This window comes from Capricornis sumatraensis, chromosome 11 (genome assembly GCF_032405125.1).
Source record: "Capricornis sumatraensis isolate serow.1 chromosome 11, serow.2, whole genome shotgun sequence".
NCBI classification, from domain to species: domain Eukaryota; kingdom Metazoa; phylum Chordata; class Mammalia; order Artiodactyla; family Bovidae; genus Capricornis; species Capricornis sumatraensis.
Window position 1 is genome coordinate 49,516,919 of NC_091079.1, and position 288,358 is coordinate 49,805,276.

At 41.8% G+C, this 288,358-nt stretch overlaps 3 protein-coding genes and 3 non-coding genes across 8 annotated transcripts; 5 read left to right on the forward strand and 1 right to left on the reverse strand.

Moving 5' to 3' along the window:
• The first annotated feature begins 33,690 nt into the window (after positions 1-33,690).
• On the forward strand, positions 33,691-93,227 carry DNAJC5B (DnaJ heat shock protein family (Hsp40) member C5 beta). The gene is made up of 4 exons (XM_068984027.1): positions 33,691-33,809; positions 75,735-75,948; positions 80,301-80,472; positions 93,133-93,227. The coding sequence occupies exons 1-4, from the start codon at positions 33,691-33,693 to the stop codon at positions 93,225-93,227; spliced, it is 600 nt and encodes a 199-aa protein (XP_068840128.1).
• Positions 93,228-101,297: 8,070 nt separating this feature from the next.
• Positions 101,298-101,391, forward strand: TRNAY-GUA (transfer RNA tyrosine (anticodon GUA)). Its single transcript has 2 exons — positions 101,298-101,334; positions 101,356-101,391. It is a non-coding gene; the product is annotated as a tRNA-Tyr (tRNA).
• A 483-nt stretch (positions 101,392-101,874) lies between these two features.
• On the forward strand, positions 101,875-101,963 carry TRNAY-GUA (transfer RNA tyrosine (anticodon GUA)). The gene is given in 2 exon segments: positions 101,875-101,911; positions 101,928-101,963. It is a non-coding gene; the product is annotated as a tRNA-Tyr (tRNA).
• A 133-nt stretch (positions 101,964-102,096) lies between these two features.
• Positions 102,097-102,169, forward strand: TRNAA-AGC (transfer RNA alanine (anticodon AGC)). The gene has a single exon. It is a non-coding gene; the product is annotated as a tRNA-Ala (tRNA).
• A 10,406-nt stretch (positions 102,170-112,575) lies between these two features.
• TRIM55 (tripartite motif containing 55) lies at positions 112,576-158,854 on the forward strand. 3 transcript variants are annotated; one of them, XM_068983735.1, is made up of 10 exons: positions 112,576-112,743; positions 113,259-113,431; positions 122,378-122,543; positions 124,757-124,852; positions 136,966-137,199; positions 137,548-137,570; positions 137,673-137,797; positions 139,278-139,519; positions 140,831-141,118; positions 158,732-158,854. In XM_068983735.1, exons 1-10 carry the CDS (start codon positions 112,576-112,578, stop codon positions 158,852-158,854), a joined length of 1,638 nt encoding a protein of 545 aa, XP_068839836.1. The 3 variants fall into 3 exon arrangements, with proteins under 3 accessions (XP_068839836.1, XP_068839837.1, XP_068839838.1); XM_068983736.1 differs by lacking the exon at positions 140,831-141,118; XM_068983737.1 differs by lacking the exons at positions 136,966-137,199; positions 137,548-137,570; positions 137,673-137,797; positions 139,278-139,519; positions 140,831-141,118.
• Positions 158,855-161,417: 2,563 nt separating this feature from the next.
• On the reverse strand, positions 161,418-161,990 carry CRH (corticotropin releasing hormone). The gene has a single exon (XM_068984152.1). It carries the CDS (start codon positions 161,988-161,990, stop codon positions 161,418-161,420), a length of 573 nt encoding a protein of 190 aa, XP_068840253.1.
• Positions 161,991-288,358: the final 126,368 nt, after the last annotated feature.

The window sequence follows — 288,358 nt, forward strand, 5'->3', positions numbered from 1 at the left end:
AAGTGAATCAAGTGGTAAAGAACCCATTGACCAATGCAGGAGACGTAAAGGACACATGTTTGATCCCTGGTTTGGGAAGATCCCCTGGAGGAGGGCATGGCAACCCACTCCAGTATTCTTGCCTGGAGAATCCCATGGACAGAGGAGCCTGGCAGGCTAGAGTCCATGGGGTCACATAGAGTTGGACATGGCTAAAGTGACTTTACTTCCCTGGTGGCTCAGACGGTAAAGTGTCTGTCTATAATGTGAGAGACCTGGGTTTGATCCCTGGGTTGGGAAGATTCCCTGGAGAAGGAAACGGCAACCCACTCCAGTACTCTTGCCTAACTCATCTTGGCTTTCAAGAGGTCTTTCACTTTCTCTAGCCTCCCTGGGCTGTGCCTCTCCTCGGCCAGCTGTTCACCTGGTCCTCCCCACCCTGTGCACTGGATGGATCCCTTTGCTTCCCTTTCTCCAGCTTGCCCAGAACTTTCCTGCCCCTGTGTTCTTTCTTATGCAGGTCTCTTCTGACAGCTAAAATCCTGCACGAGTCCTCCTTAAAGGGGTGACCACTTTCTTCCCCCATTATTTATGATCTCCTCATGACATTCTAATAATTATGTATGACCTTTTATGCTGAAGGAATAAGCTGGGTATCATTGGAACACCAGGGAGAAGGGAGCGGAAGAATGTTTTAAGACAGGAATTAACATGTCAGAGATGATTCCCAGGTGGTGCTAGTGGTAAAGAATCTTGTCTGCCAATGAAGGAGATATGAGTTCAGTCCCTGAGTTGAGAAGATCCCGTGGAGGAGGGCACAGCAACCCACTCCAGCATTCTTGCCTGGAGAATCCCATGGATGGAGGAGCCTGGTGGGCTACAGTCCATGGGGTCAGAGAGTTGGACACGACCAAGCCACTGAGCACACAGCATGTCAAAGACTCAGAGGAGACATTCTGTCTCTTCTGACCAGTTCACAGGAGTTGGTGGAAGTCGAGTCTGAGTCGAGGGGAAGGAGCTGGGAGGAGATGGCTCTGGAGAAAGATGCAGAGGCTAGCCCTGCTAAGGAGCTGGGACTTCAGCTTGACATCAGCGGGCCACTCTAAAGAATTACAAGCAGGGGAGGGACAGGATACTACTTGCATTTTAAAAGAGTGTAGTGTTCAGAGAAAAGATGGGAACGAAGAGAGACTGGAGAAAGGAGTCTCAATTAGGACGCTGGCAGGGTAAACCAAGGAGGTGATGAACTGGGTCTAGATTAGTGACAGTGGCAAGAGGGGAAGACAGTGGGCTTCCGGAAGCTTTAGAAAGGAGGATTAATGAGGCCTGGATTGCTTGGAGGAGAAGTGAAGGAAGACAGCCAGAAAAGGCCCAGCAGACACTGTCCTTGATGCAGTATCACTTCCTGATAATGCCTCACACCAGGGAGACTTCATATTATCCTGAAAGAAAGAGGAGGCAACAAGGATTTCTTGCCTTATGTAACTCTACTTTTTTTTTTTTTAATTTAAACTTATTTTTAATTGGAGGATAATTTGTTGACAATATGGTGGTGGACTCTGACATACATCAACATGAATCAGCTCTAGGTATACATATGTCCCCTCCCTCCAGAACCTCCCTCCCTCCTCCCACCCCATCCCACCTACGTTTCTGAAAGAGAAAACTGGAAGTGGTGTGGAGCATGGCCAGAAAGGAGAAGACTGGCCACAGACAAGACTAGACGGCAGAGCTACTGAGGTGGGGTGTTAAATACTGACAGCTCACAGCTGCTCAAAGCAGGGGGCCCTTCTTGGTAATTCTTCCTCAAACATAGCTTAATGAAAAAAAAAATAGTGTTTTAATTGAAAAGTTATATATGCACGTTGTAAAAAAAAAAAAAACAGTGGCTACGCTATGAAAAACAATTCTCCCCCCGCCCCCCAGGCCCCAGTCCTTTTCCTCTATGGAGATTCTGCAAGTTTTACATACTCTCCAGAAAGGTTTTGTGCATATACGAATGTGTCTGAGTATGTATTATGTGCATGCTGCATCTCTGTGTACGTATGTGTATACACAGATGCACAGATCTACTTTTTAAAATGAGATCACTATACAGAAGCCTTGTGTGTGTTAACTGCTCCAGTCATATCCGACTCTTTGAGACCCCGTGGACTGTAGCCTGCCAGGCTCCCCTGTCCACGGAATTCCCCAAGCAAGATTATTGGAGTGGGTTGCCATTCTTTTCTCCAGAAGATCTTTCTGACCCAGGGACTGAACCCTGTACTGCAGGTCTCCTGTACTGCAGACAGATTCTTTGGCATCTGAGCCACCAGAGAAGCCCAAACAGAGGCCTTCCTTTTTTAAAAAAATGGGAAACTGTGTTGCGTTATACCATTTTTATGTCAGCTTCATTCTGTGTCTACTATGGCTATGCTCCTATGGTGATCTCACAAACCCCCTGTTGATTAACATCAAAGTCAAACTTGGTTTTGAAGTGTCCTTTTCCTTGTACCCCATTCTCAGTTCCTCACACGGTGGCTGCTTTAAACTCTTCCTGGCTCCACTCTGGGGGCACTCTCTCCTTTCACACACCTCTTTTCAAATCTAAAGTAAGAGAACTCCCTCTGCAGCCACATGAATTTAGCACAAGCTAAATTTTCTTCCATCATGGAGTCAACTGGCCAACCTGGCTTATCAGATCATATTTCTCGGGCAAAAAGATCAGTCTTTTCTCTAAATCTATGAAATGTGCTTAGAACTATACTTATACAGGTGCAGCAAGGCGGGCTATCAACTCTAAAACGTCAGAGCCCCACTGCCAATCAGAGTTAAGCTCAGAGTAGCAGATATTTTTCTTCTCAGAAATGATGCTTTCAATAAGGCTGGCCAAGGACTCTCCAGACACTTAGCTTTTAGAGGACACTGTAGTTGATACAGCCTCTGGATCTCTTTCATTCATTTGCTAGAGTCCCTGGGGCTCATAGGTGTTCAGTGAATCTTGGTGAATAGACATCTATGCTTATAAGTATTATTCCTGATGGTCTTCCTGTTATTTTGCTTTTCAAAGACTCGGTGGGCATTTTATCCTCTTATTGCCCTTCATAGTGTAAACAGCAATCAGACCCTTTTTCCTCCCCACCTTGGATTTCAGGGTGTGTGTGCTAAGTCACTTCAATTATGTTCAACTCTTTGTGACCCCATGGACTGTAGCCCACCAGGCTCCTCTGTCCATGGGATTCTCCAGGCAAGAATGCTGGAGTGGGTGACTATGCCCTCCTCCAGGGGATATTCTCAACCCAGGGATCAAATCCTTGTCTCCTGCACTGGCAGGCGGATTCTTTACCACTAGCACCATGTGGGAAGCCCTTCATCCTGTTCTACCCATCCCCAAAATCTGCCCATAAGGCCAGGGTAAAATGCACATGAATCAAAAATTCTACAGGGGTGCCACCTGCTGATTCACTCAGGGGACAGGCCTGGGCTTTCCCTTTGTTGGGTCTGCTCCTCGGCTTACAAGCTGCTGCTCCTTACTTTCTACCTCCACCAGCACTGCCAGGAAACACTGTACTGGGAGCCCCTAAACCAACCTTGTATAAAGGGGACTCCTCTGTCCCCTCTCAGGGCTGCTCCCTGCGTGTCCCCTTCGTTGGGACAACATCGGCAGTCCTAACAGTGTGGCTGAGTTGGGTAGGTCACAGCAAACCTCGGTTCCTAGAGAGGAGGAATCAGAGGTTCCTCCTGTGTCTAACCCAAGTTTATAGTCATGGGCTGAGTCATCTGTTCCCCAGGCCAGTGTTCCCCAGAGATACCAGTTCTGAGAGGGTGGGGGCAGGGCTGCGGGCGCAGGTGAAGAACAGCTTATCTCCAAGGCAGCAGCCGAGGGGCAGAAAGACAGCAGCCGAGGGGCAGACGACAAGGGAGGTCAGCACCCTCCTTGCGTGTCTGCCTCCATGTACACTGATGTATGATAACTGGACCATACAGAAGGCTGAGCGCCGCAGAATTGATGTTTTCCAACTGTGGTGCTGGAGAGGACTCCTGAGAGTCCCTTGGACTGCAAGGAGATCAAACCAGTCAATCCTAAAGGAAATCAACCCTGAATATTCATTGGAAGGACTGATGCTGAAGCTCCAAAACTTTGGCCACCTGATTCGAAGAGCAGACCCATTGGAAGAGACCCTGATGCTGGGAAAGACGGAGGGCAGGAGGAGAAGCGGGAGACAGAGGATGAGATGACTGGATGGCACCTTCGACTCAATGGACATGACTTTGAGCAAGCTCTGGGATTTTGTGATGGACAGGGAAGCCTGGCGTGCTGCAGTTCATGGGATCGCAAGGAACTGGACGTGACTGAGTGAGTGAATAAGAACAAACAACAACAGCACAAACAAGTATTGCTAGAGATGCTGGGATGGGATGGACCTTTCTTATGAACGGAAGCAGATCCCCTTTAGTCTTCATGTTTTACTGGAAGGGCCTGGAAAGGGCTGAGATTTCCATCTGTCTGGCATTGAAGTGAATGACTCACTATGGACCCCATTCCCAACGGAAGTGGCTTTGGCTTATATCATGTATTCACAGAAATTCAGTTTGACTGTTAGTTTGCAGGGATCCACCCAGAGAATTCTCCATGGCAGGCCAAACAGGCATGCATTTGGGCTGCATGGGATGACGTTTCTAGATTAGATCCCTGGTCTGGCTCCCTTTGTTTTGTTGTTGGTCTTTTTCCAGAGCCTGCAAAGCTGATGACAAGAGCTGAGGGCAGCTGTGCTTGTGTCAGCCAAGGCTCTGAGGACATCGCCAGATATTTACACAGAGAGACAGCCCTTGGTGGGAACAACTCGGAAAAAAAAAAAGTAAAATGACATTGCTTATTGTTTTCAACGTCATTCTACTTAAAAAATTTTAAACCTAAAAGGGGGGCTGCCCTGGTGATGCAGACAGTAAAGAATCTGCCTGCAATGCAGGAGATGCAGGTTTGATTCCTGGGTGGGGAAGAGCTCCTGGAGAAGGGAATGGCTACGCACTCCAGTTTTCTTGCCTGGAGAATCCCACGGACAGAGAAGCCTGATGGGCTCCAGTCCATGGGGTCACAAAGAGTTGGATACGACCGAAATGACTTAGCACACACTCTCGCATGCACGAGCAACTAACACACATACACGAACAGAAAGGATAAACGAACTTAAGGTGCTTTGAGAGTAACAGAGCCATTGTTGTGAAGGCAGCACACCCTAGAGGTGGATAAAGAATCTGGAAGGTACGCAGAGACATGGTTGCTCGTCCTGGCTGCTAAGGACTCGCTCATGCCCTTGGACAAATATCCACTTCACTGCCTGACTCGGGGTTCTTGGACCTGGGAGACCTGTGCACCAACCAAAGCTTTGCTAGTAAGTGTCTGGTGTTAACATGAAATTCCTCTGAGCCTCAGAGGAGTCTCTTAGCTTATGAAATGGGAATAAGAACTCTTTCCCTGCCTGCCTGACCCAGCTTCTGTGGAGGTCAAATGAACATATGTGAAAATACCTGTAACCGTCGAGTACTCTATGTTTTTTCCCAAGTGGGACATAATGTCTTTTGATGGAAGTGAAGAAGTTTGGGATGAGAGTGATGGATAATGGTGAAAGGATTAGGGTTCCCCTAGGACACACAGGCAAACTCTGGGAGATAGTGAGGGAGAGGCAGGCATGGCGTGCTGCCTTCCATGGGGTCTCAAAGAGTCGGCCAGGACTTGGCCACAGGACACACAGAGCGTGTGAGGCAGGGTTGCAGCTGGTAACAGAGATCATGGGTTTGTGATGCTGACACCTGCCTCAGCCATGGATGCACAACTGGATGTTGGCTGGGGTGGTGAAAGGAACTGGGAGCATGGACAAGGGAATATTATAGTTACAGTACCTAGGCTGAACGACGAGAGGGCCCAAGAAAGGAACAACTGATAGATTTGGGGAGCTGGGGGGGACTAGTGAGATGGTAGTACCATGAGCACAGGGAAGTTAGCTGGTGACGTAGGCAGCAGTGGGTGAGGCTGGAGTTCAAGGTTTGTGACCTGGAGAACATCCAGGTATCTGAACAAGGCGTCACAAGGGAGGGTGTGCTGGCTGGGAGGCCTACATGGGAGCTGAAGGACCCCAGGTCAAAGGTCAGTGACAAGACTTGGGGTGGAGAGAGTGAGAGCTGACTGCCAAGATCCTGAGGAACGTGGGTGAGTTGATAGGCTTGGGGATAGCCATGGGGCAAATGGGACCTGTGGATGGTAAGGACATCAGAGGTGGGGGGCAGAGTGTCTGGAAGGCTAGAAGGAGAATGCTGCTGCTATTTTGTAGGGAGGCCCACAAAACAGAATGGCCCCAAAGCATGCTCAGATTTAAAAGTTGATATGCAGTATACACGAAGTGGTCACTTTATGTACAGATAATCAAAAGTTGTAGGGGCACCTTGGCCTCACCAGGTAAACCTATACGTGTATGTGGTCAGTCGTGTCAAACTCTTTGCAACCCTTTGGACTGTAGCCCTCCAGGCTCCTCTGCCCATGGAATTTTCCAGGCAAGAATACTGGAGTGGGTTGCTGTGCCCTCCTCCAGGGATTAAACCTGCATTTCCTGTACTGGCAGGAAGACACTTCACCACTGTGCCACAAGAGAAGCCCATGTAAACATATAGAACAAACTGTTTTGGAAAACTCCTTTTAGCCATTGACATTTTAAAATATTGTAGGCTCAACAGCATGTGGGAGTTGGTTTGCACCAGTGGATGAGGGCTGCACATCATTACATTTTCTGGAATTTTGACAAGCTGAGTGTTATGTTGGTAGCTTGAAGCAGGCCTGTGAGGAATAGGTATGCCAAGAAAATTTGCAAACACTTCACCACTAGGGCTTTTTCTCCCCTGGAAATCTAGTTGTTGAATATTTTCTAGCATACCACTGAATAGGCCTAATGAGAACCTCCTATTTGCCCAGCCTTACAGTCCTGTTTTGAGTTTAACTGTGTCACTAAAGGAGAAACGTCGTAATCCCCAGTGTGTATAAATGTGACCTTCTTGAAAGTACAGTTCTGCCCATGTAATTAAGATGTCAGTTACGATGAGGACGTCCTGGAGTAGGAGTTGCTGCTGTTTAGTCGCTCAGTCATATGACTCCTTTGTGACCCATGGACCATAGCCCCCTCAGGCCCCTCTGTCCATGGATTTCCCAGGCAAGGATACTGGAGTGGGCAGGGTGGGTCCTTCATCCCACATGACTGTAAGAGGAGCCACAGAGACAGACTCACACAGAGAGGAGCACGGTGTGAAGACGGAGCAGGGAGGACACTGCAGCGATGGAGGCAGAGACAGGCGTGCCAAGGATGGCCCAACGCCAGAAGCCAAGAGGGTGCCGCAAGCTTTGTTCCCTCGGAGTTGCCGGAACAAACCAACCTGGCCCACAACACCTCGATTGCAGACTTCAGCCTCCCAGGACTGTGAGATGATACGCTTCCATTGTTCTAAGTCATCCACTTTGTACTAGCTTGTTTAGCATGGCTAGAAACTGACACACCTGCCATGCCATCCCATCTGGGCACCAGACTGGTGGAAGTTCCCCAGTGAGAACTGTGGAGGGAAGGTCCCTGTTCCCGTGCTCTGGCTCCCAGGGAACCCCTCCTCTCCCCTCCCCAGCCCGTCTGTCTTGCACTGTCATCTGCTCCTCCTTGTCAGCTGCCTCGGATTGTGGAGTGTAATTGCCTTACATTATTGTGATGGTTTTTTGCCATACATCAGTATGAATTGGCCATAAGTACACGTGTCCCCCTCATCCTGAACCCCCCCTCCCACCTCCCTCCATATCCTATCCCTCCAGATTGTCACAGAGCTTTGGGTGCCCCGCTTTATACATCAAACTCACACTGGTCATCTATTTTACATATGGTAATGTATATGTTTCAATGCTATTCTTGCAAATCATCTCACCCTCTCCTCCTTCCATTGAATCCGAAAGTCTGTTCTTTATGTCTGTGGCTTCTTTGCTGCCCTGTATGTAGGATCATCAGTATCATCTTTCCAGATTCCATATATACACGTTAATCTATGACATTTGTCTTGCTCTTTCTGACTTACTTCACTCTGTATAATAGGCTCTAGGTTCATCCACCTCATTAGAACTGACTCAAATGCATTCCTTTTTATGGCTGAGTAACATTCCATTGTGTATATGTACAACTTCCTTATCCATTCATCTGCCGATGGACATCTAGGTTGCTTCCATGTCCTAGCTATTATTGTCAATAGTGCTGCAGTGAACACTGGGATACAGGTGTCTTTTTCAAGCAAGGTGGAAAGACAGCCCTCAGAATGGGAGAAAATAATAGCAAACAAAACATCTGACAAAGAATTAATCTCCAAAACATACAAGTAGCTCATCCAACTCAATACCAGAAAAATGAACAACCCAATCAAAAAGCGGGCAGAAGACCTAAACAGATATTTCTCCAAAGAAAACATACAGGGGCATAATAAACACATGCTGCTCAGCATTGCTCATTATTAGAGAAATGCAAATCAAAACCACAATGAAGTATCACCTCACACTAGTCAGAATGGCCACCATCAAAAAGTCTACAGACAATAAATGCTGGAGAGGGTGTGCAGAAAAGGGAACCTTCTTACACTGTTGGTGGGAATGCAAATGGATACAATCACTATGGAGAACAGTATGGAGAGTCCTTAAAAAACTAGGAATGAAACTAGCATATGACCCAGCAATCCCACTGCTGGGCATATACCCTGGAGTGTGCTTTTAAGTGCAGATGAGTTGTTTCCTCTTCTAACTGGTAACGAGAAGCTGTAAATTCAAGGTAGCTGAGGGTGAGGCCAGTGCAGCCATTTCAGACTGCAGTGTGCTCCTGCCTTTAAAACACTTACCCCACCTTGCTGGTTGAGGAACACCGGACTAAGATATGGTGTTTCGGGACCTCTGTGATGTGCCAGAGAAAGAGAGAGCGAGTGAGCGAGAGCAGGAATGGCTCCCGGCCTCTGCCTCCCCCAGCAGCAGCCAGCAGGCACTGATGTGCTGGTTGTGGATTTGCCTGGAGCTCCTGGGTCTTCTGCTCTGGCCTAGTCAACGGGTGTGAGACCTCTGAATTGCAGAAACTGCCCCTAAATTTCCCCCTTCAGATGGAAACTTCAGAACAGATTTTTATAAGGTTATGTTTTAAATCCCCCAAATGCCTAGCTCCTCGACACTATTGCAAAACTTCAGCTCCATAAGAATGCAGCAAAAGGGCGGTGTCCCCTCTAGCCATGCCCTGCCCCACCCTGATATTTCCATGAGTGTTTTTCTTGGTGATTCTCAGAATCTCAGGTAGCAGAGGGAGCTGCGTCAGTGATGAGTTATCTGTCTGTGCGTGTGTTCAGTCCTGTCCAACTCTTTGTGACCCCACTGTGGCACGCCAGGCTCCTCTGTCCATGGAATTTTCCAGGCAAGAATACTGGAGTGAACTGTCATTACCAACTCCAGGGATTTCACCCATCCAAGGATCGAACCCTGGTCTCCTGCGTCTCCTGCATTGGCAAGCAGATTCTTTACCATTGTGCTACCTGAGAAGTCCAGGGATATTAAACAGAATGGGTGATTTGGGGTGAGGACTGTTTAGTAGCTGAAATTCCTGTTTACAGTTCATTACATTTTGAACACCAGAGGGCGATACAGTCACAGGGAATAGCTGCTCGGCTTCATATTCTTAAAGTGAGATAAATGTTGAAAATTGTTCTTTTGACTGTTTCGCTCTGTCTCTAAAAAAGACACAGCAAAGGCTTTTGAGACCACTTTCTGGATGTCCAACTCCTGACACCTGGTCCTGGGACACCCACCAGAGGGTGCTGGGCAGGGTTACAGCTTCCTTTGTGGGGAAGCCCTTGTCACTGACCCTCCCACCTCATGCTGAGACTGTCCGTGCTTGGCTCTCTGGGAGGGTGTGGATTGTGTCCCAGGTAACAGCTACTTCATGTGGGGACCCGGCTTGTTACTTCCAGGGCCAGTCATTTAACTGGTTTCCTGAGTTCTATACTTAGTGTCTGGCCCTGATAGAATGGAGAGGCCCGAGAGAGAAGACCCTGCAAGAAGGGCTGAAGGACTGCAGGGGTCCTGTGGCTCCCCTGGAGGCTCAGACAGTAAAGAATCTGCCTGCAATGTGGGAGACCCAGGTTCGATCCCTGGGTCAGGAAGATCCCCTGGAGAAAGGGAATGGCTACCCACCCCAGTATTCTTGCCTGGGAAATCCCGGACAGAGCAGCCTGGGTCCATAGGGTCACACAGTGACCCTACACAGTCCATAGGGTCACACAGAGCTGGACACGACTGAGTGATGAGGGCTCTCACTAGTTTCACTTTATCGGTTGTTGCCCTGACAGTTGGTGGGTCTCTGGTGGTGGCCAGCGGACCAGTCTGTGTGTCTGTGGCCCTGGATCAGCGCTCACCGACGGTCTCTGGCTGCGAGGACATTCTGACAGGATGCCCATGGCTTCCGGAGCACTCTGGACAGTGGTGCAGGACTCATGGAAGAGTCTGGGAGAAGCAAGAGCAGAGCAGTTGGGAATGCCCAGGGGAGGCGTGACAGGCGTGCTGGGGGCCCTGGAAGGGGTGACAGGGCTCAGCTTTGGATCTTTGAGCCTTTGAGGAGAGCCCAAGCTGCACAAGTGCCCACCTTGGAAGACAGGAGGGAGACAGCTTCAGAGCCTATCTGATCCTGCAGGCTTAGAAGCCATGGATGTGTGTGTGTGCCCCTGACTACATAACTCACTCAGAAAGGAGACTGTCTATGGGTGGTCCAGTGGCTAAGGCTCTGAGCTTGCAATGCAGGGGATCAGGGCTTGATCCCTGGTCAGGGAACTGGATCCCACATGCCTCAACTACGAGTTCGTGTGCCGCAACTAAGACCGAGCGAAGCCAAATAAACACAAAAAGAAGAGAAAGAAAGGGACCTGTCTACTTTCACCCACTGGGAGAGGCATCTCAGCTCTAGCTATTCAGTCTGTGCACCTTGCAAAGGCATTCAGCAGACAGCAAGACTGTGCTTAGCAATGACATGTCAGTTGTAAATCACCACTTACTCCACAAGACAGAAGAAGGTCGTGCAGACCAAAAAGCTGTGCCAATGAATTGATTACAAGTTAGTGGGCCCTACCTGTTCATCTGAAAGTCATACCTTTAGCAAACTGAGGGGGAAATGTGTATTTACAGTGCTACTGCTGCTCCAAAGCCATTTCATTCGTGTCTGACTCTGTGTGACCTTATGGACCATGGCCCGCCAGGCTCTTCTGTCCATGGGATTCTCCAGGCAAGAATACTGGAGGGGGTTGTCATGCCCTCCTCCAAAGGATCTTCCCGACCCAGGGATCAAACCTGTGTCTCTTATGTCTCCTGCATTGGCAGGCAGGTTCTTTACCATTGGTGCTACCTGGGAAGCCCTGTACCTACAACAGAGGGCACAAAGTCATTGCCATTATCCCAATGAATAAGTCGAAATGTTCCCCTGGAAAATCCACTGTGGACACTAGAAACTGGTGCAAGTTCAGAGGACTGCCCTGCTTCCAGGCCTCTGGTTTTTGCAGGAGCTGCTTGACCACATGCACAAAATAGAGAGGATTCTCGGCTATTTATGATTCTGTTTCTCAATTGAGCCTTTCAAATTAACAAGGATATAAAAGGACAGATTTGGAAGTAGAGTATGTAGTTCCAGCTTCCTGCCCCTCAGGATTGATGTTCATGCCTGGGGAAAGTGACATGACCACAAGTAGTCAGTTAGCTCTTTCTTAAAACAGACACTGAGTGTCAGATAACGTATCTGACATGTGAAAAACCTTAGGAAATTACCAAGTATGATATAAGGGCAGTTATTAATCTCTAGAAGGAATCCTTTGGTATTTCTTTCTCTTTCAAATACATGTCTGTTACCTGTGCTGGGTGAGGCTTCATTTGAAAGTGGGCCTTATGGCACTAGTGGTAAGGAATCCACCTGCCAATGCAGGAGATGCAAGAGACAAGGATTGGATCCCTGAGATGGAACGATCCCCTGGAGGAGGAAATGGCAATTCACTCCAGTATTCTAACCTGGAGAAGCCCATGGACACAGAAGCCTGGCGGGCTACAGTCCATGGGGCTGCAAAGAGTTGGACATGACTGAGCAATTAGTGGGTTTATTAAAGATATATCCATAGGCCAGTGCTATTAAACTACTACTTAAATGCAAAAAAAAAAAGAGAGAGAGAGAAATGACTACTATTCTGGTAGCTGTGTACTCTGTTGGTTTTGTAGTCTGTTGGCCACATTTATATGACAATGTGCAGAATAATCACTATACTGGAAACCATACTGAAGGGAAATTTTGCCTTGAGTAAAGGTTTTTATCTTTGTTTTTGTCCCCTATCTCTTTTAGCTAATTAACAAAAGAGACATCTTGAGCTAATGTGAATGGGGAACAACTACAGGCAACATCAAGGATCAACGTTCTGCTTAGAGACATTCTGTCAAATAAACACTTCTGTTGGACTTGACATCTCCTTGGTTTATCACAGCAAGTGCTTACTGTAAGTAAGCGACAAGGTGTTTAAATTTCACATCTGTGAAGTCCATTTTATGTTTCCTAGCAGGGGACAAGACACAATCAATATTTTTTCAGTAATACAGATCTCAGATTCAGAGCTTTATTTAACCAAACAGATACTGTCCTTGACATTGAACTACATATTGAACCTCACTAAGGAACGGGCTTATTGATACTTCCTTGTTTAAAGCCATTACTCCAATTTTTTTTTTCATGAACCTTAAAACATACACCATCTGGCTCATTCACATATTGATAAGCAAGGGAATATATTAATAGACTGTGAACTCCTGAAGCAAAGCTCTCTGGTGAGTTAGAGCCTGGGATGTGACATCAAAGCCCGGGTCCACGGCTTCAGTTCAGTTCAGTTCAGTCGCTCAGTCGTGTCCGACTCTTTGCGACCCCATGAATCCACGGCTTACTAGCTGGTGAATCTGGGCAGTTCATCAGCCTCTCCAATCTTATATTCCTCCTCTGTAAAAGAAGGATAGGCGTATACCCTCCTCATACTTTGTAGGGTTCCAATAAAAAATCTAACTAGCATGTAAGTTACCAGCATCACCAGCACCATTATTACCACCTCTAAAAACGCCACAACCCCCAGTACAATGTCTTGCACTATATGCATCGCATAGCTCATTCCACTTACTGATGAATTAGAGATCTGGGGTGAAATCTACCAGGATTACACATTCAAATTATTAAAGCACTTTCAGCATACTCTGTTTCAATTTTAGGGGGTAGAGAGAGAGCAATGATTGTCTTAACAATTGCTCAAACCCCAACCCTAGAAAATAATCATTAGATTTGTGTTTATGAAAGTTCCTAGTGTCATTCTTGGCACATCTATACTAGACATTTGATAAAAGGTCTAAGAGATAAAAAGGGTTCATATTTTATGACTGTTTGCAGAGAAGAAAAGCGTATTAAAGTGACTTGCCCAGAGTCTACAGGATTGTTGTTTTTGGATAATTTTTCTTGATTTAAACTATGAGAAGCCAAATTTTATTTTCTGTCGAATCACACAGATGTCATTATTTTACCTAAGTGCTTTCTTAGGAAACCCAGGCAAAGGAAAATTCCTCCAGACAGCTGCTTGGTCAACAAGTGCTTCTCATGTTATTTAACTAAAGTTGTCAGGTCCAGTGAATCTGGGAACCAGTCAGCACTGGCTCTTAAAGCAGGCAGCTCTACAGAACCACCTGGAGCCCTAAAAGTGCCTGAGCTGGGTCCACTGTGCAAGATTTTGTGTTGGGTTAAATCCAAGAGATTTTTGCTTTGGGACACCATAGGTGGCACCTAGACATCAGAACTCTTAAAACCTTTCCCAGTGATTCTAGAAAGAGTTCCTCTCTAGTTCTTCCCTCTTTGGGTCTTCTATGATTCTTTTTAAAACTGCAGTACAGTTGATTTACAATGTTATATTAATTTAGATGTATAGCACAGTGAGTAAATATTCTTATAGACTATATTACATTTAAAAGTTGTTGCAAATAACAGATATATATTTCCCTGTACTGTACAATATATCCTTGTTGCTTATTTATTTTCTACATAGTAGTATGCATATCTGAATCCCATATTCCTATCTTGTCCCTCCCTTTCTCCCTCCCCACTGGTAACCACTAGCTTGTTCTCTATATCTATGAGTCTATTCCTCTATTGTTATATTCATTTGTTTGTTTCAGTTTTTAGATTCCACATACAAATGATCACAAAGAGAAATTATCTTTATCTGGCTTATTTCACTAAGCATAACACACTCTAGGTCCATCCACGTTGTTGCAAATGGCAGAATTTTTTTCTTTTTACAGCTGAGTAATATTCCATTGTGTGTGTGTGTATATATACACACACACATCTTCTTTATCCACTTATCTGTTGATGGACACATAGATTGCTTCCATATCTTGGCTATTATAAACAATGCTATGAACACTGGTGAGAATGTATTTTTCAGAATTAGTGTTTTTGTTTTCTTTGCCTAACAGTGGAATTGCTAGGTCATATGGTAGTTCTTCTCATACTGTTCATGGGGTTCTCAAGACAAGAATACTGAAGTGGTGAACCATTCCCTTCTTCAGTGGACCACGTTTTGTCAGAACTCTACACCATGGTCCATCTTTGGTGGCCCTACCTGGCATGGCTCATAGTTTCATTGTTAGACAAGGCTGTGGTCCTTCTTAGATATTAAGAAGCCTTAAGATATTAAGACACCTTCTTAGATAACTATATTCTTAGATATTAAGCCTTAGAAGAGCCAAGGCTTTTGGCTCTTCTTATATATTAAGAAGAGATGGCAAGAATACACAGAAGAACTCTACAAAAAAGACCTTCATGACCCAGATAACCACAATGATGTGATCACTCAACTAGAGCCAGACATCCTGGACTACGAAGTCAAGAGGACCTTACGAAGCATCACTATGAACAAAGCTAGCAGAGGTGATGGAATTTCAGTTGAGCTATTCCAAATCCTAAACGATGATGCTGTGAAAGTGCTGCACTCAATATGACAGCAAATTTGGAAAAATCAGCAATGGCCATAGGACTGGAAAAGGTCAGCTTTCATTCCCATCCCAAAGAAAGGCAATGCCAAAGAATGTTCAAACTACTGCATAATTGCACTCATCTCACACGCTAGCAAAGTAATGCTCAAAATTCTCCAAGCCAGGCTTCAACAGTACGTGGACTATGAAATTCTAGATGTTCAAGCGGGATTTAGAAAAGGCAGAGGAACCAGAGATCAAATTGCCAACATCTGTTAGATCATCAAAAAAGCAAGAGAGTTCCAGAAAAACATCTACTTCAGCTTTATTGACTATGCCAAAACCTTTGACTGTATGGATTGCAACAAAATGTGGAAAATTCTTAAAAACATGGGAATACCAGGCCACCTTACCCGCCCCCTGAGAAATTTGTATGCAGGTCAAGAAGCAACAGCTAGAACTGGACATGGAACAACAGACTGGTTCCAAATAGGGAAAGGAGTACATCAGGGCTGTATATTGTCACCTTGCTTATTTAACTTATATGCAGAGTACATCGTGAGAAATCCTGGGCTGGATGAAGCACAAGCTGGAATCAAGACTGCCGGGAGAAATATCAATAACCTCAGATATGCAGATGACACCACCCTTATGGCAGAAAGTGAAAAGGAACTAAAGAGCCTCTTGATGAAAGTGAAAGAGGAGAGGGAAAAAGTTGGCTTAAAATTCAACATTCAAAAAACTAAGAACATGGTATCTGGTCCCATCACTTCACGGCAAGTAGACGGAGAAACAATGGAAACAGTTGGAGACTTTATTTTGGGGGGCTCCAAAATCACTGCAGATGGTGATTGTAGCCATGAAATTAAAAAACGCTTGCACCTTGGAAGAAAAGCTATGACCAACCTAAACATCATATTAGAAAACAGACATTACTTTGCCAGCTAAAGTCCATCTAGTCAAAGCTTTGGTTTTTCCAGTAGTCACGTATGGATGTGAGAGTTGGACTGTGAAGAAAGCTGAGTGCCGAAGAATTGATGCTTTTGAACTGTGGTGTTGGAGAAGATTCTTGAGAGTCCCTTGGACTGCAAGGAGATCCAACCAGTCAATCCTAAAGGAAATCAGTCCTGAATATTCATTGGAAGGACTGATGCTGAAACTGAAACTCCAATATTTTAGCCACTGATGAAAAGAACTGATTCATTTGAAAAGACCCTGATGCTGGGAAAGATTGAGGGCAGGAGGAGAAGGGGACAACAGAGGTTGAGATGGTTGGATAACATCACTAACTCAATGGACATGAGTTTGAGTGAGTTCCCAGAGTTTTTGATGGACAGGGAAGCCTGGCATGCTGCAGTTTGTGGGGTTGCAAAGAGTGGGACACTACTGAGTGACTGAACTGAACTCAAATGAAGTGATGGCAGTTCTATTCTTATTTTTTTTTAGCAACCTCTGCACTGTTTTTCATAGGGACCGCACCAATTTTCATTCCCACCAACAGTGCAGGAGGGTTCTCTTTTCTCCACATCCTTGACAAAATGTTATTTGTCGACAGCCATTTAGATGGGTGTGAGGTGACATCTCATTGTGGTTTCAGTTTTCATTTCTCTGATGATTAGGGATATTGAGCATTTTTTCAAGAGTCTGTGGGTCATCTGTATATCTTCTTTGGAAAAACATTTATTCAGTTCTTCTGCCCATATTTTTCATCAGCTGTTTGTCTTTTCATGTTCAATTGTATAAGCTGTTTATATATTTTGGATATTAACCTCCTGTCAGTCACCCCATTTACAAATATTTTCTCCCATTCCATAGGTGGCCTTTTCATTTGTCAATGGTTTCTTTTGCTGTGCAAACATTTTTAAGTTTAATTAGGTTCCATTTTTAAATTTTTGCTTCTGTTTCTTTTGCCTTAAGAGACAGATCCAAAAAGATATTGCTGCTATTTATGTCAAAGAATGTTCTGTCTATGTTTTCCTTTAGGAGTTTTATAGTATTTGGTCTTACATTTAGGTCTTTAATCCATTTTGAGTTTACTTTTGTGTATGGTGTTAGAGAATGTTCTAGTTTCATTCTTTTACATGTAGTTGTCCAGTTTTGCCAGCACCACTTACTGAAGAGAGTGTCTTTTCTCCATTGAATATTCTTGCCTCCTTTGTTGTAGATTAAATGACCATAAGCTTGTGGGTTTATTTCTGGGCTCTCTATTCTGTCCCACTGATATATCTGTTTTTGTGCCAGTACCATGCCGTTTTGCTTACTGTAGTTTCAGAGTGTAGTCTGAAGTAAGGGAGCTTGATACCTCCAGCCGTGTTCTTTTTTCTAAAGATTGCTTTGGCAATTCAGTGTCATTTGTAGATTCATGTAAATCTTAGGATTATTTGTTCTACTTCTGTGAAAAATGTCATGGGTATTTTGACAGAGAGTGCATTTCATCTGTAGATTGCTTTAGGTGGTATGCCCACTTTAACAATATTAACTCTTCCAATCCAAGAACATGGAGTATCTTTCTATTTTCTTTGTATCATCTTCAATTTCCTTCATTAATGTTTTACAGTTTTCAGAATATAGATCTTTCATCTCCTTGGTTAAGTTTATTCTTACATATTTTTTTCTTTTTGATGTGATTTTAAGCCACATTTTTTTTTGTCTTTCTGATAGTTCATTATTACTGTTTCAAAAAGCAATAGATTTCTGTATATCAATCTTGTATCCTGCAAATTTACAAAGTTATTTATTAGTTTCAACAATTTTTTTTTGTTGAAGACTTTAGGGTTTTCTAGAAATAGTACCATGAAATCTGCAAATAGTCACAGATTTAGTTCTCTTCCAATCTGGATGCCTTTTATTTCATTTCCTTGTCTGATTGCTATGGCTAGCAGTTCCAATACTATATTAAATAGAAGTGGTGGTAGTGGGCATCCTTGTCTTATTCCTGACTCTAGAGGAAAGACTGTCAAATTTTCACAGTGAGTATGATGCTAACTGCGTTACTGGTCTTTTTTATGTAAATGCTCTTTATTCTGTTTGAATTTTTATTGTTCAGTCACTAAGTTATGTCCAACTCTTTGGACCCCATGAACTGCAGCATGCCAGGCATCCCTGTCCTTCATTATCTCCCAGAGTTTGCTCAAACTCATTGAGTCAGTGATGCTATCTAACTATATCATCGTCTGCCACTCCCTTCTCCTCTGGTCTTCAATCTTTCCCGGCATCAAGGTCTTTTCCAGTGAGTCAGCTTTTCCCATCAGGTGGCCAAAGTATTGGAGCTTCAGCTTCAGCATCAGTGCTTCCAATGAGTATTCAGGTTTGATTTCCTTTAGGATTGACTGGTTTAATCTCCACGCTGTCCAACGGACTCTCAAGAGTCTTCTCCAGCACTACAATTTGAGAGCATCAATTCTTTGGCACTCAGCCTTCTTTATAGTCCAACTCTCACATCCTTACATGACTACAGGAAAAATCATAGCTTTGACTATATGGACTTTTGCTGGCAAAGTGATGTCTCAGCTTTTTAATATGTTGTCTAGGTTGGTCATAGCCTTTCTTCCAAGGAGCAAATTTCTTTTAATTTCATGGCTGCAGTCACCATCTGCAGTGATTTTGAAGTCCAAGAAAATAAAATCTGTGACTGTTTCCATTGTTTCCTCATCTATTTGCCGTGAAGTGATGGGACTGGATATCTTCATCTATACCCACTTTGATGAGAATTTTTATCATGAATGGATGTTGAATTTTGTCAAATGCTTTTTCTGCATTTATTGAGATGATTATGTGATTTCTTTTAGCCAGGTCTTAATGTGGTGTATCACACTGATTGATCTGCAAATACTGGACCATCCTTGTATCCTTGGAATAAATCCCACTTGATCATGGTGTATAAGTTTGATTCTTTTAACATACTGTTGAATTCAGCTTATTAATATTTTGTTGAGGATTTTTGCATCTATAGTCATCAGAGATACTGGCTTTAATTTCCTTTTATTTGTAGTGTCTGGTTTTGGGATCAGGGTAATAGTATAATGAATTTGGGAGTGCTTTATTCTCTTTTTTATTTTTTTTTGGAATAGTTTGAGCAGGACAGGTATTAGCTCTTCTTTATATGTTTTGTAAAATTCCCCTGTGAAGCTGTCTGGTCCTAGATTTTTGTTTCCTGGGAGTTTTTAAATTATAAATTCAATTTCACTACCAGTGATCAGCCTGTTCAGATTGTCTATTTCTTTCTGATTCAGTCTTAGAGAGTTGTATGTTTCTAGAAATTTGCCCATTTCTTCTAGGTTATCCAATTTATTGGACTATCACTGTTCATAGTATTCTATGATATTTTGTATCCTTGTGATATTATTGGTTGTTATGTTTTCCTCTATCATTTCTTATTTTGTTTATTTGGGTTCTGTCTCTCTTTTATAAGCCTGGCTAAAAGTTTATCAATTTTATTTGTCTTTTAAAAAAGACTACTGTTGGTTTCACTGATACTTCCTTTTATTTTGGTATCTACTTTATTTTCTCTCTGATCTTTATTATTTCTTTCCTTCTGCTGACTTTGTTTTTCTTTTTCTAATTCCTTTAGATATTAAGTTAGGCTGTTTATTTGAAATGTTGCTTGTCCTTGAGATAGGCCTAATCACTATAAACTTCCTTCTTAGAACTGCATTTTGCTGCATTCCATAGGTTTTGGAAATTGTGCTTCCATTTTCACTTGTCTGGAGGTATTTTCTTATTTACTTCCTCTGTAATTTCTTCATTGACTCATTGTTTTTATGGTAGCATGTTGTTTAGTCTCCATTTTTCCCCCAGTTTTCTTTCTGCAATTGATTTCAAGTTTCATACTACTGTTATCAGAAAAAATGCTTGATATAATTTCTATCCTTTAATATTTGTTGAGACTTATTTTGTGGCTTAGTATGTGATCAATCATAGAGAATGTTCCACATGTACTTGAAAAAAATGTATATTCTGTTTTTAGATGGAATGCCTTGTAGATATTTATTAAATCTAGCTAGTCTAATATCATTTAAGACCACCATTTCCTTATTGATTTTCTGTCTGGATAATCTGTCCATTGATGCAAATGGGATGTTAAAGTCCTCTATTACTATGTGGTTTTGTTAGTTTCTCCCTTTTTGTCTATTAATATTTGCTTTATACATTTAGGTGTTTCTATATTAGGTACATATATGTTGATAAGCACTATATTCTTTCCTTATATTGATCCTTTTATCATTATATAATGCTCTTCTTTATCTTTTGTTAGACTTTGCTTTAAAGTCTGTTTTTTTCTGCTATGAGTATTGCTATCCCCAGTTTCCTGTCATTGCCATTGTTTAAATATCCATTTATTAAATATTGAAACATCTTTTTGCATCCTCTCATTTGCAATCTGTGTGTGTGTTTTTACTTCTGAAGTGAGCCTCTTATAAGACAGATCCTGTTTTTTTCTTTTTTTCTAATCAGCTACCCTATATTATCTTATTAAAACATTTAGTCCATTGACATTCAGAATTATTATTGCTAGGTGTGTACTTATTGCCATTTTGATATTTCTTTCTGGTTGCTTTTGTAGTTCTCTGTTATTTTCTTCATTTAGTTTCTTTCTTTGTGGTTTAATAATTTTTTTTTGTGATGTGCTTGTTTTCCTTTCTCTTTAATTGTATATCTGTTGTAGGTTTTTTATTTGTGGTTACCATCCCCTTTAGCCTTCTATGATTCTATGCTTTCTTCATATTTATAGATTTAGGCACTTTAAAATTTCCATCCTCTTTGTAACCTCTTTTTAAAAGGGACATTTTTTAACTTTGAAAAATTATGAAATGTAATAGGAATTAACCAATTTGCATTCTGAAACGTGAACACTTGGTTTTACCAAAATGCGAGAATTGTTCTGTAATTTTGTTTGAGGTGCTGCTGGACTGGGAGCCAATAATCTCTTAATTTTACACAGTCAAAGGAATAACTTATCTTTTCCCTTTCTAAATTCACTTAACAGAATGAATTTTACCCAGATGACTCATCCCTTTGAAAAGTGACCTGAATTCCATATAATAGCAATAATAACAACAACAATGTAGTGGGGTAATAACAGTAACAGAGATAGCAATAATAATGCCTTTGTTCATTGCATTGGGTTCTTTAGATTTATTTTAGATTAGGCCTCCCCTGGTGGCTCAGATGGTAAAGAATCTGCCTGCAATGCAGGAGACCTGGGTTTGATCCCTGGGTAGGAAAGATCTCTGGAGAAGGAAATGGCAACCCACTCTGGTATTCTTGCCTGGAGAATGCCATGGACAGAGGAGCCTGTCCATGGCGGGCTACAGTCCATGGGGTCACAAAGAGTCAGATATGATTGAGCAACTAACACTATTTGTTGGAACTACGTGCCCTTGTATATCACATGTTCAAAAAGAGTGGTGTTTGGATGTGCTGATTATAGGTAGCTTACATTAAACACTATGTACCCTAATGTTTATGATTCTTAGGTTATTTTGGTTGAATATTAAAATTCACCTAGTACCTGTTGCAGATTCTGTGCTGATGTATTGATACTAGCCATTGATTATAATAACCCTAACCCTATGTGGCAATTGAGAGAGGTATATAAAAGGCCTCCAGGAGCACCTAAGGGAATAGTGAAGACTCGATAAACAGAATGCGTGTCTATGAGTGCTAAGTTGCTTCAGTTGTGTCCCACTGTTTGCGACCCCAAGGACTGTATACTGCCAGGCTCCTCTGTCCATGGGATTCTCCAGGCAAGAATTCTGGAGTGGGTTGCCATGCCCTCCTCCAGGGGATCTTCCCCACCCAGGGATTGAACCCACATCTCTTTCATTTCCTGCTCTGGCAGGCGGCTTTCTTACCACTAGTGCCACCTCGGAAGCTCATAAGTAGAATACACAGGGAAAATCAGTATGTAGTGTCCCATTCCCCAGTACAAACACACACATGTAGACTTCTCTCTCCAATTTTCTCACTTACAGAAAGGCAACATTGCTTAGCCTGGGAATATTTTCTAAATTCCCCTCTTCAATGATTATACTACTTTTACAGTATATTTAGTGCATTTTGCATCAAGGAGTTATTGATGTGCTTCCCATGAGTTATGTCCTTTAACAAACATCATTTAAACGTCACCATTTCTAGAAAGCCTCGCTTGTTTAAGCAGAATTTCCTGCTATATCTTCGGATTATATATCAGAAGCCATACATATATAGGCATGTGCTGACATTCTATGTGTTAGAGTGCACCTCAGCATGAATGTTTTACTTCTTCAATTTAAGCGCCTAGGCCCATTGAATATGCTTTTCCTCCTGCCTAGAGTATGCTTGCTTCTCAAGTATACTTGAGAAGTAAACAAACCCAATCATTTGGTTCTTTTCAGATATCTGCTTGGCTGTTTTTTTTTAGGGAAGCTTTTTCTGATCTTCCTTTGTATGGTCTTAACATTTACCTGGTCTTGTAACACCTCTCCAAATTCTTATATTTATTTGAGCAATCATTTGAATAATATCTGTCTCTGTTAGTAAGCTGTAACTCTGTAAACCACAAACCCAGAGTCTGTATTTTTGTTTACCAGGGTATTTCTAGCATTTAAGCAATGACTGGATCTAGTAGGTAACCAAGTGAATGACTAGATGAATAAGAAACTATGTTTTCTCTCTGAAAAACAGTACAGTTCTACTTCACCTAAGAGTTTTGCAATACTTAAAAAATTATAAACTTAGAGCTTTTGTCCTTGTAATTAAACTTAAAAGTTTCTGGACAGCAAAGGAAACCATAAGCAAAAGAAAAAAGACAATCTATGGACTGGGAGAAAATATTTACCAACAATGCTACTGACAAGGGCTTAATTTCCAAGATATACAAAAAGCTCATACAGCTTAATGTCAAAAAACAAACAACCCAATCAAAAAAGGGGCAGAAGACCTAAATAGACATTTCTCCAAAGAAGACATTCAGATGATAACAAGAGTGTGAAAAGATGTTCAATATTGCTAATTTGACTCAAGAAATTTAACTAGAGAAATCCAAATTAAAGCTACAATGAAGTATCACCTCAAAGCAGTCAGAATGGCCATCATTAAAAAGTCTCCAAATAATAAATGCTGGAGAGGGTGTGGAGAAAAGGGAACCTTTCTACATTGTTGGTGGGAATGTAAATTGGTGCAGCCACTATGGAGAACAGTAAGGAGGTTCCTTAAAAAAATAAAAATAGAGTTACCATATGATCCTGTAATCTAACTCCTGGGCTTATATCCAGAGAAAATTCTAACTGAAAAAGACACAAGCACCCCAAAGTTCATAGCAGCACTATTACAACAGCCAAGACATGGAAGCAACCTAAATGTCCACTGACAGATGAATAGATAAAGACATGACATATCATATACATACATATGAATATTACTCAGCCATACAAAAGGAATGAAGTAATATCATTTGCAGCAACATAGATGAATTTAGAGGTTATCATATTAAGTGAAGTAAGTCAGACAGCACAAGACAAATATCATATGACATCATTCAAATGTGTAATCTAAAAAAGTGATACAAACAAACTCATTTATGAAACAGAAATAGACTCCCATAGAAAACAAATGTATAATTACTCACAGGGAATAGTGGGGCATGTGGGAGAGAGATAAATTAGGAGTCTGGGATTAATGTGTATACACTACTATATAAAAAATAGACAACAAGGAGCTACATATAACACAGGGAATTATACTCAGTATCTTCTAATAACCTATAATGGAAAAGAATCTGAAGAAGGATACATACGTACATATGTATGTCTATATGGGCTTCCCATATATATATATATATCTCAATATACACACACACATATATAGCTAACTCACCATGCTATACAGTTGAAACTAAGGCAATGTTGTAAATTAACTATGCTTCATTTTTTTTTTTTAAAGAACATTATTATTAAGCTGAAGTGATGCTGGAACTTCGGTATTTATTTCTAAATGTCTTTAGTTCCACACCACCCCTCCCCACATCCTCACCCCATTTCTTTGCATGATGATGGGCTGCTTTCTAAACTCTGGCTGGAAATCAGGATCTATGAGAAATGACCATTGTATCTGAAAAAAACCCACAAAACAGTGCTCTGAAATATTTGCACAAAATAGCACTAGGATTTGTTGTGTGTTATGCTAAGAAGCAAACTTAAACTCTACGGCCAACTTCAGGAGCAAGATCCCATTTTGCACAATTCAAGAGTAACACCTGTTTCATTTAACCCTTGTTCAATCTTTACGATCTTACTCAAAATCACAGGGAACTATTCTCTCATGTGATCTTTTTATGTTACATAAGAGTTTTAACAAGAAGTTTCTAATTCTTAAAACCACCTCAGTCACCTCAATGCCTATTAACTAAGATTAGAGCAAAATGTTCAGATATGAAAATTGCTGGATTAATGTAATGAAAAATTGTAGTTTTCCCCTTATTAATGTTATATGGTCCTTCTAGTAATTTTAAAGCAATTGATTAGTGTTAGCCTTAGACCAAAGGAAAATAAAATTTAAAAGAACTCAACTTGACCCTGAATATCGAAAGCAACCATCAGAAAGAACCACCAAGCTGGAGGTATCACACTCCCTGATTTCAAACTATATTATAATGCTGTAGTAATCAAAATAGGATGGTATTGGCATAAAGACAGACATATAGATCAGTGGGACAGAATACAGAGCCCAGAAATAAAGCCAGGCTCATATGGTCAATTAATCTATGACAAAGGAGCTAAGAATACACACTGGGGAAAGGACAGTTTCTTCAATAAATGATGTTGGGAAAACTGGACAGCCACATGCAGAAGAATGAAACTGGATCACTATATTACACCATATGCAAAAAATCAACTCAAAATGGATTAAAAAATTAATGTCAGACCTGAAACAACAAAACTCTTAGAAGAAAATGTAGGTTTGGAAGTACCTTTTGACATTGGTGTGGGTGACGATATTTTGGATTTGACATCGAAAGCAAAGACTAAAACAAAAATAAGCAAGTGAGAATACATCAAGCTAAAAACCTTCTACGCAGCAAAGGACACCATCAACAAAATGAAAAAGCAACCCTCCAAATGGGAGAAAGTATTTGCAAATCATATATTTGACAATGGGTTAATATCTAGAATATATAAAGAATTCATACAAATCAACAGCAAAACAGCAAGCAAGCAATCCAATTAAAAGTGGGTAGAAGATCTGAATAGGTATTTTTTCAAAGAAGGCACACAGGTAGTACATGAAAAGGTGTTCAACATAACTAATCATCAGGGAAATGCAAGTCACAACCACAGTTAAGGTGTCACCTCACACCTGTCAAGTTGGCTATCATCAAAATGTCTATAGCAAATGTTGATGAAAACGTGGAGAAAAGGGAGCCCTTGGTGCACTGTTGATAAGAATGTAAATTAGTGCAGCACCTATGGGAAACAGTACTTCAAAAAATGTAAAAAAACTACCATATGTTTCAGCAGTTTCACTTCTGGGTATTTATCTGAAGAAAATGAAAACATTAACTCAAAAAGACACCTGTACCTCCATGTTCATAGCGCCATTATTTACAATAGCCAAGATATGGAGACAACCTGTGTGTATCAGTGGATAAAGAAAATATGGCAGAGCGCACTTAACCATAAAAAAAGGAAATCCTGCCATTTGTGACAACATGGATGAATCTTGAGGGTATCATGCTATGTGAAATAATTGAGACAAATACCATGTAATCTCACTTACATGTGGAACTTGAAAATAACCTGAGCTCAAAGATATAGCGATCAGGTTGGTGGCTCCTTTAAGCAAAGCGGGGGTGGGCGGTAATGTAGCGGTGGTGACAGTTGGAGGTGGTCAAAAGGTACAAACTTCTAGCTACAAAGTAAATATGTCATGAAGATGTAATGTACAGCATGGTGACTATAGTTAATAATACTGTATTGCCTATTGAAAATTGCTAAGAGAGAAGATCTTAAAAGTTTTCAAGAGAAAAAAATTTGTAACTATGTATGGTGATGGATGTTAACTAGACTTGGTGATCTCTTAGCAATATATACAAATATTGAATCATTACACTGTACACCCAAAATGAATGAAATATGTCAACTATACTCAATTTAAAAAAAATTAAAAGAACCCAGTTTGGATGTCAGAGGATAGCCCATTTTCTTGATTGAAAGTTCTGGTGGAAACCTGGAGGCAGTTTCAAACCAGCATTTGGTTGAGCCCAGCACCAGCTGACTAATGATCCGATCAGATACACAGATACAGCATGTATTTTGGTATCACTGGATATGCCTTGTAATGGCAACCTTCAAGTTCATGCATGTTTTATTCTCTCTTTGTTGTGTTTTCCAGAGGGATAATCTATTGGCTGATAGAGTAACAAATCAAAAGTAACTCGACGCCATTGATTCGCTTAAGCTCGTGTGGGAACAATGGAAAGAGGCAGCCATTTACTCTGAAAGACTGGAACAGGTATGAAATAGTTCCTTTTGTTGCTGCCTTTCTTTATCTCTTTGCACACCTATTTCCAGACCAGTTGAAAACAGCAAGTGGTTCCTGTTTGAAAACACAGGATCGGAGTTATACGAACAGGTACTGGGGATTATTTGTGACATTCCAAGTTGTCTCGTCTTCAGGATGCTGTTTATATAAGTACCAGTGCAGCCAAGAGGTAATTATTTTTCAATAACAAATTGTAATCACATTAGGGAGAGTTAATACTTTAAAACATAGGCTTAGCATTTTGGATGTGTGTTTAGCTTTAAGATACAATGCTCTCTGAATAAGATCTTGCTCCAATAAATATATTTCTATAGAGGGTTTACAGATGTAATAAAAAGTGGTAAAACATGTTGATTTCCCCAATCACAGCCATCAAAAGTGTTTTTACTGTTTAATGATCTAATCTCCTCTGCTCATATTTTACTTTCTCAGCAGTGAAGGGACCCTGCCAAGAAAGGAAGAGTCTGATTTCTTTTTCTATTTTCAAAATTCACATAATAGATAGAGGTGAAACTTATTTTATTCTGAAGGAAACATTTCATGTCACCATGAAAATTTTAGCACAGCATTTGTAGGACTCCTCGAGTTAGTACCTTTAAAATATGTGCTTATTTTGAATTGGATGTTTGTCACCATTGGAGCCCTGAGCCTTCTTTCAGTTGTATCTTTATCAAGAGACAGGTGAATGTGGTTTGGTAGTGACTGTTCAGTGGTCAGTGCTTTAAGAAATTATGATATTCATGGATTGTAATGCAGCTAGGTGACTCAGATGGTAAAGAATCTGGCTGCAATGCAGGAGACCCAGGTTCAGCCCCCTGGGTGGGAAGATCCCCTGGAGAAGGAAATGGCAACCCACTCCAGTATTCTTGCCTGGAGAATCCCATGGACAGAAGAGCCCGACGGACTACAGTCCGTGGGGCTGCGAAGAGTCAGACACAACTGAGCGACTAACACAAATGCAGCTAGAAAGTAATTTAAGTTCAGAAGATTAAGTATCATGTACCTATCACAATCAAAATTAAATTACTTAATAACTTTACATAACAATTTTTTCTCCATTGGATAGTATAGATGAGAGACTATGAATAAATAATAAAGACTTGAATTTTACATAGGAATATGAGCATTCAAAAGGCTAAGAGAAAGAACTCATAAAAATTATATTTTATATAAGGCATTAAACAAGGGTATGGCTCCATTATTTAAGTTTAAGGAGAGTTTTCAGCAGATTTTTGAACTATTGCCCTGTAGTTAGTAGGTTCTTAGCATAATGTCTTTGTTTTCACAAATTGAAACAAGTAAGGGTTTCAATGTATTGCTGTATTGAATTTGACACTAAATGTTATCTACATTAATAATATATGAAGAGTCTGGTTTCTAGCTCACCAAAGGCACAGAAAAATAGCAGGTTGTTGCTTGACACACAAAAAAGCAAACGTGCAGTCTTTGTGTTCCTTTATGTTTCCGTTTGTAGAATAAGCCAACTACTAACAACTCTGACCAACTGTTGACCAACTATCTTTTCTTAGATGCTGTCTAAAAGAAAATAGTGTGATCTTTTTGAGAATAGGGTGAAGAAGGTGAAACAGAAAATAAACAAATTTCAAACTCTCTGTAACAACTCATTCTCAGTATTAATCAACCCACAACATAAAGCCATCAGCTACTGGATTTCTTTTTTAATTTCATCTGTTTTTAAAATTTATTTATTTTAATTAGAGGCTAATTACTTTACAATACTGTAGTGGTTTTTGCCATACACTGACATGAATCAGCCATGGGTATACATGTGTCCCCCATCCTGAACCCCCCCCCCACCTCCCTCCCCATCCCATCCCTCAGGTACATTGGCCCTGAGCACCCTGCCTCATGGATTGAACCTGGATTGGTGATCTATTTCACATATGGTAATATACATGTTTCAAAGATACTCTCTCAAATCATCCTACCCTCTCCTTCTCCCAGAGTCCAAAAGTCTGTTCTCTTTTATATCTGTCTCTTTTGCTGTCTTGCATATAGCATCACCATTCCATCTTTCTAAATTCCATATATATGCGTTAACATACTGTATTGGTGTTTTTCTTTCTGACTTACTTCACTCTGTATAATAGGCTCCAGTTTCATCTACCTCATTAGAACTGATTCAAATGTGTTCTTTTTAATAGCTGAGAAATATTCCATTGTGTATATGTACATCTATGTTGCTTCCACATCCTAGCTATTGTAAACAGTGCTGCGATGAACATTGAGGTACATGTGTCTCTTTAAGTTCTGGTTTCCTCAGTGTGTCTGCCCAGCAGTGGGATTGCTGGGTCATATGGAAGTTCTATTTCCAGTTTTTTAAGGAATCTCCTCACTGTTCTCCATAGTGGCTGTACTAGTTTGCATTCCTACCAACAGTGTAAGAGGGTTCCCTTTTCTCCACACCCTCACCAGCATTTATTCTTTGTAGCCTTTTGGATAGCAGCCATTCTGACCAGCATTAGATGATACCTCATTGTGGTTTTGATTTGCATTTCTCTGATAATGAGTGATGTTGAGCATCTTTTCATGTGTTTGTTAGCCATCTGTATGTCTTCTTTGGAGAAATGTCTGTTTAGTTCTTTGGCCCATTTTTTGATTGGTTTATTTTTCTGGTATTGAGCTGCATGAGCTGTTTGTATATTTTTGAGATTAATTCCTTGTCAGTTGCTTTGTTTGCTATTATTTTCTCCCATGCTGAAGGCTGTCTTTTCAGCTTGCTTATAGTTTCCTTCATTGTGTGAAAGCTTTTAAGTTTAGTTAGGTCCCATTTGTTTATTTTTGCTTTTATTTCCATTACTCTGGAAGGTGGGTCATAGAGGATCCTGCTGTGATATATGTCAGAGAGTGTTTTGCCTGTTTTCCTCTAGGAAAACAACACAGATTACAGTGTGATTAGATTTCTCAACAAAGAGATGATCTGGAAAAAAACCATAAATGAAAGCAGTAGCCAGCTACCATGTCTTCTTGGGGGTGAGTTTCTATGTATGGAACCATTGGAGAGATGGAATCTGCCTTTTTTCCACTGGGGAGAGGAGTGCGCAAAGGGATGGCCGTGGGGCAAGGAAGGATGAATCCCAGATTGTTTCCAGGACTATTTCAGCCCCCAAGTAATCCCCTCTCTTGTTTCACACCTGGAATAATTTTAGGGGGCAACCTTGGGGGAAAATAAGGCCCAGTCAAAATCGAGAAATTGTGCATATTTGTGCTTTGTTGAAACTGATTTTAGGACAGCCTGTTGATTTATGAGCCATGGCATCTCTCTTATTTCATGAGATAGATGATGAAGAGTGAACAGATTTTATTCCCTCAGTTGAAACCCTTTCTTTTGAATGCTGAATATAGAGTACATAAAGCAGAGGTATTTCTTTCATCTCTTCTGAGCTCTCTTGAATAGCTCTCTATAAGTTTCCTTATGAAAATGTCTTAACCCAGATTTACCACTGCTTCTTTTATCCATAGTAGTAATGTCTACATAACTGAATCTGTTTGGTTTGAATATCTTTGTGTGTGTGTGTGTGTATTCTGTTTGTAGAGTAAGCCAACTACTAACAACTCTGACCAACTATTGACCAGCTATCTTTTCTTAAGGAAAGGAAATAGCTTGATTTTTAAATTGAGGTACATGACACTAAGCAATGTTGGTTGATCAGAATCTAGTGAAAATATACTCAAAAGAAAACAATGTATATAAATTTGTGTATAGGGAGGAATTTCGCTGGCTCAATCCAAGGAAGAATTAATTGACAAACTGTGGGAGACAAGGAGTTGCAAGTGTACCCAAACCCCATCTAGGTTCTGTCTCCGTCTCTTGCCCCTGCTCGTCCTCTGCAGGTCTGTTTCAATCTCTCTCCTTTCAGGCCAGCCAACAATACCCAAAATTTACATTTGATAGGTTTTTACCATGAGAGATTGTTCTACATCCAAAAAAATAAAGAAACTTAGGGAAGGACTCTGACTTGGCTTGGGTAAGGTATCTACTCCTGGTCTAGTTGGCTACAATGATCTCTGGTCAGAAGGCCCCAAAAAGCATTTGTTAAGTTGGCTTGTCCTGTGTGGTGTGCTTAGCTACTCAGTCATGTCCAACTCTGTGACCCCATGGACTGTAGCCCACCAGGCTCCTCTGTCCATGGGGATTCTCCAGGCAAGAATACTGGAGCGGGTTGCTATTTCCTCCTCCCAGGGGATCTTCCTGACACAGAGATCAAACTTGCATCTCTTGCATTAGATGACCATCTAAGGTCATCCAAGTTGGCTTAGATGACCTAGAACTCCATATTCTACAGTCTTAGGATTTGAATCATATTCTTAGTGACCTGGGAATCTTGCTACCCAGTGAGATCTTACAACCTCAGAGACAAGTATAATTACTGTGGTTTATTCCTTGCCGACCAAGTCACACAGAAATCTCTACTTTCCAAATCTCATTCATTCATGGCAAGTAGTGTGACCTGTCTGTCTGCCAGTTGTCTCCATTTCTGGGAGCAGTTAGGTGAAGTGTAGGGCAGAGTATCAGTGTCCTGAGTTAATATCTGAGGTGGCAGCAGGAGAGAGGGGACAGGAAAGGAAGTAGGGAGTGTGTCAGGCAATTTTTCCTTCAGTTGTGAATACCCAGCTGGGCTGTGGTTCCAAGAGAGGGCTGAGCTGCAGACCTGGAACACAGGGGTGATTGACCCAGCCCCAAGTCCTGAATTATTTATCTGCTAGGGAAACTGTGATGGAAGGTGAGAAAGGTAAGATGGAGCAGTAACTAGAATATGTGCTATGATTTACTGCGTGGCTGCCAGTCAGTTTGAATATCTGCTAGATTTTGTTTGTGTGGGTATGCTCAGTCATGTCTGATTCTTTGAGAACCCTTGGACTGTAGCCTGCCAGGCTCCTCTGTCCACGGAATTCTCTAGGCAAGAATACTGGAGTGGGTTGCCATTTCCTCCTCCAAGGAATCTTCCTTACACAGGGATCAAACTTGCCTCTCCTGCATTGGTAGGTGGATTCTTTACCACCCCTGCCACCTGGGAAGCCCAGATTTTGTTTAGTGGCAGGCAAAATTAGAATTCCTCCTCTTGTCCTTGTGTGTACCAGACACTAGGAACTAGGGCCTCTCTGGCCTCTGGAAGCTTGACTTGCATGGACAGCTAACTGAAAGGAGACAACATAGTCATGCCACCAGATGAGGTTTTATCCTTGGGCTGTTGTCCTTGTTAAGTCAGTTTTTTCCTCAGTGCCTTGGGGTCTACAGGATTTTTGACTGAGGTCTGACTTTCTTCAGCACCAGCTTCCTTTTCTCCTCTCAAGGAGCCAGATGCTCACAAAAACATTCTGAAGTTCTTCACACAGTTCTTAATTGAATTACGTAGGACCACAAGTGCTCGCTGTGCCATGCTGGAATCTCAAGGGCCTCTAAGACCACTGGAACCCACCAGGCAACATCCAGAAGGCTCTGTTCTTATCTATGTTGGTTCAGTCTGGTCTGGTGGGAGCAGAGCTTGAAGGTTGGCTTCAACCAAGCCCACCCATCCCTGGGATATGCCTGTTTGGGTCTGCAGCTTCACTGTTGTCACCAGGGGCTCCTTGTGTAGAACATGAGAGTCTCCCCAGCCCTGACACCGTCTCCTGAGCCCTGGAACATTCTTTCATCCACATTTATTCACTCTTACAGCACTTGATGCACAAAGCCCAAAGCTGGAAGACAGATGATAATTTTGAAGGAACTTCTGGTCAGGGGAGCTTGAAATCTAAGTAGTTTTGTTTTTTATCTTGTTTTGTTTTTGTGATAAGATATAACAAAGTTTACTATTTTGTTTTAAAGTACACAATTCAATGACGAAGTAAAATCATTGTGATGTTTAACCATCACCATCGCCTGTTCTAGGTAGTCATATAAGAGGAATCATATACAATATTTGTCCTTTTGTGACTGGCTTATTTCACTTAATGTTTTCAAGGTTCACTTTATTGTAGCACATGTCAGAATTTCTTTTTATAACTGAATAATATTGCATTGTATGTATACACCACATTTTCATTTATCTGACTTTTATGAATAATGCTGCTATGAACATTGGTATCTTTTAAATATATTAACTCATTTAATTCTTATGACAGCTCTATGAATTTAAGTACTTTTTTGGTCTCCAGTTTATAGATAGGGATAGTCATGTAGCTGGTCATGGCAAGGCCTATATTCAGACCTATAGTCAGAATGCCATGCACACTCTGAATTATACACTGTGCCTCCTTTAATAGAAATAGTTCTTTTAAAGTCAATATGTCCTCGGTACATCATCTGCATTATTTCTAAATCCTTAAGATGCCCTTATGATGGGGGCTTTATTATCCTCGCATTCCGAGTGAAGACATTAGGTTTGGCAAGACTACATGATGGATGCAGGAAAGCCCCAGTGTGTTTGCCTCCCCGTGCTTCCCCCACAGCCAGGAAACAGCAAAAGGCAGCTCCATGGGACACGGGGCAGCACAAGCCCTTCTGTACAGAGCACAGGGAGAGGAGTCTCTAGAATACAGAACTCTTGAGCCCTGTCGGGGACTCGGTACCCCATCGTTGCAGAGATGGTCTAACCAGGCTCTCAGATGAGACTAGGAACGTGGTGTTTTGTTTTGTTTTTGATACTTACAAAATGTTGGGTTTTCGTTTTTTGTTTGTCTTTAAGAACTCATACTCTAACAATGGCTATGCCAATAGAGTCAAAGTAAAATCGATGATTATTTCCGTTGTTGGCTACATCTGGAAAAGATATTTTAAAAAGGACAAATTCTAACCAAAGAAATCCTGACAGAAAAAAGTCTATGTATGCCTGACCTGAGAGGATCAGTTTTTAACAAATGTAAGTTAGCTGGCTATTTAGATAACATCTTGCTTCTATTTAGCCATGTGGACAAAGCCATATTCCATTTGCATGACTGCGTGTAGCCCTTAGGACCCTGACCTGAAGCTCTAGTGCTGAATTTCCTAATCCTTTTCTCCCCTCCTTTTGCAGCTGACACAAAGATGTACTTCAGATCAACATTTTACAAACACTCAGAAACAAACTCTCTTCCCTTTAGAGATCTGGCATGCATAACCTTCACAGCCATCTCCCTCTTTGGTTTTGCAGTTTGAGAAAATGGCATGTAACATACCTAACCAACGACAGCGGACAATGTCAACATCTGGAAAAGCTCTGTATGAAATTCTTGGTCTGCATAAGGGAGCATCAAATGAAGAAATTAAAAAGACCTACAGGTACAGAGGAAGTTCAATGATGGCATTTCTTGTACCACTAGTGATAGCTACGTGGTGATTGGTGAGTTTCAGAGACATAAGCTTCCTGCTGAGGCCTGGTAATCAGAGCTTTGGAACTCATGTTCCATTCCCTATTCCACAGCTGAGCAGTTGGGAACAGAGAAGCATGATGCTGATTTTATGAAAGAACTCTCCTGTGATGCTGGAGAGGTAGTCTTGTGTTCTAATGTTGTGTGAGAGAGAGAGAGACAGATAGACAGACACTGCGAATGACCAGGAATTGTGCTTAACTGACATGATAGCACCACCAAACATGGCAGAGGGTTTTAAATAAATAAAGGGGGGGTTTCCTGCAATTGCTGTATTGTGCTATGCTTTTCAAGTCTTCTATTTTGATCTTTTATATCTGATCTAGTTCCAACTCAGCTGTTTTTGGGAAAAACTGAAATAACTTTCTTAAAAGCATCAAGGAATTTAAAAAAGGATTAAGTATAATTATTTTGCAAAATTTGGAAATTACTAAAAATGAAGATAATAACATTTATCCATCATTTTTCCTCTACTGACAATCACTGAAATTTTTCTTTCAGTCTTTTAAAAAAAAATCTAGATAATACAAGCCCTACATTGTCCCCCTTCTCGGCCTCTGGTAACCACCAGTTTGTTCTCTATATCTGTGAGTCTGCTTCTTTTGTGTTATATTCACTAGTTAATTGTATTTTTTCATTCTTAAATTTTTTTCCAGATTTGTGCCTTTTATATTTTAGGAAAACAATTTCTTTCTCTGTTTTATTTGATTTTTTATTTTTATACAATTTTTAAAGGTTACTTTCCATTTACACTTACTACATATTGGTGATATTCCCTGTTTTGTACAATACATCCTTAAGCCTAACGTACATTCAGTAGTTTGTAACTCCCACTCTCCCACCCCTATACTGGGTGCAAGTATCTTTTTGAATCAGAGATTTTGATTTTTTTCAGATACATATCCAGGAGTGAAATTACAGGGTTATATGGCAGCTCTATTTTTAGTTTTCTAAGAAATCTCCATACTGTTTTTCACAGTGGCTATACCAATTTATATTCCCACCAACTAATTAGCTTTCTTTTTAAAGAGGATCTATCGTGAATATAGGTTCTATTTAATATTGTGATTTTTAATGCCTGTAGCCTAGGCTATTCTGTAACTTAATTAATTTAATGTAAGCCATTAAAAAATATTTTAACTGACTTATTTGGCTGCAGTGGGTCTCAGTTGTGGCATGTGGGATCTGGTTCCCTGACCAGGGATTGAACTGGGCTGCCTGCACTGGGAGCGCAGACAGCCACTGGCCCACAGGAGAAGCCCCATGAGCTATTTGTCAACATGTAAATTCTTTTAATTTACCCTATACTTAATATCCTTGTACATAAATGGTAATGCATATTTCCAATTATTTCCTAACTTACTGAAAAATAAAACTGTGCCTTTAGAAGAAAAATGAATCAAAAGACAAACGAAAGTTTCAGATTTTAATCAGTTACTTCTTGATTTGGGCTTGAATTAGGAAAACTTTTTTCTTTTTGCTGTATGGACGTTTAAAATCTTTAAGTAGGCAAGTTTGTTAGTCATTTTCTTTATGGCTTTGCTTAATCTATTGTGGTTAAAAAGCCTCTCTTGATTATAATATTATAAAAATATTTAACCATTATCTTCTTATAGTACATTTATAATTTTGCTTTTATATTCAATCTTTGATCCATTTGGAGTTTATTTTGACATGAAAAATGAAGGTAAGATTCCAAATTATTTTTTCCTAAATCACTAGCCCACCAAAATTTATTGAATTCTCCATTTTTATCTACTGATGGAAAATTCTTTGGCTTTGGATTAGAACCTTCACCATGTGGTAAGCTGTGGGACCTGAAATGCCTTCAAGAAGCACATGTTGAAAAATAAATGACAGTTGTGAAAACTGCCATTTGGACCCAAATAGTTCTGTGAAATGGTATATTTCAATCAAAGTCAATATCAAACTTCTAGTTTACTTAACTTAATGTGCTAGAAAAGTCTTTGCTGTTTCATTGCTCCCTAGACTTTTGTGGCTAGAAGCTGTTTGGCTTAATTTGCGTAGATGTCCTTGGTGAAAGGTCATTAAACTTGACCTTGAAGGGTCTGGGCTGAGACATTGTGCTGGGGGTGAGACTAGGAATCAAAGTAAATGCACAATACGTATAATACCTAAAAAGATGCTTCCCAAAATGGGAAAAAAAGTGATGTCTAACTATAAGTTCTAGAGCCCACTTTACAAATGTGACTTTTAATTGCCTTTATTTTGTAAACTGAAATTTCAGGTCATATCCTAATTAAGGTACTAATTATGCTGAGTAGTTTGCAAGTTTAATCATTACAACCTAAAGTCTCTTCATGTAATCAGTGTCTTCCTATTAATTTTGTTTTAATGTCATACAAATATTATTTTTTCAGCTGATTAGGATACTAGTATGCTGCCAAAAGTCTCTCCTTCTAACTAAATTACACATTTGTATTCTGCTAGTTATTCAAAATGTATGAGCAGGCTGAAAAATCCACTGAGAATATTATTCTTATATTCAGGGATCTGGATCAAAGCAGTGACAATACAGTGAAATTAAAAGTCAGTGAAGTTTAATAAAATTACCAACTGTTGAATCTATACACCGCTTGACCTCTGTTGTAATCCTTGGTTGTGCTCTTGAATAAGGCTGAGCTAGAAATTTTATTTTGTTTTTGAATACATAATATATTCACCTGATTAACATGAGATCACATAAAATGAAAGTGTTAGTTGCTCAGTCGTGTCAGACTCTTTGTGACTCCATGAATTGTAGCCCATCAGGCTCCTCTGTCCGTAGAATTCTCTAGGCAAGAATACAGCAGTGGGTTGCCATGCCCTTCTCCAGAGGATTTGCCTGACCCAGGCATCAAACCTAGGTCCCCTACATTGCAGGCAGATGCTTTACTGTCTGAGCCATCAGGGAAGAACACAGAAACAGGTATGCAAGAAATAAGTCTCCTTTCTACCTCAAATCCCCCAGGTTCCCTCCCCGGGAAAACAATTCCTTGTATACCCTTCTACAGAGAGATCTTATGCCTATATAAGCATATACAGAGACCTTCTGGTCTAGGCAAGATGGTATAGGCTTGTCTCTCCCATTTCCTCGTGCTAAACATGACAAAAAGCTTTGGAAATAACTCAAAAGACAAAAAAAAGAGAGCCTTCGAAAGGAAGAAGGAAGAAGAAAAGGGGAATTAGTTAGGGACCACAGGAGCAAAGGAACAGCACTGTGACAAGGCCTCTGATGACTTCACATCTAAGAAAGGGTAAGCCAGGCCTGGCCTTTCCCAGCACCCACCATAGCAATGGAAGGCAGCCCGGTGGTCCTACACTTCCTCCAAACTGAACGGGAGCCCTGCCAACAGCTCTAGGCAATCCCCACAGAAACAGAGACCCACTGAATGTCTCCCTAAAAACAGCCAGACAGAGGACTTTCCCCAGCCTGAGACTTCCCTCTCTCACCAGAGACCCCACTTTACAGGGGAAATTAACACCAAGGGATTCTGCCGCAAGAAACACCCAACCCAGGAAGTGTTTTTGTCCCTGCCCCTGGAGATTCTCTTTCCCCACCTAAAGGCACCAAGGCACCCAGACTGGGGAGGCTCCTTTCCCTTCTTCATCTAGAACCAACAAGCACCAGTAGGGGCCCCAGAGGCAGGATACAGACCAAGCTGACCAAAACAACACCATACGGTCTGAAGATTAAATTGTCATTGGAACCACTGACCACAAAAGTAGGCTAGGACCTGCAAGCTAAGCTCTAACAAAGTGACTGACTGTTAAAGTAAAACATTTAAATAGGACCCAGAGGGGCTTCCCTGGTGGTCCCGTGGTTAAGAATCTGCCTTGCAGTGCAGGGGACTCCGGTTTGATCCCTGGGGTGGGAAGATCCCACATGCCACAGGGCACGTAAGCCCATGCACCACAACTACTGAGCCCATGCTCTAGAGACCACGAGCCACAACTGCTGAGTCAATGCATGGCAACTACGGTAGAGCTGGTGCTCCACAACGAGAGAAGCCACAGCAACGAGAAGCTGGCACACAGCAACTAGGGAGTAGCACCCGCTCACCGCAACTAGAGAAAAAGCCCGGACAGCAACAAAGACCCAGTAAAGTCAAAATAATAAATAAATAAATAATTTTTTAAATAGTGTTTTATTAAAAAAAAATAGAAACCAGGGTCTCATAATAGCCAAAGTGTCTAGATTAAAATCACTCATTGTATACAAGGAAAAAAGGAAATCCCAACTTGCATGAGAAAAGATAATCACCTTACTCCCACACAGAGATGAACCAGTTATTGGAATTATCTAGGTATCCCAGAGTAACCATCAAAAAAGATTCAATAAGCAATTGCAAATTCTCTTGAACCAAGTGAGAAAAAAAGAAATTTCGGCAAAGAAATAGAAGTAATAAAAATAACCAAATGGAAATTAAAGAACTGAAAAATTATAGAAATAATACAACTAACTGGATGAGCTTAGTAGTAGAGTGGGATAACACAGAACAGAATCAGTGGAGGGCGGATCCATGGAATATATGCAAGCTAAACAGCAGAAAGAAAATAAACTGAAAACAAACAGTCACAGGAAACTGTGAGGCCATTAACCAAAGAGCCAACTTTTATAGCACCGGTGTCCTAGAATGGGAGGAGAAAGAGTGGCACAGAATGAGTATTCAAAGAAATAATGACTGAAAATTCCCCAAATTTGGCAAAATATACAAACCTATAAATCAAGAGGTTAAGTGCATCTCAAATAGAATAAATCTAAACAAATTCATGCCAATATACATCATAATTAAACCTTTGAAAACTAAAGGCAAAGAAAATATCTTAAAAGCAGACAGAGAAATGACATAATACCTATATGGGAACAGTAATTCAAATGATAGCAGATTTCTCATCTGAAATAATAGTGACCAGAAAGAAGAGATATGATAGCTTTCAAATGCTTAAAGAACTGTGAATTCTATGTCTGGTGAAACTATCAGTCAGTCAGTCAGTTCAGTCGCTCATCATGTCCAACTCTTTGTGACCCCATGGACTGCAGTTTACAAGGCTTCCCTGTCCATCAACAACTCCTGGAGTTTACTCAAACTCATGTCCATTGAGTCGGTGATGCCATCCAGCCATCTCATCCTCTGTCATCCCCTTCTCCTCCTGCCTTCAATCTTTCCCAGCATCAGGGTCTTTTCAAATGAGTCAGATCTTTGAATCAGGTAGGCAAAGCACTGGAGTTTCAGCTTCAGCATCAGTCCTTCCAGTGAATATTTAGGACTGATTTCCTTTAGGATCGGCTGGTTGGATCTCCTTGCCATCCAAGGGACTCTCAAGAGTCTTCTCCAACACCACAGTTCAAAAGCATCAATTCTTCAGTGCTCAGCTTTCTTTATAGTCCAACTCTCACATCCATACATGACTACTGGAAAAACCATAGCCTTGACTATATGGACCTTTGTTGGCAAAGTAATGTCTCTGCTTTTTAATATGCTGTCTAGGTTAGTCATAGATTTTCTTCCAGGGAGCAAGTGTCTTTTAATTTCATGGCTGCAGTCATCACCATCTGCAGTGATTTTGGAGCCCAAGAAAATAAAGTCTGTCACTGTTTCCACTGTTTCCCCATTGATTTGCCATGAAGTGATGGGACCAGATGCCATGATCTTAGTTTTCTGAATGTTGAGTTTTAAGCCAACTTTTTCACTCTCCTCTTTCACTTTCATCAAGAGGCTCTTTAGTTCTTCTTCACTTTCTGTCATTAGGGTACTGTCATCTGTACATCTGAGGTTATTGATATTTTTCCTGGGAACCTTGATTCCAGCTTGTACTTTATCCAGCCCAGCGTTTCTCATGTTGTACTCTGCATATAAGTTAAATAAGCAGGGTGACAATATACAGCCTCGACATACTCCTTTCCCTATTTGGACCCAGTCTGTTGTTCCATGTTCAGATCTAATTGTTGCTTCCTGACCTGCATACAGATTTCTCAAGAGGCAGGTCAGGTGGTCTGGTTATCCCATCTCTTGAATAATTTTCCACAGTTTGTTTGGCATAATCAATAAAGCAGAAGTAGATGTTCTTTTTGCAACTCTCTTGCTTTTTCTAGATCCAACGGATGCTGGCAATTTGATTTCTGGTTCCTCTGCCTTTTCTAAATCCAGCTTGAACATCTGGAAGTTCATGGTTCATGTGCTGTTGAAGACTGGCTTGGAGAATTTTGAGCATTATTTTACTAGTGTATGAGATGAATGCAACTGTGTGGTAGTTTGAGCATTCTTTGGTATTGCCTTTATTTGGGATTGGAATGAAAGCTGACCTTTTCCAGTCCTGTGGCTACTGCTGAGTTTTCCCAATTTGCTGGCATGTTGAGGGCAGCACTTTCACAGCATCATCTTTTATTTGACATAGCTCAACTGGAATTCCATCACCTCCACTGGCTTTGTTTGTAGTGATGCTTCCTAAGGCCCACTTGACTTTACATTCCAGGATGTCTGGCTCTAGGTGAGTGATCATACCATTGTGATTATCTGGGTCATGAAAATCTTTTTTGGATCGTTCTGTGTATTCTTGCCACCTCTTCTTCAGATCTTCTGCTTCTGTTAGGTCCATATCATTTCTGTCCTTTATTGTGCCCATTTTTGCATGAAATGCTCCCTTGGTATCTCTAATGTGCTTGAAGAGATCTCTAGTCTTTCCCATTATATACTTCAGGAATTAAGGGGAAAGAAAGACATTCTCAGATTAAGGAAAACTAAAACAATTAATCACTAGCAGATCTACTCAAAGAATGGCTAAAAGGTGTTCTTCAAAAGAAATAAAATGATGAAAGAAGGAATCTTGGATCTGAAAGGAGGAAAGAACACGAAGGACACAGAAATATTGTTGTTCAGTCGCTAAATCTGACTGTTTGCAACCATAGGGACTACAGAAATATGGGTAAATACAATTGACTATCCTTCTCATAAGTTTTTAAAATTATATATGATGATTGGTATAAAAATTGTGTGTGCTTAGTCATTCAGTTGTGTCCAACTCTTTGTGACCCCATGGACTGTAGTTTGCCAGGCTCCTCTCTCCATGTGATTCTCCAGGCAAGAATACTGGAGTGGGTTGCCATGCCCTCCTACAGGAGATCTTCCCAACCCAGGGATCGAACCCAGGTCTCCTGCATTGCAGCCAGATTCTTTACCATCTGAGGTACCTGAGAAACCCATGAAAATTTTATAGCACCATCTGATACTCAAGGCAACTGCATTTAAAGTGGAGAGGATAATGGGATCTAAATGAGAGCAAAGCTTCTGCACATCACTCAAATTGGTATAACACTGTTATCAGTAGACTGTGATAAATATATACCCAACCACTAAAAAGAGTAGACAAATTAATAGACTCCAAAAAATACTACAAGTAAATCAAGATTGAATCCTTAAAAATGTTCAAATAACCCCCAGGAAGACAAGAAAAGGGAAATGGGGAAATGAGAAACAGAGGAAACAAGCAGAAATCACATAGTAAAATGACAGACTTACGTATTAGTAATTATATTAAATGTAAATGGTCTAAGAATGTTAAATTTCCCTTTCTTGTTATACAAATGGTGATGTACTATCAGTCCTATCTTGTGCGTTGCATTCTTTTTTAATATATCTTGGAGATCATTCTACGAAATGATCAGTTCATAAGGAAGTTTCATTGCTTTCACAGTGCTGTGTAGCCATACGGTGAATGAATCCTTTCTCTGTCAATGGATATTTAGGTTGTTTTCCATCAGGGCTTCCTTTTTAAACCAACTTAGAGCTGCTCAGAGAAGGAAACAGAATGTTTTGCATAGTCCAATAAAGGTAGACACAGGTGGGAAGAGGAGAACTATTTTGGTTCTTATCCACTTCTCAGCTTTCATAAGTCCCAATTCTCAATTCCTGAGCAAGTAGCTAATGGACTCAGCTAAATCAGCTGCTCACTCATGAATGCCTGGCTCAGGCTAGAGATCTGGAATCACAAATCCCCAGTACCACTTATCAAGGACTGTGGGATCCAACTCAATGGGAAGGAGAAGTGGTAATGTTCTCAAAGAGGGGGTACAGAGTTGGATGGGAAATTATCAATATCTTTAGCTCTTTATTTTTAAGAGAGTATCATAGACATAAGCCTCACATATCTCTCTCAGTCCCTTTCTGGGTCTATTTAGAAATCTTTATCCTAGAACTTTTCTGTGAATAAACCATCTCTTTCCCCCATATCATTGTTTTTCCTGTATTATGAGTACAATCATGGTTCGTTAGTCACCTGATAATTTGGAGCCCCCAGCTCTCTCAAAGGACATCAAGGAGTATGACAAAAGGAAGGCTTCTACTGTGTCAATTGCCTCACTGAGATTTTGTGAAGAGATCATTTTTTCAAAGTGCATGAAGCCTTTGTGGAAAAGCACAATGGAAGTACCAGGTACTATTATGAATGGACAGATACTCTCATTATCCTTAAAAGTCTGAAATTATACTGCTATTTGGTGCTACTGTTCAAAAACCATTTATCTAGCATAAGGTGAGTTTCTGTACCATGTCAAAAGTGCCACATCATGGAATGAGATTATGCTATGAGTCTTTTTTTTTCAAACTTTGAACTTTTTATTTTATATTGGGGGTATAGCCAACTAACAATGTTGTGATAGTTTCAGGTTTGTGCCATGAGTCTTATCCAGGGCCTTCCTTATGAAATAAACCTGCTTTTAGTATCATGGAGTGTAATAACTCCTAAGAGTCTGAAGTCTGAAAAAGTGAAAAAAAGTGTTAGTCACTCAGTCGTGTTAGACTCTTTGCAACCCTATGGACTGTAGCTCCTCTGTCCATGGGATTTTCCAGGTAAGAATACTGGAATGGGTTGCCATTTCCTTCTCTAGGGGAACTTCCCAACCCAGGGATCAAACTCAGATAATTGCAGGCAGATTCTTTACCATCTCAGCCACCATAATTCCCAGGAGTTTGAAGTCTAAGCCTTACTTAATCCAATTTTCCCATAGCTGGGTCATGTCACTTGATCCCAACAGGGTTTCATAAGATGAAGAAAGATTTCCCCCCATTCTCCCACAGTTTAAAAGTCTTTACTCCCCCCTTTTCAAGCTGTCTGAAGAAGACTTACTTGAGTTAATCTTTTAAAGTTCAGATACATCTGGAATGGTTAAGCATTTATCCATCTTTCCCATATTTGCTGCAGCTTTAAACAGACATGCTTTTCCCTCTTGCCTAATTTAAGCAGCACCTCTGAACCAACAACATTTTTGAGTTAGGAAGCTGGTGAAGGAGGAGACAGACAATAGTGAATGGAAAACTAGAAAATAGAGCCAGCTGTGCAATTTAGACAATCTAAGTCTTGAGTGGGCTTCCCTGGTGGCTCAGATGGTAAAGTGTCTGCCTGGAATGCAGGAGACCCGGGTTTGATTCCTGGGTTGGGAAGATCCCCTGGAGAAGGAAATGACAATCCACTCCAGCACTCTTGCCTGGAAAATCCCATGGACGGAGGATTACAATCTCATCTGTAACTTAAATGGTAGTCTTTATTTACACTGATGTGTACACTGATGTGAAGTTACTACATGTGTACTCATGTGAAGTTAGATAAAAACAAACTTAAGATGGTCGAAAAGAAAGCTGCTTGGTCTCCATGGTGTTTATGGCACAAGAGCCTAACATATGGTTGGCCAACTGGAGGAGAAATCAAAGACTGAGCTCTTTCTTAAGTCCTCAGAGAACCACAGAATCAGAATGAATCATTTGTACGTTAGCACCTGGGTCTCTTTGTCCATGGATAAGCTTAATTTCTCCTTGTAGACAAGGTACCAAAATCTTGGTTCCCAAGGTACCAGGGACTCAGTTGATTCTTCTGTTTCATTCAACTTCACCTGGAACTTTCTGGAAATTGTTTTCCACCTCTGAAGAGGTGAGTTGCCTCAGCCTAGACTGAAGTGAGGCAAATGGTGTTTTCACAAGAGGAAGGAAAGATTGTCATTTCCATAGAGATCTGTGGTAACCCCAATATGTGGTGCTTTTACCCATCTTTATCAGCAATTACAGGTCATAATAGAGGTGCTTATGAATAAAGTTTAAATGTCAGAGGAGTGCATAGCTAATAGAAGAATTGTAAATATTTACAAGGCAAAGTGATGATTCAAGCTCACAAAATAAATTGAAATTAATCTCTATCAAGCACTAATTTGCTTCCTGAATTCTAAAACCTTCCACTGAAAAGAAGAGTAGATGAGGCTATGCCAGAGTGATCCTCCAGGTCAGTAAGAACTTCTCTTCTCCTGTAGCAGATCCTCTTAGTTCTTCCTCTTAGTTGAACTTGATCTAACTTGATCAAGTTGAACCAACTTGATTCTCTTCATTCTTCATGCAGCATCTATTTTGATTATTCCTGGGCTCTAGAATCATTACGATCAATGATTTTTTTCCCCACTCACTCATTCACTCAATACCTGTTTACTTTTGAATACTTATTATATTACACTGTGAGAGATGAATATACATATCTATTTCTATATCTAGAAATGTGTATTCATCTCTCACCATGATGGAATACCAGCTGAGCTATTTCAGATCCTAAAAGACGATGCTGTGAAAGTGCTGCACTCAATATGCCAGCAAATTTGGAAAACTCAGCAGTGGCCACACAACTGGAAATGGTCAGTTTTCATTCCAATCCCAAAGAAAGGCAATGCCAAAGAATGCTCAAACTACCGCACAATTGCACTCATCTCACATGCTAGGAAAGTAATGCTTAAAATTCTTCAAGCCAGGCTTAAAAAGTACTGGAAATGAGAACTGCCAAGTGTTTAAACTGGATTTAGAAAAGGCAGAGGAATCAGAGGTCAAATTGCCATCATCTGTTGGATCATAGAAAAAGCAAAAGAGTTCCAGAGAAACATCTATTTCTGCTTCATTGACTACACTAACACCTTTGATTGTATGGATCAAAACAAACTGTGGAAAATGCTGAAAGAGATGGGAATACCAGAACACCTGACCTGCCTCCTGAGAAATCTGTATGCAGGTCAAGAAGCAACAGTTAGAACTGAACATGGAACAACAGACTGGTTCCAAATAGGGAAAGGAGTATGTTAAGGCTGTATATTGTCACCTTGCTTATTTCACTTGTATGCAGAGTACACGATGCGAAATGCCGGGCTGGATGAAGTACAAGCTAGAATCAAGATTGCCGGGAGAAATATCAATAACCTCAGATATGCAGATGACACCACCCTTATGGTAGAAAGCAAAGAGGAACTAAAGAACCTCTTGATGAAAGTGAAAGAGGAGAGTGAAAAAGTTGGCTTAAAACTCAACATTCAGAAAACTAAGATCATGGCATCTGCTCCCATCACTTCATGGCAAATAGATGGGGAAACAATGGAAACAGTTTGAGACTTTATTTTCTTGGGCTCCAAAATCACTGCAGATGATGATCGCAGCCATGAAATTAAAAGATGCTTGCTCCCTGGAAGAAAAGCTATGATCAACCTACAGCATATGAAAAAGCAGAGACATTACTTCACTGACAAAGGTCTGTATAATCAAAGCTATGGTAGTAGTCCATATGGTAGTAATCCAGTAGTCAAGTATGGATGTGAGAGTTGGACCATAAAGAAAGCTGAGCACCAAAGAACTGATGCTTTTGAACTGTAGTGTTGGAGAAGACTCTTGAGAGTCCCTTGGACAGCAAGGAGATCAAACCAGCTAGCCCTAAAGGAAATTAGTCCTGTATATTCATTGGAAGGACTGATGCTGAAGCTCCAATACTTTGACCATCTGATGTGAAGAACTGACTCATTGGAAAAGACCCTGATGCTGGGAAAGATTGAAAGTGCGAGGAGAAGGGCACAATGAGGATGAGATGGCTGGATGGCATCACCGACTCAATGGAAATGAACTCCGGGAGTTGATGATGGACAGGGAAGCCTGGTGTGCTGCAGTCCATGGGGTCTCAAAGAGTTGGACATGACTGAGTGACTGAACTGAACTGATTTCTGTATCTATGTCTACTGATGGTGGTAATGGTTTAGTCACTAAGTTGTGTCTGACTCTTGTGACCCCCATGGACTGTAACCTGCCAGGCTCTGCTGTCCATGGGATTTCCAGGCAAGAATACTGGGGTGGGTGGCCATTTCTTTCTCTAATTTCTTTTTCTCTAATGCCATTTCTTTCTCTAATTGAAACATATCTGTAAATATAAATTCTGTGCCATTTAAAGAGGTTAACTTATAAAGAGTTAGATTTAGTAAGGTTTAAAAGATACATATTAAACAACAAGCAAAACAAGGGAAGTTGTGGTCCAGGGGGATAGAGTAATTTCAGCATAGAATTCACATCAATCATTTAATGAAAGTGAATGCTTCATGCCCTTATTCATTTCTGTTCCAGGCACTACGGTTGGTCCTGGGGGTACAGTTCTAAGCGAACCATGGTCACTGATCTCATGTAACCTAATGGAGGAGACAAGAATTAATCAAATGGTGACAAAAATGAGTGCATAATTACTGATAAGATAAGGAGATCTAAAGGGAAAAAGGATGGTTCCATGAGAGTATTTAACAAAGCTGATGTGGACCAAGGATTAGAGAAGTCTTCCACAAGAAACTTAATGCAGACTTAATTTTAGGACAAATTATACCAATTTTAGGACAATTTACACTGGCTTTCCTGTTGGTCAGCAGTAAAAAGAATCCACCTGCAATGCAGGAGATGCTGGTTCTATCCCCAGGTGGGGAAGATCCCCTGGAATAGGAAGTGGTAATCCACATCAGTATTCTTCTGGAACATTCCACGGACAGAGCAGCCTGGCAGGCTATGGTCCATGGGGCCATAAAGAATAGGACACGATTGAGTGACTAAGTACAAATAAATGCATGCCTGAAAAGTATAAGTGAATAAATCAGTATAACAAAGCAATGCTTGTTTTCCTGGGTGCTTGAGCAATGGCCCTCAAGCCAAAAAACACAATATAGCAATTGAAAGAAATTATGTAGATGTAAATGTGAAAGCAAGAGTAGGAAGGTACAAAGCTAACATTGTTTTCCTCGCTGGGCGTTGCTACATCTTTTAGGTACCAAAATCTTCCTTAAATCTGCTTTATATCTAGCAGTATTCTTGAAACAGAAGCATAAAGTATAGAAGTTTACTTTCAAAGAAATGTTGTCTATAAACTTTAAAAATACATTTTATTGAAATTCGTACATTCGTAACTATTGGTAAGTGATGACATCACTGGAAATAGTTGAATAAGGGACTCCTAAAGTCTGCTCCACCATAAAAACAACTAAAAATCTGAAAGATTTTTCAACTATCAAAACTATTAGAATCAACCTTTTCAGAATCTGGAAACTGTACAAGAGTGGGTGAAGTGAAGTCGCTCAGTCGTGTCTGACTCTTTGCGACCCCATGGACTGTAGCCCACCAGGCTCCTCTGTCCATGGGATTCTCCAGGCAAGAATACTGGAGTGGGTTGCCATTTCCTTCTCCCGGGGATCTTCCCAACCCAGGGATCGAACCCGGGTCTCCCACACTGCAGGCAGATGCTTTATCCTCTGAGCCACTAGGTGATGATATCACTGGAAATAGATGAATAAGGGACTTCTAAAGTCTGCTCCACCAGAAAAACAACTAAAAATCTTAAAGATTTTTCAACTATCAAAACTATCAGAATCAACCTTTTCAGAATCTGAAAACTGTACAAAAGCTTGTGGCAATTGGGGTGTACTTATTTTTAATTAAGTTGAATCATGGTAAGAACAGTGAATTTCATGGCATTTTAAATTATCCTAGTCCCACATCTTGCTCCTGTGCTCAGTTGTAATCTTGAAAATAAACTGCCTGCATTCATGGTACTCCTGGTACTAGAAGAAGCAGGAAGGACTTCATTTGCAAATAATTGTCATTGGATGATCTGTCTGGTGGCTTTCTGGAAGACCTATTTAAGAGGTTTGTTTCATCTCACCTAAATCAAACTCACCCAGTGCTAAAGTTGCCATGAAAAGGAGCGGGTCGGGGGGAGGGGGGAGGGCGGGGGGACGGGGATTTGTTGAAAACATTTATGGGCAAATTTGTAGTCATTGCTGCCTGAAGTAATGACAACAGCTGGGGTAACAGTAGACTCACTAAAGAAACTTGGGAGGAAAGGCTAGGGAATGAGATACTTTGGGGAAAAAGGGCTTTGGAAAACTCTAACATATTTCTGGGAATCTATAAGCTACTCTCATGCTCAGGGCTCTGCATATGCTCAGAAAAGATCCAAGAAAGCCCTAGGGTCCCACTTCTGGCTGACCTTGAAGAGGTGTGCAAGCAGGAAGTGAAGGCTATTATAAGGCTCAGTTGTAAACTGCCTAGCTGAGTGCTGAAGGTGTGTCCTAACAGACACACCCAGAGCCCATCTGCAAAGACTGAGTGATTTTTGGTTCCCAATGTGTAAGAAAATCTGTTTAATCCTTAGCTGACCATCAGGCTAATGGAATAGAGACTTCAGTGGCCATACATGACTAAGAATACAGACTTTATAGAACTAGGTCAGAAATGTTACTAAACAACAACTACCACAAGTTAACAACTGAAAACCATAGAGAAAGAAGAGAATCTGATATGTACAGTTGCCAGATTATACTATTCAAAATGTCCAGTTTTCAAAACAAAATATTATGAGCCATGCAAAAACAAAAAGCAAGATAATAAGGCCCATATGCAAGGTGAAAAATAATCAATAGCAACTGTCCCTGAGAAAGCACCAAATTTGGACATGTTAGACAAAGACTTTAAATAAGCTAATATGTCAAAGGATAAAGAAAATCATATCTGAAGAACTAAAGGAAAGATGAAAATGGTATCTCATCACATACTGAATATTAATAACATAACAAAAATTATATAAATGAACAAAAATAGAAATTCCAGAGTTAGCTGAAAAGTACAATAACTAAAATGAAAAATTCACTAGAGAGTTTAATAGCAGATATGAGCAGGCAGAAGAAAGAACCAATGAAGTTGAAGATAGATGAATTTTTCCACATATACCATCATGCACACCAACATATACATACGAGTCCCAGAGGACAGAAGAAAGAGAAAGGAGAAAGAAGAATATTTGAAGAAATAATAGCTAAAACTTTGCAAATAAAAAAATTAATCTACATATCCAAGAAGTTCCATAATTTCTAATTAGATAAACTCAAGAAAATCCTCACTGAGATACTTCATAACCCACTGTTCAAAGCCAAATAGTATGTTGAAATCAATGAGAGAAAAATGAATCAGCATTTATAAACTGTTTTCAATGAGATCAACAACTGATTTCTCATTACAAACTATGAGGCCAGAAGGCAGTAGACCAATATATTCAAAGGCTGAAAAAATATATATGTCAACCAATAATTCTATATTTACCAAAATAATTCCTCAAAAATGAAAGAGAAATCAAGATGTTTCTAGATAAATAAATAACTGTGTCATTAGTAGACTTCTCCTATAAGAAATCCTAAAAGGAGTCCTTCAGGCTAAAATGCAAATACACTAGTCAGTAACTTGAATCCACATGAAGACTTAGTGGACACCAGTAAAAGTAACTTCATAGGTAAATATAGAAGACAAATTAATCTGTTTGCAATTCCTATTTTTTTCCCACCTGATTTAAAAAACAACTGCATACATCACACAACTCAACATCAAAGAAATAAACACCCTGATTGAAAAGTGGGTGGAAGAATTGAATAGACATTTTTGCAAGGAGGAAATGCAGATGACCAACAGGCTTATGAAAGGATGCTCAACATCACCAATCATCAGGGAAATGCAAATGAAAACCATAAGGAAATATCATCTCACACCTGTTAGGAGGATTGTTTTCAAAAAATAAGAAATAACAACTGTTGGCGAGGTCATGGAGAAAAGAGAATTCTTGTGCAGTGTTGGTGGGAATAAAAATTGGTGTAGCCACTAGCAAAACAGTATAGTGGTTCTTAAAAAAATTAAAAATAGAACTACCATCTGATCCAGCAATTCTACTTCTCAATATTTATCTAAAGAAAGCAAAAACACTAACTTGAAAGGATATCTGTACCCATGTTAACTGCAGCACTATTTATAATAGTCAAGGCATGGAAACAACCAAAGTGTCCATCAATGGATAAATGGATAAAGAAAATGTGGTATATATTCAAGAGAATACTATTCAGCCATGAAAAAAGAGAGAAAGCTGGCCGTTTCTGACAACATGAATAGACCTTGAGGGCATTACGCAAAGTGAAAAACTCAAAGACAAAAAAATGTGTGACCTCACTTAAATGCAGAACCTAAAAAATGCTCCAAACTCATGGATACAGACAGCAGACTAGTGGTAATAAGAGGTGGACGTTGGGGCTGGGTGGAGTGAGTAGAGATGGTCCAAAGTTATTAACTTCCAGTTATAAAATGAATTAAGTTCTGAAGAAAAATACAAAATAAAAAAGCAAAAACAACAGACTTAAATGTTTTAACAGAGATTGAATTGCCATAACTTGATGTTGTATGTGTATAATGCTTTGCCATTAATATTGTATAATGTGCTTAACTATTTACCATAAGGAGAAAAAAAGCATCAAATAATTAGTAGCATAATAACATTCCAACAAAGCTGTTGAGAAAGTGTTAGATAGCTTTGAAACTAGCAATTCATGTATATGTTAAACAAAACAAAAACAAATTTCTGTCTAAAGTAGTCAAGCTCACAGAAACAACACAGAATTGTGGCTTCTATAGAGGAGGAAATGGGAAGTTGTTTAATAGATACAGAATTTCAGTTTTGCAAGGTAAAAAAAAAACTCTAGAGAAAGAAAAAGAAAGATTTATGGCATGACATATGAGTTTTTAAAAAAGAAAATCCCTTCACAGATGACTGTTAATACCAGATGTTGAAAACCACTGATTTAACTGGTGGGCAGAGGAGAGATGGGGCTTCCTCAGTGGCTCAGTGGTAAAGAATCCACTTGCAATGCAGGAAACCTGAGTTAGATCTCCGGGTCAGGAAGATCCCCTAGAGAAGGAAATGGCAATCCATTCCAGTATTCTTGCTTGGAAAATTCCATGGACAGAGGAGCCTGGCAGGCTATAATCCATAGGGTTGCAAAGAGTTGGACACGACTGAAACAACTTAGCATGTGTACACGTGGAGAAGAGAAAGAGGAGATAATTAACAGTCCAAAAGTTTGAAGGGGAGGTGAGGACAAAAGAAAAATAGTTTCCTTTTATAAAAATGATGAGTGTGTTTGCTTGCTGAGAAGGAGCTAATGGAGACATTATTGAAGATACTGGAGTTGGGGGTAGGGATTGATGACTGATGGACCAGGATTTAGGAAGGTGCACAGTTAAACAGATTCTAGAATACACTGGAAATTTTAATTTTAAAAAGGAGAGGTTCTTCTTTTCTCTAAATAAAAGGAGGAGGGAAAGATGAGTGCAGTTATGCATAAGTATAGAAATAAAAGTGTGTGATGGAGTTTCTTTCTAATGACCTCTTAATCCCTTTGAAGTAGGAAATGAGGTTTCTTGTGGAGAGGGTTGAGGGAGGGACTGAGGAAGAGGAATCAAGAAGTGGCAAAAGCTTGAACACCTGCCACGGGAGACTTGAAAGGGAACTTACTGAGGTCAAGCAACAGGATTGGCAAGCAGCATGAAAGGCCAGCTGAGGTGGGAAGCTTTACTGTCCCTGGTTTGCATGTTTTTGCAATCCTCTCCAGCAATACTGGTCTCCCAGAAATAGGAGTGGAAGCAGTGGATTGCTAGTGTCATATGTTCCTGGGGGTATGTCAGGAAATCAGAGCTTTTAAGAAATTGAATGTAATTGATTTGAGTAGCATTACAAGAGTATGGCCATGCATGAGGTTGAGTTTGTCTAGTCAAGGAAACAGACTCAGTGAAACGGACTGTCTAAAAGAATAAGTGTTAATCGCTTAGTTGAGTCCGACTCTTTGTGGCCCCATGGACTGTAGCCTGGAATTCTCCAGGCAAGAATACTGGTGTGGGTTGCCAGTTCCTTCTCCAGGGAATCTTCGCAACCCAGGGATCAAACCCATTGTCTTCTGTGTCTGCACTGGCAAACAGATTCTTTACCACTGCGCACCTGGTAAGCCTCTTAGAGGCCCAGAAATTTTCTGTATCTGAGCCAGATACAGATACACCCTCTGTATTATATGTAGCTCTTGAGTCCTGGGTGAGGTGATGGGCTATGGAGGAAGAGGATTAAATATAGCACACAATCTTAGTGGCCAGCTGAAGTCTGTTAGAGGCCCACTTGCGTCCGAACTTCAGGTCCTCCTCCCCTAAAGTAGTATTTTTATGATTGGTATAGATAAAAACATCTAATGTTGGCCACATTTTATCTACTGTGTTTGCACAAATATTATGGTCTATTTTATTAAGGAGGGTAAAGAGCTGCTCTTAAAATTAGTCATAGCAAAGAATTGTAATGATCAGAAAACTATCTAAAACAGGAGTCTATAAACTGGCATTTGAACTTTAAAAACTTTTAAGTCTCACAATGAGAAATGACAAGCATAATGTCTCACGGAGTCAAGTAAAAATCCGGCAAAGGATCATTTTAAGCATGGTGGGGGGGGTCACTGTCTCAACAGCCACTAGGGGTCAGCACTGGACTCTCGATGTGATTCTGTTATGAGAGAAAAGACTGATTCTCTGAAACAGATTATCACTAGCAGATAATCACAAAGAGATAAAAGATCATCACAATGAGATAACCATTGTTATCTCATGCAACCTGTCTTGAATCATGAATGTGACTGTAGATCCCAGAAAACTGGAGAAATCGTGAACCATTGCTGGGGTGAGCTGCTCATATATTCCGTCTGTAAATGTGAGGAAATCATAGCACTGCGTAATGTGGTCTTCAGAGGGCCCTGGGTGAAGCCTACCTGGGTAGTCAAAGTACTTGAATCATACACTTGAATCATATGGCAGCCGGTGTTTCGGAAACAATTACACAGTAGGGGTGGTGCTGGCATCATTCTTTGCTATTCTGTTTCTTGACTCTTGTGGCTCAGCAGGTAAACAATCCGTCTGCAATGCGGGAGACCTGGGTTCGATCCCTGGGTTGGGAAGAGCCCCTGGAGAAGGGGAAGGCTACCCACTCCAGTATTCTGGCCTGGAGAATTCCATGGACTGTATAGTCCATGGGGTCCCAAAGAGTCGGACATGACTGAGCGACTTTCACTTCACTTCACTTCCTTGACTCTACACCAATCCTGGCCCAGTGGCTCCAGCTTCCTTGAGTCCCACTTACACTCTTGTTCCAGCTTTCTCTCAGCAGCTTATGATACTAAAGTGCCTTGTGAGGAAGAAAGCTGTACTGAGCGCCAATGTCTGAAATGCTTGTGGCGGTTTGAGAGATTCAGGGGCTGAACAAGGGCAAAGACATACTCATGAGAGCTAGTAACACAACAGGTCTCACTGGATGGGGCCTGAACAGGGCTGCATGAGAGGGGAAGTCTCTGACAGCATGAGCCCATCCAGAGGAGTATGGCATGGAAGTTACCACCGAAAGGCAGGAGGCCAAGGGAATACCCAGGAGAGGAGAAGGTTGCAAAGGGGGTTACATATCTAAGTGACGTCACTCAGGACCACAGTGGGGAGTTTCTGAGTCAGAGAGTTCCAAGGGCCACAGCACTTTGAAGTCTCAAAACCACAAGACTCTCTTACCAATGACTGGCAGATGTGGGGTGAGTCTTACAGATATGTAAAGCATATACGCTCTAAATGGCTAACAATCTACTTGTTTGGGTTATTTTAAAATTAAAGAGGAAATTCCCTGGTGGTACAGTGATTAGGACTCTGCTCTCACCGCCGAAGCCTTGGCTTCAATCCCTGGTCAGGCAGCTAAGATCCCACAAGTCTCACAGTATGGCCAAAAAAGTTAATTAAAAAATACCTGATTGTGTGTAAATTTGAGTTTGGCACTGACGGGCTTTTGAGCTAATGGGTGTCAGTCTACAGCAAAGAAATAAACAATAAATTATTACACAGAGGCTCATTCATATAACAGTGGTCAAAAGCTCTTTGTGGAGTTAACATAGAATTGAAAGAAGGGAATATTGCTGCTGACTCGGTCACAATATAGGAGAAGAGAAGCTGAGAGGCTGAGCGGGACTCAATCTTCAGAGAAGGGAGAACAAACCTGGACACTGGCCCTACACGAATGGAAATCCTGCAATTCTATTTAGATGCCAAGTGCTGCAGCCCAAGGGAAAGTGCAAAATGGCAGGAAACCATCTGTGGTTGACAATTACTCTGGTGGTCCTCCATAAACCATATCCCCTGGACTTCTATCCTTGTGTAGTGTTCTTGAATTTGGGCCAGCCTTCTGACCTGATTTAACTAATGGAATGTAATGGAAGTGAGGATTACCTAAATCACAAGGACTAGCAACTTCTACTTTTGACATTTGAGAAGTATGACTACTGCCCTGACATCATCTTGCTGTGAGGCATCTTACCCAGCCATGTGGAGAAGCTACATGGAGGGGAGAAGAGTTCCCAGCCAACAGCCTTCACTGAGCTTCCACCACGGCAGCACCAACTTATCAGCAGGTCAGGGAACCCATCCTGGAAGCAGATCCTTCAGTTCCAGTCAAAGCCAAAAAGAGCAAAGAAAAAATTGTTCTCACACAGTCGAACCCAATGATAACAATATGGGCAAAAAAATAAAATACTGGCTTAAGCTTCTAAATTTTACTGTAGCTTATTACACAGAAATAGACAATGGCAACACTACCCTTGTATGGACTGTAATTGTACTTTGAGCCATCGGGGTGACTGAGAAAGTCTCAAGTCCTAATACTGGATAAAGATGATCCCAGTTTTGTAAGATCCTCCAGACATTTGAAAGTAGAACGTAAAAAACAACATCATCTTAGTATTCCAATTTGAAACCTGAAAATAAGAGAAAAGTATATTCCATGTATGTTAGCTCAGTTAGTTCAGTCGCTCAGTCTTGTCCAGCTCTTTGTGACCCCATGAATCGCAGCACTCCAGGCCTCCCTGTCCATCACCAACTCCCAGAGTTCACTCAGACTCACGTCCATCAAGTCAGTGATGCCATCCAGCCATCTCATCCTCTGTCGTCCCCTTCTTCTCCTGCCCCCAATCCCTCCCAGCATCAGAGTCTTTTCCAATGAGTCAACTCTTCGCATGAGGTGGCCAAAGTACTGGAGTTTCAGCTTTAGCATCATTCCTTCCAAAGAAATCCCAGAGTTGATCTCCTTCAGAATGGACTGGTTGGATCTCCTTACAGTCCAAGGGACTCTCAAGAGTCTTCTCCAACACCACAGTTCAAAAGCATCAATTCTTCGGTGCTCAGCCTTCTTCACAGTCCAACTCTCACATCCATATATGACCACTGGAAAAACCATAGCCTTACTAGACGGACCTTAGTTAGCAAAGTAATGCTTTTGAATATGCTATCTAGGTTGGTCATAACTTTTCTTCAAAGGAGTAAGCATCTTTTAACTTCATGGCTGCAGTCACCATCTGCAGTGATTTTGGAGCCCCAAAAAATAAAGTCTGACACTGTTTCCACTGTTTCCCCATCTATTTTCCATGAAGTGATGGGACCAGATGCCATGATCTTCGTTTTCTGAATGTTGAGCCAACTTTTTCACTCTCCTCTTTCACTTTCATCAAGAGGCTTTTTAGTTCCTCTTCACTTTCTGCCATAAGGGTGGTGTCATCTGCATATCTGAGGTTATTGATATTTCTCCCAGCAATCTTGATTCCAGCTTGCGTTTCTTCCAGCCCAGCATTTCTCATGATGTACTCTGCATATAAGTTAAATAAGCAGGGTGACAATATACAGCCTTGACGTACTCCTTCTCCTATTTGGAACCAGTCTGTTGTTCCATGTCCATTTCTAACTGTTGCTTCCTGACCTGCATACAGATTTCTCAAGAGGCAGGTCAGGTGGTCTGGAACTCCCATCTCTTTCAGAATTTTCCACAGTTTATTGTGGTCCACACAGTCAAAGGCTTTGGCATAATCAATAAAGCAGAAATAGATGTTTTTCTGGAACTCCTGTGTTTTACATGATCCAGTGGATGTTGGCAATTTGATCTCTGGTTCCTCTGCCTTTTCTAAAACCAGCTTGAACATTAGGAAGTTCATGGTTCACATATTGCTGAAGCCTGGCTTGGAGAATTTTGAGCATTACTTTACTAGCGTGTGAGATGAGTGCAGTTGTGCAGTAGTTTGAGCATTCTTTGGCATTGCCTTTCTTTGGGATTGGAATGAAAACTGACCTTTTCTAGTCCTGTGGCCACTGCTGAGTTTTCCAAATTTGCTGGCATATTGAGTGCAGCACTTTCACAGCATCATCTTTTAGGATTTGAAATAGCTCAACTGGAATTCCATCACTTCCACTAGCTTTGTTCGTAGAGATGCTTTCTAAGGCCCACTTGACTACACATTCCAGGATGTCTGGCTCTAGATGAGTGATCACACCATCGTGATTATCTGGGTCATGAAGATCTTTTTATTAATTCTTCTGTGTATTCTTGCCATCTCTTCTTAATATCTTCTGCTTCTGTTAGGTCCATACCATTTCTGTCCTTTATCAAGCCCATCTTTGCATGAAATGTTCCCTTGGTATCTCTAATTTTCTTGAAGAGATCTCTAGTCTTTCCCATTCTGTTGTTTTCCTCTATTTCTTTGCACTGATTGCTGAGGAAGGCTTTCTTATCTCTCCTGCTGTTCTTTGGAACTCTGCATTCAGATGCTTATATCTTTCCTTTTCTCCTTTGCTTTTCACTTCTCTTCTTTTCACAGCTATTTGTAAGGCCTCCCCAGACAGCCATTTTGCTTCTTTGCATTTCTTTTCCATGGGGATGGTCTTGATCCCTGTCTCCTGTATAATGTCACAAACCTCATTCCATAGTTCATCAGGCACTCTATCTATCAGATCTAGGCCCTTAAATCTATTTCTCACTTCCACTGTATAATCATAAGGGATTTGATTTAGGTCATACCTAAATGGTCTAGTGGTTTTCCCTACTTTCTTCAATTTGAGTCTGAATTTGGTAATAAGGAGTTCATGATCTGAGCCACAGTCAGCTCCTGGTCTTGTTTTTGTTGACTGTATAGAGCTTCTCCATCTTTGGCTGCAAAGAATATAATCAATCTGATTTCAGTGTTGACCATCCGGTGATGTCCATGTGTAGAGTCTTCTCTTGTGTTGTTGGAAGGGGGTGTTTGTTATGACCAGTGCATTTTCTTGGCAAAACTCTATTAGTCTTTGCTCTGCTTCATTCCACATTCCAAGGCCAAATTTGCCTGTTACTCCAAGTGTTTCCTGACTTCCTACTTTTGCATTCCAGTCCCCTATAATGAAAAGGACATCTTTTTTGGGTGTTAGTTCTAAAAGGTCTTGTAGGTCTTCATAGAACCATTCAATTTCATCTTCTTCAGTGTTACTGGTTGGGGCATAGACTTGGATTACTGTGATATTGAATGGTTTGCCTTGTAAACGAACAGAGATCATTCTGTCGTTTTTGAGATTGCATCCAAGTACTGCATTTCAGACTCTTTTGTTGACCATGATGGCTACTCCATTTCTTCTGAGGGATTCCTGCCCACAGTAGTAAATACAATGGTCATCTGAGTTAAATTCACCCATTCCAGTCCATTTTAGTTTGCTGATTCCTAGAATGTCTACATTCACTCTTGCCATCTCTTGTTTGACCACTTCCATGTATAAACGTACCCAAAGAAAGCTGGTATAGCTTAATAATATCAAAGACAAAAAGTATTACTAGAGAATAAAGGTGTATATTTCATAATGATAAAAGTTCAGTTCACCAGGAATATATAACAGTTGTGAATCTGTATGCTTCTTAAGAACATGGCCTAAAACTAGAAAGCAAAAAGTGAACTATAAGGAAAAGTTTGCAAACCTACAGAAATAGTGGGAGATTTCATTATACCTTGTTAGTAGAACAATAAAATGGCAAAGAATACAGAAGATTTGAACAAAAAGAATTAGAAAGAAAATTTATTGTTTTTATATGAAAAAGCACTGAACAAGTACAGAATGCATATTTTTTAAAGTAGACATGAAACACATAAAAATTGAACATGTAATGAGACATAAAGCAAATCTCAAATTTTGAAGGATTTAAATCATGTAGAATATGTTCTCCTACTGCAAGGGAAATCAACTTGGAAAGCAAAAACACAGCTGGAAAATTCCCCTATGTTTGAAAAATTGAAGGCACAATTTAAAATAATTCATGGGTAAAATTATATGACAATTGAAATTAGAAAAGATACAGAAGTTAATATTTCATATTAAACCTTGTGGAATGTAGTTAAAGTAGTACTTAGAGGGAAAGTGACAGAATTAAATGCACATGTTAGAAAACGGAATTCAGCAATAAATAAAATAATACATGATTAAGTTTATCCCAGGAACATCAGTTTCATTTAACACTAAGAAATCAATCATATTAATAGATTGTAAAAGAAAACACGTATCTTCTCAACAGATGCACAAGAAAGATTTGATTAAAATTCAATATTCATTCATTCTTAGTGAATTAGTTAAAGAAGGAAAGAAGAACCCCTGCTTTAGTCACTCTTACTTGATATTATACTGGAGGTCTTATCCAGGAAAATAAGGTAAGGAAAAATGTAAATGATATAAGAATTGAAGTGAAAAAAAAAATTATTTGCTAATTATACGATTGTATATATAGAAAATACAAAAAACCCTATTATTTCTTAAAATTAATAAATGAGCTTAAAAAGTTTGTAGGAAAAAATCAGCATATAAAAATCTTTTACATCTGCAATAAATTAAGAAAAATATTTTAGTATCAAAACCATACAAGTGACTCAGCAACTTTCTCTCTGAGCCTGCCTATGTGCCTATTCACATGTACATTACTCTTTTTTTCCTAACAAACACTTTGCTTGTTTCACTACTTTCTCTTCTTTGTGGAAATTCTTTTCTGCAAAGCCAAGAAGCCAGGGCCTTGTCACTGACCACTGGGCTAGTGGTTAGGATTCGGTGCTCTCACCACCATGACCTGACCTCAATCTCTGGCCCGGACCGAAGCCCTGCTTTCAGCCACTGCAAGTCAAGGCCACCAGAGATCACTTAGGACAAGGTAGCAATCAACCCCCAAACAGTCAACCCGAAAATCAAGGAATTTTAAATGGGTAAACAATAGGTAGTGCAGTGATAAAGAACACGCCTGCCAGTGAAGGAGAAACAAGAGGAATGAGTTTGATCTCTGGGTCAGGAAGATGCCCTGGAGAAGGAAATGGCAGCCCACTCCATATACTTGCCTGGGAAATTCCAAGGACAGAAAAGCCTGGCAGGCTACAGTCCATGAGTTTGTAAAGAGTCTGACACGAGTGAATGACTGAGCAACACGCACACAAACAATAGATGCAAATAAAAAACTCAGGGTGATGGTAAATCTGAGGTGGCCAATTGGCTTTTCTAGGCTCCCTGACAAAACTCATTTCTTATTTGAAGGAATAAAGCCTTCTCTGGCTGCAAGGTTAATGCTCTCACAAAAAATTTTTTATGTTTTGATGAGTATTAAATTCTAGTTTTGTTCATTGAAATCCATATTGACAAAGACCCATTTCCCAGATAGTGATAGTTTCTTGCTATTATGTTTTATTGCTGAAAAGTTTAAGTGAATTATTCTAAAGCTTATGTCAGTAATCTATTTTAGGATAGAGATTAGATACCAACTAGGAGAAACAAAATTACATGTATATATCAGTGAACTGTATGCTAATTGGAGCTTATGGTGAAAACAACTAAAGAGTGACCTTAGTTTCTGGAATGGGAAATTTCCAGAGGTAGAAAAGAATTATACCAAGAACAGTCAATTTGCATCAACTCAATGGACAGGAGTTTGAGAAAACTCTGGGAGATGTAAAGGACAGGGAAGCCTGGGATGCTACAGTCCCTGGGTCACAAAGAGTCAGAAAGGATTAAGCAACTGAACAAGTCAATTTGCTGATTTACACACAGTATATCAGGCTCTAAAATAAGAACATTTAACAGCATGCCATATTAATACAGATTCTTGGTCGGTAACCAATGGATTGACCACTTGACTTCCTCTATGGGTGAAGAAAGTGAAGGTCACTCAGTCCTTTCCGATTCTTTGTGACCCTATGGACTATAGCCCACCAGGCTCCTCTGTCCATGGAATTCTCTAGGCAAGAATACTAGAGTGGACTGCCATTCCTTTCTCCAAGGGATCTTCCTGACCCAGGGACCGAACCCAGGTCTCCTGCATTGCAGGGAGATTCTTTACTGTCTGAGCCACCAGGGAAGCATAACTGACAAATTCATGGCAAAGAACATTTCAGAAACTGTTCACACTACTGACATTTCAGTCTTTCACGCAGATTCTCACAGTGTCCCAGATTCTATGAAACAATGCTGTAACTATTCAGTTCAGTTCAGTTCAGTCGCTCAGTTGTGTCTGACTCTTTGCGACCCCATGAATCGCAGCACGCCAGGCCTCCCTGTCCATCACCAACTCCCAGAGTTCACTCAGACTCATGTCCATCGAGTCAGTGATGCCATCCAGCCATCTCATCCTCTGTCGTCCCCTTCTCCTCCTGCCCCCAATCCCTCCCAGCATCAGAGTCTTTTCCAATGAGTCAACTCCCGCAGTAGTAGATATAATGGTCATCTGAGTTAAATTCACCCATTCCAATCCATTTTAGTTCACTGATTCCTAGAATGTCAATGTTCACTCTTGCCATCTCTTGTTTGACCACTTCTAATTTGCCTTGATTCATGGACCTGACATTCCAGGTTCCTATGCAATATTGCTCTTTACAGCATTGGACCTTGCTTCTAACACCAGTCACATCCACAGCTGGGTATTGTTTTTGCTTTGGCTCCATCTCTTCATTCTTTCTGGAGTTATTTCTCCACTGATCTCCAGTAGCATATTGGGCACCTACCAACCTGGGGAGTTCCTCTTTCAGTATCCTATCATTTTGCCTTTTCATACTGTTCATGGGGTTCTCAAGGCAAGAATATTGAAGTGGTTTGCCATTCTCTTCTCCAGTGGACCACATTCTGTCAGACCTCTCCATCATGACCCACCCGTCTTGGGTTGCCCCGCGGGCATGGCTTAGTTTCATTGAGTTAGACAAGGCTGTGGTCCTAGTGTGATTAGATTGACTAGTTTTCTGTAAGTATGGTTTCAGTGTGTCTGCCCTCTGATGCCCTCTTGCAACACCTACCATCTTACTTGGGTTTCTCTTACCTTGGGCGTGGGGTATCTCTTCATGGCTGCTCCAGCAAAGCACAGCCGCTGCTCCTTACCTTGGATGAGGGGTATCTCCTCCCACCACCTTTCCTGACCTTCAGTGTGGGATAGCTCCTCTAGGCCCTCCTGTGCCTGCACAGCCACAGCTCCTTGGACGTGGTGTGGCTCCTCCCAGCCGCTGCCCCTGGCCTCCGGCATGGGGTGGCTCCTCTTGGCTGCCGCCCTTCGGACATGGGGTCCTCCCGGCTTCTTCCCCTGCCTCGGATGTGGGGTAGCTCCTCTTGGCTGCACTTAGTGTGCCAGTCGGTCGCAGCTGCCTGCGCTTAGTGCACTGGTCAGTCCCAGCCGCTGTAACTATTACAAATGAGTAAACGGAAATCCAAGCAGTGTACATTGATCCAGACTCTAGCAACTTACAGGGTTTGACTTTGTAGGCACACTAAAAATGTGGCCATCTGGGAGAAAAAGCAACATACAGACTCTTCTTGGAAGCCTTACTGTAATGTGGATTGTCATTCATGCCTCAACATTCAAGGATATGCTACAGTTAAAAGAAAAATATGAAGAAATCTACTAAAGAATCTTCAGCTGGAGAAATGTAACCAAACTCAGGATAACATCACCTGCCCAACAAACAAGTCCTGTCTTCTCTTAACTTTGACTTTTTATGGACAAAATTTATCTGTCTGCTAGATTACATAGCACTAGTAAAGATATAGTTCAAGCCTTGACCACTAACGCTAAGTGAATCCCTACAACATTAAAACTTTATGAACTTAGCTTAACACACAACAAGGACCTTTTACAGTTGGTTAGTTCAGTTCAGTCACTTAGTCGTGTCTGACTCTTTGCAATCCCATGGACTGCAGCACGCCAGGCCTCCCTGTCCATCACCAACTCCCGGAGTTTACTCAAACTCATGTCCATTGAGTTATCCAACCATCTCATCCTCTGTCATCCCTTCTCCTGTCTTCAATCTTTCCCAGAGGCAGGGTCTTTTCAAATGAGTCAGTTCTTCACATCAGGTGGCGAAAGTATTGGAGTTTCAGCTTCAACATCAGTCCTTCCAATGAATATTCAGGACTGATTTCCTTTAAAATGGACTGGTTGGATCTCCTTGCAGTCCAAGGGACTCTCAAGTCTTCTCTAACACCACAGTTCAAAAACATCAATTCTTGGGCGCTCAGCTTTCTTTATAGTCCAACTCTCACATCCATACATGACTACTGGAAAAACCATAGCCTTGACTATATGGACCTTTGTTGGCAAAGTAATTTCTCTGCTTTTGAATATGCTGTCCAGGTTGGTCATAACTTTCCTTCCAAGGAGTAAGCATCTTTTAATTTCATGGCTGCAGTCACCATCTGCAGTGATTTTGGAGCCCAAAATAATAAAGTTTGTCGCTGTTTCCACTGTTTCTCCATCTATTTGCCATGAAGTAATGGGACCAAATGCCATGATCTTTGTTTTTCAAATGTTGAACTTTAAGCCAACTTTTTCACTCTTCTCTTTCACCTTCATCAAGAGGCTCTTTAGCTCTTCTTCACTGTCTGCCATAAGGGTTGTGTTATCTGCATATCTGAAGTTATTGATATTTCTCCCAGCAATCTTGATTCCAGCTTGTGCTTCATCCAGCCCAGCATTTCTCATGATGTACTCTGCATATAAGTTAAATAAGCAGGGTGACAATATACAGCCTTGACGTACTCCTTCTCCTATTTGGAACCAGTCTGTTGTTCCATGTCCATTTCTAACTGTTGCTTCCTGACCTGCATACAGATTTCTCAAGAGGCAGGTCAGGTGGTCTGGAACTCCCATCTCTTTCAGAATTTTCCACAGTTTATTGTGGTCCACACAGTCAAAGGCTTTGGCATAGTCAATAAAGCAGAAATAGATGTTTGTCTGGAACTCTCTTGCTTTTTCCATGATCCAGCAGATGTTGGCAATTTGACCTCTGGTTCCTCTGCCTTTTCTAAAACCAGCTGCAACATCTGGAAGTTCACAGTTCATTTATTATTGAAGCCTGGCTTGGAGAATTTTGAGCATTACTTTGCTAGTGTGCGAGATGAGTGCAATTATGCAGTAGTTTGAACGTTCTTTGGCATTGTCTTTCTTTGGGATTGGAATGAAAACTGATCTTTTCCAGTTCTGTGGCCACTGCTGAGTTTTCCAAATTTGCTGGCATAGTGAGTGCAGCACTTTCACAGCATCATCTTTTAGGATTTGAAATAGCTCAACTGGAAGTCCATCACCTTTGCTAGCTTTGTTCATAGTGATGCTTCCTAAGGCCCACTTGACTTCACATTCCAGGATGTCTGGCTCTAGGTGAGTGATCACACCATCATGATTATCCGGGTCATGAAGATCTTTTTTGTACAGTTCTTCTGTGTATTTTTGCCACCTCTTTTTAATATCTTCTGCTTCTGTTAGGTCCATACCATTTCTGTCCTTTATTGAGCCCATCTTTGCTTGAAATGTTCCCTTGGTATCTCTAGTTTTCTTGAAGAGATCTCTAGTCTTTCCCATTCTATTGTTTTCCTCTATTTCTTTGCACTGATCACTGAGGAAAGCTTTCTTATCTCTCCTTGCTATTCTTTGGAACTCTGCACTCAGATGCTTATATCTTTCCTTTTCTCCTTTGCTTTTGCTTCTCTTATTTTCACAGCTATTTGTAAGGCCTCCTCAGACAGCCATTTTGGTTTTTTTGCAGTTGTTTAAAGGCTTGGTAATATTTCAGTGGTTCAGATGGTAAAGAATGAGGGAGACCTGGATTTGACCCTTGGGTCAGGAAGATCCTCTGGAGAAGGGAATGGCAACCCATTCCAGTATTCTTGCCTGGAGAATTCCATGGACAGGGGAGCCTGGCAGGCTACAGTCCATGGGGTTGCAAAGAGTTAGACTGAATGACTTTCACAGGACAGGAACTTAGCTTAATACATGACAGACATTTTACAGTTGTTTAAATGCTCAGTAATATTTCAGCTACACCAAACTTAATCCTTAACTGACATATTTGATTAGACAGTTTGTTCTATCCAGTTATTATAGTACCTGGCTCAAAAGGATAAGGCCCAAGGAATTTTAATGTCTATTAATGCATAATGGAAAACATTATTTAGAGCATGGATTCTTTTTTTTTTTTTTTTTTTACTTTATTTTACTTTACAATACTGTATTGGTTTTGCCATACATTGATATGAATCCACCACGGGTGTATACGAGCTCCCAATCCTGAATCCCCCTTCCACCTCCCACCCCATATCATCTCTCTGGATCATCCCCGTGCACCAGCCCCAAGCATCCTGTATCTTGTATTGAACATAGACTGGCACTTCGTTTCTGACATGATAGTATACATGTTTCAATGCCATTCTCCCAAATCATCCCACCCTCTCCCTCTCCCTCACAGTCCAAAAGTCCATTCTATACATCTGTGTCTCTTTTGCTGTCTTGCATACAGGGTCATCATTACCATCTTTCTAAATTCCATATATATGTGTCAGTATACTGTATTGGTGTTTTTCTTTCTGGCTTACATCACTCTGTATAATCGGCTCCAGTTTCATCCATCTCATTAGAACTGATTCAAATGTATTCTTTTTAATGGCTGAGTAATACTCCATTGTGTATATGTACCACAGCTTTCTTATCCATTCATCTGCTGATGGACATCTAGGTTGTTTCCATGTCCTGGCTATTATAAACAGTGCTGCAATGAACATAGGGGTACATGTGTCTCTTTCAATTCTAGTTTCCTCGGTGTGTATGCCCAGCAGTGGGATTGCTCGGTCATAAGGCATTTCTATTTGCAATTTTTTAAGGAATCTCCACACTGTTCTCCATAGTGGCTGTACTAGTTTGCATTCCCACCAACAGTGTAAGAGGGTTCCCTTTTCTCCACACCCTCTCCAGCATTTATTGCTTGTAGACTTTTGGATCACAGCCATTCTGACTGGTGTGAAATGGTACCTCATTGTGGTCTTGATTTGCATTTCTCTGATAATGAGTGATGTTGAGCATCTTTTCATGTGTTTGTTAGCCATCTGTATGTCTTCTTTGGAGAAATGCCTATTTAGTTCTTTGGCCCATTTTTTGATTGGGTCGTTTATTTTTCTGGAGTTGAGCTGCATAAGTTGCTTGTATATTTTTGAGATTAGTTGTTTGTCAGTTGCTTCATTTGCTATTGTTTTCTCCCATTCAGAAGGTGGTCTTTTCACCTTACTTATAGTTTCCTTTGTTGTGCAGAAGCTTTTAATTTTAATTAGATCCCATTTGTTTATTTTTGCTTTTATTTCCAGTATCCTGGGAGGTGGATCATAGAGGATCCTGCTGTGATTTATGTCGGAGAGTGTTTTGCCTATGTTCTCCTCTAGGAGTTTTATAGTTTCTGGTCTTACGTTTAGATCTTTAATCCATTTTGAGTTTACTTTTGTGTGTGGTGTTAGAAAGTGATCTAGTTTCATTCTTTTACGAGTGGTTGACCAGTTTTCCCAGCACCACTTGTTAAAGAGATTGTCTTTACTCCATTGTATATACTTGCCTCCTTTGTCAAAGATAAGGTGTCCATAGGTGTGTGGATTTATCTCTGGGCTTTCTATTTTGTTCCATTGATCTATATTTCTGTCTTTGTGCCAGTACCATACTGTCTTAATGACTGTGGCTTTGTAGTAGAGCCTGAAGTCAGGCAGGTTGATTCCTCCAGATTCTTCTTTCTCAAGATTGCTTTGGCTATTCGAGGTTTTTTATATTTCCATACAAATCTTGAAATTATTTGTTCTAGTTCTGTGAAAAATACCGCTGGTAGCTTGATAGGGATTGCATTGAATCTGTAGATTGCTTTGGGTAGTATACTCATTTTCACTATATTGATTCTTCCAATCCATGAACATGGTATATTTCTCCATCTATTAGTGTCCTCTTTGATTTCTTTCATCAGTGTTTTATAGTTTTTGATATATAGGTCTTTAGTTTCTTTAGGTAGGTATATTCCTAAGTATTTTATTCTTTTCGTTGCAATGGTGAATGGAATTGTTTCCTTAATTTCTTTTTCTACTTTCTCATTATTAGTGTATAGGAATGCAAGGGATTTCTGGGTGTTGATTTTATATCCTGCAACTTTACTATATTCATTGATTAGTAGAGCATGGATTCTTAACAATCACTGGGCTCTTATCCCCAATGGCATTACAAAGTACAGTGACACCTGGCACCAAGGAACACTAACCTTATAGTGTGGTGAACACGAGTATCAAGGGCCAGTTTCATGTATTACCTATTGTATTTGGAGAAGAATATTGGTTGCCTCATTTCACTGGGAAATATTTGGACTTTGATAACCATACCCAATGACTGACGGATTGTGATGAGGCTACTGAGGTCCTGTGGACCAACGTCTCACGTTTGGGAATCCTGCTTATTGGGGACCTCCATTAACTATTATGAATGGACTATCTTCCCTAAATCCTTTTTTTTTTTTAATGGATGCTCAATTTTCTGTATTGTAACCAATGATGTAGAAACTGTTTCTACATATCAGTCAGGAACCTCTTTTTCTGGATGCCTAGTACATGTTGATCATTTATATTGGAAGGGGACCACCTATTACTATCCTCTCATGAGAACTCAGGTATTATGGACCCAAATGTTATTTCCTACTTTGTCTGTTCCTAATATTAGCTTCCCCTGAAAACCTTTATGTAAGATTTTGCAAGGAACCAAAGTGCTACAAAATTTCATAGGTAAATGTAATCATACCTTGATAGAACATTCTGCTGTTATTACTATTGCTGCCAAAAAGTTAATAGATATAGGAATTGATGTACAAAAACACACTAATCATTCATGGTGGGACTTTTTCTTTACTAAATCCCCTACAGTCAAAAAGTTTTTGCCTACTTGTTTAATCCCTTGTTTCTTTGATGATTTTTGTTTGACTATTTGGATTTGTGGTCTGACTTGTAGGGTTAAGAAAACTGCTCGTGTTATTTTAGCTTATTCCTATGCTGTTCAGCCTAAACAATCCTGAGGCCCACTGTTAGGGGAATTAAAATGGAAGAAGTCTTGTTAGGGCTTCAGAAGCAGGAGAGTAGGGCTCTGACTTGCTTCTGACCTGCCTAGACACTGCCCAGATTCCTTGTCTGCAAGCACAGCAAGTCAGGTGGCACTTTAGATAAGAAAGGAATTCTTGGAATTCCTGAGCTCCTGAGGGTCTGGACAACCCTCCACACCACCCCCCACCCTCCCCCAGGGTCTAACGAAATCCTGTGACTCAGAGTGTGAAACAAACAGCATTGTAAAAGTCATAAAAAGAGTTGTATTTTTGTATGCAAACTGACAATGATATCAGTTTGTGGCCTGGGATTATAAACAGGACCCCACAAAACTGCAATTTGAAGTCTTAACCTGTAGGGGGACGTACTGCCCAGGACCACTTCCCAGTTGGGATTCCAGATTGCTGTCAATGATGGAAGTCTGGGTAGAGGTCAGTCTAATTTGGTAAAGTATACTCTGTTGTTGAGTTGCTAAGTTGTGTCCTACTCTTTCATGACCTCATGGAGTATGATCCACTAGGCTCCCCTATTCATGGAATTTCCCAAGAATACTGGAATGGGTTGCTATTTCTTCTTCCAGGGGATCTTCTCGACCTAGGGACTGAACTCACATCTCATGCTTGGCAGGCAGATTTTTTGCCACTAAGCCACCAGGGAAGACCATACACTCTGCCTTTTTTTTTTTTTTTTTCCTATTTCTTTTAATAGAATAGACTGTGTATTGAAATTAAGTCAACTAATCTATAAAAAATTGAAATTGTTTATGTGTGTGTAAAGAGTGGTTTCTTTTGTTAACAAATTCTTCAAACCAAAAATGAAAGTAAAACTTCCAACAAAATGACAACCAAAAAAATACATAAAAAATTAAGTTGCTAGAAATAAAGCTAATAAAATATATGCAGAGCTTAAATGGTAAGATGATAAAGTTTGAGTTCCAAATAAGTAGACATACCATACAAATATCAACCTCTAAATTAATCCACAGAGTCAAATGTAATTGTAATAAAAATCCCAACAGAGTAAGTGTGTGTGTGTGTGTGTGTGTGTGCGTGTGTGTAAACTGACAACCCAATTCTAAAATTTTTGTGGAAATATAGAAGGACCAGCACAGCCACAGAACTCTTGAAGAACAGCAATATGGAAGAGTTTGTTCTTTAATATACCAAGACATATTTTAAAAACACCATACCTAAGACTGTTATTAGCTCAGAAGTAGCCAAACATACTAATGTAGCAGAATAGAGATCCTAAAATATAGGAAAAGGAATTTTTTTAAATAAATGATGCGAGGGCAATTGCATCATTTTTGAAATGAAATTATATGCTTACTTTCTACTATTTAAAAATCAACTATAAATGCATCAATGAATTCTATGTGAAAGCCCAATCTATAAAAAGTTTAGAATTGAAGAGTTTATAGGACAATATACTCCCTAATTCAGGAAAAGACTGATTAATTCAACTAATTAAAGTTAAGAATTTCTGGACAAACAGGTGGCCAAAAAGCACATGAAAAGATGCTGAACATTACTAACTATCAGAAAAATGCAAATCAAAACTGCAATCAGGTATCCCCTCACATGGTCAGAAAGGCCATTATCAAAAAATCTACAAACAATAAATGCTTTAGAGGCTGTGGAGAAAAGGGAAGCCTTTTACTCTGTTGGTGGGAACGTAAATTGGTTCAGCCACTACAGAGAACAGTATGAAGGTTCATTAAAAAACTAAAACTAGTTACCATATGATCCTGTAATCCCACTCCTGGGCATATATCCACAGAAAATGATCATTTGAAAAGATACATGCACTCCAACGTTCACCACAGCACTATTTACAATAGCCAGGACATGGAAGCAACCTCAATGTCCAACAGCAAACAAGTGGGTAATGAAGGTGTGGTGCATATATAAAATGGAATGCTATTCAGCCACAAAAAATGAAATGATGTCCTTTGTAGCTGGTGCTACATCATCTTCAGTTGAAATCACACTAAGTGAAGTCAGACAGACAAATATTTGATATCACTTACATGTGGAATCTAATTTTAAAATGATACAAATGAACTTATTTACAAAATAGAAACAGATTTACTGACTGACTGACTTTGTTTGAAAATGAACTTATGGTTACCAAAAGGGAAACAGAGTGGAGAAGCGTAAATCAGGAGTTTGGTATTAACATCCACATACTACTATATACAGTACTGACTTCCCTGGTAGCTCAGATGGTAAAGCATCTGCCTACAATGTGGGAGACCTGGGTTCAATCCCTGGGTCAGGAAGATCCCCTGGAGAAGGAAATGGCACCCCACTCCAGTACTCTTGCCTGGAAAATCCCATGGATGGAAAAGCATGGTAGGCTACAGTCCATGGGGTCACAAAGAGTTGGACACGACTGAGCAACTTCACGTCACTTCACTACTATATATAAGACAGATAACCAGGAAGGACCTACTTTATAGTACAGAGAACTCTACTCAGTATTCTGTAATAACCTATATGAGAAAAGAATCTAAAAAATAATGAATATTTATTTAGATATAACTGAATCACTTTGCTGTACACCTGAAACTAACACAATTTTGTAAATCACCTATATGCCAATAAATTTTTAAAAAACAGACTGGTAGAGAGTAGCAAGTAGATCTCACCAGAGTGGTATATGGTGTAAGGGAGAGAATTGGGCACTACAATTCTTGGAATTATTCCACTGCCTCAAAATAGGTAGATCTCAGGAGCCTTTGATAATTACAACTATAAATCCATATTGATCTTATCTCCCATTCACTGAATTCATTATGCTTTTCAGTTGAAAGCTGTTATTGGATTTTGAAGTGGAAAGTACAGGTATTGATGCTATTTCTAATGTTAGTTATTACTCAGTCGCTAAGTCACGTCCAGTTCTTTGTGACCACATGGACTGCAGCACACCAGGCTTCCCTGTCTTTTATCTCCCAGAGTTTGCTCAAACTTATGTCTATTGAGGCAGTGATGCCATCCAACTATCTCATCCTCTGTTGTCCCTTTTCCTCCTGCCCTCAATCTTTGCCAGCATCAGGATCTTTTCCAGTGAGTCAGCTCTTCACATCAGTTGGCCAAAGTTTTGGAGTGTCAGCTTCAGCATCAGTCGTTCCAATTAATATTCAGGGTTGATTTCCTTTAGGATTGACTGGTTTGATATCCTTGCAGTCCAACGGTCTCTCATCAGTTTTCTCCAACACCACAGTTATATATGTATGTATACACACGCACACACACACACACATATATATATCAGTATTAGTTACATATATATCAGTAATCAGTAATATTAGTTATAGCCATATAAGATTAACAGTGATTAAGAGTATAGAAAGATTTGGAATTAAAGGTACACATTCTGATTGAACATTATTATCAGCCTTAAGTATGAAATGAGAAATTACAAGAAAGATCTGTAAAATGAATAGGCAATGTTGGCTTCCCTGGTGACTCAGCAGGTAAAGAATCTGCCTAAAACACGGAAGACCTGGGTTTGATATCCAGGTTGGGAAGATCCCCTGAAGAAGGGAATGCCTACCCACTCCAGTATTCTGGCCTGGAGAATTCCGTGGACTGTATAGTCCATGGGGTGGCAAAGAGTCCACACGACTGAGTAACTTTTACATCACTTCACTTCATATTTAAATGTACTTCAAGCATCCCTCTTTTTACCCTAAATTCCATATGTGTTTTCCTGACGTATGGACAAGGAGGTGAGTCATTAATCTTGACTGTGTGACTTTGGCAATTGTGTGAGTTGTGTGACTTGGGTAGCTGCCTCTGTTAGCCATACTTTCTGAGGATTCCTCGGAGCCAAGAGCATCTGCCAAGAGGAGTCAAAATGCTGCTGATGACAAGGAATTGGATTTGTTACAGATGGAAGTGCTCCAGCCTCTGAATTTGCCAACTTCATTGTTAGAGGAATGTGATAAATGGTTGTGTGCCTCTGCCCTTGTAAGCTGACAAAGATCCAAGCAGCTTAAAATGATAGGCTCCACTGGCTAAGTCTTGGGCAGTGGGCCATCCATCTACAACTGAACCTGAGAAATAAGAAGTATATATAAAGAGACATTTTCCAGGTGGTTTTTTTTTTTTTTTCTTTTTTTTTCTTTTAGGCCTTTGCATTTGGTTGTCCTGGACACGATCTCTGGAACTGGTAGGGGGAAATGCTGCAATTGTGTTCCAGGGCATGGAGTGAGAATTCCAGGATTACTGAGCCATTAAAATGAAAGTGCTTCAAGAATCCACTTGAGGCTTTTTGATAATGATTGTTGTATTATTGAAGTTTGAGGACGTTTTTCTTCCTTCCTCCCTCTCTACTCTAATTGGGTAGTGGGTCATTTAAGAGAGCAAACTCTAAACTCTTAACTATTAAAAGAGCATAAAATTTTTTTGCTGGAGCTTAAAAATGCTTAGGGAAAGGAACTACATAAGTAGTATGTATAATTTTTTAATAACAACAACAAAAAAAGAATTACCTATAATCCCAGTTAAGTGTGGTTATAACCTTCCATTATTCTCTTTACTTATTTTTCTGCTATATCTTCCCTATAAAAGGCATATTTACAACAGTCTGTATGCATATGCACGTATGTGCATGTGTACATATATAATGTGCATATATGTGCTCACTAAATCCAGCAATCACAGTCATCATTGCATGTGACCTGTCAATGGTACTTGACACAAGTGACCACTCTCTTCCTTGAAATACTTCGTTCGCTTGGATCCCAAGATCCCATATTCTCCAAATTTTTCCTTCTGTACCATTGGTCTTTCTTCTTCTCTTTTGTGTTTCTTCCTTCCCAAAACTGAGCACTTGGACTTATCTTGGATCCAACTCTCTTGGGAATCTTTTCCAGTTTCATGGCTCTAAATACCACCTACCTGGGGAGAACTCCCAAATGTACATCCCCCAGAGTAATTCTCATTTGAACTCCAGGCTCATATATCTCTACTCCATTATACTTGGAAGTCTAACAGGCATCTCAAAGGTGTTCAAATAGCACTCTGAATCCTAGCAAACCATTTACTACTGAAAAAAAAAATCTCTTGCCAACTTTTTAAATAGTAACTCCAAACTGCCAGTTACCTGAGCTGAAACTTTGATGCTATCCTTGATTCTTCTTTTCTTTCACATCTCACACCCAATCCATCAGCTAGCCCCCAAGATGTATCCAGGATCTGACCACTTCTAACTAATCCACTACCACACTGGTCCAAACCACCATGAACTTCCCCTGAAAGAGTCTCCTGCTTTTGCATTAGTCCTCACCAAGACTTGAATGATTCTTCTAAACTTACATTCGGATCATAACCACTTTTCTTCTCCACTTTTCTTCTCAAAACACTCCCATATCACCCAGACCAAATGCCAAAGTCCTTGCAATGTCTTATTAACATTTGCTGTGTCTTACTTTTAAAATTTAAGAATATGTGGGAGACAGCACAGTGCTCAGGGTTAGATTGCCTGTGTTCAAAGTCTGGTTCTTAGCTGTATGATGCTGGGCTTCCCTGGTGGCTCAGGAGTAAAGAACCTGCCTGCAATGCAGGAGCTGCAGGTTCAATCCCCGGGTCAGGAAGATCACCTGCTGAAGGAAATGGCAACCTACTCTAGTATTCTTGCCTGAAAACTCCCGTGGACAGCTCATGGGGATGCAAAATAGTTGGACAGGACTTAGGAAGACTAAACAACAAAAACATGACGTTGAGCAAGTTACTTAGCCTCTCATCTCAGTGGCTAAATTTCCTCATTGTAAAATGGGATTATCATAATATTAATCTCATAGAACTGTGGTGAAGATTAATGAATTAATATTTATAACATGCTTACAATAGTGCTGGCATGTAGTAAACATTATAAATTTTTAAAAAATGACAAAATTGGCATTTTTGCGCTATTAGCAGAAGATTTTATCATAAATTTTGCACATAAAAAAATGTCTCCAGTAAGAATTTATAGATACCCCAAACATCTCTCAAAAAATAAGGATGAAATGTGTTTGGTGAAATAAATTTAAAATGAACTATAGGGTCACAAAGAGTCGAACATGATTGAAGCGATTTAGCACGAATGCATGCATCATTGTTTTATTATTCTTGTTTATTCTGAGTTCAGAGTTAGAATTTATTATACACCATGATTTATGTTTTTAAACATTTTGGTGCTTTTTAAGCATCCTGATGCTAAATTGCTTATTCATTCACCTACTTCCTAACCAGCAATGCTTTAATTCCTAAAATAGGTGTGTTTTTTTTTTTAGTTTACTGTATAGATTGGTTTCTAAGATACACTTTATTTATTTATTTTTTTGCTCTACTTATGCCTTTTATTAATGCATTGAGGTGAAACAATTCAATCTACACTGATAAACAAAAGCTTAAGGTGCATTCCTACATATACCTATTAAATATTATGGGTACAATAGGGAGAGTAAGTCACGTGGAATTTCCATAGACAGTCATACAATTAATTGATTTTGTAGAGGAAAAAAACACTACAGACTCAATATTGAACAAGGCTTTTATCAATTTAAATCTGTCTTTGGAGGGAGGGGGGAAAGAGTCCCTAGCCAGAGCCTGATCATCATAGCTCAGTTCTTACATCCATTTTATACTTTTTTTTTTCTTATTGTTTATTTATTTATTTATTTATTTAATTTTAAAATCTTTAATTCTTACATGTGTTCCCAAACACGAACCCCCCTCCCACCTCCCTTCCCATAACATCTCTGTGGGTCATCCCCATGCACCAGCCCCAAGCATGCTGTATCCTGCGTCAGACATAGACTGGCGATTCAATTCTTACATGATAGTATACATGATAGAATGCCATTCTCCAAAATCATCGCACCCTCTCCCTCTCCCTCTGAGTCCAAAAGTCCGTTATACACATCTGTATCTTTTTTCCTGTCTTGCATACAGGGTCGTCATTGCCATCTTTCTAAATTCCATATATATGTGTTAGTATACTGTATTGGTGTTTTTCTTTCTGGCTTACTTCACTCTGTATAATCGGCTCCAGTTTCATCCATCTCATCAGAACTGATTCAAATGAATTCTTTTTAACGGCTGAGTAATACTCCATTGTGTACATGTACCAAAGCTTTCTTATCCATTCATCTGCTGATGGACATCTAGGTTGTTTCCATGTCCTGGCTATTATAAACAGTGCTGTGATGAACATTGGGGTACATGTGTCTCTTTCGATTCTGGTTTCCTCGGTGTGTATGCCCAGCAGTGGGATTGCTCGGTCATAAGGTAGTTCTATTTGCAATTTTTTAAGGAATCTCCACACTGTTCTCCATAGTGGCTGTACTAGTTTGCATTCCCACCAACAGTGTAGGAGGGTTCCCTTTTCTCCACACCCTCTCCAGCATTTATTGCTTGCAGATTTTTGGATCGCAGCCATTCTGACTGGTGTGAAGTGGTACCTCATTGTGGTTTTGATTTGCATTTCTCTGATAATGAGTGATGTTGAGCATCTTTTCATTTTATACTTTTAATACTTCATTATAACTGAAGAATAACGAATACTCACAAACCACCCACCTCTGCACAATACACACACACAGCAACACAACATATATTCATACTCTTCTGGAATTGCCTTATGATCCACAGAGGAGAAAAGGCCTTGGACTCACAAGAAAACTTCTACAGATTATTTCAAGTGGGAAGACCTCTTTGAAAAGAGGTCAAATACACATTTGAATACAAGGTAAGTCACAGTGTTTGCCCATAAAAACAAAAAGGAGTTAGGATTTGTGAAAAAATTGTGAATAGGTCATAAAATTTATTCAAGAATATATAAATGAGAGAGTTTTTTTAAAAAAAACTTTTTATTTTGTATTGAGGTATATATAACCTATTAACAATGCTGTGAATAGTTTCAGGTGAACAATGAAGAGACTCAGCCATACATAAACATGTATCCATCCTCCCCCAAACTCTCCTCCTGTTCAGCCTGCCACATGACATTGAGCAGAGTAAGATTTCTTTTTTAGACAGCTGAGTTTAACTTTTAGAATATGTGGTGTGACATTTTGTTAATTCTGGAAAAGTCTTGCAGTTCTAAACAAAATTGTGGTATAAACTGGTCCTATTGCTGGAACTCTTAAAGGCCTTTGCATGTTGAGATGGACTACACATGAACTTCCGGGGGAAAATAAACATCAATTTTTTGCCAATAGCAAAATCTCTCAGATTCAACAACTATGCAGCTATGGAGAATTCCTTTGAGGATGTGAGGGGGAAAACAGTACTATTGAGCCTATATGTTAGAAACACAAGTTGACAACAGAACCTTGCTTAAATCAATATTATTGTGAAATTTATCATGTCGTGGTATTTACATGTGTAAAAGATGGACAAATGAATAATGCCCTTCTAGAATGTCATTGTAATTCCTGTTGAATAACACGTTTCCTCACTTCTTTTTAATTTTAAAAGAAAATTGGCCTTAAAACATCATCCAGACAAGAATCCAGATGATCCAGGGGCTGCTGAAAAGTTTAAGGAAATCAACAACGCCCACACAATTCTTACTGACATGTCAAAAAGAAACATTTATGACAAATACGGATCACTGGGACTCTATGTGGCCGAGCAATTTGGTGATGAAAATGTTAATACCTACTTCATGCTGTCAAGCTGGTGGGCAAAGGTGAATTGGACTTTTTGTTTCCCTTGAAAAAAATTTCCTGAAAGGTCATGATATTATTCACTCTTAGACTCCATCTTAAAGAAAGCCTAACCTTAGTATATTACTAAACTCTTATTAATAAAAGAGCTATCACTTGGACTGAAAGCTGTTATGATATTTAAGGATTGTTTTTGCTTTAGCTTACCAAATGATTATAAAATACAGCATGACTTAAAATACTTCTAGACATTAATTATGTTTGAATTTGAAGCTTCAGGTTAATTCTGACTGCCCTCCCTACTCCCATAATGACTAATTAAGAACTGACTCATTGCTGAAAACCAAAAATAATTAGCGTGACAACTGTTTAAAAATTATTATGGGACAAATTCAGCTATGTACCTTCTTATCTATAGCACAGGCTACATCAGTGAACACAATGCTAAGGAGAATGCATGGAAATTATGTCATAGGTTCATGTGAAGCCAGATGTGGGGTAGTGGAGAAGGAAATGAAGGGGAAAGGTGAGAATTAAGTAGTGGAGGACATTGAGTTGGAGAGACAGAGAGGAAGAGAGAGGGAGAAAAAGGATATATAGTCAAGAGAAAGGCAGAGAAATGCAGCATTGTTAGGACTTAGTGCAATCAGAATTGACTTTTGACAGTAGGGTGATTTCCTAGGAATTCCTCATATAGTCATGTTTGATGATAGTTTCATATTTGTTTACGAGTATTCAAGGCTTCCCAAGTGGCGCTAGTGGTAAAGAATCTGCCTGCCAGTGCAGGAGCCAGAGGAGACCTGGGTTTGATCCCTGGGTCTGATCCCTGGGTCAGGAAGATCCTCTGGAGTAGGAAGTGGCAACCCACTACCCCAGTATTCTTGCCTGGAGAATCTCATGGACAGAGGAGCGTGGTGGGCTAGAGTCCATGGGGCCACAAAGAGTCAGACACAACTAAGCACACACACACACGAATATTCATATCCTTATCTTCTGATTACCATATATTTACATTTAAATCATACATATAGTCCACTGGCATCTTTTTTTTGGATAGTTCATGTACATGTAGTAAGTTTACGGTTCATATATCTCATGAAATCACATGAACTCCCATGTAACATGAAATCACATGTTACAACTCAATTCACATGAGTTGTAACAAATAACTTAAGAAACTGCAGATCTCCAGAGCAGGAGTCATATTCAATAGTATTCTGACTGCCACCTTATTCCACAAAAATAAATCTTGCTAAATTGAGTGGTTGTACATATGCAGGATGAGAGAAGATATCCCTGGTGGCTCAGACTGTAAAGAATCTGCCTGCAGTGCAAGATACCTGGATTTGATCTCTGGGTCAGGAAGATGCCCTGGAAAAGGGCATGGCAACCCACTCCAGTGTCCTTGCCTGGAGAATCCCATGGACAGAGGGGCCTGACAGGCTACAGTCCATGGGATCGAAAAGAGTCAGACATGACTGAATGACTAACACTTTCACTTTCATGGGGAGAGCAAGTCTGCAGCCTAAAGCCTCCTTCGCCTTCTACAGTCCTCAGAATTCCTTTTCTTGGGGATAAGTGGGAGTCCCACTGAAACCCCCTTTCTTTACTGTTGAGGACTTGGGAGGGAGACAAATTTCTGCCAAGAGGACGTGGAACTTGGAATGAGAATGTAAATACTGTCAATGTCATTTATGATGATAGATTGAACGTTTATGTAAAATACAGGTTTCTGTGGGCTTACCTAGGAACCTAACCTCCAGATATGACATAATGTCCATGGGAAGATATATCCAGAGTTCTAGGTAATTACACACTAGTACCTGATTGCATATTGGAGTCTACCTGGATAAAAAGGAGAATCAATTCCCTTGTCCAGGAAGTTGACAAAATTGATCAAAATTCATAGAGTTAAGCAGAAGCTGTAAGTAGTATAAGAGATATGTGTGCTAAGTTGCTTCAACCCTTTGCAACCCCCTGGACTGAAGCCCACCAGGCCCCTCTGTCCATGGGATTCTCCAGGCAAGAATACTAGAATGGGTTACCATTTCCTCCTCCAGGGTATCTCCCCAACCCAGGGACTAAACCCCCATCTCTTATGTCTCCTGCCTTGGCAGGCAGTTTCTTTACTACTAGCACCACTTGGGAAGAACAGTGTAAGAGATATACATAAAATAATTTCTGATGTGGTTCTTTAAAAATAAGGCTACAAAAAAATCTACCTTCCCTTCTGTTTGTGCCAAAGCCTCATTGCACAGTATCCATCAGAGTGCCCCAGCACATGATGATCATGTTTTAAGTATGCAGTACATGTATGAATCAGTGTACCGATTTGAAAATGTGTATTTTAAAAACAATGAACACCTACTTGTATCTTATACTACACTAAGCTCTGTGAGGATAAGGCAAGGTTATTTCTGAAATAGGCAAGCAATCCAGCTGGAATAACTAAAGAACAAAACATGCATTAAAGGAAATTTTCAGAGAAGAGAAAAAATTTGGGAATGAAATAGGAAAAGCGAAAAAGGACAACAGTAGATAAAGAAATGGGTAGCATGTTGGGGAAAACAGCTCCAGAACACTACACAAGAGGGTCTTAGAGGCTATTGGTGAGGAGGAAGCTTTTTTGTACTTTTCAGACTAATTTAAGAAATTTACAACTCTATGAAAATGCAGAGAATCCACAGCAAAAAAACTATAGGTGTGAGGGTGTATAAAATCACTTCCAATTTCAAATAACATTTTTAATAAAATCGTAAACTTATTTTGCTCAGTTAACAAAGATGGCCTTGTTTTCACTGCAGATTAGATTAGGAGAGTGTAATCTTTTAATCTTTAGCTATGGTGAACTAGTGAGGAAACTTTTTATATACTTGTGGGGAAATCCTGGTGTTGTGCACTAGTAGGAAAAAAATCATTTGTTTATCTACTAATCAATAATCAATCAATACATTCATTCATTCAGTAGGTATTTCTTGTCTACCACATGCCAAATACTAAACCCTGAGGTAGAGGAGGGATTAAAAGATGACTAATATATAGTTCCAGCCTTCAAGAGGCTCATGGTCTGAGACAGAATTATAAACTGATCACTGTCTTAAACTTTTCAGAATAACTGAAAAGTTTTGTCTTGTCAACAAAACAAGACTACGGTGGACATTTGTACGGAGTATGGTTGGGGCACAGAGGAGGGAGTAATTGTTCTGGTGCGTGACTGCTAAGTCACTTCGGTCATGTCCGACTCTTTGAGACCCCATGGATGTAGCCCGCCAGGCTCCTCTGTCCATGGGATTCTCCAGGCAAGAATACTGGACTGGTTTGCCATGCCCTTCTCCAGGGGGAATTGTTCTGGGGGAGGTGGGCTTTCTGGAAAGATGACAGAGAGGATCGCTGAGATAAACTTACAAATGGAGTGGGTATCTGTTAGATGACTAGGGGGCAGGGCAGGGGATGTCCAGGCAGATGAGTCCATAGGGAGAGCAGAACTATGGCAAATACAGCAGGAGGGGAGCCATGCTGGTGCAGGGGAGGCATTGGGAGAGGCCAGACGGCCACTAATAAGGAGCTCCAGCTTCTTCTAAAAGGCAAGAAGAGTTGCTGCATGGGTTTACGAGAACACGCATGTCAGAAAACTCAAGCAGTGATGTGTAGGCTGGGTTAGAGGCAAGAGTGGCCACAGGTAGGTCAGTTTTGAGGCTACTGAAGTGTCCACAGCAGAAATAAGGAAAAGTGAAAGTGAAAGTCGCTCAGTTTTTTCTGACTTTTTGCAACCCCATGGACGATACAGTCCATGGAATCCTCCAGGCCAGAATACTGGAGTGGGTAGCCTTTCAGGATAAGGGGCTCTGTCCTAAAGCCCTGCCACTCAGGATACAGATGATGGGGGTGGGGGAGGGTGGGGTGGTGCTGGACAAAGATCCCGAGGAGAGAGACTGCAGGACTTGGTGACCAAGAGAATAAGCTGGCGGCAGGGCTGGTTATCCATAGCTCTTCTTTGGTGAGAGTGGTTCAGTGCCCGTGGTCAGCTCGTCTGACCTATAGAGGGTATGCCTTCCAGTTTGCTTTGTTTGCTCTGCTCTTAATAATGATCACTGTGACTTAAGAATAAAGAAGAAAATGTCATACCTCGTGACTTTGACTGCAAGTCACTTGTTCCTGGCTCGTTAGGCAAAACTTTATGAGAAATTTGTTTCCAAGGAAACAGAAAAGATAGTCCTCCACGGAATAAGGAATGAGGGTGAATATGCAGTTTGTGGGATGAAAACTGTGATGCCTCCATGTCTTTGGAGGTACATTGGCAGAACACTTGATTTCTGGGATCTCCTACACCCCTGTACCCCTTACCCCTATTTTGCTTTGCCTCTCTTTCCTCTAGACTCTGTTTGTCATCATTGGCCTCTTGACCGGCTGCTATTTCTGCTGCTGTCTGTGCTGTTGTTGCAACTGCTGCTGTGGACGCTGCTGGACTAAGTCACCGATGCCAGAAGAGGACTTCTACGTGTCTCCAGAGGATCTTGAGGAGCAGATCAAGACAGACATAGCAAAAGGTGGAGTGAGATGAGAATAGAGCAGTGGGTGCCCCTTCACGTGCCTGGCCAAGCACCAAGTCCCATGGTGATGGTCACTGCCAAAGTGAGAGAGAGGCAACAACCAAACTGGGGGAAGAATCCCACAGACTTTTTCCTTTGGTACTTGTTTTGAGGAAGATAAGAGGAATTTATCTTTACCAGTCACAGAAAAAAAGCACAAGCTGACACTGAAAGAAGTCATGAGATAAGCTGATCACAAAGCAAAGGTTCATAGTCACATTATGAGAGAGTGAACCATGGATCCAGGAAGGTTAGGTGGGAATCCCAGGGGTAGGACAGCCAAGGTAGATATTTATCCCAGGAAAAGCACTTCAGTCTGTTAGTTTAGGTTTATGCTGTGCTCAGTCGTGTCTGGCTTGGACTATAGGCCACCAGGCTCCTCTGTCCATGGGATTCTCCAAGCAGGAATACTGGAGTGGGTTACCATGCCCTCCTCCAAGGTATCTTCCTGACCCAGGGGTCAAACCCGTATCTCCTGTGTCACAGGCAGATTCTTTACTGCTGAGCCATCAGGGAAGCCCTATTATGTTAGGATCTCTATTCAAATAGAAGGGAATGGACATCAAGAGAAGTCAGCAACCCTTGACTTTTCTTCTTTTTGACTACTTTGAAAATGCATTTGGGTAAAACTGGTGGATGGCAGCCTTCCCTGGAAATTTGGCTTCCTTCATATCCACACATTCAGAGCTAGCTTCAAACCATGCTAGCATCAAGCGTGTCATCCTACAAATGGGACTGTTTGCTAAACTACCTCCATGTGTTTATCAGTGTGTATGCATGGCTCTGGTATATTCCTTGATTCTTCAAGTTCACTCATTGAACAAAAAAAATGTAGAGAAAGGTAAAATCTCATAGAATTCACAACATCAGGAATACTCCATACTCCCTGGGAAACGCCTTTGTTTAAACAAACTGGAGTCAAACCTGCCACTGTCCTCTCTGTCTTACAGCCATAATGCCACTGTCATTTTCTCCTGCAGACTGGATCATTATTCTAGATAATAGGCTTTATCACTAAGTCACAGAGAAGCCTGGAAATAAAAGAACTACTTGGTAATTCAGGCAGTGATCCCTGGATGAGGGCATGGCAACCCACTCCAGTATTCTTGCCTGGAGAATTCCATGGATAGAAGAGCCTGGTGGGCTATAGTCTATGGGGTTGCAAAGAATCAGACATGACTGAAGCAACTGAGCAAGTACTCAGACAGTGATGCAGCATGCACTTCTGTGGACTGATTCTTTTGATGACAATGAAGCACAAATTCCATGACGTGAGACAGAGCAGGGACTCTTTAAAGGTTTCGAGGTACTTTTAATTCCCTATCAAATATGATACTAAGTAATATCCAATTATTACCCACCCTGAAATGGCAACCCACTCCAGTATTCTTGCCTGGAAAATGCCAAGGACGGAGGAGCATGGGAGGCTACAGTCCATGGGGTTGCAAAGAGTAGGACTTGACTGAGTGAGCGACTGAGCGACGATTCCAACTTAAAGGAGTCATGTGAAACTGGCTTGGTCTCAGACCATTTCAGGGTTGGGATATCAGAAGGGATGTCTATGCCAGCTGTGACTCCTTCCTATGGGGACCAGCAGGTGGCCAGTGTGGCAGATGGGGTTTGCTCCTACCATTTTTTATTACTGCCCCTGCAGCCAAATTGTAGGCCCATGGTGAAATACAATTACAACTTTCTTTTGCTTAATTTGGGATACAAAGGACACATATATAATGGGGCATACATACCAAAAAAGAGTAAGCAAGTTATATTACTCGTGAACAGGTTAAACAGAAATATATATGTATAAACTCTTCTTCAGGAATGAACCATGGACTTTGACATAACTTGCTTAAGAATGATGAGCCCAGTGCACTTCCTTGCTGGTCCAGTGGTTAAGACTTCATGCCCCCAGTGCATGGGACACAGGTTTGATCCCTGGTTAGGGAACTAAGATCCTCCATGAGTAAAAATGATGAGACCAGTGCATTTTTCGCAACTGCTCTTTGGAGGGAGATGACAACCCACTCCAGTATCCTTCCCTGGAAAATCCCATGGACAGAGGAGCCTGGTGGACTACAGTCCAAGGGGTCACAAAGAGTCGGACACAACTGAGTGACTTCACTTTCACTTTCAAACTGACATTCAGCCCTGCCCATCAACACAAAATTGGATTAAAGAATTACTGAGCATGACCCCACCCATCAGAACAAGACCCAGTTTACCCCACAGTCAGTCTCTGTGAAGAAGTTTCCATAAGCCTCTTATCCATCAGAGGGCCAACAGAATGAAAACCATAATCATAGAAAACTAACCAAACTGATCAAATGGACCACAGTTCAGTTCAGTCGCTCAGTCATGTCCGACTCTTTGCGACCCCATGAATCGCAGCACACCAGGCCTCCCTGTCCATCACCAACTCCCGGAGTTCACTCAGATTCACTTCCATCAAGTCAGTGATGCCATCCAGCCATCTCATCCTCTGTTGTCCCCTTCTCCTCCTGCCCCCAATCCCTCCCAGGATCAGGGTCTTTTCCAATGAGTCAACTCTTCGCATGAGATGGCCAAAGTTCTGGAGTTTCAGCTTTAGCATCATTCCTTCCAGGGCTGATCTCCTTTAGAATGGACTGGTTGGATCTCCTTGCAGTCCAAGGGACTCTCAAAAGTCTTCTCCAACACCACAGTTCAAAAGCATCAATTCTTCGGCGCTCAGCCTTCTTCACAGTCCAACTCTCACATCCATACATGACCATAGGAAAAACCATAGCCTTGACTAGACGGACCTTAGTCGGCAAAGTAATGTCTCTGCTTTTGAATATGCTATCTAGGTTGATCATAGCTTTCCTTCCAAGGAGTAAGCATCTTTTAATTTCATGGCTGCAGTCACCATCTGCAATGACTTTGGAGCCCAAAAAAATAAAGTCTGACACTGTTTCCACTGTTTCCCCAGCTATTTGCCATGAAGTGATGGGACCGAATGCCATAATCTTCATTTTCTGAATGTTGAGCTTTAAGCCAACTTTTTCACTCTCCCCTTTCACTTTCATCAAGAGGCTTTTTAGTTCCTCTTCACTTTCTGCCATAAGGGTGGTGTCATCTGCATATCTGAGGTTATTGATATTTCTCCCAGCAATCTTGATTCCAGCTTGTGCTTCTTCCAGCCCAGCATTTCTCATGATGTACTCTGCATATAAATTAAATAAGCAGGGTGACAATATACAGCCTTGACGTACTCCTTTTCCTATTTGGAACCAGTCTGTTGTTCCATGTGCAGTTCTAACTATTGCTTCCTGACTTGCATATAGGTTTCTCAAGAGTCAGGTGGTCTGGTATTCCTATCTCTCTCAAAATTTTCCACAGTTTATTGTGATCCACACAATGGACCGCAGCCGTGCCTAACTCAAAGAAACTATAAGCCATGCCATGTAGGGCCACCCAAGATGGATGGGTCACCATGGAGAGTTCTGACAAAACGTGGTACACTGGAGAAGAAAATGGCAAACCACTTCCATATTCTTGCCTTGAGAACCCCATGAACAGTATGAAAAGGCAAAAAGATAGGACACTGAATGATGAAGTCCCCAGGTCAGTTGGTGCCCAATATGATACTGGAGATCAGTGGAGAAATAACTCCAGAAAGAAAGAAGAGACAGAGCCAAACCAAAACCACCCAGTTGTGGATGTGACCAGTGATGGAAGTAAATTCTGATGCTGTAAAGAACAATGTTGCATAGGAACCTGGAATGTTAGGTCCATGAATCAAGGCAAATTGAAAGTGGTCAAACAGGTGAAGGCAAGAGTGAACATCGATATTTTAGGAATCAGCGAACTAAAATGAACTGGAATGGGTGAATTTAACTCAGATGACCATTATATCTACTACTTTTGGCAAGAACCCCTTAGAAGAAATGGAGTAGCCCTAATAGTCAACAAAAGAGTCCGAAATGCAGTACTTGGATGCTGTATCAAAAATGACAGAATGATCTCTGTTCATTTCCAAGGCAAACCATTAAATATCACAGTAATCCAAGTCTATGCCTGACCAATAAGGCTGAAGAAGCTGAAGTTGAATGGTTCTAGAAGACCTACAAGACCTTCTAGAACTAGCACCCAAAAGAGATGTCCTTTTCACCACGGGGGACTGGAATGCAAAAGTAGGAAGTTAAGAGATACCTGGAGTAACAGGCAAATTTGGCCTTGGAGTACAAAACAAAGCAGGGCAAAGGCTAACAGAGTTTTAACAAGAGAATACATTGGGCATAGCAAACACCCTCTTCCAACAAGAACAAGAGAAGACTCTACACATGGACATTACCAGATGGTCAATACTGAAATCAGATTAATTATATTCTTTGTAGCCAAAGATGGAGAAGTTCTATACAGCCAGCAAAAATAAGACTGGGAGCTGACTGTGGCTCAGATCATGAACTCCTTATTGCCAAATTCAGACTTAAATTGAAGAAAGTAGGGAAAACCACTGGACCATTCAGGTATGACCTAAATCAAATCCATTACAATTATAATGTGGAAGTGAGAAATAGATTTAAGGGCCTAGATCTGACAGACAGAATGCCTGAAGAACTGTGGACAGAGGTTCATGACATTGTACAGGAGGCAGTGATCAAGACCATCCCCAAGAAAAAGAAATGCAAAAAGGCAAAATGGTTGTCTGAGGAGGCCTTACAAATAGCTGAGAAAAGAAGAGAAGCTAAAGGCAAAGGAGAAAAGGAAAGATATACCTATCTGAACACAGAGTTCCAAGAAATAGCAAGGAGAGATAAGAAAGCCTTCTTCAGTGATCAGTGCAAAGAAATAGAGGAAAACAATAGAATGAGAAAGACTAGAGACTTCTTCAAGAAAATTAGAGATACCAAAGGAACATTTCATGCAAAGATGGGCACAATAAAGGACAGAAATGGTATGGACCTAACAGAAGCAGAAGATACTGAGAAGGGGTGGCAAAAATACACAGTAGAACTATACAAAAGAGATCTTCATGACCCAGATAACCACAATGGTGTGATCACTCATCTAAAGTCAGACATCCTTGAGTGTGAAGTCAAGTGGGCCTTAGGAAGCATCACTACGAACAAAGCTAGTAGAGGTGATGGAATTCCAGTTGAGCTATTGCAGATCTTAAAAGATGATGCTGTGAAAGTGCTGTACTGAATATGCCAGCAAATTTGGAAAACTCAGCAGTGGCCACAGGACTGGAAAAGGTCAGTTTTCATTCCAATCCCAAAGAGAGGCAATGCCAAAGAATGCTCAAACTACTGCACAATGGTACTCATCTCACACACTAGTAAAGTAATGCTCAAAATTCTCCAAGCCAGGCTTCAGCAATACATGAACCGTGATCTTTCAGATATTCAAGCTGGATTTAGAAAAGGCAGAGGAACTAGAGATCAAATTGCCAATATCTGTTAGATCATCAAAAAAGCAAGACAATTCCAGAAAAACATCTACTTCTGTTATATTGACTATGCCAAAGCCTTTGACTGTGTGAATCACAACAAACTGTGGAAAATTCTGAAAGAGATGGGAATTCCAGACCACCTGACCTGCCTCCTGAGAAACCTGTATGCAGGTCTAGAAGCAACAGTTAGAAATGGACATGGAACAACAGACTGGTTCCAAATCAGGAAAGGAGTACATCAAGGCTGTATATTGTCACGTTGCTTATCTAACTTATATGCAGAGTAGATCATGAGAAATGCTGGGCTGGATGAAGCACAAGCTAGAATCAAGATTGCTGGGAGAAATATCAATAACCTCAGATATGCAGATGACACCACCCTAATGGCAAGCAAGGAGGAACTAAATAGCTCCTTGATGAAAGTGAAAGAGCAGAGTGACAAAGTTGACTTAAAACTCAACATTCAGAAAACGAAGATCATGGCATCTGGTCCCATCACTTTATGGCAAACAGATGGGGAATCAATGGAAACAGTGAGAGACTTTATTTTTGGGGCTCCAAAATCACTGCAGATGGTGACTTCAGCCATGAAATTAAAAGATGCTTGCTCCTTGGAAGAAAAGCTATGACCAATCTAGACAGCATATTAAAAAGCAGGGACATTATTTTGCCAACAAAGGTCCATATAGTCAAAGCTTTGGTTTTTCTAGTAGTCATGTGTGGATGTGACAGTTGGACCATAAAGAAAGCTGAGCACTGAAGAATTGATGCTTTTGAACTGTGGTGCTGGAGAAGACTCTTGAGGGTCCCTTGGACTGCAAGGAGATCCAACCAGTCCATCCTAAAAGAAATTAGTCCTGAATATTCATTGGAAGGACTGATGTTGAAGCTGAAACTCCAATACTTTGGCCACCTGATGCAAAGAACTGACTCATTGGAAAACACCCTGATGCTGTGAAAGACTGAAGACAGGAGAAGGAGATGACAGAGGATGAGTTGGTTGGATGGCATCACCGACTCAATGGACCTGAGTTGGAGTAAGCTCCGGGAGTTGGTGATGGACAGGGAGGCCTGGCGTGCTACAGTCCATGGGGTTGCAAAGATTTGGACACAACTGAGCGACTGAAAAGTTCTGAAAACTGACATTAGGTCATGTCAGGGGTCACTGGGATCTGCTATAATATCCATCAACCCAGTCCATCACTGGCAGAGAACAGAAGGGAGCAGTGACACAGGAGAGCACTGTCATTGTCAGCCAGTATGTCATCCTTATCTTTTCCTTTATAGCGTGGAAACCAAAACTGGGTGAATTAAATCTAGATATCACAAATCCAGTGTTTCACTCTTCTCTGAAGAGCCACAGAGTCTTTCCTTTTTAAATTAGACAAAAGCTCCACCCAGTCATTTCAGCAGACCTTCTCTGTAGATTTCCTTTCTGGAACAGAAACACATACTCAGTGCCAAATGCCACCCAGGTTTCCTTCCTACAGAGTTGTTGGTGATGAATTTATGTGCCTGTCCTCAGTTCTGACACTCCAGAGCTACCAGGTCCATTGCAAAGGTCAGATTACAGACTAAGTGAATCATGAACCCTTTGACTGTGTTACTATAAGCCTTAACCAAAAGGAAAAGCTCTATTCTATTCTGAAGTATTTTAATGCACAATTATTCTAGGTTTCTGAGGGCCGGAAACTTAACACAATCTGTACAGTCCTTTTGGAGAAAAAAAAAAAAAAAACCATAGAATTACAAATACAAAATTAGATCTAAAAGCGAATATCTATCATGAAAAAAAGAAATTACAAAAAAATTGCAAGGCTTAAAAACTCATAAACATCTTAAATGTCACAGATTTTGAAAAATAGCAATAGTTTAATTAACTGCCTGGCACACCTTTATAATACTCCCTGCCATAATTTCTGGGTATATCTTCTTTCATTGCCTCTTTATTTAATAGCAATTTCATTAACATCATTTACTGTAGGGGCAATAGAAAAATAATTGTCTTTCCTCTAGCTGCTGCTGCTGCTGCTAAGTCGCTTCAGTCGTGTCCGACTCTGTGCGACCCCATAGACGACAGCCCACCAGGCTCCCCCATCCCTGGGATTCTCCAGGCAAGAACACTCTAGCATGTCTGTTCAAAATTTGTTTTTTATTATTGGTAGATTAGAAAAATTTCAATTTTACATCTCATTATTGATAATGTTGCCTAACTTTTTAGGGATGCTGTCAAATTTAAGAAAACTCCTATCCAACTTATTTCATATATAAGATGTAAAATTTGGAAGAATTTTTCTACAGACCAAGTTTGAATACACATTTGAAACACTGTTGCCCCTCCATCACCTAATCCTTCCAGGATCAGACACAATGGACACATTCATAAAGAGTGACACCATGTCTGGTGTGGATCTTCAAGTCTCTTAAACAATTAAATTGGGATGTTAAGTTACAGAAGTTATCTCTAAGGCCACTTCTATGCCAGTATGGCTAGCAGTAATTATACACAGAATGGCTACAAACCACAAAAACATATCCCATAGTTTCTGGTCAAGAGTAGTGGTACAGGGTGGCATTTGCTAGTAAAGAGGAGAGATTTACTTGGGTTATTGTGTCTGTTTCATCCATGTGAAAGGGTGTAACCCAACTTTTACCCTTAAGAAATAAAGGAAGGAAGTTCAAAATAGTGGCATCTTCAATAGTCTCTGCAAACTTTAGAACTTGTAGACTGATTCCCATCTCTTTCTCAAAATAAAAGTAAAATCCCGGTGGGTTTCTAGGAACACAGGGGAATTCTATTATTCTTATTAATCAACTAGGAGCAAAGAGAAGAGAGACAGTATCTTGGTGGGTTGCCCATCCCTCCCTTTTATCTTGGAAAATTTAAAGCTTGAAAGATAAAGGTAATGGCTATCACAAATTAGAAGTTCTACTTTGTGAAATTTTGAGCACTATATGTAAAACAAGCTCATCTAGACTATACTCCTCTGTTAGATGAAGGATACAATGAAGTCAAAATTCTACCAGCCAAGAGGGCTACAGAGACCATCCTGAGACAGAACACTTTTCCCTAGGCCTGTGTGTGTTAGCGTGTGTGTGTGTATGAGAGAGAGAGACAGACAGACAGAGACAGAAAGGAAGGAAGGAAGGAAGAAAAGAAAAGAGGAAGGTGGCATAGAAACAAGAGCATAAATGGAAACCTAGCTTCACTGAATACCCTGGCAAAGAGAACCAAAAATACAAAAGATAAATTCAGTTTTGTTTTTTTTTCCAAGCACTGGTCCGCAAATGACCAATTAAAACCCTAAAATTTCCCTGTGGAGTCATAATTTCCCTTTTTTTTTTTTTTGAAGGCAAGGGAATATGATATTTAAGGGAGAAGATGTTATAGTGTGCTGACCTTGGATCTAAAAACGTGACAGTCAGTGCAGAGAAAAATCTGTTGACTGCTTAGCTGCTCCTGCCAGTCACCTGGATGAAGCCCAAACAAATTCACAGCCACTGAGCTGAAGAGGCCATATGGCTTGTAATTAGACTCACCCTCAGCCAAGATATTGAGACATTTATTACATTTACTATTCAGCATTCATCGCACTTTACTGCCCAGTGAAAGGGCACCAAGGAAGAGATTAAATTCATCCTTCTTCTTTTCGCCAGTCCCACTCAATCCCCTTCCTAACCATCTCCCAATCCAAAGGATCTGATTTCTAAAAATAATTTATGGAAAATAACTGTGGTGACTAGTCCTAAGCCCTTTGCTGATAAAGATCCTGCCTGCAATGAGGAAGACCCAGGTTCGATCCCTGGGTCAGGAAGATCCCCTGGAGAGGGAATAGCTACCCATTCCAGTTCTTGCCTGGAGAATCCCATGAACAGAGGAGCCTGGCTGACTATTGTCCACAGGGTTGCAAAGAGTAGGACACGAGTGAGCAGCTGACAGTTTCACTTTCTATATGAAAATATCAAGTAAGCATCACCGAGGTCCCGGGCCTGGGGAGCAGGACGAGTGAGTCAGCTCAGAATACTGCCCTAGAAGCAGTTCAAAGTGGACCCAAGGCTTCTTCAAAGTTTGCCTGCTAAGGTTCAGTGAGCAAACTTACCGGACAGGTTTATCAAGATAGTCTTTCAACCACAAACATTTATTGAGCACTTTTTGCTAGGGGCTAGAGCAAAGAAAGATGCTGTCCCTGCTGTCTTAGACCTGACAGTCTAGCAGAGGAGATGGGAAGACAAATAGTAAAGAAATAATCACACAACAAGCTAGTTAACTTAGAGGTACAGTAAGTGTGCCAGAGGAGAAGCACGGGGCTGTGACAATGAACACTAGGGGGCCTGACCCAGATGCAGGTGAGGACCGCTTCCCAGAGGGAGTGACACTTAAAGCTGAAAACTTTAAGGAGGAGAAGTTAAGGGGTAGGAGATTATGGGGATGGAGAATCCTAGAAGAGAGGAATCCTTTTTTTTTCTTTAAGTATTTTATTTAAAAAAATCTATTTATTTATTTGGCTGTGGGTCTTGCAGTTGCAGCACACAGGCTTAGTTGCCCCCAGGCATATGGAATCTTAGTTTCCCGCATCCCCTGCAATGGAAGGTGGATTCTTAGCTACTGGACCACCAAGGAAGTCCCAGAAGGGAGGAATCTTGATAGTGGCACAGCGTTTGGCACACAATATCTCTGTATGCTGTGGACAAGAGGGTAAATGGAGCTCTAGATGCTGGGCAAGGCGGGGATGGTCTTATTAGGCTGTTCTATTGCATAGTTTTTACCAAGAAATAGAATGAAGTAGAAGTTATGCAGAGATCATATTTGCAAATAACCCCAAACTGGGCTACATCCAGACAAGGGCTCATACCATCAGAGTAAAATGTGATAAGCAGAAAACAGCTGGAATCCTGAAAAGTTTGCTAGACAAGAGCAAGAGACGTAGGATTTAACTAGGAAGAGAGGAGAAGGAGTCGAGAGAAAACCCAGAAGATTCTGGGGAAGAAAAGCAAAAAGGTGGTATCAGTCACTCAGTCATGTCCGACTCTTTGTGACCCCATGAACTGTAGCCCACCAGGCTTCTCTGTCCAGGGAATGCTCCAGGCAAGAATACTGGAGTGGGTAGCCATTCCCTTTTCCAGGGGATCTTCCCAACCCAGGGATCGAACCTGGAGGTGAAATATTATTCAACCTTAAAAAGGAATGAAGTACTGAAAAATACTATAGGATGAATGAACCTGGAAACATTATGCTAAGTGAAAGAAGCCAGATGCAAAAGGACAAATACAGTATAACCCCGTCTACATGAAATATCCAGATAGGTAAATTCATAGATGCAGAAAGCATATTGGTGGTTGCCAGGGCCTGGGTTGGGCGGTTGGGGGAAAGGAAGAGAGGAGGAACAGGTAACGACTGCCTAATATATACTGGGTTTCCTTTGGGGGAACTGTTTTGCAACTAGATAGTAGCAGTGAATTATATATTTAATATATTATGAATGTACTAACTTGTTCACATTAAAATGGTTCATTTTATGTTATGTGAATCTCACTTCAATTAAAAAATATCTGTAGTAGGGGAGAGGGGTATACCAAGAGTTGATTACAGAAAGAAGCTAAACACCCTTTCTTCAGAAAAGGAGAAGGTTCTTTGTTTCCTGCAAATTCACCCATGAGGCAAGGAGCAAAGGATACCACAAAGCATCAATATTCACAAGTGTGGGGAAATAGGAAAGTTGATCATCAGCCTTTATGCCAGCTACCTCGAGAACAGTACACTGTTAGTGGCTAAGACAGGAAAGGGCTTTGAATTACACAGTCCCATTTCAAGCCCCAACTCTGTTAGTTACTGGTAGAGATTTGGGGGGTGATTCACTTATTTTATCTGTTATTGTTTCTACTTATCCAGCATATACAAGCAAATATTACGACCTGATTATTGCCATTACCTGTAAGTTCTTTGCTTGCTGTTCCCTCTTCAGAGGTAACTCTTATCTTAAATCATGTTTGGTCATTTTCCTTTTTAAATCTCAGTCTTATTGAGATGTTTACTTGACATACAACACTGTATGAGTTTGAAGTGTCACTGCAGGGTTTGAAGCCTTTTGGGGTCTGATTTAGCATTTTGTTGTTTCTACTGGCTCTTACCCAGTGTTCACTGTTTCTATTTCTAACTTCCACTCACTCTCACCCCCTTCTCTCAGTCTCTCTCCTTCTCTTTCTCCTTATCTCTCCTACCTGTTTTAACTATGAGTTTATTTCTCGCAATTTGTGGGGGATTCTTTAAGGCTTGGGTTGAAGGTTGGGGTCATCCACTTCTGCTCAGTGCTTTTGCACTGGACCATTTTAAACTAAATTTTCAGCTTGAGGTTTCTTGGAACACATAGGTATTATAAATTTGGCCTGCCAAATTGTGTGCTCATTGACTTGCCAATAAACATTTTTTAAAAGGCTCTTCCCTGCTTCACAAAAAGTCAAGACCAGCACGTTTCCTTGCAGATTTAGGAGTATGGTGATTTAGACACCACATAATCATCCAGGGTACTAGCTTTTTGTGGACTTGTGGCTTCTCTGTTGGCCCAGAAAGTAAAGAATCCACTTGCCAATGCAAGAGACCTAGATTTGATCCCTGGGTTGGAAAGATCCCCTGGAGGAGGAAATGGCAACCCACTCCTGTATTCTCGCCTCCCATGGACAGAGGAGCCTGGTGAGCTACAGTCCATGGGGTTGCAGAGTCAGACACAACTGAGCAAGTTACACTTCACTTTTACTTTTGTGGACAACTTCTATTGGACAGCTCATCTAAGCAAGCTCTGGGTTTTGACCTCTCTCCCAACCAGGGCCATATTTGCAATTGTCCACTGCACAACTCTAGGAGGTACTTTTCATGCAGACTTAACACGTAGTCTATATGACATGGGTGTCCTCATACTCACAAAATGGCAACTAAAGCTTAAGTTTATTGGTTTTAGAAAATTGCCTTGAGGTGAAAGTTGCGTTTAGTGCTTTGGTTTTAAAATGTTATAACTGAAAGAACTTAAATGAAGAATAAAGACTATAAATCCTCCCTTTTGAAGGCCTTTAAAAGGTAGGATCCTCAATATTTTAGCAATTGAATTGGCTTGCCAATCATCACTTCAACAAATATATCTACCACTTGCCCCCGTTAAAGGAAACATAACATGCTAAGAGGGTGCTTATTGGTTTTCTTTGTTTATTTTCAGATACGGACTTTCCAGTTGTTCTCCAGCCCACAAATGCAAATGAGAAAACACAGCTAATCAGAGAAGAACCTCGAAGTTATTGTACAGACTCTTAATATTGAGCCCATTGAGGGTCCACAGTACCTCCTCTTGGTTCAGCCATGTCTCCAAGTGTTCTTGCTGGGGGAGGAGAGGGGACATGAAATGCTGTGAACTTTTCCACATTTGTATTTTATCTTTAGGTTAAGGAAAGATGACTGCTACATAATTTTCTCAGTATGCAGAGTCACTCTTTGAGTAGAATTCCTAATGGAAACACACATTCCATTTTGACGAATAAAGGCCTGAAGAGTTGTTTTATGCTCCTTGCCTGAGGTAAGACAGTGGCATTGGACAGGCTTTTTGAGCCTTCCCTTTATACCAGCCAGACCTCAGTTCTCATAGACTAAAGTTGTATTCTGAAACCAAAGCCACTTTTCATCTATTTAACTAAATGCAGTATTAACATCTGCCTTTAAATATCATCAGCAAAACATACATGAGAATTTAGGAGGAATTTCTTGTGTGTGTGTAGAGATTTTTCCTGTCATATACAATATGGCCACAGAAATATTTCAAGAGGCAGGAAGAAATTATTAGGTAAAGACAAATCATATTAAAGTATAGTTTTGAAAGATTACAAATTATCACTTACTGAAAACGAACAAACCAGGAAGAAAGAAGTTTTCTGTGTACTTTTAGATGGGCATAAAAACAAAAACAGAACTTCACCCCTGTGAAATGTTGTAAATGATCCCCAAAAAATCATTCTGGGCACAAAACAGCCCCAAACAATGTGTCTGACAAATTTAAGTTAAAATATTTTTTGTCCAACAGGCTTAGATTAGCCACACTAAGAAAAAGAAACACATGGGTAAAGGACAGAATTCTAAATTCTGTAATTTAAATTTAAAGGCATATCACTTATCCTATTTTCAGCCGTGACAGTGATCAGAAATACCACCCATGTTGAACATCTATGCTCAGAGGTCATCTCTGCATTTACTTGATTCTTACATTCATCAGGTGGTAGAAGCCATACGCTCTTTCTAAAACAGTGAGCAGCAAGTGTGTATTTTTTCCAGATCTCCCCTAGTTCTTAATGTAAGGTTGGATTTTTCAAGATCTTATGTTTTTACATAATACTGCATGAAATGCCATTTCCTCTTTTCTTTGTTTCTTATTCTACCCCCACCCCAAATTACAGTTAATTAAAGTTAAATATACATTGTAAGTGAGAATTAGTGTTATAGCTCTGACAGTTCTGACATAATTAAAACTCTAACTCGTGTGTTACTGGAATTTTTTTTTTTAATCAGCATAATTAAGTACAAAGGGCCCCGGTTTGAAATTTAAGAACCTGGTTCTAACTAAGCACTCACAAACTAGCCCTGTGACCAAGTGAGATAAGAATGAGATGGCTAATCTCTCTATGACTCTGTTTTCTTATCTTCTCTGTATACCTTCCAAATTGTTGCAAGACCAAGTAAAATAGTTGAAAGAACTCCAAAAAGTCAAGTATTTAACAGATTTAAGATGGTTTTATATGAGTTTGTATATGTTGATACACAGAGACAAATGTGATGAGACTTCTGTATATAAACTCTCACCCAACAAGACCCATGAAAATACCCAATACTAATAGCCCAGTGACCAGCAGGTGCTCAGAACTGTCCTCAACACATGAGTAACTTGCCATTTGAAGGGAACAATGAGATGAACAGCCCCACTTCTAAGTACCTGGAGCCACTACTTTTCCTTCCTGAGGTCTCTAAGCAAAACAGCAGTCCTGCTGTTGAATAGTAACCTACAAGTCACAAAATTCACCTTCTCTTTCTCCCCTAGACCTCACTTTTCTTTCTCACAGAAAACTTTCTACTTCCACCCCCAGCTTTCCCACAGAACCAGTACAAGAGTGGTTTTGATGAAATAGGTCATGAATTAGAATCCCAATCAGATATGGAATTAAATTCCTGGAGGTGTTCCGGCCACGGTTTCCTACATAGGGCTAGTTTTAGTTACAGTGCTGCATGGCAAATGTAAGCACATGGACATCTGTGAGTGAGGGAATGAGTTCTACAGAATGCCCCTTAGCTACACAGGCACAAGGACCAACTCTCCATCTGAGGAGGGGCCACATAAGTGTCTTGTAGAGTTGCCATCTGGAATCGCCTGCTATTATTATGAATCCACAAGCATCTTAGCAGAGAAGCATCAAGGAAAGAAGGGACATGCTGACTGTGATCCTCAACAATGATCCCAGTTCATGAAGGGTTAAATGAACTGCCCATTTCAGTGCTCACTACCTAATCCTGGCCTCCAGGCTATAAGATTAGGGGGTTTCATGAATCAACCATTTACTTTTTTGCTGTCTTACATTTGTTGTTGTTCAGTTGCAGAGTCGTGTCTGACTCTTGTGACCCCCACGGACTGTAGCCTGCCAGGCTTCTCTGTCCATGAAGAGAAGTGAAGTGAAAGTCGCTCAGTCATGTCTGAGTCTTTGTGACCCCATGGATGTCATACAGTCCATGGAATTCTCCAGGTCAGAATACTGGAGGAGGTAGCCTTTCCCTTCTCCAGGGGATCTTCCCAACCCAGGGATTGCATTGCAGGCAGATTCTTTACCAGATGAACCACAAAGGAAGCCCCTCTGTCCATGGGATTTCTCTGTTTGACACTCAAACCTCTGATCCAATTTTAGAATTTAGTATTATTATTTTTTAATTTCAGCAGCCTGCCACCCCTTACTTCTCATGAGTGAGAAGGCAAATGTCCACTTCCAGGGCAACAGTCCTCAAAGCAAAGAAAGACCTTTATTTGACAATCACGAGTCCTCCTCTCCAAAACTCCTCTTCTTCTGGTCTGAAGCCCTCCTGAGAACCTAAGTAATAGTCATCTTCATATTATTCCTGAGCAGTTCAAGACCACAAAGGGCCAGAAATTTAGATTAAGTCATGAAAAACCAGCTTCTGTAAAACAAAGTTATTTCCAAATTGTAGGTGGTTCACATTAGCAGTGATTTCAGAACTACATTGGGTCAGCGTTTACATCTGTGTTCTGCACCGTGCTAAAATATGAAGAGACTATTAAATACTTGTTGACTAACTGATCAATTCTCATAACATAGACCATTTCTGAGAAAAGCCTTTCTCCAAAAGGAGAGCTAAACATGCTCAGTGCCAGATGAAGGGGTAAGTGTGGTACAACTTTGGAATTTTCATGCTATTCCAGGGCTGTCCTCAAGCAAAACTGAATTCCTAGAATCAAATAAGAAGTTACCAGACAGTTGTTAACACATTCTGCTCATTTCTAGGCTGCCAACTGAACTTTCTAATAGCTGAAAAATCTATCATTTTTTCCCATGCCTGAAAGCCCCCAGGCACATCCTTATTCCCAGGTCCAGGAAGATGAATCTTACCTACGAGGGTTTTTCTTCTTACTTCTGAGTAATCTGCTCTGGTACCCAAATTTCTTCATTCCTGAGATGCTGTCCAGATTGATGAATCTCAAGGTTTCATCTACAATATACTTTCTTTTCTGGTGAAGAATTTTGGGGAAAATTTTTAGTACAAATATTCACTCTGGGAATGAGACTTCAATATTTTCTTAATTATCTTTAGAATGATCTATTTGGGCATGTATACACATTAAGTAGACGGGGAAACAGTGGAAACAGTGTCAGACTTTATTTTTGGGGGCTCCAAAATCACCACAGATGGTGACTGCAGCCATGAAATTAAAAGATGCTTACTCCTTGGAAGAAAAGTTATGACCAACCTAGATAGTATATTCAAAAGCAGAGACATTACTTTGCCGACTAAGATCCGTCTAGTCAAGGCTATGGTTTTTCCTGTGGTCATGTATGGATGTGAGAGTTGGACTGTGAAGAAGGCTGAGCGCCGAAGAATTGATGCTTTTGAACTGTGGTGTTGGAGAAGACTCTTGAGAGTCCCTTGGACTGCAAGGAGATCCAACCAGTCCATTCTGAAGGAGATCAGCCCTGGAAGGAATGATGCTAAAGCTGAAACTCCAGAACTTTGGCCACCTCATGCGAAGAGTTGACTCATTGGAAAAGACTCTGATGCTGGGAGGGATTGGGGGCAGTAGGAGAAGGGGACGACCGAGGATAGGATGGCTGGATGGCATCACGGACTCGATGGACGTGAGTCTGAGTGAACTCCGGGAGATGGTGATGGACGGGGAGGCCTGGCGTGCTGCGATTCATGGGGTCGCAAAGAGTCGGACACGACTGAGCGACTGAACTGAACTGAACTGAACTGAAACTGACATTTTCAGAATTATAATCACAAAAAACCACAATATTTTAAAGCTAACCCAGGTAGCTTTATAAAAGCAACAAATGAAAACCGTTAAGCAATGAAAATTACTGCCTGTGTATTAAGTGCTAGTTACCAGTCCTTTCCAACTCTTTGCAACCTCATGGATTGTGGCCCACCAGGCTCCTCTGTCCTTGGCGATCTCCAGGCAAGAATACTGGAGTGGGTTGCCATTCCCTTCTCCAGGGGAGCTTCTCAACCCAGGGATCAAACCTGGGTCTCCTGCATTGCAGGCAGATTCTTTACCATCTGAGCCATCAGGGAAGCCCATATATTGATTAACTTAGTTTTAATGGCTAATAATTTTCTATAAAATGCCTTCAAAGTATCTTTAATGTATTTAGCAAGGAATTTATTTTCTAACTCGATATATAGCAAACTAGGAAATTTAATCTTTAGTTACCAAAATCTGAAAGGTACACATTATATGTCTTAATAGAAAATAAAAATGATTCACTTCCCTGCTTATCTCCTGCTTTTCTTAGTTTCATCACTTACTTCTTCTTAACCCATCCCATCCCCCAAACTAAATGATTTGAAAGGAGGTGGACTGTGTTGGCTTTTAGGACCACAGGTGTGTTTGAAGGAAGATGGTTCATTCTTTCATAAATTAAAATTATAAATTAACAATAACAACCAGTAGTCATTGTGCTCCCTGGTGGCTCAGTGGTAAAGAACCTGCCTGCTGATGCAGGAGACATGGCTTTCCCTATTATTCATTTATAACCCCCCAAATCAGTACTCACAGTGCTTCCGTGGTCACTTGCAGAGACACACAGAACAGCAAAATATCCCAGCTGCCCAGGGTACATGTTCCCAGCAGAGAGTGACAAGATAACATTCTTTTTGTTTCAGCCCTCTTACTGTAAACAAGTATCACTTTTTTTGGTGTGTGCTTTCTGTTTGAATCTCATTGTTTAAAATTCTTAAAAGCACAGAGCTGTCTGCTGTTTCTAAGCACAAGAGGTTATAGTGTGCCTTATAAAGAAAATGTGTATGTTAGATAAGCTTCTTCCAGGTATGAGTAATAGTGCTATTGGGCATGAGTTCAATGTTACTGCATCAAAAATATTCAGGTATCTTAACAGAAGCATAAATAAAACAAGGTTGTATATTAAATAAGGTGTCTTAACAGAAGCATGAATAAAACAAGGTTGTGTATCGATCACTGAATGATGAAAATGTTGTGAACAGAGGCTCACAGGAACTTAGCCCTGTATTTCCCCAGGAGCAATGGTTCAGTATTTACTAAATCAGTGTTTGTGGTGTCTTCATAGACCCTAACTACCATGAATAACAAGAATCAACTGTAGCTCCCCTGGACTTGTCCAGAACAGTTGCCTTTCTGACCTTGGAAATAGCACCTCTGTGGTTTCTCACAAACAACCTTCTTGGAGACAGTAAATATTTACAGGAAGCCATGGATGAGGACTCAGTAAACCCGAATTCAACTCTGCTCCCCGAGTCTGGAGGGTCTTCCTGAGGAAATTATTTAACCTTTCTTTGTAGGGCCTTGTGATCTGTAGAATGGTTTCCTTAATTAAAAAGGAAGAACGTGAAAGTACTTTCAAGCAGATATGTGTAAGGTATTTTTCCAAGTTGAACAAGGGCTTTTCAGATCTCAGGATACCTTGGCATGATTTTCATGGAGCACCACTGTTAACAAATTTTAGAAACTTGATCATTGTGTTTGAGAGATAAGAAGAGCATTCCCTTTAGTAAATGGAACACTTTGTTACTCCCAGAATGTCCTGGTCATCATTTGTTCTTGCCTGACGTCAGAAACTGCCTTTCAACCTCCTTCCTCCCAGGGAGCAGTCCAGCATCCAGTCACTCTAACTCAAGTGTCCAACTGGTGACAAGTAGTGCCAAGGAAGGAGTCCTGGCTGGTGACTCAGGAAAGCTGAGATCCTATCTGCCATTGTTCAACTTTGTTACTGAAGGTAAGTTATTTCACAGCTTTGGGCACCAGTTCCTTCATTTAAAAGTAATTTTCATTAAATGTTGTCCTAGATGACAACTATGGGAAGGGGCTGATAGAGGATGAGATGGTTGAATGGCATCACCGACTCAATGGACATGAGTTTGAGCAAACTCCGGGAGATGGTGAAGGACAGGGAAGCCTGGGGTGCTGAAGTCCCTGGGGGATACAGAGTCACATATGACTTAGGGACCGAACTGAGTTCATGGGACTGGCTGCCCCACACGTATTTGGATGTGGTCAAACAAAACAATACCAAACGGTACAGGAAAGAAAGCATGTTTCTCTTTCCTCACTATCTCTGTATCAGTTTGCTGGGGCTACCATAACAAAATATCACAGGCTGGCTGGCTTAAACAACAGTTTATTTTCTCAGAGTTGTGGTGGCTTGAAGATCAAAATCAAGAAGTCAGCAGGTCTGATTTCTTCAGAGGCCTCACTCTTGGGCTTGCAGATGCTTGCTTCTTGTCACGTGTTCACATGATTGTCTGTGTGTCTGGTGTTTCTTTCTCTTCCTAAATCCTTATAAGGACATTCTTCATATTTGATAAGGGCCCACCCTAACAACACCATTTTAATTCTCTTTTTAAAGGGCCTATCTTCAAATAAAGCCACATTTTGAAGGCCAGAGGTTCAATATAAGAAGGGGAGATACAAGTTAGCCCACAACACAGGTTATTAGTTTCTCAAAATCATCCCAGATTTCAGTTTCCCTTATATTTAGATGGTGAGTTCTTTATAAAGCTCTATGTACTTGCTTTGCTTTTTAGAAATTCCTAATTAGTTTTGGTTTTCTTAAAGTGACATGCCTTTATCGTATCTCCAAGTTCTTACTGTAAAATAATCCATTCCTTCATCAAAGATCATCTTCCTAGAACCCCCCTGACCTCTTTCCTTTTTCCTAATTTGCCTGATTGCTTTATTGACTTGCTGCATCACTGTCAACCTGGGATTTGTGGGCCTCCGATCTTTGAGCAGCTGCCTGTGTGCCTGAAACCTCTTGGGGAGACCCATGGGGAGAATGGTTCTGTTTCTGCAAGCTTCTAGATTGTGTATATTCTGAGCTGTGATGTTTCTCCATCTCGGGACATGCATCCATTCAGACTCATTTGCGTTCCACAATCCCAGAAATTATTTAAAACCTGAGGTTTGCTCATTACACCTGCTTTGTTTTCCATGTGTGACTTTTTCTTCTTGCATATCTTTATTATCTTCACTGGGACCCTAACGAAGGAGGGACATAATCATATGTGCCAACCTTTCTCATTGTATCCTCACATGACTGGAAGAGAGGCATGTCTTTGTGGCCTCTTTTATAAGGATATTAATTCTATTCATAAGGGCTCAGCCCTCACGACTTAATCACCTCCCATAAGCTCCACCTCCTAATACCATCAACTGGGCATTAGGTTTTCAACGTAGGAATCTGGGGCCACCCTGCACCACTGCCCCTCACATGGGGAGGGGCTCAGGGAACAAGAACGTTACATAATAGTGAAGCCACACCCGACAGTAACTACCCTAAGAAAAGGGAGTAAAGAAAAAGGGCAGCAGGCACGCGGGGGGTGAAGAGGAAGGGGGTATCTCAGTTCTAACACACGAGTTGGGAGTTTCTCCCCAAGTTAGGAGTCAGACGGCGTCCAGCGAGCCATAGCCGGCCGGTCCGGTCTTTGTGCGCATGCGTAAAACAAAGTAAAACAAACCTCCGCCAACGACCGCCTTCTTGTCCGGCTCCCTCAATTGCGCATGCTCAGTGTGATCTCCTAGTCAAACGCGCTCTGGTTTTTCTGCATTGAATCTCAGCGGGCGGGGCCCACAGCTCGGCTGTCCCTTCGATAGCTCAGTTGGTAGAGCGGAGGACTGTAGTTGATATGCTAACTGAGAGACATCCTTAGGTCGCTGGTTCGACTCCGGCTCGAAGGAGACAAATGTACTTTTGTCGAGCCTCCCATCATCCTTTCCACGCAAGGATTTCTCTGATAATCCATTACGTTCCAGAAAACAGGTGAGAGCTCTTTCGCGGCAGCTTTGGTCTGTGGCAGCTTCCTGGGTGTGAAATCTTTTGCGAATCCCGGAATCGGGGACATGAAGTCCAAGTTCCCAGAGGGCCAGAGTCAACTCTTCGCGGGGCGGCTGCCGGGTCAAGGTTTTCTGCTCGTTTCTAAAGCGTCTGTGGTGTTTCCGAACCTCTGAGTCACAAAACAGCCACGCCGCATCCCCGGGGCCAGCCCCCCAACCTTGTCTTCAGAGCTCAGGCGAGGTCGGCAATACGAGTGCTCGTGGCGGCGGCCGTGAGGAGGTGGGAGAGCGGCAAGGGGGATCCTGTGCCCAGGAAACGAAAGTACACGAAGCGTAGAAACCCGAGTCAAAGTTACCAGGATAAGTTGAGAGAGCGTTCTTCCGCTCCCTTCGATAGCTCAGCTGGTAGAGCGGAGGACTGTAGACGAACGTCGCCAGCCATCCTTAGGTCGCTGGTTCGATTCCGGCTCGAAGGAGAGGGTCTTAATTTTGTTGCTTTGGCCTTAAACTATGAAGAAAGGTCAAGAATGTGGTCAAGAATATTTATCTTCTCTTGTAAAAGCTCTGATCTCTCTCTAGAGGAAGAGATAACCAGCCGTGGCCAGCGGTGGGGGATTAGCTCAAATGGTAGAGCGCTCGCTTAGCATGCGAGAGGTAGCGGGATCGATGCCCGCATCCTCCAGTTTTTCTCTTGGTCTCCGGGTGGTAGTTTTTCTTTAGATTTTCATTCGAGCCTAAGTAGAGCTGAAGGTTAGCCGTAGGGCAAGTGAGAAGTTAGGCGAGCTCTTGAGTTGACCGCTACTAAAACATCCCAGGCAAGGGCTAACGGGTGCTTGCAGGGGTAAATTTAAAATTTTAGAAGTTTTAGACCCATTTAATTTGTGTAGTTCACGAAATAGGTTCGTTTTCTTTCCAAAATTGGCGACAGACTGCAGTCACTTCTGCCGGCACTCACTGTCTTTTGTGATTGATGGCTGCTCTTAAAGGGACCCATATGAGCCTAATCGTTAGGGGTAACCGACAGAGAAACAAACAAAAAAACCAAAACCCAGAATTTGGAGAAGGACGCTGGCTACTTTAAACTTATGTTGAGCCTGGGAGGTGAGGACTGTTCTTGTCCATCTCAACTGCATATAGTGGGATGCCTGGCTCTTAGCAGATCCAAGATAAGCAAGGGGTACCTGAGGACAGATAAGGAAGTGGGAAAGTCCCTGGACCCAGAGGCTTCTTGTTTGAGGATTCTAACGTCATTTCCCACCTGGTAAGTAAGTTTGGAGAATTAACTAGAGACCACCACCAGGAAGGACTCAATTGGGCTGCCCTAGAGTGTAGCCTGTTTGGTTAAACAAAGAGGTGACAAAAACAAACACAGATACACACAGTCACTGAAAGATCCAGAAATTTAGCAGAACACACACAAAGCCTTTCCTGGTAATAAAATCTTTTCATCATAATTCCTATACGATAGCCATGAAAAAGTTGCACAAACCATACTGCTGGTTGTCAACACAAAATATAAACCTTCTAGACAAAGGCAGAAATACCTTTTGTGAGGGTTAACAATTAAGAAATGAAAATACTTTTATTTATGTCCATTTTAGGATTCTAGACAACCTGTATATTTTTTGTTATCAGTGCTTACAACCTGCCATTTTTTATTGGCATAGCTTTTATTTTCTAGGGCAGCCTCCATTTTTAATTATTTTCAATAAAGTCTCTTAGTTGGATATATAATGATTTACTTAAACTCTATCATTATTTTTGTGGAAACAAATTTACAAAGTAGGAAAGAGAATCCTTTTATCAGATAATATGTCCCAATTTCTGGTTGGGATTATAGGGGTTCTAGCTGGCTGACTAGAGGAGCTGGCAGTGAAACTGTAAATAACTACAAGAGCAAGAAATGGGTAATAAGTAAAGAAATAGGAAGGAAAGCACCCCAAAGCCAGGTGGAGAACACACATTTGGGGCAAGTGAGCTGGGTGAGAACTCAAAGTCTTAGGATCAGCAAATCAGGTGTAGGATGGAATTCATATAAAAAGTCTGAAAGTGTAAGCTGAGAGGCACTACTGCTGAGTGGTTAATCACGTGGGCTGTGAAACCTGACAGACTTTCTTGTCTTTGTCAGTCCCTCGCTGGGTGACCTTGGGCAAGTTGCTAGACAGACATCCTGGTGCTTTCATTTCCTCATTGGTAAAACAGGGATAATAATAATGGAACCTACTCTTAATTAAGATATAACATATAAAGTCCTTACTGCAGTGCCTGGCACATAGTAATCACACAATGAACATGCACTGTTATCAGTGTATGTTATCTGCACACCATAGAGGGAAGGACTGGAGGGGATATTCTAAAGGTTTCTATGTGTGTTTATATAAATATATATGGAACTGAAGGAAAGAAATGCTTGATCTCTGGTGCAGGAAAAGTAAAACAATTCTAAAAATACAATATTATGGTTAAATGAGTTATGACCATGTAATAGTATAGCCTTTGAAATTATATTTATTAAGAACATCTATTGACTTTCAGTTTAGTTGCTCAGTCATGTCCGACTCTTTGTGACCCCATGGACTGCAGCATGCCAGGCTTCCCTGTCCATCACCAACTCCTGGAGCTTACTCAAGCTCATGTCCATTGAGTCGGCGATGCCATCCAACCATCTCATCCTCTGTTGTCCCCTTCTCCTCCTGCCTTCAATCTTTCCCAGCATCAGGATCTTTTCCAGTGAGTCAGTTCTTCACATCAGGAGGCCAAAGTATTGGAGCTTTAGCTCCAGCATCAGTTCTTCCAATGAATATTCAGGACTGATTTCCCTTAGGACTGACAGCTTGATCTCCTTGTAGTCCAAGGGACTCTCAAGAGTCTTCTCCAGCACCACAGTTCAAAAGCATCAATTCTTCAGTGCTCAGCTTTCTTTATGGTCCAACTCTCACATCCATACATGACTACTGGAAAAACCATAGCTTTGACTAGATGAACCTTTGTTGGCAAAGTAATGTCTCTGCTTTTTAATATGCTGTCTAGGTTTGTCATAGCTTTTCTTCCAAGGAGCAAGCATCTTTTAATTTTATGGCTTAGGAATTGACTTAGGAAATGTTAATAATTGAATGTTAAGTGAATAAAGAATGTACAGAGCAATATAAACAAACATAAATTATCTGCAGAGAGCACTGAAAAATGCACTAAAACATTAATATTAGTGATCTTTGACTAGTAGGATTACTATGACTTTTTCTTCCTTAAAATTTAAAAATATTTTCAAAGTTTTATACTAAATATTATTTTAATTGAAAATATGATGAATTAAAAAAATAACAGCTAGCATTTATTGAGCACTTCTACAAGCCAAGCACAGTTCTAATTACTTCACATGTGTCAACTCATTTACTTCTCTCATAAAGAAAACAACAGGCCCAGATGCCTTTAGCAGTGATTCTACCAAGCATTTAAGGAAGAAATGCTAATTATACACAGACTTCCAGAAAACTGAAGAAGAGGGAGTGTTTGTCTAACTTATTCCATAAAGCCAGCATTATCTATCCCAAAACCAGGCAAAGATATTACAAGAAAACTACAGACCAATATCCTACATGAATATAGATGCAAATTTTTTCAACATTTTAGCCAATTAAATCCAATAATATATAAAAAGGAAAATATATCATAACCAAGTGGGTTTTTCCTAAGCATACAAGACTAGTTCAACATTCAAAATTCAATGTAGCTCATCATAATACTAAAAAAGAAAACTACACGGTCATTTCAGTAGATGTAGAAAAAACATTTGACAAAATTCAACATCCGGTCCTGATTTTTCAGACTGTCAGCAAACTTGGAAGGGAGGGAGAAGGGAACTTCTCCAACCTGGTAAAGGGCATCAGTAAAAGACACATTTAAAATAACACTTAGTAATATGAATGCTTTCCTCTTAAGATCAGGAAAAAAACAAGAAAGTCTATTCTGAGGTATCTGCTGCTGCTGCTAAGTTGCTTTAGTCGTGTCCGACTCTGTGCCACCCCATAGATGGCACCCCACCAGGCTCCCCCATCCCTGGGATTCTCCAGGCAGGAACACTGGAGTGGGTTGCCATTTCCTTCTCCAGTGCGTGAAAGTGAAAAGTAAAAGTGAAGTCACTCAGTCGTGTCCGACCCTTAGGGACCCCATGGACTGCAGCCTACCAGGCTCCTCCATCCATGGGATTTTCCAGGCAAGAGTACTGGAGTGGGGTGCCATTCTCTGAGGTATCTAGCCAGTGCAATATAGCAAGAAAAATGAAATAAAACCCTCCAGATTGGAAGGGAAGAAGTAAAACTATATCTATTCACAGATAATTATTTAAAATACTGATTATAAGTAGAAATGATAATAGTTTATATGGTTTGGGGTTAAATAAAATATATTAATAAAATTAATTTCATTGGTTTGTGTTTTTTAATGTGGCTACTAAAATTTAAAATCATATAAATGGTTCATATTTATCACTCAAATCTTTCTTTTTTTCTTCTTCGGCATGTGGGATCTTGGTTACCCAATCAGGGATTGAACCCATATCCGCTGTGAAAGTCTTGGAGTCTTAACCACTGGACCACCAGTGAAGTGCCATTTAAATCTTATTTCTACTGGACAGTTAGGTCAGAAATGTAGTTAGGGGCCAAATCATATCAGGCCTTAGGGATCACAGTGAGGATTAATGTCTTTATCCTAGAGGTAATATGACCATAATGGGATTTAAATCGAGAATGACACATGAGAAACAAACTGCAGAAGGCAAGAGTGAATTCAGAGAAATCAGCTGGCAGGCTAGGGTACAGGGGAGGTAAGACTAGACTGTGCGCACTGAGAGCGGAGCCAGCTGATCTTGATCTTGATCTTGGAGCCAAGGTAAGGTTTTCAGACATGGCCACTGGGAAGGCCTTAGGCTAAAGTATTTGTTACTTGTTGGGACTGTCATTATTTATTTCTGGGAGGTGAAGTATGCCAAGAAATGTTCAGAGGAAAGTACAATATGTTAGTTTTCTAACATCTCCTCAGAGATATTTATGATGAAGTAAAATCATAAACAACAGATTTGGAAAAGGAGTAATTATCAAGAAGAAAAAAAGCTTTCAGCCAAAAGTTTGCAAACTGTCAATGAAAGAAATGCCATAGTGTTAACTTCTGTTAAGTACTTTTCAAGTGAGTTAATTTTTTTTAATTTTAGATTTTATAAAATATTTCTTTTCATTAAAAAATTTAAAATGACATATCCAAGCTGCCTATTGCCAGAAAAACAGCTAAATTGAAAAGGTTGACAATATAGACAGAAGGAAAATGTTAAGTATTTTTTAGATGTCATGAGTTGAGTCCTTAGTGTAAGAAGAGAGAGAGAGAGGGATGGATGGATAGATAGATGGATGAATGGATAGATGAATACTGCAGGGAAGAATTAACAATCTTAGTTTTTTGGTTTGCAAAATATTAAGCATTGGCCTTTGTTCTGGCATGGGATTAAAGTGATTTTCAGGAGACTTAGCTGGTGCTGTACTTGGACCTGAAAGTCTCAGTCCACTCATGACCTAGTGTTCCAATTTAATGAAACTTTTCTTTAGCAATCCCCTACTCTCTGCCTCCATATCTACCCTGTTTGGTGTTTCTCTCCACATTTTAATGATTTAGTCAGCCACCAGCTTTCTCATTTCCAGTGGGTAAAAGAAGGAAAAATTCATCTTCCTTTACCTTAGAGGAGGAGCTGGGAACAAGATCAGCCACTTAGTTGCTCTTGTTTTCTTTTCCACCGAGGCTGCTTTGCTTCCAACTACATCTGTTTTTTGCTTCCCTGTAGCTCCACCTTCCATCTGTTTTGTTTGATGAATGACTAGTTCCTTGAGCTAAGCCTAGATCATTTTCAAGTACCTGAACTTGCAATCATCTATGTTAAAGAGACAAAAAGAACACATGAAATGAATGAACCGAATTCATTTCATGAATGAATGAAATGAAAGAACACATGAAAGGGTAAATAAAATGCTGAAGGCATTCTGGAATCCTCGGGAAGGGTAGCATTCCTGATACTGAATCTCTGGTAACTAACACCTCCTGTTCCCAGAGTGCTCTGTCTTATTTTGCAAGTTGGAATCAAGAGTTGATGTTGCAGTGAAGAGTGGGGTACATGTGTCTTTTTGCATTATGATTTCCTCAGGGTATATGCCCAGTGGTGGGATTGCTGGGTCATATGGTAGTTCTATTTTTAGTTTTTTAAGGAACCTCCATACTGTTTTTCATAGAGGCTGTATCAACTAACATTCCCACCAAGGACATGTGGACACTGATGCAGAAGGGGAGGGTGGGACAAATTGGGAGATTAAGATTGACATATATACACTACCATGTGTAAAACAGATAGCTAGAGAGAACCTGTTACAGAGCACAGGGAGCTCAGCTCAGTGCTCTGTGATGACCTACAGAGGTAGGCAGTGGGAAGGAGTCCCAGGAGGGAGGGGATATATGTATACACAGAGCTGACTCACTTCGTTGTATAGCAGAAAGTAATACAACATTGTAAAACTATTATATCCCAATAAAAAATGCAAAAACAAAAAGAGTTGATGTTGTTTTTCTAACTATTCTTGAGTTAGAGGAATTTCATATCACCCTAACCGGAAAGTACAAAATCCACCAAAAAAGGGAGACTCGGTTCCTGCCAGAGAAGTCTTCATATACGTTTCAATTTTCCCCAGAGATTTTAGTATCTCATGTTCTAGGGCTGGTGTCCAGCCCCATGTGGTTATTTGAACATAAGTTTAAACTAACATGGGTTAGTTGGACATGGGTTTGATCCCTGGTTTGGGAACTAAGGTCCCACATGCCCTGGGGCCTCTAAGCCCATGAGCCACAACTACTGAAGCCCATGCCCTAGTGCTCATGCTCTCCAACAAGAGAAGCCCAGGCACTACAACTAGAGGGTAGCCTCTGCAACTAGAGAATGCCCACATGCAGCAGTGAAGAGCCTGTGCACCACAAAGACCCACTGCAGTCAAAAATACATACATTTTACAAAAAGAGATTAAAAATTCTCTGTGACCCCATGGACTGCGGAGCACCAGGTTTCCCTGTCCTTCACCATTTCCCAGAGGTTGCTCAAACTCATGTCCATTGAGTCAGTGATACCATCCAACCATCTCATCCTCCATTGTCCCCTTTTCCTCCTGCCTTCAGTCTTCCCCAGCATCAGAGTCTTTTCCAATGAGTCAGCTCTTTGCATCAGGTGGCCAAAGTTTTGGAGAAATTGGTATCCTGCAAATACTTTATTTGTTGGGAGGGTGTAGCACTAAGAGATTTTTGAACCTTATGTTCTCCCTTCCTAAGATGAAGAACACACTGAGATCTGCATTTGACTGGATTCTGAAGTCTGAGTTCATCTGGCCTGGTAGCTAGCAGTCAAGAGTCTCCCCTTTCAGTCATCACCCCTCAGTGCCAAGTCCACTGCTGGGTGTAAACTCAGGTTTTTAGGGACTCATGTTGCTTCCTTTGATTTATTTGGGGGATTGGGAAATTTCTGGAGGAGCTGAGAGCCCATAGTGGTTCTGCTTCAGCTTCTCAATGTGTCTAACCCTTGCCGCAGTGTGGCAGGACTCAAGAATCGGGGGATGTTGGTGCTTCAAACTATGGCAACTTCCTGTGTCATTACCCCTGACTGGTTTGAACCCCCTATGCTAGTGTCTGTAGGGGGGTGGTGGAATGGGGTAGGGGTAGGAGAGGGGGGGAAGCCATGCACCACCTCTCTACAGTCCAGGATACTATCAGGAGACTAAGCTGGTTCTCACTTCTCTGTGGAGGCCCAGGCCCACTCTAAATCCCAGAGTCCTGAAGCTGACTTCAATTCTGATTCAGTTCCAGAATTTTCCCCATCTCTCAGACTCTGAATGATATGGGAGGATACTGAAACCTTCCGGCTCCTCCCTAGAGCAGAGTGTCCCACCTGCTGCTTACATGCCCACACCATGCATGGCTGGTCTCTAAGCAGGGAGGAACCACGCATGGAGAAAAGACGATGAGGAGGAGAATGCAGTTCTTATCCATCAACTTAGCTCTTCTTCCTGCAGGCCTCTTGCTAGTTTTTCCTCTGTAGCTTCCAGGGGCCGTGCTAAGACGAAAGGCAGACAACAAGAAGGTGGAGAGTGAAAGCAGAGAGTAGAGCTCAACTCTCCATCAGAGAATGCAACTGGGGATTCTCAAAGTCCATGCAGTTTCAGAGTGTTTTTTCCTACACACAGTGCTAAGTTAGGTTATGAAAAAGATAAGAGAACTGAAATCCAGCCAGGGTGAGATCACTTTCCCAGGATCACCAGACCAGGTGGAGGTGGGTGCTGGCCCTCCTGACTCACTGTGCAGCCTCTTTCCAAATCCTCATGGTGGCTCTGGCTCCAGCATCTGAGTCACCCCCGTGGATTCTACTCTTGCAGCCACCAAAGTCCGTTTCCTCTTCCTTACCCACTGCAGTCCATTGACTGGTGCCGGTATCATGACCTCTCACCTAGGCTATTGGCAACAATGTTCTGTCTGGTCTTTAGCAGAGTCACCTTCATGCTGACCCGGCTGCGTGAGATACTCCAGCTGCTACTGTGAGATGAACATAACCAAGGCATAGCTCTCTTGGGGAACCGTCCCTGTGAGACACTCTCAAGGACTTCCTGCCTAATTTATTAAGTGTTGAAAACTCTCTAGCTCAGTATTCATGGGCTGCCAGCGTGCCGGCAGCATGTTTGCACTCCAGCCCGAAGCATCGAAGCATCGCAGGCTCTGAGCAGTCCCGGCTCCCCTGGCTGTGCCTTTGTTTGGAAAACCCCACCTACGCCCCATAGTGACACACCCACTGGTGTCCAGGTGCCTCAGTGGATCCACTCCACCCATGAAACCTTCCTGACTCCCCTGAAATTCTGTACTTCTTTGTCACATTTTGTTTTGTACTGTGGTTCTATATATATTCATCTTATCTCTACTAACTGTTAAACTGAGCTCCTTGAAGACAATGACTGGTATCTTGTTTGTCTTTTAAGACATGATAAACACTCAATGAATATTTTTCAAAAGAATGGATTCCCCTTAAAGGGACAGGCTTGGCTAGAGTGTATATTGTTAAAGTGCTTTTCCTAGAGTTGCAAGGAATTTTACAGTATAAACTTCATCTTTCTTAGAAAACAGCTCTTATATTATGCTCAGACCACCACAGCCCATGTAATAATAAACACAGTTAACTGCCTAGGCTAGGTGAACTGAATTAGCTCAGTAAAAAAAAGTCACCAATCTCCTTCTTCACTATAGTTGCTAAATAGATACTGAAAGGAGTAACAAAATTCTCCAAAGATCCCTGAAGTGTTTATGAATCCATATAACTTATTACTAGCTAATAGAGCTTATTAGATTCTCAATAAGCTTTTGGTGCACACAGCACTAAGGGCACATATAACCAGTCACAACAACCTACTCCTTACTGGTAATTAAGTGCACAATGGGGCTGTGTTAACAAATGTATTCATTGTATGCGATTTTTAAAATCAAGCAGAAATAAAGCAGCAAATTCATTACATAAAAAAATAGACATGTATTTCTTATTTCATTTTTGATCTGATTTTAAATATTTAAATAAAACTTATAGGAGAAACTTGTTTAACAAAATCCTGGCAAATATCAGAACTGATAATGATGAGTTAAGAGCAAACCAAGAATGATCAGAAATGACCAGGGAAACTATCATTTTTAAAAAATCAACTTGGTAAATAAGACCAGTGCAAAAGGGTGTAGGTATTCCAGACCAGACAAAACCCAGGTATGGAAGCAGGACTCTATCTTACTTCCGTTGAAAATGGTGCTGGTATCTGTCCCCCATTATATGGAAAATAAAATAAAATAATGGGTCTGCTACCCCATGTGCCACTTACTACCTCGTTACTGGTTCTGGGAGCAAACTAAATTTACATTTTTAAAGACTGTCAAAGTTTCTTTGTGTTTTTGGGCATGTGTACGGGTGATGGGGTATGGGATTAAAGAGGAATAGGAAAAGGGGAGAGAAAGGCACATACTAGATGTTTTTGTTTTTTGGGTTTCTCTAAAGATTTTTTTTTTTTTGGATGGGGACCATTTTTAAAGTCTTTATTGAATTTTTTACTATATTGTTTCTGTTTTTTGTTTTGGTTTGCTGTCCATGAGGCATGTAGGATCTTAGCTCCCTGACCAAGGATCGAACCCATACCCCCTGCACTGGAAGTTGAAGTCTTAACCACTAGCTGCCAGGGAAGTCCCAAGAGCTTTATTATACAACTAAAAAAAAAAAAAAAAAAAAAAAACTGAATCATCAACTGGTGTTTAGATCTGTTAGAATTTTGTGAATAGTTATATGGTGAAAAGATTTGAAGTCAGTTTTTAAGTTGGAACTTTTCCCATTTCACAACCCTCACAAAAATGAAATATTTACCACTAAGCAAGTCTTTTTAGTTGCTTACCCTTGTGAAGCCAGGATAATCATATAGAAGACCTGTGCTGTTTGTTTTCACTGAAGACAGTGTGATCATGCTACTTTTGGTGACTTGCTTCCTAAGTTCTCAAGGCAGAAAGGGCATTGGTTTCACAGTGAGACTCCTGGACTACATTGTCCCCGGTCCTGGAAACCCATCACCAAGTCCTTCCTGAGCGCTCACAGAGGGCACGGCTCAGTGACTCGGCACCAACATTTGCATTTGTTGTTGACAACTGTCGGCTTCACCTCTTCTCCTTATAACCCCGTCTAAATGGGGTTTTTAACCCTCCCTCCCACCCACTCCCTTCACTCCCTGGGGAGGGAATGCTGGCCCCTGTTCTCTGTCACCTGTCAGAATCCATCCTGCTGTCACTGGCTTATATGGACAAGTCAGTCTGCTATCACGTGACCCTCGGCTGCTAAAAACAGCTCGAGCGCCCCTGTGAACCTGGGTCTGAAACAATGTCCTCCGCCGAAAGAAACGCAAAAGACACTTGATCGCCCAATCCTTGGAATTATTTCCAGGTATCACTTGCAGAAGCCGTTCGGAGCAGCCTTTCCCTGGCAGAGCACACAGGGACGGCCAGGAGATGAGCGCATCTTTGAATTACAAGTCTTTTTCCAAAGAGCAGCAGACCATGGATAACTTGGAGAAGCAGCTCATTTGTCCCATTTGCTTAGAGATGTTCACCAAGCCTGTGGTCATCCTCCCCTGCCAGCACAACCTGTGTAGGAAATGTGCCAGTGACATTTTCCAGGTAGGTCTGTTGGGAATGCTGACAGTAGAAAAGGTTTCCCTCTTCTCCAAACCCAGTGCTTCACTTTGAGGTGAATTTCTTTAGAAAGCTTTATAAGGTTGCATTTGCTTAAAAAAAAAAAAAGTTTTTAAAGTGATTTGCTTTGTGCTTTGCTGTCAGCCTTCTGTTCTCAAATCTAATTTTATTTCAATACTAAGAATCATTTTTTTTTTAATGGAATCTGTTTCAAAATCTTGGGCAGTAAATGAATTACTGCCTAAGACATGAATGCTGGAGTTTCTAGCTGGAACTTTTGGCTATGAAAATGCTGGGTGGAAAAGCACCTTATGCTGAAAACTGTCCATCACACTGGACCACGTTGGCCCACGTTTTTAGACCACTTGCTCATAAGGCCCTGTGGGGTGATCTTGAGCAAGAGAGTTGATATTGTTTGTAGTGACAGAGAGGGAGAGAAAACCTCAGGAAAGCTACCGATGGCACTACTCAATCTCTCTTTTCTTGCTTGGCAAGAACAGGCCTCTAACCCATACCTGCCCACAAGAGGAGGTACCACTGTGGCCTCCGGGGGCCGGTTCCGCTGCCCATCCTGTAGACACGAAGTGGTTTTGGACAGACACGGAATCTATGGGCTTCAGAGGAACCTGCTGGTGGAAAACATCATTGACATCTACAAGCAGGAGTCCACCAGGTACGGTTCATCCATGTGTCAGACACGCTCGACGTTTGTCTTTATTGTTTGTTTTAGTGGGTCACTCTACTGAATGCTTATTCGCCAATCATGAGCTAATTGTTTTATGGGGAAATGTTTTTCCAAGTCAGTCTTTCCCAGGGGGAGTGAGAGTTCCTCTTGGGAGGAGAGGAGGAAACTAATGCCAGTGCCTTTATATCAATTTAAGACTGAAGTAACTCATTAACACTAATCTAGTTCAGACAGTATTATTGAAAGAGGCATAATACTGCCCCCACCCCCAGCCTTGTACTGTGTGTTAGTTGCTCAGTCATGTCTGAGTTTTTGTGACGGCATGGACTATAGCCCACCAGGCTCCTCTGTCCATGGCATTCTCCAGGCAAGAATACTGGAGTGGGTTGCCATTCCCTTCTCCAGGGGATCTTCCTGATCCAGGGATCGAACCCAGGTCTCTTGCATTGTAGGTAGATTCTTTACCATCTGAGCCACCAGGGAAGTACACCTTGTACTACCATCCCTGGTAGATGTTTCTGCATGTCACAGGTCCTTTACAGCTACAGAGTCTACACAGCCAAAAAACTAAAGTACAAAACTGTACAGAAAACGAAATAGAAACGGCATCTTCCAAAATCAGCCCGTTATTAGTTCAGACGGTCTCATTTTAAATTACCTAGAGGATAATAATAAAAAGAAAACCTTCTAACAGAGTTAGTCATGGTAATGACTCTAGGAAGTAGCAAAGCAAGGCAGACTTCTGGGCTTTAGCAACTTAAGAGTTTAGAGACATGGGAGGAAAAAAAGAAAATGGAGCTCAGGTTATGTTTCCCTATTCTCTAGGTTGTTCTTACTGTATACTCTTGGCATGTACCTGCTTACTGACATGCAGCATCTACATCAGTCATTTTTTATTTTTTTGAAAAGGGCATTTTTATTCATCGAATCACACCGGCTATAGAATTCCTTTCCTAGAGACAACACTGCGGGAGTCCATTCCTAGAAGGCCTGGTGTGAAGGGCCCTTTTTCAACTGTACACAAGTTAGTCTGGTCCACAACGCTTGACAGCGATACTGGGACCATCTAGAAATGACCTCACTGTGCTTCCTAGTAGGAGACACAGATTCATGGAACATCTGCCGAAGAGCCTGGGGCTCTTAGAAGGAAAGCTGTTCCATAAATAGAACATATAATTATTATAATCGCTATGGCTATTCATTTCTGCTTAAGATTCAAAACTAAATTAGATAGTGCCACGATATAGATGGCACTGGGAGGAAGAGTTGCTGATGACAGCCTGAGTCAGCAATTTCCCTGGCTTCCAAAATCTCTTGAGAAGGAAAGCACCACTGTTCTAATTAAGATCTGATCTCCTTTTATTTCATTACTTTAAGATACATATATCTATCTACTTGTTTTTTAAGAGACAATGTACCTGTCTCTTAAAAAAGGTTCACTGTCTCTTAAAAAGTTAATCAGCCAATTAATAACCAACTGATTATTATGGCTGTTTATATAACATCTGATTCAGTGTCCGAGACAGTGCCTTGCACAGAATAGTTGCTCCCGAAGTGCCAGGTGACCAAGCAACACCATAGATCTTCCTACACATTCTACTTATTGCAATAGTTTTCTGTTTTGCTATTTGCCACACTCAGAGCTTGAATGATGTGAAATGATAACCGTAACTGTTACATAATCCAGAGAAGAGGATGTTAGCATTTGTAGCATGAGTAAAACAAGACACAGGCTGGTTTTAACTCTAAAGTCAGTGAAGCACATCTGCCAAAAAACAATGTACAGGTGAGCAAATTGTATAAAAACAATGAACCAAATTTCCAACATCAAAGCTCAGAGCTGAGTAGACTAGTGGTGTTTTTGTGATTATCAAATTATTCTTCTGTTACTGATTCTTGAACCTCAGACTTGCTTTTGGGGCATTTTTAATTGGTAGCAGAACCACCAATTGTGCTCAGGGCTTGGGCACATGTTTGGATATAAACACAGTTGTTTCCTGAGGGCTGGCAGCTTTATCAGCCCAGAACCCTAAGCCTCAGGGTATAAGAGGAGACTCTGAAATCACTTGGATATACACAGTGAGATAAACCCTGGCCCACGCTGGGGTGAAGGCAGAAACGGCAGGTGCTGGTCAACTCCGACCTCCCACAGAATGGCTAGAAATTGTAGATCTTGACAAAGCCTGGCCTTCTTTTTTGGGGATGGAAGGCCCTCTGTGAAATGCAGCATGTGGGATCTTAGTTCCCTGACCAGGGATTGAACTCATGCCCCCTGCAATGAAGCATGGAGTGTTCAATGCTGGACCACGAGGGAATTCCCAACTTGGCTTTCTTATCGAGCCTTCTACCAGGAGCTAAACTAGCCACAGTTCGGGGGTGGAGGTGGGGTGATACAAGAAGGAACTAATTTCACCAATATTAATAATGAACATGATAAAAGTGAAAGTGTTAGTTGCTCAGTTTTGTCTGGATCTTTGCAACCCCATGGACTGTAGACTGCCAGGCTCCTCTGTCCATGGCATTTCCCAGGCAAGAATACTGGAGCGGATTGCCATTCCCTTTTCTGGGGGATCTTCTCAACCCAGGGATCAAACCAGGTCTCCTGCATTGGAGGCAGAATGTTTACCATCTGAGCCACCAGAGAAACCAATGAATATGATAATTAACTTTAAAATACAGTAAGCCAAACTAATATGTGTTGAATATGTATCAGCCACTGTTCAGGGTGCTATACACATGAATCATATATAATTCTTTAATTTTTACAGTCTTGTGAGGTTGTGATTATTATTGTTGTTGTTCAGTGGCTAGTCCTGTCTAACTCTTTGTGACCCCATGGACTGCTGCACACCAGGCTTCCCTGTCCTTCACCATCTCCCAGAGCTTACTCAAACTCATGTCCATTGAGTCGGTGATGCCATCCAACCATCTCATCCTCTGTTGTCCCCTTCTCCCCCTGCTTGCCATCTTTCCCACCATCAGGGTCTTTTCTAATGAGTCGGCTCTTCGCATCAGGTGGCTGAAATATTGGAGCTTCAGTGGTAGCATCAGTCCTTCCGATGAATATTCAGGACTGATTTCCTTTAGGATTGACTGGTTGGATCTCCTTGCTATCCAAGAGACTCTCAAGAGTCTTCTCCAACACCACAGTTCAAAAGCATCCATGCTTCAGCACTCAGCATTCTTTATGGTCCAACTCTCATATCCATACATGACTACTACAAAAATCATAGCTTTGGCTATATAGACCTTTGATGGCAAAATAATGTCTCTGCTTTTTAATATGCTGTCTAGGTTGGTCATAGCTTTTCTTCCAAGGAGCAGGCGTCTTTTAATTTCATGGCTGTAGTCATTACCATCTGTAGTGATTTTGGAGCCCAAGAAAATAAAGTCTCTCACTGTTTCTACTGTTTGCCCATCATTTCCCATGAAGTGATGGGACCAGATGCCATGATCTTAGTTTTTTGAATGTTGAGTTTTAAGCCAACTTTTTCACTCTCCACTTTCACTTTCATCAAGAGGCTCTTTAGTTCCTCTTCACTTTCTGCCATAAGGGTGGTGTCATCTGCATATCTGAGGTTATTGATATTTCTCCCCTCAATCTTGATTCCAGCTTGTGCTTCTTTAAGCCCAGTATTTCGCATGGTGTACTCTGAATATAAGTGAAATAAGCACGGTGACAATATACAGCCTTGATGTACTCCTTTCTCAATTTTGAACCAGTCCATTTTTCCATGTCTGGTTCTAATTGTTGCTTCTTGAGCTGCATACAGGTTTCACAGAAGGCAGGTAATCTTGAAGAGGTTTCCGCAGTTTGTTGTGATCCACATAGTCAAAGGCTTTAGCACAGTCAATAAAGCAGAAGTAGATAATTTTCTGGAATTCTCTTGCTTTTTTTTGACGATCTGACAAATGCTGGCAATTTGATCTATCATTCCTCTGCCCTTTCCATATCCAGCTTGAACATCTGGGAGTTCACGTTTCCTGTACTGTTGAAGCCTAGCTTGGAGAATTTTGAGCATTACTTTGCTAGTATGTGAATTGAGTGCAATTGTGCAGTAGTTAGGAGAAGGCAACGGCACCCCACTCCAGTACTCTTGCCTGGAAAATCCCATGGATGGAGGAGCCTGGTGGGCTGCCGTCCATGGGGTCGCAAAGAGTCGGACATGACTGAGTGACTTCACTTTCACTTTTCACTTTCATGTATTGGAGAAGGAAACGGCAGCCCATTCCAGTGTTCTTGCCTGGAGAATCCCAGGGACGGCGGAGCCTGGTGGGCTGCCATCTATGGGGTCACACAGAGTCGGACACGACTGAAGCGACTTAGCAGCAGCAGCAGCAGTGCAGTAGTTTGAACATTTATTGACATTGGGATGAAATTCTTTGGCACTGTCTTTCTTTGGGATTGGAATGAACTTTTTCCAGTCCTGAGGCCACTGAGTTTTCTAAATTTGCTGGCACATTGAATGCAGCACTTTAACAGCATCATCTTTTAGGATGTGAAATAGCTCAGCTGGAATTCTATCACCTCCTCTAGCTTTGTTCGTAGTGATGCTTCCTAAGGTTGTAGTGATTATTATTATCACCTTATTAAAATTTTTAAATATTTTATCCTGGTGGCTTAGTGGTAAAGAATCTGCCTGCAGTGCCAGAGATGCCTCCTGCACAGGAGACATAGGTTTGATCTCTGGGTCGGGAAGATCCCCTGGAGAAGGAAATGACAACCCACTCCAGTATTCTTGCCTGGAGAATCCCGTGGACAGAGAAGCCTGGTGGGCTACAGTCCATGGGATTACAAAAGAGTTGGACACAACTTAGTGACTAAACAACAGCAAGGACAACTCAAAGCAATTTCTGTGCATATACATAATTTTAAAACATTCCAGTAGCACTACAAGGCTTCTAAAGAGAGCAGCATTCCTGGCCCTACCAGGTCTCTTGGCTGCTAAGCCTCACCTCCCAGAGTCAGCCATATTTAATTCTTTCAGTTTTTCTTTTGCTGTTTATCACCTAGAGCCCTGTGCCCACTACTAGTAGCTCCTCTCCCTGGATTTTTCAGTTTTAGACATTACTTACTGACTTCACTGGAGACAATGAGGGCTAAACCCTTTCGTGGTTGGGCTTCACTTTCTGTGGTACATTTACTTTCCCCTGGGATGAACCCCTTGTTTCCTAGATCCTTTGTCATCTCCTTTATTGGTTTACTCTATTGTTTTTGTGGAGCACATCCTTAAGTAATCCCCTAAAGTGTGCAAAAAGTCCCCCTTTCAGCCCTCCCCACTCTCTCACCTTCCAGGTGCCAGTCCCAGGGCCTTTACAGGGAAACCTGTAAAACTGAGGCAGGTTGCTTCCTGCTTGCTTCTCTCAAGAAGGCTATCGGCAGATCTAAGATACAGTTCAAGCAGGTGACTTCTCTTTGTCAGTTGTTCACAATTTCCAGCATTTGCCTGCATCTCTTCTTCGCTGTCACCTTGTTCATTTTTTTGTCCTTACTGATTCCTACTTTTTTATTCCCTTACTCTTATTTTAGTGGGATTTCAGCAGGAAATGTAAATAAGTAAAGGCCTATGTTATCCTGGCATATTTAATTAGAAGATCCCTAGTCCAATTTTCAGATATGAGGAAAGGCTGAGCCTGAAAGAGTTGAAGGAACTTGCCTAAGGCCCCAAAGCCACCACATAGTGAAACTGAACTGGGATTAATTAAGCTTTGAGATCAGCTTGACTCTAAAGGTGATGCCTGAAATGTCAGCACCAGATGCCCATCCTTCAGGAAACTCCAGGATGGTCCCAGAAGCCCCAGAGAGCAGAGGGAGCAGGCTACAGACTCCCAGAGACCAGTGCGCATGGAACAGTATGGGGGCACAGCCGGCATTTGCTCTGAGTCCCAAACCACAGCTAAGAGCTTGGCCACACTCGCCTCATGAAGTTGCCTTTATATCTTTATTCTATGCACCATGTTTGTCCCAAGTCTGTTACATGTTGTGAGGTGTCTGAATGTTTTCCTTCCACACCCAGGTGTAAGTGGGGGATGCCCCTCAGGCTGTGTAGCCACACTGAACAAGAAAGGCCTAATAAGGAATATTGCAGGCAGTCCTTGGTCTGCATTGCATAATGAAAAAGTCATCACAATCAACAACTACATGAAGAGCCTGTGGCTGTTTCCACATTTTCAGTATTGCACACACTGCGAATGTCTGATCTCTACAACACTGTCTCTGATGAGAGCTGCTGACTTCAGAATAGCACATGGGACAAAAGCCACTTTTGGGGAATGTCTTGGGGAAAGGGCATCAGCAGTACCATCTCCCAGGAAATGTGCTCCAGACTCTCGCTGACATTTATTCCGAGGTAGAGAGACACAGGAGGGAAGGTTTTAGAGGTGGTGAGGCCTTTGACGATGCAAAGACCAAATCACCACTCCTAGTCTCTAGCTAACCCCTGGAGGCCTTTGCCATCTACTCTTAAAATATTTATTTATTTGGCTGCAACAAGTGTGAGTTGTGGCACTCAGGATCTTTAGTTGCAGCATGGAGGCTCTTAGTTGAGACATGTGGGATCTAGTTCCCTGACCAGGGATTGAACTTGGGCTCCTTACATTGGGAGCACAGAGTCTTAGCCACTGAACCACCAGGGAAGTCCCACCTTTGTCATTTAGAAATGGAGTCTTCTAGATGTTGTCTGGTCTCTTCCTTGGTCAGTAAAGAGAGTCAAGTGACCGAGCTCTCCCCATTGTTCACATGCCTTCTCTAGAGAAGCTGTTTTACTTTAGAGCATGGGGAATACTGGCAAATTCCCTTCCACCTCTCACTCATACATCCAGCAAATATTTACTGAGTGCCAACTCTACGCAAGGCACTGTTTTTGGCACTGGGAACCCAGCAAAAGAAGACAACCCATGACCTCTGCCCTCTTGGAGCTCACGTCCCATTGGAGGAAACAGACAATAATATATGTAATGGGATAGCGCATACGTGCTCAGTTGCTTAAGTCACATTCAACTCTTTTGTGACCCCACGGACTATAGCCTGCCAGACTCCTCTGTCCATGGGATTTCCCAGACAAGAATATTGGAACAGGTTGTCATTCCCTTCTCCAGGGTATCTTCCCAATGAAGGGATTAACCCACGTCTCCTGCGTTGCAGGCAAACTCTTTACCACTGAGCCACTTGAGAAGCCCCATAATGGGACAGTACTTGGTCATAAAAAAGAATGCAGTATTGCCATCTGCAGCAACATGGATGGACATAGAAAATACTATACTTAGTGCAGTAAGTCAGACAGAGCAAGATATTTTATGTTATCACAAATGTGGTGTCTAAAAAAATAATATAAATGAATCTACATACAAACTACATCTTTACAAACCAGAAGGAGACTCACACCAGACACAGAAAGCAAACTAATGGTTACCAGAGGGGCAAGGAAAGGGAGAGGAGTAAATCAGGAGTATGAGAGGAACAGATACAACCTGCTATACAAAAAATAGATCGGCAACAAGCACTTACTGAAAACCACAGGGAATATATTCAGCATCTTGTAATAACCTATAATGGAAAATAATCTGGAAAACATACATACAAAACTGAATCACTCTGCTGTACATGCCTGAAACTAACACAATGTTGTAAATCAAGTATACTTCAATAAGATAAAAATTCAGTCCCAAATTTGAGATGCTTCTAAATAATCATGTGTTAGGGAAAATGAGGAAAGCTTTTGAACGTGTATTTAAATTTTTCAAACACTTGTGAAAACTATTAACAGCCTCAGGCTTTGGATAGGTCATATCCAAATTCCAGATTTCGTAGGCTCTACTTCCAGTAGGCTGGACCCCCCCAACATGGTCTCCAGAGGGAGCCTAAAACACCATAGATGATACAGTTTTGATCTTGATGTAACACCTAAGCCTCCCTGATGGTCAGGAGAGCCTACGGCTGTGCAAACCTGGGCTCCTCCAGGTGATTCTGCAGCCAACAGTTTATCCTTAAGCACCAATGACTTGTCACTGCCCTTCTCTGCCTCTTCATAGCTTGGTCATCGTCTGACTAGCACATACAAACCCAGTGCCCCATTATTACCTAGGCAGCTCTGAAAAGTTTTGGTTGGTGCTGACCTATTGGGAAAACTGAAATTTGGGAATTATCTGTGAAATTTGCACTTGCAGTTTACCACCACATCCCAGAGCAGCATTTTGCATTTTCCTTTTTGCCTCAAGTATTCAGTATAATTGTTCACATCCACTGAGCACAGACTACCTACTCTTAACCACTGCTGAATCCTCAGGAGGTTAAATAAATTTACTTTTCAAGGCTAATGGTAGGAGGGGACCCAAACAAATTAACAAAGCACTCCCTGACCTTTCCCCTCTTACATACAACTACTTCCAACCAGCACAGAGGTGAATGATCAGAGATCTGGGCTTCCCCAGCCTAGACCTCTCATTTCTTCTGCAGGGGCCAGAGGCCACAAGGGTGGGGAGATGGGCCTCAGAGCTAGTGCACACTTAAGATTTCATTTTCAGCTGCCTCCTTTTCTTTACCTGGATTTGTAAAATGTCTTTTGAGAGACTCATGAATTTGGTGCTGAAGCGGCGCCTAAGAATCCAGTGTTCAACTTGCAAGAATTGCACTAGCTGGTTTTTAAATCTTGAAATCAGCCATAGGGAAGCCCACACACCACAGAAACTGGCAAAAGCTACAAGTCCGAGTTTCCATGTCCTCACCTCCAGGCTGGTTAAGTTGGTTAATTAGTCAGGACGCTGCTGCTAAACCCGTAGGGAATTTGGAGGGCTCTGAGCACATGAGAGGGGCCCTGGTAGTCACTGGTGTAGGGTTGCTGGGGGTACAGGCATTGGGGGTGGGGAGGGAGGTTCAACCAACCACGCTCAGCTATGCCGCAACCTGAGCTGATTCATCCACCTTCCTCCTCCCAGGCCAGAAAAGAAGTCCGACCAGCCCATGTGTGAGGAGCATGAAGACGAGCGCATCAACATCTACTGTCTCAACTGCGAAGTGCCCACCTGCTCTCTGTGCAAGGTCTTTGGGGCGCACAAGGACTGCCAGGTGGCTCCCCTCACTCACGTGTTCCAGAGGCAGAAGGTAACACGCCCTCCTGCCCCTCCTCCAAAGCCCCTTCCAAGTGTGATTGAAGGAGAGATGCCCACAGGCAGGACCATAGGGCCCTGAGGCTGCAGGAGAGAGGAGGGCATTGGCAGAGCCGGAAGGACTGCTGCATGCCCAGGAGAGTGGTGGGGAAGGTGGGAGAGGGAAGGGTGCAGAGGGGCAGGAAGGGGTGTGGAGGGGAAAGGTCACTATTTTTCCACCATTACAGGTTTAAGATGAATACTATTATGGGGCCCAGTCCCAGCTCAAGCTGCTCAAACACTGAGGTTCAGCCCATAGGAAATAAAAGCATAACTTCTTGCTCCAGTCTCAGAATATTTTTCTTTGTTCATCAACCAAAGATTCCTTTGGCCCTCCTCAAAGCCTCTTCTCTCCCACTCCTATCTCGTGGAGTTACAATGACTGCCATTTTGTTAAATGTTTCCTTAGGCTAGTCCTCATGCCTGGGTTAAACTGTCCCCCTAGGTCAGCCCAGAAGGCCTCCTTTGGGTCTGACACATGCACCCCCCACTCCAGGGCCTCAGCATCACCCCCTCATTATGAGCAAATATGGGGGGTCCCAGCTTATCGCTAACCTGCCAGCCTACAGCGCACAGGCAGGTAGGAACTTACCCATTTGATGCAAATGAACGAGGGGTTGTGGGCTCAGAGAGCTGTGGCCGAGTCTCAGCATCTAGGATTTGAGCAGCTCCACATCTCAGCTTCTTCCTCTAAGAATCACAGATTCCACAGTTAGTGTTTTACTGACCAAATATAGAACGGGAATCAAATTTGGAAGTCAAACCTTTGGGCAACTCCAGTTACAACCAGTGAGTACTAACTACTAAAGCAGCAGGATTTAGCAAAATAGCTATACAGTTATTTATTGTTCTATCCACTTATGACTTACCTGCCTTTTCCTTTTACCTGCCCCTCCCCAAAGTCACAGCCTATTAGAACTGAATGGTACCTGGGTCACACCATTCCCCTCAGAGCCCTGAGACCACGAAGGATGGACAGAGGCAGACTGACAGGACTTCCATCCTGCTCCTGTTTGGCCAGAGCAGCATTATTTGATCCACTGGGATTATATATTAGCTCCCAATTGGAAAAAGGGTTCTGCAGCTTTAAATGTTTTACAAACACTGTTCTGGTCCAGTCTTCTCACTTTATGTATGAGACAAGTAGGGTCCAAACTGATTACAGAGTTGCCCAACATCACAGAGAAGCTAAAAGGCAGAGTTGGACCAAGCATGTAGGTTTCCCGAGTCCCATTCATTCCCTAAGTATGAACAGTGGAATCGCTTCAGGTCAAAAAAGCCTGAGGGGAATTTTAAGCTAAAAAAAATGTTTTCTCCTAGAAACAGTGCAATGTTAGTTTCAAATCTATACTGACTGAGTCTAGTATATGAGTATTTGTTTGCATTTAGTACAGAGAAGGGTGCGTCACAGGTATTTGGTGAATAAATGAAATATTTCCCTAGTAAAACTAATCCTGAAGGCTTCCTGGTGGTCTAGTGGTTAAGAATCCACCTGCCAGTGCAGGAGACATGGGTTCGATCCCTGTTAGGGAAGATCCCACATGTTGTGGAGCTACTAAGCCCGTGTGCCACAACTACTTCTCACACTCTGCAACAAGAGAAGCCACTGCAATGAGAAGCCTGTGCCCCACAACAAAGAGTAGCCTGCACTTGTGGCAACTAGAGGAAGCCTGCATGCAGCAACAAAGACCCAGCATAGCCAAAAATAAATATGTAAATCTTAAAAAAAAAAAAATGATCCTGAGCTGCACTATAATTCAAATAATTAAAGGTCCGAATAATTCATGTTGGACCCCTGATGTCACATATTGGTCTCCATTCAATTTATAAACAGTTCTTAGAATTATTTAGCTTGAATGTGCTATTCGCTGTCTATGGCCTATAATTCAGTGTTCTTAATGTTTTTTGGCAGGGTCACCATCTTCATTAAGAATTTGATGAAAACTGTGAAGCTTCTTCCCAGACAAATGCATTTATATACCCATCCTTCCAGGATTTTATTTATAAATTAGGAGATTCTCAGACCTCCCAGCCTCACTGTTCCTCATTAGGGGGTTCTGTGGACCCTAAATTGAGAACTCACAAGAACAGTAGTACTAAGATGAACCCATAATCAGTGGAGGACTAGAAAGCCCCTAAAATCTTGAATCCCTCTTTTCTCTCCATTAGTCCGAGCTCAGTGATGGCATTGCTGTCCTAGTGGGAAGCAACGATCGGGTCCAGGGGGTGATCAGCCAGCTGGAGAGCACCTGTAAGACGATTGAGGTGAGTCAAGTGGCTTCAAGGGAAGGTAAGCCACGCGTAAGCTCTTGGGGTTTTGTGTTTCCCTCGACATAACCGTAGAAATCCCTGCTCCAACATTTCAGTCTTTCCTTATAGAATGACCTCCCTTCTGCATGCGTGCATGCTAAGTTGCTTCAGTCATGTTCAACTCTTTATGACCCTATGACCATAGCTCACTAGGCTCCTTTGTCCATGGGATTTTCTAGGCAGTGGTTGCCTTGCTCTCTTCCATGGGATCTTCCTGACCCATGGATTGAACCCACATCTCTTATGTCTCCTGCATTGCAGGTGGGTTCTTTATCACTAGAGCCACCTGGGCAGCCCAACCTCCTTCCTGATGTGTCTCTAAAATATTCACCTCCTGGCACAGGAAGAGAACAAGGCAGATTTTACCACATTTATCAAGGTGGTGGTTACATGTGGTGGTGTTTCTTGGGAAACCCCATTTTAAAGGGTTAGCTACAAGAAATATCAATTTGGGGACTTCCCTGGTAGTCCAGTGGTTAAGACTCTGAACTTCCAATGCAGGGGTTCTGAGTTCAATCCCTGTCCAAGCACTAAGATCTCACATGCCACGTGGCATGGCCAAATTTAAAATAAAAAATCATTTTCCAAGTAATGACAATGAGTGTTGTTAAAGCAAAAAATTTTTGTGGGAATCCAAATGGTCTTAAAAAATGCTGTTTGGTACTTAAGAAAAGTTGTGTGCAGATTTGAGCTGCATGGTGTTGTTGTTTCAGTCTCTAAGTCGTATCCGATGTTTGCAACCCCATTGACTCTAGCCCACTGGGCTTCTCTGTCCAAGGGATTTCGCAGGCAAGAGTGCTAGAGTGGGTTGCCATTTCCTTCTCCAGGGAATCTTCCTGACCCAGGTACTGAACCTGCGTCTCCTGCATTGGCAGACAGATTCTTTATTGCTGAGCCACCAGTGAAGCCCAGTGTTCCATTTACCTGTATTCTTACAAAATGTGTATTTCTAGCTGCATGTCTTTTAATTTTATAAATGGTAGTGTGTTGTACTTCTCATTCTGCCTAATTTTTTTTAAACTAAACATTATGCTTTAAGATCCATTCACATGTACATTCATTCCTTCAGTTTTCTCCTGGGAAAATAGAACTAAGCATCCATTTTATAGAGTTTAACCATGAAAAGTTAAATAAGCATAAGCATAATGCTTAGCACAGTGCCTGGCATATGGAGCGTGCCTGATAAATACCCTAATCTGACCATTTTATTGCTTGAAAGGTGAATTATGGCAAAAGATAAAGGCTTGTTCCTAGATAACTTCAGGACATCATCTCATTTTAGATTTACACATCACTGAAGTCAGTACCCTCTCTTCTCCATACTCATATTCCTGAAAAGACTCATGATGGATTTGGAACTGGTTTATAGAAGGAAAGTTTCCTCTTGGTGAAGAGCTCAAAGAGATTCTACAATGGACAAACTTTTTTTTTTTTTTCCTTTTTCCTTATTCACAGAAAAGGCCAAGTATGACTTTATCATTAGGCCATGAATCAGCACTTGGTATGGTACCACCCTGAGTCTTGAGTGTATAAATAGGAGTGTGTTGCTTGTGGGCAGTGAGTTCATCTCTATACCCATCTCTACTCAGACCTTCATCAGAGACCTTCATTAGGGGAATGGGCTTTCTGTCTACATGTTGAGGCTGGAAAACAAAAACAAGAAAAGCCCTGGGTGACACACTGCCACTGAGCAAGTTCAAAGGTCTTAGCTCTATTCAGACAGCGTCAAAGGACACTGAGGACGAGGAGAGACTTGACAGCAGGTTTTCCTCCTGGAGGCTGGTCAGTGGCACAAAAGGAAGCCGCTGGTTTTCTTTCATTGAGAACAAGATGAGAAGGAACCGGTTTGGAGCTCTGCCTGCAGGGAGGAGTTAGTGTCAATATCAGGATGAAATTTCTGGCATGAAGGTCAGCATTATCACCCCTCTTATTCCTAATAAAAACACTGGGTGAATAGACACCCTTTTACAAGTATTTTCACAGTTCCCTGGAGGAATGTGTGTCATCGTCCCCCTCCAGGCTTCAAAATGATTTGTAAATCATGAAGACTGCAAATTGGTACATGTGTGTGTTAAGTCATTCAGTCATGTCCGACTCTTTGCGCCCCCATGGACTATAGCCCGCCAGGCTCCTCTGTCCATGGAGTTCTCCAGGCAAGGATACTGGACTGGGTTGCATAGTGAAGCACACGAGGGTCTCCCCTGCGATGCAGGTGAATTCTGTACCAGGGCCAGGGTCCCAGAGTGTCTCTTTTTCCTGTCCTTCCTGGCTTGGTTGTTTTCCTTTCTGGTTCCGTTCACCACCTGCCTGGAAACATCTTCTGAGAAGCCATGCGTGGCTCCCAGCCAAAGGGTGGGGTGCTGTTGTTGAAGCATTCTCTTTTCTGATTGATGAAGAGCTCCACAGGGATGGGAACTAGAGCAGCCCTAGGGGTGGGCACCATGCTTCCCTAATTACACGCCCTCTCCCTGTGGGGCCCCGACACCTGCCCTTTGAGTGTAGCCTGTTCCTTGTGATGTCTAATTTTGTCCCTAATCATGTAATGTCTTGCAGGGTTAGGCTGAGCAAGCACCCGGCCTAGGACCAGCCCCTGAGATGCTGAGCTTAGAGTCAGACCTACTCGGGATTCTTGCTTTACAAATCATGTGTGCCACTGATGTGAGCTTGAGTGGCGACAGGAGTGGCTTTGAGATGGATCGCAGTCATGAAGGGCAGTCTGAACTGCATTGTGGGGAGTGGCGTTCCCTTTTTGCTGTGGGCTGAAGGTAGATGGAGGAACTGTGGTCTTCTTAGTCCTCCTGGCTCTGAGACATTCTCAGAGCTCGTGATGGCAGGTTGTTGGAGGGCCTTCCAGGCTGTTCTAGACAAGCCCAGCATGATCTTAAGCTGTATTTACCTCTCCAGACCTGGAGCTCTTCTGGAACAGACTGGGACAGGGGAGGGGGCTGCTGGTGGTGGTGGAGAATTGTACTGCCTCAGGAGCTCTCTGCTTCCAGAAACATGTGCTTGACTTTCATTCCTCATTCTTGGAAAATGTTCCTTCCCCCTTGTCTTTACAAAAGGCACCTATCCTGTTGTTCTTTGGTGCTCAGTTGTGTCTGACTCTTTTCGACCCCATGGACTGCAACACACCAGGCTTCCCTGTTCTTCACCATATCCCAGAGTTTGCTGAAACTCATGTCCATTGATTTGATGATGCCATCCAACCATCTTGTCCTCTGTCGTGCCCTTCTCCTCTTAACCTCAATCTTTCCCAGAATCAGGGTCTTTTTTAATAAGTCAGCTCTTCGCATCAGGTGGCCATAGTATTGGAGCTTCAGTTGCAGCATCAGTCCTTCAAATGAATATTCAGGGTTGATTTCATTTAGGATTGACTGGTTTGATCTCCTTGCTGTCCAAGGGACTCTCAAGAGTCTTCTCCAGCACCACAATTTGAAAGCATCAATTCTTCAGCACTTGGCCTTCTTTATGGTCCAACTGTCACATCCATACATGACTACTGAAAGGTCACCAGAAAACCAAAAGAGCAGGCTATTCGCACTAGCCCTCCCCAGGCAGCAAGGCTAGAAATAATCTTGTTCTGTGTGGATGCCCATCTAGGGGAAACAGCTAAAAATATTTGATCTTGAGCTTTTCCAGTATCTGAAAACTACCACCTTTAATAAAATCCTCCAATGATTTTGCAATGACAACAAATCCATTATATTTCCAAAATAGTGATTTTTTTTTTCTTTTTTTGGCCACACCACACAAGCATGTGGGATCTTAGTTTCCTGACCAGGGACTGAACCCACATCCACTTCATTGGAAGTACAGAGTCTTATCCACAGGACTGCCAGAGAAGTCCCTCCAAAACAGTGGTTTTACCTGAACAGCTTTGAGACACTGTCCATGCAGTTACAAATATGAAGTAATGAATATAATAACAATAATTTTAATAAGCAGGCCAGAATTTTTAAAGCAGCCTAACAGATGCTTGAAGAACATATTTCAGAGGTTTGAATTTTAACTGTGCCACTTAATGCTATAACCTTGGGCAAGTTACTTCTACTTCCAGTCCTTCACCTGCCTCAGTGGTACAGGAGGGTTAATAAACTCTTTACAGTGTTGCTGTGATCACTAAGTGGGATAAGAAGCACATGCTGGGGGCTCCCAAAGTGTTACCTTGTATTGTTCTCACACTCCACTTGGAAAGAGCATACTTCACCTAATGATGCTAATAATCATTTGAGCTACTGGAGCATCTTTTAAATGGTGTTAGACTAAGGCTTCGGGAGAAGGCAATGGCACCCCACTCCAGTACTCTTGCCTGGAGAATCCCAGGAACAGGGGAGCCTGGTAGGCTGCCATCTATGGGGTCGCACAGAGTCAGACACGACTGAAGCAACTTAGCAGCAGCAGCAGCAGAATAAGGCTTCAAGATCTTGACCAATTATGATGGCAGGGTGAAGCAACTCCCTGCAGTGGGAAAAACTGAAAATGAATGGAAGTAGATATTAGCTCTATGCTTTGGGGCTTTGTGATAACTTGAAATATTGGCGACAGAGGGAGGCTGGGCCCCTTCCAGGAAGGGTGCCAACTCTCCACAGCAGACTAGAGTGAGTCAAACAGCTGCTTGGCTGGCCTTGAGCTGGTCTTGTGGTTTCAGTGACTCGAGGGGCTCAAGTCAGGGCTGGTACACCTGACCGTCAGCCTTTGGAGGGTTTCTCAAGGATCTTCTAAATGATCTGGACTAGCCCAGGAAACCTCTAATGCCAGGAACACCTTAAGTTATAGCATAGTTATTCTTCTGACATGAAGTGGGTGGCAACACCATGTGGTGGGAAAGAGCCTCAGTTTAGGAGTCCTGAGACCCCTGGCCACTGAACAGATTTCTTCTGCTGCACAGAGGTGCTGAGCTGGTGGAGGAGAGGCCGAACACCAGTCTATGTCCCTCGAGGGGTGGTGGTTTTCTGATTTGTCTGCCCCTCTTCTAGGGAAGCCTGTCAGAGACCAGGGTTATCATCCTACAGTCTGCACTCATGGGGCTTCTCTCATGTGTTCATGACCAGAATTGGGCTTTACCAATGAGGGGTTGGCCTTGAATTCTTCAGGAGAATCATCCTACTTTAATATAGCTTTTCTTGAGCACGATTAACCTCCTGTCTGATTTGGGGCAGGTGTTGAGGGGAGAAGGAATGAAACTCTGTTTGGCTTAATGAAGGTAATTTGGAGGTACTGTGTCAAACGAGGCTAGGTGGACCCTTCCAGACCCAGAGCCGCTGTTTTGAACAAAGGTGTCTGGAAAGTTGAGGAATGTGGTGGAGATATGAATGGGCTGGGTCGAGTCACAGTTGCTCAGCGACAAGTGGAGGGCTCAGAGCTTATCTTCAGCTCTATTTTGGTCACAGAGTCATGCGCCCTACATGGCAAGAGCGGTAGACACAATTGTCTTAGGCTCTCCTGTCACGGCCATGGCACGGTCCCAAGTTGGGACTGACGTCACTGGGCTAGAATGTATAATTCACATTTCAGTGCTGTTGATGATCATTCTAAAACTTGCCCCACGTGGAAAACAGTGTTCTATGTATAAAGAGGCACTTCACAGTCTGAAGACTCCAAATATCTCCACATTTACCTAAAGTTGTAGAGCCTTTGGAACTGCAGAGTCAGAAGGGACCTTAGCAATCATCTAGGCCCATCTCCTATTGTACAGATTAAAAAACCAAACCTGTTCTGAGTTAAATGTTGTCCCTGAAATTGCCTAGCTATTTTTTTTTTCCTAGCTATTTTTTGCTGTTTTCTTTTGAGTGTTGAATGAAGACGAGGTTTTGAGCATCCGCTTAAATACATGCCTTTGGAAGAGAACACAGTATTGATAGAAACTTGTGAGTGAGGGCTGACGATTCCTAAATACAAGTCATATTTCACTCATCCAGTTGTTCAGACCGTGTTCCTCACATGTACATTATATACCATATTCTGACAGACAATGCTTTGGAGTAGTGATGAGATAAACAGAAAAAACGTTCCTGTACTCAGAAGGGTTTATTCCAGAGGAGGAGTTTAGACAGTAAGACAAACAAATAAGATTGTTTTCAGAGAGGAATAAATGCCAGAGGAAAGGGTGAGCCAATGGAAAGTTTGTAAGGCCCCCTCAGACAGCCATTTTGCCTTTTTTCATTTGCTTTTCTTGGGGATGGTCTTGATCCCTACCTCCTGTACAATGTCACGAACCTCCATCCACAGTTCTTTAGGCACTCTGTCTATCAGATCTAATCCCTTGAATCTATTTCTCACTTCCTACTGTATAATTGTAAGGGATTTGATTTAGGTCATACTTGAATGGTCTAGTGGTTTTCCCTCCTTTCTTCAATTTAAGTCTGAATTTGGCAATAAGGGGTTCATGATCTGAGCCACAGTCAGCTCCCAGTCTTGTTTTTGCTAAGTGTATAGAGCTTCTCCATCTTTGGCTGCAAAGAATATAATCAATCTGATTTCGGTGTTGACCATCTGGTGATGTCCATGTGTAGGGTCTTCTCTTGTGTTGTTGGAAGAGGGTGTTTGCTATGACCAGTGCATTCTCATGGCAAAACGCTATTAGCCTTTGCCCTGCTTCATTCTGTACTCCAAGGCCAAATTTGCCTGTTACTCCAGGTATTTCTTGACTTCCTACTTTTGCATTCCAGTCCCCTATGATGAAAAGGACATCTTTATTTGGTGTTAGTTCTAGAAGGTCTTGTAGGTCTTCATAGAACTGTTCAACTTCAGCTTTTTCAGTATTACTCGTTGGGGCATAGACTTGGATTACTGTGATATTGAATGGTTTGCCTTGGAAATGAACAGAGATCATTCTGTCATTTTTGAGACTGCATTGAAGTACTGCATTTCTGACTCTTTTGTTGACTATGATGGCTACTCCAATTCTTCTAAGGGATTCTTTCCCACAGTAGTAGATATAATGGTCATCTGAGTTAAATTCACCCATTCCAGTCCATTTTAGTTTGCTGATTCCTAAAATGTCAGTGTTCACTCTTGCCATCTCCTGTTTGACCACTTCCAATTTGCCTTGATTCATGGACCTAACATTCGAGGTTCCTATGCAATATCACTCTTTACAGCATCGGAGTTTACTTCCATCACCAGTCACATCCACAACTGAGTGTTGTTTTTGCTTTGGCTCTGTCTCTTCATTCTTTCTGGAGTTATTTCTCCACTGTTCTCCAGTAACATACTGGCACCTACCCACCTGGGGAGTTCATCTTTCAGTATCCTATCATTTTGCCTTTTCATACTGTTCACGGGGCTCTCAAGGCAAGAATACTGAAGTCGTTTGCCATTCCCTTCTCCAGTGGACCACGTTTTGTCAGAACTCTCCACCATGACCTGTTTGTCTTGGGTGGCCCTACACAGCATGGCTCATAGTTTCATTGAGTTCAATAAGGCTGTGGTCCATGTGATCATATTGGTTAGTTTTCTGTGATTATGGTTTTCAGTCTGTCTGCCCTCTGATGAATAAGGATAAGAGGTTTATGGAAGCTTCCTGGTGGGAGAGACTGACTGAGGGGGAAACTGGGTCTTGTTCTGATGGGCGGGGCTGGGCTCAGTAAATCTTCAGTAAATTTTCCAGTAGTCATGTGTGGATGTGAGAGGTGGACTATAAAGAAAGCTGAGTGCCTAAGAATTGATGCTTTTGAACGGTGGTGTTGGAGAAGACTCTTGAGAGTCCCTTGGACTGCAAGTCCATCCTAAAGGAAATCAGTCCTGAATATTCATTGGAAGGACTGATGCTAAAGCTGAAACTCCAACACTTTGGCCACCTGATGCGAAGAACTGACTCACTGGAAAAGACCCTGATGCTAGGAAAGATTGAAGGCAGGGGGAGAAAGGGACGACAGAGGATGAGATAGTTGGATGGCATCGCTGACTCGATGGACATGAGTTTGAGTAAACTCCAGGAGTTGGTGATGGACAGGGAGGCCTGGCGTGCTGCAGTCCATGGGGCTGCAAAGAGTCAGACACAACTGAGCAGCTGAACTGAACTGACTGAATGAAAAGTTAATGATAAAACCTAATAATGCTGCTTTGATTGACAGGCTATCTACCTACTCATTAGTATATGATCACCTACTGTTGATTTTTTTTTTCCATGAAAAAGCACCCCTTTGCATTCACACATCTTATTTTTTCTTATTTCCACTAAAATATAAGAATGGCTAAAAATTAGAGCCTGTCAATTTTAACATTTCTATAAAGGCAACATCTAAACAGTATTTTTAAGATAAATATTGTAGGTTACCTACTTGCTTCTAAAGAAGCAACCAAATGATTTGATTTTTTTTTCTTTTCATCTAGATGTTATGGGATTGGTTAGAAATAGTTAGTCTACCTATCATTTTACCATTTCCATGTGAGCAAAATAGTATTCCCTTTATATCCTCACCCCTTTTTGGTATATTTTACCAATACTGACTTCTCTCTAGAGACGGGATGGATTTTTTTTTTTTCTTTTGGTGGCTGCCCCACGTTGCATGTGAGATCTTAGTTCCCAGACCAGGGATCAAACCTGTGCCCAAAGCAGTGGAAGCACAGAGTCTTAACCACTGGACCACCAAGGAAGTCCTGGGATGAATTTTTACTTTCATTAAGGTATTACAGATATCTTTAATTTGTTCTTCTATATAAATAAATATAAATGTTACTGTCTCTGGCAGAACCAGGAGGAAGGTCAAGTTGCAGTCAGAGGCTTTGCATCAGAATATGCTTGGAGGCCAACACCTAGTGTATTTATGATGGAAGTTAGTTCAATTGTTAAACACATTCATGCAGAAACACGTGTGTGTGGGCGTGCATGCGTGCGCGTGCACACACACACACACCACACCACACTACACTATACTCATAGGAACCACAGGCATCATATTTGAAAAAGTGAAAGTGTTAGTTGCCCAGTTGTGTCAGACTTTATGCAACTCCATGGACTCCTCTGCCAGGCTCCTCTGTCCATAGAATTCTTCAGGCAAGAATACTGGAGTAGGTAGCCATTCCTTTCTCCAGGGCATCTTCCTGACCCAGGGATCGAACCTGGGTCCCCCACATTGCAGGCAGATTCTTCACCATCTGAGCCACCAGGGAAGTCCAAAATATTTGTAAAAGTAATCTTGAAGGTTCGGAAAGTATATGTCTTGATTCAGTTAGTACACAGAAAAGTGGGGGAGGTACCCAGACTGGAACTGGGCTTAGATACATGTCTTTTTCCTCAAATAAATGAAAAGCTATGACAAAAACAAGGAGAAATCTCTGAGGTGGGGACATTTATTTTGTGTGCAGAAGAGATAAACATGGTTGCTATCATGCTTTTGCATGTGACAGCTGTCCTTTAAAGTGTGCTGTCTGCCAACATTTTGATAATGCAGAGGTTCACGTTTTCCATTCCATTTTTAGGTTGCTAGAAAGACTCTGCTGAAAGCGTTCCAGGTCCACATTTACAAAGGCACAGTGAATATGACATCAGAGCAATCACGATCAGTAGCAAGGTGGCCTCTGAGAGTGGTTTTTTGTTTGTTTGTTTGTTTTTCCATAGCATATACACCTGTTCCCTAATTGCCTCAGGGGGCAAGTTGATAAACTGAAGTGTTTGGTGTTCACTGACTTTCACAGCACCTTGAAAGTCTCACAGCCCAGAAAGATGGAGGGTTGACCATGCTAATATCTCATGTGTTTCTTCTACCTCAGAGTATGTGTAAAAAATAGAATTTCATCTTCATGAGTATACCTATTTCTCATTTGAATATGACATTAGGTTAACCTGAACATCTTAAATGAATTTCTGAAACTTTGTAAGTACCATTTTCATAATTCCAAAAAATAAGCATGTGTTTTTCCCATTTCAGAAACAGAGTTGTCTAACTCTTACATATTTTACATAGAATTATATAAAGCCACATTCAACAAGAGGAAAAAGAAAAAAAAAAACAGAAGTGAGGTTTTCCTCTTAGAAAGTAGAAAATACAATAATTTTCCTCCCATCTACCTGAACACTGGGAAAGAATGACAAGTTTTTTGATCTTACAATGACTGATACATAGTAAGCACTTAGGGAATCTTGTTAAAAGAATTATAATGACTATGCTTCTGAAACAATTTGCGGTTTCTTGCCTGTAAAAGCCTACTTTCAGCTTTCAGCACGGTTGCTTTGTGAAGAGGCATATATTTAGTTCATAAGTGGTTCACATACATTTTTTTCCAATTAAAGCAAATCACAGCTACTTGGTTGGAGTAGCAAGGACCCAAGAGTTCAGAAACCTTGGCTATATGTGAGGCACCAATGCTAAATGGCAAATGACTTGAGAAAGTGACTTAACTCGGCTAGGTTTCAGTTTCCACATGAGTGAAATGATTGGTTTGGAGCAGGTTACTTCTGAGTGTCCGGGCTCCCCAGGTGGTTCTAGTGGTAAAGAACCCACCCTCTAATGCAGGTAGACATGAGATGTGGTTTGATCCCTGGGTCAGGAAGATTCCCCTGGAGAAGGGCATGGCAACTCACTCCAGTATCCTTGCCTGGAGAACGCCATGGACAGAGGAGCCTGGCAGCCTGCAGTCCATAAGGTTGGATACAACTGAAGCGACTTAGCACACATGCACTCACTTCTGATAGTCCACATAGCTTCAAAATTCTACAACTGAACGACTCAAATTAAGGAAAATGGAATCTAAATTTCACAAACATTGACATAGTGCCTACTGTATGCTAGGCAATATTATGAGTGCTTTACACCATATATAGTCATATAATAATAAAGGAGTACACACTGTGCATGGGGTAGCATTTTGGATACTGTAAAGTATAAGCAAATGATAGTTGCTGTTAAAATGACAGTAATTTTATTAAGGGTCAATATAACACAAATCATTTTTAAAAAGCAGACTAAAGGGCTTCCCCAGGGTCTCAGTGGTAAAGAATCCACTCGTCAATGCAGGAGACACGGGTCGATCCCTAGTCCAGGAAGATTCCACATGCTGTGGAGCAACTAAGTCCATGAGCCACAGCTACTGAGCCCATGCAGCTAGAGCCCGGGAGCCACAACTAGAGAAGCCACCATGATGAGAAACCCATACACTGCAACTAGAGAGTGGCCCCTGCTTGCCACAACTGCAGAAAAGCCTGCACAGCAACGACGACCCAGCACGGCCAAAAATAAATAAATAAAATTACTGAATTTTTTAAAAAGAGCAGGATATTAACAGAAATAATATAACATAGGAATAAAGTAGTTGTTCCATTTAAACCACTCAATGTTAGATGGCTGACGTAAGCTATCTAATTTTTATCTGGCTAAGAGAATACTTAGTCACTTATTTGACTAAGAGAATCCCACCTGACGGGGATTTTCAGGTGGCTTGGTGGTAAAGAATCTGCCTATAATGCAGGAGACATGGGTTTGATCTCTGGGTCAGGAAGATCCGCTAGAGAAGAGCATGGCAACCCACTCCAATATTCTTACCTGGAGAATCCTATGGGCAGAGAAGCCCATAGACTACAGTCCCTGGGGTCACAAAGAGTTGGACACGACTGAGCAACTAATCCACCACCACTACCATACTTAAACTCATTCCAAAGCAAGATATAAAACTATTCTATAAACCACCACCACTACAACACTTAAACTCAGTCCTGTCCACACTTAAAACCATGTCTATGAAATTCTCCACTTATAAAACACAAGATTGAAAAATAATCCAGGGGGTTTCCTGGCAGTCTAGTGGTTAGGATTCAGCATTTTCACTGCCCTACCCTGGGTCCAATCCCTGGTCAAGGAATTCAGATCCTGCAAGCTGCATGACTCATCAAAAAGAAAACAAAATCATCCATCCACTTGGCCAATTTGATTGATTGGGGAGAGTCTTAAGCAGCAAGTATGATAAAAATGGGATTTTCGACACATGAACACAGTAGGTATGTATACCGAAAGGATAGCCTAAGGGGAAAGAAAAAAAATATCCTACATAAGTAAAGTTTCTTTTCTCCTGAAATGCCCATGTGATTTTTCCACTCTTTGAACACTAACATTAGCTAACCCAACTAACAGGAATGCTGCAGAAAACAGAAACAGGAACTCTGTGAGAAGTTTGATTACCTGTATGGCATCTTGGAGGAGAGGAAGAATGAAATGACCCAAGTCATCACCCGAACTCAAGAGGAGAAGCTGGAACATGTCCGTGCTCTCATCAAAAAATATTCTGACCATTTGGAGAACGTGTCAAAGTTGGTTGAATCGGGGATACAGTTCATGGATGAGCCAGAAATGGCAGTGTTTCTGCAGGTAAGTATCTCTCTGGCCCCAGAGGAAACAAACCAAGACGGTGGGTGCTGAAGAAGGACTGTCATTGAATTTTCAATATTTTTTGTACATCTCACTTAGATCTATCTTCTCAACTAAAATATATGTGCTTATCTCTCCATCTGTTTAAACTATTTCACAAGCATATATTTAAGGGACCATGGCATTGCTTAAATATAAGAGGGATCTGGTATAGAAAACAGTGGTTATTTACAGCATTTAAAATCTAAGCTATGAGATGTTTAAGGGACAGCAAAGGAAAGAATTCAATCTCAACACATCTTTGATGAAAACAATTTAAGGAGGCTTGTCTTTTGTTTGCTTTCACAGAATGCCAAAACCCTGTTACAAAAGTAAGTAATTTTCATTTTGTGAAAAAAAGTATATCTTTCATTTTTACCCAATGCCATCAAACTTTACACAGTAACAGAAAGTGGAAACTTGTCTTTTTGCAGAATTTCTGAAGCATCGAAGGCATTTCAGATGGAGAAAATAGAACACGATTATGAGAACATGAACCACTTCACAGTCAACCTCAATAGAGAAGAAAAAATAATACGTGAAATTGATTTTTACAGAGGTTTGTTATTCTTGTGACCATTTGCCCAAAACTGCAGGTGTGTGAAAGTGGCAGAAGGTTTTAGTGGGAGGAAAGGGGGATTCAGGATCATCTCCAGAATGGATGTTGACAACTTCACAAGGATCATAATCCAACATGAAACTCTATTTCTTGACAGAATCTGGATGTTGTTTATTTAGCTTTGCCTATCACAGTGCTTGTTATCATTTGGCTATAGGGCATTAACTCTGAGTCATCAAATATTTAATAATTGATGGTGATGCCAATATCTCAACTTCAACCGTACACAACGTGTTAGCCATTATGATAATGATGTAAAGTGTCATCAGCTGTAAGGTTAAGGATGAGATAAAAATAAAACATGGAAGACACTTGGATTTAGATACTGTACCATTAGCACTTTCACTAGTGAGTGAGTCATAGAGTGAGTCATAGAGTAAGTCACACCTGGAAATAAAACTGAGGCTATGTGATCAGATGTACTCAATGAGTTATAAACACATCCCTCTCGTCTGGCCCAGAAATCCCATTCTTGGAAATTGATCCGGATGAGATAGTTGAAAAGAGAAGCTCAGTTAGATGATACGGCTCCTTGGCTAGACCACCGTAATGCCATGGATTTATATCAGTGTCCACAGACATAACTTTAGAAGTAAATCTTCAGGATGGATCTTCTTTAAAAATTACTTAATATTGTCTATCATTAATATTGCCTGAGGAAATATTAAAATCATTGGGTTATAGTATTGATACTATGTATAAGATAGGTAGCTGAGAACCTACTGTATGCAGGGAACTCAACTCAGCACTCTGTGACCTAAATGGGAAGGAAATCCAAACAAGAGGGGATAGATGTATACTTATGGCTGATTCACTTTGCTGTACAGCAGAAACTAATACAACAGTATAAAGCAGCTATACTCCAATAAAAATTAATTTTAAATAAACCACATTGAAGACAGCACACACCCCCCCCAAAAAAAAAAAACAGATCAGTGGGTTACAAAGAGTCACAGCGTTAACTGTGGCAAAAATCATCCTTCACTGAACAAAGGAGGTGAGACGTTAAATAGGACCAGGGGTTTGTGTGTCTTCTAACATAAGGAAGAGATGTGCTTTTCCATTTAATTTGATAGAAAAAAGTAAGTGACAGTCCCAGCCCTCCAGGAACTGGCAGATGGTGACAGAACATGATAGATATGGGAACAGGCTCTGGGGGTCAGGCGGATGGTGCACGGTGGTCGAGAGGACCACACTTTGTACTGGGGAGGGGAGCAAGCAGGGTGGTGATGACTGGGACCACTTGCACAGCATCATGTCCACATTTAACTGGAAGTGCAAGCCCCCTGCTGCTCTCGAGTGTCTGATGGAGAGGATTTCCATAGCCCTGACCTTAATCTAAGCTACAGATATTGGCCAGTCGTGTTTTTCATGGCTGCAATGGTAATTATAACAATATGAAAACGCATTACCTTATCAGAGGATGAAGATGAAGAAGAAGAGGGAGAAGAGGGAGAAGGAGAAGGTGAAGAAGAGGGAGTAGAAGTGGAAGAAGTGGAAGACGTCCAGACTGAGTCGTCAGGGGGAGATGAAAGTACAGAGAAAGGCTTGGAGCCCTCTCCACCGACCTTGGAGCTCCAGGCTGCCCCTGAGGCATCCCCAGTTTCCTCTCCGGACCCCCCTCCAGCCCTGCTACCTGCTGCGGAAGCCCCGGTGACACAGGTAACTCAGTTCTGAGTTCCCTCTTGCAGGACACACAGGTGTGCCTCCTTGCTGAGCAGCTCAAACAATTTATTCTACCTCAAGTAAAGGAAATGCTTATGCCAGGCATTTGTATATGGAGGACACGAGATTTTAGGGCCATCACAGTGTCAGGGAGAAAGTCTTCTAGGGCGTTAAGCAGGGTCTTTGTGGTTATAACTGGTTGGAAAGATCAGTTTCACATAATTTTCCCACCCTTAAATCTGAGGCAATCTATAGCAATTGTGTATGTGTGAGTTAACATGTGAATTCATAGAGAGCTGAGAGCATGGCATTGACTCAGTATAGATAAAGTGTATAGGTTGAGAGATTAAAATGGTTATATTTTCAGAATTTTCCATTTTTCTGTAGGTAATAAAGAAACTAAATAGAGAAACCATGCTAGTTTATGTCCCTGTTGCTTATCCTGAAACCGAACTATAGCTTTTGGTCAATGGGCAAATAAAGGAAGCTGAGGTTTCCTATGTCTCTGTCATTTGATGAGATGATGTGTTGACAGAATTGTCTTTAAAAATTTCTTCTGAAATTAGCTCATCCCAGACACTGTCTGTGGCTGTCCTGTGGCTGACTTTATGTTTTCTAAGATGTCACTGTTTGGTTCTCAAGCCTCTGTACTGACTTCACGACACCTTTGACAGTCCCAACCCATTGAGTTTGTGAGCAATGAAGACTTATCCAAAAAAAAAGTCCTGGTTTCAACCTGGATTGGAATTATCAATAGAAACAAAACTGCAAAGAGGGAACTCAGAGATGGAATTATATCTTATGCTCTGTCTCCATAGGAAACTAAGCTAAAAGACTCTAATTCCTGGAATCTTGAAATTCTGGGTGTACCAATTGCACTGAAATCGAAATGGGTATGATAATTAAATGACAGTTGGGTTTGATCAATTAGATTTCAATTTGAGGGTTGAGAAAAGAGGTTTTGGGGGACCCACGTATAATATACAAAATTAATTCTGGTCAATAGCTTGCCCTTTCTTACATTATCTGCTATTTTATAAGCAAACTTTGTTCTAGGCTTCTGCTATCTATCTGACCAAGGCCACAGTCTAGTGAGACAAGCCCAGGAAAGACGAGGGGGCACAAATAGATGCTGAGACAAGAATATTGGCTGCATTCCTTGCCCTGAGCCCTTGTGGAGGGTGGGCTGAGCTGAAACACGCACTAGATCGGGCCCACACACAGAGAGCTATCCCTTTGCAAACCTGAAGGGAACTAAAATCCACTGCTTTTCTCTTTTTTTGCTTTTAATTTATCCATCCTGTGAAGGGGGAGGTGGTGCCCACTGGCTCCCAGCAGACCACAGAGTCTGAAACTCCAGTCCCAGCAGCAACGGACACTGCGGACCCCTTGCTTTACCCTAGTTGGTATAAAGGCCAGACCCGGAAATCCACCGCCAACCCACCTTCCGCCCCAGGGAGCGGAAGTCTCGGGCGCGTAGGGCCTTCAGGTTCCGAGGATGCGCATGCGCGGAAGGCTGATGGGGCGGAAGCCGCAGCCAGGGAGAGGGCAGCAGTGAGTGGTAAGGATGCTAGCTCACCTGCAGCTACTTCTCAGGTTAGTGTCAATGAATGGTCTGGGGTCTGAATGCTCCCTGCGCCGCCTGGTCCTGCTGGGATGGCAGCAAGGAGAAAGGGCTTCTGAAGGGGCGGACAGAACCTGGGGCCTGGGGGATAAGGGGAACGACTCATCTACCCCAAGTTGGCTTGTTTTTCTAAGCCTGATACGAAGTGAAAGAGACACCAATTTGACTTTACTCTGCCCATGCGTGGAGACTTCACACCTGGTTGCCCAGGGGCGGGAGTGCAAGCGGGCCTGGCCCCTAGGCATGCAGGTGAAAGCTGCTTGTCTGCAGTGACTGCCTGGCGTCCCTGGTCCTCCTCTGCACTGGCCACTGGCCCTTGTTTGGCCTTTTCTGCGTCCTCTCTGAGCTTCCAAAGACTAATCACTTGCTTCTGTGTCGTTCCCCACATCTAGCAGGCACGTTTGAGTCAAGTTCTATGTCGGCTCTGGAAAATAACCTCTGACTCTTGGGTTTTGGTTTTGGGAGAGAGCTGGTGAAGGCTGGACAAAGATAGTTTTGGCTTTATTAAACCGGTGCTTCCTACGCATGTGCTGCTGGGAGCAGAAAAGTACAGACTTCCCTCCTTTGGAATTTTTTAAGGGGTCATTTAATACTTTTTTTTTCTTATCAAAATGCAAGTTTGAAGTTCATTTCTTCTTCCTAACACTGGGCTAGATGTTTGCATGGCTCAAAGAAGATTCCATAGAAGAAATCTTCTACAATTTCTTCACAAAGAAGAATGTTCATGGTTACTTCATACCCATGAGTATTCTTAAATGACGTGTGGGTGTTGCCCAGACAGGGACTGGCGGAAAAAAATATGCTCGAGTTCCGTGCTCCTGGGTCATCAGGTGATTTCAACAACAAACAGCATTTTTTCAAAAATCATAAAATTCTTACTGTCTTAACTATCTGCTCAAGTGAACCTCGATTTCCGTGAGGTAATAAATGGAAATGATTTTTGGAAAATTCAAAGATGGATTGCTTTTGTGCCATGTAGTTATTTTCACAAATGAAAAATGACAAAAAAGATATGTTTGGTGTGAGGAAATCTTTGAAGGTTGTTTTAGGTTGTAAAAGGAGTAGAAAGTTTTCTAAAAGACAGATGGGAAGTTTATTTCTAGAAAGTTTTGGGGATTCCCTATATACTTGGTGGACGTTGAGTCAGGCAGAAAAATAATTACCCAAGATAGGAGCACAATTGAAATGAAAATGAAAAATCCATCTGAATGAAGATGAAAATATTATTTGTGATAATATCAGTGAAGCTTTCTTCTTGTTTTCTCACAGGAGTTAGGAATCTGCCTAGCACTTTTGGCTTTTCTTATACTTCACTACATCTGGCGTCAGATTCAATGCTTGATTTTTACTTTAATGGGTAGGAAATCTTTTCTTTTCCCTTGACTAACATCTCATGTAGCTCTTCAATAATGTTTTTCTTCTGTAGGCCCAGAGATGAATTTCTCCCCCAATTCTGAGGCTCTGCCAATCTAAAAAGACCCAAGTTCCCAAGCACTACTCGTGGCCTCACAGCCCCTTCCTGAAGAGAATCACTCCATCATCTAATCCTGCATGGAAGGGGATCCTGACTCAGAACGAGACTCATTGGGCAATTATTCAGTAATCCAGTGGGAGTGGACCCTCCATAATAGCCATTGAAAGTGTTAGTCACTCAGTCCTGTCTGACTCTTTGTGACCCCATGGACTGTAGCCCACCAGGCTCCTCTGTCCATGGGATTCTCCAGGCAGAACAGCCATTAGAGGAGGCCATTTTCCAAAGGTGTCCAGAATGCTATGAATAGTCTGCTCTTAGATGGATGACCAGCAAAGGCCTCATACAGGACTATGCAGGTTTCCATCAGTTCAGTAGCAGCATATCATCTGCCTCACCAGAGAGGAGCCCAGGTGGGCAGGTAACTGCTTTGGTGGGCAGGTAGACCAGGTGACTTCTGGTTCTCTTTGCACCCTCAGAGTCCACAGTGTCTCTCCTAAGAGAGGGGAGCCCAGGCGCAGTCACATGGGGGCATTTCGGCCAAGTGAGATCTGACCAGATAAGGAGCCAGAGGGCCAATGTTCATCTACTGGCTATAACAAATTAGAACTAAAGAAAAGTCATAAAGCCAACAGACAGTATATTATTTTTGGTATGGTGTCTCATAGTCAAGCCTTTTCTTGATGACTGTTAGTGGGTTTAGGGACTAACCGTCTTACTCCTTTCATAATCTTTTGAATATTATCAGCTTCATGAATCATATTTAAAGATTTAAACCCCACGTACTTTTGAGTAAATGACTCTGCTGGACCGGAGACCCAGCTCCCTGTGCCTGTAGCTCAGAAGTGATCCAGGGTGACTGGAGCTGAAAGGGCTCAGCTATTTCTGGCTTGCTGACTTTTCCCGGGTTGACACTGACTCTCCTGGAAGTTCCCCTCATAGCTCCTTTCTGCCTCATTAGCTGTCTACTCAGCGATGGCAGTAGGCTCCCCATGGGTCCCTGTCATGCCTATAACTGTGTGAGTGGCACCTACCCCAGTGTCTAATAGTCAGTCATAACTTGTGTATTCTAGAATGTTCTGAGTGTCTTCATCAGCTCAAGGGCATAACTCTTCCTCCTGTCATTTGTAATGAACAACAGGGGGAGGAAGTTATCGGTCATGGGCTCAGTGGGGCAATGGGGAGGGAGAGAAAAGTCTGTGCATAATTGGAATATCCTGAATAATTGTGGATCTGAATAATTGTCTGAAGAGTTCAGTTTCTATTCTGAGAGTTCAGGTTTGGGACTTTGTTGCCATATGTCCTTGTAACACTTCTCTGAGGCTGCAGGGGAAGTCATGCTTCTTGTCTGCTGTCCATTGGAGCCCATGTCATGGATGCTGTTTTCACATGCCTGTCGTGAGGGTGAGGCAGGGGGGTGGGGTTGTGGGTGGAGGGTATGGTGAATTGACTTTCATTACTGCCAAGAACCTGGGGTAGTTCTTGGTGTTTGAGAAAGAGCCTTTCACCTAGAGAAGGACACCTGCTTATGATGGAGGACCATTCTTTGATCCCTGCCTGAAAGGGGGTAGGGACAGATTAATAGAGACCTCACCACAGCATCAGATTCTCCATCCCTGTGAAGGTTTTGCAGGCCTGGTTCACCTTCACTGCCTCAGAACTCAGCTCACTAGATATTTGTCCAATGCAAAGTCCCTATGAAAACTAAAGTTAAAGGTATAGAAGTTGGCAGAATTTAGATAAAGGTATATAAATTGGTATATTTAAACAGGCTCTATATAAGGTGGTTACAGCTCTTACTTAATTATATTGTGGGATAAACAAGGCTTCCTTGGTGGCTCAGAGGGTAAAGAATCTGCCTGCAATGCAGGAGACCCAGGTTCGATCCCTGGGTCGGGAAGTTCCCTTGGACTAGGAAATGGCAACGTGCTCCAGTATTCTTGCCTGGAAAATTGCTTGGACAGAGGAGCCTGGCAGGCTACAGTCCACAGGGTCACAAAGAGTCAGATATGACTGAGCAACTAGGCATGCAACGCAAAGTTAGTTAGCTTGTTAGAATTTCAAATTTCGTTAGTCTTTCTGTGAACATTTAGGATGTGACACGCAGGTTCTCCTTGATTCACTGGTGGTCTTACCTCTCTTAACCCATCCTGGGATATGAGGTGGCCTTTGAATGACAGAAGCATCTCAGGCTCACTTGCTAATCTGTAAACTCACTTGAGCCCCATCAGCAGAACCACAATCCATTTAAGAAGGAAGATGTTTCCTGATGCTTGCCTCAGGGCCATTCACACAGTGAAAACTACCCTGTTCTTGCTGTCTGTGATTTCTGATGCCATAGCATGTACATTCTCTCTTCACCTAATGACATGGGCAGATTAAATGTTAGAAACTGGTGATGGCAAAAACCAGATGCCGGCTCTCTGCATGGGTGGTGACCCAGGATTCTGCTCTTTGTTATATCAGAGGCACACTGTTGCCTTCCCCACCTTGGTTCACCAAGAAAACTAACTGCTCAGCAAGGTTTGAATTCATGCCTGTGTCACACTGTGCAAAGGTCCTATACATTGGCTGGTCTTTAGCTGCAAAATCAACCCTTAAAGTCCCCACCCTTTTAGACCCTACCTGTTGTACTCTCAGTCAGCACAAAGAGTTTGGTGGCAATTATATCTGATCTATTTTCTGTGTTAATTTTTTTTTTCTGTGTTAATTTTTAAATATTTTTTTAAGAAACTGCACTGTGCCCCAGTCAACCTCAGAAGACAGGGCAATAATAAGTGGGGAGCGCACTGTGATCAGGTGGCTGCACTTGAAAAGCAGCTTCTGTGAGCCTCATCTCCAGGGAGGTTTCCTGGTCCACTCTGCTTCCTCCATTGTCCTTGTCTTCCTACACTGCTTATATGCTAACTAGACCTGAGGGTTAGCACAGGTTCCACCCCCATGCCCACCAGGACAACTAGGTTTTATATTGGGAATAGGTGTGGCAATTAGATTTTTCCAGAAGCAGGAGCAACAGCAATGAAAGCCCCTCCACATTCCCCTTCACCCTTCCCAGTGAGGCTTAGAGACCGTGGTTGGAGAAATTTGTCCAAACCACTTGATGGGAACAGGGATGTCCAGGGAAATGTCTCCCTGCTTGGTAGATTAACTTGGCAGCTGCTCTGGCTGACACTCGAGCTGGACCCTGGCAGCTGCCTCAAGGTTAGAGGACCCCAGCCCCACTGCCACCACACACACAGATACAGACACACACACTCAGAGAGCCAGTTGCTGTGAAGATGGGGTTTTTGACATTAAAATCTCTGCCATTTCTGCCTCTGTAAAGAACCACAGCTCACATATTTCACCAGAGCACGAAGCTGTAGTTGTCATGGACCCTGAAAGCTTTTACCATATCATAGCTATTCATAGCTGCAAGATTAGAATATCCACTTTCCACCGTGCATTCCTCAAGTCTGAAAAGAGACAAGCAAGTTGAGTAGAAACTGTGCTAAGGCCTGGGGCTCAGGAAAGATCTGTAAAATCAAGAGGAAGGACTTCAGTTCAGTCCCAATTCTGGGCACTTAATTTCTCTGAGCCTCAGTTTTCTCATGAAGAAAATGAAACAACTACTTGGTGAAAGGATTCATCTATTTGCACAACATTAGAGAGTGAAAAATCTGGTACTAGGAATCTTATAAATTGTCTCAGGATATTTTCATTGGGAGAGTTATGAACTTAGGCCTGAGAAGTCATTCTGGCAACTGTAATAATAATAGATTTAGATAGCCCACTGCATTTCCCCAAATGTATTTCTCGCCTTGAAGCTATTACACAAATCCCTAATTCCCAGACTATCTCCACATCTCCTGGACACCAGTTTAGCTGAAAATTTACACAGCTGTGATTACCCTTTCAGATTCCATAAACCCCATAAAATCCAGGTCTGAAGTCTACCTACTGGTGCTTAGACCTCATTGCCCAGTAGAACAAAGGACTTAGAATGTGCACAGTAAATGTAGTCATAGAAGATTAGATGAATGAAGAGATGAAAAATAGTGTGATTTTTAAAAATTTACCTATTTTAATTGTAAGGTTCAGTAGTTTTTGTCAGGTATGTAGCATTGTGTGGCCACAGGCCACAGTAAAGCTATAGAGTATTTCTATCCTCATGTGCCTTTGCAGGTAATCTCCTTCTGGCATCCCAGCTGCTGTTTTACTGGTCATTATAGTTTCACCAGTTCTAGAAGATCATATAGGTGAAAACATCAAATATATAGGCTTTTGTGACTGGTTTTCTCACTTGGCATATCGTTCTTGAGTCATCCATTTGGTTGCATGTATCAGTAGCTCATTTCTTTATATTCCTGGGTAGTATTCCATTGTATGGAGGTTTTCCAGATTTCTTTTTTAATTGGAGGATAATTGCTTTACAGTGTTGCCTTGTTTCTGCCATACGACATGAATCAGCCATAATAACGATTTTCCAGATTTCTTTCTGTTTGATTTTTGGTTTCATTTCATTGTGGAGAGAGAATATTGTCTATATGCTTCCAGTTCTTTAAAATGTACTAAGCTTGGTGAATGTTCCATGTGCAGTTGAAAACCTTGTATTTTCTGTTGTTGCTGGGTGGAATGTTCTATGAATGTCCATCAGGTCAGTGAGTGTTGTTCAGGTTCATTATATCCTCACTGATTTCCTGTGTACCTGTTTTATCAATTGCTGCTGCTGTTGCTAAGTTGCTTCAGTCGTGTCCGACTCTGTGTGACCCCATAGACGGCAGCCCACCAGGCTCCCCCGTCCCTGGGATTCTCCAGACAAGAACACTGGAGTGGGTTGCCATTTCCTTCAACAATGCATGAAAGTGAAAAGTGAAAGTGAAGTTGCTCAGTCGTGTCCGACTCTTAGCGACCCCATGGACTGCAGCCTACCAAGCTCCTCCGTCCAGGGGATTTTCCAGGCAAGAGTACTGGAGTGGGGTGCCATTGCCTTCTCCGTTATCAATTGCTAAGAGAGGAATTTTGAGATCTCTGACTGTAATTGTGGATTTGTCTATTTATCCTTGCAATTCTATCAGTTTTGCCTTATGTGTTTTGAAACTCTGTTTAGGTACCTAAATTAGCATTGTTATATTTTCTGGAAGAGTTTATCCCAAGGAAAGTGTTAAAAAATAACTCTTTGTGTCTGCCTGCTTGAATGGGTTCACATATACTGTTTTTTAAGGTAGGGTAGAAAAGTTAGAGGGCATATGGGGGTAGCCTGGAGGAGGAAGGTACTGACAGAGCTTCACCTGTTCTAAACAGCTGGCCACAGGAAGACTCAGAGCCTAAATCCAGCACACTTGTCTCCCCTTCCTCCCACAGCCACCAGCAGGGCCTAGTAGAGCAAGGTCTTGACAGCCGAGGTGCCTGATGCTTTTAAGTGACTAGGCTCAACTTTACAATCGGATGATTAAGGTCTTTGGGGCCCTATTTTTACTGTAGATGTAAATCGCTTTATGAGCTAAGATGTCTGTGCATTTTAATGACATGTTTCTGTCCCAGTTCACTCCTTGTGCTGGCTACACCAGTTTCCACAGGACTGCAGAGGGCCCCCCAGCATGGGCCAGGGCCTTCCAACCCTAGGCTTGTCCTCTTGGCTGACAAGGTTCCCCACCCAAAGATTGACAAAAAGGTGCAGATGGTCCTTCCTCCTGTCCTGAGGATTACCAGATGCTTCCTATAGAATATATCATGATTTCAGAGACAGAGCATCAGGGACAATGTGGGTGACCCACACCTTTGGATTCTCTACCCTAAAACAGCAGAAGCAGTGTGTGGAGGGCAAGTCCTGTGCAGGAACTGTCTCCAAGGAACACCAGCCCGTGGCCATCTTAGTTCCCAGCCCACATTCCATAAATGTTGCCCTTTGAGATTATAAAGGTGCTCCTCCAGGGAAAAATAAAAAACATTTCTTAGAAGAAGGAAGGAAAGAAGAAAGAAAGTAAAGAAGGAAGAAAGGAAGGGGGGAAAGAAGGATACATGCCACTAGCCAAGATTCTCTTCTTTTCTTGAAGCCCAGGGTTTATATCCTAGACTCTCAGAAACCAATACCTGTGTCCCCAGGCCTGAGATCTTATAAAATTTCCCTACCTAAGATTTAGTCTCCTTGAAAATATCCATATTTTCTTAAACTGGGATGAACAGTAGCCAGTGTTCCAAAGAAAAGCAGGTATGTGGAGCCCCCCCACAACATATCACATGCAAAAAGATAAAATAATTTTCATGCAAATAACCTTTGAGACTAAATAATTCAGTCTGATTTTAAGGGTAAATGTCAAGTCCACCTGCCACTAGGGACTCAGTGGTGAGCGATGTCTGAGGCAAAAGCTTCTGTCCTGCATGAGATTAATTTCACAAGGTATCAGAGAATGTTTAAAAAAATAAAGCAGTAGACCAAGAATATGATTTCCCATGAGTGTGACTACAGGTCCTATGTTCTTTGAAATGATCTATTTAATTTTCCAAAACAAACTGAAATGAATGAAAATTTAACTATGTTCTCTAAATTTAATTGAGGGATTCAGGGTGTCAAATTATTTTCAAACAGAAATCTCTACTGAGAGCAACTGCTTGTGTTATACAAATTAGGAGACTCAAGCTTATGAATCAAATCACTTTTAAGCCAGGCACCCTGACTATGCTGGAATTTCACTTGGTAAAAATAGAGAAAAAATGATCAGCACTCAGGCCTACATTTACTGCATATTATCCAGGAGTTGATAGTCCTGGACGTTATAAGAAGTTCTGATAATGAAATGCAAGCATTTTTACATAGAAAAAATTTTGGAGGAAGGCTTTTATTTAAAGTAAGTTTTAATGAGACTATTACATTATTATTGCTTTTTCATTTGTATCCTGCAATTGCAGTTTTCTTTTTTTTTCCCCCTGCTGGGAAAGTGATATCCTAGTAAGTGTCAATTTGGGGGTTTTTCTAGAAGGGGCTTCCCTGGTGACTTAGACAGTAAAGAATCTGCCTGTAATGCGGCAGACCTGGGATCAGTCCTTGGGTTGGGAAGATCTCCTGGAGAAGGGAATGGCTACTGACTCCAGTATTCTTGCCTGGAGGATCTCATGAACACAGTAGTCTGGTGGGCTACAGTCCATGGGGTCGCAAAGAGTCAGACATGACTGAGCCACTAACACTAGAAGAGAAAAAAACACTATACTAAAACTGTAGGCTATATTTCTTAAGATCAAATAGCTTCCTTACTAAAAGTCACTTTAATAGGAAGCTGGAATGGATGTATCTGTTTTTAAGAGGGAAATGTAATGTAAATTACGTGTGAGCAGTGGAGAAGACAATGGCACCCCACTCCAGCACTCTTGCCTGGAAAATTCCATGGATGGAGGAGCCTGGTAGGCTGCAGTCCATGGGGTTGCTAAGAGACATGACTGAGCGACTTCACTTTCACTTTTCACTTTCATGCATTGGAGAAGGAAATGGCAACCCACTCCAGTGTTCTTGCCTGGAGAATCCCAGGGACAGGGGAGCCTGGTGGGCTGCCGTCTATGGGGTCGCACAGAGTCGGACACAACTGAAGCGACTTAGCAGCAGCAGCAGTCATGACAAAGCTACTTGAGTTTTACTTCTGTAATTTTTTTAATGTTTGTTATTCTGATTTAACTTAAGGCCCTTATTAGTGCTGTACACCCTGTGGATTTTTCTCCCTTTATTTATGTATCTCAGTGATTTCCATGAAATGCCTTTTCCCCACTAGAACCCACAAAGCAAAGAACAAATCCACCACTGTTCAAAGCATCTGACAAACCAGTGCCATGTGGCAAAGGCCATAGCTAACATGCACGTTGCTCTATCCTGTGCAAGCTCTTTCAGAGATCCTCCCATTTAAACCTCACAACAGCCCTGCACAGTAGGAATTTTTTTACTTCATTTTAAAAATTTAATATTGTTATTGTTATTTTTTCATAAAATTAGTGTTATTGAAGTATAAGTGATTTACAGTGGTGGTAACATCTGCTGTACAGCAAAGTGATTCAGTTATTATGAAACTTCCTCATTTTTAAGTAGAGGATCACAGAGGATGAGTGACTTGCTCCAAATTATGGAGCAGCTGGGAGCCTGGTGCCCAGTGACCCCTTGTCCACCACCACGGAGTGCGTGCCTGCAGTAGAATGGAGGTCACACGCACATCTAGGGAAAGTGGGTGAATCCCCACTTTATCAGGGTTGATATGATTGAAGCAAAAACAGTGTGACCAAGGGTTTTCTGTGTTGACTCACCCCTCGTGACACACTGGCACAGAGAGGTCAGTTCTAGGCTTCCACCCCTTGTGAGAAAGCACCGGTCCTTCAGTTGCTGACCCCTCTCCTCCCTGTCTCTGACTTGTGGGGGTGCAGTCAGCCTGTCTCACATGCTCAGCAGCTCTGGCTGCCTCTTTTCCCTGTGGGGTTCTGATCTCAGCATTTTATCTTTAGAGTTACTCTGAGCCAGTTCCTCAACCATCCCATTTTCTCGTCCATGAACTGGACCTCCCATGGCTCTGCTCTTGAGGAAAACCTATTGTTTCCCTCACACAAGGCAAAGAAGTCCTATCTGTGAGGAACTGATAATCTAATTAGCATGCTTTGTAATAAAGCTCTCCTTTCAGAAAGGCTGAGAACACACACACACACACACTCTGCTGGACACATAATGGCAGGTCCATGCCTGAGAAGAAGGCTGGCTGTTAATGTCTGCAAAACTGTGACATCGACATTTTCACTTCTTCCGGCCCCCCACCCCAACTCCCTCTATTCCTAGAGGCCGTGTTTGAAACAGCCCAAAGTCAGTATACCAGACGTCTTCCTCCAGGTTAAGAAAAAGGGGTGAATTTAATTTCTTCTTGTTTCGTAGGCCTGGTTTCTGATCTTCCCTAACTGAGCAAGAGGGAGGCAGCTACAGGTGGTGAAGCCCCCAGATCAGCTCCATCCATTGCGCCCATCCCTCAGGGCTCACAGCTGTGAATTCTCCTCAGGGGAAAAATGCCCTTTAGTGAATGTTTTCCTTCCAGGGCTCCTTGTGTTGGAGGGCAGGGTGTGTCTTCTTCACCCTTTCTCAAGCATCCACCGAGAGCGTGCTGTATTTTCACAGCTCTGTGCTGCAGTCCTGATAGACCTCAGTTGCTCTGCCACTGAGCAGTAAAGACTGTATCCCTGTGACGGAAATGCCCAGGATAGACCTGCCCAACGGAGTTTCTGGGGCTCAAGCTCTTGGCTGTGAGTCACAGACCAGGTCCCAGGCACTGCCCAGGCCTTGATGACTGGCCCAGGCTCTTGGCTGTCCTGGAATCCATGATGCTTAAGCTATCCGAGGCCCGAGGTTCAGGAATGCTGAGTAGGGAGAAGCCAGTGCTGGGGTTTAGTCTTTCTGAATAAACATTCTGACCCTGCCCTCAGCATTCCCCCTCACACCTGTTTCCAGCATCTGGCTCTGACTCTCTGACTCAGCCCAGCAGGTGCAGGACAGACCCTGGTGGTCACCCACCCAGCAGCCTCCAGTCAAGGCTTACCCTTCCCACCCTCATTCTTTTAAGGCAAATGGCTTTCACTGTAGAAGGCCAAAGCTTCCTTTGGATTGCCCCAGAAAGACTAGCCTTTAACATGCAGTGGTAACCAGACCCTTCCGTCAAGTAGAATCTGTGATTGCCATTCGAAGTGGCAGAGTGGAGGGGGAGGTCCAAGGGTGGGGTCTGGACAGTTTCCTCGCTGCCAGGCCCCCTCCCCTTCCTGGCCGGGCATGTGACTGACATACATACAGCAGCCAGCCCGCAGGGCTAAGCAGGACAATTTCTATGTAAAGTGGTATCTCACAGGAGTGGACCTGAAGCTGTCAGCGTCCATTAATCTCTTGGTTGCAATTCATCTCATCAGTTAATATCGCTTGGATACGCCTGAGGGAATGGAACACGGGACAGGTACAAGGTAACGGATCAGAATCGTGGGTGCTACAGAAGCTGGCCATTTGGAGAAGGGCCGAGGCTGGTACATTACGGAGGCCCTGGGAAGCTGAGAGGCAGCCTGAGAGCACTGGTCACTCATCACATGACCTGGCACAGCTCACTCTTTTATTTTAGGCCAGCAAAAAGTAATTCCTCTTATAAACATGGCTACCCTGACTTATGCCAGCATAAATATCAGGAAAGCATGTTTCATTTTGTTCAATCAAGTGGGCCAAGCTGCCTGTAGGTAAAGGCACTCATGCTCAGTCACTAAGTCATGTCTGTCTTTTCTGTGACCCCATGGACTAGAATCCACCAGGCTCCTCTGTCCATGGGATTTCTCAGGCAAGAATACTGGATGGATTGCCATTGCCTTCTCCCAGGGATCTTCCCAACCCAGGCATCGAATCTGCATCTCCTGCACTGGCAGACAGATTCTTTACCACTGAACCACCTGGGAAGCCCAGTATCACTAAGTAAATTCCCACTATTATGCAACCAATCTCCAGAACTTTTTCACTTGCAAAACTGAAACTCTACATTCATTAAACATCATCTTTCCATTGGTGCAGCCCTTGGCAAGCACCATTCTACTTCCTGTTTGTATGAATTTGATGACTGTAGATAGTGGGATGGTAGTGTATCTTTTAGTGACTTGCTTATTTCACTTAGCATAACATCCTCAAGGTTCACCCCTGTTGCAGCAGGTGTCAGAATTTCCTTTCTTTTTAAGATTGAGTAGTGTTGGAGAAGACTCTTGAGAGTCCCTTGGACTGCAAGAAGATCAAAACAGTCAATCCTAAAGGAAATCAACCCTGAATATTCATTGGAAGGCCTGATGCTGAAGCGCCAATACTTTGGTCACCTGATGCAAAGAACCAACTCATTGGAAAAGACCCTGATGCTGGGAAAGATTGAGGGCAGGAGGAGAAGGAGGCGACAGAGGATGAGATGGTTGGATGGCATCACTGACTCAATGGACATGAGTTTGAGCAAGCTCGGGAAGATGATGAAGGACAGGGAAGCCTGCATGCTGCAGTCTGTGGGGTTGCAAAGAGTCAGACACGACTGAGAGACTGAACAACAAGAACACTATCCCGTTCCATGCATAGGCCACATTTTGTTTACTTACCCATTGATGGACACTCAAGTTGCTTCCTCTTAGCTGTCACGATAGTGCCACTGTAAACATAAGTGTACAAACATCTGTGTGAGTTCTTGCCTTCGGATCTTTGGGGTATATACCCAAACATGGAATTGCTGGATTGTATGGTAATTCAATGTTCAAATTTTGAGGAACTGCGATGCTCTGTTATACCATTTTACATTCCCACCAACAGTGACAAGAGTTTTTTTTCCTCCATGTTTTGCACCTGATTCTTGATGTCTGCAACTAATTAGAGTCTTTTTCAAAGTACCATGCACAGTTCAGGCCAAGCCAACACCGGCCATAGCCTGGAACTGTCCTGTACTCAGGGACAGGATGCCCACAAGCCTCTGACAGAAGCATGCTCCTCAGTCTCCATCAGCAAGAAATGGCGCTGGATGATAACATGAGAAGGATGCTGCCCACACATCACTCAGCCCTGAGTAACAGCGCCTCTCATGACCCTCCCCTTCTGTACAGGGAAAAGATACTCTAGTACCATAATCTGACATTGCATTCATTCCCTTTTAAAGGACATTTGATAGCAGCAAAGCAATCAAAGGAAAATAAAAGGTTTTATGTTTCTGACTGAGTCTGGTTCATGAATACCCAGAATTTCTGGTCAAGTTCATCTGAGAAAAATAGTGTTTCCTTTGAGCAAAGGTGTGTCGCTCCCTTCTGCTGGTCTTCTGTGGATCTTCACTGAACTGGGTCTCCCAGTTGAGAGGGAAAAGTCTGCCTCCCTATTCTCTCTCCTGGTTTTATTTTATTACTAAAACTCACACTTCTTAACTTATCTGAAGCCCCGTGCTGACAGAGCAGTGTTAAATGATGGTTGTAGGTTTGTTCATTTGTTACCTGAGGAAAATGTGTGAAATTTAGAAATAATATGGGACGAACAACCCTTTCCTTTGTCATGCACCTTGGACCAAACTCCAACTCAGGACAAACTCAAAAGCAGGTAGAGAAGATCAGTGCTTATCATTCTCTGTCCTTTGTTCAGATTCATGGGACATCAGTATTCCTAAGAAATAGCACTTCCTGTGATGAAGGAGAGCCAGCATTTGGAAAACTATTGAAAGGAATGCATATATAAAGTTCTCTTGGGGAAGGCTGTAAGGAAAATGTCTGCTTATGATTGAATGCATGCATGCATGCTCAGTTATGTCCAATTCTCTGTGACTCCATGGACTGTAGCCTGCCAGGCCCTTCTGTCCATGGGATTTTTCCAGGCAAGAGTATTGGAGTGGGTTGGGATGCCCTCCTCCAGGAGATCGTCCCAACACAGGGATCAAACCTGTGTCTCTTCCATCTCCTGCATTGTCAGACAGGTTCTTTTACCACTGGCATCACCTGGGAAGAACCTATGATTGAATAGACTGTGCTTATAGAAAGATTTCTAAAATTTTAACTCATTCTTCCTTTATGAGAGAGCCATATTTAAAGTCGGGCCACATGGAGATACACTGGACTGGGTGATGGATAGTCATGATTACAACATGCTAAAAGAATTGAAACATACATGATGTCCAGTTCTGAAAAGATGAACATCCCCAATACAACTGTCTTTCTTTACTGAGGGTCCTGGCTGTTGTGAATCATTCCTCACAAATAGTCCCCAGGTGATTCTCCCTGACCGAGGAGCCTCTTCACTAATATGAGAAAGAAGAAAGGAAGGAAGGAAGGAAATGGACATTTATGAAGCACTTAATATAAGTAAGTCACATGCAAGTGCTTTGCTGCTGCTGAGTCGCTTCAGTCATGTCTGACTCTGTGCGACACCATAGACGACAGCCCACCAGGCTCCCCTGTCCCTGGGATTCTCCAGGCAAGAACACTGGAGTGGGTTGCCATTTCCTTCTCCAATGCATGAAAGTGAAAAGTGAAAGTGAAGCTGCTCAGTCGTGCCGACTCTTAGCAACCCCATGGACTGCAGCCTTCCAGGCTCCTCCGTCCATGGCGTTTTCCAGGCAAGAGTACTGGAGTGGGGTGCCATTGCCTTCTCCGGCAGGTGCTTTAGGTACATTATTTATCCAGTCCTTCTGATCGCCTTGTGGGATAGGATGCATGCATGCTAAGTCACTTCAGTCATGTCCAACTCTTTGTGATGTATGGACCATGGCCTGCCAGGCTCCTCTGTCCATGGGGATTCTCCAGGCAAGAATACTGGAGTGGGTTGCCATGCCCTCTAGGGGATTTCCTGACCCAAGGATTGAACCCATGTCTCTTATGTCTCCTGCATTTGCAGGCAGGTTATAGGGTGTCATCTCTGTTTTACAGAAGAGAAGAAAAAAGGCTCAGAGAGGTTAAGTGTCTTGCCTGAGTCGTATTGCTAATGAATTGTTATTCTGGGATTCGAAACCAGGCTCAGCCTCTTTGCATAAAACTTCCTTGCTGAGATGGTTGGGGATCCTCAAGTTCACATAAACAAGACCAAGGAGACAGTGTAATCACCTACAGATACTCAGAATAATCTCTGCTCTTGGCCCCTGCTCTGGCACCAGCCTTTCTTCTCTGAAAGATAGCATTTGTCCATATTGTTGGAAGGAAAAATCTAATAACTGACTGAAATGTGAGGGTGTTAAAGCAGCGAACGTAAGCTATTTGATACCAAGTTTTGAAGGCTATAGGCTATTAACTGCCAAAACATTTTAAATGGAAGATAGATTTTTCCATTGGGCTTCCCGGGTCGCTCAAATGGTAAATAATCTGCTGGCAGTGCAGGAGACCTGGGTTCAGATCAGATGTGAACCTGCCTGGTTCAATCCATGGGTCAGGAAGATCCCCTGGAGAAGGACATGGCAACCCACTCCAGTATTCTTGCCTGGGAAATTCCATGGACAGAGGGGCCTGGTGGACTAAAGTCCATGGGATCGCAGAGTTGGACACGACTAACACACAGATTTTAGTCTTGAATATAAAAAAGCACAGAAATACAAATTCCAAAAGCCATCCAAATAGCTTGCACACCTCCAACAGTGTCACAAAGATTCTATCCCACACAGACTATACCTTACACAACTTGTTTCACCCCTTTAGATATTTCAGGAAAACTGTCACAGAAGTTTCCTCTAGATTAGAAGTTGTCTTCAAGAAAAAGAGGCTACACAGTGAAGCCTGATGGTCTCTTCATCTATGCAGAATTCACTGTTCGCTCATGCAGAATGGCTAGAAAAAAAGTGCTGTCTTTACATATCAATGATGTGCTCAGATCACTTGGGTTTTTTGTTAGGATTCATGAGAGTAAGGTGACTCTGATGGGGACGAGAAGAGTTTGGTGTGCATAAACATGTTCTGTCAGTTCAGTTGCTTGTCTGACTCTTTTGCAACCCCATGGACTGCAGCACTCCAGGCCTCCCTGTCCATCAGTAACTCCTGGAGTTTACTCAAACTCATGTCTATTGCATTGGCGATGCCATCCAACCATCTCATCCTCTGTGGTCCCCTCTTCCTCCTGCCCTCAGTCCTTCCCAGCATCAGGGTCTTTTCCAATGACTTGGTTCTTCGCCTCAGGTGGCCAAAGTATCGGAGTTTCAGCTTCAGTATCAGTCCTTCCAATGAATATTCAGGACTGATTTCCTTTAGGATTGACTGTTTGGATCTCCTTGCAGTCCACAGTTCAAAAGCAGCAATTCTTCGGCGCTCAGCGTTCTTTATAGTCCAACTCTGACATCCATATATGACCACTGGAAAAACCATAGCTTTGACTAGATGGACCTCTGTCAAGATGATGTTTATTCCACCTTAACTTCAAGGACATTCAGGTAGCTAGCCTGTTACCAATAGAATCTAATAACACCCTTTTTAAAAAGAAGCCCAGTCACACTTGATGTCTCAGCTATTCCTTTATAGAAAACTACCTGCTTCAGTTTTATTCTAATAAAAATAATATGATTCCATGGCTAATATGATTTCATGGCCCCCCTTAACTTTTTATCAGAGAGCAACATGGCAAGGAGAAGGGTAATCCTAAGGCCATAAGGACTTTGGATAATTTTACTGAACTTGAAACATTACCCCCAAATATATATTTAGGGCAAAATCGGGTAAAGTGTAAGACAAGTGCTCATTTTTCACTTGAAACTGTTTTGAGTGGCAACAAAACAACACACTCACTGAAGTCCTGCTTTGCCTGTGCCGGGTGTTGTCCAATCATATAACAGCTTCAAAAAATCACCCTGGGCGTCTGGGTTGAATGCATGTGCCTACTTCATTGCTTTGGTATCAGCAGCGTTCTAATCTCACAGGATCACTTTACCAGTGAAGTCATCAGTTAGTCTGTGTTTGGTGTTTCTCCTAGGAAGAACTGTGTGTCATACCTTCCACGTAAGGAGTTTGTGTTTTTACAACACATTGCATTTCAGCAAGACTTCTTTATGAGTGTCCCTGATTCTACTAAACTGTTATTTTTTAAACTCAAAACATCATAGATACATTTCACTTTTGAGATTAGATTCAAAATCATAACTTATGATTTGTCTGGTTTCTATAAAAGATACCTCATTAGAAATGTTTATGTTACTAGATTTTATTGCCTAGAGAAATGAATCCTTTCTCAAAACCTACAGTTTTGCAAAATTTACTTATGTATTTTTCACATGCTTTTAGAAATTCTTAATTTAGCAGTGGAGAGATTGTCATGTGATGTAGCAAAGTCATTTAATTTAGGATTTTATCTTAGACTTTTCTAAATCCAAACTCCTGTTAAGTTTTAATGCGATTTTCATCTCAGTAAATGATATACAGGTTGACTTAAAAAAAAGTAGAATAGCCTATACTCTTTCCCTAGAACTTTCCTCCACTGCATGCATTACTTTTATCCCTGTGTGTGAAATCCTTTCATGGCTCTTGGCCATAGCCAAGATAACCTGAGCTTGCTCTCCATCCCTAATAATAATTATGTCCTATATAATTATTATCATCCTTTCTCCTCCATAGAAAAAGGACTGGACCAACTTGGAAAGGACTGGCCTCTTTTGCCTCTGACGCAGGTTCTCTTCTGTTGCAGGCTGGATTTGAGAGCCCTCCCCTCCAGAGACAGGCTGCTGCTTCAGGGAGCGGGAGTGGAGCTGATTCTGAGCCAGCTCGCCATGTCTTCTCCTTTTCCTGGTTGAACTCCCTCAGCGAATGATACTCATTCCAACTGCTGTGCCTCTGCCAGCCTGGCTGAGACACTCACAGGCAGCAGGGACCCAGATGAAACTAGGATCATGTAGATGACAAAAGGGACCTCTGAATGGCATTTCTACCAAAAATACCCTTTAATTCCAGATGGCTTAGCTAACACATTGAGGGAGAACAATGCTCTGAGAAGAAAGTTGCAGAAAAGCATTGGGGAAAAAAGGAACTTGATCTTACACAAATTTTTTATTGTGTGGGAAACATTATGAAGGGTGTGTAGGTGTAGTATGTGCGTGTGTACATCAGTAACAAGTGGCAAGTGTTGAAAAAAGTGGGCACTACACTCGTCTCTAATAGGCACTGGCTATTGTTCTGATATCACAGTAGCTCTTATTCTCTTTCCTCTTCAACAGTGCAGGTGGTCAGTGAAATTCAGTGTTAATTCAGAAGTGACCGATTTATCAATATATGGACAAAAGGTAAATCATTGACCAAAGATATGAGATGCTTCACAAAGCTTTTCTCTTTTCCACAACAGATGTCGCTGGATGGATATCCAGAAATGTTCTTTGCCTCTGGTGACACTTTCCTAACCCAGAAGGCAAAGGCCAAGGACATTTCTTATGACATTTTTCTAATCTTAGTTTCAAATATGCAGATATCATGTATTTTACCTGAAAAAGACTTTTCAACAGGAACCGTCTACTGTCTCATGTATCCACTGAGGCACCAGTCTGAACTCTAGAGCAACTGCATGTATTTAAATATATATATATATATATACACACACACACACGATACACATTATACATGTACATATATATGTATTTAAATCATGTGCTGTCCCCCCATAACACCTCATTCAAAACATAAGTTTTGTAAAGTTAAGTTTTAACTTCACTCTGTATGAACTCTTAAATAAATGCTGTTTTTAACAACTTAGTCTTACCATGATTTATTTATGTTCATATCATTGTAGTAATCCATTAGTCAAGTGAATTTAAAGGGTCTCAAGGGATTAAGCATCTTCATACATCCAAATTGATTTTGAAATATTAAACACTCTATTGAATTTTTAAAGTTATAACTAAACTACCAAAGGCAAGTGCATTGTAAACTGTATTAGGGATACTGTTTGATTTTAGAAGTGCATAGAGATAGTTTATATTCCTAAGAATTAAAGAGATTAGTGTTGGCATAGACATAAATGAGGTGCTTGTAGAGTTATTAAATTTGAAATGTGCTTTATAAGAAAAATGTTCCCAAGGGGCACTTTATAGCCACTACATTTAGTTGTTTTAAGTGGAGAGGTTATTGTTTCTCCTATTAGAAGATAGCAATGGAAAATAGCTTAGAAAAAAAAATAATGGTACCAAAGTAATAGTTTTCTCATAGAAAAAAACAATGCAACATTTTGGCCCGCTTAACTGGAGGGAAGCCTTACCACAACCATTAACCTCTTTTTCCTTCTTCCTTCCCTGTCCTCCTCAATTATATCACATCTTATGACAAATCAGGGGGTTTCCCTGTGGTAAAGAATCTGCCTGCAATGCAGGAGACCCAAGTTTGATCCCTGGGTTGGGAAGAACCCCTGGAGAAGGGAATGGCAACCCACTCCAGTATTCTTACCTGGAGAAGTCCGTGGACAGAGGAGCCTAGCAGGCTACCATCCATGAGATTTTTGCAGAGTCGGACACAACTGAGCGAGCGACTAACACTTTCATGAGTGATTAATACTTTCTATAGTTAATCAGGGTTGAATGTTATTTATGTTATGAATCAATATTTCATTTATAGAATTACCAAGCCTCAGAACTGTAAACAACTGTTTAAATTCTTGAACTCAACCTCAGAGGGGTAATCTGAGGTGCAGAGATGAGTCCAAGGTAGTTGCAGGATTTGTGAGAGCCATCGACATATGTTTGTGGTTTTAGCAGAAAATAAAAATGCCAGGAGTTTTGTTTATTCTTGTGTTGATGTCAATTTGGAGGAAGTAAGGAGCTCAGTTTTCCCCTGTGAGCATTGGAGAGGAAAAATAAAGTCATGATTACCTTTGCAGCTTTTATTAGAAATATAAATATTCAGCATTCTCTTACAGAGCCAAATTGATCAAGAATTGTAAAGATGTTTTATTACTGAAACGTTTACAAGGAAAAGTTGGTTCAAAGAGCTTACATATTTTTGTCTCACCCACCCTAGAGAATGATATTCTTTTTAGCTCAAAACACAATAAAATCAGTATGGTGACTCATGTCTTCTTCTTCAAAACATTTTCCCCTGGGTCTATACTCTCTATAAAACACTGTTAAAGACACCTGAAGTAGAAACTAGAAGTATAGAACACAAATTACATATTGTCGCCGTTACTGCATATGAATACACTGTGTGCATGCTAATTAAGGAGTCTGGGCGCTCTTGCTGTACATCCTCTACATCTCAATCTATATAAAAATAAACAAATGGTATCAGACCAATGCTATGGTATAGAATACTGTATTTTTATTTTTTAATTTTTAGATTTTTTAATTCACTTTTGTGCTAAATACAGAATATTTTTAGCCAAACGCACCGTTTCATTTTCCAGCAATGTCCAACAGTTTCCTATTGCTATGAGCTTGCTGCGCTAACTGATCGGCCTTGGTCATTTCCAAGACTTCTCGGAGGAGGTGGAAGGTGAGATCCAGGGAAATGGGAGGTTCCTGGGATCGCCTCTTCCTGGCGGCTGGCGCCTCCTGGCGGCTGCCGAGGGCGTTCTCCGTGCCGCGTTCCGCAGGACCCGCTGGGCTGTCGAGTGGGCGCCGGGACTGCAGCAGCGCTCGGAAAAAGTTGGCGGCCACCTTGTCCGGAGAAAGGCGACTGCTGCTTCTGCTGGCGAGAGGCGAGGCGGCGGGAGAGAGGGGAGCAGCCCGGGTCTCATCGAGGTTACCCAGGCGGAGGAAGTATTCCTCCCCAACGCGGAGTAGGGTGGGCAGAGCCTGGGGTTCCTGGGGCTGCGGCGGCGGCTGGAAGAAACTCAGGGGCTGGGGGTGCTGCGATGCCTGCCGGGCACCCGGGATGGGCCCCCGGCTGAGGAGGGCCCTGCATGGCGGGGAGGGCAGCAGAGCCACCAGCAGGACGCCCACGGACACGAGCAGCGGCAGTCGCATGTTAGGGGGCGCTAATTGCGGTACAGAGGTGGGCAGAGGGCGGAATAAGAGAGAAAAAAAGAGAATTATCAGAGTTAAGCTCCACTGGGAGTTTCCCGCAGGACGACACCCACAGACCCAGCTCCCGGCGTGGGTGGGGCGCTGTCCGTAGTGCTGAAGCGCCCGAATTAGGACTTTCAGAGCTGGAGTGAGACCAAGAAGGGGAGCAGCTTGGAAGGCAGGGCGCGGCAACAAGGCTCAGTCCCGCTCCAGGCTGGAGCGACTCTCCTTACAAGACTCACTTAGGGAGGGTCCCCGAGTCCCCTGTCTAACGATTCCCCCAGACCAATTCCCCGGCCTCTAAAGAAGACCTGCAAATTCGTGGTCTCAAGGGCTCTAAACATTTCCCCCTCCCCGCGACCCCACCACCACCCTTTCCGGATGTTTCAGCATTTTTCTCCAAACTGAGAACTGCTGCCTCTCCTTCCTCTTTTCCCATCCCTGCCCTTGGTTCTCTCGGTGGTCGGGATGGATGGGGGCTCGTTTACACAGACAGAGAGGAATAACGGCCAGTTCAGGTAACGCTGAGCAGCCGTCTAAGTTTGCTTTTAGTAGCGTCTCAGCTACTATCTATCGGAATCCTGTGGCACGGGCGCGCACAAACGCGCGCGCACGCACACACACACACACACACACACACACACACACACACACGCCTAGGAACAGCCGGCAGCACGGCGCACATCCTGGCAGCTCAGACAGTGCAAAGTTGGAGGCGCAGTTCCGTCTAGGCGCTCCCTACCTTCCGAGGTGCTTCTGCAGGTGAGCAAGGCTCAGCGCTTCTCTGCAGAGAAAGTCTCTGGGGCTTTTCTTTCAGGGATTCTCTTCCCTTCTCCTTTCTCTTCCCACTCTGTTCTTTTCCTCTTCTCTTCCTCTTCTGTCTCTCCACGGACGTGGGCTCTGAGTTTCTCCACACCAGAGCCTGGAAGGGGATTTTATAGTGTCGACCCTCTTCAGAAACCACGCAGCATTTGCCTAATAAGCTGACGCTCTCTTGACAGCTGGATTGCGCGCTGCCTCTGCTCCTGCATAAATCATAGGGCCCTGCCCGGGAACGAGGGGCAGAATTTTTGCTATCTCAACACTGAATCTCACATCCAATTATATCAACAGATATTTATCGCCTCCTTGATGACGTCAAAGAGCCCTAAAATGGAAGGGCTTCTTATGACTTGTCCATTGACAAAAATTCTTGAATGAGATTTCCCAAGTGTGAAGACATACTGGCCTCTTACTAGGAAAGGCCAAGAGGAAGGTCAGAAAAGAGAGTGAATGGGAGGGGAGAGAAGAGGAAGGGAAGTCTATCAACACACAGTCCTGTGATGGGGGTAACTCTGGACACTTCCCTCCCTTCTCCCACCTAACTCCTCTGACCTGCTGTGCCAGGCAACTCCTCAGCATCTGAAAATATCCCTCTGCTAGAGACAAAATGCCCCATTAACTTTCTGCCTGGAAAAGAATGAAAAAAAGGAGATGGGATTGCAGGGACATCCAGCTTTTAAAGCTCTAGATGCTTTGTCCTCCCAAGAACAGATAAAGAAATTATGAGTCTGCAGAGGTAAGATCAAGAAGTCTCTTGAAACACTGCTCAAGTGTTTTAAATGATGCAAGAGCTACTCCCATGATGAAGAGGCACAAACCAGAATCAGTGAGGGGTGCAGCAAAGATTTTAAGGTATTCCCAGAATCTCACTGTTCCTCCTTGTTCTCTTCTCTCAGAATCTGAAATTAACTGTGGACCTTTCTGTTCCTAAATCAGAGAAAGGGGCAGTAAGAGGTAACTGAGGTAAACAATCTTTTTATCTCGTCTCCTTAATGCAAGCCCAATGACAGAAGCATCCATTCTAACTTCCCATTCTATATTGGGAAAGACTTAAACTGCTTGATTATAGGGCTGAATTTATCAGTTACATGTTTTCACTGATGAATGTTGAGCCTGTAAAAATGATAATCTCATTCATTTTACTTCCAAATACTATTAACATCCATGACAGTGCCCATATCAGGAGTACCCAGGTTGTTGTTGTTTTAATTATTTCATTTTCTAAATTCAAATGTGCTACATGGGAACCTGATAAATACACAAATGCTCTCTGGCACTACCACAGAATTGAATGCCTATAAAACCACACTAATATTTCAAAATAAACTGATATCACATAGGTGTGAGGTTGTTAACCTCTAATTGTGCAAATTTTGTTTGTTGTTTAGTCACTAAGTTGTGTCTGACTCTTTGGTAAACTTGTGGACTGTAGCCTGCCAGGCTCCTCTGTCCATTGGATTTTCCAGGTAAGAATACTGGAGGGGGTTGCCATTTCCTTCTCCAGGCGATCGTCCCAACCCAGGGATTGAACCTGCATCCCTTATATCTCTTGCATTGGCAGGCAGGTTCTTTACCACTGAAACACCTGGGAAGCCCAATATATTCTACAATTCAAAATGCAATTCCAAACTCTAGTGTCTATGATTCAATTCAGCATCTAGATAACCATCAAAGTTGTTCATCAGAAATTTCCTGTTCCTTATTTCTGGTTACCTCTGCTTATTCCTTTGTAGCTAACCTGACAAATGATACAATGCATATTTCAACTCCCAGTTTTGAGTCTATACTAATTCACAATTGCTCCAAGAAACAAAAGGAAGGTAAAAAGAAAAATTCTGGCTGTTTCCAGAGAAGTCAGTGCATAGTTGGATCACTGTACTACGGAATGGACTTTTGACATAAGAGAACAGAGAAAGAAATATATCTTCGGGGGAAGATGTGAGTTGTTACAGAAGATCATAATTATAAAAACTAGCTGAGCTTTTAGAAGAAAACAGTGTTTTATGTTGCTAAGAAAATCATCTTTCTCTGTCCCCACTGACATATTTCAGCTTGGGTATTGATCCGAAGGTGAAAATCGGTTTGGAAGGGGAAGTTGAGGTTAACGAATACAGAAGTAGAACTAGGAAAGGAAAGACCACAGGTTTAGTTGGGAAGACTTGGGAGGTTCCTGCAGAGACAGTGAAAGTGTTGGCTGCTCAGTTATGTTTGATTCTTTGTGATCCCATGGACTGAAGCCCACCAGGGGATTTCCCAGGTAAGAATACTGGAGTGGGTTGCCATTTCCTTCTCCAGGGGATCTTCCCATGCCATTTCCTTCTCCAGGGCATCTTCCCAAACCAGGGACTGAACCCATGTCTCCTGCATTGCAGGTGGATTCTTTACTATCAGAGCCACCAGGGAAGCCCCACTGAAGACCCAGCTTATTCCAGGCTTTGACTGGCCCCAGACCTTTTGAGATCTCTCTCCTCTTTGGCCATATGGAGGGTGCTGTTCTAGTATAGCTCCCTCAACACTGCTGAATCCTTGCTGTGAGATTTTCCTTGAGCAGGTAGTTGGTTGGGAACAGTGGCTCTCACTAGGGGTGAGGAATAGAAGGCCTAGATCTCAGTGGAGGAGTTGTGCAGAGTAATCCCTACTCACCACAATTTAACCAAAAGTTAGATCTCACCAAATCACTGAGCATTCACATCAGAAATGACTGGAAGAAATCATTTGGTTTTAAAGAGAGCCAGAAAGGTTAAGTGACTTACGTGAAGTCACTCAGCTTGTGATAAAAGTCAGAATTAGAACTCCATTCCTTTGACTACCCACCTGTATTATCTCCATAATATCACAATACCCTTTGAACTTCCTTTTCCAGTAGAGACGCAAGAATAAATTAAAATGAGAAGATGAATCTAAGTGAAGCAACATGTTCACACACTAATCCTGAGTTACCTTTTCTCAGACTTTCCGTATATTAATAAATCACCTAAGGCAAGAGAGGACAAAGATGCCCTGAGCGTGTTGATGCCCGGGCCCCAACCTCTGTGCATGTGCTGCAGTGTACCGTTCAGCTGAATCTCATCACTGTAACATGAGGTTTTCAAATGCACTGCCAACTTAAGATGCATTCATTTGATTTTTCCACCTTAGTTTACCTTGGAAAAAAGAGATCTTTTGATAAAGTATAGAGCTTATGTGGTTCTCAAATTAATGACACAAATGTGTGATTGCAGAAATAACATACTGCAAGAGGACTTACGTATACAGAAAACTAAATAGCCAAGTCTGTAAAAATTACCACTGACAGATTCAATGTTACATGTAGGAATAAATTCTTCAAAGGAGTCACTGGAGAACCAACTTAAATGCTTTCAGAGCCTAAAAACTAGCCAAGAAACATGGGCACAAAATAGGGATTACTTCATTCTTCCAACCATATTTTTCAATAAGAACATATTATAGGGTATAGTTAAATTTTAAAAGGCATGGCACAGCAGTTCAGTGAGTAGTGAAATATTAGGAATAATAGATACCTGCTGGGCATATTTCTGCTGTCTGCATCTCCCTGACTTTGAGGAGATCCCAACACATGCTTCTATTAGCAAGTTCATAGCAAATGAAGACAATCTCCAGATTTGTTAACTGAAACATTTGCTGGAATGAATCTACCATCTCCAATGACAGCCTTTAAAAATGCCAAGGGTGGATAGGTAGTTTGATAATTGTAACTTCCATAGGTAGCACTAGGGAAAGGACCTCAAACAGCACAAATATCTAACTGCTTCACCAGTAACTGTAACTTTTACTAATCTCTTCTGATTATCAAAGCCATTCATCCTCCTTACAGAAGACTTACAAAAATTGGAAAAGTATAAAGTAGAATACAAAATCCCTCACATTCCAGAATATATAGTCTCCTTAATATTTTGTTGTTTTCTTTGAGACTTTTCTCTGAGTGCATACATTTCATGTAATTGGATTAAGACTGTGTTCCTAATTGCGAATTTCTGCCTAACAACAATTCCTCCTAATCCTCTTAGAAACTTAAAAGTTAACTGGCTGGAGGAATATTCCCACTCGTTTCCTCAGTAACCACTCCATATCCTCAGCTCCCCTTCCTCAGCCGACCTTTTGCAAACCCTTTACAGCCACTTCCTCTTCCATGCTTCTTCAGACACCACTTCATCTTTCCTGCTCTCCTCATTTCAGAAGATTATTAATCCCGCCCACCTCCTTACAGTCTTTACCCTGTTCTCTTCATCTGGGGTTTATGCTAACACTTAAGTCTCAGGGCAGTGTCTGGGGGGTGTGTGTTGGTAAACATGAGTGCATTTCAGAAGACTTCTTGAAATGCAGTGTGCAGAGTAAATTGGAGGGGCAAGGAAGTGGGCAAATGAGTTATGGTCTTTGGGTCATTACTGCTGGGCCCCTACAGAATGAGCATCACACGCCAGCGGTGGCGGGAGCTGTACAGGACAGTGGCAGGGTCTCCTGTGGATCGTTCCAGGAGCCCAGGACACTAACTGTGGACAACCACGCTCCTGTCCCAAGGCTGGTGATGGTAAGGCTTTCTTTCGTTTCCCCATAAGTCAACAGATCCCTCAGCAGCCAAAAATCGTCCCTGGGTGCCTTACCTCCTTCCCTCAGAAAATGGAATGTTACCATTCCCAATGTTTGTTGTCTGTCCCTTTATCTTTCCAGAAGTTAGGGAGTAACTGACCCTGGGGAGATGACTCAGAGCACTGGAAAGGGGACAGGTTTCTGCTTCTCTAACAAGCCCTTGTCTTGATAGACATGACTGACCTTTCTATTTACATCGTAATACATCAGATTCTCTGTTTTAGGCTCTAGATAATGGATGGAGGGCAGTGAGAGGATGTGCGTGAACTTTCTGTCATGAAGGGCAATTTGCAGGAACTAATCATCTTACAATACAGTTGGTCATAAGAAAGAAATCCATCAACTCAGCATCCTAATTAGGTATTTATATTCATGAACATTTCTTGACTCTAAGGAAATTTTTGCCAAAGAACCCTCCTAGGAATGTTACCAGTGTCACAATGGGAGAAAAATGAGGGGCTGTTTAAAGTTTTCATTTACTTGGCTGTGCCTGGTCTTAGTTGAGTCACCTGGGACTTTTAGTTGTGGCATGTGAAATCTTAGTTCTGTCATCTGGGAACTGACCAGGGATGGAACCCGGGCCCCCCTCGTTGGAAGCTTGGAGTCTTTAGCCACTGGACCACCAGGAAGTCTCTATTTACAGGAAAGTTAAACACATTTTTTACTGCAAAATTTTCTAGTGTTTAAAAAATTTTATTCTCTAGTGTAAATCCCCAAGTCTTCAGCCTCTGCCAGGTGTATTTGACCGCAGAGCATGTTCATTCATTGTGAGACAAGTTGGGAGATGCAATAAGCGAAGACATTTTATGAGTTCAGCTACACTTTCTTTCTTTACCATCCATATTTAAGTCCATGATTAAAGCTGCTAATATTTTACTTCTTCTAGGGGGATAATTTCAAATGACACATTTCACCCTTGAAGAGAGTGTTTCAGAGTATGGACATAAGTCTATTTCCAGTATTTCTGAGGATCACCTGCCAGGGAGGGGTCACTTTACAGAAAGGAGCTGCTGAGCCTTCCCTTGCTACTCATGTAACAGACTGTTTGCACACTTCCTGGTCAGGGAAAGGAGTTGGTCTCTACAGTAATTTAGCCCAGGGAAATCTGTGAGCCCACCTTGCAAAGGAGGACCTTCTTTGGGTGTGAAAAGGCAGAAGTTTCTTGGACAAATTGCAGTTGGTGATGTCAACTTTCTTCCAAAAGGAAATTTGATTATTCAAGACGCAGTAGGTAACAAGAGCTGCAGGGGTAGACAGAGACAGGCAGCCAGTACTCAGGAGCTGTGGATCTCAAAGATGCTACTGGCTGTGGTTTCAGACCTTTGGTGAACCTTGCTACAGGCTCTATTCATCTCCCAAGGCTTTTGTCAGCCATCTGTGGGAAATGTGATGTTAGCTTCCAATGTGAAATCTACAGTTAATTTTTCATGTGTGTGTGCTTGTTAATCTATCTTGCAGCTTGTTGTGAGCTCACTTCCCACTTCTTTGTAACTTCTAGTACACTGTTTACACAGGGTGTGTGTTGGTTCTCAGAGACTGACTATGTATATCCTACCTAAAAGAAAGGCTGAGACTTCCCCGGTGGTCCAGTGGCTAAGACTCCACAATCCCAATGCAGGGGGCCTGGGTTCAAACCCTGGTCAGGGAACTAGATCTCGCACACTGCAACTTAAGATCCCAAATGCTGCAATGAAAATCCCACGTGCTGCAACTGAGACCCATCACAGACCCATCACAATGTTTAAAATAAACATTTTAAAAAAGAGAGAAAGGCTACCTCAATTCAAGGTGGTCTCATAACTCTAAGTCAATGAGCCCTTGAAAGGAGGGTTGTATGAAACCTATGTGTGGGAAAGAAAGGATCTGTCTGATTTGCTACATTCACTGTTCTCTTTTGCATAAAATTTGGAAATGATCTGAACAACAGCATTCTCAGGATAATGGAAAAGATTTAACAGCCTCAAGCTGCAGTGAAGTTTAATGTTCCTATTCATATAAAGTTAAATATAGATACATACTTGAGCTCCATTTCATTTTCCAACTTGTTTTCTTTGTACTTTAATTCTTAATAGCTGTGAAGTTCTGCCTTATGCTAATGTACTTTTATCTTCCCAGCAATAACAATAATGGCAATGAAGGGATTTTTTTTTAATTTTCAAAGAGAAGTAAAATTATATAATCTGATAGATTTCTTTCATAAAAAGAGTTATGCAGACTTTTGAGGCAGAATACTTATCTGATTCCTTTTTTATAAAGTTATTCATTCTAGTGTCTTTATATGAAGATTTCACTAAGAAAGAAGCCTTGCAAACAGAATAAAGCATTCACCTGACTCTCTCTTCCTAAGGAGATACACTAGATTTCTGAGTATGGTAGCTGTCACATTACCTCAATACAGTTTTTACTCTATTACTTCCAAGCTGGGTGATCTTGGACCTGTATTTAAAATTTCCACACTTACTTGTCAAATCATTCTAAAATGCCAGTTTCTCTATTTTCTCCTTTTAGGGTTGTGGAGTGAAATGAGACAGAATATAAGAAGCATTCAGTGAACACTGCATCTGTTGCTCGGCTAATGACCTGGCTATTTCAGTTGAAGAAGGTGTTTCCATCCAGTCTCAGCTCCTCAGAGCCTAGAACTATGTCCAGTATTTATTAGGCTTGATACAGGTCTATTAACAAAATAAAATAAGTATAATCATCAAGTTTTTCTTCTTCTAATACTGGAGGCTTTTTGATATCCAGCTGATCTAAAAAAATTTTTTTAATTAATAGACTTAATTTCCTAAAAGCAGTTTCAGGTTTATAGAAAAATTGAGCAGAAAGTACAAGGAATTCCCATATACTCTTTCTCCCCTCAACCCTCCTTACTGTTCAGTTCCGTTGCTCAAACGTGTCCGGCTCTTTGTGACCCCATGGACAAGGCACAGCAGGCCTCCCTGTCCATCACCAACTTCTGGAGTTAACCCACCCTCTCCTCCTCCTCTGTGTCCACAAGTCCTATTATCAACATCCTGTACTGATGTGGAACATTTGTTATAACTGATGAACCAATACTGATACACTATTTTTAACTGAAGTCCACAGTCTACTTTGGGTTCACTTTGTATTGTACATTCTGTGAGTTTTGACCAATGGACAATGGCAAATATCCACAGGACTACATCACACAGAATCATGTCACTGTCCTAAAAATCCCCTGTCCTTACAGTTTCGCCTGTTCCAGAATGACATAAGGCTGGAATCATGCAACATGTACCCTTTTCAAGCTGAAACCCTTTCAAAAAGAAACTCTTTCTTTCACTTTGCAATATGCATTTCAGGTTCCTCTCAGTCTTTTCAAACAAAGGTACATTTTTTACTTAGGAATAGCAATATTCCTTGGCTGAGGACTCTCTACTTAATGTCTGCTGGTTTAAGGATTATTTCTGTGTTGAAACTTAACTTATTCTTAACCTAATCATTTACTGATTTAACTGAAAGTAGGTGCACTCACAGGGGTACTCTGCATCTTAAAGAGGGGTTAAAAACAACCATTAACATTGATAACTAATATAGAAATACAAGGATATATACTTCTCTTTTCCATTCCAAGATTAGTAAGTCCCTCTCTTCCTGGTGGGAGCCTCCATTACCCCACAAGTGGCTATAGACCTATCAGGGTCTCCAGATGAGACCTGGATAACAAGGCACAGTGACGGAGGATTCATTTTTTCTTCTCTCTACGCCCTAATTGCTTCTGGGGAACCTTACTATCATTCCATTTGTAGTCTCTGCTCTAAGATCAGGCAATAGCAAATAGTCATTCATAATGCATTTAAAAATCTCTTTTGTTCATCTTACCTCTCTCCCTGATCAAGCCCTGGAGGCTTCCGCCTTTTCCCAGATGGGAGAGAGGGTGGGAGGGAGTGGCATCAGCACAGGGGTGGCCAGCTTCAGACCAGCCTGTTCCATCAGATACTCTGAGAAGCCTTTCAATTTCCTTTTACTTTTTCTTAATGTTTACACCTTTCAAGCACAAACAGTATGTCTCTCCACTGGTCTAAATTTAGAAAATGCACAAATCTATTTGGATCTTTCAGTGCTTTCTTAAAAGCCATCTCCCTGGGCACTTGAACTTTTCACAGGGCTTTTTCTGTGGAGATAAGGAATGAGGAGGCTCTTCAGCAAACCCCTGAAGCTGGGTTGTCTGGGTTTCTCTCTTGAGTTGCTGTTTCCTTCCTGTCCTACTTCCTGTCTTAATTCTGGGGGGCGGCTCCTGACCAGACAGCACAGTGCCACAGGGACCCCTATCCCTAATCATGGTTTCTCTTGTTTACACTTACAGAAGCACTGCCCTCTTCATCTCTAATTCTCATTGGAACCCTACGGGGAAGGAGATGTTATTTCCACATTCCATAGATGCAGAAGCAGAAGCTCAGAATGGGGCGGTAACTTGGCTGATGTCCCCCAGCTGGTATATGGAGGGATCCTGGGATCCTGAAGAGCTCCTCTTCTCTATCCCATTCCTCTCGTTCAGGACTCCCAGGAGCTCTGGGAAGGGGTGGGGTGTTGACACATGCTTCTGAAGGTGCCAGCACCATATTTATGCCCTATTCCTTAGCTGTCTCCTTCCTCAGCACTAAGTGCCAGATGTGACTGAGGAATATCACACTGTTAAGGCACACATCACACAAACGAGAACACTACCCCAAATGCCTAAGCTCAGTGCCAACAGCCTTGGAAACTTACCCAGGCATTACACACAGTCATTCTGCTGTTTGCTTTTGTTTTTTCTCCTTAATTTTAATCCTCACACCTCTTCTTTATAAACTATGCCAAATATTCCCTTCTGTCCATCCTTTGCTGCCATCCCTAGAGCAATTCAGACAATCTACTAATAAATGGCAACCCACTCTGGTGTTCTCACCTGGGAAATCCCACGGATACAGAAGCCTGGCAGGCTGCAGTCCATGGGGTCACCAAGAGTCAGATACGACTGAGCACTCAGGCACAGACTAAAAAGTGTGCTTACCCAGGTCCCCAAAATAGGTTCCCATCCCTCCATGTCTCTGGGCCTTGAAAACATCTGTGTAGTTTCTCATTCTATAATGGAAGTTATAGGTTGATGTTTATGCTTCACATCAATTTCCAAATTAATATTTGCTATATCATCCTGCTAATTGATATGCACCTTTACTGAAATTTCAAATCAGCTTTTTGAAGTGGGAGGAAGGCAGAAAGCCACTTGCAAATTCTGTGCATAATGAAGTAAGGAACAAGCTCCCATAATGAAGACAAACAATTATACAACATTTGCATGATTCTTTTTTCTCACAACATGAGACAAGACACGGTGGCTGATTAGCACGCAGCCTTTGCTGTGAGTCTTGCTTCTTCTTTCCCCACCATTTGGTAGGATTCTCAGAGCCAAGAGCAGGTCACACTGCTTGGTCAGAGTTTTCCGATATTATCCTGGGGCCTGCTGGGCAGTCAAGACCACCCTGTCAACTTCAGCCTAACGCAGACTTCTTACTCTGTGACTACCCTGGGGTTGTGTCCTGCAGCTGATACATGTGTGCTCTGAGTGAGGCCCCCATTCAAGTTTCTAACCACTGAACTCAACTGGCCAGAGAGGACTGAGAACAGTTCTCACTCGTCCCTAGAGTATTTCCTGGGCATCTGCTATGTCCCACCTCCGCGGTTGGTGCTGGAGATGAAAATGAACAAGGAAAACCCCTGCTGCCCTCGAGATATTCACTGCCCACCAAGGAAGACATGTTAGCAACAATGACATGTATGGTGAGTGCTCTGTGCAGACAAAGAAGGCAGTCCACGCTGATGGGGGGAGGGGGCAGGGAGGGTTCAAGAAGAGCTCCCCAGAGCAGGCAATACCTGAGATGAGACTGGAAGGAAGAGCAGGAATGGCCAACAAGCAGAGGAAGGGTGGTCACTGCAGACAAGACAGCCTCAGAGGGAAAAAAAGCAGAGCTAGAAGGATGATTCAGTATGCCAGGAATGACAGGCAGTTTCCTGTACTGAGCGAAAGTGTAGAGAGAGGAAAGAGCCCCAAGGCAACGTGAGAGAGGCCAGTCGATAAGGGCAAGCTCCAAAGCACTCGGAATCGGACATGTGATCTTGGGCTAATGGGGAGTGGTGAGATTTTAACAGGGAGATGACAAGGAAAGATGTGTATTTCAGAGAATACACTCAGGCTACCTGGACCTCATGGATATCATGTAAAATGATTATGATAATGAATGCTTTGGGCGCCTGCTGTGTGCTGGGCCCAGCGCTGGAGAAGACACCAGTGAGAAACCCTACAATCAATGCAGGCAAGCTTGGATCTGTCCACAGTGCCTCAGAAGCTGTCAGACAGCCTGTCAGAAAGTCTTCTCCAATTCAAATCCCAGCCCTGCGACTTCCTAGTTGTGTCACTGGGTAGGTCATGTAACCTTTCATGCCTCAGTTTCTTCATCTGTGAAATGGGGCTACTAGTAGACCTCACCTCATAGAGTTATACTGTGAGGATTGAGTTGTGTGCAAAGTCCTCAGCATGGCTCTGAAACAGGAAGTGCGTAGGATTTGTTCTCACTGTCTCAACTATGACAGGGGCTCGAGGTGGAAGCCGTGGCCTGGAGAGACATTAAATGTGAAAAAAGGCGGGGTGTGGGACAGAGGAGGAAGCCCAAATGAATCCCATCATTTTGTCCTGGGCGATGAGGCAGATGGTAAACACAGCAGGATAGTCTGTGATGAGAGGATGGCTAGATTAACTTGGGAAACATTGATATTGAAGAGCCAGGGGATGTTCAGGTAGGAATATGCACATGGGATATGAGCCTACAGGGGAGAATGGGCAAGGCTGGGGAACTGGAATCCTCAGCAAGAGGTAGAAACTGTGGCTTGGAATGGCCCAGGGGGAGCAGGACAAGACGAGGGACCCGAGAAAACCAGGATAAGGGGCAGCTGGAGATCACAGGGGAGACTGACAAGGGCTAATTCAAGAGCAAGAAGGAGCATCCAGAAAAAAATGGTACCATGAGGCCAGGCGAGGGGTGGAGCTGAGCTCTCGAAGGAGAGGAAGCCAGAAAAGCAAAATGCTGCACAGGAGTGCCACGGTGTAAGGACTGAGAGAAATCCAATCAGTTTGACAGCCTTTTGGTGGCTATATCAGTCAGGGTCTAGTTAGCAGAAGAGAAACCACACTAGTTATTTCAACAGAGAAAATTTAATATAAAGAATCAGGTTAACAGGAGTTAGAGCTGAAAAGGCAAAAGGGAACATGCAGAAAACACAGAGACTGTTAACTACAAAAGCAATGACCTCCCTGAGCACCAGGGAACCAAGGGCAGAGATGGGAGTCGCTGGGATCCAGAGCCTTGGAGAAGAGGCCCCCTCCCGCCAGAGCTGGGTGCTGCCCCCTCTGCAGCTCAGAGGGATCTCAGAGAGCTGGACTCAGGGGAAGGGTCCCACTTGGCTGGTGCCTTAGAACCAGGAGGGTGGACCCAGAAGAGCAGGAGCTGGGACCTCTGAGGATGAAGTCAAGAGGGGGCTCTGGGGTGCTGGCAGAAGGAGGACACTGGACCCAACTGCCACGTCTGGCATGTAGGGTTGCTGCTGTGGAGGTACTAACCAAAACAGCAAGCAGCAGGGAAGAGCAAGCCCTTCCTGTCCCCCCATCTGCTGGTCTCCCCCTACTGTTCCCTCCCAGCAAGACTCAGATTACAGAGAAGAAAGAGTTGGCCGACTCCTGGCCCGAGGTTCCCAAAGCAGCATCTACAGAGGTGGTTTGAGGCTAAGCAATCAGAATTATAATTTGCACAGAAATCCTCCCAAGGGTAAGCTAGTGTTTACAAGAAAGCCATTTAGCAATGGGTTGAGAAGCAGAAATCAAGACAGTAAGTGAGGACCATTTTTCCAAAACATTTTGAGGTAAAAAACAAAAAGAGAATAAAGTGGTAGGAAGAGGCAGATGCAATGTTCAGGATGGCTGTTTAACCACTGGGCCCTAAAGCAAGCTTGCAGAAAGGCGAGTGCCCATGCTGGTGACTCAAAGCATCTGAGGAGATGGGAGGTGGCTCTTGGCGCTGGAGTCGGGGAGAAGGGGGCAGTGAGGGGACTGGCCGAGCAAGAAGCCAAAGAACATGAACTTCTCTGAGAGGTGAAGAAAGATGCTGCGCCAAAAGCAGACAAACCAAAACAGCCCCTTTGTAAGTGATGTGCTGGGTCTGCTACTAAGTGATCCCAACAGAAGGTGCCCTCATCTCCTAGTGCGCGGAATCTTTCTGGTCTCCGCACGGATCCTCACGCAGCCCTTCTCTAACCACCCTGTCTGTCTAAACTTTTCACCTGCTCACCTCGCATACTTGAGCTCCCTTTCTGCCTGTCCTCCTGAGCACTCACATGCCATCTACCGTCATTAGTGCATTTATCGTTGTCTCTCCACAATAGACACTGTGGCGAACACAGTTTTGTTCACTGTCATAATAACCTAAAGTAAAAACAATGCTTGACACAAAATAGCCACTTGATAAATATGTGTTGAATACACAAATGGATGAAATCCCCATGCAAGCACTACTGAAACTAAATAGAACGCTCCAATCAATCAACCAGGATTCAGCCACTATCTGCTGGGCCCTAGCGGGGATACTGAGAAAAGGTATGGAGGAGTCCCTTCCATCACAGAAGTTCCAGTGTTTGAAAAAATGAAGCAACTTAGCCCACACGGTGACAAAAGAATGACTGAACTCTGCCCGCCGTCCTCCCAGGCTGCACTCTCCCCGGCAGATTGGTCTCCAAACATCTGTCTCTTCCTTGGACCCCTGGAGACTCACAGTCCTCAGCAGTCTTTCTGCTCCGCAGCCCAGGGATCACTGCCTTTAGCTGGTCAAGGTCGTGGTTCCACGGGGCCGAGTTCTCAGCCCCTCCTGGGAGCGGGATTAGAGGGTCTGGGCCCAGCCGTGCAGCTCACACACACCTGACACCCGTGGGTGTTTTGAAAGCCTCATCAGAGCTGACTTTGATGGGCAGCAGAAGCCCTGCAGGCAGCAGGCTGCCAGGACTGTCAGCCCCACTGGGGTGATGGGGGACGGGGGTCATATCACCACCTGTCAAGGTGTTAGAAGAGACCTCAGACAGTTTTATGGATGCAGGGGATGAAAGCCCACATCACTGAATGAGCGTATGCTCTCCCTAGACTAGTCCCATACAATTCTGCTTCTTCCTTTCTGAACAAACCCAGATTTAGTGTGCCCAGTGCAAGTGCACACATACACCACATGGAAATGCACAGACATCACATACCCTCACAACACAGACACAAGCAAGGCACTTGAATCACACACACACAATCACAAGGCTTATTCTCAGCCAGAGAGTTTTGGGAAATAACTAACAGAATGAATGAATGAGAGACACTAATGTTTTATCTGTAATCATTTAACATAGGATGGAGCATAGTAGCCACCTACTATCAACCCTCCCGGTTTTAAACACTTATTTACTGATACTGGAGTTTAATTTCTTTTAAGAGAAATTCAAAAGTCTGGAGTAAAGAGTTCCTCCTAAACACTCTTGCTGTTACTACCGTTTATTATTTTTTTAAAATCCAACGATTTGTTGAAGACTTACTCCTTTAAAGAAAGAGCTCTCTGAGAAGAATGGTGGTGTGTTTACTAATAAAGTATGATGAAACAACGGAGTTAATGGAAATTACACTGGACTGGGAGTGAACAGGATTTCAATCCTGTCTTCTTACAATTATTAGATGCAACTGTCTGCAAATTATTTCTTCCCTCAGAGTCTTGATTTTCTCATTTATAATCTGGGAGGTGTGGTGGAGAGTCTTTACTTAAATATAATACACTGACCCTCCATACGCATCTACATTCTGTCCTAACCCTTCCTAAAATATTAAAGAAGGAAAAAGGCTAGACACTCTAAGCATGAAAACCCATTGTGGAGACAGGACATCAACAAACTTCCAGGAGATGGAGAAAAGAGGTTGGAGTGGTGACTAATCAAACAAGTAGAGGAAGCCACAGACTAGAGCAAAGAAAGAAAGACATACAGCCATCTGTCTATTAAAACTGGGGTTCTGGAACATCAGTTGTTAATAAACGGTTGGAAAAATCCACAGACTGATTCTCAGCTAGGGGGGGATCTTGTTTTACAGTCAGGGGACATCTGTCAATGTTTAAAGACATTTTTGATTGTCATGACTGGCATCTAGTGGGTAGATGATGATGAACACCCTTTGATGTCCAGTATAGGTATCACACAAAAAATGGTGAAGCCCCAATGTCAAAACTGCCAAAGTTAAGAGACTCTACTCTAGACTCAAGAGTTAACATCACACTTCCAAATGCTCTCCTTACTGGCAGACTGACAGACATCCATCTATGGACTGCACTGTGTCCTCCCGAGGTTCATATGCTGAAGTTCTAATCCCCAGTACCTTAGCATGTGACTGTTTTTAGAGATAGGACCCTAAAAGAGGCAATTAACTTAAGGTGAGACCATTAGGGTGGGCCCAAATCCAATAGGACTATTGCCCTTAGAAGAACAAGGAACACCAGGGAGACACACGCATAGAGGAAAATCCATGAGAGGATACTGTGAGAAGATGGTCGTGTGCTAGCCAAGGAGAGAGAAATGGGAGAAACCAAACCTGCCCACACTCTGATCTGGGACTTCCAGCCTCCTAAACTGTAAGAAAATTGATTTCTGTTGTTTAAGCCTGTCTGTGGTATTTTGTTATGGCAGCCCTAGGAAACTAATATACCCAATATACAAGTAATGAGAAGATTCTTTTTCAAAGAAATGGAATACCCATAGGGGAAAGACCTTCGATCTGCCAACGATAGCTCCCCAGGACTGTTGCCTACTTCCTCAGATGACATGAAGAGGGACTGCCGCCGGCAAGCACTGCCTCCTCCCCTTTTGCCTGCTCCTCCCTGCCACACACACAGCTCAGGGTCAGCTTATCAGCTGGCTCTTACACATGATGGAGCAGCCAAAGAGCACTGAGCTTCTGAGGAAACTCTACAGCACGAGAGAGAGACCTAGATAAACAAGCAGAACACACACCTCTGAAAGGAAGAGACATCGTTTTGAAACACAATTTAACTTTTAAAAAGTCTCTTAATTAATATTACTAGAAAGAGTAAAAATGTCATTGTGTCAACAAAATACAAACAGCTAACAAAGACGAACTATTATAAAATAAAAATATGACTCTGAAATTCAAACAGATTATGAAGGCTAATAAATGACCAGATAGCAGAACAAAGATGTTAAAAAGAGAGAGAGAGAGAAGGAAAGATATATAGAGGATGAATCCATGAGGCCTCACATCTAATCTACAGACTGACACAAAGAGGAAACCAAGAGGAAGAAATCAAAGAAATATCACGGGAGATTTTCCAAGAGTTAAGGACATCAGTATACAAATTAAGATGCCAGCCAAGCACCCAAGGCAAGAAAGTACCTAAGTCATGAACGTGCACACACATATGCCTCTAGACCCAGTGTTACAAAAGCCTGGTACCTCAGTAATAAAGAGAAGATAATAAGATGATTCAGAAGGAAAGAGAAATTTTAAAGGTACCTCTAAAAGACAAGAAGTCTGACCAGCAGGAGACCTCTCCTCATCAGCTACAATGGATCTGAAGACAGTAGAGCAAAGGCCTTCAGGTTTCTGTGTGGAAATGGAATGTCATACTCAATCCAACCTTCAATGTCATACTCAATCCAACAAATAAAGATGAGGGAGCAAAAAGCCATTTCCAGAAATGCATAAACTGACAACACATTTCACACCTGCAAGCAGTACTGCCTGGAGAGCTCTGGTCCTTGAGAGTGCCCTCTTTGAAGCTCTAAGTCCCCTCCAGGGTCTGGGATGTGGCAGTGCTGGATAGGACAAACCAAGTTCAGACCTGGTTCTGCATGGGTTCTGGCCTCCAAGATATCTTCTTTATCTTCTGGCCTCCTCTAGTGCCTGGGGTCACCAAGAGCAAGCAGAACCCCTTGGTGGGGCATCCTAGCTTGGACCAGGGTCCACATGGGCCCCAGTTCCTTTTGATCCCCACCCCCTGTGCTCTCCGACCATCTACCCTGCACAAGTTCACCAAGATGCCCTAAGGACTCAAGCCGTGGCGTTTCTTGAGGCTCCGGGCGGACCTTGGTTCCAGGAGGGCATCCCGGCAAGTGGATTGAGCCTGCTACCTGCAGTTCCGTTTCTTTCACAGAACCATGTGAGATTGGGCCATGTGAGAATGGCACTGACGATGATTTTAAGTGACTCTCCAACATCAAACACAGGACAAGCTAGAGGGTCAGGACCAAGGACCTCCAGCCTGAGCTGCATGGGGGTCCCATGTCTCAGCGCTTGCCTGGTTTTGTTTTGTGGTTCTGCCTCTGAATTTAGCACCCAAGGGTAACCAAGGGTGACAACAGGCATTCTTTATTCTGTGTAACCCAATGATGTTCTCTCCTCCCTCCACTGATGTGAGGATGTCATGTTTTTCCAGTCAGCTGAAGCCTTCCTGATGAGGGACAAACATTCCTGCACCCAGTGAGGCCACTCTTCTCATTTCTCCTATAGTCCTCTCCTTTGATGGCAGAGAATAGAAGGCAGGGTGCAGCTAACATTAAAATAATCACTTTCTAGGAATGTAGTGATTATCGCAGAAGGAATTCTAGAAAAGACAAGAGTTGGAAGATGTATTGGCCTATATTTATGTTATAAAATTCCAAGTGGTAAATTCAGCATAACCAGGAAACAAATTATTATTCACATTTTCCTGCATACTCTGGGTAAGACTTGAAACTTGTGGTCATCAATAAAATACAGCAATATTCATGAGTGGCATGATGTATGCCACTCATAAGTAATGATTACAGCATTATAAGTAATGATATAACCAGCATTCAACAAATGGTGTTACATTAATGCACAAATACAGATCTATATTGTTTCAATGCAAATAGGTTCTCGAGAGCTTGGCACTGTGATAATAAGTCTTGCTAGTTTTTCCTTATAGTGGAAGACAGCTAGGAACAGTGGGTTTGGCAATAAAGAATACAGAGACAAAGAAGAACCTTAGCATACACTGACTGAACATTAAATATGTAAATATCTCACCTCTACCTAACATTCTAAATTACATCCAACAAAACACTGTACTCCACATGGTCTTTGTAAAACTTTAAAAATTCGATTATTTATATAGAAAGAGGTCCCCCCCAAATGATTTGTCTGAGGCCTCCCATATCTAGGAGCAGTTTTGAGGAAATTATTTAAGGGTTGACTTTAGCCTATTAAGTAAATTTAAACAAACAAAAACAGAAGTCCTGGGATCCAGGAAACCGGAGATACAATCCAGAAAAGCAAAAACAAGTCTCAGAATAACAAACATGAACACAAATCTAGAAATCAACCAGTGTGGCTCAGGACAGAATAGAGGGTTCCTGGGGGAAAGGGAGAAACTCCTGGAAAAACAAAATGCCATGTAAGAGAGGTGACGTGATCACGGTTTTCCTCCTGGCTCTACAGTCAATCACTGTTACTTAACCACACTTAGGTGAAGGATTTATTGATTTTAAGCTTTTATAAACAACCTATAAATAAGGCATGAGACAATTATGATCATAAAACAGAATGGAGATGCCATCAAATTTAGTAACAGACATAAAAATTCAAATGATAGAAACTGGGAGGCTCAAAGCAGTGAAGGGGGAGGGGCGGGTGTCAGTGGCCTCATCTTTCCAAGTGTGAAGTCAAGGATTATGGCCTTATGATAAATTTGGAAATGAAGGAGTATATTTTTGAAGTTACAAAGTTATCCCATGAAGAAACTAAAACAAAGAAGTAATAAGACTATATTGGGAGGATGGGGACGGACATGGTAGGTATAATGAACTAAATACTCATACATCAGAGCAGCAGATGCAAGATAATGTCTAGAATTGAATTCATCAAGATAATACTTTTTAGAGAATGGATCAGAGGTGCTGTAGGGGTAGGAAATTTGTTTTTCATTATATATATTCTATTTTAAAACTACAGGCAGGCATTTCATTGATAAAAAGTAAATTTTAAGTTTTTTGATGACTGAACAAGATGATTTCTAAGGTTCTTTTCACATCTAAAATCCAAGGGAACAAGCTCTCAAAGCTTAGTCCACTCAGGAAGAGCCCTGGGATTTTTCCCTTCAGAAAGGCTGACTATCTGATCAGGAGCCAGTCCACGCCACTGGGAATCTCATAAACGCTGTTTTGATAAAGGTCAAATTTTCCACTCCTGACTTTATCTTCTCAACAGCTCTAGGAAGCAATTATTAAAACCATCTTCATTTCAGAGATGAGATGCAAGGAGACAAAATTAATTGTCCTGAATGACATGAGCTTTAAACTGGTAGACTGCTGTTGGATGAATGGCCTCGTCACTCCAAATTCTTGTCTTTCCCGCTGTATTATACTTCTTGTGCAGAAAGAGAAGACTAAGAAAAATTCTCTGTCCAAGAGCCAATCCCCCAGTGAAATGTTTATATAAATGCACTGCCCTATGAATATAGGTTAGCTCCTTCAGGAATCTGATGGAGGAAGCTCCTTCTCTATTTGGGCTCATGAACATAGGTGATCCATGAGCACACTTCACTAAGGCTTCAAGGGCTCATTAAAGGACCTGGAAACATCCACCCTAACTGACTGGCTCAGACAGTAAAGAATCTTCCCGCAATGCAGGAGACATGGGTTCAGTCCCTGGGTTGAGAACATCCCCTGGAGAAGGGAATGGCAATCCACGCCAGTATTCTTGCCTGGAGGATTCCACAGACAGAGGAGCCTAAAGGCCTACAGTCCATGGGGTTCCAAACAGTCAGACAACTGAGCAACTAACACTTTCTTGAGTGACTGGCACCAACATAGTGTACTGTATTCACAGGGCACAGGCTATGATCCTTTGGACCCTCAACTGCATCATTTTCCCTGCTCTTTGAACCAAGCTCTTTCCTGATGTCTTTTGCAAGCCCCAGTCGTGGTGAGGTACTCCTGCACTTCTTTCTGATGTTGCAGTGAGGAGACTGCTTCCAGGACGAGTGGCTGTCAGGAGTGGAGGACTCCAGGAAGATGCTGGCTGGGATGCTTCTCATGCTTGCCAGAGAGACCTTCCCAGGACCTGTCTTTCCAGGGAGTGCTGGGCCACTCACGTTACCTGCCTCAGACTCCTGCTCAGTGTCACAAGGCTGCCGAACTAAAGAGGGTACATTTCATGTTAATATAGCAACAGAGTCCTTGACCTACAGAAACACCACGGGAAACTGGAGAGAGCTGGTGTAAATTTCCACTGAGAATTTGACAATCTAAGCGGCTCTGCCAAATTGGAAACTGCAACCTCACAGCAACTTTGTAAACTCATTATGGTCCCTCTGATCCCTTCTCTTCCCTTTGTTCCTTTCTCCTCTCCCAATCCTGGCTTCCCAGAGATGGGCTTCACAGGGTCCACCCCCTTGGGCCAAAACAAGTTGCCCCTTCCCTTCCCCTTTGTCTCTGAGCTTCACTTATGGGCCAGTGAACTGGATAACTAATAATATCAGATGCTATGTATTCCTGTACTTTCCCTCCCAATAGCATTGTCTGCATCCTCCGGGAGGCCTTCAGTGCCTAAGTGTAAGTGCTTGACAGATGGAGAACATGTGGGCTCCGTGGCAGGTATACTGATGTGCTCGTCACTTTGAAGCAAGTAACTCAGAACTCCTCAAATCCCCCCAAAGCAGTGACACCTGATGGCTGTCCTTGCACAGTGCCAGAGCTGTCCTGGGGCTCACTAGGAAAGACATTGGACCCTTAAAAGTACAACTGTCAACTGCGCTTACTGCAGTAATATTAGAATATTTTTCTTTTGGCCACTACTTATTTCTTAATATTATATTTTAATATTATCTCAGTTTTGTACTCGGGTTTTCTCGGGCTATAATGAGACCTGATTTACCAAAAATTTACCAAAATTACATTATTTAGCAAAACATACTTGGTGTAGATAGTGATCATCTCTTCAATCCAAAGAAACAAGTGTATAAAGTTACCTTGACATGTGGACTTACATTTTTAGTTTTTAGAAACATTTTAAAAATTCGTATTGTTATAAGCATTGGATGCATTACTCCATCAATAGAAAATAGGTCTGCTCCTTCAGTATATGGATAAAACACAGGAAAAGATACACTTCAGTTCAAGCGCTCAGTCATGTCCGACTCTTTGCAACCCCATGAATCACAGCACGCCAGGCCTCCCTGTCCATCACCAACTCCCAGAATTCACTCAGACTCACGTCCATTGAGTCAGTGATGTCATCCAGCCATCTCATCCTCTGTCATCCCCTTCTCCTCCTGCCCCCAATCCCTCCCAGCATCAGAGTCTTTTCCAATCAGTCAACTCTTTGCTTGAGGTGGCCAAAGTACTTAGGTACCAAGTAAACTGATAAGGAAGTTAAATAGTGATAATTTTTTTTTCAAAGATGTGATACAAAACAAGAAGAAAATACTCATGTGAAAGACAATTTAAAAGCAAGCTAGCACTGGTTCATATTTCTTTTAAAAGAAACAAAATGTAAAATTTGGAGAACAGACCTTAGGCGATACCATATTATTGTACCACTATCTATAGTCCCGAAGAAGGTGAATCTTGAGAAGGGAATACGGTAATGAAAAAAATATTAAAATTAGTTGAATCTTTTTTATTTTAAAATTGGATAGTCTTCAGAATTTGTGTTTACATATCTATGTATCTATCATCTATCTGTCTAACATGTGATTGTGTATATTCAATGCCTTTAAAAAAATTTTTCCCTACTCTTTATGACAAAATGAATTTGTCCAAAAATAAATAAATAAATAATTCATAAAGGGAATACATTCAAAGGCTCAAATTCAAGATTTAAAACAAAAAACAAGGAGTCAGGGAGTTAAGTATGAGGAAAAGAACCACTTACATTATAAGTCTTAAAGAATGGTCACATTAGACTCATATACTCCAAATGAAAATAACACGTTTAAAATAAACACATAGGCTCTGTCTTTCAGTGGTTGGGATATGTAAACTTAGCCTAAATTTCTTGAATGGATATGCAATAAATCTATTTATAACATTTTCTCTGTCCTACTTAACTTATGACTAATCCTAAATAATTAGAGAGTCAGATGGTTGAGTATTTAAAGCAGCAAATGTTCCAAACAAACAAAGGGTCATTTCTACTGAAAGCTGGAGACCTGAGCTCCTGTAGGTATACGGTTATGGGACAACTCAGGAAGAGCTGCAAATGGAAACTGCAAAAGGAAACCTCCAGAATGCTGCAGTCATGATGTAAGGGAAAAGGAGGTGCCTTAAAATGTAGGTGGCATGGTCATCTTGGGGGCAGGGGCCAGCAGGACTCTCCACTTAATAATTTCAGAAGCAACTTTCACTGTTTTCTGTATGTCTCATGAAGTTCTACCACGTGGACCTTTCTCTTAAAATTTTTGAAAAGAAAAACCTTTATCCACTTCTGTCTTTTTAATTATGCCAACATCACTAAAATCTCTCAACACCCCCCTCCAAGATAAATCTTTTATAAAGAACCCTAAGACTATCATTTCATGAACACTTGAAAAAATTTTCTCAACACTGTCCAACAGTGCTCAAAAACCAGCCTGATATATATAGAGCCTCCTTTGTGGAATAACAAGATTATTTTTACCATTTTCCAAATCTCACAAATCTGACCTGTCACCAGAGAACTTCTAAAAATATCAGGATGATAATGATATCCTTCGTCACTTCCCTCCTAGCTTGTGCCTTCATTACTAGTGTTGAGTTTTTATGTGTTTTCTGAGAGCCCTCTCTGATCACAGCACTCGTCATTTCACTGCTTCAAGATGTGGGACAGAATAGCTATCTTGGGAAGGTGGCCTTTTTTTTCCCACCTTTAAAGACAAGGTGTTTTTGCAAAACATTCAGTTCAGTTCTCTTTCTGCCTATCTCTTAAATCACGTGTTTAAGTTGGAAGCGTATTGGAAAGGATCTTGAAAAACAGATGCTGACTGAGGAGGAACTTGTTTTTTCACTGCAGCCAATTCAATTCAGCAGCAGCATTTATCAAGCGCCTACTATGTACCAGGAATGTAAAGATGAATAAAATACTCTTTGCCCTCAAGTAGCTCACAGCTTACCAGGATAGACAATCCCAGTAACAAGTAACAACAGCAAGCTGTGACAGGGCAATAAATCACACTGCACACTGCTGTCTCTATAAACATATGAGAACACCTGTAAGGGAGCAGCAAATGGCACTGAGGGAAATCAGAAAGGAAATGTAATGCAAAACCAAAGGATATTTCAGAGAGAGATCCCAGCAGTCTCTTGGTGCTTGGAAATGTGTCTCAATCTTGATATATCTGGAGCTGAAAAAAACATCATCTCTTAAAGAGTTGTTAGCCCCACCTGCTTTTGGGGTAGAATTTAGAATATATTCTTGGAGGTAGATCCTCTTCCATTTGTTCTTGGTTCATTCTGGTGAGTCTTGAGTCCTGCTCAGAGAGAAGCACCTACTCACTGGTCTTACAGAAGCCCTGAACAGAAGGAGCATTTCAATCACAGATGCTTCACGTGGAGGATGTTCATTATTCTAACAATGACAAAAGCTATCTTCAGATTAGGCAGAGATGCATCAATGATATTGTTGACTATGACAGCATCTATTCTGTTGTCAACAGGTTTTTCCCTTACTTTGACTACAGGAAGACAAGATATAAAGGAGATCCAAGCGTGGGGAAGAACAGGTCGCGCTCCAGTGGCAGGAGTCTAAGGCCAGAGGAGCTGGAGAAACAGCAGGCGACTGTCTTCCGTGATCACAGGGCCATGACAGTGGAATCTAGGAAGACTGATACTATCTTATTTTAGATTTTTCTTTCTCTGTAGGAACATTTGTTGAACACCACAACCTCGTTTTGTGTTAATAAGCACTGGAGAATGAAGAGAAGGTTCCATATCCATTCTCTGGGGGTAAAGTGAACTTAAGGCTGTTGCAAGATCAAAAAAAATTTTAGCAGATGGCCAGATGTGATCGTGGAGAAGCTGGGAGAGAGGTGAAACTCGGGTAGCTGCCTGGCCGAGTGGCAAGGGGGAGACCTGGGGTCCCAGTTCTCCTTTTGGAAAATCTCAAGCAAGCCTGCTGCTTTCACCCCTGCTTTCCGTGGTTCCAGGAGTTTCCTGTTCTAAGCCTTCCCAAGGTTCCATTTCAAAACTGGCTTCCTTTCTCTTCCTTCTTGTTGGCTTCTCCCCTCCGTAGACATGAGATTTTCAACTGTCCCTAATCCACTAAGCATGTTACCGCCCTTCTATTTGCTTTTTAATGGCCATTTTTCCCCCTCTCTCATCACCTTTCCCTTCTTCTTGTTCTTATATATAGGTTCATGAATTTTAAAGGCTTTACTATGAGGATTTGCACAGGAATGAAGATGAGTGCAAGTGTTCAATCTATGGGTTTCTTTCTCGGTTATACTTTAGCATCTTGCTTAGAATTAGTACTCCACTCAACTCCCCAAAAGGACTTATAAAATTGAGACCCTCAGGCATGGAATGAACTATTATAAAGGTCAACCTATCTAAGCTCTTGTCAGATATTTAATCCAAGAAGTTCTTCACTTGCCTGATAAAATTTTAATTTACTGAGTGAAACAGCATAACGCTATGTTATTTGCTTATCATCACGCATCATATTTAGTAACAATAGCTGGCACAGTACACTTTCCACATGCCCCACTTTGTGCTAAGGGGCATTTATGCCTCCCAATGATCCAATGAGGGAGGTATTACACTCCATTGTATCTGCCCCCCGCCCCCCACCACACACACACCATTTTTCAGAGAAGGAAACTGAGATGTAGCTCAGGTTTCACTCATTTTCCAGTAGCTTATAGCTTGCACATGACAGGCAGAGCCTAGTTTTGAACCAGCTTTCTTGATTCCAAAGCTTTAGCCTCTTAGCTGTGATGGTTCCCAGATTTAGGACTGTGTAACTCGTAAGGAGCTTAACTGTTTTCGCAGGGTGGCTGGTGTGTGCTTTCTACTTTTCCCACTGGCAGTTTCTGTCACCGATGTTGTTGTGCTTCCTTACTGTTGCCTGAATTGGGTCCTAAGGGTTATGACCCTCAGTGGTCCCAGGCTGACTCTGATCTGCTATCTAGATGACTTCCTTTAAATTGAAATGAGCCCAGAAAAAAAAAAAAAAGATAATTCCAAAATCAATTTGAACCAAACAATGAAATAAATCTGTTATTAAAAAGAGGTGTGATAGATACTTTTTGAGGTAAACTATCCATGGCACTACATTTATCACCCATTATATCAAGTCACTATCATTTATATGCTCAGTATAGTTAAATTAGAATACTGACTGAACCAAAGATTTTGACTTGGATGAGTTCTTTTGGGGAAAATAACCACACATTTTTCCTGTTAATAATTTCAGTAGCTGAGGGCACATTACTGGAATGGGTAGATATAGTAGAAACTATGCAGAACCCAAATCAGAAGCCCGAGAACTGAAATGCAGCCCTGTGTCTATTTTTTTTTTAACTGAGAGTGATAATAAAATAAATTTATTGAATGTCTTTTACAAGCCAGATACTATATTAAGCACTTTCTATAAATATCATTTTTGTTTTTGTAGAAACCTTTAGATGAGTCCTATAATTACCACTATTCTGATAAGAAAAGTGAAGCCCTGGAATGTTAATAATCTTGGTGAATCAGGCAAGTATTGAACAGGAGAGTCAGGAATTGAGCTGTAGCATTCCAACTCCAGAGTATGTCTCTCTATTTCACCTAAGCTCTCTGGACCACAATTTCAGGATCTATAAAAGAACCTAACACAAAACAGTATTTTGAGTGCATGTACGCACAAGTGCTTGACACAGAGGAGGGTTTCAGTTCAGTCGCTCAATCGTGTCTTGACTCTTTACGATCCCATGGACTACAGCAAGCCAGGTTTCCCTGTCCATCACCAACTCTCGGAACTTGCTCAAATTCACGTCCATTGAGTCGGTGATGCCATCCAACCATCTCATCCTCTGTTGTCCCCTTCTCCTCCTGCCTTCAATCCTTCCCAGCATCAGGGTCTTTTCCAATGAGTCAGTTCTTCGCATCAGGTGGCCACAAGTACTGGAGCTTCAGCTTCAACATCAGTCCTTCCAAAGAATATTCAGGACTGATTTCCTTCAGGATTGACTGGTTGAATCTTCTTGCAGTTCAAGGGACTCTCAAGCATTTTCTACAGCACCACAGTTCAAAGGCATCAATTCTTCTTCAGCTTTCTTTATGGTCCAATTCTCACATCCATACATGACTACTAAAAAAACCATAGCTTTGACTAGATGGACCTTTGTTGGCAAAGTAATGTCTCTGCTTTTTAATATGCTGTCTAGGTTGGCCATAACTTTTCTTCCAAGGAGCAAGTGTCTTTTAATTTCATGGCTTGCAGTCACCATCTGCAGTGATTTTTGGAGCCCAAGAAAATAAAGTCTCTCACTGTTTCCATTTTAATAAACGCTTACTCATCAGTCTGTTTCAAGAGTCTCCAACAAGTGTGTAAGAAATACTTGTTGAATATCAACAGGAGATAAACAATGGGAATGTGTCTAAGCAAAGGGAAGAGTCCAATGTCTGAAATCTCATGTCTTTCTAAAGCATCCCTAGGATGCCTGGGGATGGCCCCACTTGTTCCGACAGTTGCCCTAGTCAAGGAGACAGGCTCAAAAACTCAGAACTGTCGGTTCATTTAATTGTGCTGTGATCTGCAATGTTGAGTGTAGCACAGTGTTCCCCATGACTTCCTTCATCTCCACCACTATTGCTGCAAACCTTGCCTGGCAAGAACATAAGATAGCAGAATTTTCTCTGGGACTTACTATGAATGTGTTCTAAGAATAAATCCTGCCATGGGGAAGGCAACTTATCTACATGAACACTAGTCTCCTAACACTCAAAGTGTTCAGTTCAGTTCAGTTGCTCAGTCATGTCCGACTCTTTGTGACCCCATGAATCGCAGCACGCCAGGCCTCCCTGTCCATCACCAACTCCCGGAGTTCACTCAAACTCATGTCCATTGAGTCAGTGATGCCATCCAGCCATCTCATCCTCTGCCATCCCCTTCTTCTCCTGCCCCCAATCCCTCCCAGCATCAGAGTCTTTTCCAGTGAGTCAACTCTTCACATGAGGTGGCCAAAGTACTGGAGTTTCAGCTTCAGCATCATTCCTTCCAAAGAAAACCCAGGACTGATCTCCTTTAGAATGGACTGGTTGGATCTCCTTGCAGTCCAAGGGACTCTCAAGAGTCTTCTCCAACACCACAATTCAAAAGCATCAATTCTTCGGTGCTCAGCTTTCTTCACAGTCCAACTCTCAATGTGCTAGACATTTAAACCGTAGGAGAAAGCCTCGGGAAGCTCTGCCCCTGTACAAGGTCTTCCAACATCAGAAGGACTTAAGGGAGACATTTTTACTCTTCTGGGTATTTGGGAACCATGATCCAGATTTGGGATGGCATTGGGAGTCCCAGAAGGAACTGAATGCCTGGGTTCAAATCATAACAGCTCCCATCAACAAATCTCGCTAATATCCCACTGCTGCTGCTACTGCTAAGTTGCTTCAGTCATGTCTGACTCTGTGCGACCCCACAGACGGCAGCACACCAGGCTCCCCAGTTCCTGGGATTCTCCAGGCAAGAACACTGGAGTGGGTTGTCATTTCCTTCTCCAATGCGTGAAAGTGAAAGTGAAGCTGCTCAGTTGTGCCGACTCTTAGCGACCCCATGGACTGCAGCCTACCAGGCTCCTCCGTCCATGGGAGTTTCCAGGCAAGAGTACTGGAGTGGGGTGCCATTGAGGAAAGGCTCAGCGCACCGCCCCTTAGAGGTCCTTGGTGTTTGATATCAGTCCCACAGTGGAGGCTGAAAATGACTTGACAGTCACATGTTTGTGAAGAAAGGAAGGCCTGGGGCAAAAGGAATTTGACTCATTGCTTTCCTGCTTGTTTCCCAGATGGAGCTTATCCTAGAGACATGTACCTCTCTGGCAAGAAGCCATTCAGGCTTGGAAAGGTTTCTATAGGAAGTGGGGCTGCAGAGTGGTTCAGTGAACAGGGTCCTTGTAGGCTGGGGGCTGAAGGACTGAACTGCAGTCTCAGCTCTGTCACTCATGGAATGCCTCAGACAAGCTGCTTAATTTCTTTGGGCCTATGTTGGTTTGTTTTTAATTAAAATTTAAAAAAATTTTTAAATGAGAACAGAGGCCTGGGTTTTCTCTCTGGACCCTTCTAATTCTAAATATATCTGATATTATCTATTATCCTGACAGGAATAAGCTGAGCTAACAGAATCAAATGACTTGTAGGGAACAGTCCATGCTAATATTACAATCAAATACTTCTTGTTTCTCTGCTGAGTGTTTGATGGAACTATGAGTTATAGGCTGAGGTTTCTGAATTCTGTCTGGGCTTCCCATAAAAAAAAAAAAAAGTTGAGCACTGTGGCCTTTAAGCTGTTGAAAAGACCTATTTCTCATCCTCTAAGTAACTCTGACACTATGCACCGCAGCCTGACAATTAAATTTCTCTCTTTCTCTTTAAATTTCAACCAATGGATATGCTACACTGAGAGTTAAACTGTTCTGATGTGAAGACATCTCTTTTCTCTCATCAGAGACTAAAAAGCTGTCAGTGCCAGTTTCCTTATTAGTAACCAGTGTGTCTGCTCAGACTGTGCCTCACAGTTTATACCAAGTGCAAATGCTCTGAGAGCAGAAGAGCAAACACAGCTGAGGAATGGAGTAGAGCAGAGGCCCCAGCAGCTGAAATCGAATGCGCTACGCACCTCACCAAGACAGGGGGAGAGGAAACTTTCCTGCCTGGTGATGAGAAGCACAGAACCTTACAAGTGAACCACCATGCAACCAGCCCCCAGATCAAGATATAAAAATCATCACCAGAAGCTCTCCCTCTCATCCTTCCTGTCAATTCCTGGCATAGGTTAGTTTTGCTGGGTGTGTACTTGATACAACTGAAATCACACAGTATGTTCTTTTTTTATATCTGTGTAAGCTCCCTCACCTCTGTTTGGGAGCTGCGTCTACACTGCTGGGCATAGCAGCAGCTATTCTCATCACTGTACAGTAGAGCAACCACTGTGAATATACCCCCCTGCATCCATTCTGCTGCTGCTGGGCATTTTGGTGGTTTTCAGCTGGAGGAGAAGGGGGCGACAGAGAAAATGATGGTTGGATAGCATCACCAACTCAATGCACATGAGTTTGAGCCAACTCCAGGAGATGGTGAAGGACAGGAAAGGTTGGTGTGTTGCAGTCCATGGGGTCACAGAGAGTTGGACATGACTGAGTGACTCAACAATGAACAACAAGTTGGAGGCTATTTCAAATAGTACTTCTCTAAACATCTTGTTCCTTATTTATGGTAAACATACATAGCAAGTCATATTTTTTAGTAATGTCTGGCAGCACAGTAGGTGGTCATATATTTATACATTTTTCCAGGCTCCATTCTAGAAATCTCAGTAAGAAAGTATTTGCTGTGTGTATTTAGAAATCCATTAGGGGAAAAAAAAAAATAGGATGGTTTGACATTCACATCATCTCTCCATAATATTTTGGCAGTTTGTTCTCGAAAATGAAGCAGCAACAACTCAACTTACACCACAGTCTTGGTTTCTGTGGGATCCTGGCATTCTCCCCTGACAGCCTCTTCCTCCTCCTGACAACAGCTTGTAATCACCTCAGTCATGTTGTCTATTTTCAGCTCATATAAAAAAAATTTTTCAAAGATCCTATTTCCCAGTCTGGTTTTTTTCTTTAAAATTCTTCGGTGATTTTTAAATTAAGACATATATAGATCCACTAGTTCAGCCTAGTGGCCCATCTTCAAAACAACAGTGACAATGTTTCATGGGGATGTAGGGGAGAATAGTGTTTCTTTCTCCTCAAAGGAGACCCTGTGCTCTGTATTTTCGAATGGAAATCAAAATGAGCAAATTCAGAAAAACTACTCCAAGGCTATGTGTGTGGTGGAGGGGGTGGGGCAAAACACCCCCCTGCCCCAAATTCTTTGCCATCATCCCAGCAAGAGGTAGAATCTGGCTGGATTGTGACTGGTTTGACAGTTGAGCACAACAGAAGTGATGCTATGTGACCTCAGGGCTGGGTCATAAGTGGCCATGTGGTCCCCACCTGGTTCTCTTGGAATGTCCACTTTCAGAATCTAGCCACCACACCATGAGATGCCTGAGCCAAGTGGAGAGGCCACACAGTAGGTGCTTTAGTCAACAGTGCCAGTGAGCCCAGGCTTTGAGTCATCCCAGTTGCTCTGGGGTTCAATTATGTCTCCCCAAAAGATATGTTGAAATCTAACCCCAAATACAACTCAGAATGTGACCTTATTTGGAAAAAAAAAAAAAGAGTCATTGCAGATGTAATGAGTTAGGATGAGGTCATATTAGAGTGGCTCAGATGGTAAAGAATCTGCCTGTGATGCGGGAGACCCAGGTTCAATCCCTGGGTCAGGAAGATCCCCTGGAGAAGAGAATGGCAACCCACTGCAGCATTCTTGCCTGAGAAATCCCATGGACAGAGGAGCCTGGTGGGCTACAGGGGTCACAAAGAGTTGGACGTGACTGAGTGACTCTTTCACTTTCATATCAGAGTAGGAGGGCCTTTAGCATGTCCTCATCAGAGATGAGAACACCATGCAGACAAACACACCAGGAAGATGGCCATGTGAAGACAGAGGGTGAGACTGGTGTTATGCTGCCACAGGCCAGCAAATGCCTGGCAGCTTCCAGAAGCTGGAAAATACAAAGACGTCTCCTCCCCTGGAGGCTTTGGAGGGAACATGGCCCTTGATTTCAGATTCCTAGACTCCAGAGACGTGAGAGATTACATTTCTGTTGTTTTGAGCCACCCCATTTGTAGCACCTTGTTACAGCAGCCCTCAGAAACAAACACACACAGCTAGGGTGCCAAACACATGAGTGACAAAGCCTTTGGTGATGCCGCCCACCAGCCAATCAAATCTTCGGCTGGGGCCCCAGGCTCGTGGAACAGACAAGCCATCCCACTGCACTCTGAATTCCTCCCCCATATGCTTTGAAGTTTGGAGTATTTTGTCACATGCAAATAGTCAGTGGAGCAGGGGCCATTGGGGTTTCAGAGATGGCAGCCCGAGGCCTCAGTATACTCTGCACAAAGGACAGACCAGTCATTTCTGCTCTACAAGTGTGCTGAGCAGCAGAGTACCCGTCCCCTGCTTCCCACAGGAAGCAGGGGCACTCAGTCAGAAACAACAGGTACTATAAGCTGAGCAATGCTGTAAAATTCCACAGATTATCTCATTTAATCCCCCAACGGTCCAATGAAGTAGTCCTGTCATTAGAGCCATTTTAACAACTGAGGGCACAGGCAACCTGCCCTAAGTCCATACTGTAGATAGTATGGACACTTAGGGAGATGGCACCAAGAATCCAGGTTACTACAGTCATTGGAGAAATGGGCGTGACCTAGCTGGCTTCCAGGGCACAGTGACTTGAATGTTTATTTGCTTACTTAACGGATATCTCTTGGGTTCCGCAATGTGTAGCTATGTTAGTTAGGGAAAGCACAGTCTAATGGAAGATACAGACATGCAAATAGATCTTTTGTTTTTTTTTAGATCAGCCCAAAGTTGAATTACTTCAAAAGAAGTTGTTACAATATTGTATTGGTTTTGCCATAACTAGATTGAAAAAAAAAGGAAAGAAATTGTTGTAAGTAAGAAAATACATTTATATTTTTTAAAAAAGGAAAGAAAGCAAATAAGAAAAAGGAAACAGTGGATTTTCCTGGCTGATAGAAAGAACCCTGAGGTCAAAGGAAGTTAAAGTTCTTCACTAGAAGACAGAAGTCTGGGGGAAAGCAAGCTTGGGAATGTGAGATTCAGCTGTGACCTGGTTCTACAGATCTGAGCTGTGTATCATATACTCTCAGTAGCCTTGGGCATGTGATTAGATCAGACCCAGTGCAGCTGGGACAGAAATGCTCACGAGCCCGTCCAGATGAGTCTCCTTTGGGACTGCATTCTCCCCTACCCTCTGCAATCAAATGAGTCCTCTGAGGTTCCAGAGGAAAGGGGAAAGGAGGGACAGACAGAAATAATACATTCAGCGGGGAAGGCCTTCTACTCTCCCGATGCTCAGGGCAGCCTGGCCCCCACACTCCCTCACAGTGGTCACCTGGGTAGATGGGCAGAGAGACAATGTCCAGACCCGGGAGGATGCCTGTCATGGGTGGCCCTGACTGCCATACAGCCACTCGAAGGATGAAGATGCTGCCCTGGTTTGGGAACCTGGCAGAAATACGTACAACGAAGCCCCTGAAACCTGAGCTCAATTTACTGGATTTTGTCCCCTCAGTCCAGTCATGACTGTTTTAACCTTTCCATCGAGTGGAATGTTCCTTCAGCGACTTAAAACAGTTTCAAAAAATGTTTCACAGAGAAAAGAAAAGGCCAAGGTTACACAGTGTTGGCTCACCTATTTTGTGAACTAAGATAAAACCTCTGATTTTTACTTCTGATATATTTTATTACTGCTTTACAGGGAGAGAGTGAAAGGCATTTGGGGATGTTTGGTCAGGGGAGAAGGGGTCTGGCACAAGTCCAGGATTTCCACAGACCCTCCATCACATCCTCCCACTAGCTGTCTGTGAGGAATGGGGAGATTGAGCCCCTAAAAGTCAAAGCATTCTTTGCTTCTGCTCACGAGACGCAACTCAACTCATTCCCTACAGGTTGCAGAGTGAGGGAGTCATATTTCTGAAAGAACACTTAGTGTCTGCTTTTGAGGACCTTTTATTACCTCAATTACTGAAAGTGAAAAGTGAAGTCGCTCAGTCGTGTCCGACTCTTAGCGATCCCATGGACCAGGGATTCCTACCAGGCTCCTGCCTCCATGGAATTTTCCAGGCAAGAGTACTGGAGAGGGTTGCCATTGCCTTCTCCATTGATTGTGTCCAGCCAACATAAATCCAGTACCACAGATCATACTTGGAAATGGCTTTAGAATTTTCCCAGTTGCCACCAGATGTTCTCTAAAGTGCTTACTGATTTTTGCCCTTTCTGTGTATGAATTAATTGAACGAGATGGAGTAGGACAGTCAATAGAAGTCCACTGAGTCTGCTATCACAGACAACAGCAAGCAAGGACATGACAGATGAGGGATATGGTGTCAGAGGTAGGGTGGTTAGCATCTTCAGAGCCAGACCTTGTGGGTTTGAATCTGGGATCCAGGCAATTTAGAACAATTACTCAATCTCCCTGGACCCATTTCCCTCATTTGTAAAAGGGAGATAATAATAGCATCTTCCTCCTAGGGGAGTTGTTACCAAAAAATGGGTTAATACAGGAAAGGCACTTTAATAACCAAGCCATAATGGGTTTGCTATTATTGTGTTCATGCAGAAAAGGAAACAGAAGAGCAGGATAATGTGAAACCACTGAGACCCTGAATGACAGAAAGCCAGAGCCAGCTCCTGGGTCCTCCTCCAGAAATCACCTTGGCCGTCAGCACCTGGGGTGGTTCTCTCCATGTGGAAGCACACTCAGCAACAAGGAAGTGCCCTTAAATACTTGCTCTCAAGTCACCATAAACCATGGAAAGTCATAGAAAACCAAGGGGAGAACTGCTTTCATTCCTATATAGGTATTGTATATTGTGTTGGCAAGACTCACTATGAGGTATACTTTGTAGGGCCAATTAATCAAGGATTATTTCAAAACCACTTGGGAATAAAAAAAAGTCAAGGGACTGGTAAGATTGAATGGATTTGCCCCCCTGTCAAACTGCTTGATGTAGAAAAGCAGGGTGAGTGGAAAATGAGTACAAAGAGGTGAACCATAAGGGTTACGTCTCTCTAATCCTGTACCAGATGGGTCCTTAATCCACAGTAAGTGTTCTTCCATGGTGATGTCTTAGACCTCTGCTTTTAGGATTATACATCCCTTAAAGTCTATAACCCTCCTTCTAGCACAATGCCTGACACACAGCACTTTTTTTTCTTTAAAAAAGAATAACTGGATGGATACACGCATGATATACTAGATAGATAGAAGGATGTCAGATTTCTTCAGTAACTAATCCATCTGAAAAATAACTATTTAGTTTTTCTCAAGTCCCCAAGATCTTAATTATGGAAACTTCTAGATTTCACCCAAACCACTTTTCTCTACAGACACAGACTTCTTGTGCATATCATTATACCACAAATTGTCTTTTCAATTTCCACTAAAATTTTATCTCACTTGATGAGCAATTTTTGTACTAGCTGAGACACCAGCTGAAACTGTTTCACAAAGTACTTTTTTCTTCTTTTTGTGGAAAATATATGGTGAATTGCTTATATTCATAGAACCGGGTCACTGCTGAATTTCACATTTCACTGCTTGATTTACCCCAAACTTCTGTTTTCTAGTTAAGAACTAGAACTGTCTTCAACCTCAACTTTCTCTTTCCTTCTATCAGCAACACTGGGTTACCCTTTATTTTCAAATCTTTAAAAACACACACACACACACAGAAAAATCTAATTCTTTTATTTCACGAACACACCATGATATATGGCAGTCTGGGTAGGTGGTTAGGTGATCTCAGCACCTGGGGGTCTTAACCACACATACCACTCTGGAAATGTGACACACCATAGAACTTGCTCCCAACTTAAGGCCCCTGATGTAACAGCTCAGCTTGCAGACCACCTCCACTCACACCTGTGTGATTTTTCCCAGCATAAACAAGATACCACATTAATAACAAATCTCACACATACAAGCATCTGAAGAGTGCGACACCAATATCATCAATATTTCAAAGCACTTTCTATAAAGTAAGACGGTGAACAGTTCTGGGGGTTTTTTGTACTCCAACATTTATTCAGTGGTTGCAAGAGGCCCTGTGTTTCTTCAGGAAGTACAATATAATGTCAGTTGGAAACAATATTGATTACTTTAAGACTGTGAAACGAAGGCAGATTTTTGGTAAAGAGTGACGTCAAATAGTGTCTGCTATGATGTAGTATGTGCAACTCGCACACGTACATCCCTGCTCTGTGGGCTTCTCTTTCAGCTCCTATTCCAAGAAGGTTCAAAAACCAATCTCTTGGATTTCTGGACTTGATTTTGAGACGTGAGCAGATAAGGCACTACTTGCTTTTCTGGACTTACTTTGTTTGAGTTACACCCTGGGAAACATTCCAAGCGTTACTGTCAACTAGTTTTCTCAGTTCTGTTGCTCAGTCATGTCCGACTCTTTGCGACCCCATGAATCGCAGCATGCCAGGCCTCCCTGTCCATCACCAACTCCCGGAGTCCACCCAAACCCATGTCCATCGAATCGATGATGCCATCCAACCATCTCATCCTCTGTTGTCCCCTTCTCCTCCTGCCCCCAATCCCTCCCAGCATCAGAGTCTTTTACAATGAGTCAGCTCTTCGCATCAGGTGGCCAAAGTACTGGAGTTTCAGCTTCGGCATCAGTCCTTCCAATGAACACCCAGGACTGATCTCCTTTAGGATGGACTGGTTGGATTTCCTTGAAGTCCAAGGGACTCTCAAGAGTCTTCTCCAACACCACACTTCAAAAGCATCAATTCTTCGGTGCTCAGTTTTCTTTATAGTCCAACTCTCACATCTATACATGACCACTGGAAAAACCATAGCCTTGACTAGACGGACCCTTGTTGGAAAAGTAATATCTCTGCTTTTTAATATGCTGTCTAGGTTGGTTATAACTTTTCTTCCAAGGAGTAAGCATCTTTTAATTTCATGGCTGCAATCACCATCTGCAGTGATTCTGGAGCCCCCAAAAATAAAGTCTGACACTGTTTCCACTGTTTCCCCATCTATTTGCCATGAAGTGATGGGACCAGATGCCATGATCTTAGTTTTCTGAATGTTGAGCTTTAAGCCAACTTTTTCACTCTCCTCTTTCATTTTCCTCAAGAGGCTTTTTAGTTCCTCTTCACTTTCTGCCATAAGGGTGGTGTCATCTGCATATCTGAGGTTATTGATATTTCTCCCAGCAATCTTGATTCCAGCTTGTGCTTCTTCCAGTCCAGTGTTTCTCATGATGTACTTTGCATATAAGTTAAATAAGCAGGGTGACAATATACAGCCTTGACGTATTCCTTTTCCTATTTGGAACCAGTCTGTTGTTCTGTATCCATTTCTAACTGTTGCTTCCTGACCTGCATACAGGTTTCTCAGGAGGCAGGTCAGGTGGTCTGGTATTCCCATCTCTTTCAGAATTTTCCACAGTTTATTGTGATCCACACAGTCAAAGGCTTTGACATAGTCAATAAAGCAGAAATAGATGTTTCTCTGAACTCTATTGCTTTTTCAATGACCCATCGGATGTTGGCAGTTTGATCTCTGGTTCCTCTGCCTTTCTAAAACCAGCTTGAACATCTGGAAGTTCATGGTTCACATATTGCTGAAACCTGGCTTGGAGAATTTTAAGCATTACTTTACTAGCATGTGAGATGAGTGCAATTGTGTGGTAGTTTGAGCATTCTTTGGCATTGTCTTTGGGATTGGAATGAAAACTGACCTTTTCCAGTCCTGTGGCCACTGATGAGTTTTCCATATTTGTTGACATATTGAGTGCAGCACTTTCACAGCATCATCTTTCAGGATTTGAAATAGCTCAACTGGAATTCCATCACCTCCATTAGCTTTGTTCGTAGTGATGCTTCCTAAGGCCCTGAGCACCATGTCTCATGGATTGAACCTGGACTGACAATCTATTTCACATATGGTAACATACATGTTTCAATGCTATTCTCTCAAATCATCCCACCCTCACCTTCTCCCACTAGTTTTGAATCTATCCAAATGCTGTTTAGAATGGCTAGAAGATGGAAGCAACCTAGATGTCCATCGGCAGATGAATGGATAAGAAAGCTGTGGTACATATACACAATGGAGTATTATTCAGCTATTAAAAAGAATGCATTTGGATCAGTTCTAATGGGGTGGATGAAACTGGAGCCTGTTATACAGAGTAAACTAAGTCAGAAAGAAAAACACCAACACAGTATACTAACACATATATATAGAATTTAGAAAGATGGTAATGATGACCCTATATGTGAGACAGCAAAAAAGACACAGATGTAAAGAAGAGACTTTTGGACTCTGTGGGAGAAGGTGAGGATGGGATGATTTGAGAAAACAACATTGAAACATGTATATTACCATATGTGAAATAGATCGTCAGTCCAGGTTCAATCCATGAGACAGGGTGCTCAGGGCCAGTGTACTTGGATGACCCTGAGGGATGGGATGGGGAGGGAAGTACGAGGGGGGGTTCAGGATGAGGAACACATGTACACCCATGGCTGATTCATGTCAATGTATGGCAAAACTACAATATTGTAAAGTAATTACCCTCCAATTAAAATAAATAAATAAAGTTTTTAAAAAGATATAATATCTCTAAAGATACTTCCTTTGCTGCCTGGAAATAGATTGAGTTTAAATTTCAAGTGTGCTATTAAAACTGCAAATCCTCCCATTAGGAAATCTCCTTCAAGACTGTCCTTCCACAATGGAAGAATGTTCTTTTCTCTTCCCCGTTGGCCTTTGCTCTATTTTCATCTCTGTCTCAGCCCAGCCCATGCCTCATTAAAATCATTTCATTGTGGACTGATGAATGAAACAAATGACATGTGAAAGAACCTCTTTTCTGACAATTTCACCTTCATAAAAGGCAAAAATCTCTTTATTGATAACAATGCCTGAGTTGGAGCAGGGCTCTAGCTTTTCGAAGCCCTGGGTTTCACGGGCATTCTCTCCGTGGAGCTCTCGGGTTCGCAATTATCATCATGAAGTGCTTGTAATTATCTGCTCAGGCTGCAGGACTTCTGAGACAATCCTGAGTCTCTCTTCAGGGCATTAGAAGTAACTAGGCATCTAATTACCACATTATGCAGCTTTGAAATGAATTGAAATCTTGGATTTTATTCAATTAAGAAAATATATCTGGAGCCCACTTGGAAACTGAGCACCCACTCACGCAGCTAATGGCCCTGACCCAATGGTAGCTAAACGGCAGTGTTACTTCTCCACATACACCCACCTGTTAATGCTGGTCACTTGGCCCAAATCAGTTGTGCAGCAATATGAATCAATTATTAAGAGGATAGTGTACTAAGTCCTTTCTTTTTATGAAACAGATACCCTAACATAATAGTTGAGGGTTTACAGCATCCTCTGAGATTACAATTTTCCCAAGTGGTGTGAATATCAGTATGCCCTGAGGACATGTTAAAATTCGCTCTTCAGATCCATCAAATCAGATTTTCCAAGGGATGCGCATACCCAGAAAAGTACAAGAAGCACCAGTTTCATCACAGTCTATCTTAAAAGATGATCACAAAAACACAATTCAATTTTATGTCAAATATTTATGAAGAAAATTCTGTGTCCTTCCTGCTCGATTCTCTGACAGACACCAAGAGGAAAAAAAGATAATCCACGACAAAATATTTTTTCCTATGTATCAGGTGCTCTGCATATTCACCTCTAACTATTCATAATATATGAGGTAAATTGTAGGTTTCCATTTTACAGATAAGAGAAATGGGGCTTAGAAGAACAAAGTCGTTTGCTCACATAGCTAGTGAATAATGGACCCCAGTCATCCTGGTCCCTCATCTCATGCTCTATCCGCCATCTCCGCTGCCTTACATTTCTCCTCAAGTGAGGTAAGTTACGCGCCCAGAGCAGAACACAAGGCAAAATGCCAGAGCCCAGTGAGAGCAGACATGCAAGTTCTAGTGGCATTGAAGCAAAAGAGCATGCTAGTGTGACCTGGACCAAGCCAGCAAAACTTCAAGCAAGAAGCGAGGTGGGAAGAAGAAGACAGCACATTATACCGGGCAGCCAAGTAGGGGTCAGGGGGACAGCTCCCGTTTCTTGTGGAGATGAGACCCATAGCATCTCCCATCACTGGGAAAGTGCTGGCTCGTACTAGGGAGATTCAGGAAGTCTTCAGAGACATCCACCCAGACATCTTCCTGCCATGTTTCTGGGTCCAGGTTTTCTCAACCAGGGCCCTGACCTTGGTCTGACGACCTGGCTCAGCAGAGCATTCAAAATCTCTGAACTCTGCAATTCTCTCTAAAGATGCTGCTCAGCCAAGTCTCTTTGTAAGCTTTCAAAGACAGCCTGGCTCTCAGGTTAGCCTTTAACTGCTTGTCAGAGGCCCTGGTTTCTCACAGAATGGTTCCCACAGCCTTCTCAGCAGGGCACTGGAACTAAATAGTAACCAGTTGACTCCACTGCCTCTACAGACAACTCTGTTTCACTCCCTAATTTTCAAATGCTGAATCATTGCTCCCACAAGGGGGTCTCCCTCACTGGGGGTTTTCCCAAGTCACCTAAACTGCTGAAGGTTATTAGCACTTGGGCCCCACCCTGTGCCAGGGATCACCCATACCCTAAACATCACTCAGTGTTTGTGAGTTTCAGGATATTTCTCAGCCCTCTCTGACTTCAAGCCTATTTCACAACCCCATCTGACACCCCACTTTCTCAGACTGCTCTGGTTTATCACCTGTGCTAGTTTGGGTCCTCTAAGGCTGGATATGCAGGAGATCTGTAGAGAGAAATAAATGCCCATGAAGGTAAAGGGGAGAAGCAGAAGGCAGGAAGGGCCTTAGACCACAGAGCAGGTCTGTACTTGAGAGTGAGAGGGGAAGGGAGGGGACTGGGCAGGTAAAATCTGAGGCTGGGTAAGGTCAGCTGGGCTGACTGGGGACTCCTGGTTGGAGAGGACCTGCCATCTCTCAAGGACAGACCTGCATTACTATCCTCACTGTGATCAGCCAGTGGCTGGGAGTGGCCCACGTTTCTTGGCCTGGTGCGAATATGGTGGGGGTTCGAGCGAGCAAGCAGCTGGGGCTGCCAGGCGACATGGCTCTCTCCAGCACAACTGAACAGTGCACTTTCACAAGTGCACAGTAACACACTAAGGAACAAACTGCCTCTGACCAAGATGTTAATGACTGATAATGGCTTAAGGCATTAGTCACTCTTAAATAACATTCACCTTTCGATAGCTCTGCACAAATGAATGACAATAACAATAATTTTAAGATATGCAGCAGGACCAATGTGGGCTTCCCGGGTGGCTCAGTGGTCAAGAATCCGCTTGCAATGCAGGATTGATCCCTGGGTTTGAAGGATCCCCTGGAGAAGGAAATGGCAACCCACTCCAGTATTCTTGCCTGGGAAATCCCTTGGACAGAGGATACTGGTGGGCTACAGTCTATGGGGCCCCAAAGAGTCAGACACAACTTAGCTGCTATATACAACACACAGCATAATAGCAGGACCAATGGAAAAATAATTTGGTGTAACTGAATCTCCCTTTGCTCTCCTCAGATCATACTACATAGGAAACTCTTCTATATGGTATGTATGCCCTTGATAGCCTCATAAAATGAAATAGTACCATTTCAGAACTCAAAAGAAAATGAATCAGTTTGGGAGTAGGAAATAAAATGCTCAAAATAAAGTCCATTTCTGCCTCCCTATCTTGGGTTGAGAGGTGAAGAGTATTTAATTTAATCGTATTTAATTAATATTACAACTGAATAAAGCAATTTTTTCCACCTGCATTTTTAATAACCAGGAAAAGAGTAGTGATGCCAACCTGCATGGACTCTTAAAATTGGAAGGGTCCTGTAAATCATGGTCATTGTACATCAGTCGCCTGTCTGCAGCAAACCTCTGTGCAATGTTCTCATCCCAAATTCCCAAGAGGCTCACTATCCTTGGTTTGCATACATCCAGCAACAGAGAACTCACTACTTCCTGAGGTAGTTCATTTTTAAAAAGTGATTGAGTCAGCGCTCTTTGCCATACGTGGCTATGGTTTTTCACATATTATCTCATTATGTCATTATCTCATAATGAGTCATTATCACTGATTCATTACCACCAGGGAGGAAGATTTTGTTCCCATATTTCTAGGGAGCCTGAGGCAAAGTGGTAAGTGATTTACTTGGAATTCAACTTCAAGCTGAGTTCCCTTACTCAGTCACAAGTGCCTGAGAATATGAAGAATCTGTCTCTAGTTTCAACTTTTACTGATTGTGGTTCACACAGAACAAGCCAGATATTATCACATACATGATGGCCACTGAAATATTACTTGAGTCAGGCCTTACATTATTTTAATGTCCAGGTTACAAACCCCAATTCTTCAACTATTCCTCAACTGCGTCGTCCACAGATGCTTCACCAGACATGCTCACTCAGATGCACTCAGGATTCTCATACCCCTCTCGGTGTGATGTCCACTAAACTGAGCAATCCTCTAGACATGTTACCACGCGGGCAATGTGGCAGGAACCCATCACCTCCCTTTCCCCGCAGACTATACCCCTGCTGATGAAAGCACACACCACGTTATTAAGTCAACAGACTTATAAGCAACTAAAGCTTCTAGGTTTTTTCCACACAGGCAGCTATTAAATTGTATCTCCCCTATCCTGTTTTGGCATGTGTTTTTTGGATTGTATTTATTCTCCTTAACTTTAAGCATATTAAGAACTACTCCACTGTTCTAGCCTGTTAAAATTCTTAACCCCTATGGTACCGTGTGAAATCATGTCATCGTCTATAAAGCAGTGGCTGTGAAATGAACATTGTAGAAACCAACCAGTCTCACCGCCATCTATTTATGGGACCTGGTAAGACCCCATTCTCTCCTTCCACTTCTCCTCTCTGTCATAATGCTTCCCTCTCCTTTCTGACTCAGGGCACAGCCCCTGGATCAGAAGCATCAGACCCATCCCAGTCTAAGAGAATCTGAACCTCCATTTTAACAAGATTCCAGGTGATTTTGCATGCATGTCAAATCGTAGCTGCTCACTTGCACCCTGAGCAAGTGACTTCACTCAGCTTCCTCATCTATCAAAAGAGGAAGAAGGTTAAGAAGCGAAGCACCCCAACAGCACCTAAGTCCTGTAATCCTCTGCTTCCTCTTACTTCCTAAGGTGCCATGAACTTGTTCCCAGAATCATCCTGACGTTGCACCATGAAGACAAGGGAAAATTGATGACTGATATAAAGATATGTCTCATCCCTTTCAATATTAATAGCTGTAAATGAGAATCTTTAGCTCTAGAGAGGCAAGGAGCTGGTTCCGCTGCCTTGAGTCATTTGATCTCTGCCCTAATTGAATACCAGACTTAACTAAGTTCCAGAAATATGGCAGTAGCACAGAGACCTATGCCACAAAAGGGCTCAGAGGGTGTCTTGTCTGTCTGGGGATAAAGAATGTTCTCATCTTTCCATGGGAGTAAAAAGTCTCCTTCTGAATCAGTTGATGAGAGTTCAAGTTCTACCAGAGTGCTCATCTGTAAATAAGGGGTAGTTTTTTTTTTTTTTTCGCTGTGAGGTATACATGAGATTATTTCTGTGACATGCTTAGCCCAGAAGAACTTGATAAACACTCAGTATTGTTTTAATTGTTATTCTTTTATCTCTAAGACACGGATGCTTTTAATTATTCCATGGGGCTGGTGTATGTACTAAATGATGTGTACAAATACACACTGTAAATGGTTATAAATTACCCAACACTTGTTATTTGCTGACTTTTTTGATCATCTATAACAGAGAACAATTACTGAGCAAAGCTGTATAGGTATCTATCACCTGAAAATCAAAAGGAAGCTAAAAGAAGAGAAATAAGCCAGAGAGAGGCAGGGCTCCAAGTGAACTTGTCACCTATAACATTACTACAAATCAAATCAATATTTCATCTGAGCATATTAGTTAGGATTCTAGAGACAAACAGAACCAATAAAAGACAAAGAGAGAGAGACCAGGGGTAGGGGTGGAGACAATAAATGAAAAAGAATGAGAGAAATAAAGATTTATTTTAAGGAATTGCTTAACGCAATTTTGGAAGCCAGTTAAGTCCCAAATCTACAGTGGAGGTTGGTAGACTGTAGACCCAGGGAAAAGCTGACATTGCAGCTTGACCAGTCTCACTCTGAACGCAGAATTTCTGCATCCTCTGGGGATCTCAGTCCTTTTCTCTGAAGGCTTTCTACTGAGCTGATAAGGCCCACCTACATTATAGGGTAATCTGCTTTACAATGTCTACCAATCTGAATGAAAGTCAGTCAGTTCAGTTGCTCAGTTGTGTCTGACTCTTTGAGATCCCATGGACTGCAGCATGCCAGGCTTCCCTGTCCATCAGCAACTCAGGTAACTTGCTCAAACTCATGTCCATTGCGTTAGTGATGCCATCCAATCACCTTATCCTCTGTTGTCCCCTACGCCTTCTGCCTTCAATCTTTCCCAGCATCAGGATCTTTTCCAGTGAGTCAGTTCTTCACATCAAGTATTAGACAAAAGTACAGGAGCTTCTGCTTCAGTCCTTCCAATGCATATTCAGGACTGATTTCCTTTAGGATGGACTGGTTAAATCTCCTTGCAGTCCAAGGGATTCTCAGGAGTCTTCTCCAACACCACAGTTCAAAGCATCAATTCTTTGGCACTCAGCTTTCTTTATGATCCAACTCTCACATCCATACATGACCACTGGAAATACCATAGCTTTGACTAGATGGACCTTTTTGGCAAAGTAATATCTCTGCTTTCTAATATGCTGCCTAGGTAGGTCATAGCTTTTCTTCCAAGGAGCAAGCATCTTTTAATTTCATGGGTGCAGTCACCATCTGCAGTGATTTTAGAGCCCCCAAAAATACAGTCTCACTGTTTACCCATCTATTTGCCATGAAGTGATGGGACCAGATACCATGATCTGAGTTTTCTGAATGTTGAGTTTTAAGTCAACTTTTTCACTCTCCTCTTTCACTTTCATCAGGAGGCTCTATAGTTCTTTGCTTTCTGCCATTAAGGGTGGTATCATCTGCATACCTGAGGTTATTGATATTATTCCTGGCAATCTTGATTCCGGCTTGTGTTACTCCACCCTGGCTTTTCACATGATGTACTCTGCATATAAGTAAAAAAGCAGGGTGACAATACACAGCCTTGACATACTCCTTTCCTGATCTGGAACCAGTCTGTTGTTCCATGTCCAGTTCTAACTGTTGCTTCCTGACCTGCATACATGTTTCTCAGGAGGCAGGTCAGGTGGTCTGGTATTTCCCATCTCCTCAAAGACTTTTCCACAGTTTGTTGTGATCCATATAGCCAAAGGCTTTGGCATAGTCAATAAAGCAGAAATAGATGTTTTTCTGGAACTCTCTTGCTTTTTCGGATCCAATGGATGTTGGCAATTTGATCTCTGGTTCCTCTGCCTTTTCTAAATCCAGCTTGAACATCTGAAGTTCACGATTCATGTACTGTTAAAGCCTGGCTTGGACAATTTTGAGCATTACTTTGCTAGTGTGTGAGATGAGTGCAATTGTGTGGCAATTTGAGCATTCTTTGGCATTGCCTTTCTTTGGGATTGGAATGAAAACTGACTTTTCCAGGCCCGTGGCCACTGCTGAGTTTTCCCAATTTGCTGGCATATAGAGTGCAGCACTTTCACAGCATCATCTTTTAGGATTTGCAATAGCTCAACTGGAATTCCATCACCTCCACTAGCTTTGTTCGTAGTGATGCTTCCTAAGGCCCACTTAACTTTGCATTCCAGGATGTCTGGCTCTAGGTGAGTGATCACACCATAGTGGCTATAAGTGGTCATAAAGATCTTTTTTGTATAGTCCTTCTGTGTATTCTTGCCACCTCTTAATATCTTCTGCTTCTGTTAGGTCCATACAATTTCTGTCCTTTATTGTGCCTATCATTGCATGAAATGTTCCCTTGGTATCTCTAATTGAAGAGATCTCTCATCTTTCTCATTCTATTTTTTCCCTCTATTTCTTTGCACTGATCACTGAGGAAGGCTTTCTATCTATCCTTGCTATTCTTTGTAACTCTGCATTCAAATAAGTAGATCTTTCCTTTCCTCCTTTGCCGTTTGCTTCTCCTCTTTTCTTAGCCATTTGTAAGGCTCCCTGAGACAACCATTTTGCCTTTTTGCATTTCTTTTTCTTGGGGGTGGTCTTGATCACTGCCTCCTGTACAATGTCACAAACCTCTGTCCATAGTTCTTCAGGTACTCTATCAGATCTAATCCCTTGAATCTATTTGTCACCTCTACTCTATAATCACAAGGGATTTAAGTCATACCTGAATGGTCCAGTGGTTTTCCCTACTTTCTTCAATTTAAGTCTGAATTTGGCAATAAGAGTTCATGGTCTGTGCCACAGTCAGCTCCCGGTCTTGTTTTTGCTGACTGTATAGAGCTTCTCCATCTTTGGCTACAAAGAATGTAATCAATCTGATTTTGGTATTGACCATCTGGTGATCTCCATGTGTAGAGTCTTCTCTTATATTGCTGAAAGAGGGTGTTTGCTATGACCAGAGCAGTCTCTTGACAAAGCTCTGTCAGCCTTTGCCCTGCTTCGTTTTGTACTCCAAGGCCAAATTTGCCTGTTACTCCAGTTATCTCTTGACTTCCTGCTTTTGCATTCCAGTCCCCTATAATGAAAAGGACATCTTTTGGGGGTGTTAGTTCTAGAAGGTCTTGTAGGTGTTCATAGAACTGTTCAACTTCAGCTTCTTCAGCATTACTGGCTGGGGCATAGACTTGGATTACTATAATACTGAATGGTTTGCCTTGGAAATGAACAGAGATCATTCTATCATTTTTGAGACTGCATCCAAGTACTGCATTTTGGACTGTTTTGCTGACTAGGAGGGCTACTTCATTTCTTCTAAGGGATTCTTGCCCATAGTAGTAGATATAATGTTCATCTGAGTTAAATTCACTCATTCCAGTCCATTTTAGCTCATTGATTCTTAAAACGTCAATGTTCAATCTTGCCATCTCCTATTTCAATTTGCCTTGATTCTTGGACCTAACTTTCCAGGTTCCTATGCAACATTGTTCTTCACAGCATTGGAATTTACTTCCATCACCAGTCATACAACTGGGTGTTGTTTTTGCCTTGGCTCCATCTCTTCATTCTTTCTGGAGTTATTTCTCCACTGTTCTCCAGTAGCATATTGGGCACCTACTGACCAGGGGAGTTCATCTTTCAGTGTCCTATCTTTTTGCCTTTTTATACTGTTCATGGGGTTCTCAAGGCAAGAATACAGAAGTGATTTGCCATTCCCTTCTCCAGTGGACCACATTTTGTCAGGACTCTCCACCATGACCATCTGTCTTGGGTGGCCCTACATGGCATGGCTCATAGTTTCATTGAGTTAGACAAGGATGTGGTCCACGTGATCCGAATAAAAAGCTCATCTGAAAAAAAAATACTCTCATAGCAACACCTTGACTGGTGTTTGACAAAGTATCCAGGTACTGTGGCCTAGCCAAGTTGATACATGAAATTAACCATCACACTATGTTTTAGGCAAACAGCTGCTCCACACAGCTTTTATTAAATCCTTGCCTTCTTGCTTGATAGCCCTCTTATTTTATCAAAAAAAGCAATAGACTGCTTTATTCTGCCTGTCTACTGAAACTACATTGAGGCACTGATAGGTTCTTTTTATTTATTTATTTTCTACAAGAAAGAAAGAAGTCTTCCAACTTTATGTGAATTATAACAGCAAATTGTGTCACATGAATGTGATGTACCAGGCAATTTGCACACATTCTCCACAATAACAACCCACAATTCTGAATATTTGCAACTATTGGTTACTTCACTGATGAGACACAAAGGTTTCTAACAGTTGTAATACTTCACCCAATATCATAAGTGAGCTGCAATCAGTTCAGTTCAGTTGCTCAGTCGTGTCCGACTCTTTGTGACCCCATGGACGCACATCAGGCTTCCCTGTCCATCACCAACTCCCAGAACTTGCTCAGACTCATGTCCATTGAGTCAGTGATGCCAACCAACCATCTCACCCTCTGTCATCCCCTTCTGCTCCTGCCTTCAATCTTTCCCAGCATCAGGGTCTTTTCCAGTGAGTCAGTTATTCACATCAGGTGGCCACAAGTATTGGGGCTTCAGCACCAGTCCTTCCAATGAATATTCAGGACTGATTTCCTTTAGGATGGACTGGTTGAATCTCCCCATAGTCCAAGGGACTCTCAAGAGTCTTCTCCAGCACCACAGTTCAAAAGCATCAATTCTTCAGTGCTCAGCTTTCTTTACGGTCCAACTCTCACATCCATACATGACTACTGGAAAAACCATAGCTTTGACTAGACAAACCTTTGTCAGCAAAGTAATGTCTCTGCTTTTTAATATGCTGTCTAGGTTGGTCATAGCTTTTCTTCCAAGGAGCAAGGATCTTTTAATTTCATGGCTTCAGTCACCATCTGCAGTGATTTTGGAGCCTAAGGAAATAAAATCTGTCACTCTTGCATTGTTGCAATGATTGCATTGAGTTGCAATGGTGAGCTGCAATAAGTGAGCATTTGAATCAAGTTCTGTATTAATCCAAAGCCTTTGCTCATTCCAATGTGTTATATTGCTGATGGCAAAGATATCTTAATACAGTGATTTTTTATGACTTTTTTTAAAGCTGGAACAAATGATTCTGTAACTTTTCTTCACTCTCACTATTTATTACATCAGATTTTAACATTAGTTTAGGTAACAGAACAGACATTCACCATTCTCTATGTGTTCATTCACTCTAATAATCTACTTCCCTCTTTTTTTTTTTAACTGATTTGCCTTCACCAACTAGTTATGATAGATGTATCAAGAGAAAGTTATAGATGATCAACTTCATGGCCAGTTGCAAAGGTACCTCCTTATCCTTAGTGGTCACATACTGGAACCAATCTTCAAGAGGTCAACATAGCCCCTCAGTGCCATGCTGTGTCCAAAGACAGTCTTTCTAGGAAAACCAGGGTTAACTGTCCTGCAATGACTTTAGTAGACACTTTAAAGTCCTGATAGAGAAATGAATCACCAAGAAAACTTGCTCAACTCATAAAGAGAATTTGACCCAAATATAATGGACTGATAAAAAGAAAAGGGATTTTAAGATAATTACATAATGATCTTATAATTATTGCTACTGCCACCTGCTGCTGCTGCTAAGTCACTTCAGTCGTGTCCGACTCTGTGCGACCCCATAGACGGTAGCCCACCAGGCTCCCCCGTCCCTGGGATTCTCCAGGCAAGAACACTGGAGTGGGTTGCCATTTCCTTCCTCAATGCATGAAAGTGAATAAAAGCTGTTTGTACAGATGTTTTGTCTTTAGCGTGGAGTCCATAACAGTCATGTTCTGTCACTTTAGGTAAGATCCTCATATCCCTTTAAATCTCAAAATGCCCATCCCACAAAATTAAGAGAACTAAATGAGATAACACATGTGGAAAGGGGCTTGAAACTGTAAATCAAGCTATTCTAAGATTAAATTTTTATTTAAAATTTTTAAACCTGACTTGGGAGCACTTGAGTAGTCTAATCTCTACCTGAACAGTTAAATGACCAAGAGTTGAGAATACCCAGTAAATGGTAGTGCTGTATTCACAATCATTAATACCACATCCATGGTCTAAATAGTTTCCCTATCTCACTCATGTCCAGCTTCCTTAAAACAGGATGTCAAACCCCTACATTTATGGTGCAGAGCAGAAAGATGTACTACAAAGAGCAAGCACATCTGACGGCTCATAGAAAGAAAATTGATAAAGGCTCCCCATGTTTGTCAACAGTTCTAAAAATCTACATGATATGACACTCAACTGTAAAGCTTAAAAAAACTTTTCTAAACTATCAGTAATAATGACATGTTATAACCAACCAGTATAAAGAGAAGAGTGAATTGTCTTTCAATTCTCCCTATAGAAAATACTACAAAACTATCATCACAGAAGAGATGGGGAAGAATTTACAGCCAAGAATGAAGGGGGAAATTTCTATATCAATGTGTCAGGCATTTGATTCTGTGATATTTGTTCTCAACAGCTCTTATAAAATCTGTAGTTTGCTGTGATCTCTTGGTATAACTAATTCTGTACCTAATTTTGTATTTTTTAATTTTGTATTCCTTTCCTTAATGAGAAATATTAAAACTATGTAAGCTTTACACCCTTCAAAATTGAGTTCTACCCTGACTGTAAATTCTCAAGTCAGAAAGAATGTGATGAAAGCGTGATTTATGAGAGCAAACAAGGAATTAATGTTTAAATCCTATCCAAGTTTTGATTTCACAGTAATTACTTTTATAAGAATATAAACTACCTTAATTTGAGAAATACAAAGTAATCCTTATACAAGAACTGTCTTAAAATGGTAGTTTGTGTCACACCATATGGAAGTTCATAACATTGTATGGAGACAGTGATCAAAACCATACAATGGAGGCAATAACCAAGAAAAAGAAATGCAAGAAGGCAAAATGTTTGTCTGAGGAGGCTTTACAAACAGCTGAGAAAAAGACAGAAGCAAAAGGCAAGGGAGAAAGGAAAAGATATTCCCAACTGAATTCAGAGTTCCAGAGACTAGCAAGGAGAGATAAGAAGGCCTTCTTAAATGAACAATGCAAAGAAATAGAGGAAAACAATAGAATAAGACTAGACATCCCTTCAAAAAAAGTGGAGATATCAAGGTAACATTTTATGCAAGGGTGGGCACAATAACGGACAGAAACAGGAAGGACCTAATAGAAGCAAAGATATTAAGAAGAGGTGGCAAGAATACACAGTAGAACTATACAAGAAAGGTCTTAATGAGAGATAACCACGATGGTGTGGTCACTCACCTAGAGCCAGACATCCTTGAGTGTGAAGTCAGGTGGGCCTTAGGAAGCATCACTAGTGGAGGTGATGGAATTCCAGTTGAGCTATTTCAAACCCTAAAAGATGATGCTGTTAAAGTGCTGCACTCAATATGCCAGCAAATAGGGAAAACTCATCAGTGGCCATAGGACTGGAAGAGGTCAGTTTTCATTCCAATCCCAAAGAAGTGCAATACCAAAGATGTTAAAACTACCACACGACTGCACTCATTTTACATGCTAGGAAGGTAATGCTCAAAATCCTTCAAGATAGGCTTCAACAGTACGTGAACTGAGAACTTCCAGATGTTCTAGTTAGACTTAGAAAAGGCAGGGGAAACAGATCAAATTGCCGACATTCACTGGATCATAGAAAAAACAAGGGAACTCCAGAAAAATATCTACTTCTGCTTCATTGACTATGCTAAAGCCTTTGACTGCATGGATTATAACAAACTGTTTACCAGACCACCTTACCTATCTCCTAAGAAACCTGTATGCAGGGCAAGAAGCAATAGTTAGAACCAGACATGGAACAACAACTGGTTCCAAATTGGGAAAGGAGTATGTCAAGGCTGTATACTGTCATCCTGCTTATTTAACTTATATGCAGAGTATATAATATGAAATGCCAGGCTGGATGAATCTCAAGCTAGAATCAAGACTGCTGGGAGAAATATCAACAACCTCAGAAATGCAGATGATGTCACTCTAATGGCAGAAAGTGAAGAGGAACTAAAGAGCCTCTTGATGAAGGTGAAAGAAGAGGAGAGTGAAAAAGTTAGCTTGAAATTCAACATCCAAAAACTAAGATCATGGCATCTGGTCCCATCACTTCATGGCAAATAGAAGAGGAAAAAGTAGAAGCAGTGACAGATTTTAGTTTTTTAAGGTCCAAAATCACCATGGACAGTGACCGCAGTCATGGAATTAAAAGATGCCTGCTCCTTAGAAGGAGAGCTATGACAAATCTAGACAGCATATTAAAAAGCAGAGATATCACTTTGCCAACAAACGTCCATGTAGTCAAAGCTATTGTTTTTCCAGTAGTCGTGTACAGATGTGAAAGTTGGACCATAAAGAAGGCTAAGTGCTGAAGAACTGACGCTTTCAAATTGCGGTGCTGGAGAAGACCCTCAAGAGTCCTGTGGACTGCAAGGAGATCAACCCTAAAGGGAATCATCCCTGAATATTCATTAGAAGGACTGATGCTGAAGCCACCTGGCCACCTGATATGAAGAGCCAACTCATTGGAAAAGACCCTGATGCTGAGAAAAAGTGAAGGCAAGAGGAGAAAGGGGCCGCAGAGGGTGAGATGGTTAGATAGCCTCACTGACTTGATAGATACAAATTTGAACAAACTCTGGGAGATAGCAGAGGACAGAGGAGTCTGGTGTGCTACACTCCATGGGGTTTCAAAGAGTTGGACATGACAGTCACTGAACAACAACTTCAATAAAAGTCACTAAATATTAATTGGAGAAAAGCTTATAGTAAAAAAAAAAATGCAACCCCTGGTGGTTCAGATGATAAAGAATCTGCCTGCAGTGCAGGAGACCCAGGTTTGATCCCTGAGTCAGGAAGATCCCCTGGAGAAGGAAATTGCAACCCACTCCAGTATTCTTGCCTGGACAATCCCATGGACAAGGGAGCCTGTTGGGCTACAGTTCAAGGGGTCACATAAAATCAGACACCACTGAGCAATGAACACTTTCACTTTATAATAAATGCTATGCCACATGCTAGCTTCTCACTTTTAATAAATAATAAAGAACATATATTTATTTGAGCTAATATGATTGTATTATGAATTAAGTGAAAGATAAAATATAAAAATTAGCAAAATGAAAACTACCTAAAGAGACAAAAGACCTATATACAGAAAACTCTAAGACACTGATGAAAGAAAGCAAAGATGAGATAAACAGATGGCTCTTGGGTTGGAAATACTATGTTCTTGCATTGGAAGAATCAACATTATAAAAATGACTATACTAACCAAAGCAATATTCAATGCAATCACTATTAAGTTACCAATGACATTTTTCACAGAACTAGAACAAAAAATTTCATAATTTGTATAGAAACACACAAAAACCCAAATAGCCAAAACAATCTTGAGAAAGAAAAATGGACCTGGAGGAATCAACCTTCCTGACTTCAGACACCAAGGCTGTATGTTACTCACACAAAGAAAGAAATATAGACCAATGGCACAAGATAGAAGGACCAGAGACAAATCCACGCAACTATGGACTCCTTATCTTTGACAAAGGAGGCAAGAATATACAATGGAGAAAAGACAGTCTCTTCAATAAGTGGTGCTGGGAAAACTAGACAGCTACATGTAAAAGAATGAAATTAGAACACTTCCTAACACCATACATGAAAATAAACTCAAAATGGATCAAAGACCTAAATGTAAGACCAGAAACTATAAAACTCTTAGAGGAAAACAAAGGCAGAACACTTTGACATACATCACAGCAAGATCCTCTATGACCTACCTCCTAGAGTGATGGATAAAAACAAAAGTTAAAAAAATGGGACCTAGTTAAACTTGTAAAGTTTTGCAGAGCAAAGGAAACCATAAACAAGATGAAAAGACAATTCTCAGAATGGGAAAGATATTTGCAAATGAAGCAATTGACTAAGGATTAATCTCTAAATATACAAGCAGCTCATGCAGCTCAACATAAGAAAAACAACTCAATTAAAAAATGGGTAAAAGACCTAAACAGACATTTCTCCAAAGAAGACATACAGATGGCTAATAAACACATGAAAAAATGCTCAATATCACTTATTATTACATATATGCAAATCAAATCTACAATGAGGTATCACATCACACTGGTCAGAATGGTCATCATCAATAAATATACAAATAATAAATGCTGGAGAGGATGTGGAGAAAGGGAACCTTCTTGCACTGTTGGTGGGAATGCAAAGTGACAGCCACTATGGAGAACAGTATGGAGACTTCTTTAAAGAAAAAAAAAAAGATAAAACTACTATATGACCCAGCAATCCCACTACTGGGCATATACCCTGAGAAAACCACAATTCTGAAAGACACATGTACCCCAATGTTCATTGCAGCACTATTTACAACAGCTAGGACATGGAAGCAACCTAGATATCCATCAACAGATGAACAGATAAAGAAGTTATGGTACATATGTACAATGAAATATTACTCAACCATCAAAAGGAATAAATCTGAGTCAGTTCTAGTGAGGTGGATGAACCTAGAGCCTGCTATACACAGTGAAGTCAAAAATAGAAAAACAAATATCATATATTAATGCATTTATAGAATCTAGAAAAATAGCACTAATGATCCTATTTGCAGGGCAGCAATAGACGCAGACATAGAGAAAAGACTTGCGGACACAACAGGGGAAGGACGGGATGGCATGAGTGGAGAGAACAGCATTGAAACATATACATTACCACATGTAAAGTAAATAGCCAGTGGGAATTTTCTGTATGAAACAGGGAGCTCAACCTGGTGCTCTGTCACAATCTAGAGGGGTGGGATGGTATAGGGGATGGGAGGGAGGTTCAAGAGAGGGGACATACATATACCTGTGGCTGATTCATGTTGATGTATGGCAGAAATCAACATAACATTGTAAAGCAATTATCCTCCAATTAAAAAAGTAAGTTGCTCTCTCAAAGAATATGCCATCTAGGTAGAGGTGAAAAAACAAAAATCACAAATTATAATGAGAAGGTGGAATGGCAAGATATAGGGTTATTAAACAATATGACACTATTGTGATCTATTTATATGTTTTATTTTTGTGCTTTATTTTTAATGTGTATTTAACAATGTTACAGGCATGCTACCAATGTAATAAATAATAACATTTTGCATAAGTAACTAAATTTGTCTGAAATGAGTGTGGTTACTTCCTTTGATATTTCAAATAATGTAGAGTTCAGTTCTTTATCTTACCAGTACTGCTACACAGTCAATGAATGCTATAAGGAAACACAGGATGCAAATTACACAATTGTTCTAGCTGGGAAAAAATATGGCTAATTTGACTTTCTTAAACTATTTCTCTCATCTGTTCTTTAAATCAGGGGAAAGAAATGACTTAATATAAAATTTCCATAAGGAAAGACCAAGCCCTCCTTCAGAGGAAGTAGAGAGAGTTTAAGCTAGAAAACGAAGTCTTTGCATCTGAAGTCTTTAAGAAAATAACATTCTCAATTCTTCAAGGTATAGAGATGAAAGTAAAAAGACACCATTTGAGCAGGAAAAGTATTCTCATGTGAAACTGCCTGAATATTCACCCAGCACCTTCCTCAGATCATTACTATCTTGGTAGTAAACACAAGAAAAAAGAAGACATAGGTTCATCAGTGAAGTGAGTTCTACCTATATAAGCTACCTGGTCACTTGGACTCCAAATGCAATGTGTGTCCTAACTCTAGAGGATATTCTTCAGTGCAGTTCATTTTAAAGTAAACATAAATATCACATGACACTCCATAACAATGAAAAAAAGCAGCAAACTGGATTTTGAATAAATACCTCTTCTTCTATTTCAGTGAGATAGCAAATTTGGGCCTATTCCCTTGTCCCCACCTATAAGAAACGGTTACTCTTCTACAGAGATCCCTTTCTTCCAAGAAATTCAGGAAATAACTCCAAGGGTAGAGGTGGGTATGCACACACTCCCACAGGAATCATCAGAAAGCGAAGGAACACATTTACAACACAAATGGAAAGGTGGAAATATTTTTGCCTGTTAAACTTTGACTTTCATTTCTTCATATATTCATCAAAGGGCATACGGGGGTACTAAGTACAGTTCTGGGAATGCAAAGATGAGGAAGGCACAGCCCCTCAAGAACACAGGCTAATGAGAGAGACAGATAAATAATTACAAGGCAATACAGTTACTGCTGTATATGAGGGATATGTGAAGAACTATGAGGGGACTTAGAGAAAGGGAGACTATGTTTTGGGAAATTATGTTGCGTGCATGTGTGTGCATGCGTGCGTGCGTGCGTGCATGCATGCATGTGTGTGTGTGTGTGTCTCTTTGCAACCCCCTGATTATAGACCACCAGGCTCCTCTGTCCATGGGATTCTCCAGGCGAGAATACTGGAGTGGGTAGCCTCTCCCTTCTCCAGAGGATCTTCCTGACCTAGGGATTGAACCCAGGTCTCTTGCATTGCAGGCAGATTCTTTACCATCTAAGCCACCAGGGAAGCCCAGGGAAATCATGGAGGGAAACATAAACATGTGAGCTCAGTTTTATAGTGTTAGTAGAAACTCTAAGATTATGAAGGAAAATTCCTGTTGTAGGAATGTTAGTCCAATCTCCATAAAGACACCCAAACTTTAGTTGGAAAGAATGGAGTCAACACTAAATTACTCCATGGATTCCTAAACAGTTAGATATAAATGCCCAATACAAAAGAAGGCACAAGTATTAGACACCAAGTCCTCCTCTCAGAGAGACACAACTAGAAGTCCCAGCAGTCATGGAGTGTTCATAGAGACAGGAAGCAAGGAGGAGGAAATTCAGCTACCATATAATAGTTCATCCCTGCTATTAAAAACATCATTGAGTCTGTGCTGTGCTGAGCTACTCAGTCGTGTCCAACTCTTTGTGACTCCATGGACTGTAGCCTGCCAGGCTCCTCTGTCCATGGAATTATCCAAGCAAGAACACTGGAGTGGGTAGCCTATCCCTTCTCCAGGGGATCTTTCTGACCCAGGAATAGTACCAGGGTCTCCTGCATTGCAGGCAGATTCTTCACTAGCTGAGCTACCAGGGAAGTCCATCACTGAGTCTAGTTTTAGCCAAATCCCTGTCTTGCTGCCCTGGTCTGTCATAGGGACTCAGTATCAAGCCACTGATTGAGCTTAACGACTCCATATGAAATAAGAATTCATCTATTTCAGGGCAGTTCACATCCAGTTGTATTGCTTTAAGGAAACATCTGGTATTGACTTAACATGATGCCTGTTAAATCAAAATCAATATAAATTAATTAACTTGAGAGTGTTGTCTAATTTCCTCATTGGTATTAATGTTGGTTTTCCAGTAGCAAATGCTTTGGAGTGAAAAACACTCATCTATGCATTTTTCCTAAGTTTCCCCCACTGTATTCAGTTTTAATTTGTGTGACGAGTTTCACCTCACAAAGTGCTTCCCTCCTATTTGCTTCTTTTCAAACACACATTGAGGTCTGTTTATATATTAATTTCTACTAGAATCACAGACGTCTCCTCCATCAACTCTTCTTCCCAAAGGACTAAAACGGCCTCTTGAGTGGCTATAAATGTCTCATTATAAACACTTAATTAAAAACTGTGTCTCGGTTAGAGTCAATCTGGTCAGCACTCTTCATGCCAAAAAGCCAAGTCTTTCAAGCTGTGCATTTTTACTCTTAACCTTCCAGGGTAGCTTTAGAATCTCAATCAATTCTTTAAAAAATGCAAATGTCCTTTTCCCTTTGGCTTAGCAGTAGCCACTGGGAAATACGTATGTATAATTCCTTCCTGGCTACACATGAACTGTCACAATTATCAAAGAAGATACTCCAGGGCACATCAGCTTCCTCCAACCTGCCATTTCTGGCCCTTGAGCTTTCAGCCTCCCCCTGGCCCAGTCAGGTGGATAGTCAAAGTGCCTCTGCAGGTACGCAGGTTCACAGGATTCATCTTAATCTGTTCTCATGACTCTAATTCCACTTCTGCTGTTGGGCTCCTTGTCCACAGTACCCCTGCCTCCCACCTACTCTCCACTGTCTCATTAGGTGCTCCGGGGCGCTTCCCAGCCTGCCCTAGACAGCCTTTCAGGTTCATCATCTGCATTCCCCTTAACATCCAACCCTGGTACCCAGCCAACACTCCAATCATGGCATCACCAACAATCCCCAAACACACCACGGGGCTGTGTGCCCCCTGTGCCAGTGCACACATTCCCTCTGCCTGCAGTGTTCCTGGAGCTCTGGGGATTGCCCTCCCAGCCTTCCAAACTCTGTTGAGAAGCTATCTCCCCTGTGAAGCCATCTCTCACTGCCCTCCCCATCCTGGGCTGAGTTGAGACTTCTCTCCCTTACCCCTAAAAGCATCACAGGTCCTTCTTTATCCTAGTATTTATCTACAATATTTAATTATGAGCTTCATAACTACCTCCCCAGTAGGCTATGAGATCCTTAAAAGTGAAAAAAATTTTTTTCATCCTTATATTCCCAGCTGCTAGAACCCGACATCTGGCAAGTAATGAAAAAGTCTTCATGGGATGAACAGAAGGTGATACACACAAATGTGAAAAGTATGGACTTTCCAGCTCTCCTAGGCCCCTGGAAACACGTAAATCCCACATTGCAGAAAGGGATGACCAGTGCTCAGAGGGGGCCTAAATCCCCAATCAACAAAAGAAACCTAGAAATGACACTGTTGTTAGCAGCTGCCCTCTCCTCAGTCATCTCTACACCTAACAGGACATGGGCATGCAGCATGGGGGCACATAGTCCATGAAAGGGCCCAGGACAGGCCACTGTGGCATAAAAGTCATTTTTATCTGAAGGCACTTGAATTCCTGAACCCCTTTAATCTGCCTAAAAGCAGAGCTTCCTGAAAGAACTCAAAAGAATGTATAAATACTCTCTCCAGAGGTAACCAAGGAAGACTGACTCTTACCACCACAACCAAATAGATTCATCATCAAAAACAAAAACAGAACAACCCTCTCATATATCCTATCCCCCTAAGGGTCCATTTATCTTTCCAAAAATGTATTTTTTTTTAAATGCCCTCTGCTCCCTGCCCTTTCCTATTAAGAAGTCATTTATATTTCTGTAAGTGCCCTTCTCCCTCTTACCTTACCCAATTAAGATGGTAAATAAAGCCCCAAATTCTAACTAGCCCCTTGAGTCACAATTTTCTGTGTACTCCTACCTATATACTCACATGAATAAAAAGCTGTCTTTCCTCTTGCTAATTTATCTTTTGTCAGTTTAATTCACAGGCCTCCAAACACTGAACCTAAGAGCACAGAAGGAAAAGTTTTTTGTTTCCTACGCACGCACATACACATGCCTGCATTTGTGTGTATCTATACTTAGGTACCTATATACACATAACCACATGGACAACTGCTCATGTCTACAGAATAAGGGAAAGAATACATTCTTTCTCCCATTACGTTTGTGATTTCCAGTTGGCTGCACCTTAGGGTGTTGTAATTAGTCACTAAGTCCTGTCCGACTCTTTGGGACTCCGTGGACTACAGCTTGCCAGCTCCTGTGTCCAGGGATTTCCCAAGCAAGAATATTGGAGTGGGCTGCCATTTCCTTCTCCAGGGGATCTTCTCAACCCAGGGATCAAACCCACATCTCCTGCATTGGCAGGTGGATTCTTTACTGCTGAGCCACCTGGGAAGCCCCACATCTTAGGGTGAGGGGATTTTAAACTAAAATCACAGGGAAAAATAATACAACAGCAGCAAATGACTGAATGGGGAAAAAAATGCCCTCAACTTTGCAACAGCCCCAGGTTCTCTGTGGTCAGTGCATTGGCAGAGCTCAGATAAACCCAGCCAATGGAAAATCCCCACGTCTTATTTCCATTTCCTCCCAAAGAAGCCTTTTCTCAGCTGTTACCTAACAACATTGACCTTCCCTGTCAACCTTCATGTAAAGATGCTAATAAGCAATAATTGTAAGGTATAGTTTGGGCCAAGGCAGAAAAGGAGAGATGACCTCAACGAAAGTTGGTTACCTTTATTCAGGCAAGGAGGGGCAACAGTCGGCCTAAGGACCAGGCTGAGAGGGATCAGAGAGGCTCCATATTTATAGGGAGGTTTGTGGAAGTGATAAGGGAAACGTTAATCAGGCGGGATGTTATGGATACTCTTTAGTTGAGACGACACTTGTAGTTGGGCAGGAGAAGGCAATGGCAACCCACTCCAGTATTCTTGCCTGGAGAATCCCAGGGACAGAGGAGCCTTGTGGGCTGCCATCTATGGGGTCGCACAGAGTCAGACACAACTGAATTGACTTAGCAGCAGCAGCAACAAGGGGTAATAAGTCTTGTGGGCAGGTGTAGGAGGTGTAAGGTTTCTGGGCAGGGTGTGGTAAGTCCCAGATAGATACAACCGGCCTGGAGCATCAGGGCGGGACCTAAAGTTCTGTTTTGTTTTCTCCGAAGTTAGGTGATTCAGCAAGGGCCTTTGAGACTATTGTTTTCTTTTTCTAGACCCAAAGACTCCTTCATTAATAATGTAAAAGATGATGAAACCCAAGGGAGAGACAGAATCAGTCAAAAGAACAAAATTTTCCCCAAATTGGATCACTTCCTTGAATGAAAATGCCTGAATGCCTGTTCTCCACTCCTAAGCCTCATGTATGATCTTCAGTAGCACCTTCAAGGCAGGCTCCCCTCAGTCTGGACAGGTGACCCCTCCAGCCCCAGCAGCATCAGAGACGAGAGGGAATACCCACCCCCCACCTTCAACCAGAAAGTGCCAGCTTTGTTCTGTTTCAAAGTTGGGCTCCTATGGAAGATTCTGTTTCAAGGCAGAGTTCTATAGCTAAAACAAAAATAAACAACTCCAGTCCAGAAAACGAGGCCATTGCTCTGATGAAATTCCATCTGGCTTTTACAAAAATAAGAACGGTTTAAGACTGGCCTAGTAGGCTGGAAGGTAACCTGTAGCTCCCCCTCAGTCTCATGTAGGAGAAAGAATCCAAGTTAGAGACAAGAGACCAAGATCCAAGTCACGTCCTGCTGTGTGTGATTGCCTCTCCTGCAAGATTCCTGGGCTCAGGAGGGCAGCAACCCTGTCTGTACATCATGGAATCCTCGGGGCCTCACACAACACTGGGAGATGGCAGCCATTCAATGCCCACTTGTATATCAAACAACTAAACAGTTTCCTGTCCTTGTCTAGGGAATTCTGGATTCTCACCTTGCTAAAGGAACTCTCTAAGCTTTAGCATTCTCACTGATAGAATAAACATAATTAGAATACCTCTCCTGTTGACTGTTTTAAAGAATGTCAGATCATTCACGTAAAATGCTCGGTCGTGTCCAACTCTTTGCAACTCCATGGACTGTAGCCCACCAGGCTCCTCCATCCATGGAATTTTCTAGGCAAGAGTACTGGAGTGGGTTGCCATTTCCTTCTCCAGGGGATCGTCCCAACCCGGGGATCGAACCCGAGTCTCCCACATTGCAGGCAGACGCTTTTCCTATAGTTCTCCTTAAAACGTTAAAAAAAATAAAAATAAAAATAACCTCTTTTTTTTAATTTTTTTTATTTTTTTTCCTTTTTTTTAAAATTTTTATTTTACAATACTGTATTTATTGGTTTTGCCATACATTGACATGAATCCACCACGGGTGTACATGCGTTCCCAAACATGAACCCCCCACCCACCTCCCTCCCCATAATGTCTCTCTGGGTCATCCCCATGCACCAGCCCCAAGCATGCTGTATCCTGCGTCGGACATAGACTGGCGATTCGATTCTTACATGATAGTATACATGTTACAATGCCATTCTCCCAAATCATCCCACCCTCTCCCTCTCCCTCTGAGTTCAAAAGTCCGTTATACACACCTGTGTCTTTTTTGCTGTCTTGCATACAGGGTCATCATTGTCATCTTTCTAAATTCCATATATATGTGTTAGTATACTGTATTGGTGTTTTTCTTTCTGGCTTACTTCACTCTGTATAACCTGCTCTAGTTTCATCCATCTCATCAGAACTGATTCAAATGTATTCTTTTTAATGGCTGAGTAATACTCCATTGTGTACATGTACCACAGCTTTCTTATCCATTCATCTGCTGATGGACATCTAGGTTGTTTCCATGTCCTGGCTATTATAAAGCTTCTGCACAACAAAGGAAAATATAAGTAAGGTGAAAAGACAGCCTTCCGAATGGGAGAAAATAATAGCAAATGAAGCAACTGACAAACAACTAATCTCAAAAATATACAAGCAACTTATGCAGCTCAATTCCAGAAAAATAAACGACCCAATCAAAAACTGGGCCAAAGAACTAAATAGACATTTCTCCAAAGAAGACATACGGATGGCTAACAAACACATGAAAAGATGCTCAACATCACTCATTATCAGAGAAATGCAAATCAAAACCACAATGAGGTACCACTTCACACCAGTCAGAATGGCTGCGATCCAAAAATCTGCAAGCAATAAATGCTGGAGAGGGTGTGGAGAAAAGGAAACCCTCCTACACTGTTGGTGGGAATGCAAACTAGTACAGCCACTTTGGAGAACAGTGTGGAGATTCCTTAAAAAATTGCAAATAGAACTACCTTATGACCCAGCAATCCCACTGCTGGGCATACACACCGAGGAAACCAGAATTGAAACAGACACATGTACCCCAATGTTCATCACAGCACTGTTTATAATAGCCAGGACATGGAAAAAAAAAACTCTTAAAGGCAACTAGATGGGGGCTAGGTATCCTAGGTAAATTCCTTAAATTCTCTAAGTCTATAGTTCCTTACCTTAAAACAAGAGTAATAATGCCTTCCTTCCAGGTTGTGGTGGGAATAAGTAAGGCAGCATAGATATTCACATAGAGTGCTTTCCATAAACATTTGCCTACTGTCAATCAACATGTTCAGCTTGGCAGTGGTAATGTTAACAGCTTTACTCATGGAGTATATTCTATGAGTCTCCATAGATTGTTCAGTGCTCATAAGGAAAGCATTATTAGCCCCATGTTATGATGCAGAAACTGAGGATCAGAAAGGAGGCTCAGAAAGGTTAAGAAACTTTCTTGACATCACACAGCATTAGCCAGCTGAACAGTGGGACTGAAACTGAGATACATCTTAGTCAGGGCAGTCCTCCCCTCACAGCCCCACCTTGCCTGTTCTTGTGCGCCTCCGACTGTAGCAACAAACATTGCCCCGTGTCCCTTCCCCTCTTCTCCACCTGTATAACCCCTCAGTCCTTGTATTAGTTTCCCAGTTCCTGCGACAACAATGTGCTACAAGCTGGTAGGCTGAGAATGGAAATTCACTGTCTCACATCGTGGAGGCTGGAAGTCTGAAGTAAGGTGTCTGCAGGGCTACGTCCCCTCTGGAGATGAGATAGGAGGACCCCTTCCAGGACCCTCTCCAGGTTTATGTGGCTCGTGGCAGCATAATTCCAATCTTCTCATGGCGTTATCCTTGTATGGGTGTGTGCCTTTGTGTCTAAATCTTCCCCTTTTGATTAGTACACATATTGGGTTAGGGCCCACCTCACCCTAATGACCTCATTTTAACCTGATTAGCTCCTTAAGGACTCTAGTCCAAATAAGACCACATTCTGAGCTTAGGCCTTCCATGTATCTTTTGGGGCAAATTGATTGCCTCCTCCTGGCTCAGCTGGACTGGCTGCCCTTTCCCCTCTGCTTCTCTGGTGTTCAGTCGAGTCCTCGTCACACTGTATCATCAAGTCCACTTGTCCACGTGGATCAAGGAATCAGGACTCTCACCTCCAGAGCTCCAGCTCCTACTCGGCCCAGTGCTGGGCACATCGTCGGCATCAGACGTTTGTTGAAGAATGAAGGCAGATGGTGATGGATTCTGCCAGCTGTGCCGCTGGCCCCCATTGCCTGCCTTCACCACAGGATTACAAGAGAACACATGGTCAGCAGGCTTGAGTGACCTCTGTCCAGACTCTAGCCTCAAGGACAACTAAGTGAGCTGGCAGACGCAGTCCATTTGTCTCTCATACCAGCCTGGTCCCGACAGCTGGAAACTTCAGCAAAGACAGGGACCCGCGGGGTGAAACTTCAGGGCTCCAAACCTTTGCCCTGAATGTCATCTTTCAAGCTAAGTGCATGAACAGTTGCCAAAATGAAGGAAGATTTTTTTTCTGGTTGTTTTCCTCAATGACCTTCCTCTGAGCCCTGTGAACCTCTTCTTCTAGACAAAGATCCCTGAGGTGGACAGCAGCCTCACTTCTCCAGCATGTGGATGGGAAGTAGCAAGGCTGTCGCTGTCACTGCTTCTCCACGTTCGCACTACCTGCATGTCAAAGGCCACTTGGAGCTGCCACCCGACACTCCTGTCATAGCTGGAGCAGTCAGGAGCATTGCTTGGTGGCAGGTCCTTTGCTTCTGTCTGTAGCACCTAGCCTTCTCAAAGCAAGTTTTAAAATAAAACCACTAACTAATTTGCCTGCAATGCAGGAGACCCAGGGTTGATCCCTGGGTCAGAAGGTCCCCTGGAGAAGGGAATGGTAACCCATTCCAGTATTCTTGCCTGAAGAATTCCAAGGATAGAAGAGCCTGGTGGGCCACAGTCCACGGAGATGCAAAGAGTCAGACATGACTGAGCAACTAACACTTCACTTCAACTTCCACCTGAGCTATGATAATAATGCTGAAGGTTCCTTTGGAAGTAAGCCACAACTGTCCTTCAGTAGCTGGCACGCCTGTATTGACCTTTTTATCCCCAACTGAAAGAACTGTGAAACAGGGCTCTCATCTCCATGCAGCTGCTCACCCAAGGGAGCCCAGTCAGTGAATGCTGGGGTGGATTCACTCTTTTGTTCCTGTGATGTGCTCTGGTGAGCTTGGGCAGCATAATGCCAATTCGTTTCATACACTTCCTTCTGATGTGCTCAGGTCCTTCACGGTGAAAGCAAAGTGCACAACCAGGTGGAGAGGAACAATGCAGCACAGGTGAAAAGGTGTCCATTGAGGAAGAATCTCCCCTTCTCCCATTCTGCAGAGATTCTTTAATGTCCATGAGGGTATGAGTTCGCCATCCTTATGGCCTTTGCTGTCTTCCACTGGTCATTTTGGTAATAAAGGCTAGCTTTCCATTATGTATAATTTCATTAATAATAATTGTGGTCATTTATTGAGTACCTGCTAAGTACCATCAAGCCATCAGAGTAGTCTTAGCTGGAGCGCTTAGGCAAGAAAAAGAAAAGGCATGCACATAGGAAAAGAACTAAAATTATCTCTTAAGATGACATAATTGTATATATAGAAAACCCGAAGACTCTACCCAGAAAACTGTTAAAACTAATAAACAAATTCAGTAACACTCCAGGATACAAAAGTAACACGTGAAAATTAGTTGCATTTCTATATATTAACACTAAATATCTGAACAAGAAATAAACAATCCCATTTACAATAGCATCAAAAACAATAAAAATACTTGGGAATAAATGTAACCTGGAGAATTAAATATGTATGCACTGAAAACTATGAGATTGATGAAAGAAACTGAGGAAGACACAACAAACAGAAAGATATCCCATGTTGGTGGATCAGAAGGATACTGTTAAAATGTCCATACTACCCAAAGTCATCTAGAGATACAATGCAATCCCTATGAAAATTCCAATGGCATTATTTACAGAAATAGAAAAAACAATCCTAAAATTCATATGGAAACACAAAACACCCAGAATAGCCAAAGCAATCTTGAGAAAGACTAACAAAGCTGAGGCATTTCACTTCCTGATTTCAAACTATATTACAAAGCTACAGCCATCAAAATAGCATATTACTGTCATAAAAGCAGATATATAGACCAATAGAACAGAATTAAGAGCCCAGAAATAAGCCCACACATATACTGTCACCTCATGTTTGACAAGGGAACCAAGAACACTCAATAGGGAAAGGACAGTCTTTTCAATAAATGGTGTTGGGAAAACTGTACAGTCACATGTAAAAAAATGAAACTAGACCCCTATCTTACACCACTCTCAAAAACTCACTTGAAATGAATTAAAGACTTAAATGTCTGAAATTATAAAACTTGTAGAATAAAATATATAGGAAAAGTTCCTTGACATCTGTTGTGGCAACAATTTGGGGGATGTGATACCAAAAGCACAAGCAACAAACTCAAAAACAAACAATGAGACTAGATCAAACTAAAATGCTTCTGCACAGCAAAAGAAATAATTGACAGAATGAACACACAACATACAAAATGGGAGAAAATATCTGAAAACCATTTATCACATAGGAGTCAATATTCAAAATATGTAAGGAACTAATACAACCCAATAGCAAAAAAAAAAAAAAACTTATTAAGAAATGACCAATGGACTTGAATATCCATTTTTCCAAAAGATGCCATACAAATGGCTAACAGGTACATGAAAAGATGTTTAACGTCATTAATCATCAGAGCGATACAAATCAAAATCACAGTGAGATACCAACTCACATGTATTAAAATGGCTATGATCAAAACGACAAGAGATAACAAGTGTCATAAGAATGTGGAAGAAAGGAAACCCTTGTGTACTGCTGGTGGGAACATAAATTGGTGCAGCCACTCTGGAAAACAGTATGAAGTTTCCTCCAAAAATTAAAACTAGAGCTATCATATTACCTAGCAATCCTACTTCTGGGCATAGACCATAAGGAAATGAAAGCACAATCTTGAAGGGATATTTGCTCCCTCACCATATTCATTGCAGCATTATTCAAAATGTAAGATATGGAAATAACCTAGGTGTCCATCAACAGATGAATGGATAAAGAAGACACACATACACACATCTCTGCGCACACACACATATACAATGGAATATTATTCAGCCATAAAAAGAAGGAAATCCTGCCATCTGTGACAACACGGATGGAGTTTGAGGGCATTATGTTAAGTGAAATGAGTCAAACAGAGAAAGATAAATACCAAATAGTATCACTAATATGTGGGATTTAAAAAAAAAAAAAAAAAGCCAAACTCACAGAAACAGAGATTAGAATGGTCATTGCCAGGTGTTGGGGGCTGGGGGAATTAAGGATATGGTAGTCTACGGGTACAAACTTCCTGTTATAAGATGAATAAGCTCTAGGTATCTAATATATAGTATGGTGACTATAGTTAATAATACTGTATTATCTAATTAAAAGCTGCTAAGAGAAAATCTTAAGTGTTCTCACCTCACACAAATATATTGTAACTATGTGAGGTGATGGATAGGTTAATCAGTCTCATTGTGGTAATCATTTTACAGTATCATTCATTCATTCAGTCGCTCAGTCGTGTCCAACTCTTTGCGACCCCATGAATCACAGCACGCCAGGCCTCCCTGTCCATCACCAACTCCCGGAGTTCACTCAGACTCACGTCCATTGAGTCAGTGATGCCATCCAGCCATCTCATCCTCTGTCGTCCCTTTCTCCTCCTACCCCCAATCCCTCCCAGCATCAGAGTCTTTTCCAATGAGTCAACTGTATAAATCATCACATTGTACAGCTTAAACTTATACAGTGTGATATGTCAATTACATCTCAACAAAGCTGGAAAAGCAAAACTTTCACAGCAACCTTCTGAATAGGCACCTTGTCCACACTATTGGAGAAGAAACTGAGGCTTCATCTACCAAATCCTCAAATGATGGCAGATTCAGCATTCCAGCCCCGGTTGGCTCATCTCACTTCCGGCATCCATATTCTTGACTCAGTTACCTTCAATATCCTCTGGTCTTCAGATAATCAAAGTTAGAAATAAAACTTTGAATTGAACGGACCTTAACTTTGTACTCTTTCACTTCTAGCAGAGAGCACATACGCTGATCTTACTGACATAACTGGAATCTTCCTCAATCATTCCCCCCACCCCCTGCTGCCTCCCCGCTGATGCAAACAGTGGGATGAGGCAAGGAGGCCACCTGAGTGGAAGCACAGAATGAAGCAGCTCCAGAGAGATGAAAATAACCTCCCTGTACCCTAGTAAACCAGCAGATTGGGCCCCATGGGGATCCACGTGCAGCCTCACCGTGACAGATATGCCTTGGGTTCCTGCCCCACACTTTCTATAGACTGTGCAGGAATGATACAGGTTCCTGCATGCCTCCCAGGCAAGGAACCCAGCTTTCACCAGGCAAGCAGAGACTTCTTTCAAAGTCATTCACTGTGCCAAGGCCAGAGGCCCTGCTAGACTGGAGTCCAGGGCTTGAGTCCCAGGGGTTTGCAGTAACTGAGTAAATAAAAAGAGGAAGCTAAGAAAGGACCTTGGCTGTGCCTGGAGACAAGACCAAACACGTGTATTTTCTTCATTTTAATTCACTTCTAAATCCTTCACATGGATAAAATGAGACTGTTCTGGGAACATTTACAAAGGTGGACTTGTGCTGTTTAATGTTGACCCTGCAGGAGGAACTGGAAGTACTCAGGGAGGAGAAGAGCCTTCGGCCCTCTCCACTGTTTAGAGTGTTCCCTCGGCTCCCATTCCCTTTGGGAGGAAGTCTGGGCATCATGCTCTGTACAGCACGGCTCCTGTTCCAGTCCCAGGCCACCCCTACTCCTGTGCTTCCAGCTTCCAGAGAGCCTCTCAGACACCTTGCTCTCCTGTCTCCTGCTCATCTTTGCATCTCTGCTTACTCACCACCCTCTCCCGGAGATATCTCATCTCCCCAGAGGTGCAAGTCAGTACATATGCTAAATTCTTTCCTAATGCCTCTACTCCCCACTGAAGCACTCGTGCCAATGGAAATGGCTCACTAGTGGAAGGAAAGCTCCCTGAGGGTGGGATTCGATGGATGACTACTTTGCATTAAGTCAATGATATCATGTTGAAAACCTGAACTTACAAACGAATGGAGTAAACGACTACATGGTATTAAGCTTGATTTATTTCTTCTGCCCCTGGGAGGCCTCTTCCCTCTTCTCTAACAGATTCCTCTTGTCTTATCGACAAGGTCTGTCCAAGCAGGGTGTGTCAAGCCAAGGACCTAAGGGTTCTTTGAGTTTTGACTGTATCCCATTAACAATATAATCCATAAACCTGGGCCCAAGCTCCATTCATCAGTCATCAAAGGCCATAGCTGCCATCATCAGTAACAGGGCTGGTCTTGCTGTCAACACCAGAGAATGAGGAGAGTGATGCAGGCCTAGCAACCCAGGGACACCAGCAGCTGCACCAGCTCTGATGGATTGCCTCTGGAGGACCAAAGAGCATGTCTAAAAACAAAGGGGACTCATGCTGCAAGAAGAGAACTGTGCGGCTATAAGGCTTAGCTGCTGTGGCAAGGGGCGGTGCTGGGGGGAAGGAGAGATCAGATCAATAGTGTTACTTTATCACTTCAGATATAAATTTGTCATCTGGATCAAAGATACACTCCATATTCTTTATGAATAAAAACATGTTGCCAATTAATGCTGAGCTGCTCAGGAGAAGTAAAACCAACATAGATTCCTTTCAGTACTAGAGCAGGGGTGTAAAGCTGTCTCTTTACTGTTAAGGTTAATCTGATCAGGCTGAGGATATTTTGGCACTTTTCTGCCTCTGGAGTCATCTGAAGGAGGCTTCAGGCAGTAGCAGTGATGTGCCAGGAAGCCTAACGGCAGCTTTTGCTCCCACACAAACTCCAGACAGGAAGACTCACACCCAATATCCTCCCCAACCCTTAGGCCCCTGGAAAGTGGCCAGGGGAAGACATCTTGCAGGCTGTTCACCTAACTCTCAGCAGGTTCCCTTGCCAGGCTAGGCATACTGGGCATACTTGTACTCTGTGACCCACCCCCCTGGCTATGGTGACCTAGTCTGGGCCAGAGCTGGAAATTTGGAGTCAGGGCTGAGTGTCCAGTTTCAGTCTGGGCTGGCCCCTGGAACAAAGGAGTTACAAAGACCCAAGGGCTGTGAATACAGTCATTTTCTGCTAAGTGGACTGAGAAGTAGAGAAAGCCAGTGTAGGGAAAGGGAGCAGGAAGTGTCTGTAGACAAGAGAAAATAGAGACAAGGGAGGGGCTTCCTGGGTCCCCTCTCTGCTCCCTCTCTCCAATACTCTCCCCTCCTGCCCTGGACCCTTGTCCACTGTAAATGGATGACTGGACACTCAGATCCCAGGGAGCTCTCCTGCACCTGACAGGCCCTCCTGGACTTGGTTGAATGCTGGCTGGGATGCCACTGATCTCAGCACAGCTTCACTCTTCTCGCCCTTGGTCATGAGGCACGTACTACCCCGTGTTCCCAGCACCTAGACATGCGCAACACGTATGCACTGAGTGAACAGACATCACTTTCTCTGAAGGCATCTCAGGGAGGTTGCTCATTCACTGGCTTCCCACACACCATGGGTATTCTTCATGAATATTCCCCGTTGCTTCTTCTAGACACGACTCCTCCTCCCTTGTAAACCCAAAAAGCACAAACAAAAAACCAACAACTCCTCTCTGACATCACAGTCATCCACCCATCTCGACCTCCTTCTTCAAATCAAGCTCTCCCCCTCCTAACATGGGCCCTCTTCAGTCCACGGTCTGATTCCATCCAGCAATAACTTCAGGGTTTCACAGAAGCATTTCAGGGTAAATTCAGGCATGGCCTGGCGAAAACTAAACTGTCAAGTTGAGGGTAACTGTATGGTTGAGACTAGACGTACTAAACAAACAGGGGACTTGAGTCAATCCTGCTGAGTTTGGCTCACGTAAGCAGCTAAAATAGAAGAGTCAGCTTTGAGAGCAGTGCCTCAGTTCCCCACTAAAATCGAACTGAGTGGACATTATAGCTTTTGGCATCTAAGACAAGAACTTACTTTGCACTGTGAATAACACCCCGAATCCTTTCTATTCGATCAGCAGCAAGACAAAACAAGATCATCCATTTACCCCACAGTACAGAGCCAAGATAGAACGATGCCTCAGGAATGATGATGAGAGTGCTGGTGGGAGTGATCTAGTCTCGTCCTGTAAGGCTCTCATGACCTCTGTGTAGTTTAAACAAGTAAACCCTTCTGAGGAGATGTACTGCAAAGAAAGTTGCAATTATACACACATATAGCTGCCTGCACCTCTCTTCAAACCCCTTTTATTTCTTGGTCCCTATGTAACTTGACAGTTGTGCATGTGGAAAATGATTAGGAAAGGGAGAGCTTCTTCCTACAGAACCAGAAAGCAGGTCAGCAGGGAGTGGATCTCCTGCCTAAAGCAGAGATTCAGGCAGGGGTGGAGAGAGGGAGGTTGGGGCGGGGAGTCAGCGGAGGTTGAGGGGGGCACCTGCCCATCTTAGCAGGCAGGGTGTAATTGCCCGTGCTTTCCCAGGGCCTTAGCACCATTCCTGAAAAAGTGGTGGGTTGGAATGGGTTGGCATTTGAGAATCAGCCACTCTGGTCCCCAGTTGCTGCCCACCGCTTCTTGGGTGAGAGGAATCACGTAGGTGGTTCAGAGAAGACATTTCTCCCAGGTGGCCCTGACTGATAATATTACAGTTTACACAGGGCCAAGCAATATGCCCTCACCCTTGACCAAATTCAGGTACCTCCAGGGGAGCTCCAGTGACAGGTGAACACAGGTCTACAGAGTCACACCCACATACACACACGCACACACTGTTCTTGCCCCGCCCTCCCCACCTGGAGCAGCTCCAGCCTGTGATACAAAGAAGCCCTGGATGCTCATAGGAGGATGGGATGGCAGTGATGTTTCCTCTTGCTCATTAGTCTTGGCAGTTGCTAAACTCTCAAGGTCAAAATTTACATATCAAAATCAAATGGCAAAATTCTCAAAATCATATACATCTGACTTTCCATGTCACTATATCATATGAATTATGTGCCACTGTATAGCTCAAAAGCATGTAACTGACCCATAAAATCTTTAATGTTCCAACTGTCCATCTTAGGAAATACCAACCAAAGTAGAAACAATACTCTGCATGAACTTCCCTTTTCAATTTGCATCCTCACCCAGATATCCAACCAAGCACATGAGCATGTCTAAACCTATGCTGGTGGCCACACTGCGAGCTGACTTCAGATGAGCCATTACTAGGCCTGCCCTCACTTCCAAGCCACATCTCTTGGAACATCGACGCCCACTCTCCTCCCACTCCACTCCTCAATATGTCTGCTAAGGAGAGGGCCTGGTCCCTTTTCCTGAAAAACGTAGAGTTGTCAGCAAATATAACATGTCTGACTCCAACCAAATGACAACCTAAATTGTTTCTAGAAAGCTCGAGGCAAATTTATCAGATGGTTGCCAAAGTCTGTGCTTTACTCAGAAGCAGCAACATGTGGCCTGACTGAACCATTCCCAGCAAGACACTCTGCTGATGCTGCTAAGTCGCTGCAGTCGTGTCCGACTCTGTGCGACCCCATAGACGGCAGCCCACCAGGCTCCCCCGTCCCTGGGATTCTCCAGGCGAGAGTACTGGAGTGGGTTGTCATTGCCTTCTCCGCAAGACACTCTATAGTTATTCGTAAACCCAACAGATGAGGGGTCCATTCAGGCAAGGCTGGATGGGGTACGTGCCACTGTTGATGGGGGAAAAGGGAAACAGGAGCAGCAAGACTCCCCTCCTCAAACAGGAAAGCGTGGGGGGGGGGGGGGCGCTAGATAGGGCCTTACAGTGCGTGCTTGGAAAGCTCAGTTTTATGCCCTATTCAAGAGCTTTTGACAAGTTAATTTTGATTTAAACTAATATCCTCCCAGTTTTAGATTAAAATAATCTACATAGCAATATTCATTTTATTATTAGCATTGTTTGTAATCATGAAAAGCTAGAAGTCTATGCAGGAGACAACAAAGCAAAATAAAACAACTCCACTCAATGGACTATTAGGATGTAATTAAACAAGGATTCTGAAGGAATCCTTGAAGGAATGTTGTATTAAGGAAAATGCTTAGAATACAATGCTAAATCAAAAGGCAAAGGGAATAAAGGTATGCATAATATATGTCATGATTTCACACTTTAAAATAACACAATGCAAAGAAAAATAGAGGCTAGGAGACAGTTCACCAAAATGTAAATGGTGGATACATTTAGGTGGTCGGATTACAGTTTCTTTTTCTTTCTACATACCTCTGTTTTCCAAATTTAATGAACATTACAACTTTTAAAGACCTTATTTTGTTATAAATATGTATTTGAAGATATAAGTAAACCATCTCAAACGCCGCACTATAAAGATCCCAGGGAATCAAAAGACGCAGGTAAGAGAATTACCGTATGAAACCAACCTGTGCATCTAAGGGAAGATGAGGGAAGGCTGAAGTGAGTTAGAAGCTGTTCATCTGATGGAAGATGAGAAAAACCTGCAGTGATTTAGACGTTCCTGGAAGCCCTCTTGGGGGATGGGGACCACCATGGCACTTAGGCTGCCTTTCTCCTTTCTCCCTTCTGCTTTACCACAGGGAAATAAAGAGTCAAACAGCACTTGTCTACTGAGAACAAGAAGCTGTACATTGAAAGGCTGCCTTCGCCCGGTGCATTTTTAATTTTGCTATTTCCAGATCTGAAACTCTCAGGAACTTAAGAGTCAGACCTCGGGCACCTTTAATATCCTAAAAGAACTACAATTCCAGGAGAGGTTTTTAATTCATTAGAAGATTGCATTCCTGCACACTATCACCTCTCTATGGAAAGGAAGCAACTTTATTTATTATTGCAAATACAATGCCTAGCACAGTACTTCCTACCAAAGGGTAGGAAACATATTTGTTGAATGAATGCTTTTAAAATACTATCTCTTCTTAGAAACGGGGCTAGCCTAGGCAGAAATTGAAGTCAGTTCAAGGTTACCAAAAATTAATTATATTGTGGTATTTGGTTTTTAACTTGCTATATGTTATTTAGACAAATAAATTCACTATTTTAATTATTTAAGAATTGGTCAAATTAACGTGTCCTGTCATCTTTAACACAATGGTTTGCACACAAAAGTAAATGAAGCTGACGCCACCATCCATCTAGGGCAACTTCCGTGGATCACAGTCTGCAAAGTAAGCAACAACCTGTGGAACACCACCCCTGTAAACCCAAAATGGAATGATGACAACAGACCCTAACCACTCCCAAGAAGCCTACCTGTGGGCCAGACAGCTGGTTCCGGGACTGGAAGGAAAACAGCAGCAGCCGCTTTGCAACCTCCCAGTCGACAGCGAGACATTCATGGCGCCCAGTCTCCCATGATGCCTTGCTCTTAGGCCCTTCTAACAGGCACCACCAGGAAGCCCAATTCAAAGTTGCTTTACAACGTCCTTGGTTTCTAGCAATAGTTTGTGGGCTACACAGCTCAAAGATTTAAGTGACCGTTTTCTATGCTGTCAGCTCTTCAGCTTTCTGCTATCTCCTCAAAGAAGGGCTCTGTTGATTCTTCAGAATAAATATGAAATAATGATACTCAAAATCCTTTAAATAGGTGAAGTTCTGGGAGGTTTCCAGTGCTCTCTCATTTAGTATCAGACCCTCTGTCAGAGAATCAGAATTGGGTAAGGGGGTGGAGACAGAAAAAAATCTTTATGGAAATAGGATTCTTGAGTTTAGCCATACAGTAGGGTAGCTTCTCCTCTTTCTGAGATGCTTCAAAATAATTCAACCTGAATGCAGAAGACAGAGTGTATGGTCTTTTAAGCATGCTCCATCTTCAAGAGGTTGGCCACTAACGAGTTTCAGGAGGAAACTGTACCTGTCATTTGATGGCCAATTCAATTCTAACAAACATTTCTGAAATATCAGACACAGATTTTCATACAGATGATGACCTGATAGCTTTCTCATCCACTTAAACCTACTGGTTGATTTTATCTCCTAGTTATTAAGTACCTTCAACCCTTCCTCCAACTGTTTTGTTTCCTTGAATCCTTTCATTCAATCCAAGTCCGTGTGAATGCACACTGTGTCTTCTGCAATGAAGAGGGTTCTCTTCCACTTAAATCATATAGTCCTTTAAAAAGGAGGATTATTAACCACTAAGTCTTGGTCAAATTCAACATGAGGACTTCCTTGGTGGTCCCCTGCTTAAGAATTCTGCCAATGCAGGGGACACAGGTTTGATCCCTAGTCAGGGAAGATCCCACATGCCACAGGGCAACTAAGCCCGTGCACCACAACTACTGAGCCAGTGCTTCTAGAGCCAGTGCTCTACAACAAGAGAAGCCACCACAATGAGAAGCCTGCACACTGCAATAAAGAATAGCCCCTGCTTGTACAACTAGAGAAAGCCATCGAGCAGCAACGAAGACCCAGTGCAACCAAAAATAAATTTAAAAATTTTAAATTCCAATGTGGAAAATTACATTTTACCTCCCTCCAGTTTTCCCTGTCATTTTAACTAGAGGCACTATTTAATACCCCACTCAAAATAAAACCTGTTGTAGAGAGGGCTACCTTTAAGGGCCTGCCTTTTCTAGTACAGAGGAGACGGCATTTCAGAGACGTGTGACTAATACTCCAGGGGTAGGAGCTGAGAACATTGGGATCCTTTGGAAGTGGAGGTAGCTCCAAAGGATCAAATTGATTTTTATTTATGCCTGAGGTAGACAATAAGACAGATTTTTCCCTCCAGCGTTTTGCAGCATCTTCTGAGATTCAGAATCAAGGCAAGAGCTGCCTGGTGATACTGTGTGGATGACGCATTCCGTGGAGCTGACTCTATGACATCATGTCATCCTGTTCTCAGTTAGAGCAGGCTGATGTGCCTGCCCCGCACACCCCAACCCTGTGAGTCACTGTGTGATAGATGGTCCAGGAAATGCAAAATGATGCTCTTCTGAAAACTTACAATTGATAAATTGAGGCTTCCAGCCAGGGAATGTAGAGAGAAAAAAGTAAACTCTCAGGAGGGGCAAGTTCTCATTTCTGTTTTTCTTTTCACTGTTGTTTAAGTATGAAATCCTACAAGGGACTGTAGTTTATAAATAATTGTTGCTAGTGGTTTTGTCATTGATGTTTTATTGCCTCAAAAATGAAGCTTAATTTTCCACTAACTATAACTTCGTTCTGAACAGCTATGCCACCCCATATCCTAAGGAGTTTTATCATCAAAAATGACAGACTATGTGTGCATTGTGAACACTGAATAAAATTGGCTGTATAAGCTCCACTTGTGCCTGAAGAATCCTGTAATACAAAACAATCTGATGCATACAAACTTATAGTGGATTTGAATAATGATAAAACAAAATATCAAGGATAATCTACTTGAGAAAAAGTTAAAATTTAGTCTTATCCAAATAGTTCCAACCCAAAGGTAGGGGAGGGATCACATGATGGACCTCAAACAGTGAGAATTCAGTTTAAAATCTTTTCCTCTTTTGTCTCTATCTCCCAAATGTCAGTAAATAAAAGAATTAATAAACCAAAGACCCAGTGAACAAAAACTGCAGAGAAAAAGAAACAGCAGAGATTAATGAAACCAAGATGTTAACAAGGATAGAATCTCTTTCTGGCAAGGTTGACCTTTCCAGCCCAGCTTATAGTACTTCTTACTCCTGTAGCTTAAGACGCGAGGACATTCAGACAAATTAGCAAGAGCCCAAAGCCCCAGGGTTGGAAAGCAATCACGTGGAAAGCACACACTAGATACCTTCCCTTGCCTCAAAATCACTATCCTTCTCCTGCTAGAAACGCACTGTTAGTGGGCAGGACAGTGTCATGTTGGACTTTGGATGCTATGGGCTTGGTTTGGACCAGTCAGTCAGTTCAGTCGCTCAGTCGTGTCCGACTCTTTGCGACCCCATGAATCGCAGCACGCCAGGCCTCCCTGTCCATCACCATCTCCCGGAGTTCACTCAAACTCACATCCATCGAGTCAGTGATGCCATCCAGCCATCTCATCCTCTGTCGTCCCCTTCTCCTCCTGCCCCTAATCCCTCCCAGCATCAGAGTCTTTTCCAATGAGTCAGCTCTTCACATGAGGTGGCCAAAGTACTGGAGTTTCAGCTTCAGCATCATTCCCTCCAAAGAAATCCCAGGGCTGATCTCCTTCAGAATGGACTGGTTGGATCTCCTTGCAGTCCAAGGGACTCTCAAGAGTCTTCTCCAACACCACAGTTCAAAAGCATTAATTCTTCGGCACTCAGCTTTCTTCACAGTCCAACTCTCACATCCATACATGACCACTGGAAAAACCATAGCCTTGACTAGATGGACCTTTGTTGGCAAAGTAATGTACCAACATATGGTTAAATCCCAAGGATGTTTGTCCCATGAAGGTGACACTGTGGGTTCCATGAAGGAAAAGTCACTCCGTAGTCACTACAATAGACAAAGAAAGCCCTGGAACCACTGTTTGATTTGAAGGTCAGCCAACCAGGCAGAACCTAACAGACCTTCTGGTCCCAGACTCTCTAACACACCCCAAAAGAACAGTAGTTCTCTTTGGACCACACTCCACTTGGCTAAATCACATGGAGCAATGAGGTTCACTCCAGTTCTCTTTACTGGATCTGGAGCTGAGAACTCAGTGGAGTTTCCAGAAATACTTCACATTACAGGTGCTTTTGTATTCGACAGTTCACTCCCTTTGGCTTCATAGCCAGAGCGCAGTATGCCCAGATGGGAAAGTAAGACTCAACTTTGCCTTTTTCCCACATTACTCAGGGAAAGCCATGGGAAACCTCAGTAGGGGTCACAAATGGGTTCAAAATCAATGTCCTAGAAAAAAAATAGTAACAGTTGATGCTGGGAAAGACTGACGGCAGGAGAAGGGGATGACAGAGGATGAGATGGTTGGATGGAATCATCGACTCAATGGAAATGAGTTTAAGCAAGCTCCACAAGTTGGTGATGGACAGGAAGCCTGGTGTGCTACAGTCCATGGGGTTGCAAAGAGTTGGACACAACTGAGCAACTGAACTGAACAGCAATTTTTTAAATTGTCAAAATTTTAAAGTTATAATGATGTTCATCTTGCCTTTCCTTACAAATTTTAGGATAATCTTTATATCCATAAAATTTTTGCTGGTATTTTAATAAGAATGGCATTAAACATTTCATTCAGAGAGAACTGACATCTTTGCTATGCTCAGTCTTCCAAACCATGAACATGATTTTTGTTGTTGTTTAGTCACTAAGTCATGTTGACTCTTTGCAGCTCCATGGACTATAGCCTGCCAGGCTTCTCTGTCCATGGGATTTCCCAGGCAAGAATACAGGAGTGGGTTGCCATTTCCTTCTCCAAGGGATCTTTCTGACCTAGGGATTGAACCCATCTCTCCTTCTTTGGCAGACAGATTCTTTACCACTGAGAATGCCAAATTCTATTTGCCAATATTTTGCAAAAACTTTTATGTCTCTATTTACGTGGATATTGGTCTATAATTTTCTTTTTCTTTTTTGTACTGTCTTTATCTGGTTTTTAGAATCAAGATAATATTGGCTTCATAAAATGGACTGGAAATGCTTCCTTTTTTCTGTTTTGAAGAGATTGTATAGGATTGGTGTTAATTCTTCTTTAAACATTTTTTAGTATTCTCCAGTGAAAACTTCTGGGCCTGGAGATTAATTTGGGGAGGGTTTAAATTATTAATTTAAAATTCCTTAATAGTTATAGGAATATTCAAGTTGTCTATTTCATATTGGGTGAGTTGTGGTTCGGTTCAGTTCAGTTCAGTTCAGTTCAGTCACTCAGTCGTGTCCAACTCTTTGAGACCCCATGAATCGCAGCACGCCAGGCCACCCTGTCCATCACCATCTCCCGGAGTTCACTCAGACTCACGTCCATCGAGTCCATGATGCCATCCAGCCATCTCATCCTGGGTCGTCCCCTTCTCCTCCTGCCCCCAATCCCTCCCAGCATCAGAGTCTTTTTTGTGTTTTTCAAGGAATTGGTCCATTTCATTTAAATTGTCATATTTATGTCATAATGTTCCCTTATTACCCTTTTGATAGCCACAAGGTGCTTAGTGATATTCCCTGTTTCATTCCTGCTATTTTGCATCTTCTCCGTTTTTTTTTCTTTTGTTTATCTTGCTGGATATTTGTCAATTTTATTGGTCTTTTGAAAGAACTGATATTCTGTAATAACCTAAATGGGAATATTTAGGTTGTGGGAATTTGAAAAAGAATAGATATTTGTATATGTGTAACTGAATCACTCTGCTGTAACCTGAAACTAACAGAATATTATTAATCAATGATAATCCAATATAAAATAAATTATTTTTAATTAAAAAAATGATGAACCAGTTTTTGTTCCACTGATTTTCTCTACTTTTGTTTTAAATTTCATTGATATCTGGTCTTTATTATTTCCTCCCTTATGTTTGTTTCCCACTTATTTTGTTCTTTTTCTAGGTTCTTAAAATAAGAACTTAGATTAGTGATTTGAGACTTTTCCTCTTTTCTAATGAAAGCATTTTAATGCTATAAATTTTCTTTTCAGTAGTGCTTTAGCTAAGTCCCACAGATTTTTATATGGTGAACATTCATTTTCATTCAGTTCAGTTTCTTTTTACTTCCATACAATCAATACCCACAGATTACCTAGAAATGTATTGTCTAATTTCCAGGTACATGGAGCTTTTGCTGTGATCCTTCTGTTAGTGATTTCTAGATTAATTCCACTGTGTCCAGAAAGTACATACTATATGACATCTATTCTCTTAAAGTTTTATGGCCTAAGATGTGTTTTATTTTGGTATATGTTCCATGAACACTTGAAAAGACTATGTACACTGCTGTGGTTGGGTGAAGCTTTCTATAAATGTCAATTAAAATTTGTTGGCTGATAGTGTTGTTGAGTTCTTCTATATCCTTGCTAATTTTCTGTTTATTTGTTCTATCAGTGTTAATAGAGGAATATTGGAGCTCTCCAACCATCATGGAGGATTTGTCCATTTCTCCTTTTAATTCTATCAGGTTTTGCTTCATATATTTTGCAGCTCTATCGTTTGAAGCATGCATCTTTAGGATTACTATCTCTTCTTGGTGTACTGACCTCTCATCATTATATAATATCCTTTTCTGACATTTTCTTTGCTCTAAAGCCTACTTTACATGATATTAATATAGCCACTCCTGACTTATTTTGAGTAATGTTTACGTAATAATCTTTTTACGCTCAAACTTTCTATTTGAAGTGAGTTTCTTATTGATAGCATATGGTTGAGTCATGTTTTTTTAAAATGAACTCGGCCAATGTCAATCTCATAATTGATATATTTAAACCCTTTACATTTAATATAGGGCTTCCCTGATGGCTCAGAGGTTAAAGCATCTGCCTGCAATGCGGGAGACCTGGGTTCGATCCCTGGGTCAGGAAGATCCCCTGGAGAAGGAAATGGCAACCCACTCCAGTATTCTTGCCTGGAGAATCCCGTGGGTGGAGGAGCTGGGTGGGCTACAGTCCACGGGGTTGCAAAGAGTCGGACACGACTGAGCAACTTCACTTTCACTTCACTTTCTTTCACTTCTATTTAATATAATTATTAATGTTATGACTTAAGCCTGCCATTTTATATTTTGTTTTCTATTTGTTCTCTCAGTTTTTCATTTATGTTTTCTTTTCCCTATCTTCCTGTGGGTTATAATAAATCTGTATTATTTTTGAATGTATCTCTAGGTGCAGCTTTTTTGGTGACTTCTCTGGGTATTGTATTATATATAGAAAACCTATATTTCTACTGACACTATGGAGGGGCAGGGAGGTGGTCTCATTGCCACTGGGCAGTGACAGAAGTCCTAACTCTCCACTCGGTCTCCTCCAACCCACTCTGGTCAAGGGACTTCCTTGCTGCCGTGAGGACAGGGTAGGAATTTTTTCTTGAGTAGGTGAAGGTGACTCATGGGTTTTCTGCAGTGTTTAGCTGGGGTGAAGCAGTTGTTGTCTACACATTTTCTGTCCTCCTAGGTTTCCCCTTTCCTGAGAGAAAGGGCTAGAGAGAGCAGACTTATGCCGGGGCTTTTTTTTGTCTGAACTTGGTGGTGGTTCTGGGTTACCAGTTCATTAAGTTCCAAGTCTGGGTTATATGCGGCAAAAAGAAAACCCAGGAAATTGACCATTATGTTGCTCATTGGGCTCTGAGTTTCCTAGCTCTCTGCCTTCCTTTTTTCATCTTTCAAAATCTTGTGTTTGCATTATATATATTGTCCAGGATGTGGGATTGTACTAAGCAGATGAAATGGGGAAAAGTATGTCCACTCTTTCTTCTCAGAAGTGAAAGTGTTTTTTCCATAGCTATTTAGTGAAGAATTTAAAATAATAGGAAGACTATCAGCATTTTGATAAGACAAAGCATCAACTACCCATTATATTTTCAGATGAATACATTTATTATCAGATAAATATATAATCAGTCATTTCAGTTCAGTTGCGTCCAACTCTTTGTGACCCCGTGGACCTAGCATCCCAGGCTTCCTTGTCCATACCAACTGCCAGAGCTTGCTCAAACTCATATCCATTGAGTCAGTGATGCTATCCAACCGTCTTGTCCTCTGTCATCCCTTTCTCCTGCTTTTAATATTTCCCAGCATCAGGGTCTGTTCTAATGAGTCAGTTCTTCACATCAGGTGGCCAAAGTATTGGAGCTTCAGCTTCAGCGTCAGTCCTTCCAATGAATATTCAGGACTGACTCCATTTAGGATGGACTGGTTAAATCTCCTTGCAGTTCAAGCAACTCTCAAGAGTCTTCTCCAACACCACAATTCAAAAGCATCAGTTCTTCAGTGCTCAGCTTTGTTTATGGTCCAATTCTCACAACCATACATGACTACTAGAAAAACCATAGCTTTGACTAGATATACCTTTGTTGGCAAAGTAATATCTCTGCTTTCCAATATGCTGTCTAAGTTGGTCATAGCTTTTCCTCCAAGGACCATGCATCTTTTACTTTCATGGCTGCAGTCATCATCTGCAGTGATTTTGGAGCCCAAGAAAATAAAATCTGTCACTGTTTCCACTGTTTCCCCATCTATTTGCCATGAAGTGATGGGACCAGATGCCATGATCTTTGTTTTTTGAACATTGAGTTTTAAGCCAGCTTTTTCACTCTCCTCATTCACTTTCATCAAGAGGCTGTTTAGTTCCTCTTCACTTTCTGCCATAAGAGTGGTGTCACCTGCATATCTGAGGTTATTGATATTTCTCCCGGCAATCTTGATTCCAGCTTGTGCTTCATCCAGCCCAGCATTTCACATGATGTATTCTGCATACAGGTTAATAAGCAGGGTGACAATACTCCTTTCCCAATTTGGATCTAGTCCATTGTTCCATGTCTGGTTCTAACTGTTGCTTCTTGACCTGCATACAGATTTTTCAGGAGGCAGGTAAAGGGGTCTGGTATTCCCATCACTTGAAGAATTTTCCACAGTTTATTTTGATCCACACAGTCAAAGGCTTTAGCGTAGTCAATGAAGCAGAAGTAGACGTCTTTCTGAAATTCTCTTAATATATAATAGCTATCATAAAATTTAAGTTGAACATGTATTTATTCTGATATCTCTCATCAGAAAACTGAACTTCAATTTAAGGCAAAGAAATTTTTTTTGTAATGTGGAATGGTTCTTTTAATAATTCAAAAGATTTTCCATGTAAATCTTGATATTATAAGTGTTATTTGAAAGTACATTTGTATCAGATTATTAATAAATGCTTGAATTTTGTGTCAGCTTACAGATAAAACAGTTTTCAGATTAAATTTTACAACTAATACAGGCATTTATTGGCAGTTGGCACAAAAGCAATCTGTTGTCTTAGCTAGATGAAGTCCAGCCTCTGTCTTAAATGCTCTGACCACACCTTGCATTAAAATATTCAAAAAAAAAAACATAAATCTGTCTGCAGTGGGGAAGACCCAGGTTTGATCCCTGGGTTGGGAAGATACCCTGGAGAAGGCAATGGCAACCCAGTCTGGTATTCTTGCCTAGAGAATTCCATTGGCAGAGGAGCCTGGCCAGCTACAGTCCCTGGGGTCACAAAGGTTTGGACATGACGGAGCAACTAACACCCAACTAAACCAAAAAAAAAAAGGAAAAACTAGGGGCAAAATTCAGTTAACCTCTCAGTCAACCTCAAATGACCAGAATTTTCTAAACTGTGGGAACATAAGAACATATTATATTCAAGTCTCAGGCACCAACTCCACATGTGAGGGAGGTAGGCTTTCTAGTTTCTTGTACCCTTTCATGCAGAATTAGAGTTTCTCTAAAATATTTTGATCAATCCATGTATCTTAAAGACCAGTAATTTCAACAAAAAATTCTAAAACCATTGTACAAAATAGCAAACTATTAATTTCACCAAGGAGAACTCATTTGTAACATTAACAAAATGTCTAGTCCCATTTTGATCCAAGATGGCTGGAAGGGTTGAGGGGCTGTCTGTAAAATGTGTTGTTTCATTATATATCAACAAACCATTCTGGAAACAAGCATGCAGCCTAGGTTAACTGCCCAAATTGGAATCAATTCCAAACAAGTCATACACACACACTTATATGTCTAGACTGAATTATCTGAAACATAAAAACATAACGCACACATTGTTTTAAATATCTTACCCTCCTTATTCCTAGCAACCCACTTAGAAGGAATAGCATATTTATACGTCAGTGTAGGATGATCCTTCCACACCCAAAATTGTGAAGCACATTACTATTTTTATGCTCTTGTAAAAACTAAGTATTTATGCCCCCTTTCTCATTTTTCATGAAAACATCCACTGGCATCACCCAGCACATCATAAGAGAATGCTGATTCAATTGCTGAGACATTGTGGATGAAGTAAGGACAGAAGGAAGGAAGAAATAGTGGACAAAACATCTCACAGTTTTTCCAGAAGTGAAGCAGCTGGTAACTACCCAGTGTTCTACAGTCACCTCTTATAAGCTTCTGAAAGTCATTACTTTTCTGAAGCTTATATTAGCATGGAATAAGCACAGCATTTTTTTGAAAAGCTGTGTTCAGACTTTGTTTTAACTTCTATTCTAGTAGAATAGAGGGAAGAGTTGATAAAGCTCCCCAGCCCCCTCCCAGGAGGGTGGTTCTCCAGTCGTGGACCCCATCCCAGACTTGCTGAGTCAGAATCTCCAGAATTAAGGCCCACGACCAGCAATTCTAACAACCTCCCAGGTAACATGGGAGATCTCTGCTTTTGTGCCTTGTGGAAAATCACTTTAACAATTAGTTTAGTAGCAACATAACATAAAGAGGAAATTAGAGCTCTATGAGGAATATTGAGTATAAACAGAATGATCAAATAAGCTCCAGTCATGGTGAACAATTAAAGGGCAGCCACCACAGGCCCTCCTAGGGTTCAGACCAGGAGTATCACTGCCCACTCAACACCAAACTCAGGTCAACTTCTGGTGATGTTTGCTGTGTTGAGCCATGAGGCAAATGGTCATATAGGAAAAAAATTGGGGTTTTTTCCTTTCAAATTCCTTTCTTTTTGAAATAAACTTTTTTTTTTAATTGCAACTTACTGAAACACTTTAGGTCTTAATGAAATGCCTTAACATGGAAACATGACATTTAAAGAAAAATCTATTAGTCAAAGAATGTCATTAATAAAAGGCGTTCTTTCTGAAGTTGACACTAGTGATTTAATTGATCAGCACCAAAAGCTAACATCAATCATCAAAGGGACAGGGGTAGCACTGCAATCAGGGACAGAAAGAAGGAGTCTGGAAGAAATATGTGGTATAAAGCCAAATATATGCAGAATAAACAAATACCTGTGTTCTCAAGAAACAAAGCAAAAAAAAAAAAAAAGAGCCTTCATAAGCAAAATGATTCCAAGTAGGCAATGGTAATTTTAAAATTGTTTTTACAAGAACTGTTTATATTCTCAATGTTTTCCAACTTCTTGCACTGCTTTTCCTATATGTAGGAATTTCACAATTTTGTAGGTAAAAACAGAGCAATAGTTGACTGTATATTTTTAATATCCTAAAAAACCCCAGAATGTCCAAGAAAGGAATCGATTTTAAAATATATACTTCCAGAGAATATATAGCAGCACTGGGGAAAGGTCTTCATTAATATATTTTTTTTAAAGAAAAGCAGAGATATGGAACTACATTTCAGTATGATGAACTCGATCCTAATTGTGTAAACATATGAACCCCTGTGTATTTGAGAGGTATTAAAAAGACTAAAATGAAATATATCTAAAATTTTAACAGTTAACTCTGGGTACTAAAAGCATATTATTTGCTACCATATACCTTTTTTTGGTTTCAAAATTGTCTATAATAAATGTGCATTTGTTTTATAATTATTATATTTTTTAAGTAATCAAGCTTCCATTCCCTCAAAAGAATTCTAGACTTTCCTCCTTATTCATGCATGATTCATGTTCCTTTTAGCACTACCACCCCCAATCCATTAGAAAATATCCTTCAAGCACAAAGACACTGACTTCAAACTTCAACAGAGATCATCAAAACTTTCAAATTCTATGATTCTAGACATCTCTAGATGCCATATATTGGCACATTTATTTCATACATAAACAGGTTGTAGGGTAATAAGAACTTTTATTCTTTTTATTATGTCAGGCAAAATCTGATGTATCTGCCATTGTGCCATTCACATTCTGTTGTACTAACTTTAGGATTTATAGAGGATATTTCAAATACTAACAACTGAGACTTCCCTCTTGGAGAGTCATAGCTTGCAGATATAAATCATGCATACATCCTGTTCCTAATTAAGGAGGAAGATTGTCATGTGTCATTGGAGACAACATAACAGACAACTGCTTCTGCCATGTCACCTCTTGCATCCATCAAAATGTTACTGAGAAATACTCCTGAGGATAAGACAAGGTTATATATACTCATGAGGCTAAGGATGATTGCCAAACACACACGTAGAGGACATTGTTTGCTACATAAAATCTTTACTTTCAAGTTATTCCAGTGGTATATATATAGCAAAGAGAGGGTTTGGGATTCAGGAGGGAAAATGGAAGAGGAATTCAAGCTCCAGAGTTGCTGTATAGGAGAGCCTCGGGGATAGGAATCTCATTGATACAGAAGAAAGGTACTTGGTCTTGAAGCTGCAGTCTCAGGTTCAAGTGCCAGTTTTTCCAGTTATTACATTCGTGACCACTGATGAATCATTTAATTTCCTTAACTTATTTGTGAAAGGGGAATTCAAATATCAAATGGATACGATGAGAACTACATGAAGAAATACATGCAAGTTATTGATGTCATAAGTCTTTGGATTCCCCAGTAAATGCCGGTTCATTTCTGGTCCATCTGTGAGGAGGAAATTAAAGCACTCAGTTGTTGTCAGGAAATGGGTTTCATCGGCTCAGGTAGGGCAGGTTTGCTCCCAAGGTGGCACAAGGCCCTGACAGCAAAAGAACAAAACTCAAGCCTGAATCCTTCAAGACTGCTTTTTCCTACTATGGGTCAGGACCCATTAGCGGGATATACAACAGTTTACTGTATTGTGATTAACATATTTTAAGTGAAATGGAATGGACCACACTAGAGCTCATCAAGTGTGGTAAGGGTAAATTTCATGGAAACCTATCTTAGTTCCATATATATTTGCATATTAACACATATATACTGGATTGTAATGTGAAATGTATTTCTTACTGTGGATCAAGGTCAAATTTTTTTGAAAACTACTTCTTTAGAGAAAACAAGTTTTCAAAGTCCCCAACCAAAGCCTCGTGTCACAATGATTCTGAGTTTGAAAGAAGCAGGACAGGAACTGATTGGGAACAGTATCCTGTTCCCCACAGGACAGTGGTAAACATAGGCTGTTGAGACCTCAGCCAGAACCCTGACAGTGGTACATGAGATCCTTGTGGGCAGATGCAAGCTGGGAGGAACCCTGGATACTAGGGAGACTTGGCTCCTGGGATGCTGGGGGTTATTAGCAGTTCCCTTCACATTCCCCAGGGAAACCACTGGCCCACTCTCTGGGACATCTGGGTTTTGTTCACCTCCTGCTCTGTGGTACTCATCACCCAGGACCAGTTTTCTTACCTCCCTCCTGGCACACACAACTCTTGCGGCTGAGCTCTAGGTCTCATTCTTCCCCACCTTGCTTCCCTCGGAGCTCTGCAGAGAGAGGACAAAGCAATACACAATAGATCAGAAAGATGCCGTCACCTTACATGCCCAGAAAGTGAAGAGTCTTGCAATGATGGACCCAAACCAGGTGGAATGTGTCAGATTATCTAAAGAAAGACTGTGTCGCAAAAAAACTTGTGAAAACAAGAAGTCAGTCACTCGTTGGTGGATCTAAGAGCCATTCTCACTCCTATTCCCTTTTCACTTCCCAGTACACGAGATGGAAAAGCCAGACGCTGCTTTGCAGCTGGAGGGGTGGTAGCAGGCCTGTACAGGGGCCGTGCAGTGGATCATGAAACAGTTCTGGCTGGTGAAAAACAAACAGAAGTCTGCCGGGGGTGACACAGTAGTTTTTGCTTTCATAATAAAAGGGACAGGTAAGGATGATGCCACCCCTACCTTCACCTCCTACGGCCTTGAATGAGAGATATAATGGTTGCAAGGACATGACATTTAGATTCAGACAGATCTGCATTCAAGTCTGTCTCCCCACTTACTGGAGGTGTGGTATTGGGTAAAGGCCTTAACATGTCTCATCTGTAAAATGGGTTTAATAATGCCTGTAGATGTTCCAGTGAGAAGAGACAGATGTACTATGGTGGTCAGATGTTCAGTCTTCACCTGGTACATTGTCCTCAAGTGGCAGCTCTGTGCAATTGCCAGTTGTCATCAGAAGGCACTCTCCACTGCATCTGTTCTCTGGGAGCTTCATCCTTCACTGATTTCCTTGGTCCTATCCATGTCTCTGGAAAAAATCCACTCATTAAACTCTCTCCAACTAACCATTGCACCTATTTCCTGCTACAATCCCAAATGATGCAATCACCAATCAACTATGCTTGTCTTGGGCGGGACTTCACTCCACCAAAGAGTAACTAGCTCAACCAGGCCCCAGAGGCCCTCTTGATCTAAAGTCCCCCCGAGCCAAGCCTTTTGTCCCTTCATGTCTGCTGTTGACCCCCAATTACCCAGAAAGGACCCTGACCTTCCTAGTGGAACATCATGCACCTGCCTCAGGGACACACACACACACACACATCCCATCCCAACCAAAGAAAAGTAAATGGCGTCCAGGCAGGGTCACTTTTGTTGTTTAGTCTCTCAGTCATGAACAACTCTTTGCAACACCATGCACTGCAGCATGCCAGGCTTCCCTGCTGCTACTAAGTCACTTCAGTCGTGTCCGACTCTGTGTGACCCCATAGACGGCGGCCCACCAGGCTCCCCCGTCCCTGAGATTCTTCAGGCTAGAACACTGGAGTGGGTTGCCATTTCCTTCTCCAATGCATGAAAGTGAAAAGTGAAAGTGAAGTCACTCAGTCGTGTTCGACTCTTAGTGACCCCATGGACTGCAGCCTATCAGGCTCTTCCATCCATGGGATTTTCCAAGCAAGAGTACTGGATTGGGGTGCCATTGCCTTCTCTGGCCAGGCTTCCCTATCCTTTGCTATCTCCCAGAGTTTGCTCAAACTAGGCAGGATCACTAGCTACATTAAATTTTCAGATGAATAAAGAAAAAGCAGGAAGGACTAAAGGTTGGGATTTAAAGTTTAAAACACTTTAAACTCCATCTAGTTTCATGCTATGTCCCTAAAGCCTACTACAAGGCATTTGGTGAGCTCCAGAAATGCACGTGCCTCTCTCCGCATCCCCACCCCAGCCCTGGAGAAGGGAAAGTGAGTGGCCGGGAAAAGCCCCCTCATAACTGTGCTGGAGAGAGGGGAGAGGGCCATCAGTGATTAGATGATCTCAATAGTCTGGACCACCTTTCTGTTCCATGTCATGGGCATACTCTCCATTAATCTTTATTATGTTATCAAAATATTAAATTTCCATGTTTCCTTTTGGCATTACTTCTCTTATTTTATCCTGGGCTCCTTTGAGAATCCTGACATGCTGAGGTATTGAGAAGCAACTTTCCTCAAGCTTAGTGACCAACTTCTATGCATCATTTAACATAAAATTTAACACAGCAGAGTTCCAATTCCTGCTGGAATCATGCCCTCTGTTCCCACGTTTTGGTGGCCTTGGGCTCCCAAAGAGCTTTTCCCTCTGGCTCCCCTTTGCTCAGTAGATTGTTGGGCTGCCTGGGCGTCCTCGGCTCCTGGGTGCAGGCACCCCAGCACCGCCTACACCATTTTATCCCCACACCAGCTATCTTGAGATAGGCCTTGGCTGCTGCCAGGACAGTCACTTGCTATTACCAGCAGTTTCCCAGCAATCAGCAGCAATTAGCAACAGCCTGCGTTCACACACATTAGAAACCACTCAGCAAACTCAGGGAGAAAAACTTCTGAGAATTTCAAAGAATGGCTGACCTCTTTCCATCTTCCAGCTGCAGCAAGAAGCCTCACACCCATCTCCCCAGAACTCTAAAGAGGCTGCCAGTGTACACGAGACCTTGTAAACCCGGGAGAGGCTATGCTTTCTATGGGGTCTGCAATGTATCTTTCTGGAGCGCCCTCCTTGAAACACGGTTTGGCCAGATGTTAAGTGACTGAGTCCATGCTGTCCTGTGATGAAGGCTCAGAAGTCATTTGCCTGAGTTTCTTCCATCAGCAAAGTGGCACCAAGGGATGAATCTTAACACCCTCATCATTCCATCCAAGCCACCAGTTGGCTACTCCCACTGGCCCATCTCCAGAAGTCAAAGTCTTCAAAGACAAGGCGTGGACGTAAGTGTTGAACTGTTGTTATTTTAGAGAAAGCCCATCAGCAATCTATCAATACATATTATTAAACAAACATTTACTGAGCCTCTCCTACGTTTCCAGACACAGTGCAGGTACTGGTATTCAGAGCTGAGGGGTTCGCAGTGTATAAAGAGAGAGAAATGTAAGTAGACAGTTTCCATGCAGTGTTGTGATAAACACCGTGGTAGCAAGAGGCACTGGGTGCTGGGGAAGCCTACAAGAGGACATCAAGAAAGCCTTCCTGGGGCTTCCCTGGTGGCTCAGTGGTAAAGAATCCACCTGCCAATGCAGGAGACAGGGGTTTGATCCCTGGACTGTGGAAGATCTCACATGGCATAGAGCAACTAAGCCTGGGTACTGCAACTCCTGAGCTCAGGCTCTAGAACTCAGGAACCACAACCACTGAAGCCAGCTTGCCCTAGAGTGCTCAGCAACAAGAGAGGCCACCTCAAAGAGAAGCCTGAGCACCACAAGTAGAAAGTAGCCCCTGCTCACCACAACTGGAGAAAAGCCCACACAGTGATGAATGCCCAGGACAGCCAATAAATAAATAAATAAAATTATTGAAAAAAAATAAAAGAAGAAAGTTTTTCTGAGAAGGTAATGCTCAAACAGAACCTTAAAGAAGAAGTATGACCTAGCAGGGCAAGGATAGCCAGGGGCATATCAGACAGATGCTCTGAGAGGGAGGATGCTGGGCACCTGGGGGGCTGCACTGGTAGGTCAGGGAATGGGATGGGCACAAGGTGGTGAGAGATGAGACTGAAGGACGAGTCAGTGGAGGCAAACCTTCAGAGGTTCTTGATGAATTCCAAGGTTCTTTCAACCTCTATCTCTCCCTGGGTTGGGACAATCCCCTGGAGGAGGGAATGGCTACCCACTCCAGTATTCTTGCCTGGAGAATCCCATGGACAGAGGAGCCTGATGGGCTATAGTCCATAGGGTCGCAAAGAGTCAGACACGACTGAGTGATTAAGCACAGAGCCATGAAAGAAGGAAATTTTAGAAACAGAAGAGAACCTGGACATCAACTAATGTCACCAAGCAAGCTAAGGCCTAGGGAGGTCAAGCTAAGATTAGAGACAGCCCATGGAGATGATGGGGAGCCAGTAGCTCACTTAAGACTTGACAGTCCACCAAGCCCTTTGTCATCACGTCTCCATAACAGAGGAAAATGCGAACAGGTCAAAAGACCTAATCCATAAGCATTAACCACTGCCTGGCCGAGGGATCTTCAGTTAGTCCTTTTATGGCTCTGATCTCACTTTCACATCTACAAGAGCAAGAGACTGGATCACTGGTGCTCTCTCCAGTCCTGACACCATGTTTCTAGAATCTGTTATCACAAAGCCTGTACTGACAAGCTGGAAAAAGGTAACTTCTCCTACAAAGACGGATAGTTACAATTTTCTGAAGGTCTTCAGTCAGTTCACTTCACTCACTCAGTCATGTCTGACTCTATGAGACCCCATGGACTAAGCACGCCAGGCCTCCCTGTCCATCACCAACTCTTGGAATTTACTCAAACTCATGTCCATTGAGTCGGTGATGCCATCCAACCATCTCATCCTCTGTCATCCCCTCTCCTCCTGCCTTCAATCTTTCTCAGCATCAGGGTCTTTTCAAATGAGTCAGTTCTTCGCATCAGATGACCAAAGTATTGGAGTTTCAGCTTCAGCATCAGTCCTTCCAATGAACACCCAGGACTGATCTCCTTTAGGATGGACTGGTTGGATCTCCTTGCAGTCCAAGGGACTCTCCAGAGTCTTCTCCAACACCACAGTTCAAAAGCATCAATTTTCCAGTGCTCAGCTTTCTTTATAGTCCAACTCTCCATCCATACATGACTACTGGAAAAACCATAGCTTTGACTAGACAGACCTTTGTTGGCAAAGTAATGTCTCTGCTTTTGAATATGCTGTTTAGGTTGGTTATAAATTTTCTTCCAAGGAGCAAGCGTCTTTTAATTTCATGGCTGCAGTCACTATCTGCAGTGATTTTGGAGCCCAAAAAGATAAAGTCTCTCACTGTTTCCACTGTTTCTCCATCTATGTGCCATGAAGTGATGGGACCAGATGCCATGATTTCAGTTTTATGAATGTTGGGTTTTAAGCCAAAGGTCTTCAGGAGGGCTATAACTCATATTTCTCATCATAATCCATTCCCCATTTAAATCAACTAGTCATGAATAATTTAACATCACCCTTACTGAAAGTCTGCAATTACACCCCCAAATGAGGTGACTCCATAATCTCTAGAAAATCCTCTGACCCCCAAAAGTCATTTTCTCACTCCAAGTGGAAACTGTTTCATGATATGCAACCAGAGGCCCCAAAGCTTAACTTGCTTTCTTTTTTACTTTAAATGTGGGCACTGAAAATTTACAGGGACATTTCATAACAAAGAAATGAATATGTCACACCCTCTGCCTTCTTTGTCGTGTATTATTAAAGACATCTGTGGGACAGCAGGCTCACATTACTTCGGATCCATCCAGGCCTGCTGGGAATCCTCATTATGAGCTGAGAAGCCCAACCAGAGCGGCCCTTCATTTATCGTGAACCGGACAATGTGGCTGTTCCCGCAAGGATGGAAGGTGCAGGCGGGATGACTCAGCAGGAGCAAAAGTATTCTTCAGGAGTGGTGACCATGTATCATGCAAACAACCTAAGAAACAAGAGAAAAAGAAAAAACAGAAAATGTAAACTTGCTAAGTTTTTCAACAATGGAGATTTTGGGTTTTGTTTTTTTTTTTTTAAATCAGGTTTCTGTGCTTCAAGGCACTGGGCTCTAGCGTAGTATCCAAACGTAAAAAAAACTCAGCCCTGCCCTCAAGGAGCTTACAGTCAAAGAGGGGAGATGGGAAATGAAAACTAGAAGCACAAGAAATAGATTCCATGAAATCAGAAGTCAAGTTCAGAGAGGAGGGAAATCCCAGTGCCCTGGGTGACCAGTGACGTCCGCGACAGGCAGGGTTGGGGTGGGACTTGGGCAGAAAGTGAGTGAGCAGCATCCACCTTCCAGGTCGCCAGGGCCACCTCTTTGTCACCCCACACTGCCCTTCTTCATGACTTCCGTCACAGCACTCCTGCCTCCCAGGTTCCTTTCCTCTCTTCCTCTCTTCCTCCCTTCCTCTCTTCCTTCCTTCATTCTCTTGTTGATTGTATGTCTCCCCAACTAGAAGACAGGTACTATGAGAGCAGGACTTTGTCTTGCTCTCTGCAGTGCCTAGAGCAGTGCCTGGCATGCAACTGGTGTTCAATAAATGTGTGAAGGCAGGAGGGTGAGGCAGGCACTCGGGAAACCAAGAAAGCAAGCAAGCAGGAAGAGAGGGAGGCAGCAGGAAAGATACCATCCACGGAAATGGATTCATGCCCCTACTCATCTTTGCCTTCTATCCTATTACTTCTGAGAGATTTATCCTATTCCTTCTCTCAGATTACTTCTGAGAGATTTACCCTGATGCCTCAGCTCACCCAATTCTTGACCTGGCCCTAAATTATTTTACAGTCTGCCCACTCCCTACTGCATACCCCACCAAACTGCATGGTCACTTGCACATGCTGTGTCTCTGTTCCTGCTGCTCCCTGTGCCAGGAATATCACCCCTTTGTTTCACTTTTATATGCCAGATAAACGCCTGCTCACTCATCAAAACTGAAGGTGGCAATTTAGCAATATCTAACAAAATGTTAAATATGTACTCCTTTTGACACTTCAACCCACTTTTGCAAATGCACCCTTGGGACTTCTCACACAGGGTGAATGTCACCTCTTCTGGGAAGATCCCTCTGACTCCAGTAACACAGAGAACATCCCTTTTATAAATCATGGATCCCACAGTTTTTAACTATCATTTATAAGCTTTTCTCCTGATATTGAACCTGAGCTCCTCATGAAACTTGCATGAGAGTAGACAGACAAAAATGTAAGTAAGAGAGCAAATAAATACATAAACACATACTTTCAGATAAGAGCTGAAAATAAAATGGCTAACGCAATCTCCAAAGAAAGAGTGAGAGACTCCCTTTTCTAGCGTATTGTGCTCTTACTGGGTGTGTATTGAGACTATCATGCTTTAAAATGTAAATTCTCCCCTAAGGGTCTGTAATATGTATGCACTATGATACTTCATGGAATGTTATGGGGATCTGGGTTCTGTCTGCCCAAGTGTGCTGTAGAATTATAACAGCAGAAACCATATCCTGTATATCCTTTTCCTGCCCCTTGTCACCTGGCATAGCAGGATTTCATTTACTCCCTGGTTAATTAGTTATAAAAACAACTTAAAGCACAAGTGCTACTAATGAGTCCAAAGCACCATCTCTTTATAAAATGTTCAAACACTTGGAGAGAGATGAACCTCAAAATGGAAGATGCTCATTATCAACTTAACAGAGATCTGTGACTGGCTCCTGACCAGTTCAGATTTAAAACAAACAAAACAAAGCAAAAAACTTCTAAGACTATAGATCAGTATAATTCTAATAGGCAATCTGAACTTACTATCTTTAAAATGAACTTGTGACTTATAAACATCTTTATTTCAAAGTATAGAAACCTATGGCAAGTGATTCATGCATAGCCTCTGTTACACCCTCTGTATTCTGTTTTATAGCAGCCTCATAAGAGAAGACATTTGTTTATAAAAGAAAATAGTGTTTATTTAAAAATTCCTTCAGAATGCCAGGGAATATTAGAGGAAATTGATATTACTAAATGAGTAAGACAAATCTAAAATGCCTATTTAAGAGAAAAATAACTTTCTCAATCTTAACCCATAATATTCATACCAAAACATGCAGTAATTGTTCTTTTAATTATTTTCCTATTTGTCTTTTCTCTTTTGTTTTCTGATTGGGTAAACAATGTACTCAGTGAAGAAAAAGGAAGTTCTTTTCAGAACAAATAGGAGGGTAAAAAGAGGCTCTACGTTGTTTGTACATTTACCATGGGAACACTTCCTACCTGAGGAAGAGAATAGATGTGAGCTAGTTTTCAGTGGAAAAACATCACAGTGACTGAAATGTTTATTGTTGTCACTCACACCAAACTCCACAGGATTCTTTAGTTGTTTAAAAATGAGATATCAAAAATTTTAAGAGGACAATTTTCTCCAAATTGAACTATAGATTCAACACAATGGCAATTATGATTCCATAAGAATTTTTAGTGGAAATTGACAAATGTGTTCTAAAACATATATGAAAATGCAAAGGAATTAGGAGAACCAAGACCTTCTTGAAAAAGAAGAAGGAGGGGAAGGGAAGGAGGAGAAAGAGAATCACATACATAGTTGATAAAAATGAACAGGTATTGGGAATTGAGGATTAATGTATTCACTACTGCATAGCACAGGGAACTATATTCAATATTTTGTAATAGCTTATAAGGGAAAAGAATCTGAAAAAGAATATATATATATATAACTGAGTAAAACTAAGTAAAACTGAATCACTTTGCCATATACCTGAAACTAACACAATATTGTACATCAACTATAATTTTTTTTTTTAATGAAGAGGCAAGTCACGGACTGGAAAAAACTATCACCATATATATTACTACACACTACCAGATGGGAAAAATTTTTTCATCTGTTAAAAAAACATTTAAAATTTAATAAATATTTTCAAGAATGTGGCTCATTGGAAACTCTTACACAATGCTGGTAGAAATATACATTTCCAACTACAGTTGACTCCATTTGTTGCAGTGGTTATATTCTATACACTTGCCACAAACACTGAGTTAGCAAATATTGAGCCATGTTCCTAGAGGGACATAAATGTTCCCTGCTAGTCTCTAGTCACAATGTTTTGTCAGTCAGTGCATAACCTCATTTTATGTGTATTTCTGCTCAAAGACACCTTATTTAATGTAGACTTTGATTCATTAATGTTGAACTCATAGCCCAACAGTACTATAACTCAAGCCTAAAGGAAACAACCAACACAAATATCTGAAAGGCACACCCTGCAGACAGTTCCCACTATGTGACTCTGCCCTTTTGGTCATAGCTGACTGGGTCATTGATGGACATCTGACCCAAACTGGGCTAATCAGAATCTATCCCTCAAGAATTTAAACTGAAAGCCATACTGCAGAAGCATTAGCAGCTGTAATACTAATGGCTATTTCTCAAGTGAAGGGTGAGCTGTCCCCAGAACTGCCCTGCATAGCCCCTTCCTGAACACTAGTTATTCAGGGTTTCCTACAATTTCCATGACATTTCTTCTCACAAATCTACATTCCACAAGTTGTAACTAAGACACAGTCATGTGTTCATTCAACAAACTTTCCAAGCCTCTACTACCTGCCAGGCACATAGCTGGAAACTTAGAGAGTGGATCCAAATGTCAAAACGACTGTTGCAGGCAGATTCTTTATTGTCTGAGCTGCCACAGAACCCCAACTATATAGTTACTGGCTGTGAAAAGTGCCACAGCAGAAAAGCATGGGTGCTCTTAGGGAATTACTTTTGTCACAAATGAGATAACATATGTAAAGCACTTAGCACAAGGCTTGGCTCCTAAAAGGCTCTCAGTGTACTATATTCTTTGGCCAAATTCTCTCTAAATAATTGTTCTGGCACAATGTCTTCCTGGGTGTGGCCCATATCCTGCCAAACTGTTCTAATTGGCAACTAATTTACTCCTTGCCTTTACTTCCTGCTGCCAAATTATTAGTTTAGTCCCAAAAATATCACTCTGATTATACTGCCTAGATGTATCCCGTGCCAAAGAGTTTGGACTCTTTCCTGTAAGCCGGCTGTGAGGTTTCAGATGGGCGAGATGTACAGAAGCAGGTTCTTGTCACCTGTGCCCCTTACTCCAAAGGAAATAAAGACGCTGCTACTACAGAGGAGAGAAGGGGAAAGGCTGGGTGTCAGGAAGGCCACTGCAGAGCTCATTATTTCTGCCATGTGCTTAGTCTCTCAGTCATGTCCAACTCTTTGTGACCCATGGACTGTAGCCCGCCAGGCTTCTCTGCCCATGGGGATTGCCATGCCCTCTTCCAGGGGATTTTCTCAACCCAGGGATCGAACCCAGGTCTCCCGCATTACAGGCGGATTCTTTACCATCTGAACCATCAGGGAAGCATTATTTCTAGTGAGTTAATTAAGTTGCCCAGTTATCCATATAAGTTACAACCAATGAGGGAGGTGGGTGGAGGACAAAAGAGTTGCTCTGAGGTAGGCCCTTCATCCTTCAGTGCTGAGAAGGATTTGATCACTCAGAGCAAACTGCTATAGGGATGATCAATCCAATAAAAAGTTCGACTGGCAGCCCTGTCTGCCTCCCGAGACCTCTAGTGGATATCTGGGTGCTGGAGACATTCTCTTTGGGAAACCCCAACAGGTGCTACCCTGCCATCTCTGCTCTCCTTCTCCTTCTTTACTTTATTCCCCCATTCTAAAGTATTCTGTGGCACTTAGTGTGGCCACACAAGATCACAACCAATGGTAGCAGGACCAGCTTGTTTCTGGTAGGACTCATAGTTGCAGGAAATAGGGTTTATTCCTGGAAAGAATTAAGGCATAAGCACTTTATTTTATGAATCATACCATCCTGTGTGGAAGCAAAGCACACCTTATGAAAAAATCATTACTGTTCATAAAACCAAACCCAAGTCTGCCCCTAAAGGAGGGGTGAGCTTGATGGAATGCTTCCTTTCTCTGGGGAGTAGCTATAAGACCTATTAAATAGCAACTTTGAAATGACCTAAGACTCAGGAAAACTGCTTATAAACTAGCACTTAAACATAAACTTCTTTGCCTGTCAGCTCTTTTTCTCCCTTCAATTTTTCAATATAAGATAAAAGAGATCCTGAGCGAAAGTTCAGCAGACAGGGCAGGAGTAAAGCAGAATTTTCTACCTGCATGGGAGTCTGTCAACCCAATCAATTCACACGTGAGTTGGGCTCCCCTCACCTGGAGTCCAGGAGTTCCTATTTTCCTCCTTGTTACCCATCTGCATTCTGGCAGGGATAGAAGGCACCTGTCCACTGGGGCTGGTGGGTCTGGATCCCTACACCCTTCAGTGTAATAAATGTTCTCTGATTGTTTTCCCCTAAAAAAGAAAGAAAGGACAAATGCTATTCAGAACAGACTTTAGAATAAGCCCATATCTGTAAAACTGAGGAACCATTCTCTTAAACACTGAGACAGGAATTTAACTTGGAGCTAAGTATTAAAAGATTAATATCAGGTAGTGTTTGCCCTTAAGAAACTCAAGTATAATAGAAAGACAGCCACTTTAAACGCTTTCAGGAACGGTACAATTTATACGATATTGACAAGAATATTTGCTGTTTTGAGGCTCAGTGTCCAGTCCTCATTTTGATATCAGCACCCAATTTCTCCTCCCCCATTGGATTCAGTCTGGGTGGAATAGCTCAGTCTTGGTATTCTTCCCAAGATCAGCTGGACACTAAGTCAGCTGGACACTGCTGCTGCTGCTGCTGCTAAGTTGCTTCAGTCATGTCCAACTTTGTCCGACCCCATAGACGGCAGCCCATCAGGCTCCCCTGTCCCTGGGATTCTCCAGGCAAGAACACTGGAGTAGGTTGCCATTTCCTTATCCAAAGCATGAAAGTGAAAAGTGAACATTAAAAGTGAAAGTGAAGTTACTCAGTCGTGTCCCACTCTGTGCAACCCCATAGACGGCAGCCCACCAGGCTCCTCCATCCATGGGATTTTCCAGGCAAGAGTACTGGAGTGGGGTGCCATTGCCTTTTGTAATCACTGAGAATTATAAAAGGTGCTATGGAAATACAGGGAAGGATTCACAATTTTGCCAGGAAAGACCATGGGAAACTTCCTGAAGAAAGTGATGGTAGCTTTGAGTCATAGTAGCCAATTAAAAGTTAGAGAAACAGGGTAAAAAAAAATAAAGACATTCTCAGAGCATAATATGCAAAAAAAAAAAAAGAAGACATAACAAACAAAAACACAACAACAGAAAAACAACAGGGACCAGATATGACCAAAGTAGAGGCTGAACATCCAAGTAAATTTTAATTCCGGTAAAAAGTTTGAAAACAATATTGGTGTTCAGCCCTCACCCCACACATACAGAATCAGAGACCAGGCATTGGCCTTATATAAAAGTTCCCCCAGATAATTCTAATTGTAACTAGAAAATAAGCACTCCAGGTCATAGCAGGCAAACACCTTGCCTACACAGCAGACCCAACACAGGGTTACTTTCCCCCAGGCTGGACATCTGAAATGGTGTCATTCTTTATCTATTTTATATCTGCTTTCATATCTCCTTCCACACTAGACTCTGAGCAAGGACCCTGCTTGTCTTATTTTCATATCTCAGCCTAGGACCCATGATTGCTACTCACAAGTATTTGTGAAAATATCACAGGGAGGAAAAAATTCACCTACCTTCTTCTGATGAACACTGGATGTACTGATCATCGTTTATTTCACTCAAGTAAAGAGCCTTAAGGTCTTTAGAACCCCTTTTCAGAGTAGTCATATAAGAGGAATTCTTATTTAAATTTGGAAAGAACTAGCAACTCCTATTTGATAACCCAACACCTTATTTCCTTCATAGCACTTATTGTCTGGAATTATATTTACTTATTGTTGTGTTTTTCATTACCTCTCACACTAGAATATAACTTTGTGAGGGCAGAGATTGTTGGGAGTTTTGTTTACATTTTAAAATTTACTACTGTATCCCAGGACATAGGCAAAGTAAGTTCTTAATAAATATTTGTTGAAGGATAGAAGAAATCCCAAGGGATAGAAAAGATGGGGATAGCTATCAGGAAGAGATGAAAGCAGACTGAATTCTTAAAATATATTGTCTATTTAGGCTGTAGGGCTAAGATTTATTAACTATTTTATTCCCTATGTCTTTATTGAATCTTCTGAGCCAGACACTCTTATGGTCTGTGAATTCAAAGTGAGTAAAATACAGCTTTTGTCCCTGAGGGGTATGTGGTCTAGTTGAGGACACAGAACTGTCCATCTGTGTATGTGTGTATGCTAAGTTGCTTCAGTCATGTCTGACTCTTTGCGACCCTATGGACTGTAGCCTGCCAGGCTCCTCTGACCATGGGATTCTCCAGGTAAGAATACTGGAGTGGGTTGCCATGCTCTCCTCCAGGGCACCTCCCTGACCAGGGATAGAACCTGTAGCTCTTGCACTGTCTCCTGCATGGCAGGCAAATTCTTTACCGCTGAGCCACCAAGGAAGCCCATCAATCTGTGTATTCTTGTATATTATCCAATGCTGGCAAAGGCCAAAGCGTTGCTATACGAAACACTGAAAAGATTACCTGACCCAGGGCAGTCTGTTCCATTTCCTCAGATTTGGATTCATTTAAATAGATCAGTATGAAATAGGAGTTGCTGGTTGTTCAGTTGCCAAGTCACATCTGACTCTTTTGTAACCCCATGGACTGTAGCCCCCCAGATCCTTTGTCCATGGGATTTTCTAGGCAAGAATACTGGAGTGGGTTGCATTTCCTTCTCCAAGGGATCTTTCCGATCCAGAGATTGAACCTGCATCTCCTGCTTTGGCAGATGGATTCTTTACCACTGAGCCAACAGGTAAGCCTTATTAGTTTCCTAGGGCAGCCATAATAAAGTACCACAAACCAAGTAACTGGCACAATAGAAATGCATTGTCTCAAAGTTCTGGAAGCTAAAGGTTCAAGATCAAGGCTTTGACAGGCTTGGTTCCTTTTGAGGACTATGAGGAAGGAGCTGATTCAGGGCTCTCTACCTGACTTATGTATGGTATCCTTGCATGGTATTCCCTCTATATATGCCTATTTCCTTTTTTAAGGACCAAGTCATATTGAATAAGAGGCCACACTAACAACCTCAATGTAATTTGATTACCTCTATAAAGATCCTATTTCCACATAGAATCACATTCTGAAGTGCTGAGGGTTAGGACTCCAAAATATCTTTTGAAGGGGAACACAAGTCAACCCATAACACAAGGCTAGTCCAATCCCTTTGTTCAGGCCAATGGTTGTAGTTCTCTGGCCTACAAACCTTTCTCCAGGGCTATTACTGAGTAGTAAGATGGAAATAGGGTTACACAGAGTTAGATACAACTGAAGTAGTTTAGCATAACACACACAAGATGGATATAGTTCACACTTCATACATGAGCTACTTGATACAGAAGCTGTCAAAAGCCAGAGTAGGAAGGAGGACAGAAGAGAAGCCACATGTTGAATAATTGGGGCTAATTATGGACATCTGTGTTTTCCAAGGTAAATGAACTGAGCTATCACAAATGTGTCACCATTTGCTTTCAGACTTAGCGTGACACGAGTTTAGGCAAAGGGCAGTTGTTCCTCTTACTGTCAGAAGCAATCCCAAAGTCTGTCAGACACAAAGCTCACATCTGCAGAGGGCGCCCCCATGGCAGCCCCTTCAAACCTATCCTGTCCTCTGCATCTGCTGCCATCTATTCACATCAAATGGCATTGCAAATTGCAGCAATGCAGTTTTTGGATCCTGACCCAAAAGTCATCAGTGCTCATGTACCACTTCCCAGACATTGTCCTCCCTTAGAACACAAGCCACTTTCCACTAGGAAGTCTGGGTCCCTTGGAAACTAGTCAGTGGCTAGCGTGGACTGTCAATCAGTGAATGAACTGATGGAGTTGGTTTGTTTCAGAGTATGATTACAAGTCATAACTGGGGGAGATGTCATTCCATATCAACTGTCACTGATGATCACATGGCTTTGGATGTCTGCAGGCTTTCACTCCTTCTCTCCATATTTTTTATTTTACTTAAAAATATTTATAATGTCTTTACTCCTTTAGGTGTTGCTACAAGATTCATTTTGGAAAACTGCATATGACTCCATACTATATTAAGAGGTATCAACTACAAATTGGCGCTTGCCATGGGCACTTGCCATCTCCCTCTACAAGGATCAGATTGTGTGCTGCTGAGGCTGCTGACTTTCAACAACCTCTGAAAGGAATTCAAGGTGGGGAGCAGAAAACAGGCACTCTGTGCTCAGGGGAAAACTGGTAGGACAAGTCTTCAGATAGATATTTTTGGGAGCCAATTTTATGAGACCAACTCCTTTATCTCCTCAAATCTAGAAAACCATTACAATCCTTCATGGTGACAACTGTTCTTTGTCACTAGCAGAAAGCTTCATGAGACTAGCAGAAACCTTCTAAAAAAATATGTGCTTGATTGCATGTACTCTCTCTTCACCAAAATCACATATATAATGTCCTTCCCCCCACCTCTTCGGAGCAGTTCCTCAGAGCTTTCTGAGGTGCTGTCACCTGGGCTGTGATCCTCATTTTGCCTCAAATAAAACTTAACTGGAAACTCTCACGTTGTGCATTTTTTTAAGCAGACAGAGGGAAGTAGGAAAGACATGTCCACTCCCAAATCAGACACACCTTTCCTACTTCCCTCTTCTTTAGAGCTGCATAGGCATGAGATAAAACATCCAGAAACACTGTAATGTAAGGAAAAAGCCTACTGAATTTAGAATCAGAAAACCTGGTCTGGGTTACCAGTCTTGTCAGAACCGTGTGATATTTGGCAAGCAACTTTTTTCATTCATCTTTGCTGAGCCTCAGAATTCCTACCTCTCAAAAGCACACAGGTTAGGTTTAAACAAACGTACGTAAAAACTTTTTTAATGTAGTATAGAGTCATATGCGGGCTTCCTTGGTGGCTCAGATGGTAAAGAATCTGATTGCAGTGCAGGAGACCCAGGTTTGATCCCTGGGTCGGAAAGATATCCTGAAGGAAATGGAAACTCACTCCTGTATTCTTGCCTGGAGAATCCCATGGACAGAGGAGCCAGGCAGGTTACAGTCCATGGGGTCACAAAGAGTCGGACACAGCTGAGTGACTAAGCGTGACAGAGTCGTATGTAGTTTTCAAAACTGTCTTACAGAAATCTCGAAACTACAGCTTGGCTTGCATAAAGTGAGATTTCTTTGGTATCTGGTGAAAAATGGACCTTTTCATGTAAGTTTCTGTGAGAATGCTATCTCTGAAACTCTGTATGAAGTAACAAATACCTCATTTCTGGGCAGGCTGAACTCTGGGATGTTTAAGTCAAAGAGGTGTGATGAGCCTCAAAGGAGGAATTTCCTGTTACTTCCTGTTTTAGCATTTCTGTATAGACAGGGAGAGCAAACACCTAGCATTTTTATGGTGCTTTACCGTTTCTAAACCATTTTTGCACACATGATTTGAAATTACCCCAGGGCAGCCATTCCAAAGTGTGATATTACAGCAGATTGAAGGCAGAAGCAGATATGAAAAATTCAACTGTCTTCTATTAAGCCAAACATAAAAGAAATCAGCAAAAATGTAAAACAAGATGACCTCACAAATAATTTTTGATTTGTATAGTTGGTTTTCATTTAAAAATTGCTAATTATACTAAAATGTAATAGTTGTTTTTTTTTAATGAATTAATGTATAATTGAGAGTCACTTGGACTGCAAGGAGATCAAACTAGTCAATCCTAAAGGAAATCGACTTTGAATATTCACTGGTGGGACTGATGCTGAAGCTGATGCTCCAGTATTTTGGCAACCTGACACAAAGAGCAGACCCACTACAAAAGTTCCTGATGCTGGGAGAGCATGAAGGCAAAAGGAGAAGCAGGCAGCAGAGGATGAGATGGTTAGATAGTATCACTGACTCAAAGGACACAAATTTGAATTTGGGCAAACTTTGGGAGATTGTGGAGGACAGAGGAACCTGGCATGCTGCAGTCTATGGGGTCGCAAAGAGTCAGACGCAACTTAGTGACAATAGTGTATAATTATTTTAACTTTTAATATGGAAAACAGATACAACCCATGTCAACCAACCTGGGAGACAACAATTTTTAATAATCCAAGTTCAGCCAAATTCAAGTTGGATCATGTCTGTTCCCAAGAGCAGTAAAATTATTCTAAACAACTCAAGTAATAGAATTTAACCCTTACTGGGGACTAGCCATGTGCCAGGTACTGTCCTAAGCCCCACCTAATCTTTGTTTAATCTCTTGTACCACAGTACTATAATTACCCCCATCTTACAGATGAGTAAAGCAAGGAACAGAGAGGTTGACTAATTTTCCCAAGATCACACAGCTGGGAAATAGTGGAGCCAGAATTTACATCCAGTCTTCTCTGAGGTCCATGCTCTTCATCACTAAAACATACTGTCTTTAAATCAAGCCATCATATGAAACAGAAGCCATAATAAATCCCACATATTAAGTACTGGTTCCCTTACCAAGAAATAGGCAAGTATTGACTAGCTGTTAATGATTTAAAGGAGCCAATCTTTTTACAGGGTCAAAGGTTTCTTGGTAAATTTTTAATAGCACAGTATGGAACAGGCTTAACTGATCTTACTTAAACACTTCAGTTGGGTGTTGTGAGGTGTTTTTGAATTTTTTCAAAACACCTTTTTTGGTTGCATGGCATCATCAAGCCGATGGACATGAGTTTAAGTAGGCTCCGGGAGTTGGTGATAGACAGGGAAGCCTGGTGTGCTGCAGTCCACGGGGTCACAAAGAGTCGGACACGACTGAACTAAACTGAATATAGCTTTTAATACTATTTTAGGGGGAACATGAGAAGTACTTTTCAGAATAGTTATTCTGCCTGGCCCTATATAATCGGGGCATTGTGCAAAGAAGGAAGTAGTCTGGTACACCACCAAAGGAGATGTTAATCCAGGCATAGGCCTAAGACTGAGAACATCTGTATATCCCTCTGCCCCTCAAGTTTCTTCTAGCACTTTTCCTTGCTGGGTCATTCTGCTTTCCAATGGCTTCCCAGTGACCCCAGTTAAGTTGCTGACTGACCTCACCTCGCAGGGGCTTCTTAAGTGGCGCAGTGGTAAAGAATCCGCCTGCAATGCAGGAGACTTGCAGGAGATGTGGGTTCGATTTCTGGGTCAGTAAGATCCCCTAGAGGAGTGCATGGCAACCCACTCCTGTATTCTTGCCTGGAGAATCCCATGGACAGAGGATCCTGGAGAACTACAGTCCATGGGGTCCAAAGAGTCAGACATGGATGAGCACATACACACTCACCTCTGAACTGTTACATTCTACTTTGCACTTTCACTAGGTAGATCTCAGGAGGCTATATAAACACTAATTTCTTCTCCTCTGAAGAAGGCCCCCTCTGAGACCAAAGAAGAGTCATTTTGGGTATAAATGAAAGAAATTATCAAGGGAATGTGGAAATCTGAGCCTTCTCTTCCCTGCCTGAGGCTGTCCTTGCTGCTCCATTGAATGTTTTGTTTGGTCCTGCCTAGGTTTCCCTTCTTGTCCTGGTATTTCTCCTGCCCATCTGCTTTTAGGGTGTTTAGGGTGAGGCTATAAAATTAAATTCTTTATGCCAAGCTGTCTCCCTTCTTCCTCACTCCCCATTCCACCATCCCAGCCAAAGCAATTCCCCTACACAAACTAAAAAGACCTTAATTTAAACTGTCACGTGGCGAAACTTGCTGCTAAAGCTTCTAAACCAGATGAGGAAGACTATGGGTCCCTTTGGAAAGTTACTGAATTTCTCAAATGATATATAAATCAGTTTGTAAATCAAAGTCACACCCACCACCCATTATCGCCTCTCCCTCCTGGGGCTTCCTCATTTGATTAGATTCATCACAGGATGAGTCAGGACACCACCATCTAGCTCCCATTGAACACTTGCCAATGATTCACTGCTCAAGAAAAGCCATGGTTCTCTGTGATTTAAAGGAGGCATTTTGAGTTCCTGAGCTTTTCCATCAACTAATTAGCAGCAAAGAATGTGAGGAAGGAAACCCTGTTCCTTGTCTCATTAATTCGATACCCTAGACCCTTGTGGGGTCCCAAAGAGTCAGACACAACTGAGCGACTGAGACACCCACAGACCCATGTGGCGGAGTGAGACCAAAGCTTGGAACTCTGGGAAGCTTCCCTGTCCTTCTTGAGCTAGAACAGCAATCACAGAGTTGCCCGAGATGGCTCAGTGCGCCTGGGCAGAGCTGCTGTCCTTAACAAGCTGGAGGCTCCCAGACCTCCCAGGGTGCAGGAAGGAAGCATAGCCCCAAAATATTATATCCTCCGCTTCCTTTCTGTTCTTAAACTGGGCTCACCATTTCTTTTTGATATCCATCACTTCTCCTCCCAGCTGTGAGGTCAGGAGGAAAAGCAATTAAGGGTATTATTAATCACCAAGTTCCCACTGAGAAGGGTCAAATTGCAGCAGGGCTTGACAAAAGCAGCAGCAATCTTATAACCAGTGGAGTTATAAAAGCAGAAAGCTCAACATCTTAGAGCTATATTTGGGCTGCTTCTTTCTTAGCCCTGAAAATCTTTATTGAAGGTGAACATCCCAGAGGTGATTAAAAACTTGCCTTTCTTTGAATTTTGGAATTGTTTGAGCTCTAACAATATTTGAGTTTGGCAAGCCTAGAGTCTCTTTTGGGAAGTTGCAGCAAAAATGAATTGGAATATGTATCTGCACTTCCAATGGAAAAGAAGAGAAAAGATCTAATCGCCTTTTGTTAAAACATCTATACTAGAACTTCTTTACTGAAATCCATAGAAAATCAGGAATATGTTTTACAGAATTAGTTTTGTATATGCATTAAAATATCTATTGAAATTCTAAGCATTTCATAGAATTAATCCGTTCTATTCAAAAGTTCTGAAATGGGCAGTTTGTTTCAGCATCTACAACCCTTTACCCCCACCAGCACTCATGTACGGGACTGCTGGCTATTGTCCCTGAGTGATCTGACTGCTCTTCTAGCTGCTCTTTTCTCTGTGTGATTCCTACATATTCATTTACTCACTCAATCAGTCAAAAAATATCTACTGAGCATCTATTATGGGTCAGGGATACAGTAGAAAATAAAACAGACATTCTCCTCCTTTGTGAAGCTTATAATCTAGCAGGGATGACAAATATTGATTAATCAGAATTATTAAACATAAATTATAGATATCACTACTGAAGAAGGAAATGGTAACCTCCAATATTCTTGCCTGAAATATCCCATGGACATAGGAGTCTGGCATACTACAGTCCACTGGGTCACAGGAGTCAAACACGACTTAGCAACTAAACCACCATAGATACCATACTGAATTTCCAAACTAAAATGAAGTCACTTATGCCAGGAGCAAAATGGAGATGATCAATGCAGAAAACTTAATCTTACAGGAACTTACAACTCTTCTCAGAAAACTTACAGGAATTTACGTCTTTTCTCAGAAAGCAGCAGAGGATGTCAGCCAGTCCCCAAACGACAATTCTGTTCATGCTGTCTCTGGACTTCCTTGTCACCTGACTTACCTACCTTGAGCAAATAAGAAAAGAAAAGACCACTGGGCAAGCAATCAGTGGAAAAGGTCCACCAACTTTCATATTTATTCACACAAAAACCCCTCAGCCTATGAGCAGCCAAGACCTCACTGCTCTCACAGCCTTTAGTTGCCTGGCTTTCAGGTCAGAAGTCTTGCAATAAACTCATCCTTTGGTTTATTTCATTCCGTGTACAGAGTTTCATTTTACACAAGATCATTTTACCAGTAAAGCTATGCATGCATGCATGCTAAGTTCCTTTAGTCATGTCCAACTCTTTGTAATGCCATGGTCTGCAGCCCACCAGGCTCCTCTGTCCATGGGATTCTCCAGGCAAGAATACTTGAGTAGGTTGCCATGCCCTCTTCCAGGGGATCTTCCTGACCCAGGGATTGAACTGGAGTCTCTTATGTCTCCTGCATTGGCAAGCAGGTTCTTTACCATTAGTGCCACCTAGGAAGCCCCAAATCCATGGGTATCTCCTCTAAAAGATAATTTCACATTTTCTTACCTGTGCTAATTATATTAAAGGAGTAGTTTTTCTCGAGCGCTCAGAATCTCCATTGCCTTTAGTTCAAAATAATCTATATGCCAAAGTGACACATCTCTGGGAGGCCAGTTCTGTTGGGAGGGTCTAAATTTTACATTATGTGTATTTTATCACAATTTTTTTTAAAGCTAAGATGAAAAAGTTTATCACTTTTGATTATTTAAAACTCTTAGTAACACTTAGAAATCAAATAGAGCTTTCTTAACTTGGTAGAGGTTATACCAAAACTCTAGGGCAAGTATATACTTAATGGGACAAAAGTACGCATATTCCTCTTTAGGTAAAGAATAAAAGCAGAGTTCCAATATGGTTTAGCATAGTTTTAGAGGTTATAGTTAACTCTAAAACTAAAGAAAAAGAAATAGCAGGTATCAGGATAGGCTGAGAAGAAATAAAAGTATTATTTACAGATGATATGATCATCAAACTAGAAAATACAAGTATATTAAAAACAGACAGTGAGTGTTTGAGAATTGGAGAGTAGAGCAAAATTAACAAATACAAAATCATCGATAAACATCAGCAGTATTTCTCACACCAGCAATAGTTAAGTAGAAAATATAATTAAAAAAATAAGCAGAGCAAAAAAATTATAAAATATCTGGCATTTCATTTAATAGGGATATTAAAAAAAACACTGTGGAGAATACCTTAAAACTCCATCAAAGAAAATAGAAGATTCACCACATAAATGGAAAGTCACTTCGCTACACTTGAAAATGACAACTTAATATTATAAAGATATCACTAATCGCAAAGTGAATATACAAACAGGACTGATACTGAAGCTGAAGCTCCAATACTTTGGCCACCTGATGTGAAGAGCCAACTCATTCGAAAAGACCCTAATACTAGGAAAGACTGAGGGCAGGAGGAGAATGGGCAACAGAGGATGAGATGGTTGGATGGCATCACCAACTCAATGGATATGAGTCTGAGCAATCTCTGAGAGGTAGTGAAGGACAAGGAAGCCTGGTGTGCTGTAGTCCATGGGGTCACAGAGAGCTGGACATGACTTAGTGACTGAACAACAGCAGCAACAATGAAATTCCAATGAAAATTCCAGTTGGAATTTTTTTTAAAAACTTAAACTTATTCCAAGTTTATATGTACATTCAAAAGTCCAAAACTGCTAAGTCAGCCTAAAATCAGAGGGATACATAGGGGAGGTTACCAAACAGAAAGACATACTACGAAGCCACAGTAATAAATATGTGCTAGTTCTGGTACACAGAGAAGGCACTGGCATCCCACTCCAGTACTCTTGCCTGGAAAATCCCATGGACGGAGGAGCCTGCTAGGCTGCAGTCCATGGGGTCACTAAGAGTCGGACACAACTGAACAACTTCACTTTCACTTTTCACTTTCACACATTGGAGAAGGAAATGGCAACTCACTCCAGTGTTCTTGCCTGGAGAATCCCAGGGACTGTGGAGCCTGATGGGCTTCCATCTATGGGGTCGCACAGAGTCGGACACAACTGAAGCGACTTAGCAGCAGCAGCAGCAGTTCTGGTACGAGAAAAACATATAAAAATAAATGGAATGGAATAGGAAACTCAGAGTCAGGAATCTGACATACAATAAAAGTAATATCACAAATCATTGAGAAAGGACATGTTACTTAGTTCCTCATTTAAGAAAATAGCTGATTATGTGGAGAAATTAGGAGATGTTCTACCTAATACCCTAATTCAAAGATAGACTCCAGATGGATTACAGACCTAAATATGAAAGATTAAATACAAAGTTAATAGAAGAAAATATCTCTGTGATCTAGCAAAATAAATGATATCTTTTATTACCTCAAAATTATTATTTTTCAACAGAGGACAACATGGATAAAGTTGATTAATTAAAAATAAGATATTTTCAGTTTCTTAAGCTGAAAAGTGATTAATATACAGAATATATAATAACTCCTGCAAATCAATAAGATAAAGGAAATCAGCTCAATAGGCCAAATGGCCAGAGAATATGAACAAGCAGTTTATAAAAGAAAAAAACTGAAAAGGCTAACATGCATGGAAGAGATTTCCAATTCACTGAAAATCAGAGAAATGAAAAATACAACAATGGATTCTTACCCTTGTAGATTAGTAACAAGTCAAAAACTGAATAATGCAAAATATTTGTAGGAATACACACTTCTGATAGGAGTGCAGACTATTGCTATTCTAGAGAGCAATCCGGAATCACTTAGCCAAATAAACACATACCTAGAATACAGAAATTCTCAGAGAATAATAAAAATACTGGGAGAAATAATTACTACATATATAAAATATAGGGCTTCCCTGGTGACTCAGTGGTAAAGAATTCACCTGCCATGCAGGAGATGCGGGTTCAATCCCTCGGTCAGGAATATCCCATGGAGAAGGAAATGGCAACCCATTCCAGTATTCCTGCCTGGGAAATCCCATGGACAGAGGAGTCTGACGGCTTACAGTCCATAGGGTCGCCAAAAAGTCAGACATGACTAAGCGACTCGTTCACTCATGTCCGACTGTTTGGCGACCCCATGAACTGCAGCACACCAGGCTTCCCCAGCCTTCACTGTCTCCTGGAGTTTGCACAAACTCATGTCCATTGAGTCGATGATGTCATCAACCACCTCATCCTCTGCTGTACCCTTCTCCTCATACAAAATATATAAACATATTTACATTAATAAATATTAATATCAATATTGATTAATATTGTATTACATAAATATATTTATCCAACAATGAACTAATATATAAATATATTAAAAATCTTTTAATGTCAAAGCAGTTACAAAAAAGAAAGGACTTAAACGAACACTTCACAAAGAAATATATACAAATGGCCAATAAGCAATGAAAATATTCTCAATCTCTTTAGATATTAGGGAAATGCAAATTAAAACTACAATAGGTTACCATTTCATATCCACTAGAATGGCTAAAATTTCAATGACAGTGGAAAATATTAACAAGAATATGAACATTGGAAGAGCGTATATTTCTGGTAAAATTGTAAAATGATACAAACACTTAAAAAAATTATTTGTCAGCTTCTTATAGAGTTAAACACCTTATAAACACTTATAGAGTAAAACACACCACTCTGAACCTAGTAATTTCACTCCTACGTATTCATGCAAAAGATTTGAAAGTACATCTACAAAAAAGACTAATACAAGGAAGTTTATAGCAATGTTATTCATAACAGGTAATACATTGGAAACAATACAAATGCCCATCAACAGAAAAGTAGACACTTGTGCCTCCTATATTTCCCTAAGGACTGAAGAGTATCAGAGAAAAGGGGGGATTGAAACTGAGGGACACTGTAGGGACCTCCTCGGTACAAAAGCCCCTCTGTGTACCCTGTTTCTTGTTTGTAGAAAAAGGCCTTGGTCTCCCAGGCCTTCCCTGAGTTCCAAAGAGCAGACTCAACCAGTTACTAATTAGGGAAGTGAGGGAGTGCAGAAGCAAAGGAAAACAAGTCAAAAAACAATAGTTCAGCCATAAGATAGAATCCTAGTTCCTCCATAAGGAATATGACATTCTGATGCACATTTTTGAGTTTTATGCAGAAACTAAGACCTCTGCCAGGTAGAGGATGGTGATCATATGCTGACCACAAGCACATAGACCCCAGACTGGCTGGAACCAGAAAGTTAACGATTAAGATTCCCAAACATCCCCCTGTTACCTCTCCACCAACCTCAGAAGAAAATCATACCTTTTCCAGCCCTCCCCCTAAATGTTGCCTTTAAAACCCCTTCCCTGAAAGCCATCACTGCAACCTGGTGTCCACAGATTGGCTTTGCTGCAAGGCGAGGAACAGACCCTAGTTCAGTTGCATAACACAATTGATACACATAGCAACTGAATGAGTCCCAAAAACATGTTGGGCAAGAGAAGTCAGATACCGTGAACTAAGTACTGTATGATTCCATATGTATGATGTTCAAACACAGGCAAAGCAATCCATGGTGATGGAAAACACAACACTATGCATGTAAAACTGTACCCTGTACTGTACAAGGTCCATAAGGTAGAAAGAAAAGGATACACCAAGAATACCAGGTCTGTTGTGCAGAACACCAGGGAAACCCACAGCTATAGAAGCAACTTGCTAACAGCACCCTAACTAAGCATAACACAAATGAGACTAGGGCACTTTAAGGGACTAGGATGTCTGCTAGTGAACCTGAGACTTCATAAACTGAAAATGCACTATGTGTTACAGAAGGAATCCCCTCCCCTGACCCCAAATTTGCACATGTGACCTATGAAGAGGCATGAAGAGCAGTCATGCCTGCCTGTGCAGAACACTTTTCAAACTTACATGGAAATTTACACTTTTCCACCAATCGTTCTCAAAGCCCCCTCCTCATCTTGTTCCCCTCTTCCAAGATTATTAATACCCTGCTCAGTAGCCAATCAATGAGGGAGACAGATCTGAGCATTGCCTCCTGTCTCTTTGTTTGGCCACCCAGAGATAAAGTCTTTTCTTCCTGCAGAAGGCTATTGCCTCAGTATTTGATCTTTCCACTGTGAGGCAAGCAACCCAACCACTTGCTTGGTCACATGTGGGTTGAGAGTTGACTTGCTGGGAGCATAAAGGAACTTTCTGGGGTGATGCAAATATTTTTTATTCTGATTGAGATGATAGTTATATAGTATAAGTATTTGTCAAAACAATGAATTATGCACTTAAAATCTGTACATTTCACTTTCTGTAAAAAAATAAAAGTCATCTCCATAAAAAACACTGGGATGATATTACCAAGAGAAGGAAGAAGAGATATGAACAAGTAAAAGTGTACACATTCACCACATTCACCTTGGCGGGGGGGGGGGGGGGGGGGGCGGGGCGGGGGAGGGAATGCAATGATGAGAAGAATCAAAGTAGACACACAAAAAATCACAGATCTCACTGATGAAAGCAATGTTTCTTAGGAGATTAACAGAAATTAAATTCTCCTATTTCATTTGGCTTCATAAAACATTTTCTGACACCTATAAGATGAATCTTGACCACAATTAATTTTTTCTGGAAACAAGTCTTCAGTGATTTTTCTTTTCTGTGCCTGTAACTCACACTTTTCTTAAATATCCAGAACCAGAAATGAAACCTGAAAATTGCTTTATATTATTCTGGTTGTTGTTTATGAAGAATTAACATAATACTTTAAAATAAATTTTGAATTAAAATTCATCAGGCAGGCTTGTTAAAACCTCCTACAAGTATCCTGATATAACTGCAACATTGCCTTGAGAAAGCTACAATGTCCTCTATGTTTTATCTTAAGATCATCCTTTATTCAGGTAATTGCAAGAAAAATTCAGCAAGCATTAGGCAAAGTACTATAGCAAGGCTGTGAATTCCACAGTTCCTTTTTAATTGGCCTGTTTTATAATTATTTTTGCATTCTGATATTTTGTCTTTTTCTATTCCCTCTTTATTAAATCCTGCATTCACCTTTCAAGAGCTCATTTCACATATATTACATTCAGATTTGCCAATGCAGTAAGACAAACAATATAAGGCTTTTCATCAAAGTCTCTCCCAATCCTGTGTTCGGTCGCTGATAAATCTAACAAATATTTTAGCTGAAATGATTTCATGTTTAGTCTTGGACAAAGGAGTAAAACATTATTTTCCAGCATACAAAAAACTCCTATCCCATATCTCCTTTTAAAAAATGGTCTTCTTTTACTTACTAGTGTTAAAAAATGAATAGCATAAGGCTTCCCTGGTGACTCAGTGGTAAAGAATCCACCTGCCAATGTAGGAGACACAGGTTCGATCCCTGATCCAGGAAGATCCCACATGCTGCAGAGCAACTAAGCCCATGCACCACAACTGCTGGGCTTGTGCTCTAGAGCCCGGGAGCTGCATCTCCTGAGCCCATATGCCACAAGAGAAGCCACGGCAACAAGAAGCTCCTGCTCCGCAGCTAGAGAGCAGCCCCTCCTCTCCGCGACCAGAGAAAAGCCTGCACAGCAACGAAGAGCCAGCACAGCCAAAAACAATTTTTAAAAAATGAATAACAAACATTTCTCACATTTCATAAAACTAGTGGCAAGTTTTTAACAGAAAAAAATTTGCATAAAGAATATGACTTATTAACAATTCCCAAAGTTAAAGATTCTCTGACTATAACAAAACAGAAAAAACAGATATAAAAAACAAACTAGTGGTTACTGGTTGGGGGAGGGGCAAAATAGGGCTGGGGATTAAGAGATACAAACTATTATGTATAAAATAAATGAGCTACAAGGATATATTGTACAGCACATGGAATATAGCCAATAATTTATAATAACTTTAAGTGGAGTATAGTCTCTAAGAATCTTGAATCACTATGTTGGACACTTCAAACTAATTTAATATTGTAAATCAACTATACTTAAAAAAAATTCTTTCCAAAAGTTGGAGATTTTCTGCAAATCTCTATTGTGTTGGAGAGGAAATTAAAAAAAGCATTGCTTTCCAGTTTGGGTCAAAGACATATGAACTGTAGGAGGACAGGAGCAGTATCTTTTCAGTTCAGCATTGGCACTCCTGTTTGGCATCATGCCTAGCACATAGTAGGTGCCTATTAATTTGTGTGTTGAATGAGTGAAAGGAACAGTTGCTCTTAACCAAATGAAGTATCATGAAACGTTGGGGTGCCATCATTTATTACAAGATATGTCCAAAGCAATTAGTCCTGATAATAAAGAAATCTTTCTTCTGATAGCAGCTTCCCTGATAGCTCAGTTGGTAAAGAATCCACCTGCAATGCAGGAGACCTCGGTTCAATTCCTGGGTCAGAAAGATCTGCTGGAAAACGGATAGGTTACCCACTCCAGTCTACCCACTCCAGTATTCTTGGACTTCCCTTGTGGCTCAGCTGGTAAAGAATCCGCCTGCAATGCAGGAGACCTGGGTTTGATCCTTGGGTTAGGAAGATCCCCTGGAGAAGGTAAAGGCTACCCACTCCTGTATTCTGGCCTGGAGAATTCCATGGACTATTAGTCCATGGGATCTCAGAGAGTCAGACGTGACTGAGTGACTCACTTCTTCTGAAAACCAAATTGTTTTAATACTTTTCATCTCGACATAATTTTAGATTTATAGAAGAGTTACAAAGATAGCACATAGAGGTCCTGCATACCCTCACTCACTCAGTTTCCCCTAATATTAATATCCTGCATAATCAAGTCGTATTTACAAAATGAAGAAATTAACATTGGTATGATTCTATTAACTAATCTACAGACTTTATTTGGCTTTCATGGATTTTTCCACTAATGTTCTTCTCTGTTTTTGTTTTTGTTTTTCCTCCAGGATCTGATCCGGGATACCATCTTGCTTAACTCTGACTATTTGGAAGGTAGTATCTGTCAGGTTTCTTCACTGTAACATTACTGTTTTCCCTTTCCATACCCTGTTTCTTAAAAGCAAGGTGCTAAATCAAACTCACAATCAGAAGGAGAAGAACTAAGCTCCACCTCCTGGCAGAATTTATGAATATATGTTAAAAACATTAATGCAATTAATACATGTAATTAAATATCTTTGGGGAAATACTTGCAAGCTATGCAAATACCCTGTTTTTCCTTAAAGTTTCACCCACTAATTTTAACATTCATCAGTGCATCTTGCGTGTAACAACTACTACTGTGGTGCAAAGAACACTTTTCTCAAGTGTTTATATAAATGTTATAGCTAATTGAAAATTACTCCTATAATGTCACTTTCACTCTAATAGGCACTGTTGGTTGCCTGTCCCTTCCTGCCTGCTAACAGAACTCTAGCTTCAGAGCCTCTCTGTCATTTCCCTTGCAACAAACATTTTGTTTAGAAACTGACCCATGACAGAATTTAAGACAAGGAGACATAAGAATAAGTCTTGTCAGGAAGTTTCCAGCGGATTCTCCTTCACTCTCGAAAAGAGACACAAGAAAGGGATGCCCTGTCTTTTCTTATACTCCAGGCACAGCTATGTGAAAATGTAGAGCTTGGAGCTGCTACAGTCATCTTGTGGCCATGAGGAGACAAACCTGAAAATGAAAGTAAACACACAGAAGACGGCAGAGTGGAAAGAGGAAAAGTCTGGTCTTGATGTTTTTGACTTGTTGAACTAATCAATTCTGGATCCGCTCTAACCCTGGATTTGGTTTTGTGAAAGAATAAATCCCCCTATTATGCAAGCAATGTTGAGTGTTACATGAAGCTGAAAGCACCCTGATGCACTTCTTTTCAAGAGGCCTTCTTGAGAAGTGGAGAAACAGTTACAGCTGTAGATTTACAGCTCCCAGTTAGAAATTGTACACAACCCTGGACAACATGCACATGGGTGTGTGCCCTGCATGTAAACCTCACTGGTGCAGGTGTAAAAGTGGCTGTGTGAAACATACCTGGTCACAGAGATAACTTCTAAGAATCAGCCTCAATCCCAAAGATAGGTTCAAAATCACTCTAGGAAATTTGGCCAAGTAGAAACTTTTATTAACCTCTGTTTCTCATCCTTTTGGCTCTCAGTATTTTTTCTTTCAAAATATTCAAAATTCAAAACACTAGTACATGAAGTTAAAATAGAACTAGGATTATTTTAATAGGAAGTCAGTAGTTGAAACAACAAGATGTAGTATGTGACCATCCTTTTCTTACTTATCCAGGTATTTAACAACTACTATGAATCTGTTATTATACAGGTACACTGATTCCCTCAGGCTGTCTTAATTCACTAAGTGATTGATCTTATCTATCCCCTGGAGAAGGAAATGGCAATCCACTCCAGTATTCTTACCTGGAGAATCCCATGGACAGAGGAGCCTGGTGGGCTACAGTCCATGGAGTCATAGTCAGACACGACTAAGAGACTAACACAACAACAACAATCCCTTGATTAAATAGTTATAAGCACTACCTAATCTCCTTTTGAAAGTCAAATTACATTACTACTTTCATTTCACTTCAAAAGGACTATTTTTTAAAGCCTTAGTAGGTTATTTAAATACATTAAATGCTCACCACTAGTCAATACATATCATGGCTTTCCTGTTCCTAATTCTTTATAACTATGACGTATCATTTAGTTGTCCATATTTCATCATCAACTTTTTTTCCCAAGCAGAGCTCATTAATACCCTGAGATTGTGCATAATGGAAAAGTCTTTCTGTTATTCTTATTTGGGAAAATAATTTGGCTGGGTATAAAATTCTTAACTTGGAACTCTTTGTACAAACCACTGCACTTTTCCTCTGGCATTTAATATTGCTGTGAACAAGTCTGAGGTCAGTCTGGTATTTTCTCACTGTAGATGTTTTTCTTTGCTTGGTTGGCAAAACAAAACAGTGTCAAAGCACTTTCAGCTGAATTTGCTGATTTCTACATTTTGCATTTATTGAAAGAAGGAAACTAGCTAGCTCTTTAGGAAATTATTAGTTGTTTAGGAAACTCAGTGAAAGAGAATGCCAGAATAAGTATTGCTCAACATACATATGGATTCTTTCAAGAATGGTCACCACCATTCTCATCCTTTAAATTAGTTGAATAGTTTTTTATTCCTCTTCGAGGCAGTCAAGGAAGAGATTAAGGTTGAGTTTCTTTCCTGGTCTCCTCCCTCTGAGAGAGTAATTAGTACCTCTTTGGCACAGGGATGATTTCATCCAGGGATGTGGCAGCAGTTCCATTTGCTTCCTCATCCTAATCTCCAGTTGCCAAACTTTTTCAGTGTAGTTTCTGGGAAGTGAGTCATGGAGCCACTGAATTAATTGGTGTTGTTCCAAGCCCACTGGGAAGTCTAGCAGTGGACAGAATCATATGACTCCAAAATAGATAATTCAGACATTAGGCCATTACGGTGTCTGTGCAAAGTGAAAATGTCTAAGAAAGGCCACAATCTCAGTTTATTCTTCATCTTTCTTGAACTCCCTGTAACACACTTGACAATATATTCTTGTTCTCTTTGTACCAAGTGACATAAATACATAGAGTGCTAATTACTTCCATTCACATGAGCTAAGCAATTGGAAGTTTTTTCCTAAGACCTTCAGACAATCATACAGATTGCATGTCAGTTCTAAGCCTATCCATTCACTACTTCTACGTCTTCCTATCATTTATCTGCAAAAAGTAAAGCAAACCTTGTCCTTTTTTTTGCATCTGGTTATCCCCCTCCACAACACTCAGGTGCCCTCAATCCTGCCCTGAATTGAAGAAGCAAGGGGGTTATCTAACTGATAGGGATCAGGGGACCTGAAGACTCACTAAATCACTCACTCACTCATGAAGTATATATTTATTAAATGCCTACAAAGCATTGTGCTAAGTATCGTGAGAAAATAAAAATGGTTCAGATCCAGGGCTTATCCTGAAGGAGTTTACTGTCTACCAGTAGAGATAAAACATTCATGCAAATAAATATTGTAATGCCAGGAGAGAGTATGATGCAGTCCACAGAGAAAGAGAGCCATCATAAGAGAGGTAAAGGAAAAGCTATTGAGTACTAACTGTTAGGATCTGAGAAAGTTTCATGAAGAAGGTAGCATGTGAGGATAAGTAGGGTTTAAACCTTGGAAAGAGAAGGAAGGACAGTTAAGCTCAGCTGCAAGCCTGAGCAAAGGCCTAGTGGTAGGACAGAGCACCAGAGCATACAGCATCTCCGGACAGTTCAGTACAGTGCAAAGAATCCTAGACAAAACCATGGGGAACGCCCCAGTTTTTCTAGCTTTTAGCCCTGTAACTTACATCATTTAACTTTTCTGAGTTTTTTCCTTCTCTAAAGTGGGAAAGACAACCGTCATTCAAACTTGCAATGATATTGTGCAAATAAAAAGAGGATAATGAAGAAGTGAAAGTTCAAGGTTCCAGTTAAACTCATATCCCCTTTTCTCAAGACTCTTCTCCCCATTTACCCTGAATTTCTACCTCATGAGTTCTCTTCACATTTTTCCTCACCTTGCCTCCATAACCCCATCCTCTCCCATCGGAAAAATAATACAGATCGGATAAAATAGTCATCCCTGCTTCTTCCAGGCCTGAGTGTAGGTGGTTTTGTTTCCTTTTTGAAAACGGCTCCAGATTGAAACCCTTACTAAGACTCTCCACAGAATTTATACCCTTTGATGACTCCCACTGAGAAATAGAAGCCTTCCAAATTCCAGGACATTGGAGTTGGTATTTTTGGCTCCTCTTTCAGTGCCATTTCACTGCATTAGATATGTAGATGAAATGAGCTAATCATGGGTCAAAGTCATACATACATACAGATCTTCAAATTGTTTCTTCTGATAATCACGGCAGATTTCCTTGAACCTTGGGTTATAAATTATAAGCAGTTATGTTTGTGTGATGAAACTCCTTCTAGTCCAAGCCTATAATCACAGCAAAGCTAAAAATATATAAACATTCATGCACACTATAACAGTCACATTTTTTATCTTGATCATTTAAAATTATGTATCAAGAGAGGAGTGTATTTTTGTTGTTCCTGGGTCCAAAATCTGGGTACAGCAAAAGGATCCTCACAGGAATGGGGCTTATACTTTTCATCTTTATATTCCCAGTGACTGATACAGCACCCAGCACATACTAGATGCTCAATAAATATTTCTGGGACAAATGAATGAATGAATGAAAACTACATCTCAAATCCTGACTCTAGCCCCAAATTCCAACACAAAGCATATTAGATTGGTACCTTAAACTCAACAGGTTACAAACCAAATTCATCTTCTTCTTCCTCAAAAAACATCCCCTTTTCATGATTTTCTATTTCTATTAATGGTACCACCATTCTCTGAGTCACATAAGCTCAAATCTGCATTGTTTCCTCTTATATTCAGCTCCTTCTTGACAGTTAGGAATTTCTATTGATGAGTTTTTTAGGATAATTCTGACATTTGTTTCTACTTTTTTAAAAAAGTCTTTATTGATTTTGTTATTGCTTCTGTTTTATGTTTTGGTCCTTTAGCCACAAGCCATGTGGCACCCTAGCTCCCCAACCAGAAACTGAACCTGCACCTCCTGTATTGGAAAGCAAAGTCTTAACCACTGGACTGCCAGGGAAGTCCCTGTTCTTTCTTTTTTCATTTACCTCCACTGTGGACCAGCTAAGATCATGGAACAATTTATCTTCCTGTGGCTATGATCATTTTGCTCCCTAGAGGGTAAGAGGATATTTCCTTAGTCAGATGAACTCTCTAAACACTTTAACCTGGTACTATGGATCCCCCATGATCACATCCAGAATTATCTTTCCAGCCCTAACTTGTACAGGTCCATTACATATAGCTTATGCCCCAACTCAACAGGGTTACTACTTCTCATCTTCTTCAGACCCTACACCTTTTCTCTAGCCCGAACAGTCTATGTACACTTGATGTCCAGCTCAAATATTTCTTCATACACAAGTCCTCATTTGCCTCCTCAATCAGAATAAGTAACCTCTGTACAACCTTCCAGACCACTTAATTCAAGTCTCTTTTACGAAACCTTTACCACATTTGGCTTTACATGTTAGAAGTTGCTGCTCTTGCTTTCTTCATCCTCACTAATTTGTTAATTCATCTACTTGTTCAAAAATATGTATGGAGTTCCTGCTGTGCTCATGGAGGTGGAATGGACACTTAGGAGTTAATAATAATGAAGACAGTCATAGTTCCCGCCCTGGTGAAGCTTCCTTTGCAGCAAAAGAAATACGAGTGTTCAAGGGGCAGGAAAGAGCCAGAGTGGCTAAAGAGGGAACATAGATGGGGCAAGGTCAGCGATGTGGACAGGGTTAGCCCATAAGAAGTCTTTTGGGTCACGATAAGGAATGGAGTAATCTAATTGTGAAGAAGACACTGAGCTTTATGCAAAGGAAAGAGATGTTGGATATGGATTTGGCAGAGGTCTCGCTGCCTGCTGTGTGGAGAATGGATTGTAGGAAGACCAATTTCAGAAGCTATTCCCATACCTAGGGCAAATAATGATAGTGTTTTGCTACCAGGGCTAAGTTTTGGAGATAAAGTCCATGGGACTTGTTGCTGTATTGAATGTAGAAGGAGACAGAAAGAGGAAGTTAGTGACTTCTAGCTCTCTGACATGAGCAACTACATTTCCATCTAGTTGGAAGTGGAAAATGTCGGGACAGCAGGTTTAGAAGGGTGATGAGTAGCTAAGAGAGGCCTAAACATGTTTGAAAGCTGATGGAAATAATCCAGTGGAGAGAAAATGATTGAAGATACAGGAGAAAGAAGAAATAAATCTGAATGGGCCTCAGGATCACAAAGACTGGTGACAATCTAGGTATTGGGAGGGCTCAATGTTCCTCAGTAAATAAGATCTCAAACAATGGACCCCAACTAGTTAGAATGGAGGAACACTATATTACACATGCATGAGTGAATGGATGAACAAATGAATGAATGAGTCTGTTCAGTGACCACAGTTCTCTACCCTAATCTTCATATCTTCCAGCAGCAACATTTAAAAAATCATAGAACATTTTTATAACTTGATTACAGATACTTTTTCCATTTCTACATTTTATAAATTTTCTGCAGTGAACTTATGCTATCTTTGTATTTAAAAAGAAAACAAATAAATGAATAAACTTTTCAGATAAATATCTTGGGCTCACAGACAATTTTTCTGGGCTCACTGGGCAATTTTTCAGGGGGAAGGAGGAGACTAGCACAGTCAACATCATAGTGTTACTCAAGGCATTTGCTCTGTCTATTCACCTCGTCTCATGTCCTTGTCTACTCAGAGTATATACATCCCCCCGAGTCAGCTGCTTAAGTCCTAGCCACCATCTCCCACCTGCAGGAGCCGCCATTCCTCTGAGAAAGCTCCTCTACACACATTGAGAGTCTAGTCAAAGTGCCCACCACCATTTCTCAAGTCACTATACATACTTTTTAAATTTTTATTGTGTGTGTGTGTGTGTGTGTGCTGTCATTCAATCATGTCCAACTCTCTGTGACCCCGTGAACAGTAGCCCGCTGGCTCCTCTATCCATGGGATTTCCCAGGCAAGAATATTAGAGTGGGTTGCCATTTCCTTCTCCAGGGGATCTTCGTGACCCAGGGACTGAACCCGTGTTTCCTGTGTCTCGTGCACTGGCAGGCAGATTCTTTACCATTGAGCTACTATTATTGTTTAAAATCGGCATTATATTAATACATTTTAAAATTCAAAAGTCCAGACAGTATATAGTGAAAGCTTATACCTCTGTTCCCCAGATACCCAGCTTCCCTCCCTAGAGGAAACAAATGTTGGCCATTTTTTATCTAGCCTCCTAGAGACAAATTATGAGACAATATTTTCTTAAAAATCAATGAACTCAGAGTTGGACTGAGCATAACTGTTACAAGTGCTCTTTTCAAAAGATACAGTCGCTACAATGACTGACAATCACCATGCATAATCCGGTCATCATTTATTGAGGGCCTACTGTGTCCTGTGCCAGGTACACCATTCACATGATCTTTTATCCTATTGTATGAGGTAGATGTTTTATTTTCCTCAATTTACAGATAGTAGCTAATAATTTATCAGGGGGACTCATGTTTATGGGGTGCTTACTATATTGTGGGCACTGTTCTATGCATTCCATTTCATTCACTCAACAAAATACATATTTCATATCTGCTATGTGCTAGGCAACAGAGCAGTGACGAAGCAGACAAAATCTCTGGCTTTGTGGAGCTTAGATTGGAGAAGGTGAACACTTATGAACACTAAAGACTAAACAAGGAAGATAAAGTAGGTGAGATTGTGAAAGGTACCTAAATGGGAAAATGGTGATATGAAGTTCTCAATCATCCTTGCAGCAAATAAATGCAGGAAAGACTGTTATTAGCTTCTTTTTACAAGTAAAATAATTTGAGAGAGAGGTTAAGTAACTTGCCCAAGTTTTACGGAGCTTAAATAGATGAACAATGGATGCACCAAGGAGGGCTGCAGAGGGTATAGAGACCCTACCTATATAATCTCTATCAGCACCGCACCCCCAGCTTTGGAATGAGTAACTTGTATTTTCTTTGTCTTCTGTACCAAGCCTATACAACACGGCCATATGATCACCCCAGTCACTGCTCTGTGAAATTCCACAGCCACCGCAGTAGGGGAAGGACAGAGTTGCTGAGTGATTGGCCAATGACAAACAGAGAGAACTATCATTCATCCTGAAGACAGTCCGGGGAGACAGGCATTATTATCCCAGCAGGGACACCGAAGCTTTACAGATGAGCAACACTGAGAGGACTTAAGTCTCTCCTGCCCAACATCATACCAACCCACATCACCCCCGTTCCTAAAGCTAAGGGAGATGATGGCCCCAGGGTGGACCATGGCTCCGGACTTCAAGATGCCTTTTCAGAGTCACATCTTCTGAGGGCAGGCACATCAGATGGCCCAGGGTCCAGGCACCTGGCCAGCAAGGTCTTAGAGAGAACACGATAGGTGTGTGTTGAAAGAAAGTACTTATGAAATCATTTCTGAAGAAAGAAACAAAAAGACTCTTCATAAGAAACCAGCCTCAAAAGAAGCAGTGTGAAGAGGTTGCCTGAAAGGAGAGATGGACTTGAGTCTTAAGTACTTTTCCACTCCCTGAACAATTTATTGGGCTCCCTTCCCCTTATGATTAATAGAGCTTCAAGAGCTGTTCAGTCTCCAGGCCATTTTGCTTTAGGAAGCTTTGATTTGAAAAATGAGACAAGTACTTTCAGAGCTGTCATCAATAGGAAATTAGGAGATAAAAAGAAATCTATTGAAATGGTTTTTAAATATGTACAAGGAGAGCCACAGGGTCTCAGCCACGTTCCTCTCCTCTGTCCCTCTTGCCCAGACCTGTCACATCAGAATAATGAACACAAACTGTGCCACCATCAGCAGACGCAGAAGACAACCACTGAAAGCACTGTGACCAGTGTGGTCCGAGCAGCTGCCTCTCAAGAGCTTGGGTTTTAGGGATGTGCTTCCATAAAGTGGTTTTGGCATGGCTTCTCTGAAGCAGGATGTGAGACAAGATGACTGGAGAGCTACAGGCACAGGGAGGTGACAGTCTGACTCAACGGCAGCCTTTAAGTGTAGTTCTATGTGGCTACTTCTCTTTCTTTCAAGCATCCAAGATCAGAACCAAATTTGAGGATCAAGCACAACACTCGAGGCTCCTGCAGTCCACAGCTGTGTGGTCTTTTGTGGACGGAGCTTAAGGGTATGAGTTCCAATACCAAACTGCTTTCAAATACTGACTCTACAGCTGACTACATATGTGACTTCGAGTATCATATTTAATCTGAGTGTCAGTTCCCTATCCCTCAAAACGAAGATAAGAATAGCATCTGCCACGAAGGACTCTTTTAAGGATTAAGTTAAATAATGTACACAAATTTCTTTGCACACAGGAAGAACTCAATAAGAATCAGCTGTAGTTATTTTGGGGAAAGTGTTTAAGGGAGTATGAATTGGTACAGCCTCTTTGGATACAATTTGTCAAATGTTTAAAAACTTAAAATGCGGACTCCTTTTGACCTAGTGATTCCACTTCCAGGACACTTATTAGAACAAGTGTATAAATATAGGAGGTGCTTCTCAGGTGGCACTAGTGGTAAAGAATCTGCCTGCCAGTGCAGAAGACACAGGAGACACGGATTCAATCACTAGGTCAGGAAGATGCCCTGAAGGAGGGCATGGCAACCCACTCAAGTATTTTTGCCTGGAGAATCCCATGGACAGAGGAGCCTGGCAGGCGATAGTCCATAGCGTCACAAAGAGTCGGACATGACTGAAGCAACTTAGCACACATGTACACATACATATACTAAAGGATATTTGCAAGGCAAACTTTGTAATTTGAAAAACAGTGAAGTAAGTGTGCATCCATAGAAGAATGGTTAAGTGAATTATAATTCACCTATGCAAAGGTATGTATCATTCAGTGAGTAACAAGGATAAGGTGTTTCAACAAAGTAAAAGGTCCACAGAATATTATTCTGTGCACAGAAGTAGGATGCAAGGCAGTATATTTGGTATGAATTCATTTATATTAAATATGCAGGTACATATTTATATTTGCATTTAAAAGATCGGAACAATCTACGTTAAACACTAGCTGTCATCTGCTCTAGGAAATTGGACAGGCTGGGGCTTGGAGGGGGAGCAGTCGTTCATTCTTTACTGTATGTGGTTCTCTATTAGTTGACTGTTGACAAGCAAGAGATATTTTATCATTTTTAAAAGAGCTTATACTTTTGAGCTTAGCCACTCATAGAAAGAGAAATATTAAGCAAATCAGTTACAGACACCACTAGCAACTGAAACTTCAAGCATGTAATTATGTGGCTCACTTTAGCCATCCCAACTGAACAAAATTCAAAGTAAAAAATGATACAGTTATGAAAATTTTACTTGGGGATACACAGTGCACATTTGATCTCAAACTGTGTGACTTAATATACACTCTGTTTTCGTCTTTACCAATGCAACCACATAGCCTCGTTTTCTTTTCTAACTGATGAATTCCCTTACAAGCTGCATAACTGCCTGACAAGTGCTTCCACATGGATGTTTCAGTGTACTTAAAACAAGTGTCTGAAAACAAATGTATCATCTTCCCAAAATATCTTATTTTTCCTAAGGAGAGTCCATTCTCCCCCACTGCCCAGGCTTGAAACCCTAACTTGAGTTGGCATGCCCTCTGTCTTACTCCCTCAGCAGACTGATGGGCAAGTACTTCACTGTTCTTCATCTGTGGTCTCTCTGACATCACCTCCTTCTTTTCCATTCCCAAGGCCAGTCCCTAAATGCAGCCTCCACCTCAGTGTCACCTTGTATCTTCATGACAGCAGCTATAATATTGTGTCTATTGCCCCAACACACTGCCCACTGCAAACACAACCCCTAACAGACCATAAACTCCTCAAAAGGATTCATGTTTTATTCATCCTAGTACCGAGTGTCCTCCCTAGGAACCAGTGGGTGCTACATTAATATTTTTTCAGTGAACAAATAGATGGAAAGAAGTAACTGATTTAGTAAGTAATTTCTAGCAGAGTCTCCTTTCCCCAGTTCCTCATCCCCCAGCCACTTTCTTCAATAGTTCTCCTTAGCTGATGATTCAATAACATTATCATCATTGGTAATTTGCCACTTCTCAGATGAGAGCACAGTCCTTTCAAATTCAGTCATGAATGCGATTTAAAGGGCTTTATTTGATATATTCAATGGTTTTCAAAGAAAACTTTAAAAATTCAAAGCTATAGAAACTGAAAAACTCCAACTGGGCTTAAACTTCCATTGAAACTCTTACAAAGCAGTAGAGATGAGCATGTATGAATCATTAGAGGGTTAAAGACCTAGTTCCTTAATTATCGATCCTTAAAATATTATTTTACAATGGGAATGCACATGTTAAGAACAGACTGTAACTAATAAATCACTTCTAAATAGCTCTATGCCTATGATGTTCAACTTATTAGGAGTTGTTAATATTCCATTACTCAGATCATTAGCACACTCTGCTAGCAATATAGATCGCATAATAGCAAGTGACAAGGGAAGAACACGAAGTACCCTAATTATGATTTCCTTTAAAAAAAAAAGGGGAGGGGGGTCTGTCGTGACCTCCCCAGAGTGTGCACTCTATCTGGCAAAGTCTGAGAATGCTAAACTTTCCTCCATGAACTGGGCTACTATGGGGGGAGGGGAAGATTACCTAAAGAGAAAACTAGTTGACATTTCTTATTGCTTTCTACATGCCAGGCACAGTTGTAAATCACATACACACACACACACACACACACACACACACACACACACACACACACACACACAAAACGCTATGAGGTATGTACTGTTGTCCCTATTTACGAATAAGGGGGGCTTCCTCAGTGGCTCAGTGGTAAAGAATCCTCCTGCCACTGCAGGAGACACAGAAGTTGTGGGTTCAATCCCTGGGTCGGGAAGATTCCCTGGAGGAGGAAATGGCAAAGCACTCTAGTTTTCTTGCCCGGCGAATCCCATGGACAGAGGAGCCTGGTGGGCTAGAGTACACGGGGTCCCAAAGAGTTGGACACAACTGGAGCAGCTGAGCATGCGTGCACAATGCACAAATAAGGACACCAAGTCCCCACTTGAGGCTAAGCAACATGTCCAAGGTTGTGCCTGCATGTGTGTGCCAGGTCGCTTCAGTCATGTCCAATTCTTTGCAACCCTATGGACTGTAACTCCCCAGGCTCCTCGGTCCATGGGATTTTCCAGGCGAGAATACTGGAGTGGGTTGCCATTTTTTCCTCCAGGGGATCTTTTGGACCCAGGTATCTAACCAGCATGTGCTGTGTCTTCTTCATTGGCAGAGGATTCTTTTACCACTAGCGCCACCTGGGAAGCCCATCCACGGTTACAGAGCTTCTGAAGGGGAGCCTGGTGGGGTAGATACAGAGCTGTGCCACCTGGGTCCACCTTCAAGGAAGGACTTGTCTCATCTTGTGGGAGCACTGTCCAGCCTCCAGCCTGTGACAGCCTCCAGCTGTTAGTTCCTTTAGAGACCCCTCAGCTGTACAGAGGACCTTGCCAAGAGTGCACACTCCCCAGGACAGCCCAAACCCAATGGCTGGTCACCGCCCAGGTAGAAAGGTCTGACCTTTGGGGCTCTCTGAGGGACAGCTGAGGCAGGTCGTACGCATGCAGGGCAGTTAGACCCAGCTCACCCCATGGGGTGGGACAGGGCTTTGCTGGACCTGCAGTGAGTTCTC

Coding starts and splice junctions, on each gene's coding strand:
- DNAJC5B (XM_068984027.1), top strand. CDS start 33,691: ATGGCATGTAACATACCTAACCAACGACAGCGGACAATGTCAACATCT. Junction 33,810..75,734: donor GAAATTAAAAAGACCTACAG/GTACAGAGGAAG, acceptor TAATTTTAAAAG/AAAATTGGCCTTAAAACATC. Junction 80,473..93,132: donor CAAGACAGACATAGCAAAAG/GTGGAGTGAGAT, acceptor GTTTATTTTCAG/ATACGGACTTTCCAGTTGTT.
- CRH (XM_068984152.1), bottom strand. CDS start 161,990: ATGCGACTGCCGCTGCTCGTGTCCGTGGGCGTCCTGCTGGTGGCTCTG.
- TRIM55 (XM_068983735.1), top strand. CDS start 112,576: ATGAGCGCATCTTTGAATTACAAGTCTTTTTCCAAAGAGCAGCAGACC. Junction 139,520..140,830: donor CGGAAGCCCCGGTGACACAG/GTAACTCAGTTC, acceptor CATCCTGTGAAG/GGGGAGGTGGTGCCCACTGG. Junction 141,119..158,731: donor CACCTGCAGCTACTTCTCAG/GTTAGTGTCAAT, acceptor CTTCTGTTGCAG/GCTGGATTTGAGAGCCCTCC.